At 44.0% G+C, this 243,793-nt stretch overlaps 3 protein-coding genes across 4 annotated transcripts; 2 read left to right on the top strand and 1 right to left on the bottom strand.

The window, feature by feature from the left end:
* Nucleotides 1-552: 552 nt before the first annotated feature.
* RGL1 (ral guanine nucleotide dissociation stimulator like 1) lies at nucleotides 553-84,306 on the top strand. Its single transcript, XM_076339586.1, has 18 exons — nucleotides 553-640; nucleotides 1,597-1,707; nucleotides 30,716-30,924; nucleotides 41,768-41,845; nucleotides 57,662-57,846; nucleotides 61,699-61,823; nucleotides 62,479-62,694; nucleotides 66,579-66,682; nucleotides 67,849-67,933; nucleotides 70,410-70,499; nucleotides 72,369-72,455; nucleotides 73,639-73,671; nucleotides 75,188-75,309; nucleotides 76,182-76,271; nucleotides 78,311-78,497; nucleotides 80,392-80,631; nucleotides 81,947-82,061; nucleotides 82,731-84,306. The coding sequence occupies exons 1-18, from the start codon at nucleotides 614-616 to the stop codon at nucleotides 82,916-82,918; spliced, it is 2,292 nt and encodes a 763-aa protein (XP_076195701.1). The 5' UTR covers nucleotides 553-613; the 3' UTR covers nucleotides 82,919-84,306.
* A 4,207-nt stretch (nucleotides 84,307-88,513) lies between these two features.
* On the bottom strand, nucleotides 88,514-148,912 carry COLGALT2 (collagen beta(1-O)galactosyltransferase 2). 2 transcript variants are annotated; one of them, XM_076339584.1, is made up of 12 exons: nucleotides 148,644-148,912; nucleotides 108,251-108,361; nucleotides 106,523-106,640; nucleotides 105,626-105,760; nucleotides 101,523-101,727; nucleotides 96,399-96,518; nucleotides 95,842-95,918; nucleotides 93,794-93,900; nucleotides 92,856-92,988; nucleotides 91,410-91,537; nucleotides 90,685-90,891; nucleotides 88,514-90,216 (listed from the first exon to the last, which is right to left on the bottom strand). In XM_076339584.1, the coding sequence occupies exons 1-12, from the start codon at nucleotides 148,910-148,912 to the stop codon at nucleotides 89,940-89,942; spliced, it is 1,887 nt and encodes a 628-aa protein (XP_076195699.1). In that variant the 3' UTR covers nucleotides 88,514-89,939. The 2 variants fall into 2 exon arrangements, with proteins under 2 accessions (XP_076195699.1, XP_076195700.1); XM_076339585.1 differs by lacking the exon at nucleotides 148,644-148,912 and adding an exon at nucleotides 148,224-148,258.
* A 4,559-nt stretch (nucleotides 148,913-153,471) lies between these two features.
* Nucleotides 153,472-171,831, top strand: TSEN15 (tRNA splicing endonuclease subunit 15). Its single transcript, XM_076338173.1, has 4 exons — nucleotides 153,472-153,606; nucleotides 154,447-154,528; nucleotides 155,774-155,909; nucleotides 171,391-171,831. The coding sequence occupies exons 1-4, from the start codon at nucleotides 153,472-153,474 to the stop codon at nucleotides 171,593-171,595; spliced, it is 558 nt and encodes a 185-aa protein (XP_076194288.1). The 3' UTR covers nucleotides 171,596-171,831.
* The last annotated feature ends 71,962 nt before the right edge of the window (nucleotides 171,832-243,793 follow it).

The following is a 243,793-nucleotide window of genomic DNA, read 5'->3' as shown; positions in this document are numbered from 1 at the left end:
AGAACGGTTCAAAAACGGTCAGCAGCGGGCAGGGAGCCCCAGAGGCGGCTCGGCTCGGCGCCCCGTCCTGCGGCCCTCTGCTCGCCGCACCTGCCCCCCGGCTGCCCGCAGGCACTGGGCGCCGCCGTTCCCCTCTGCCCTGCCTGGGCGCCGGTGCGCGGCTACACCCGGGCGATGGCTGGCGGAGTCTGGAAGGAGGCGTTTCCTTCGTGCCCCGTCCCCGCTGGAAGCCGAGCAGGACGCTCCGCACCTTGTCCCTCTTACAGGGACATCGGGGCGGAGGTGGATGAGCGCCCCGCTTCAGGCGGCGGCCCCCGGGGAGCTGCAGCCCCGCTGCCGGTCGCGGCGCGGCTCTGGGCAGGGGCGACTGAATCCGCCGTAACTTTTCGGCCGAGGCTGCCCGCGATAAACAGGAAGCCCCTCGGCGGGGCTGGGGCCGGGCCGAGCCGAGGCGGGGCCTGGCGCGGCCGCCCGCCCTCCCGCCTCCCGCGCCGCGGAGCCGAGGGGCCGCACGGCTCGGCCCGGCCCGGCCCGCGGCGGCGGCTGCCGCTGACAGGGCGGAGCGGCAGCGGCGGCGGCGTGCCCCGTCGAGGCGCCCGGGAAGGCATCGAGAATGAAATTGCTGTGGAAAGCTAAAATGGTAACCGGGTGTCCCGTTCCCCCCTTCCCCTGCCGCGGGGTGCCGGTGTCCGCGGGGAGCCGGGCGCGCCGCCCGCCGCTTCCCGGAGCCGCTCTGCTCTTCCTCGCCTCCGAGTGATGCTTATCTTCACGAGTAACTGTGTGTGTGTGTGCCTGACACGGAGACGATGAAGAGAGTGCTCCGGAGAGGGGAGTTAGTTACCCTTTGGAGAAATTCAGATGCATGTTTTCTGTCCGCGTTGCAGCGGCTTGTGCTCTTTTGTACGGTTAATAATCTAGGAAATGAGGAGTCATTGCAGCACATGTTCGGTTAAAGTTTGGAAGACGTTGCACTTTTTTTTTTTTTCCATCCGCTTTCTATTATTTGTGAGTTTTAAAGCGTCGACTCTGTAAAGGTTTTTGTAGCTTGAAATAATAGGTTTTGGAAAAGCAAACCACAAGTGCTTTAGATCCCTCCTGTCAAAAGAAATAAAGGGTTGCTGTATTTTAAATGCTTGTTAGCTTCAAAGTTTAAAGGCTGTCTGCCTAAGTAATTCAACAGTTTTAAAAAGTGCAATTCCTTCCATAAATGAAAGGCCAAAGAGATTAATTGCTTTAGAAAAGGGGGGAGGGGGAGGGAGAGGGAAGAGAAGACTGCTAATCAAAACCAAACTATTTCCTTAGAAAAGACTTTATAAAACTATTTAAAATATGTGCTGGTCTAGGAAAAATAGTTAAATGGAAAGTCAGGGTATCTTGATACCACAGGAAAGGACAGCTTGCCAAGAATATCTCCAGTGTTCCCTCAGTCTAAAAGTATCCCATATTGCTTTGATTGTTGTATTTACTTTGTGCAGCCCATCTTCTGCCCTCAGCTCTGTGTGAAGCAGTAGAGCACCTGGTGTAGACTGTGGTTAGCAGAAGAGGGAAAATGTTCCTTTCTCTCTTACTTTTTTTTCTTTCCCCTTTTCCTGGCAGAGCACAATTCGGGACTGGGGTGAAGAGGTAGAAGAGGGAGCTGTTTACCATGTCACCCTGAAAAGAGTGCAGATTCAGCAGGCTGCCAACAAAGGAGCAAGATGGCTAGGGGTAAGTAGAGCTTGCGCGGTGGCATTTTGGAAGGCTGCTCATGGACTTTGGAGTCTGCTCCTGGGAGCTGAATTCCACATGAATTGTTATGATATTAACTTCTAGCACTGACTGCTCTCACTATTTAAAAAAAAAACAAAACACTGAAGTTGTCTGTCTGGGTCATCTGAAATAACTCTCTCCCTGTGTTGACTCTTCCTCTTTTCTTGACGTGTAAAAAAGATTTGACAAGTTGTGGCCATGGGTCAGATGATACTTAGCACAGAAATAAGGATCTTAGCTTATGGTCTGAGAAGTTGAACATTTAACAGTTATTTCAGATGGGGCTATGGCTCGTTTCTGCTGTTAGGAACCTATCTCAGGTCTCCCAGACAAATAGTCATGGTATTTTGACTAATGAAGGTCTCTGAAAAGTTAGCAGAAACTTCCTCAAAACGTAAGTGAATATAGGTTTGGGTCTTATTTTCATATTGCTTTCTCAGCCGGATGAGAAATTAATTGTCTGCATTTCTGCAAGAATTACAGCTCTGTACTGTTTTTCAAAGGTGTATTTAAAAGCATGAAGGCTTTAGTGGTAAGTAAAATGAGCTTAAATGCACACGCACTCAATTTGGCATGCTGCTGAGTGCCTTCACCTTTGTCAGGCCAAGTCCCCAGCTGATATAAAATGTCCTCACCTCATTGGAATCAGTGCAGCTGTGGCAGTTTGAGCCAGATCTTCAGGAGGTAGCTATAACTTTCATACTATTTTGTTATGTTTATATATTTTCTTCGGGATCAAAGGCAATAATAGAAGAACTTGTTTTGATGTAGTATCCAGGTTGGTATTTTAAAGACTTTTAAAACTGCCCTGAGATTTATATAAAATAATTTTCTTGTGAAGTTCCATGAGATAAAGCAATACAGCAGTGCTGAAACTGCAGTCAAGAAAAATAAGCAGATTCTGTCCTGCATACAGATAGTGCTTAGAATCTCCCCTTCCCATGTTTCCAAGAAGTACATAGAGTTCTAATCAGAATGGATAATTTCAAATCTGCTTCCTTTGAGTGGCAGATTTCCCATCTCTGCCTCCTGTTTTTACCAGGAAAAATACTAGAAAGTATTTTTGAGCTCCTGTAAATTTCTCAGCTGGTGGTTTTGTGTAAGACGTGGAGATCATTTTAATGTGTCTGTGTCCCATAAACATACTTTAGAAAAGTAGAATTTTTTCCTGTTTCGGCTATGTTGTTCCTTGTATGTAGGAGGAGTTTGCCAGGTCTTGGTCATATTCTCAAAGGAGGAGTGCATATGTGTTCCTGAGATCATCACCACAGCTGATGGTGCCCATCTTAATAGGAGGACAAGGGACTGCAAGGTCACGGAAGTGACTTTTGGCTTTCTGTGGCTAGATAGTTTTTTCAGGTCAGAATCGAGCCCTCTTTGTGGGGAAGGAGGCAGTGTGTCAGAAGTCCGCACCTGTTCCAGGCATAAATCGGTGACTTCAGCTTCCAGGCTGGCGCCTTTCATGAGCAAAAAATCTCATGCATATTATTTAAAAATATTTTTAAACATATGGGCTGTTTTTTTCCCTTAAGCTCTTCAGAACATAAAATATTTTAAGCTCTTTTTGTGATCTTGTTTTATTAATGGCTTTACTGTGGTCCTGAAGTCAATAAATAGCCTCTAACCCAGAACATTATTTATGAATAGCCATCCCTGCCCCCAGCAGTTTTGCCTTGAAAAGCATAATTATCTCTTTTATAATTGTCATCAAGTGATTTTTTTTTTAATCTGGAGCTTATAGGGTTTTATGATAATTTAATTTTTTTTCTATGCTTTGAAATTCATAGTACTAAATTAATAAGTTGTTGGATTTATCAATGTTGGTCTTAATTTTTTTGATGGTGCTCTTAAGTCAGGCTTAGGTTGAAGACTCAAGGTCAACTGAAGAGTATGGGAACAACCTATTTGTACATCAGCAAGTATTGAGCCTTCATTGTAACAAATATAGTAACTCTGTTACTGATTATGTGCATGCGTGGATTTACTTTCTAAAAAGTTGCTTTTTCAATGTCAGTTTGTGTCCTGTAAAGGTCTACTTAGCAGTTCGAGCTTCTCTGAGGCACTGAGCTTCTTGTGGTTTATTGGTTCAGGTCAAGTTCCTTGTGACTTGAAAAGTCTGAGTCTTTTAAAACCTCGATGTTGCATGTGGCTATTAAATATTGTGTGGTGTCAGAGCAGGGGTTTGACCAGCAGTTCCAGAGTGGTTAGTTCTTAGTGATGCTGCATTTGTAAAGTGATTTGGAGGCATTTCAGCTGAAAAGCATTAGATGGTAAATTATTTGATGTGTCTAAGAGAAATGCAGATCTAACAAAATTTCATAGAACCTGTGGTGAAAGGAATATAAAATGTCTTATTTATTCTACATGTGTTGGGATTTATTACCAATTCCTTTAATTACTGAGAAGCTTGAAATCTTGCTTAAATACGTTCTTGTACAGGTACCAGCAAGTGAATGAGCCTAGATCTTTTATGTTTCAAGATGTCTAATAAACCTTTCTTAAAATTCTCTATCCTAAGAACCCATCCAGGGTTCTTGAATGGTTGGCCCTGTTATAAGAGAATGGTCTGTTTAAAAGCCAATCATAAGATTACAGCTTAAGCACCATAAACACTTGCCTATTTAAATACAAAAAAGTCTTTCTTGTGTTTCAAACTTCTACAATCACTAAAAGAAAAAGGCTGTGGCTTACACAGTCATCAGCAGTTCCATAACTTTCTAAAGTGTGAAGCTTTTGTATAAACACCAAATTTCTTAGCTTTAAATTTAATATTAGACATCAAAGTATGCCAATAATAGCTACTGTTTTTGTCACTAAATACTTAGTCACTAAATATTTAGTGAAGCTTAAGACTTTAAGCACTACAGTATTATGAAATATTAAAAGCCCTACTAGTAGCTCAGTGTTGTGATAGATGCTGCACAAAAACACTGTCCTGACTAAAAAGAATTTACAGACTAAATATCAAATGAGGCTTGTCTGTACACATACGTTGTCTCAGCTGATGATTGGTATCCAAGACAGTGGTATCAATTTTGCAACAGTCTGTTTTTTTTTTCTCAAGTTATTTGTAGACATCAAGGCAATGGAGAGTCTTAACAAAACTTCAAAAGTCATATGTAACTTTTGGACATGTTGAGAGAGAATACCTCCAAACACTAGATTCAACAAGAGAAAGCATGAAGGCATTTTTTGAAAACGAAGTGGGTTTTGGTGTCTCCAGGATAGACCTTGAGAGGTCTCCAGGATCTTGAGAGAGATGATGTGGAGATTGGGAACAAGCCATGAAGGCCATGGAAACTGAGATACATGGCCTAACTTCTTTGTGAGGGAGAAGGATGGAGAAGTAGAGATTTATATAGATGGATGGCACGCTCAAAAGAGGGGATGAGGAGAATGCTTTCTGCAGCCGGCTTTTGAGTGGATGTTCAGCATCATTTTGAATGGCATTACATCAGGCTAGAGAAAGAGGCATATCGGTAACTGGAATAGAAGGTTTGAGAGTGCAGCAAGGAATTTTAATGATGTGGCTAGAAAGAGAAGGTTGTATTTTAAAACTATGACACAGAAGGAACCTGAAAAATGAGATTCAGCTTACCTCTAAGGATGTAAAGACAGCCTGTAGGGAGGCTGGCACCCTATGTGTCAAACAGGATGGTGCTATTGTCCGTGAAGAAAAGACAACAAAGCAGAAAAGACAGATGAAAAGTTTAGAGTTCTGCGGGGTTTTTTGATCTTGAACTGACAGCCAGGTACCCATGAAATGAAACAGACAAGCTGAATCATACCGTAGCCGGAAGCAGATAAGGACAGTAAGGCAGTGGCTGTAAAAGTAGATCAGCTGCTAAACACCTGAATTTCTGTTGCCAGGAGCAGTATGCTGACAGAGTATGAATGGCATTGGAAGACATGAACTCCAGTCAGTGATTTATTGTAAACAGTAAACTGAAGAGTAAACAGTTAGTTGAAAGAGAAAGGAAAGAGCAGCAGGTAGAGAAGTAAGTGGAGAGATGGGGGTTTAAGAGGTGAGAGACTGAAAGAGATTTTGACTAGGAGAGTGATGGGACTATGGGAGGCAAAACGTACAAGAGAAAGCCATATGGGTTGGGATTGGATCCACTGGACAGGCAAAAGGATCAGAGGAGGGCCACAGGAAAGAAACTTCTGCACTTGTCAAATGGTAGAAATGAGAATTGTTCAAGGGGTCCTTTGCAAGGAAGAACAAGAGCTGGAGAATTTGAGAAGCTGGGACTGCAAGTATGGAATGAGATTAAATTGAAATACTGAAATTGCTTGACTATGGAGTGGACAAAATCGAAGAAAGAGGGGAAGGAAAAAAGGGCCTTTCTGGTGAAGGTAATTGGCCTGGTTGTTTTGTTTGTGCCAGATGCCAGTGGATGTATACACTGAAGATGCACCAGGGCTAGGGGCTAGCAGAATGGGCCTTACAGTGATGGAAAGAGAAAAGAATGAATGGAGTAAGACAGTAAGGCAGGAAGAAAATGAATGACCATATAAATAGCAAAGAGGCAAGTGAGGGGGTGGTTTAAGGCTACCCAGATGGGTGAATGTTCTTGGCAAATGACAAGAATTGAACCAAGGCAGTAGATACTATTGCCAGCTGATTCCTTCATCAAATATGACTGATCCAACAGGAAGTTACGCTGTGTCAGTGGGGTTTGCCTTAAATTGGTTTTCAGGAAATGATTAGATTCTGTAGAAAGGTAAGTAGAGTAGGTCTGTGAGATGCTTAGCTTTACAGGGGCACACTTGGAAACTGTGGGAAGTATTTGTGAAATCAAGTGGAGTAGGAAGTTCAGATAGTTGAATGTGTGAGCTTGGAAGTTTGCAAGTCAAAACTGCAAACGCTACCTTGACTTCTAGCTTGAATAAGGGGAAAAAACTTTCAGAAAAGGGTGCAGGAATAATAATCTAAAAAAGATTTATTTTTTTTTTAGGAGTTAGGTTTTGACAAATAGAGAAAAGCTCGTCAGCAGAGAAAGCTGTATCTAAGAGTTAAAATAAGAGTTGCCAAAAGTCAAGCCTTACAATGCAAATGAAAACAAACAGCTAAAGGTTTGTCAGCCATATAAGAACAACAACAACAAAAAGTTTGCTTCACAGAGAGAATGAGATAGGAATTAAAGTTAATCTACATATAACCCAAAAACTAAATAAATTTTTGCCTATTTGCTATTAAGATGACAAAGGTGAACCTGGAGGTTGATGGTAATGATGGCACATGGGACCTCCACATGTCTTTATGTTTTGTCTCTGCCTAAAAGCTTGATGTGTACCCACACTGGGCAGCTGGTAGCGTCCAGCCCAGAACTACAAAGGAACTGGTGTATGAAATGATAGTCGAGCAGCAGGGAGTTTTAATTCATCTGTCAAGTCAGAAATGACATTGTATGACTGGACAACAGCAGTGGTGCCTGTATTTGGGATGGGGGAGGTGTGATCTAGGTAGGTAGGAGATATTTGTCTCACGAAGATAACTGATCATCTAGATTTAAAAAGGCTGTGGGTTTAATCTGTTTGTTTGTTTGAAAGTCTACTTTTGAAATCACTCAAAAAAACTAGTCTCTGGAGAGACTGAGGAATTATAAGGTAGGTGAAGGACCTGTTGAAGAAGAGCTGCTGCTGCAGCTCAAGCTGAAAGAGGGACTGTTAGTGTGGAGACAGGTGCCTAGGGAGCTCTATGCGGGTCAGTCCTGTGACTGAACTGCTGTCTCGTTCATTAGGGTCAGTGACATAAAAGCAGAAGCATGCTGACGAAATCTGATGGTCTGGCAGAGGAAGAAAACACCTGGAGGGTGGAAATATCCTACAGGTTGACATTCAGGATTGCTTTAACAGAAGTGGGATGAAATTAAGTAGCACAGGATGCAAAGGCATGTTTGTGAATGAATTAAAATAATTTCTGCTATAGGATGATATTTTTTGTCCTCATCCCTTCCAACTTTGGGTGTATTAGTCAATCACAGGATATGTGAGCCACCAGCATGAGGCAAAACAGAAAAGGCAAATGTGATGCTCTGTTGTTTTAGATTATTGCCAGCAGAGATGGGAAGCGTGAACCCCCTTGTAAAGTGTCCTGGCTCACAGTCTGTAATTCTGGTAATTTTTGAGAAAGTTGATTTAAACTGGAAGGGAGACAGGAGAGGACTTTTGGGATCATCAAGAAAATGACAAATATGTCTGATTATAATCTGAAGACTATATCTTAGTTAGGTTAACAAAATGAAGATTTAGGGAGTATATGATTAATACCTATAAAAAATATGAAGAAAGCACAAGGGAGGGAAAAGAACCATTCACACCAGCTATAGACTGGTGTATAAATTGTTAGAAATGTGAAGAAGTTTCAAATCATCAGAGCAATGAGATAGTGGAGTGACGCTCCAGCAAGAGTCAAGGAAGCAAGGAACCCAACAGCATCAACATTGGAGCTGGATCAGTTGGTGAAGAGGATTATAAGGTAATTTCCTTTGATAGCAGAACACAGCATCCTCCAATTGTATGTTTCTAAGCCAAGAGGAAATATAAGAGTAAGAAAGTGTGCAGCAAAGGGGAGGATTGGGGTAGATCATTGATATGGAAGTTGCATTTTTGAGGGAAATATGTGGGAGTTTGTGACAAGAGAAGAAGAGAAATCCAGATGTATAATCAGAGAGAGGGAAGTCGATTGTGCAGAGCTGGTTGTATGTAAGAGATGAAGACGAGAGGAGAGTCCAGAGAAGAGAGGCTGCAGAGGAGAACATTTGGGAGCAGCTATTTTGTGGTAGAAGTCCCCCATAGTCTTCTCCAGGCTGATGAAGAAAAGGTGTGCCTGTAAAGCCTTGGTTAATTCAAGGTAGACAGTGGTGCTGGTCTCTCCTGCTGCTGGAGGGACCAGTATGCGAAGAGGAGGTCGCTGTCAAATTTTAGATTTGAAGCAGTTGTTCTAGAGGCAGCGAGAGAAGGGCAAGCGGGAGTGAGGAGTACAGCAGGGAGGGGGGGAGATGCATGAAGAGAGTGCCTTGTTTGTGCAGATGTCTGAATATGCACTTGGAAGCAGAATATGGAGAAGTGGATGCAGAAAAGTAGCAGAGAGGTGTTAGAAAATGTTGGTGTGGAATTGGAGGAGGGGGAACAGTAGGGTAAGAAGAATAGAGTGGATGCAGTGCCGCAGAAAATGAGCTGTGAAAGGCATGGGTGTGGCATGGGCAGATGGACAAGACAATTACAAAATGAAAAGCAAACAAGAGTTTTCAAAATGCTGTGAAGTGACTTTTGTAGACCTCCCTGTTAACTAGCTAGAGTGCTTTATCTCCCTCTTCCAGGGGTTAGGGAGAGGTGGGCGACCGGTGTCCAGCCCTCAAGGAATCTGAGGGAAGCAGAGAGGAATGAGTCTTTGAGACAGGAGGGCCTTCCTAATGCTTGCAAATGTTTTTCCTATTGGAGTCCTTTATCCAGGAAGGAGTGAGGAAGAGACCTGCACTCTGCCTCTGGAGTTTTAACTGGGGCAGGTCACAGGAAATGCAGCCAGGAACGGGAGTTCCCCCAAGCCTCTGTGCACTGGAGGAGGCCTATAGAGACTGTATCTCCACATCTTAAATGATTGCTAAGCTTTCAGAGCCAGTCCTCAAGCCTCACGTTTCTTGCTCTACTGATGGATGACACAGATTGCTCTTCCTTTCAGTCTTAAATATCCAGATAACAGAGAAATACTATGCTCCCTCATGGCCAGTGCTGCCTGGGGTTTAGTTAGCCATTGGTTATATGTCTAGAGGGGATTTTAGATACGTGTTTTTTTCTTTCTGCTTTCTTTTTTTGGCTACAGCTGAACTTCTGGCTCTGGGGTTTGTTCAGGCAGAGATTGATTCAAAACATTACTTGTCTCAAGGTGTCTTTAATGCTGTAACATTGGGAGTATAGCAGAACATGTACTTCCAAAACTATAAATGAACTGCTGTAGAAGGGTGCTTTACCTTCAAAATTCTGAGAGGGGAAAAGCCAAAAAGTACCAAATCTGTCATTAAATATTTTTGTGTTTTCTTAACACTGATGTTATTTGATAACGACCTTTTCTGAGAATTTTGTGGTGTTTAAAAATGAATTTTGAATGATTGTCTTGCACTGCACACTGCATATGATCACAAGTTTGGCTTCTAAACACCTCTACAGTCACATACATTGGCAGGAAGCTTGTGTTGGAGAGTTCAGTCAGAAAAAACATTACAAAAACGTCTGTCTAACTAATCTGTATCCCAGTTAGGACCTAGGACATAACCTTCTCTTTGACTCGAACAATATGTCAGAAAAGAAGTTTTAGTTTGGATTTTTTTCTTTCCAACACCGACCTCCTAAATACGGGTTGATATTTAAATGGTGCCTGGAACCATCAACATTTTTGGAACACGAAAAACTTCAAATTTTCTCTGAGCCTGCTCCTGCCCTCCCATATGCCCTTCTGAACCAGCTCTGTGATTTCTTTTTTATCTTACTCTTGGGTCCCAAATGTTCTGGTCAAGTGTAGTTTCCTGTGCAACCAGCAGGCAAGGACTTGGCTGATCTTTGTCCTTGCTGCAGCTTGCTGTTTTGTCTCTTGATTTATAGCATATGTTGGTCCCTTTTTGTTAAATCAGACTCTTTGGAATCAGGTTCCTGCAGCCTGTCCCGACCGCCCAGACCAAGGCCAGGGTATAGTTCTGACCATATGTTTGGCAGAAGGAGAAAAGCAGTTCCCAAGGAGCTGACAGGCTCTCTACAGAAACCGGGTTGCACTATTGTCTGCACTGAATGCCTTTTCCTCCAAGGAACTGTCTTGGAGATGGAGAAGTAAGAAAGATGGGGTGTGCTGACATTGATTTTTGCATGGTGGAAGATGCCTGTCAACTGCTAGAGACCCACAAAGAAGATATATAGGAGACTTCAGAGGGAACCAAATGATTTTACCTGTAGGCAGGTACATAGTTATCAAAAAGAAAGCCTTGTCATCTCATTCAGCTTGCCTTTTGGTTTTGAGTAGGCTCTTTCCTCCTGTCCTTTCCGTCAGTTGTGGGCATAATAGTACCATAGCATTGTAGCCCTTATTAATGACTTCTTATGAAATATTTTTCTTCTTACTTCCTGGTTCAGGCACAGATCTCTGTTCCAGGGATATCCCAAGTAGCACTCTGCAATGTGGTCATCAGCTGGGTAAAGGCTGTGTGTGGAACAGACACTCAGAAATGAAACCTGAGCTTATTATGAGTTTTAAAATGGAAGCCTGAAAGATTACTGTCTTTTACTTTCCCAGTTCCAAATACAAAATGCATAATTAGAAGGGTAACAGGCTTTGTAGCACAGTACCATGCTCTCAGTTGAGTTTAAAACCTCCCATTCCAAGCTGTCAAAGGGTGACAGGATGTCAGTGCTTTAATCTTGCGGTGTTAACACTGAGTTAAGGCTGTAGGATACTCCGGTGAGGCCATACGGAACTAGGGAGAGAGGCACAGGCAGCCTTCCTATAGGGCTGTGCAGAGGCATCTCTTGCTAATGATCATTATATTAAGTGGAAGAGCAAGAGGTAAGGGAGGCCTCTTGAGCAAATGTTGCTGGGGACTGCACTGTTCTGTTTTTGCACTGGTTGTGCGTGACTGCATTTTGGAAATCTTGCAGCCAGCCTGCTTATATATGAAAACTTGCTTTTGACATACTTTCAGTTTACCTGTGATATGTAGGAATACAAGAACATCCTGTACTATAATTGATCTCTACTGGGAATTCATCCAATAGCCAGGAGGCCTGTCTTTTTAAACTATGCTTCTTGGATGGTAGAGGTTCTCCCTGAATTGTAGCATCCTAACCGTCTTGCTGCTAACATCACTGAACGTTATCTTGCTTGCTTTTTCAAGAAGAAATAAGTGGAAGGAATAACAAAAAAATCAGCTTGTTCTGCAAAGAAACTGGCATTTTCTTTCTGAATGCTAGAAGATCTAGGTCACTTGTTGGGTTAAAGAAGTGTTGGCAAGGAATGTGGCTATGTGTCATCGGAAAGCCTGGGAGAAGCAGCATACGAACTGGACTGAGATGCTGTAAAGAGAATAGCCCTGGAGAAACCATTAGTTTTACAGTTTTGGTTTTGATGTTTTTCATTTAAGAAACAGGCTGAAGCATTGAGAGCATGTTAGTCATGCTTGTATTTAAATTTAGCCTTGGTAAAGCTAATTAAAAATATGTTTAGTGACAGTGTGTAAATGCATGCTTTGAACTTGCATCTTCTACTACTGCTGTAAGAATCTATTCTAAATATATAGCTTCCTATAGCTAGCACTGTAAGGGGGTACAGCTGTGTGAAGATACGAGCACAAAGTGATCAGATCATAGCCTAGCCCTGTGAAGAAAATGGGGTTACCTTGTGTGAAAGGGGTAAATGAATGCTAACTCAGCATGAATCCTTTTCTTGTCTTTGTGTAGCTGGTGTGTAGTATCTTGTAAACCAGAGGCAAAATGTGTGTGATGTCTTAGTGTTGTTTATCACCCCAGTAAGATAGTGTCAGAGATTGTAAAACATTATCTTTATGAATAAGACTTTTTTGGTTTTTTTTTAACACCAGAAAAACAGTGTCCCTCTTGCATTTGAAATGTTATATTCTTAGCGGATTGCTCAGCAGCAAACCTGCTTTTGTCCAGTGGATGTGGACAGGGTTGATAGACCATTCTTTGAACCCTGGGATGGTATTTTTGTTATGTTTTATTTGCATACTTTTCTGTATCTCCTCATAGTTAACACAGATCCATCTAGACTTTGTTCCTAAAGGGCTGAGCAGCTGACCAGTGATTGTCTCCAGGGTGTCATCGTGGTTTGCCCCTGCAGTCTCCCAGAACTTCTTTTGCCCTTGATTCACCTCCAAAATGCTCTCTTTTCATGTTTGGTGGCCATACAAGCTCTTGAGACATGACTTGTAGTTCTTCATGGGTGGTACACCAGCATTTAGGGGTGAACTGTAAAGTCTGTGTTATGTTTTTACACCTTCTGGAATAAGAATTTTATTGAGATGTATGAGAATGTGGGGTGTTTTTTGGTTTTGGGTTTGGTTTTTTTTTTTTAAATAAAGTTTTAAAGCTATAGTGAGGAATTCTATGTTTTGGACATAGAAACCCATTTACTATTTATGGAAATCACTTTACCTTGGACCAAAATGAACTCATGCTAACGCCTGAATACAGCTGCACTGTAGTTCAGTTCAGCACCATGTCACCAATAATTTAGGGACCGGAAGGAAAGTAAAAACCTATCCAAGTGAAATGAAAATGATCTTGCATTCTTACATCTTTCATCCAAATGACTTTCAAAGAATGGCCACAAATTTTCACCAAACAGACTATGTGAAATACGTTGTAATGTAACAGAGCACAAAAGTATGAGTTGGGTGGGACTTAAAACTCAGCAGCAGTGCTGTTGCCTGGGAGTTGGTAGAGTTCCCCTTTATTTGGGGAGGTGGGAAAGAGAGAAGAAGAAAGTGTTTCTGGGACAATGTGACTTTAAAAAGGTTATTTTTTTGAGGCTGCTGAAGAGGTTGAAGCATTAGAAAAAGTTCTGAGGGAGATGGATTAGCTGTCAAAGTTGCATGGTAATATTTATTTAGTGGCTTCATAGTGTTATCACACAGCTATCTTCTCCACATGTGGCATATATGCCTCAAGGAGCAGCTGCTTAACAATGCACAGCAGCACATTGAAACAATTTAGGACCAGAAATGAATTAATTAAAACCACTTGGGGAGAAGACCTGGACTTCTGAGAGTCCAGAGTTCTGTGGAAGCATTCGCCAACTGTGCAACAGCAGTTGCGAAAGAAAGCTCAATTATTAAGCTGTAGCAGAGAACGAAGTGAAGCTTAGAAGATACTACTAAGGAGATTACAGTAGCACCTCACTCATTCCTGATGCTTGTTCCCTCATCTCAAAGATAAGAGAACTAGAAAAGGGATCCACAGATGGGAAAGGATTGCCAGCATTTGGAGACACTGAGAAGGTGAGGACTGTTAAATTTGCGTCTTAGTGCAACTAGGGTTGATGTGCAGGTTTAACAATAAAAGCATTTGTTAAATCTTCACAGAATTGGGGCTCGATACTGGCGATGAACAGGAGAATATAGTGAAGGCATTTAAAACAGTGAGTGGAGAAGGGATGCTGTATCTTCAGGGAGTGTTTGGTGGGTTTGAAAGCAAGGGAAAGAAATATGTAATTTTACATTGCATGTAATTAACCTGAATGACTCGCTGCTGGAAGAAGTAATTGAGTCCAGCTGAGTCTAGAAGGATTCAGAAAGGATTAGATATTTATATAAATAATGAGAACAAATGCATGAATACTACATGAGAATTAAAACACAAGACGTAACTTTTTGTGATTTAGGTATAAAACAAACATGTCCTGCAGTTGAGAAGAGTCTTTTCCTTTAGACTGGTTATTCTGTATGTTATGGGTGTTATTTCTTCACCTTCCTCTATACCATCTGGCCATTGTCAGAAGGAAAAACTTCTAGTTTAGTTTAAAATGACAATTATTATGTGTTGCTGTTTATAAAGTTCTGGTTTCAATTTGTTTGCAGCAAATATTTAACGAGGCAGAATAAAATTGAACACAGGCACTCATAAAAAGAATCATGAGAACTTTAATGCCCAGAAGATGTCAGGGCCATATTGCAACACAGTATGGGAGTTTGTTGTGGGCCTGTTTTCCAGCAGTCCTGCAACCTCCTCCTGGTCAATGAGAACTCTGGGTGCTCAGATCCTGCTTTTTTTGTGAGTAAAACAAAAGTCGGCATCCTTGCTGTTTTAGACTCTGCGAATGTAGGAATCGTGTGGGTTGCCCTTTGCTTTACCCCATTCAACTTCATAATAGCTGCTTTAAAAATAAGGCAGCTAGAACAGAGTATGGTACTCTACATGTGGTCTCATCAGGCCTTTTATGCAGTGGAAGAATAATGTCCTTTGACTTGCTTTGGTACCCTTTATTTATACTTTGCAGAATTGTTTGCTTTTTGTTGCTGCTTCCAAGAGTTGTGCTGAAAGATTTAATGTTCTGCCTACTCTAACCCTTCAGATCTTTTCTCTGATCTGTGTGCCACAGTGTGACCTTTGAGGGTAGTATTTTCAGCAGACTTTTTTGCTGGCCTCTTACATTTCTCTACATTTAGTTGCATAAGCCATCTGTTGCCCATCAGAGTGTAGCTGCTGTTTAACAGCTTTGGCAATCAAAATGAAACTTTGGCAGCCTCCACCTTAAGTGTGAAGCTTTCTGCCATTTTGCATGGTAGCAGTCATTAACCTTTTGCTCTGTCAGGTTACTGGGTTACAGTTTGATGGAGTTTTTACTTGTTCCTCTTTGCCACCAATTTGTGTCCAAATACCAATTTATGTCCAAATTTTTGCAATCATTTCTGTGTAGCTCAGCCCTGCATCAGTACAGAAGTTACTGCATACTGCAAATACTGAAATTTGTGGTGGTGGTCTCTTAGCTGCTGCTGTTCCACTTGTCTCCCATGACTTAAAAATAACGTGAAATCTTCTCTGAGAATAAATTGTTTGCTGTATGTGAAATTGAGCACATGAATTATTATGTATAATGGCCCTGTCGTACCAATTTGAGGACAATTGTGATGCTGGATTTAGAAAGGTACTGCCAGTCAGGAGTCCCATGCTTGGTATTCATTAGTTAATGACTCACTCTGGGGCTTGAACTGACCAACTTATCTTCTGGGGTTTAATTTTCTCACCTGTAGTATACTTACTATTCATTTTGAGATTTAGTGATCCGAGAAGCGTAGAGGCAAACTCTTGTGCTTTAATACGACTGCGTAGTATTCAAACCTATGAGAGAGAAAACTCTTCTACTGTGCCGGACACACAAGAAAAGTTCTGTAGCAGAGCAAGATCCTCCTGATATGCCCTGTGACTCTGTTGTACAATCTTTACCATTGAAATGTTAGAGAGCAATATATTCTGCTGCTTACAGCTGCAGAGGCTTGGCTCTTCTAATCCGTTCTGTGAAGAGAAAGGGTGTGTTGAATGCGACACCAGCATTTATCTCCTTCTTCCAAAAACCTTCCAGCAGGACCGCAGTGTGCCACGCAGCACACGGAGGAGTGCCTCCCCTGCGCAGTGGGTTGCAGTGGCTTCAAGTGCTGCATGGGTCTCCAGCTCATGGCCTGTGGACTACAGCCGGCAATGCTGCCACTGAGCCACAATGGCATTAATAAGGTGTAGGCATTTAAAATGTTTTTGCAGAGTGATCCTGTTATTATATTCTATTCTTTCATCTGTTTTCCTCTTATGTTCTTCCCACCTTTTTGTTCTGCAAGCAGTTTAAAGGACTATTTTCTTTTCCCCTCCCACCCCTTCAGCTGCTTTGTACAGTTGCCTTTCTCCTTATGAAGGCTCAACTTTTCTCCCAGTCAATAGCTGTTTCTTCCTTTCTAGGGAGTCCATGGGCTCTTTGTGCAAGTAAAACAACATGTTTTTATTATAAAGTGGCATTTTCTATTGAAAGGTCTCAGAATTATTGAACAATATGGAATGACTGAATGCTTTGAGATGTGTTCAAATTATCATAGCTATTGGGCTTCAAACTGGAGACTTGTGATCGATCGCATGTAGTAGCTGAGACTTCCTGATCTCAGTGACTCCTTCTGACTCTTAAAAATCAATAATCTAAACTTCTGAGTATCTATATATCCTAAAGCAGAAATAGACCATCACATATTAAAGAGCTATCTAGGGTTTTATTTCCTCCTATATATAGTTTATGCCCCACATAAACTTGCATAAAAGCTTGCATGCATTGAATCATATTGATTTGACTTAAATCAAGTGCAGAATGTCCTTCAGTTGTTTATAGTATTCACCTGGATAAAACTTACTAGATGAGGTTGGTAATGTTTCAAAGCTTTGTTGGTGTTGGGATGCAAACGACAAGTCAGTACAACCTTAAGGGTTAACTCTGTTGTCTTCAGTGCAAAAGAGATTAGTTAACTAAAAGTTCCTGAGGTGCGTTTGGAAGCCAGTTTAAATATTACGTGCAAATACAACAGAAAATTATTATGAAGATATGCCTACGCATCCTTTTGTCTGTTTGCTTGGTTTGTAGTAATCTCTGGCTCTACCTGCAGTTCACTTTATATTTTTAGAGTAGAAACCCTTTAGGGCAGGGATGGTGTCTTACGTTTTGACATGGCAGCCATTGTGCTGCTGTTGGAAATGTTTCATAAGTAACAATAACGTATTTCATTTGGAAGTCAGATCTTACGCTTTTGCATTCCTCCCATTGAGTGCTTCAGACTGATTCTGGCTGTGCTTTCGGTCTGCTGGCTCCCTGTAGCATACAAAATGTGAATGAACTCTTGCACACTTACTTAAACCATGAGGCTTGCATTCTTCTTCATGCAAAAACAGTCATCTTGTTCAGGAAAATGTCAGGTGGCCATAGAGTTAGAACAGGACAGAGAACAACAGAGGTATGCTATTAACTCCTGATGGGTAATTAAACAACAACCCGGGGGGGGAAGAACAGACAGTAAACATGGACGATTTCTGTTTTATCTTACAGCCTGACATTTTTTTGTTCTTTCTTTCCCCCTTACTTGTAAGCTATACTTTGTCATTCTGACTCAATACCTCCACATAACTATGTGTGTTTTGATTTGTGTCCATTGCCTAAGGATTTAAGTTCAACTGCAACATAGCATTCTTAAACTGAAATACAAATGTCTGCAGCGGGTTCAACACCAGCTCACACAACCCATGCTGCTTTCTGCTGTGTTGGAAGAGATGGGTTAATGGCTGGGTGCTGTAGTTATAAGAAGGCAGTAATTTGTGTAGGTATGCAGTATGTTTAGTTGCCATATGCTTATGCGGTTTGTCATACAAAATGCAGAATTTGTCACAGAGAACATACCTATAGAATCAGCACAAGGATGTTGCCATCACAGGTATGGTACATAACAGTCACGCATGTAGTTGTATATAGACACTCCTTTTCTCTATATGTGTGTGTATGTGTACAAGAGAAGAATCCTAAGAGATTCCATAATCTGATCCCCTGTGATGTCTAGATAATATAGTAAAAATGCAGTTTGGCCTGGACTAATGATTGAACTAATATTTTTGGACTCTTTCAGCACTTAAATAAATGTTCAAGCTGGTAACTCTTAATATTAGGTAACGTTAGCTTACTATTACTGCTTTTTCTACTCAGACTCCACCCTGGAGAGGTCTCTTAGTTTCAAAACAAAGGGTAGTAAAAAGTAGAGCCATTGAAATGAAGTTTATAATGCAGTTTAGGTATGTATTCATGCTGTGATCATAAAAATGGTTTTCTTACTGCTAGCCTATTTCTTTTATAAAAGATGAAAAAAGGTTGGCAATAGAGATTGCTCACAGTAATTATTATGAAACATGTAACAACATTTCCTGGATATTTTTTCTTCCACAAAAATACCTTATGTTTCAAGTTCAGTTTATTTTAAAATCTGAATCAGTCTTCTGCTAAATATTTTTCTCCTCTGTCAGAATGCATTTAATTTCCCCACACCTACCATTTTATTTTCCAGCTATTCATACTATTAAAATCTATCACTCTTACCTTGCTGTTGATACCGAGCGCAGTAGCAGTTTACACTGATTTCCTGAGTCAGTATAATTTTAATTTCTGTGTACTGTTTGAGCAAGCTTTACAGTGTGAAAGGAAAGGCAACAATACAATTAGGATGAATAAAACCATTTTGGATTATGTAATGTGCATTCATGCTACTATTAGGCAACAGAATTATGACTTGTGGCGTCCTTAAACCCACTTCGAGTTCAGCAGTGTTGCCTGCTGTCTCATACAGGATGTTCTTTGTTTCTACTGACTGAGCAGAAAGTGATGATGAGCTCCACAATTAAATTAAATTACATTCCTGGAAGGGGAAAAAATTGTGATACTTTTCCTGTGAAAAGTCACACTGTGTTTGACTACCAACAACGTAGGTATTGGTGAAAAATGGTCTTTACGTTTCTGAACGGTCAAAATACAATTTTTTCATGTTGACCTATAATTTTCATTAAATGGTGTGACTCTTGCCATATTAAATCTGTCTGTCTGTGTTAGTGGTAATAGCAATCATCCCTTCTCTTTGCTATATTTGGCATTTATTAAAACATGGCAGCATATTTTGTTTCAGCATTTTTCATGAAAGAAGCATGGCAAATGGCTTCACTAACCAGTGTTTCACAAACAGAATTTGTATAATAGCTTTCCTCTGATATTTCTTAGAGTAGACATAGAGATGTTGTCATCTTTAACATCCAGACAGCTTATAAATACGAGGATAATTGAGAATTTTTAACTTCTGTGCAGTGGGGATGTCATTGGACTGATATCATAGCAGTATTAAGTGGCATCAAAATTCAGTTGTACTGGAAATAATCCTGTGCTGTCTAGCCTTGTGTCAAAATAATCAAGGGTCATATAACCATAAAATAGGGAATTAGGGAGATGGGAGGGGACGCAATACTAAAATTGCAGTTATGCAGTAATTGCAGCATAAGCATTGAGGTGGATGAGACCAGGACATAAGGCTTGGGACAGGGTTACATACCTTGAAGGACAAGGCTTTTGATTTCAAGGCAGACTATGAGTTATTTATGGGCTTGGACGATGACTTTAGCAGCTGTATTTTTTATATCTGAGAGAATATTGATGTAGGTGACGTGGCATGAAAGGTCCAATGTTGCAGGCCTTTGAAATCTAGATTAGTTTAAAATAGGAGAAAGTATTCTGTGTAGAGGCCATAGTGTTGTCACATGTTGAATCAGGTAACTTGACTTCTACTAGCTTATACAGTCTGCCTTGTATAAAGTTCTTTCATATTTGCATACAAAAGGAGTCCTGGAAGGACGAAAAGGGACTAATATGTGCTTTTAGGTCGGTAATTTAACCTAAGATACTTAACGTATTGAAGTGAGGAAGGTAGTTTATTACCTGTGCGTGTTCGTGTGTGTTAGAAATGCTCTTAAAGTTGGGAAGTTGACATGGCCTTAGCCATTTATGCCACGTTTTCAGAGTTCAGTTAGCTCTTCTGTAGGAGATTTACACACTAAGTGAATTCCATTATGTGTATTCAACCTGGCTGCTTACAATGCATATCAGCGTATCATGTCATTTAACAAAAATATCACAATGATTTTTGACAGTATTCTTTTTTCAAAGTATTTGTTCATGCCTGGGTTTGTACTGCCACTTGCTTGCTGTGCCCTTAGTTGTTGGCTCGTGACAGTATTCTGCAATCGTTCGGTAACAGTGCAAAAGCTAAGGCCATGTGAAGGTCTCTTCTGTTGAACACTCTCGTGTCTCAACCCTGTATTAAGATCTAGACTGACTGGTATTGCATGACACTGGCAGGTGAATCCTCCAAAGACGGTAAAATGGGTGAGGAGGAACTGGGGAGAAGTTTTCATTTCGGTAAGAGACGGTTTGTTTTCAAGTTCCCAGTAGACCTTACAAAGAACTGAGCTGGGATCTGGCCTTTTGAGCTGAATGCATGGATTTGTCATGTTTTCAGTTGCCATTTTTAGCTTCCACCGCCTGCTTATTGCAACAAAACTGGGTTGGTTTGGTGGTCTTCTACATCTGCTGTATGGACGTGGTGTAGAAATGATATTGCTTAGTTTTATAGAGTACTTGTCATCTATGGACTGTGAAGTACTTTTTAGGGGAGGTCAGTGTTAATCTGCCCTTCCATAGCTGGAAAAACTGAGGCACACAGAGGTCTTGCATATGGCTCTACCCAGGGCTAATATTACCACGGCTTGAATTTCCAGAGAGCTAAGACTCTCTTGAGCCACCTTTGAGGACCTCCTAAGAGGGACTCTTCTTCCTGCAAAACTGTCATCTGAAGAGCCAAACTCCTTACCATCTGCAGTTAGCAAATGTTCTGCCTTGTGCAGCTAAAATTTCTGAAATTAGTTAAAATCTGTGAGCAGAGAAAATAGTTGCACTTCTTGCAAAGTTCGGCCAGTAGTTCTGGCTAAACTTAGTGGTAGCCAAGCGCATATTTGGCTGTGTAATCTGATTTGTCTGAAGTTTTATAGATATGGATGATACTAACTTCTGGGGTAGCGAACAGTAGAAACATCCTGCTTGATTATGCTGTGTTTTCAGATAATCATAATTGAGGCTTGCATTCTGTATGTAAATATATTTGCTGTGCTGTGATCCTGAACCTCTAAGTATTCCTCAGATGGAAGGATACCTATCATTGTAATCTATAGTCAGGATTACTGAAAGCTGTTTCAGAGTCAAGTGAAATATTTCAGCTGTCAGCCACCTTTTGTACTATTTTTCCCCGCTCAACACCCCTTTCTTTCTCCTTTATGGTTCCTGGTAAGTAACTCAGCCTGGGAACTGTAAGCAGGCTTTGGCACCTGCGAATTTCCAGGACAGATTGGAAGCAGTGAGAGTGTGGGGAGGGAGGAAGAGAAGTTAAGATAAGGGTTGTTAGCAGAAACACTAATTCCTATTTACTGTTTCTGGGGCACGGGGGAATGGCCCCAGCTGCCTATTTCTCTCTCTTAGGGACCCTCTATAACCCATACCTGTAAAAGCTTTTATTAGTTTTGACAGTTAATCACTGACTGTTTTATGCAAGTCCAAAGACTCTACGTAGAGCTCTTCCCTCATGGAGACACTATGTAACACTTCCTTTGTCTCCAGAAGTCAAAATATTTTAGAAAATGGGCTAATTTTACTGCCAAAATGGGCAATATACCTATTTCCTTGCCTTCGTTCTGATGCCCTACTCACTTAGCTGTCTATTATTTTGAGTATTTATTTACTGCTCAGTTTGGTGGTTGGACATTTTGGTGTTCCTATGCGCTGAAGAGAGGAGGACGCTGAGTTTTACAGAAGTAATTCTCCTCTAATATAGAACGGCTTTGGAAAGATATTTAATATGGGACACATTTGTTTGCTGGGTTAGAAGAGTGTTTCTAGTAAATGTCATTTGATGACAGCTATTCCTCAAACAATGTAAGATGCACATGACTAAGAGTCTTACCTGACTTACTGGTTTCTTTTTCTTGCTTTTCTATTTTAAATTAGGAACTTGCTAAGCTTCAATGTCCAATCAAGACCACCACAAGGAATAGTTATACATACTGACGTATTATGAAAATAATACGTCTCTGGCATGCTTAAGAGAGAACAAGATTGTGGTGACCTGTAGAACTGTGAAACACGACAAACAAAAATGAAAAGGGTTTAAGTAATCTGATGTTTCAGGTTCAGTTAACTCAGTGAAGGCAGTAAGTCAGACGAGAAGAGGGTGGGAGGGCTTGTCTTGATTTTCTTAAAAGTCCTGCTAGCAAAGGAGGTGGGAATCAGGATAAGAAGGAATTTTTTGTAGGTAGGAAACAATGACAAGGTAAGTGCATAAATCATACAAGATAGCTAGAGATGGAGATTTGGGACTAAGCTGTTGGGGCAATTTTTGGTCTCTTTAAAAAGCTTGTATGTTGCATAGTGAAACCCTCGGAGGACTTGATTCTCACTGAATAATATGGCTACATTTCTTTGCTGCACAGATGCTTCTAAGAAGTGGGCCAAATTCAGAGGAGGAATTTATATGTTCCCATGGCTGAGTAAGTTCCAGCATTTGTAAGAGTTGGACAATGCCATCTTAATGTAGACCTCTTTGAAGATTCAATTTCTTAATGCACTTGCTTAAACTCCTTTAGATGCATGCAGCGAGAGGTGATGTGTAAATTAGGCTTCTTTTGCTTTGATTAATTTAGAGCTTGTCCCGCATAGTTCACCGATATCCAAATGAGTCTAAATTTGCATAACTTCAGAAAGTGTGAGAATGCACAGCTCAGCACCATGGTATGCATGTTGTTTCTTATTTTCCCCAGAGTGGCTTTAAGTATCTGCAAGGTGCCTGGGTGAAAGGGTTCTAACTGAGCAACAGCATTTGTGTAAGAGGTGCTTCACCCCCCTAAATCTGACCCACAGCTTTTGTTACTGTTTGCCAGCTCTTCAGACAGATACCAGCCAGGCTGTGAGCTCTAAGGATACAGAAAATGAGAATGCCTTTTGTATAATGATCATGGAATTAATTGGTCCTGGAAACTCTGGGTTGCTGCCAAGAACGGTTATTTATGTGGTAAGAAAGGAAAGGAAAAGGGTGGAGCTTTGGAAATCCAGGAATACCCCTAGCTGTCGGGTCATAGGAAAGAGCTCATAAAGTTATTTTGGCTTCTGAGTTTGGTGCAGTCAACATGCAGAATTCTGATTTTCAGCAGCATCCAAAATGAGGAAATGGGAGTTAGCGAAGTGGAGAGAACTCTGTGGAGAGCTCCATAGTCATTTTATTTCCAAGTGCACTGTATGATAAAAGCAGCTGCTCCTGCAAAGGCAAGCATCTATGCTGCCTGGAGTCTGCAGGCTGCAAGAGATCCTACCTCTGACCACCCAAATCCTGCATTTCAAGCCACGGTTTCCTAGACTGGAAATTCTGCTTCAAGTTCAGAGTCTTATCTCATGCAAGCTGTTTTTCAGGCTGACAGTTCTGCAGAGTGGAAGACAAGGACAGAGAGGAGAGTGGTGGGATGCAAGGCTCTTAAATACTGCCAGCATTGCAGAACTGATTGCAAGAGGAAGCATGGATGTGTACACCCGAGGGCCTACCCTAACGACACTTGAAATACATATGACTTCATTTGACAAGCTTAGTTCGGTCACTGCTCTTTCTGATGTGCACTGTTATGTGGTATTGTTAGTGCAAAATGACCAGTTTTCAGAGTTTGGGGTTTTTTTAATGGTCATGTGGTGGGGACGGGAGGAGTCAGCACAATGTGTGCAAGTTTGAGTCAGTTCAGCATGATTGTCAGCTGCTGAGGGTTTTATCTGTCAATATATGTACAGGACAATCCTGCTTTCTTCCTTTTAAGGGGAGCAGGCTCAATTATAAAGTTAATTAAGATCATTGTTGGAAGGAAACGCTATGTCAAACAAGTTGTTAATATCTTTGCAGTTGTTCTCTGCAAAAATACTTGACTAAAGTGAATAGGAGTCTTACGTAGCATCTTGAAAGACATATTATTAAGTTCTGTGTGTTTTTGCCATGGAATCCGGTTGTTCTTCAAACAACTTTTCTGTTTCATCTGTCTTGCTACTTTCTTTAAGTGATGTGTGACTGCATGTTAAGTGAAGGATACCTTAGGTCTTTCTTCTCTCAGACTGGTGTTATGGATGCTTGTATTTCTGGAGCTTTTGAAGGTTAATCATTCCATGATTTGATTATCCCCCCCCCCCCCCCCCCCCCCCCCCAAGGATGAGTGTAGATATTAAAGGTTTATGCTGGAGAGCCTGTGTGTTAGAAAGCAATACTTAAAAAAAAAAAAAAAAAAAAAAAAAAAAAAAAAAGGCAAAATCACAAAAAGCATCTTATTCCTACTCTAAGAAGGTTAAAGCTGATTCACATTTAGGCAAACAGTGCAATGAGACGGTCATTCTTGATTAAAGCGCCTTATAGTTAACTTATAAGTTACTGCACTTTAGGCAGTTTTATTCCAACATAGAGTATCTGTCCAGTAAGTTAACAAAAATAGGTAGAGTGGAAAACTCTCCATCTGGAAGAGCTGTAAGTTTCAAGGAAAGTCAAAAGCATTTAAAAATCTGTCAAAATCAGTAAAAATGGAGTTTAAGAGACACTAGTTAGTTAGGTGCTATTGAAAATAATTTTGCAGAATTTCTAAATAAAACAAGTCTTTACTAAAGTGATAATATTTTAAATGACTAAGCCTGAAGAATATTTGATAACCCATTTACTTATTGTTCATCCCAATTGTTTTCTTTTGGTATCTTTTTCCAGTCTGCCTAATGAAAAACAATTACATTGATTTAATTCCATGATTCTCGCTTTCAGAATCTCAACAGATAATATTTGCATTGGAAAAAAAAACCCTGCAGACCAGTGGATTTTTTGGTAAAAGTGATTGTTTCCAGTGGTATTTCTGAAATAACGACTACAATTCTGTATGTCATTATTTGGGTAGCAACCTATTTTTGTACTGTTCAGAATTTGAACTATTTTTTCGCCTTGAGTCTCTACTCCCTCTTGCTAGGATGCATAATGAATTTAGGATATGGTGGAGTTTATAATTAATTCATAATCCCATTGAAGGTTAACAGGTAGTGTTTGTACCTTTGGCCCACGAGGCTGTGGGATCCAGAACTGTATTTTGGCTGTCAAACTGAGTGAAATACCTGGCAACTTTGGGGCATGTGGAGGTTTTGCTTTATTTTCCTGTCATCGGTAGGCAAAATGGCAAGAGATCAGCATATCTTGGCCAGTTCTTGCAGAGAAGGACTGATAGGAAATGGAGATTGTGGTATCGAAGGTTGCACATGGTGTCTTACCAGATTCATAAGGGAGTGCTGTTTTTACACACCTGGTAACAAGCTATGCTGGTAACAAGCTGCTTGTAACATAGGACCTGCTTGCTCAAGCCCTGTATTCGTGGCTGTTGCAGAAAGAAGACATTTGTTGGATATTATGCTGATACTCATATCTTTTCCTCATCCTGCAATTGTGCGTGTGGCTATCTTACACTTTCACAATGCCTTGGTGAGTCAGTGAGATTGTGTGTGGGTTCAGGAGCCAGCCTGTGAGGGGCAAGGTCAGGACCGTAATTGTAACCAGCTTGGAACTGAATTATAGCTCCTCCAGTACCGGGCATCTGCAGCTGGTTTTGGAGTCGGTTTGTGTTTGAAGGAACTTTTTAGCCTGAATATTTTTTAGTCTGCGTGGAGCTCTCCTGTTTCAGCAAGAACTGTATACGTGGGTAATGTTTGGTGCTGTATAGCTGTAAGATGATCGCCTTAAAAGAGAGTGGGCCCCTCTGAAGGTAAAACATTGCAGAGGAGTAGTAAAGATGTGAGAACTACACTAGATCAGTACCCGCACAACCTCAGAAAATAAGGGCTTGGAAGAATATACATCAGTTCAATCTTTCTACATTTGCTTTTGAAAGATGCTGTCTATCTGGTAGGAATCTATTCGCTCATCAGTTACACTTGCAGATTATCAAGACCATAATCCATTGCCTGAAAAATCAAAGTGAGGCTGATTTATTTTCTGTCTTTTAAACAGACTATAAAATGCCATTAGAGGACCAAGAAAATCTTACTGAAGCCCTGAGATGTTGGGGTCTAGCATCTTTGTTAGACTGATGGACATGTTGTTGAAGGAGATGAATGGAAGGAGCTGGAGAGCCTTTTTTGTTGTTTTGATGCACAAAACGCCGCAAAACTTCTGGTGGCTTTAATTGGTACCACATAACAGTGATCACTGTGTGCCACTGTCGAAACTTGCAAAGAGCTTTAGGAACATCTTTTAATAGCAGTACATACAGCATTCCTCTGAGCAGACAACACAAAAGCAAACATGAAAACTCTTTTGCCTTTGGGTAGCCTGGTTATGTCAGTGAAGAGATGGCCTCTTGATTAAATCCAGACTGAGTAGTTTCCTGTTAGCATGCTAACTCAGCCCACAATGTCTTATTCTGAAAGTCTGTTATTGAGTTTGTCTGCCAAGTCCTTTTTCCTTTTAAACTTACAGGCAGAATTGCTGAAATAATACAAATACAAACAATGCCTAAAAGTCTCTTAAAATGATTTCTAGCAGTTTAATGTTTTGCTGACAAAATCAGGTTTAGATTTTCAGGGTTTGGGGTTGTTTTTTTGTTTTGCTTTTTTTTTTTTTTTTAAACATTCTCCCAACATGATGTCTTGGCGAAGTTGCAGTGTTGCAATTAATGGAAAATTTTGTGCATGTATCAATCTTGGAAGCAGATTCTGCCCTTGTTTGGTACACAGTCACATCAGTGAATGAGAGGTTTTTACACACACTGAGTAGAATATGGCCTGAAGTCAATATATTGTGGAGTGGGGGAAACTGCTGGATAGAAAATTGAGAGTTAAATACAGTGGTTCAGACTTTCTTCCCTGTTTGAAAGCGGTTGTATTGTGTAACTAGTTATTTTCAAAAGTATATTTTAATTGTAAGATGAAAAGTCAGCAAGAAAACTTTTTTTTTCCCCAAACAAGTTTTGCATAGGGAAAATTTGAATGGAAGAGATATATAGCGGTGGTGACAATATATCCTTTTAGTGTTTCTGTAATGCTGTCATATATAATTATATGTACACCTTTAAGTCAGGTATAGAACAAATTATACACCTTTAAAACAGCCATGAGATCCGTGGAACAAAATTTTGCAAGTTACTCTAGTGTAATCTCATTCATTCCCTGTGAGGTTGCATTGGGGTAACAGTGGGGTTTGGTGCAGTAGTACTGTGCATTGCCTTGTCTATTTATAAAAGGCATTAATGGGTTCATGACATGAGACCAAGTTATCCAGTCTGTAATTTCAGTCTGTTTGAACAGATGTAAACCTGCGGTGCTTCCAGAAATTATCTTACATCTTGCACCCAAGCTTGTTTTCCCTGTGTCAGCCTGTGTGTTTCTGCAGCCGTGGGGTGGACAAGGTTGGGCAACTTGTCTGGGTTAAACCTGACCCCATCAAGTGAAATGAAGGGCTCTGTTTTGGCTGGACCACTTTCCCAGCCCAGTTTGCTGTAGCAGGTGGGCAGATAAGGGCCTCTGGGAATGGCTTCTTTCAATGGCTTAAACTCAATATGAAATGGTGCCATTTTGCAGTTGAGATGTGGCTGCAAGTTTCCTAGGACCTCTGCTTACCTACTGTGTCTATATTCTTTACAGTCTGTTGACAGGTCCTTGTGTCTTGATCCTGCAAGATGCTCCTGGCTCTTCCAGGGCTTCCTACAGACACAGAGGCACTTTTCTGCCAAAAAAACTGTGCCTGGGCCCACTTCTTGTTAGAAAGTCCAGAACATTGTGGGGTACTGCTATTATTCCTACTTTTTCTTTCCCTGTCTAGTCTTTTGGTTTTGTTTTTTTTCATACAGACAGCAGGTTGTATTTTAATGTAACAACAAGAGTTTGTTGGACCTCAAGCTGGGAAATGAGATGTCCTTGTGCAAGAGTAGCAGAGCTTTAGAACAATATTAAAGACATCTATATTGTATCAGAAATAGTGTGGCCAGCAGGACTAGGGAAGTGATTGTTCCCCTGTACTCAGCAATGGTGAGGCTGCACCTCGAATACTGTGTTTGGTTTTGGGCCCCTCACTACAAGACAGACATTGAGGTGCTGGAGTGTGTCCAGAGAAGGGCAATGAAGCTGGTGAAGTGTCTAGAGAACAAGTCTTATGAGGAGCGGCTGAGGGAACTGGGGTTGTTTAGCCTGGAGAAAAGGAGGCTGAGGGGAGACCTTATCGCTCTCTACAACTACCTGCAAGGAGGTTGTAGCGAGGTGGGTGTCGGTCTCTTCTCCCAAGTAGCAAGCGATAGGACAAGAGGAAATGGCCTCAAGTTGCGCCAGGGGAGGTTTAGATTGGATATTAGGAAAAATTTCTTCACCGAAAGGGTTGTCAAGCATTGGAACAGGCTGCCCAGGGAAGTGGTTGAGTCACCATCCTTGGAGGTATTTAAAAGATGTGTAGATGTGGTGCTTAGGGACATGGTTTAGTGGTGGATTTGGCAGTGCTAGGTTAACGGTTGGACTCCATGATCTTAAGGGTCTTTTCCAACCTAAATGATTCTATGATTGTTTAAAACAAAAAAGGATATCTATTATAAATAATTCAAAAGCAATGGAAGATAGTGATGTAAATATGAAGTGGGTGGGTTATCCATTCCTAATTACATTATGAATAGATTAATTTTTTTCTTTGTATTTTGTCAGTATACCAAGCCAGAGCTGGTAGTGACTGTAAGCCATCAACATGCTTCTTCATGTCCTCAGTCTAGCACAAAGGTGTTGTGTTAACATTGGAATATTGTTAGCCTTGTTGTTTCTAACTCATACCTTAGTAGGCAGTTTCTGGAGCAAAACTTCTGGTCAAAATGGCTGTGTGTCTGAACTTTGTATTCAGTCCTGGTGGTGTTTTGTCAGGATGAATTTGAGATGTGTTGTCAAGGAACCATAGAGAAACCCAAAACATGGATTGTATTGTTATTTAGGGGAGTCTTTCAATCTGTATAAATACTGACTCAATATTCAAAACTCATAAGAGATGTTAATTTATAAAATATTACTGTAAGGCTGGGAAATCTGACCTAATGATATACTGTTACTGTCTGGTATCGTGATACAGCAGAAGCTGTTACCCAGGAGGGGAAGGTTGTGATTTGGAAGAGAACCATCACAGCAGTCCCAGTTGAAAGCTTGCTGTGGGTGTGTATGTAAGGAGGAAATCTGCAGCGGAATAACGCTGCAATGAAAATGCGTTGAACTCCTTAGTTTTTATCCTGAGGTTGCAGGAGAACTGATGATGCAAAGACTAAGCTAGACTGTTGTGTGTTCATGCCCAATACAAGTTTATTTCCTGTAGTATTTTTCTACTGATATATGTAATCTAACCTAAAAAGATTTAAGATTTCACACACACACACACACAAACACACTCTTTAAATATTTCATGATGGCCTGATTCTTCCTTTGCATATAATGCCATTAATCCTAGCTAGGTACAAGGCTTGCCTTAAAATACTTTCTAAGCTCAGTAAATGTGAATAAAAGTAACTCTAGACTTCAAAAAGATATTTCATTCATTCAGATGACCTTCCAATAGTTTATTTACATAAATCATAGTGATGGGGATTTTTGGCAGGGTTTTTCTTTTCACTCGTGGTTGCAGACACTCAAACAGGCTCAACCATTTCTTTCTCTCAAGGAAAATGACTTTTTTGTTACTGGAGTTTTATTAGTGCTGGTGATATGTGATTATAGTGATTAAATGGTGCTGATGCATGTCATGTAATTGCGATCAAAGTAAACAATCAGGTGCGTCGCAGCATGATTTCCTCAAACTGAGGATGCAGTACGTCAGTAGGTTCGGTCCCCGTTAAACAGCAGCAACGGAAGGGGAACTATATGCTTCCCCATGCTGCCTCTGTAGAGTTCTGCCTTTCTTACATTAGTGGTCTGAACGTTCCTTCCCAGAGATAGCCAACTCAAAAGGTAGAGAGAAAATTTTCTGTTAGATTGCTCTTGTTGATGTTTTTTATTTATAATCCCATTTTTAAAGCTTTTTATCACACATACCTAACAAATAAGTATTTAAACTAGTCACAAAAATAATTTTCTGAACTGTCCTCTAAATAGTGGCAGAATTTAAGGGAATGTTTCTAGTTATTTCAGACGTAAAGCAGGCTGTAAGCATTAAAAACAAATGCTGTTTAAAAAACACACACACCCCCAACACCAAACCCTAGATTTGTTGACAAATATCATGCCAAACGGAAACTGTAAGAGAAAATTGAAATGTTATAATGGCACGTTTGCAAGATGGCTTTGACACCCTCCTTGCAAAAGTATCATGACATGTTTCGCATCCAAATGTGTTCATGACCTTAGGCATGTGTGGCAACCCAAAGTTGGTATTTTCAGCAAGGGAATCACAAGTGCTGATGCTAATGTTGTGGTCAGCTTTCATGTTTATTCAGAAGTTAAGTGAGACACTGAGTTACCACTATTGTTCCCTCCAGTAGTAGTATTCTTTGTGGGATAATGGATTTTCTTTTAGATAATAATATATGATGGGATCATAAGATAACTTGATAGCAGTCAGACTATAAAATATTTTGTGGAGCATATCAGAGAAATATCTTAAAGATAAACTGACGAAAAACCTCCGTTATTTGATACAGCATTTGGTGTTTGGAGAGCTAAAATTGACAAAATCGTTTAGTAACTAAAGATGGACTATTCTTGTGAAAAGATGGAATTTAATCTGTGTTTCATTGTGAAAGCTGTGTCAGGGATCTGACTTCTGTCTGATTTTTATGCTTTGTTTTTGTTTCAACTTCGTAGGCTGAAGGGGACCAGTTACCTCCAGAACATACTGTCAGCCAGTATGAAACATGCAAGATCAGGACAATAAAAGCTGGAACTTTGGAGAAACTTGTGGAGAACCTTCTGACAGCTTTTGGGGATAATGATTTTACCTACATCAGTATCTTTCTCTCAACATACAGGGCCTTTGCTTCTACTAAGGAAGTACTGGAACTTCTCCTTGACAGGTAAGAGCCAGTATATAATGGAAACTGAGCCATCATTTACATAATAGGGGGATGTTGTCAGGAATTTCTTCCATTACTTTTAGTGGACATGGACTTAATAAGCCGCTGGACAGATGTCAAGAATACTGCAAAATTCAGAATTTCAGCATAAACATAGAATGTCTAAATGCATGCTGCCCACGTCCCAACTCTCGTTAAAGCATAGTCACCAGGTAGGGAAAGTGCGCCATGTCTGACTGCTAAGGAACCAAACTGGGACCGCCACAAGAAAATTAATGTAGCTTTCCCCCCAAAAAAAGAACAGAATGTGTGGGCTGCAAAGTCATACCTAGAATAAATTCCTATGTTTTGCTGCATACTGATATTTTCAGACCTAACTCTCCTGTTTGGGGACTGCTGATTTGAAACAGGGGTTGTACAAACATAAGAAAGAATTCACTATCCCCTTCTATTACTTCATATGAACATGCAGTCATAAATTTTTGCAGGCAGCACAAGAACCGCTTAATGTTATAAAAATAGCTTTTACAGTAAGACTGTTAAATCACATCTGCTACATCTGTATAAATGCTTAGAACACACAACATTAGTTTTCTCACCCTGAATTCTAACTGAGATATGACTGGGTCAGAGGTGATCTTATTTTGGGAGTATCATATTTATTGCATTTTTAAAATCAAGTGATGTACAGAAACAGTTATTCTGGCATATAGTAATTAGAACAGAGGAGTAGCGTAAGAACTCCTAGGTTTTAATTTTGGCTCTCCCACTAGGTAGATAAAGAACAAGGCATCGATAAGTTATCTGTGCTTTGCTTTTGTATCTCAAAAGGAGTATAATACTACTTGCTTTGTAGGAATGTTATGTGGCTTAATTAATAGCGATGTTGAAATGCCTAGCTGCCAGGCCTGCTGTGATTGTAATAATAGCTGTGGTTGCTCAAGTGCAGTAACTTCACAGCCAGGTAAGAAGTCAGGTGAGGAAAGAGCAGCCATCCTGGGGAGCAGACTGTACAGTTAGATTTACTACTGTGATCTTCACCTCTCAGTCCATACCAGTACTGACGCAGAACATGAGGAGCAATAAAAATTGACAGTGCGTATATACAAGAATATAAAAATGTTGAGGAATTCCTTCTTTTGAATGGGTAATTCTTTCTATACCCTCAGTTTTGGATTCTATGTTTTGGACATATGCATCTTTGAAGAATAAAATATGAAAGGACACCAAGTTTGTGTGGATTCTAGTAACTTTAAAGAGGAGCTGACTTGCCAAGTTGACAGTATGTCATGAGAATCTCTTGCTTACTAAGCATGTAAATTGCCAAAGAGCCACAAATTTATAGGAGAAACCAATAGTTTTATGCATATACATTATCACTTTCAGCCAGTAATGTTTCATGTATGATTTATTTTACTTACTTTTATAAAGATACATTTTTTTTTAACAGAAAAAGTTGGAATAAATAAAATAGTAGCCTTTGCAAGGATGCTTTGCCCAAAATGGCTATTTTAAATATCATTACCCTAACAGTGCAGTTTTTGTTGCTCTGTATTGGTGGGTCGCCAGACTGCTCTTTTGGGCTTCTTATGTATGAACTGACATGTATCTGGGGAAATTTTCTTTCTGTGATCAATGAGAACTTGCAAGTAGCTCAAATAATGTGAATCAGTCAGTCAAAGGTGGCTCTAAGCCCGATGATACACACCTTGCTTTTCAATTAAAGGCTCTTAAGTTGTCTTAGGACAACTTATTTTGTCTTAAAGTACATTCATATATCCTGTTTAAATGCCCAGAAAGCATCTTTATGTGCATTCCCTGCCCAGTTCAACATAGTTTTGATTTTTAGTAGTTTCCATTCTTATTTCTCTCTTACTGAGGTACTTCAGTAATGCAAATAAATGTCCCAACTGAGACTGTGACCTCATTTTACAAATCACTGTACAAACATGCCTAGAATTGTTTGCAACAGCCCCTACCCTGAAGACCCTCTACTGTTGACAGATGATAAAGAAAAGCAGAGGAATAGACTATGATGCAGATACTTAGGAGGAGCGTACTGAGGCAAAGAGAGAGTAAGGGTTTAACTCACAGTGACAGTTTTGGAATTCAATCTGGGTTTTCACACCTCTGTATTTTTACACATCCATATCTGGTTGTTTTTTGCTGTCCTCAGGAGGTAGAAGACTGTTATGCCAAGAGTAATTCATATATTGCACTTATTTAATTTGTATAATTATAAAAGATCCCGTGTATCTGACAAGCAAGTTTAGAACCTACTATCAAATCTGTTAAGCTGGGTGATCATCAAAATGATGTTTTTGAAGAAAAGTTCTTGGTGCTGGGAGGCTGCCTAGGGGCCTTGGTGGTGGGCTGGCTCTTTGGTCAGTGCAAAGGCCCTGGGCAGGACTAGGAAAGGGGTCTTGTAGCTGTTGGGTTGTTTTGTCCTCCTGTGCGCTTCTGCGCAGAGGACTTTGCGTGTATAACCCTTGTATGGGACAGGTGATTATTTCATGTACAAGTGTCTGGATCTTTTCCTCTTGGTCACCTGACCTGGCTGTATTCAATGGGTGCTCCAGGTGGTTCTGCCCAAGAAGCCAAGCTGTGGGTGCTGCTGGAAGTCTGGATGAACTGAGGCATGGGAAGGCACATTCAGCTGTGGTTTCCCTGCTCGTGCTTTTCCCCTTTTGCACTTAATCGGGGATATTGCTCTCCAGAATTGTCAATTCAGCCTTTCAATGACTACTGACATAATTAAATCTCTCTATACTTGAGGACTGAAGCAATTTAAACATGGGGTTAGGGCCAAAGGGGTAATCCATTGACACAGCAGTCCATCCTACAGTTGATTAGCCTTGTTATGGTTTTGATCGTTTTGTGGTGTTTCATCACTAGCCATTAAAATGTTCAAACTCTGTTAGGCTGCACTGTTATAAGGATAATGAAAAAGTCTTCTGGGAATCTTGCTTTTGCACTGAAGTTTGCAGCGTCCTCTAGATAAACGGTTCTGTTTTCTTCCCATATTTTCCCCTAGCAAAAAGGATCATAGCAACCTAAAAATAGAAACATACAAAATTAGTGAAACATTGAAGTTATAAAGTCAGATACTCAAAGATCAGGAATTTGAGAGGGGGAAGAACTCAAGATCTTTATGAAGTTCATCATCATGGGCTTTAGTTTCTATTTCTGTATTGTTTTCTTTAATGTAGCTATTAGTGATAGGATTTTAAAAACAGCCCGAAGAAAGTAACTACTCGTTCTCTGAAAATCATTGGTCATGAGACACCTAAACTCTTTGGGCTCCTGTGAAAATGCCAGCTCCGTGCAGTAAAGGTTTCTGTAAATTATATAGCTGGTGCAATTTAGCTCAGCTAACTCTGCAATTAAGTTCTTAATATTTTCATATCTGGGAACTTAATCTGTAATATTACAATTGGATTGCAGCACAAAAGAAGTGGCAAATCTGACTTATGAGTCTTTCTTACATTTTATCAGGAGTGTATCAGAGGAGAGAAAACCAGCCTTGATTGGGGAAAAAAAGTTGAGCAGACAGGACTAACTCGGCTTTGAAATGTGTGCATAGCCAGTTTATAAGGGATTTCATTTGAGCATTCAAGCAGGAATGAACAGGAAAATAGGTGTCCTCTTCTAAAGATGATGTGCTTGTTATTCACTGCATCGTTGGCTCCTGATTGAGGGGAAGGGTCTTGGGCCAGACTTGTGCACTGCTGTGTCCTTGTTGTCTTGAAGAGATTGACCTCCTCTCACGTTGGTTTTTGGTAATGTGCTGGCATGGTAAAAGCCCTGCTTTAAGGAAGGACATCCTCTTGTGGTTGGCTTTGAGGGTAGGAAGGGAGAATAAGGGAAGTTCGGATATTGCAGTTTTGCTTCAAACAAATAGGCTAAATGATATTTATAGCCACATCTCAGCTAAGTTTGGGTAGTCCAGTTGTTTAGAGCAGCAGCAAGTCAGGAGCATACATGACTCTAAGGAGGTCGGCCCTGCCCTCCTCCTCTGATGCTGCTTTAAAGAAGTGAAAATGTCAGAAGAGGGCAAGAAAGCACAGGGCAAAAGTCTCCATAGAACAGAACTTTCTTTTCTGAGCCCAGTTCTGATCTTACTGGCTTGTGTACCTCTCAGAGCAAGTTATAACATCTCCTTCAGAGGAAGGGCACGTAGGCTGCCTGACCTTGTCAACATTATCCCCAGCCTTTTATAATAAATGATAGAAGCCACAGGAAATCCTAGGAGGTCACCACTTCCTTCCCCTCTCACAAATCTTAGGAGTGTAGTGTTTAAGAATCCATGGATGTTTCTCTTGGCTTTTCAAATATCATGGATAATCTAGAATTTTATGGCTTGGGACAAAATATAGATGAAACTTAAGCTATAAAAGTTAGAATGATTTACAGGCGGCTGTGGAATATGGACTTGTGAAGAAAAGCAGAAGTTCTAAGGAAAAATAAAAAAAGAAATGGATAGTAATTGAATTTAACCAGCTTAGTTTTCATCTCTACATTAGTGTAGAATAAGTAGCAGAGAGTCTGCATTTTTGCAACTTTCTTGTTAGTGATACTTGTTAATAATAACAGTACGGAGACTAAAGTGGGTGTCAGTGCATAATCTGTGTTTTATAAGTACTTGTATTTTGTTTTCCAGTGAAATAAAAAAGTAATGAAAAGGGCAATCTCTTAAACAAAAACAAAAAACAAGTAAGATTTTGGCATTAGTTGTCAATTTTAGTTTCATGTGAAGAGCTTGAGCCCTGTTTCTTACTCTTAGTGATAGAGCAGGACTGTGGGGTAAAGGAACAATTGTGAATGGCAATGCTGAGCTCTTGTTGTTTGGTCCAAGGGAGAACAGTGATGTGGCCAGATCAAAAAAGGCCCTTCCAACTTTTTACAGGTGAGCAGCTCCTTGACATAGAGTAGGAGGGAACAGCATCTGAATCTCCCAGTTGTAGGACATATTTTTTTTGTAGAAACGTACACATTGACAAACTTCCTCCAAAATTTATGTGTGGAAGCTGGATCACCCTCAAGTCCAGTGTATTCAGTTTGTTGGATTTGCTGTGGATACACCCCTCACTGTGAGTGCTGCAGAATTGTCTGATGTATGCATTAGAAATACACAAATCCAGATTAGACAAGAGAGTCCTGGGACTCTTGGAAAAGTGTCCTGGGAAATCTGGATGTATTGTATCCTAAGTGTGTGGGGATACCTGTTGGTCATTTGATGTTGTCTGCAGAGTATCCTGTCCAAACACTGCAAGCATTGACTGAATTTGGGGCATGAAATATTTATTCTGTCCAGAAAAGGTGAGATGCTTTTCCCTGAGTGACAGAGGCAAATAAAAAAGCAGATGCTGTACTTAAGAGAAACTGAAGTGTTAGGGCAGAAAAAAAATGAACTTTTAAAAGGTTTTAATAATTCAGAATAATGTGTGCTTTTGTTAAATCAGTCTGCACTGCGGTGAGGTTTTGTGAAATCTTCTGGGCAAAACCTTTTCCCAGCTTGGGCCTTACTCTGTTAAAATAAGCTGTGATCTGCCCTGTGAACGTGTCAGGCCTTGCAGCCATCGGTAGCTCCTAGGAGGCCTTTCTGGTCTGCATGCTGTAATCTTCATTTCCTGCATGGCTGCGGAGGAGTTGGTAGTTTTCTCTCTCCCAGTGGGGTAGGATGGACTAAAGGGACATGCATGTTGCTTACACTGCCTTTACTCCTCTTCATGTGATGTCGGAAAGTGGGAGGAAGTCTTCCCAAAGCCAAATACACATGGCTTCGGTTATGTCACAGCAGGAATCGCATGGTTGCACGGTGCTAGTCCTTGTGGTGTTTTTGACTCCCACAGCCCAGACTGGTATTGTCATCACAGAAATGCATAAACCAATGGGGCAGAGAGGAATGTTTCTAAAGGTGGTTTCTGCTCTACAATACATCCAGTGCAGTGAGTGGAGTCACACAAAGTGTCGAACAAGGCATATGAAAAGGTTGATGAAATTGTTAATGTACAGTTCAGACTATTTTAAGACCAATGCAGTTCCCCATGGTTCAGTCAGAAGATACTCATTGGATTTTTAGCTATGCTACTTATTGTAATAGACTTTAAATTGGGCCCTTTGATAACTTATGTCTTTAGTAAAATCAGAGATGTGCTATTTGCTCTCTGAGTAACTTTTTCAGACTTCTTGGAGATTGTGAATAAATATGTTCTTTTTGGGGTTTGTTTTGTTTTGTTTTTTTCTTCCAGGACTTCAAATTAAGCTTTTGCTTTTTATTAAATTATGAAGACTGGAGCCCTATTCATTCTTTTGGCTGGATTCAGCCTATAAAGGTTTTCTTTTAACATAGAAGTCAAACTGAACAAAATCTTGGGCATAAGCTGGTATGTTGAAAACTGAGTATTTTCAAAGCTATTTAAGAGTAATTGGACATCCGTGTCCCTTTAGTATTCATGGAAGTTTGGCATCTAAATGCAGCAGACAGCTTTGAAAACCTGCCAAGTCTTTAACACTGTACATTCTGATATTTTCTCTTTGTTTGGTAGGAGTGGGTAGGGAGATTTAAAAGAAAAAAATCTTATTGGCATTTTGATGTGAAAACCCTTGATGGAAGTTCCTGGAGAGAGGAAAGGGAGACCAGCTCCTCCTGCCCCTGAGTGTGGGGATACAGCATGATGCCTCCACAGAGATCCTTCTATATCCCCAGTGTCGCTGGGTGTGCTGTGGAATTAAATGCTCACAAGTGTGATGGAAGCCAAAGATGTTTAGCTGTTAGATGAGAGCAGAACCGGGCCAAGTGCCTCTCTTACGTATTTTATTTTGTCCTGGTAATCGTGTTCCTTGCAACAGCGCTCAAAAGCAGGGCCATGCTGTGCTTGGCACAGTCACATATAAAGTAGCAACCCGTCCCTATCTCAAGGAGTTTACAGAGAAGGGAATGGATACTGTTTGATGAGAGAGCCAGAGTTGGATAATGACAGCAAATAACAAGTTAGTTTTACATTTTCAGTTCATTTCTTCTGCTGGAGGATGGCTCGATAGAGGGTAAATGGAGAAGAAAATAAAGGCAGAGAAGGGGACATTGAAGGAATGGGTCCTTCATAGCAGACTATGCTTTTAGGACAGTAGCTTTATATAGTATTTGGTTCACTGTTGTTGCTGCAGCATCTATTCTTTCTGCTGTTGTTTTCCTGTATACCAGGTGGTTCGTCTACTCAACTGAAGAAGCAACTTCATTTCCATGATTCTGTGTGTGTATAATTCAAAACACCTTACAATTCTTGCTGAGTATCTGTGCTTCTAGTCACTTCTTTTGATGCTTATAAGCCTTATTTAGGGATTTGTCTGGGGCTTTTGCAGAGATCCACCTTTTCTTATTATTTCTGAGTAATTCAAAGACTATTTTCCTCCCTCTTCTTCCCTTTCCTTCTTAACAGAGATGCAGGGGTGCATTTTCTACTCTATTTTTCAGTATTTAAATATTCAGTACTACCCATTACATTCTGGTCTCATTTGCTTAGTCAGTCCCTTTGAGTGGAGTCTATAACTTTCCAAACGCCAAGCAAGGCTGAAAAGTTCTGTGGGCTACAGGATCCTTTTGTTTCTCATGTCTCTTTTTGTATGCAAAGCATTCATACAAGGCTGGGTAGTGAATGGCTCTTTGTTCAGGAGCTGGTGAGAACAGAGCAGTGGAAGTCTGCAGAAATGCTGTTCTTTACATCAGATGTATCATTAACTCCTCCTAACCCGTATTTAATGGCCTGTTGTTCGTGCAGAGCTCTTGCGTTGAGAGATAGGCAGAGGTTTACATCTGGCAGTATAACAAAGAGTTATATACTCCTCCAATTTTGTACAGAAAATTGCCTGCTCTTTATTACAGTGTTATGGATTTATATTCTAAAACTCAGCATGTATCTCTCTAGTGGGACTTAAATGCAAATGTCTAATGTTCTGCAAATACATATTTTATATTTCATACAATACTAGGACAATGACATTGTAAATTTTGCTCTAAGAATTAATGGCAAGTTTTGAAAAATGAATATAAAAAATTAATTTTTATTCAAAACAAAAGCTTTCTTTGCATATTTCTCCCAGCAGGGGGGAAAATGTCTTTTGTCTATTGGCTAAGATGTATTTTAGTCAACTTACCTAGCAGATGGCAGTGGAGAGTGAAATCCTCTCCCTTTAGCAACAGGACAGGAGCAGCCGTCATAGTGTGTAATGTACATTATATCAAAAGCATGTCTTGATTCTGTCCTGCGCAATCTCCACTGAGAAGGCATCAGCATAGTTCTCTAAATATCCTCCTACACTCTTTTTGTATCTTTTTGGTAAGATGATATGTTACCCAGTGTTATTTGGAAATGCAGGACAGTCTACAGGTCTGCAAGAGCAAATACTGAAACCAGCAGAGTTAAATCCAATAAAAATAGGTTAAACTTTACATTTCAGCTTAGCAAAGTAATGGAATTCACCGAGGTGTTTGGCAGTATTCTTCTTAAGGCTTCTCTGATTTATTCCATCCTTGCAGTAAAGTGATGGAAAGTACCTCAAATAGTTAATTGCATTCACTTTGAATTGCAAATGATAGTAGTGAGCATTTAGGGTATGACTGAGAGCGGAGAGTGGCCAGGTAGGATTAAGTGGTAAATTTGGGCATAGCCGAGAGTCAAGAAAGAAGGTATCTACTAAATTTTACAGCTTCAGTAGTGCTGATCCCAATAAAAGGAGCATGGGCAGGGTGTGAAATTGCTTGGGAGAATACAGGAGAAAGCACAGAGGCCATTGATGCACCAAAAATTTCAGAGCAAGATTGACAGCCATTCTTGTACTAAGCAGTGGTTCCTCTGTGAATGCTCCTGTTGTGATTCACTGTGACCACCGAGGGATCGAGGTGTTATTCAGCATGTTTTAGAAGTGGATTTTTACCCCGTTGTCAGTTTAGCTAAGCATATTTTTCTTTAGATGTTTGGATTAGCTATGTGAAATTGCAATGGCAAAATGGGTTATCCTGTATGTACCTCAGTCTCTAAGGACCCTTTCCGTTTTTAAGAAGCCCTTAAAACCTACTGTCATACTTCTGCTGTCTTATAGGACAAGTAAGATTGTTTCAGGGTAACTGAGAAGATTTTGGGCCCTTTAAAACCATAAGTTTGCAAGTTTTTATGCATGTGTTGTGCCTTATTTTTCTGGACAGAAAAAATGCTGAGATTTCCGAAGTCTTTACCACTGATGTGGGAACTCAAGTTGAATGAGAGACAGTGTATTGGTCAGACTAAGCTACTGGGGTCAAGCAGTCATGATTTTGTTCTCAGCTTTGTCACAGATATGCAGTAACAACTGGAGCAAATAATTTTTTGTTATGTCTACCTGCAATGTAGTTGGAGATGCACGATCTGGTTTTAAGTGAGCTGTTTCAGATAATGCAAGTGGTCTTACCGCAGTACTCTCAAGGCTAAGTAAGCCCAAGCTGACCTCCTTATGACTGTGGGTATGCCGCTCCTATCAGAGCGATTACTTGTTTGCCTTTATTAGTTTGGGTTTACTTTGCAGTGCACTGGAAACGTATGCAAACCCTTGATCTCTGTCTGCCTCAGCTTCCCCATCCACAGTGGAATTGTCCGACATTAAGCCCTTGTCATAAGACTGTTGAAACTTCAGTTCTTATTTTAAAGTATTGTGGAGTTCTGAGATTGTGAGCCATGGTAGGGCAGAATATCAATGAGGGTGGTGCTAAAACATGTTCTTTACAATCTAGCAGATCTGCTGGTGAGAGCGAGCTTGAATTCAGTCTCACTGGTCGACTTTCTGTACAGATCTGGGATTCTTACATATGAAGCCTCAGACTGATACTTTAGAGGAGCATGAAACTACCACCTCTTATTTTTATCCTTTGAAATATTTTGGATGAATTTTTTACAGTTCTGACATGAACCTTCTGGACACAAACCAACAGCCCACTATATTTTCTCATCTGATGTTACTAGGATGTTGTAGCACAAACACTTAAAGATGCACTTTTTCTCCTAACTATTCAGATTAATTGCAGGTGCCTGACACAATTAGTTGAGCACAGAATGTGTAAAATCAGCTTGCTTTATTCTGGACTGTGAGTAATTGTCCGTCTTCATTAAAGCTGCCTGTAAGGAACCATGAAATTCTTTATGGAGCTGTATATCTGAAACAATAGGCACTCCCATTGAAAATGAAGTGCATAATCCTGCCTTCAAGGCACACGCGCTGCCTATGTAGGTAAGAGATTTTGCTTTGCGCTGTTGGAGTTGTGCCCATGGTTTCTTCTTTCCCAGTGGCATTTTCACAGCGCCACAGGCCATTCCCACTTGTGACAACTGTGTCAGTAGTTTTGGCACAAGTGGGCACTTGCCACCTGGAAAACTTTGTGTGAAGTCACACTTGGAGTTAGAAGGAATGACAAATACCAGAGAAACAGAAGCTGCATTGCAGAAAGTGGTTGTGTTACAGCCTCATTGCACACTGGAATATTGCTCTGGGAAAGGATGGAGTGAACACAGGCAGAAAGGGTCTTGGAGCTGTGAGCAAAGAAACTGTTTTGGTTGACTCCTCCTGTGTGCAGGCTGCTTCATGTAAATTAACAAATTAGGTTGGAAGATACTGGCTGTCTCTTTAGGAATTTTTTCCTTCCAAATGAAATAATCTCCAAGCTCCTTAATTTTGCCCAACTGTTAGATTCCATATTTGTAGTTTGAACTAGAAACACTTTTTAGTTGTTTATGATAATTGTATATGAATTATACTATTTGGGATTTTGCTTTTATTCAATAGAGGTTCCTCTAAACACCTATCTCATTTTTTTCAGATATGGAAACCTGGAGACCTCAAACTGTGAAGAAGTTGGAAGCCAGAATTCCTCCGAATCCAAAACAGTACTCAGGATGTAAGTGTGGTTTTGCACTGTACAGCAAGCCCTAGTCGGGATTTGGTATTGGAGGAGGATGTGGGCAGCATAGCTGTTGTTTCCTTTGAAAATTCACAGCACTGTTTGCTTACTTAAACAAGCTTGTGTAAAGGCCAAATATCAACTGTCTCGTAACATATCCAATACTATAACCCAGAGATCTTTCCGTCAGGGAAATTGTCTCAGAATTAAACATGAGATGAACACATTTAGGACAACATTTTGTTGATTAAACAAACAAGGAGTGTTTGTTTCCCCTGCCTTATCTATAGCAGTAAATGATTATTGCTTATGACTGATTTTGTTGTGCATTACAACAGTGTCTGCAGACCAAAGCTGAGGTTGTTTTAGGCAATGTGTGTATGCATGTATCTTTTCCATTAGTGCCTCTATGATTTACAGTGTTGCTTTTAGAGTGAAATTTAAATTCTGAAGTCATTCTAATTTGAAGAAAAACAGCAAAATTGTTTTGAAATGCAGTTTAAATGGGGAAAAAAGTGGTTTGGTTATCCTCCTAGCATCATATGAAACTGCATTTTATCTTTAGACTTTGGGTGTAAAATGGGCCTTAGGTCATCAGCATTTGTACTTTGACATCCGTATGATCTGTGGTTTGCATGCATCGTGGCAGTAAAAAGGAACTGCATCGTTATATTTGATTACAGTATGTGGTGATGCTTGATTCTTGTCAGCATTACTGAAGATTGTTTTTCTATGAGTTTATCTCAGCTTCCACCAGTTAAGAAAACCATAAATTTTTTTATCAGTGCACTGATTTCTCAAGGTGTAACTGAAGAAGCAGCCTTTAGTTTCCTTTTGTTTTGAGATGGAAGAAAAATGTTGAACTTTTCTATCATGAGATACATCCAATCAAGACAGAGAAATACACTGCAGTATTTTCATTCCTGGGATTCAGGCAGACTGTTGATCAAATCACATTCTATTCTACAACATTGGGTCTGCCCTTCCCACTGCTCACCTCCATGCTTTTCTGATGGCCTGTGTGTTGGGATAGGGGGGTTTCAAGTCTGGCTTAAAATGGTTCAAATATCCCCATCCAGAAATGTGCCATTAACATAGTGAACACCTTCCTGTCCTCCATTGTCTGAATGGAGTGGTTAGACAGTGGGGTCGCTTTGCCTTCTGTCATCCATGCAGAAACTGTTTTGTTTAACCACCAGAGATAAATTGGTAAAAGCTCCTTGGCTGCGAGCGTTTCAATAGCTGTCTCTGAAAACACGATGAATTATGCTTGCTTGACTGCAGAAGAAATGTAGAGCTTAATTAACGTCTGTAAATGATACAGGATTCTCAAAGGCTTTAGTTAGAAACAAAATGTTACCGCTTGTTAATTTTATTTTTTTTTTAGCACTTAGCAAGGACAGAAAGCTACAAGCTCTGATGATTTGGACTGTTCCTCTTGCCCCATGAGACTCATCATGGGAGCTCAATTCTCCGGGATGGCATAACAGAGAGCTATCAATGTTTTTCTCCCACTTTGCCATGAGAACTCACCAAAGAACAACTGGTAGTTAAAACTTGGTCACAAGCACCAAGAAGGCAATATCATGTAGTGGGTAGAGGAGATAATAGGCAGGCAGCGGGTTCCCACACTCCCATCCAAAATGAGCTCTAGGGTCTCTTCCAGCTTTGGGCAGACCATTTGACCTCCCCCTATCTCAGTCAGTCCAGCCATAAAATATAAGCTAAAGCAGTACCCTTCCTGCAAAATAGATTAAGGATTTATATTGGGGATGAGGAAGATAATTTCACCAGTATAAATCATGTCGGGATTAATCCCCCTCCTGCCTTTTCATGGACCCAAAGGAGCTTGATTGAGATGGAGAAAAAAGGGGTGAAAGTAATCTTGATGTTAGCGTCACTCAGGCTTTGGGCAAAATGCATCAATTTTTTGTTATGCCTAGAGGTGAACGTGCAAGTGAAACAGCATTTAGTTAGGAGCATGTTTGTTTTATTTATTTTTTTAAATGGAATTGTTTTCCTACTGACATACATGTAGTTTATCATCTATCCCCTGCCTAGTTGCTTCCTGCTGCCTCAATGCTGTCTTCCCTCTTGGCATGTAATCGTCATGTAATGGCTTTGCACAGCCAGGGACTGAGAAGTGGATGGAGTCTGTGGTTTTATTCCTGTGGTAGCACAACTTCTGATGACATTATCTGACATAATTTTCATGGATATAGTCGGCACAGCTTATTTTGATCCTTTGGTCCTTGTAAGATACCTTTTATGTCTGAATTTCATACTGTTACCCAACTACTTATTTATAGAAAGCTCAGCAATGAAGTTGTCAACAAAGTAATTTTTCAGGTATACGTGTTTTAACAGATCCTGTATAAATGTGAATTCACTTTCCTGCCTTAAAAATTTCCATTGCTCTCAGTTGCTCTGGCTACTTCTCTTTTAGATATGATTAATGGTATCTAGAAAAGAGGTTGGCTTTGTAGTCTTGTTGTGAAACACGTAGTTCTAGTAGTTCAGGTTTTCTCGTCTGGGATAATTCCAATATAATTGCATTTACACTCTCTTCTCATAGAACAGAAACATGATATAATTGTGCTCTCAGTTTTGTATGACTTGGAGAAATAAGAGGAAGAAGCAGTAGAGCCATGTTACTTCTTGCCATTAACTCTGTATTTCTCAGAGGAAAAATATCTTGTGGGGAAGCCCATGGTCTGTGGCCAGAGATCTTATGCATTCGTCAGACTCATGTGATAGTTCAGAAGCTGTAAAAATCCATTTGGGGCATTAGAAATGGGGATGCAATTTAAAGCATTGCCACTGGTTTGACACAAAAAACCAATACAGAAGTTAAACATAACTGCAGGAGAAGAATTTATGGCTCTTTACATGTCTCATGGAGCTTTAAAGAAGAGAGGGTTTTTGCACAATCTTAGGTATGTATGGGAGGAATATTATGTTGTATGTGGTGTACTGTAAGCCCACAGGTTAGTTATTTCTATGTTGAAATTCTCTGTGCTTTTTGCACTTGTTGTATAGAGCTGTGACATGATTTGAGAAGGAAAATGCCTTATGTGTGTATATATATATATTTTTAAAATTATTTTAGCATTCCACCCAGTGTTCAAGTAGCTCAGGACCTGCAAGTCCTACACTAGGGCTTGAGCACACTCATGGCACAGCCTCATTTGAGAGACTTGTAGGAGCTATAAACCTACCCTTGTGTTTCCAAATTCTGGGTCTGAGCCAGCAGTTACTTCTCACACTTGTTGCAATGACATATAGTTGTTACTGACCCAAGATCACTTCAGCTATGTTGGGAAACATGCCTTCTAAGGATCCGTTCTGCCAAGGGAATTTTCTCCTGTTCACTTAAGCATCATTCCTATAATTTTTGGGCGGCTGGAGTGGTCAAAAAAATCATTATTTTTCAACAGGGATCGGATTTAATTACATCTAATTCAAAATATCTTTCGGGCTTTTTATTATTATTGTTCTTCTCTTTAAAACTTCATTCAGTATTACACAGTTTAAACAAAGGTACTATAATTTTGTAACTTTAAAAATACACAGACAGTTTGGACCTCAGAGTTATGAGTAAGCTCTGAACACCATCAAAAGTTTTGTGAGCTTAAAAAAACCTGCCATGCATGACTGAGGTTTTTGTTATGTTTTTTTTTTTTTTAATCAGGACTCACCTTGGCTTTTCATGTTCAGTAGGTTGCTTTCCACAGTTCTCACTACTTTCAGTCAGTTAGAAAGTTCATGATCACAAGTAACAGAAGAATAAAGTCCAGAAAAGGTCAGATATTCCAGTCAACTGTCTGAGTTAGATGGACTTCAGCCTGTGTTTCCAGAAATATGATGCCATGCCTCTCTTAATTGTCTGATAAGAGAGTTGTAAGGAGTTACTTACTTGACCCTCTGTCTCCTCCTATAAACAATTCTTTTTGCTCTTCCTTGCATCATATAAACAAGATTGCCTGGTGCTGTTTCTCAGTTCTACATGGTTTTGTATTGAGGTGTGACAGAGTTGCCTCCTCATCTTAGGTCATCGTTCTCTTCAGAGTTCTCTGTGTTCACTATGTATTTTTTAGGTTAGGACTTCTGTTGACTTTCAAAAAGAAAAGAGTAGATATAACACACCAAGACATGTGTCAATTCAGAATAAAGCCATACATACGCTGAACATAAATAAAAATTATCAGTATGATGAGTAGCTTTAAGAATTAAAGAGAGATCTATATGATAGTGTACCTTACATGTTCTGTAAAGAATTTGTACTATAATTCAATTATGGTTTTGTTTTTTAAGTGAGGTTGTATAGTTCAAATGTGTCTTTTGGTACATGTCACCTGACAAAAAGCAAATGAGGAAAGAAAGTAGAGCAAAAAAATAAAGTACTTTCTCTTGCTTGTGTCTGGTGTGAAGACTACACAGCTTACCAGCCAGGAGTCATGGGAAACTTCAATGATATAGTCACGTCTAAGAGATCTCAAGCAATTTTACATATTCTGGGAAGGGGATCAGCAAGCCAAACAACTAATGATGTTTGGGGACTTCAGTTCTACTGAAATGGTTGTGTGTATTGCCTACAAGATAGTTAGAAACAATGCTTTTGGTGATATGAGCTGATCACTGTGATCTCTATTCAGAGCAGGAGAGTTTCTCAGTTAACTTTTAACTCACTGTTAAAAGGCTGAGTTTTCTACGCAGAATGATCTGTGAAATAATTTGTGCCCTACTTCCCTCCCCCTACTGAAAGATGGTGTTAATTTTGATCTCTGGGCAATCCACTGCTGGCAGACAACTATACCCAAACCACAGACTTATGAATTTTAAGAGGTGATGTATTAAAGGAGCAGAACACTTCTTTCACAGAAGATAAGCATTAAAGACCTGGCTGGAGCTGGCTGAGGACAGAGAAAGAACCATAAAGCCTTTGCAGCATAAAATATCATAGTTGCTTGTATCTTTTGGAAGTCAATAGCTTCACTGGACACTGAGATGCCTCTGAGTAACATGAGGGTCTGAAGCAGTGCTGGGGCCATGTCACTGATATGACTTGCTAGGTGTGTGAGACCTGGAGAGCTGATGCAGCACAACACACTTCATGGATAAAAGGTGCCAAGCTTGTTGCCATGAGTTTAAAAGATTTCTGTCCGTGAAGTTCCCAGAAGTGATTCATTCCTGTTCAACGCACACAGAAAAATGTCCAGCCTGGCAGTTCAGGCTTGCCTGCAATGTTTGCCTTCAGAGAAGACTGGTTTAATGTTAACTGAATCTAGTTACTTGAAGACCTCACTGAAAGATATAGTAGTATGCTGAAAGATATAGTAGTATGAACCTGAGATTACCTGCGGGAGAGGTTTTTCAAGAGGCAGACAATGTTGCCATATTGGTCCATGGACTTGAACCATGATTCTTGTTTGTTTGCTTTCCAGAGGTCTAACATTGGTATGTTGTCTTTAAAGACACCCTTTAGGCATGTTGGTAAAGATAATGGGGAGAGGAAAAGGGGTGCCATCTCCCCCTGTATGTAGAAATAACTCTTGCGTTTGTAGCTAGTAAGAGACTCCACAGCCAGGGCAAAGGAGATGAAAAGGAAACACTGTGCCGTAAACAGTGAGCCGTGTTCTGAGCCGTTCATTTACATCTATTTTTCTGATGAAACCAAAGCAAGTTTAAGACCTTTTATAAATCCCAGTTTAGGTTATATTTCTCAAGGATACTAAAGAGAAAGTGGTAGAACCGGAAAACTGGTCTCCTGGTTGCAGTATGAGGTTTCAATGGGGATTTTAATTATCTTTATTTTTTTTTTCCTGGCTACATTGTATACTCACATCCCCAGTGCTGTAGAAGGAAGGATTCTTACTGAGTTGGACCAGCTGAATGAGAAGCAGAAACAGTTTATGTAGTACAAAAAGTAAAATAGCTTTAAGCCCTCAAACTCTCCTCTTCTGCAGTCCTAAGCACCGCCATGGCTGAGTCCTGAGGCTTTTAAATCCTAAATGAGCTTGAGTAACAGTAGAAGTCCTTTCAAGCCTGCTCTTGGAGTATAAGGTTGTGGTTTCGTTCTGCTACTGCCTTTGGTTTGCTGATTTGGAGTAGATTGGTGGTGCTCTCCCTCGGATGAATGACACACCGCAGAAATGAATCAAAATACTTGGGGCTTTTTTGTTGTCTTGAATGTCAGCTCCTAGTTGCATCTGCTTTATTATAAAAATGTGGAATTTGTTTGTTATTAAAACTTGGAATGTGGCACGATTGAAAACCGCAGACAAAGCTAAACTGAAATCTCCTTGTTTCATTCCACAGCAACTGGGTAAAACAGTTCAAATAAAGAAAATTAAGGAACTATTCTGTTATCACATGGCATGTCTTGCATGTTTACCCCTCCTCTTCTGCATTAAAATAGCAAATACTGAAACCTTCAATGTAATACTGCAGCATTTGGAGTTTCTCATGGTGATAAACAAACATTGTCCCATGGCTTCTTGTGTATTCAGACCTTCCCGACAGAAAACTTGTCTTTTGTTTCCTACTGAAGTTAGCAGTCCTGCTGGAAAACAATGAGCACAGTTACAGTACTGCAGAAATAAAACTGGTCCTGAAACATTGTACTCCAGGAGAACAGACACCAAAGGAATGTGAGACAAATGGAAGAAAATTGGCTGGAAGTTTCTGATGCCTGGGAAATCCATGGTGGGAAGCAGTTAAGATGCATTTGGGAGAACAACAATCAGCATTCATTCCAGTAAAGCCAATTAAGCTAAAACAACAGCAGAAACCAATGTGGTTACATGAGAAGCGGAGTCAAACACAGGGCAGTATAAGCAATGGAAGAGCAGGAGAGTTATGAAAACAACCAGAACCAAGTAAAAAAGAATAATTAGGAGAGCAAAGAAAAATAATGATTGGCATCTCAAAACAATGAACAACTAGCAGAGCTATTCCCTTAGTGACTTTACATGCGCCCGTATGCTATTCAACCAGTTCTTCCCAAATCAAAAGAAGAGCAGATCATTTGCTGGAAGTCATCAGCACGTTATTTATAAATGGACTGGGTGTGAGAAGCTACCCTTACATCAACCTTTGCTTGCAATTTACATACATTTTGCCTCTGATTCAAAGCTGAGATTTAACTGCCCATGTTGTTACTTAACAAGCAAAACTGAGAAAATACAGCTGGCTTAATTTAGTCTGTGTGAGCCAAGCCTAAAAGCTATTGCATGGAGAGTGGAGGAGAGGGAGTAGTCCTCTGTAAAGATTATTCCATTGATGGTCTTAAGTACTCATTTGGCAAATTACAGATAATTTTGTGCATGTTCCTGTCTAATTTCATAAGAAATCAGCCATTTAATCTCTTTTTGCAACTGAGGTTCTCCTTATTCTCCTTAATTGTTGAGATTCCCTTCTACTCATTCTTTAGAAATAATTGTGGTGGGAAAGAAAACACTGCTTTTGCCTTTTTGGCAAGAAATTATCTCTAATTCCTGTGCAGACCTCTTCAGGACCAGTGTTATAGCTCTCTTCCCAGTTGAGAAAAGACTATGCAGAATTTCTGTGTAACCTATTGAATCACTTGTGGCTATGTGATATGAAGGCCTCATTTTCCACCTCCTCTGTGCCCTGCTAGCTCAGCTTAACGGAGATATTAGACTTGGAGCTGCCACAGTCTCATCACGTTTTGTGGTAGCTCATGGGTAAATGGGAATGGATGAGTACTTTTGTGTTCCCAGTTTGTGAACGACAGAATCAGGTATACTACTTCCACCTAACAGTAGATAGATTCTGGAGACTGATACCTTCAGAGATGGACTTCAAGCAAAGCTGGTATGGAAATCAGAAGACTTTCTGATAGGTGTGAAACTTGAAAGTATTGCTGAACAGAGTCCAGAGTCTGTGGTTGGCAGGACAGGAGTTAAACATTGAAAAGTTTTTTCTTACAGGCAGGAAAGGAAAAATTTATAGCTTATAATCAACCCATGAAAAATGTGGCCTGTGACGTTTCTTTCCTGTCTGAGATCTTGGAAGGCTCTCGTTCCTATCTGTCTCTGGGTCTATTGAGTACAGGGAGTTTCTTCTCAAGGGCAGCAAACGTAAAGCTACTGCAAGATATGGGCAATACTCCAGCCCGTTTTCAGAAAGCTTCCCTCCCTGACACACCAATTAAACAGTCAGGCGATAGGAGGTCAGTAGGGCACAGTGTACCTTTTTTCTCTTTCCTATTTCCCCTCTTGACTGAAATGATTTTGCTGGCAAAAATCAGTGTCTGTAACAGCTGTGAACTCTTCACCCTGCTCTGGGAGACTGGGTCTGTCTTAAACTCTGTTTATTCTTCAGCTTATGAAAGTGGCTATCAACCAAGCCTCTGGAAACTGAGCTTAGTATAAAGAGTGTGTGAACAATATTAGTACAAGAACTTATCCTGTGGAGAGGCTGCTTCTTCCAAATCATTGCTGAACTGGTAAATGCTCATAAGAAAAGAATACCCAACCTAGTTTTTTGGTGGTAGACCCAGTAGGGATGATGGTGAGTTTGTGATGTGAGTGGGGAAAAGGGGCACAGAGCAGGAGGAAATACATGATTAGGGCATGGAGCGAGGCACAGTGTTCCCCTGCCTGTGGTGGAAAAGAAATGAAAATACTGTGAACATAGGACAGTAGTGTTTGTGACTGTAAGTGCTGCTGTGACTCGGCGTTCTGGGTATGTGTGGGGCTAGAGAGGACGATTAAAAATGTGAGGAGAGGGAAGGGTGGAGTGAGAGCTTGGGAGCATTGCTGTGGGCATCCGTCTGTTGTGGCCTTTCTTGCGCCTTGGGATGTGGAGCTGGGCTGGCACTGTTGGCTTCGCTGCAGTGGTCGTGGAGCACTGGCTGTTGTGTGATACCTGTCCTGACTGAGAAAAATGGTCCTGAAGCTCCAGATAAAAAGTTTGGCCACCACTGGCCTAAACCATGAAGGCTGTACTTGTTGCGTGTACGGTGGAAGCTTGTCTGAGCAGAGTTGTGAAAATTTGGCCCAAAACAGTTTTCAAATGTGAAGAGAGTCTTCCAAGCTGCATAATCTGTTTCATGTTTGCAATGAAACCTGAAATCCAGAATGTGTTTGCATGTTAATTTTTGGTTGTGAATACTTTTTGTAGCTCTAAAATTGTAATTCCAGAGTGTCTTCTGTCAGCAAGCCTAACCAAACAGTATTACTGACAGATTTCCAAATACTCTAATTAGAAATTCAAAGTTGCCACGATATCAGAGAAAAAAACAGAAGAAACAATAGACAAATGGATAGGACTTGTAAAATGATATCTGTATGGGATTAAAAGTTAATTGAGTTTTGAGGAAAAACCAATACGGTTAAGATGAGACAAGGAGAGTGGGAGAAACTGTCTTTACTCTTTCTTAACTGTTGGTTTATTTTGAATGCTACTGAGCAGCTGAGTTAACGAGATATTGCTGTGGTTTCCATACTTGCAGAACAAACGTGCCAGTATTTGTATGTAGCTCTGATACGAGAGCTTTCTGGGTTGGCTTTGGGGTTCCTTGTTGTCTACATGTGAAATCTATGTTCGTATTTGAATTCCTCTCGTGATCTCATAAATTGAGGAAAGAGAGGCCCTCCTGGCATGCTTGTCCCTTTCCATTTTGCAGCTATTAACATGATAGACCCGGAGACACTACATCTGTGTTTTTGAGGATTTGAACTTTAAAAGCCAAGTGCCAGATTGTCATGAGCACAGAGCACAGATGCTCTTTGAGCTGACACATCAGCATCTCTAATTGGATACTTGTGGTTAGAGGCTTTTACTGGGAGCATGGCCCTTCTCTTCATGGAATACCATTGGGAGCGTGGGATACTGTTACTGCATGAGGGTCTTGTGAAATCGAGTTATTGGAATAGGTAGCAGGGAAGGTTCCTGTAGATGTGAAAAATATGGTCATTGGAGGTCTCAGCTCTCGCTGCTAACTACACAGCACAGTCCTAAGCATTTGCAGAACCGAATAGGACCTGCTGCAAACCAGGGCTGTTGTCACTTGGTGATCTCAGCTGTTCTTCTGATGGCAGTGAAGCTCATGAGGTATGCTTCCCTACAAAATGGTGTTTCTTCTCTCCTAAACATCTTCCCCTGCTTTCCATGACAGCAATACCTGTAAGTCACCTCTTGCGCCTGCCACAACGTTTATGACTACTGGTTGGAAGTGATTTGAAATACAGGGATGGTTTCAGTGTCACAGAGGAAATCTTCAGGACTTCCTTTTCTCAGGAAGTTTAGATGTTTATTGTGCCTTTTATTCTGGAACAAGGGGCTTTTTCCCCTCTCACGTTATGTCCTACTTTTGAACACCACAGTAGGTGATCATGAGACAGTGGCCATGGCCAGTGTGTCATGTTATGTGACCGCACACAAAAGTCCTTTTCTCTACTCTTTCTGTCAGCTCAGGTAAACAAAATTCTCTTTAAAAAGTTTTTTGTCTGTGTCTTCCCAGCCTGTAATATGTGCTGTGGCCAGTGCTAATTGGTGCACCAAAACAAACGTGCTGATTTACTGGCACATTGCTATGAAGAACCAAAGATCTCACAGTCTTTCCTGCAGCAGAAAAAATAAGTTGATCATTATTTTTTATCCAGGCTTGAATTTTCTTAAAACTTGAAGTAATTTGGTTATTTTTCTAGACTTCTTCCAGTTTTTCCACACTTAGTTGAAATTTGTCAACAACATTGTAAGTTATATCTGGAAAACCATAGCATAAATTGTAAGTCTTATTTTCTTACAGAATCAAGTTGAAATGATGAAAAATCCCTGCAAAGACAGGATTTAAAGAAATTCCCATAAGCATACGTTTGTGCAGTATCTAAGTACCAATCTAATTAGGTGGGTGTGGGTTAAAACCTACATAAACCAGGAAAAGTAGATAAACAGATCACTTCCCTTCGTTTCAGGCAGGGTGGAAGCCACGTTGATTCATCAGCTCTGGTTTCCCCTTATCCTGCTCAGTCTGTAGAAGGACTGTCCGTGGGCAGTTCTCTGCAGTTGGTGTCTTTTTAGCTGCATGTGTCTAAGGTCTAGAACGAGATCCAACACTCCTATAACTCCTTAAGCATCCTTTTCCTGCACCACCAGCATGACCAAGATACCTTTTTGCATGGTATAATTTGACAGCCTGTCCTTGTCTTCGGGCTAAGGGTAAAATCAAGATTCTGCTGATACATAACATTTTTGTTACACATAACATTGTTACACATAACATTGTTACACATTTCATCCTAAGATTAGCAAGACCAATCTGTCTTCTGGGTTCAGCTATCTTGGTGCTTCAAGCTTGATACTGGGCACTGGCAGCATAGTGCTGCCTATGCTGCATGTGCCACGATTAGGGTTTTATCTTCACAGATGAGGCAATCCCACTAACTGTGTGTGCTCATGGGGGTTACATTCAGGCTTAGACTGCTTTTTCACAGAACCCAAGGTTTCATGAATGGGCAGTCTTTCTACTAAGACAGCAGATAATGAGTAATATGGTGTGGAGGAATATGCAGCTTCAGTTTGGTCCCCAGACTCAGCAGCAGCAATTGATTAGAGGAAAGGCACCAAAGGAAGCATTTGATTTAGCACTTCCACTGGGAAGCTGCTACCCTGAAGGAGCCACAAATACCTTGTTTCCTCCCTGCTATTTTCCCACATCCCAGGAAGCAGTAATGGAGCTAACATTGCAGCCTTGCCGGGCCACAGCTTTTCCCACTGGCACAAGAGGGAATTAAGAAATTATGTTCTGCTTTTGATTGTGTGCATAATGATACCCTTACAGACAGGTATGAGGCCCTGGGTACAGTACATGAAGTGCATAATGAGAAAGAGGAGGAACCTGCACAAGCAGTCTTGCCAAGATCAGAGAGACCAACCCCTCACAACAAGACCTGCATTAAGACCAGTGCTGAGAAGAAACAACGGCAAGTTATGGTCATTGGTGTTCCCTCCTACGTGGAACGGAAGCACCCGTTTGTGGACTGGACCCTCTTTTCAGGGAAGTTTGCTGCCTCCCTGGCACCCAAATTAGAGACGTCATCACAAGACTGAAAAGCCTACTTCAACCTTCAGACTGCTATCCATTTCTGCTCTTTCGTGTGGGTACAAATGATGTTGCAACAAAAAGTCTGAGGTCAATCAAAAGAGACAGCAGAGCCCTGGAAAGAATGCTAAAAAATTTGGGAGCATAGGTAGTGTTTTCCTCAATCCTCCCAGTAATGGGGGGAGACTTCAGAAGAAACAGGCGAGCCCAGGATATCAATACCTGGCTCCAGGACTGGTGCCTACACCAAAACTTTGGGGTTTTAAACTATGGAAGAGCCTTTGAGAGACAAGGTCTGTTGGGGCCTGACAGGATCCACCTGTCCCGATGGGGAAAAGAGGTCTTTGGGCATAAGCTGGTGGGGCTGATCGAGAGAGCTTTAAACTAGAATTTATTGGGGAAGGGGATACCAACAGGATTGCAGTAGGTAAGCCAAGGGTTGGCATGGCATCACCAGAGGGTGGCAATCCTAGTGGGAACATTTACAGTGCTCCTGGGAGCATGGAGGGCTCAGGAGTGTATCTGAAATGCTTGTACACCAACACATGCAGTATGAGAAACAAACAGGATGAACTGGAAGCGTTGATCAGCTCCCAGCGCTACGATATCATTAGTATTAGTGAGAGTTGGTGGAATGAGTCCCACAGTTGGAGTGCTGGGATGGAGGCCTACAGGCTGTTCAGGAGGGGTAGGCAGGGCAGGCACGGTGGAGGTGTCACATTGTACGTAAGGGAGAGATTTAGTTGCACAGCCCTTACAGTTAGTGATGATATGGTTGAGAGCTTCTGGGAAAGGATTAGAGGAATGGAAAACAAAGGAGATGTAGTGTGTGTCTACTACTGATTGCCTAGCCAGGATGTAAGCACTGATGAGTTATTCTCCAGGCAATTAGGAGAAATCTCTGGATCGGTAGCCCTTGTCCTTACGGGAGATTTCAACAGATACTGAAATATCTGTTGATATTGATATCATCTGGGAATATCGTACTGCTGTGATGAGCAGGTCTTGGAAATTCTTGAAGTTTGTAGGAGATAACTTCTTGTCACAGGTACTCAGTGAGCCAACTAGGAAAGATGCCCTCCTAGACTTGCTATTTGTGAATAGAGAAGGGCTCATGGGGGATGTGATAGCTGTCTTAGCCACAGTGATCACAAAATGGTTGAGTTTAAAATTTTCAGTGTAATGAGAAAAAAAGACAGCAGAATTGCTACCCTGGACTTCAGGAGAGCAAACTTTAAGCTATTCAGGGAGCTATTTAGCAGAGTAGCCTGGGAATCTGCTTTTGAGGGCTTAGGAGTCCACAAGTGCTGGTCAGTCTTTAAGAACCTCCTTTTAGAAGCACAGTAGCAGGCAATTCCACTGTGTTGCAAGTCAAGCAAGCAGGGCAGAAGACCAGCTTGGCTGAACAGGCAACTCCTTGTGGAGCTCAAGAGGAAAAAGGAACTGTATGATCTCTGGAAGCAAGGTCAGGCTTCACAGGAAGATTACAGAGCTGTGGTTCGTTTATGCAAGGAGAAGACACAAAAGGCCAAAGCTCAATTAGATATGAAACTGGCCAGTGTTGTTTCAGATAACAAGAAGGGCATTTTTAAGTGTGTTAATAGCAAGAGGAGGTCTAAAGAAAATATTGGACCAATACTGGTTGAAGATGGTCACCTGACTAATAAGGATGAAGAAAAAGCGGAGGCATTCACTGCGTTTTTTGCCTCAGTCTTTAATAATACTGATAGACCTTGGGCTGCCAGGTCCCCTAAGTCAGAGGACCCACGAGCGTGGGAACAGTGACTTCCCATTTGTGGGCACTGAAATTGTAAGGGACCAGCTGTATCAGCTGAATGTTCCCAAGTCCATGGGGCCTGATGGGATTCACCCCAGAGTACTGAAGGAGCTAGCCGATATTATGGCAGGACCCCTTTCGATCATCTACCAAAGGTCTTGGGGGTCTGGGGAGGTCCCTGCTGACTGGAAGCTAGGCAATGTTATTCCAATCTACAAAAAGGGCATGAGGGAAGACCCAGGGAACTACAGACCTGTTAGTCTAACCTCAGTCCCTGGAAAAATTAGGGAGAAGATTACACTGGATACTGTTGAAAGGCATTTAAAGAATAATGCACTCATCAGGCACAGTCAACATAGGTTCACAAAAGGAAAGTCCTGTTTAGCTAATTTGATATCCTCCTATGATAAGGTTACCCACCCAGTGGATGAAGGGAAGGTGGTGGATGCAGTTTTTCTGGTTCTTAGTAGGGCTTTTGATACTGTCCCTCACAGCATCCTTCTGGGTAAGTCCTCCAACTGTGGGATGAGTGGGTTTACCGTGCGCTTGGTGAAGAACTGCCTGAAGGGCAGAGCTCAAAGGGTTGTAGTGAATGGGGCTACATCTGGCTGGCAACCGGTCACCAGCGGTGTTCCTCAGGGCTCAATTCTATGGCCAGTTCTGTTCAATATGTTTATCAATAATCTGGATGCAGGAGTTGAATGCACCATTAACAGGTTTGCTGATGATACCAAACTGGGAGGTGCTGTTGACTCTCTTGAGGGACAGGAGGTCTTGCAGAGGGATCTAGACAGATTGGAGCATTGGGCTATGATTAATGGGATGAAATTTAACAAGTCGAAATGCTGGATTCTGCACCTAGGACAGAGTAACACCGGGGCACAAGTATAAATTGGGAGAGGAGTGGCTGGAGAGCAGCCCTGCAGAAGGGGATCTGGGGGTGCTGGTTGGCAGCAGGCTCAATAGGAGTCAGCAGTGTACCCTGGCAGCCAAGAGGGCAAACTGCACCCTGGGGTGCATCAAACACAGCATGACCAGCCGGTCAAAAGAGGTGATTATCCCGCTGTATTCAGTGTTGGTGAGGCCTCACCTTGGGTACTGTGTGCAGTTCTGGGTCCGACCATGTAAGAAGGGTGTTAAGGTCCTTGAATGCATCCAGAGGAGGGCAACAAAGCTGGTGATGAGGCTGGAAGGCATGTCCTATGAGGAGCGGCTGAGGACTTTGGGCTTGTCTAGTTTGGAGAGAAGGAGGCTGAGGGGCGACCTCATTGCTCTCTACAGCTTCCTGAGGAGGGGAAGAGGAGAGGGAGGTGCTGATCTCTTCTCCCTGGGATCCAGTGCCAGGATGCGTGGGAACGGTTCAAAGCTGCGCCAGGGGAGGTTTAGACTGGACATTAGGAAGCATTTCTTCAGCAAGAGGGTGGTCAAACACTGGAACAGGCTTCCTAGAGAGGTGATCGATGCCCCAAGCCTGTCAGTGTTTAAGAGGCATTTGTACAATGCCCTTAAAACATGCTTTAACTTTTGGTCGGCCCTGAAGTGGTCAGGCAGTTGGACTAGCTGATCGTTGTAGGTCCCTTCCAACTGAAATTATTCTATTTTATTATCTTAATTGCTTTATCTATCATTATTTGATGTCCTGAATTTAATAGAAGGGTCTCAATATGGTTTAAATGGATTTGATTCTTTATTAGTTTGTATTTTGGGGCTATAACTGGATCCACTTGTAGGACTGCAAATCAGGAGCAACTTCACTGAAGTCCCTGGCAAAATCAGAGTGATATCATAATAAGATTCCATGTATAAAAAGAACAAATTAAATTCTTTGTTCAAAAAGTCTTCATACTGCCTTCACATGGGGTATGAATGTCTCAGTGTTTTTATTGTTATATTAGATACAGATACATACAATTGCATCAATACATGCTGTATATAACCAGTATGTTCTCTGTGTATTTGCTCTTAGTGCAATAGCATCAATCTTACGAGCCTGGCTTGATCAGTGCTCTGAGGATTTCAGAGAGCCACCCAACTACCCGTGTTTGCTGAAGTTGCTGGATTACCTGAAGAGGAATATACCCGGCTCTGACCCAGAGAGGAGGGCACAGAACCTCTTGGAGCAGTTCCAGAACCAAGAAGTGGAAAATGATGGTAAGTTACCTTTCCTTTCTGTCTTTCTGTTCTCCCAGACTGTATGGTACCACAGAGATTTATGTGGAGTATATTTCATCAACTCTCAGGCTAATTGACAATATTGTGAGGCTCACCAGTGACTTTCTTCTTGTTTCTTTTTTTAAAAAAAATATATGAGGCTGCAGGTTCTGTGCAGGATGAAATAGTCATACAGTGTAGGTGCCTGTGCCTGTTCATTCTGCAGTGGATTGGGAAATCCAGCACTTCTCTAATATTTAGCCAAAGCTTTGAGATTGCTGCAGCAGCTAAGTGGTTAATTGTCAGCGCACTTCCCATGTCATTGAGTTAAAACACACAGCTGCTCTTTAGCTGGTCTTCTCATTTCAACCCCCCCCTCCCCCAAGAAAAGTCCAAACCAACAAAAAGGAAAATACAGAGCTGTGACAAAATACAGCTTGAGTCACAAAGCCTTGTTGTCATGAAGCTTTTCTTCCTAGTTACCATCATGTCAAAGGAAGTGTCTGTGGCTGTTTTTTCCTATTTGAGTGGCCGGCTACTGGTATCCAAGGACAGAGGAAAAACTTACGTTATTGGGGGTCACAATCTACTGAAACAATAGTGAACTGTAGTAACACAAATATGCTGTGTGCAGCGTCAAGCCTGACACATACCCTTATCCTGGTCAGAAAGCTTCCTGTGGCATAAGCTGAAAAGTCATAGGAGCTCACATAGTGTGTGAATGAGAACTAGAATCAATTTCCAGCTTTGGTAGAGGGGGGAGAGGGAATAATTCGTGTAATAAAGGATAAAGGAAATGACAGGGAAAAAAAACATTTCATCCCATAAAGTCATGTCTGCCGGATGTTCCAGAAATACCATGTCAATGCATAATACTGTGAAATGCCAAATTAACTTGGTCATTAACATGTACATAAAAAGGAGTACCGCACAGAGCCCAAGCGTTTTCCTTATTGAACACAGGTAAGTGAACAGGATTGCTAATATGTGCCTATTGATGTCCTTTCCTGGGTTTGGTTCCCACAGGTCAAACAAAGCAAGCTCACAAGAGCTATATTTGGGTTCATGTGTTGTTCAAAGCGAACAGAAGTTCCCAGCAGCCCTGCTTCTGCATTTGTTTCCTCAAGTAACAGTTGAAAAGGTTCTTTTCTGAGTTATAGACGGGTCAATTTGAATGATAACATTTTCCAAATTGTGGCAGAATAGAGGCTGTTAATTAGAATAAAATAAGAGGAGGAGAACGCAATTAACCTGCGGGGTCTGCAGAGAAGAGTTTGAGAGTTGTCACTTACTTTATCAGAGCTCCATCTTTGTTCATTTCAGAGATTGCTTTCAGAACTCTTAATGTGTTGCTGGCAATCAGGACTTGCTGATAATTATTGTTCTAAAGCATTCACATTGTGCTATGAATTTACAACTTTTGGTCCTAATCCTACAGTTTGATTTGTGTAATCAGACCTCTATTCAGTGCTGCCATCAGCCATGCCAGTAGATTAGATTGTAGTACCAGATACATAGATAATAAAAGCTGTTCCTGGCCTCAATTCTTGCAGCTTGAGCAATACAAAGCAAGGTGAGTCAGAGACTGCAAATTCAGAAGGGGCGTGTGGTTGCTCTCACTGAAGTCAAGAGGGCAGTTGGGCTTTGAGAGAGCTAAATGGATCACAGTGATTTGAAAATGATGAGATACTTGAGTACAAGGGGATTTCAGCTTCTTGGGGAGTAGGGAGAAGACTGGTTACACATTTATGAAGGTTAGAGAGAAAGGAGAAAAAGAGGCATGAAAAAAGAAAAGGAAAATCTAGGGTTGCACTCCAGGACCTGATTTTAAGGGTGCTGTGAGGTTTTGAGTAGGGCTGCAACTCAGTGATGAGGATCTTCAGTTGACTTTCAAGAGCTGAAAGGAAAATGAGGAGTTACATAGCCAAAAAGAGAGAGATAAAAGTGTGACTCTTGTAACAGTTCAGTAGAAGTCCATGTAATTAAGCGCATTGTTACAAAACAGTCACAGAAAAATAATGCTGGAACAGAGTTCTCCATTTATCGCATTTAGCTCTGTCAATAAATTGTGCAATTGGAATGTACAGATGGAAATCTGGATACAGCCTGTAGTTATAATTTGTTACATCAAAACTGTAGCAATTTACATTGATGATTAGGTTTTGCTAATTAATGAAGAAAGGAAAAAAAAAAAAGTATTTTGAAAAACAATGATGAAGTATCACTTTATCTGCTTTTGTTGCTTTAATGCCTGTTCTGCTTTAATTGGATATGAAGTATTGCATAACATACTCTGAAATGCACTGCTTGTTTTTGTTAATGAAATCTCACTAGTAGTAAACTCAGTACTTTCGTTGTTAGTCTTCAACAAGTCCATTTTTTTTCCTCCCTTCTTTTGGAGTTACTGTCGCCTTACAGTAAAAGGGATTAGGAAGAGGATTTATTCTCAGGGATTTTCTGTTTGACTTCCTTTACCATGGGAAACAAGGGCATATTTCTTTGTGTTTTAATGTGGCTTTGTTCCCAACGTGTGGGAGCCTAAAGGTGACATGGGAACATCTGTGAAATCCTCTCCCTTCTGCACTGGATCGGGTCCCTTGATGAGGACAGCTCTCCTCTCTCACCTCTTCACTGCTGCCCAGTGCAAATTTAGAAGAAGCATTCAGCTGAATGCTGTAGGTGCTCACTGTATTCCCTTTTCTGGGAAAAATTCCCGGAGAGGGAAGGTGAGGGATGCTGGAATAAACTCTCTTCAGTGTAGTCCATGTAGCCCTGTGAGGGCACAAATGATGCCAAGAAAATATGATATCTCCTTTTAGTTCCACACATGGGAGACAAAATCTGGATATAAGAGCATTCCTAATGCAATATTTTGGGGATATAACTACGGTCTTGTCCCTTTGCAGTTTGATTTTTTTTTTTTTTTCAGATTACAAAATGTATAAATGCTGAAAAGTAGATTAACAGAGTTCTGCAATGTTAATAAGGAAATTTTGTTGGGGTGGTGGTGATGTTTTTTCTTTCAGAAGAATGGTTAGTGAATGGGTTAAGCCACTTCTCAGCTAAGAGACCCTGAATGGCTCAATTCTCTCTAACTCTGTTTCTTTTTCTGCCACCTTTTCTTTGCCAATTTAATCTTCTGTTCATAGAATCATAGAATCATTGAGGTTGGAAAAGACCTCCGAGATCATCGAGTCCAACCGTCGACCCAACACCACCATGTCCACTAAACCATGTCCCTAAGTGCCTCATCTACTCGTCTTTTAAATACCTCCAGGGATGGTGACTCAACCCCTTCCCTGGGCAGCCTGTTCCAATGTTTAACCACTCTTTCAGTAAGGAAATTTTTCCTCACGTTCAATCTAAACCTCCCCTGGCGCAACTGGAGGCCATTTCCTCTCGTCCTATCGCTAGTTACTTGGGAGAAGAGACCAACACCCACCTCGCTACAACCTCCTTGCAGGTAGTTGTAGAGAGCGATGAGGTCTCCCCTCAGCCTCCTTTTCTCCAGGCTAAACAACCCCAGTTCCCTCAGCCGCTCCTCATAAGACTTGTTCTCCAGACCCCTCACCAGCCTCGTTGCCCTTCTCTGCACACGCTCCAGCACCTCAATGTCCTTCTTGTAGTGAGGGGCCCAAAACTGAACACAGTATTCGAGGTGCGGCCTCACCAGTGCCGAGTACATCATCTTTCTCAATAAAATATGCAGCACAGCGGGGCCATTACATCAGGCAGGACCCTTTGGGTATTCTGCTATAATATATACAGTGATGTTTTAAAATAAACAAACATCTGCTTTGATTCACTGTTTGCTGTATAAATTTACTGAGTCATGTTTTCCATCCTGGACAGATGGGTTCCATAACACTTCCCCCTGTAACCTATATGATGAAGAGGAACTGGAGATCAGCAGTCCAGAAGAACTCTCTTTTTTCCAGGAAGACCTTGTGGCAGAACAGTTGACATACATGGATGCAGTATGTAGAGTATATGTACTACTTGAAAGGCTAGGAGAAATAGTGCTGGGCTTATAAAATTTTTTTTAAAGTTATGCCAATATGAGTATAGTGTTCCAGAACAGGTCTGTTGTTGGGACACAGAACACAGCTCTGCTTGGTTATCCAAACTTGCTTTGTTCATTGGGCTTTTTCCTTCAGTCATTCTGAAGGGTTTTGTTTTGTTTGTTTTTTTTTTTTTTAAAGTGTGAATGTATACTGTGTAGCCTTTTTTGCAAAGTTTAATATTTGACACCTGAGAAATAGCACATTTTGACTATATTGCTACCTGTCCTAAAGATGTATAGGTACTCTTAACTGTAGTGCTCTGATTTGGTTTCTCTGTATCAACCTCCTTCAAAACATCGTTATATAAAAGAATTTCTCCTTGGTTATGCAACAGATATAAAGGTGTCTCTTATTTTCCCGGGACTATTTAGCTGACAATTCTCTTAGGGCATCAAGCCTATAAAGAGTATGCCAAAGTGTGTATTTTAAACTAAGAGGAAAAAAAAAATTACCTTTTAATACCATATTAGATTTAGATCCAATTTGTACTGTATGCATGCATTTCTTCTTGTGGACAATAGAGATCTAGGAGAATCCTGCTGACTTAGACACCTCTATTTCACTCTAGCAACTCTTCAAGAAAGTTGTGCCCTACCACTGTTTGGGATGTATCTGGTCTCGAAGGGATAAGAAAGAAAACAAGCACCTGGCACCTACCATCAGAGCCACCATCTCTCAGTTCAATGCAGTTACCAAATGTGTTGTCAGCACTATCCTGAAGAGCAAAGAACTCAAAACACAGCACAGAGCCAAGATCATTGAGAAGTGGATTCATATTGCACATGTAAAGCATTTATTCTAGACTGTTTAATGTTCTTTGTGTGGGTGCCTTGGAGTGAGGGAGTTCGGAGGGGAGAAAGGGGTTGTATGCATTGGTCCCAGGCCAGTGAACATCTTAGCTCTAATTCTTTCTATTTTTGACTGACTTTCTTTGTAATAGCAGATGAAGTATTGCCGCCCTTCTCCTTAGTTCCTTCCCCACCATGGAAATGGGGTTAATGCTTGTCTCTTCACAGGTTTGGGAGTGCTAATTAATGAGTGAGGCAGACACTGTGTCTTGCAGATGGCGAGTGCCATATACTTGATAATGTAACATTTATGGCAAGATAGGTATAAATTCAACCAGTTCACTTCCCTAGGAAGAAAATACTGCTCATATCAGTGAAAGAAGTGAAGTGATGGTTGATACCTTCCAAAAGTTAGACTTGTTTTCAGAGGAAAGTTTAACAAGACTGGAGTAGGACTGGCAGTGATGTAGGCAGTGAGCACAGTCAGAATAAGCTTTGCGCTTACCTGCCTTTAGCCTTAGTTCATGTTCAGTCAGTGAACGTGATGCTTCCTCTTCTGTGTCTATGAACACCGTGAGAGTTGAAATCAGATATGGTGGAAGACAACACAACTGTGTGTGTTTTCATACATTTATGTGAGTGTCTATATGAAAGTAAAGTAAATACAAGGTTTTAAGTAAGTGCAGACAAAGCTGACTTACTTCTAGGAAGCAGTAGCCTCTTTAACATGGAAAAAATGAAATTATTGTTTGTACTGTTTTGTTTTGAAAAATTCTTGAGGCTGAAAAGTCATTTGCCTACTGAGTTATTCATGGTTTACATCAGGTATACAAACCAGCTGGGTTTAGAGGGGGTAAGAGGTGCAAGCAGTGACCAGAAAAAATAAGTAGAGTTACAATATGGTACCAGTCTCCTCATCTTCTTACCTTTCTGCTTTATCATTGTCTCACATGTTTCTCTAACACATTTTTACTCTTTGCTTCAATTCCTTTGTCTTGTAGCAGATTGTGTGTTTCTTAATCTTTGCATGAAAGGGTTTTGCAAGGCTTCTTTACGTAGCTCTAGTTTGCTAATTTCTTAGATTTTTATCTTTAATATTTTACTGTAACCTTTTTAACTCCCCTCAGAGCACTGGGCAGCTGGCAGCAAACTAGATCTTTCTTTTGAAGAGAACATTTAAAGCACTTTCATATGGATGTGTGTTGACTTTTGTTTTAAGAATCACATGGATTCTTTCCGAGCTATACAAAATAAGCAGTCATAAAAAGCTCAAGCCAAACAGAGGCTTTCAAACCTTGACAATGCACTTCTATGCTTCCAGAGGCAGTATTGTTAGTCCTGGCACCTAAGCTCTGGCAACTGCATGGTTCAGGAAACTGGTATGGGGAAGTAGTCTTTCACCTCTCTTTTGGCACTTACGTCGACTCATTTTTGTTATCATCTGATGGCTGCTTTATAGCCTGTGTGAATGGATTAGGAAGTTTGATGCCTATTTTCTGTGTGCAGATCTTTAAGTTGCAGAGGGTACCAGCTAACGGGGCCTTTATGGGGCAGACTGGGCTGCAGCCCAGATGAGCAAGTATGAAGCAGCTCCCTGCTCATCACTGGGCAGCAGGGAGGCCCGGGGAAGCCAGGACAGGCACCACTCTCATCATACTTGTTCTGTGGACAGAGAACTTTGTTCTCCACCTCTGTTGAGTCAGTACTTCTCCCTTTACTTAATTCATACACATAATTAAATACTCCAGTCTTAGCTAAGCACATGAAAAATGCATGTGCACACTCTACAACATAATGGCACATGTAGAACAGCTACTTGCATATATACTTAGCTGCCCACTTCTGAAGAAAGTTGCTTGCTTTGTGCGTGCAAATGAGTGTTTTGAATAGTTAGATGCCCGAATTAGAAAATAATCCACTCGTTAAAGTGCAGTTATTCACTGACAACTAACTCTGTAACTTAGCAGTACGGAATTCCACATTTGTTATCTGTTCATGACTTTTGGATCCGCTTTCTTGGTTTACAAGATAAACTGAATACTTTTTCTAACTGCCAGCCCTCTCTGCTCCACCTAGATCTAAGGTTTCTGAGCAGGAGCAGCCAATTTCACTCACACAATATTTTCTTTAAAAATAAAAAGTAAAAATGAAATCATTAATATCCTGTTATGCTTAATTTTTTTAAATCAAAGTTGCTTCTGCACAGGATTCTTTCTGGTTTTCCCCTTGTGAAGGACACAGCTTGAAACAAAGTTATTCAAACCACTCTTAAAAATTCTTATATACAAATTAAAGCTTGCTAAAATTTAGTCTGCAGTCAGTTAAATCATTGAGAACACAAAATCCAATATTGCATTCCTAATGTGCTTTAAATTATGCAACGTGCAATTAAGTGAAGATGGTTCCAAATTGGATCTTCCAGTCCAAACTCCTGTTGTATTTGAAAAAAAGAGATGCTGAGAATTTGTGCCTCTAAATCCATGTTCTCCCCAGCCTGAGTTTCAACTTGAACATAAAGAAAGAAGGGTCTTGTTCTTAAATGTGTCAATCTCTGAAGAAGAGCTGTTACGTAGCTTCTTTGGCCCTAAACCATGCAAGAATAGCTTTCAAGTCTTGCATGTCCTACCACATGATCTTGAACTTGGTCTTTATCTAGCCTAACTGCCAACCTGCTTCAAGTGCTGTCTGCTGAGTCAGTCTTCTTAAGCCACACTTTGTTAAATGTAGCCTCCTAAGTTGCACAAAGTTTGGGGTGGGGTTTTGTTTTTTTTTTTTAAGGTAAATAAATGGGAGTAAATGTACTTGCCTTAGTTGTTCAGTCAATTTTAATGCAAGTCATGAACAGAGTTGCTGATATATTAAGGTCTGACTTTAGTTTATTCTAAGGTTGCTTTACATTTGTTCAGTCCTACAAAGGAAATAAATTATGTCTATTTTCTCTGTAAGGATCCCTTACATAATCAGCATTATTAGTGTAATAATCAGCGCCATAAAAATTTGCAGAAGCGGAATTGTAGTTTGAATACATTCTCATCTACCTGCAACAGTCAAATTGGCATGTGTTTTGTCTGCTTAATTTGCATGTACAGACAACTGTTTGTGAGAGCTTGTATTTGCAAGAGTTTAAGTCTGTGGTGCCTGCGCTCTGGTTCATGAGCCACCAACAGATTTACAGGAGTTCCTTGAAGAGTCACAGGCCAGACTTTCCCCCTCCTCCTTGCTTCCATCTACTTTACCAGGAATCTGTGCTATTTTTTGGAGAATTAAGTTTTTCGGTATCCTTTTCCATCAAAGCTTTTGCCACAGAGAAGCTGCATAAGAAATGTCTATGAACCAGTCTCTCTGTTAGGATTTGATCCCAACTCTGGAAAAGCTGGGAAGGTTTTTCTTTAACAGTGTGCACATACTTGAATAACAGGTTATTCCTTTGCATGTCTTTATTTTTAATTGACACTTAGATGATTGAGGGTTTACATTTTAAATACCACATACAAAGAGGCAAAGCCTGGTTTTTTCCCCTAAAGGGAAAAAGGGATTGTTAACTATAAAGAGCTTTTAAGAAGTATAACATTTGTGCTTTTTAGCCTGGCTTCATGGACTCAGTTCCACTTTTATTTTTACGAGGAAAACTGGAAGCTGAAACACTGCAACATCACCACAAATACATGAAAGTGAGGAAAACAAGATATAAGTGCCAAAGCCCATAAAGTGTATGGTGGCTGGAGGGGGGAGTGATATTTTTGATGCTCAATATTTGTACAGCTGCCTGCTTAGCAGTGAGAATGTGTAGCAAGCATGACACTGGTCAAACAGAAGAGCACTAACGTATTCGTAATGCTGACATTTAATGCTCCTGTATTTCTAACCGCTCCTTTCACAGGAATGTAGGATCCTGAAGAATTTTTCCTCCTTGAGGGCCATCATTTCAGCACTGCAGTCCAACTCCATCTATCGGCTAAAGAAGACCTGGACATGTGTTCCAAAGTAAGTCTCCCCCTCTGCTCCTGTGGCTAGCCCCAAACAAAGGCAAAAAGCTCAGTGCTCTTTCTTTTCATCTTGTTCTTCTCAGTCTTCCTATTCTCCTCCTTCATGGACATCTGTTCTCTTAGAACCTCTTCTCATTCCTGTGAGGCTCAGACCCCTTTTTTGGGTCTGACTGCTGTGAGCTCCTCTTTCATATTGAGGGGACAACCTGCCCTCAGGGATACTGGGTCTCTTCTGTCCTTCAAAGCATATTGGATCTTCTACAACCTATTCTGAAAAACTTTGGAACTAGCTACCCACCCAGCTCCTGCACACCGCTCTCGGAAGGTCAGCAAAAGGGCACTGTGATACTTGCCTGTTGTCTTCTCTCCCGCGAAGCTGGGGGAGGTTAACGTTGCTACAAGCCCTCACTAATACTATCCTGGTCTGACATTCCCTTAAAATATATCCCCAAACTACAAAATCCAAATCTGTATTGAAGACAGTATTTCTTACAGGGGAATACCTTTTTGTGCAACTGGCATACTTACTGCATGCCAAACAGACACCAGAAATCTCTGTGTAGGAAAGATGGTGTTCTGCTCATTCAGTTTGGGAAGAATAGATTTTTTTCCTTTGCCTTTGATAAACAAAGAAAAATGTCACTCTGCCACGCAGTATACTTCTGCATTTCCCCTAGAGAGAGGTGGGTCTTTCCTGCCACTGCCCCGTGTTCCTGATCAAAATATTGCCATCTTGTGTTTATAGTGTTGGGCAATAGAAAGGGACTCATACACTTAAATGCTTCTAGCTTTCCAGAGTGCATGGAACAGGCCAAAAATGAAGTACTTAGGATACCTCTCACAGCTATTTTTCTGTTCCTTTGTATCCATTTATCCACTTTCTTACAACAATCTCATACCCTGCAGTGTAATTTAAAACCCTGCTCGGGGTCTGCGTACCTACGGCATTTCTTTATGATTTCTTCAAATAGGACCTGACTTTACTGGGAGCACCAGAAGATCCCAGGAAGGTTCCTAGTAGATGTGCAGCATCTCGTTGGATGCATTTTGGTGGTGTTATCTTTTATATGCCCAGCTGTTAATGATTCATGAGAAAAAATAGTAATCTGATCTGATATAGGGTGCTTATGTATAACCTAAATGATTTACTCTTTTCCTGTACAGGGATGTAATGCTGATGTTCGAAGAGCTGTCTGATATCTTCTCAGACCATGACAATTATTTGACAAGTAGGGAGCTGCTAATGAAGGTGAGAATTAGCTTGAGTTGCAAGGCTTGTGATCTCAATCAAAGCTGAGGTTAGCCCTTTTTCTAACCAGCTGCCAAAGCTCATCTGTCCCTGAACTACTGTATGCGGTGCTTCAGGGAAGATAGGTCTGTAAAACCTGTGCTTTTCTGCTGGGCTGAGAGGTGATTTCATTGTTCAAAGAACCTACGCTAGCATTAGCCTGTTGAGCTTGGATGCCCACAAAGAGCAGGCTGCAGCAGCACAGATTCTGTGTGGACTTGTTCACAAGACAGCAGGTCAGGACCCCTTGGAGCCCCTCCAGTTGAATGTCACGCTGCTGTAGTTAGGCAACTGGTAACGCTCCCTTGGTCATGGTGATGTCTAGCTCAAGAATAGCTGTGTGCACCGTCTCATACCTGTGATAGCGCGGGAGCCACAACCAGAGTGAAGAGGTGCTGCGCAGTATAATTTTACTGAGATGAGTTACAAATTAGCACTTTGGCTTTATACTGCTCTGTATAGAGAGATGACCCGCTAGCTTGTGCACCCTCTGAGCAGACCTGGAAAGGCTCAGGTTTGCACTGGTGAGTGCAGAGCAGCTCCAAATGAGATTCTCAACTGGGTTGTACCACTGTAGTGCTTTTGACTTCACTGGAACAATGCCACTCAGCTTCAGCTGAGGAATTAAACCAAGATGTTTATCCAACTATCCCATACCTTTCTTGGAACTAGAAAACAGGGCTGGGAATTCTGAAGGAGCGGGCTTCCTGCTCTGTGTGTGGCCAGATGGACAACAAAGCAGGCTCTGTCTGAAACAGTTTGACTTGTGCGCTCTCCTGGGTGAACCCCAACAAGCTCAGGAGCTTGAAAGGAGTGAGGAAGAATAGAGGGAAAGGTTATATTCTGTAGAAACTAAGGAATGTTTGTGGCGTCTTTTTCTATTTACGTTTAAAAGTTTCTATAAACTGGCTAACCAGTTTAGTTTTTGGCAGTTCTATCCAGTCAGTCTGGCATTTGTACCTTATCCCTTTGCCTTGGTATCTGAAACACTGTGTTTTGCTCAGGAATGATGGGTGAGCACATTCAAACCTGTCAGTCTGTTTTGTTTATCATCCATTTATCAACATCTGTAGCTAAATTATAAAGCAGGTGAGACAATAATAAGTGTAGAGGGAAAATGCGTGTTCAGAATACCTTATTTAACTAAATATTAAAAAGACAAAACAACAACTCAATCCGAGCCCAGACCTTCTGGCTCCCAACAAATCACTCTCTCCAGCTGCTGTAAGTAGATTTGCAAAACATTTTGAAAGCAGTGAGAGGAGAAAAATTCCACAGAATAGCTAGAACCTCTCTCCTACTTCTTGTCTTGGACCAGTTTGTAATGATTGGAGGATTAATGTCCACTGAATCCTTAAAGTCTTTGTTTTCTTTCGCTATAAATAGTCTCTCTAGGGAAGCTGTGTTTGACCTTGCCTATCCATCCTGCAAATTTAAGCATAGAGTGGACAAAATGCCATATGAAACAGGTCAGCCGGCGTGGAGAGGGAGCACTGTGTTCTCTCCTCCCCAAACTACAGCTCTGCTGCGAGCTGCAGTTTTAGCTTCTGTGCTGGCCTGCCAGCTGGTGTTAGAGAATATCGAGTTTACCTTTCAGTACCTTGAAGACATTGAGACAACACTCCTTTTTCATTTGCTCCTGTTTTTCAGCCAAGGAAGGAAATACAGAGTTTGAGTGATCTGTCCATTAACTGTGACTGAGAGAAGTAAATGTTGTAATGAGAGAATCTTTACAAATGCAGGCTGTTTTGTGCCTCTTAAAAAGACATTGATAATAATTCATGACCCATCTATCCGGCCACTGGATAAAATAACAGTAACTCCCAGCATCCCGTATGGATCCAGGGAAATAAAGGCTACAGATCTATTGTGAAATAGCTCATCCATTCATAGGAAAGCTTGAATTGTGGAGATGAAAACCTATTACTTCCATTTCCTGCGTGGTTTTGGATTAGTCAATAAGCCATAGAAGGTAGTTGCTGGATCTCTGTGTTGCGGCATAAGAAAAACAACAAAGCGTTACATAAGATAGAGGTGTTTACTCGCAGCAGTCCTGATTAGGAAATTAAACAAAAATTCTGAGGTCGAGAGTGTCAGGGTAGAGTTCAGAGAAGCATCTGGACACCTGAAGTATATCTAAGCTTCTCTGATTTAAACTCTCAGGAGATTTTCAGCAGCACGTAGCTTTGGCCAGAGTAGAGCTATTTTGCAGAAAAATTCCCTTATGGTCATCTTGTGGGATTTTGTCCAAAATTCCCAATCAGTGTACAAGTCCTGGAAAATTAGCACATGTACATATACATGCATGTACCTGCACAGCAAATATTTTTGCTGGCCTAGCTTGCCTGGTTAAATGTATTTGCAATTATTTTACACAAACGTAGTTGCCAGCTTACCACTTAGCTCCTCCATTAATTGCCTTTTAATTCCCTTACAGGAAGGAACATCCAAATTTGCGAATCTGGACAGCAGTGTGAAAGAAAATCAGAAAAAGACACAGAGGCGACTGCAACTTCAAAAAGATATGGTGTGTCTGGGGTCCTTTTCCTACCCTTTTTGAACTGGTAACATGATTAATCCTAATTGGTGAATTATATAAGAAGCAAAATCTAGAAAGGTATTTAACAAAGCGAGTGTGCAGTAGGTAATGCTCTTGAATGTGCCCTCTGTCAAGCAAAACAATCACATCAATGCTATTGATTAGCAGATACAAAGCAAGTGAACCAAAAAGTTTAGACTGAATATGCATTCAGAATGTTTGTCCCTGTAAATATATGCCCAAAGCTATATTTCCCTTATGATGTGCATCATAGTAAGCAGGGTAATACTATTGTGTGTCTATATATAGTGTGCATATATATAGACAATCCCACACATGCATACATCTGTATGTATAAACAGTTACAAAGTGGGATTCGTGCTGTACCCAGCTCAAGCTGTATGGCCTACGCTGAGCTGCCAAGCTGTAACAGCTATGGGTTTTAGTGCAATTCAGCTGTCATTTTGCTCCAGTAACACCCATCTATGTACTGAAATGCTGGAGGAAATGGATATGCAAAGCATCAGCACAGCCAGTGCATTCAGTGGTCTGATGCTGAGAACACTCAAAGGTTTCAGGTTTCGGTGGATGTACGCAGGAGCCACGTTATGTTCCCTGGTGCCAATCTTCCCCTGTCCCCTGCAAGGGGATAACTGGGTGTATAGGCTTGCTGCTCCCGTCCCCACTTGCATTTGCTTCACATCCCAACCAGCTGTTCGGGATGGACGCTGGACACTGAGCCAAGGGTTTGGCCTTAGTTTCAAGTCTTCCAGAAATTTACTAAACCTGTCATATAAAAGGGTAATAAATGATTGATGAATATAAACATGTGTTCATCATTTCCAACCGTCCTGTTTCTGTCCTGCAAGAAAGAATTCCATTAACTACTCTTGTTACCCTTTAGAGAGAAATATGGGGAAAGACACACAGTTTTCATGTAGTAAAATATGTAATTTAAGTACGGGAATTCTTGTGATAAAGAAAATTAGCTCTGGCCAGAGCAGAAATCTCATTTACCTTTAAATAAGCTCATGAAGCTTCTGACATACCAGCTTGAAAATTGCACAGACTTCTACAGAGATTGCTTTGTAAAGTGTGTCCGGTTTCCAGTCTGCTGGTGAAAATGGCTTTTGTTTCACAGTTGGCAAAGATTTAAAAGGACAGGGGGAGAGAAATCTGGGATAGGGAGTCAAAAGTGCTGAATATGATTTTTTGTTTGTCTATTTGTTTGAGTGGAAAAAATATGGATCCTTTTGGATGGTAGAAACAAGAATTTTAGTCACAAGTGCAGAAACAGCCTGAAGTCTACAACTGCTAGCAGTCTAGAAAGTTTAAAATTTTAATAATTACTATTAAAATGCAGTGAGTAGCTGGGGAAGATGGTCACTTCTTAGAGGAAAAAACTGTGACTTGATTTGACTTGACTGTTACATGGTATAACATCATTAAGTAAAAATTCACTGGAATGAAGCAGAGAAACTGCTTACACAGGCTAGCCAGGACCATTCCCCAGCTTTTTCTCTTGTAGCAGGTAACCAAGGGATCCTGTCCCTGGTGCTCAGTACTTCTTCCATAGCAGGGTTTCCTGGTGACCCACTATTAGAAATCAGTGTATGGTGGCAATATTGTAATATAAAACCACTTGGAAATATCTGTGAGAGCATCCTGCTCTTATTAGAATTTGATTTAAATTCTAGATTAGATACTGAGGATGATGTAATGAAAGAAAACATAATTTATAAGACCACTGTTTCGTTAAGCAGACTACTTTTATTTCATTTTCTTATACAGGAGTATTCTAGCATTCTATTACCATTTCTCAGTCAATTAATCCAACATTGCTCTGACCATTTGCAGGGAGTAATGCAAGGCACGGTACCTTATCTTGGTACCTTCCTCACTGATCTCATCATGCTTGACACAGCCCTCCAGGACTATATTGAGGTAATTTGGGGCAATTTTTTTAATCCTAAATATTCTCCCTGCCTTCCCGGCACTGAGTGTGTCCGTTCCTGTATCTTCCACTGGGTTCTTGTGCAGTTCTTAAAAATGGAGGAATCTGTTTTCAAAAAAAAGGAGGCAATATGCAGTTTTATTAGCAACAAGAATCTTGTGTGAATTTGAGTGCAGTTATCTCAAGGGACAAGGTTAGCATTGTATTTTGTCTGGTTTTCTTAGGTTAGAAAACGAGAAAAAAGTAGGCTTTCCATTATTCTGTTTTATTTTTCTGAAACATTTTAGGTGTAAAGATTTCTGTGAATAATTGCTAAAATACACAGAATCACAAATTCAGCTCTTCAGACTGAACACTGAAGTGCTTCAGTATTGACTCAGACACGTCTGAGCCCTAAAGTGATTAAAGACTTGTTTTTTCATTTTTCTTTAGCTGAACAAGCAGGGAGAACCAATCTAGCATAGGAATGGAAAAAGGATTGCAAGAGCCTCGTCGTTTAACAGAAACTGAGGGTGGAGCCAGTTTTCAAAGGTGTTTGTTTCAAAGGTTTTCAAACACCTTTGAAAATTGGCCCCATTAATGGAAACACTTGAGGAACCACTGCTGCAGGCGCTCAGCCTTCATTGTGCTGGTATTTATGATAAGAATGGGCAAATACACTTCCCCCTGGGCTGGTAATGGTTGCTGGTTTGTTTGGTTGTTGTTTGTTTTGCAAAACTGCACTAAAGCAAGCCTGTGTAAAGTTGTTACATATCCATTTTCTTTTCGGCAGTTTCCCTTCTGTCCATGCTTTGTGTTCAGTTGGTGTTTCTGAAACTCACTGGGAACACTGCTAAACTCACAACACAGGCAAAAGCCGAGTCTGTTTCTTGCATGCAAAATCCCACTAGCATTCTTCAGACCTGATCTCGACACAGCTTTTATGAGCATTCTTGTATTGGGCTTTTCTTCTTGGGCAGATTGCCATTTAGGCCATGAGGACAGATATCCTTTGGAGGCTCGGATATTTGAGTGATGTGGTTTTTACCAGATCTGGAAACAGGTATTTTTAGAAGGTCCTTGCTCAGGGCAGGTCTGTGCTTTACATCAGCCTTGCTGCTTCATCCTGTTTGTGACTACATTCAACTGAGCATGTGCTCTTCTACTCTGATCCCTTCTCTTTTCTTCCAACAGGGTGGCCTGATAAACTTTGAGAAGAGGCGGAGGGTAAGTTGAATATTCTGTGATCTTTAGTTTACTGATGCCCTCTTCTAGAGCATTCTCTTGGCGAGGCCTGTTGTCTTTGCTCAGGCATATACAACAGCCGCTAATTTTAATGCAAGTTATTTGTAGTTGAGGAAAGAATAGATCCCTGAAATGCTCTGAGCCTCTGCCAAACTGTGAGGGGTGGCGCAGGAAGAGAACCTACTTTTTAGATGTGTGCAATAGGGGAAGAGGAGCTGTAGGCCACTTACTTCCATGGAATTTACATCTGGGGCATGCACATTCCCTCCACTTGGTGTTCATGGGAATACGTTACATGTGTATGTCCTATGTGTTGAGAGTGAATCAGACCTGGTGGCATGAGACCTTTGCTTTCCAGAAGATACAGTTTGTAAACATCTTCCTTCTGCTGCAGTAAACTGTTTGTAGGTAAAAGGCTGCAGAGAGCGAATTAGGTACACGGGACTGAGAAATAAATGCTATCAGTCTTTCCTTTCAGCCTGATCCTTGCTGGTCAGAGATAAGTAACACTATGTAGGAGTAAAGGTTACATCTGTCTGAATGAAGTCGTGCCAAATCTCCCTTCTGGGGTCTGAAAGCAGACTTGGATTTGGCTGCGATGGAGCCATTTCCTTCCTTCAACTGCTCCCAGCTCTATAAACCACTTCTTGCACTTGCCTTGTATGTATAACTGTACGGCTCAAGATACTAATAATGAGATACACGAGCTTCTCCATGGTCATCACTCCAGCTTCATAGAAACCAGTGGCAAAGCTGCCCTCTGAACCATGCTGAGTACCCAGCTCCATTCCTACATCCTGATTCTATAACCTGCTCTAACACAAAGGGGGTTTAAGAATTATTTTGGCAAAGTGTGTATGCAAGTGGTATTACAGAAGAGCAGCACATTCTAGTCACACATATTAAGGGTAGCATTTTATGTTCCTCTGGTGCAAGTGTGAGTGCACAAAGTGCGAAGCTGGGGAGGATCAGACTCTCTGCTTTCATCGCAGGCACCCCTAATTATTACTCTTGCTTGCTGTCTGAGAACCACCTAAGTACAGAGCATGATTCTTCTCTCGGAGCTGGTCTGGCCAGCGCAGGGGTGAGCGGGTAGGGTGATTTGAAGAACTTGTGACCCTTTGCTACCCTTGTTCCTAGAGGAACAACCAGCAGTGCTGCCATTTGGTGGGTTTGCACCAGCATCGCACATTGGTTAGTACTTGGGAGAAGCTCTGTGGTGAAGTGTGGTTCCTTGTGTTTGTCTTCTAATTTGTGCATGTCTGATAAAATGTTCACATTTCAATGCACATTATGGATGCTGGGGAGAAAAAAAAAAAGTCTTCATTGTTTGAAAGACTGGTTCTTGATATAGTCAGTTACTCAACTGAAACTGAACTTCAGGTCAAACTAAGTTTGTCTTGGATCTGTTGTTGCATATGTTTAGTATATGAATGAGTATGTTTGGCTTTATTGTGTTTTCTAATTAGAATTTCTATTTGATTATTTATTTTCTTAGGAATTTGAAGTAATTGCCCAAATTAAGCTCTTGCAATCTGCATGTAACAGCTATTGCATGACACCAGACCAAAAATTCATCCAGTGGTTCAGGAGACAGCAGCATTTAACTGAGGAGGAGAGGTAGGTTCTCAGTCCAGCTGGCGAAGCAGGCTTTTCTTACCCCACACCCACCTGCAGGTAGGTTATGTCAGCCTTTAGCTATCCTCTTACAGGGATTTACATATACTGCTGCTCGAGGAGAGTGGAAATACCTCTGCCTTCTGCTAAACAGCTGTAGAAAACCTGTTGAACACTTTGCAGGGTTTAGTTTTGAGATTGGAAATCAGGCTTCTGACTTTGAAATATGATAGTCTGTTGTGTCTGGGCTGTCTGTACACCCAGACACAGGCTCAGAAGTCAATCCTAAGGGATGTCAAGATGCAGTCACTGAGCTTTTGGCTGGTGGATGCAGGCAGCAGGTAGCCATGGCAATGCAGAGCTCGCTGAGCGCGCTCCAGACAAATGTCTCCTGGCCATTTGGGGTGACTCTTGCAGCCCTGCTGAGTTCTGTGGTACTGCACGTGCTGCTAGACCAACTCAAGACAATTTATTTACAGCATTTTAATATCTCCAGTAGGTATCTGAATACTACTCTGCTGCACTGTCTAAGAGTGTAAGCATAGATACATACTGCATTGTACTGAGTCGTCATAAAAAAAAGATGGCAGCTTATCCAAGATTCACATGTTAAGTATTTTCTTGATTTTCTTTAAAAATAAAATTATGAAGGTCATCAAAAAACCATGAGTTTTTAAAACTATTATAAAGAAGTAAAATACCCCCTTCACCATGGTAAAATGTGGACAGAGCTATGTTCCTCTCTGTGGGGTTGCAACCTTCTATGAAGTGGGAATAACTGAAGGTTTCTCGAATTTCTTGAATATTGCTACTCCTGAGAGATATAACTAATAGTATTGTCTGTAAAAATTAACCCAGTGGCCTCTGTTCTGCAGTTACAGACTTTCACATGAGGTTGAAGCAGCTGCTGACACTAGCACCACATCGCCAAAATCTCGGAAAAGCATGGTGAAGAGGTTCAGCCTGTGAGTATGACGGGGCAAGGGGCATTTGGTGTGTTAATTATGAACCTAAATAAATCAAACAAGCAGTACTCATTTCACCAGCTGAAAAACCTGGCTGGGGATCCAGACCACTGCGTACTTCAGTCTGAAGCTGTCCCTTTCTATTGTTATAAGTAGTCATGAGGATTATTAATGATGAAAGAGATTAGAAACAAACAAGCCTTCCTAAAGTGTCAGAAAAAGGAACGATTTTAGTGCTGGATTATAAATTCAGTATCTATTGTGTAATAACTTCCCTGAATGCAGTAGCAAAACAGAGTAAATGAGGATAAAATCTGGCCTATTATTAGTCTAATTTGCTATACACATGCAAAAATTCCTTGCAGGATTTTAATATGAAAATTAAGGTTAGCAAAAAGGCATTTGATAATGGAAACAATCTGCCTAACTGCCTTCAAGTTAGAGAAGGAAAAAAATCACGGGGACGTGGTCCAATTTAGTCGAATACCACAAAGATTCAAACAGGAGGTGGGTGGAGAACAGGGGCATGCAGCTAAGCACACACAGGAAACAATACACTAGCAGGAGTTCAGGGAAAGCTGCAGGGAATGAAAGCAGAGATCAAGGACCAAAGTAAAAATATCTTAAAAGGTGAGAAATTTGAACCTGATGCAAGAGGCGGTATGAAGGGACTCCCACATACCAGTGGCATGATCAAGATGAGGGGGGAAATGATGAATTTAACAGCACTCAGCTCTTAACTCTCCTTTCCTGCTTGGTTCTTGTACCTAGTTTCCTCAGAACAGCCAGCAGGCGTTCACTTCACATCAGTGCTACTGCAAGTTAGGGTCTGAAACAAGAATAGATGTTTTCAATCTAGAGTTTTGAGTTCTGATACTCAAAAAAATCCAGGCAGCTGTTTGGAAAGTGTTTTGATTAGTCCATCCAAGTTGGTGGCGATACGTTATGAGAACGTGAGCTTTGAAGATGACAGTGCCTGAACTCTTGGTGGCCTCTCATTTGTTTCTCCCTTGGCGCGTGCCTAAGCTGTGCGTAAGAATTGTCGCTGCGGAGCACAGGCTTTGTTCTCTCGTTTCTGACTGCGTTTCAGTGCTGTAGTATTATAATTTACCGTATCAAGTTTGTTTGCACTATGCAGTCTTTGTCTAAAGAATTGTTTCATCTGCACTCAGAATGTATTTTGCAAATTAATACTGTAGAAAAGACTGGCATAATTTATCCCGGAAACAGTGAGTGACACCTCTCTAAATTGTTTTAAATCGTTAACTGCATGCTGACATAGCATCTAATTCACCTTGCTGCTCTACCTTGTATGTTATACAGGTTTGTTTCCTTTGACACTCCTTTAAATTTACTTGACCTGCATTTAGAAATGCGTCTCAAAGAGGGAGAGTCTATAATTTACACTTTCTTGTGATGTCCACATTGCGTACATGTCTGTTTAGAGTCTTAGAGAGAAATTGGTATCTGTGGCACCTATACTGAGTGAAAGAATTTGCAGTGGGGATGAATTTGCCTTTTGAAGACCTTTGCCCGGTGTATGGCCATGCATTACCTTTCATGCACTGTTTCACTTACTCATGGCAACTGAGTAGGTCTTGAGCTGCCTTGTGTCAGAGGGACCAGGGTGTGACAGCAGTGTGCAGGAGCGCGTAAGGTGGAGCCAGCTGCCATGCCTCTAACTTGCCCCTCGTCCCTTGGTTTGTAAATGCATCAGGTTTACAATCAATCATTTCCTGGCAAGTGAGTCTGAAAATTTAACAGACTGAAGAGGAGTCTCGTTTGTGATACTTGGGCATTAGCTCCGATTTTGGCCTTGCAGCTGGTGGGTATGCTAGGTCAAGAAGGTACTGTGTTAGTGTGTAACAAACTCTCTTGACAAACCATATAAACAACATAGAGGAAATGAAAACAATAGGCCACTCAAGATAGGAAAACAAAACAATACGTAAGATTTTTTGAACCAAGGGACAGCTTTGCTCAGCCCAGCTCTGTTCTGCTTTCACTTACTGGCTATTACATTTTCTTTTCTATACTAGACTGTTTCTAGGCTCTGAGGTGATCGCCCACAGCACACCCATCAAAGAGCAACCCAAATCTACTCCAGGTGGGAGCTCTGGTGAAAGCACGGACTCGGCCAGTGTTTCATCATGTGAGTTTAATCACTCTGAATCTGAAGACGTCTGCATCACTCCCATAGGCACTCCTGATGAGTCTCAGAAAAAGGTATGATCTGAGCCTTGTTACCAGCATAAATAGCCTGTGAGAGACTGTCGACACTGCAGGCAGGCCCTAGACGCTTGCCCAAGCCTGTTGGTCTTGACTAGAGCATTGCTTTTAGTGAAATGGAGAGTCTCTAGAAAGAAATGTGTAAAAAGGGAAGCAACTCAGTCAGGATTTTTGCACAATCCCTTCTATGTTGCCAAGATACAAGGCAGACTGAAGTTCTCCTTCCCTGAAACTAGATTTTCTTGTGGTGCCTGGCAGTGTTTTTTGTTTAGGTGAGGCCCTGGAGAAGCATGAGGTTAATTTTTCTTTGTCTCTCTCTGTGCTTTTTGAGAGGGATGGGCCAGGCTAGTAGCGTTTCTACCTTGGAGCCTGCGGGAAGTGGGGTGAGGAGCCTGAGCATCACACTCGCAGATGGTGGTGCTTCTGTCCAGCACATGGCAGCGTGACGTTAGCAGTGACAGGAACAAGAGGATTTATATGCCCCCACAACCAAAAACAAATGAGATGGGAGATGGGATCAGCTGAAGAGCAACAGCTAGTCATTTCCTCCTCGAATATCTCAGATTTGATGAGTTGTTCTGCTGTTAGCAGCCTGCTGCTGTGTCCATCATGCTCAATCAGCTGTGTGCATTAGTGACAGCACTGCAAAATCCTGGGGAAGGCAGAGCAGCTGCAGTTGACCAAGTGATAGGCAGGTAAAGTCAGAGCTTGCCAGCCCTGTGGGTTTGACCTCCTGTGAGCTCCCTACTGCCAAGATGAACACCTTGCCTTGGCTCACTTTAATTCCACTGGGGAAGTTGGGGTGCGGTGTGGTGCTGCTGCACCTCCTCCTGCATGCCAGCTCACTCTTAGCACACCCAGTCAGTGTCTTACACAAAGGCACTGAACCAGTGTGCCAGGAAATCCCTTGTTTTGCAGAGAAGGCAAAGCCCTTTGCCCCGCACACTGGCAGCTGGAACACCCCACAGCAAAATGAGTGTAAGGCCGAAGCTGTGAGTGCTCGTGCTGAGAGCAGACGGGCTGGGCGTGTGCTGATACCATCCAGAGAGACAAACTGTAATGACAGGAAACGCAGAAGGGATCTGATGGGGGGATCCACAGGGACATCTTTCCTACAGACTCTTCCCTTTTGAAGTAAATTGTGTTAACTGTATTGTTGAAGCCCTTTTTAGGGATGTTTTGCTGGAGAGTGTTATATTGGGGTTTAGCTTATGGCTATTTTAAATTAACTTGTACTAAATGTTCTTAAACCAAATGAAGCACGAGGTCCCAGACACTGGCATCCATAAATCATTTAAACTGTTTAGCTGGAGCAGTTGTTACAGTGATTTTGATAAGCAAGTTGTAGAGGGAAGATCCTCTCAGCAGTTTTTGAGCAAGGCAGATGAAGAGAAAGGCAAAACCCTGAGCAGCAGGGGAAGCAAGGAGGCAGTTTCCATCGAGGAAAGAATATTCAAAGGGAAGTGGCAGAGAGGGAGGCGTATGTGTATTTTCACCCCAGTCTAGTTCCCCGTGTAAAGGCTCCGACCTGGTGCAGGAGCCACAGTGCCCGTGGCATGCTCTGCGGCTGGCTGCCCACAACCTGATTCTGTTCGTTGCATCTGCTGCCACCTCCTGGCCTGCTCTTACCGAGAGGCAAGAGCAAACAGCGCACAGTGTCTGGCACACCGAATTGGAAATAAGTTTTCATTAAAATGGTGAAATTAATCAAATGAAGTTCACTTTTTCTGGAGGCAAGGAATACCACTGCCAGCCTTCTGGACAGAGTGCAGATGACTGAGGCTTTGAATGTGCCTTTTGCTTTCTCAAGTTCTTCCTCCAGAATGACACACACAGACATACAAAATGTCCAGTTTATGACTGTTTTTCTTTCTTTCTTTCTGTTGTGTAGCTCTCCGAATCCTCCGAATCCTCCTGTTCCTCCACCCATTCCATGGACACATCTTCCTCGGGGGTGTCATCTTTGATCTCATCCCCTCCCTTGCTGTCCTCCAATGACAAGTGCTCTGTCTCCATGACACCCGTTACCTCAAAAGTACTGCCTCCTGTTTACAACCAGCAGAACAAAGATACGTGCATCATCCGGATCAGCATAGAAGACAACAATGGCAATATGTACAAGAGCATCCTGGTGAGTGGCGTGGAACAGCAAAATGCTGTTATTGTTGGTGATGTTTTCATCCAGGGTGACTTAAACAAATGGTGCTTTTAGTTTTGAAAACACCTATTCACTGAGCCAACTAATCAAACCTGGCTTGAAAGGGAAAATGACAAATGTTACAATTCAAAATATGTGGAGCATGGTATGAATGAGAGGTTTGAAAATAGGATCTTTGTGGAAGTTTCTGATCTTGAAATTAAAGTTTTTATTTCATCAGCAAGTTCAAGGTGAAGCACTCTGATCAAGAGCACGCTTTGCTGCTCCTGCCCTTCTGCTATAGTGCTAGCTGCTTTTTCTCTAGCTCAGAATTTGCGTGCGAGTTTTGACACAAGATGCCACGTGCCAAGTTTTGCCTGGAGAAGCTTTCCCAGAAGCTGGTTTCGGGAAATAGGGAGCTGTACGCGAGGAAGCTGACAAGCCCTTTAATTATGCAGCTTCTCTCTGCGGCAAAGGTTGCCAGACCAGCAGCAACCAGTGTTCAGATGTTTCCCTCAATGCTGGTCCACGGAGGGATTCTGGCAGTGCCAGGCCAATGGTCAAGGGAGTGCAGGGCCTGTGCTGGACCGTGGGTGACGTGACTCGCCTGCATGCAATCTCTACAGGTACCTGATGGAGACTCAGCTGCTGAGCAAACACTTCAGGTCCCTCAGGTCCTGGGGGGAACAAACACACAGGAGGGTAGTTCTTAGCACCGTATGATTTTAATGGTCTGACCTCCCCAAATTGTGAAGAGCTGTTCCCCGAGGGCCTGACAAATTCGGCTACTGGTGAGACAAATCTTCTTTTTGACTGCATAAGGCTCTGGAGGGAGCCCTGTGTCTGCTCCGGATGCACAGCACTTCCACAGCAGACAGTAAACCCAGTTACAAGGCCAAAAATCTTTGCAGGATGTCAAAGAAAGTATTTAGCACAGGAGACTGCAGATTAATTGATGTCTGCAAACAACAGATGGGGCAGCTATTTATGTGGACTTTAATGGCTAGTGAGAACATCTCGTCTCTCAAAGTGTTTGCTCGGGAGAGCAGACGCTGTGAGTTACTGCTGTCTCTTCTAGTACAGTATCTGTCATCTTGAACTAAAAAACCACCGCCACCAAATGTCACAAATACCACGTTTTAGTATCTAGCAGTACCTACTACTTCGTTACTGACCCATCGTATTTTTTCAGTTCTCTGAAATCTTTTCCAAGACCAAGCAGTCTGCAGAAAGGCAGGCCTTTGCCAATTATTAAATCATTATATAAATTGAATAAGCACAATCTCTCATTGCAACTTTATCTTTCCAGCTAACTAGCCAAGACAAAACTCCCGCTGTCATCCAGAGAGCTATGTTGAAGCACAACCTGGAATCTGATGCAGCTAAGGATTATGAGCTTGTACAGGTCATCTCTGAGGACAAAGGTAGGGAAGCAAAACTCTGCTGCTGCTTTAGAAGTTCTGCTGGATTTTGAAGGGAAGAGTAAAATGTGAAGCAATGTTAGAAATGCCATGGACATGTTGTCACAGCTGCCAGTGAGGATAACCCCTTGGTAACTGGTGTGCAGGGATGATTTATCATGGCCTGTCAGCACATCGCTTTATACAGGCTGGGCTCACTCATGGGTTGCCAGGTAGACCTTCATATGTGCACTGCGACTGTAGAGCCATCGACCAAAAAGCAGCTGCTCTCTCTCCCTGAGCACAGCCTGCCACAGGGGTCGGGTGGCAGGGTCCGACCTCCCCAGGGATCAGGGCAGGCCGGATCCTACCGCTGTCACCGGGCTGTGCAAACAGCTTTCGGCTCAGCCTCCTCTTGGAGTGGCTGCCAGGGCCTCTGCCAGGCTGGATGTGGTCTGGGTTTGGCCTCCACTGCCTGCCCTCTGCAACCCTAGTCCCCCTTTTTTTGTGGGACAGCTGCTGTGAGCACCACCTGATGCAGCTTTGGCTGAAGAGGCACAGCAGAACAAGGGAAGGGGCCCAGCACTGCCTGGCTGTGTATGCTCTGTTCACCCGGTCACTGTTCTCTCCTGGCTTTCCTTCTGCTACGTGCAACACTGCAAATTAACACTTGCTCTGGTCCCTCTTTTGCAGAGCTGGTGATCCCAGGCAATGCCAACGTGTTCTACGCCATGAACAGCCATGTGAACTTCAATTTCATCCTGCGGAAAAAAGCGTCAGTCAACGGGCAGGTGAAAATGAGGAGCCGTTGCAGTCTGACACTCCCCAGAACTGCCAAACGGGGGTGCTGGAGCAACAGGCTCAGCAAAATTACACTGTGAGGGAGACAAGGCCACAGTGAGAACTGGTTGAGAACTGTACCTTTGCTACCATCCAGTATTACAAAAGATGAATGTGTCAGTATTCAACTTTGAAAATATTTGAGGCTGAAATGCAAAGCGAGCATTTGGTAGACGTACAGCCAGAGATACGTGTTTCCCCTTGCAGCCGGATATGGACAGACAAACACGGATTTATGGGACAGGACGGACTGGAATTTTTTTTTTTGTTTTGCACATTAGCCTAGGAAGGTGAGACCCCCAGTTACGAGGGGAAAACAGGACTGCAACGTTTGTCTTAAGAACACCACACAAGCCAACTCTTTTTGTGAGAACACATTTTCCCTTTGTGCCAGTATTACACAGAAGAAGGTCTAAATTTATTTTTATAAAACTGGAGAAGAAAAGTCTCAATACAATTCTGCCTGAACCAAGGAGGAGGTCCCAGCCAGCCTCCAGCTGACTGATTTGCCAGCCTCCAGCTGCCCTGGTTTGCAGAAGGTGTGGGTGAGCTGAGTGCCACTAGCAGTTGCTGCCTCCAGGAGGCATTTGCATTCATGAAAAAGCAGGGTGGGTACGTCCCCAAAACACTCATCGCTGGAGACAGCAGAAACTGCAAGTGTGTGTATTGCTTTCACACAGCTGGCAAACTTCTTTTTGCACTTGTTTCACGCCAGAAAATTACCTATTTTGGATTTTTTTTCCAAAGAACTTTAAAAGAATGGACTGCACTTGCTTTTGGATGAATGTCATCGTTTGTTCATGAACAAGGCAAACAAACACTACTTGTCTGGAATTAGGTCTTGTCTTAATGCCACTACAGGGTGGTTTTCCTCTTACTTTGCTAACCCATTGAACAGAAATCGATGCCTTTTGCATGTACTCTGAAATGACTGATGTACCTCTTTGTAATGTGCAATTACTCTTCAAGAGCAAAACTTTTAACTCACGTTTTCATTCATGAGGGGCAACTACATGACCTGTTATTTTAGAAGTGGGTAATGAGAGGAGATAGATAGCCAGGTTTTAAGCATTACCCCAACCAACCAGAGATTTTTATATACTTGTAGCATTATTATGCATAATCTACAGGCACCTCCCTTGTTCTTTATATACATCTATTAAATGAATTTCCTGACATGGTACATCCTTTCAGCTAGAATAAAGAATTTGGCTGGAATAAAGAATTTAATCACCTGTTCTCTGTGAAACTTTAAATAACATACTTCTTGAGTCTCTTCCCAGAACACAGGCCTCCTTGAAAGGATAGTTAGATAGGTTTTATTTTAAAAAGCCATAAATAAGACATTGGATTGTAAGCAGCCCTTCTGAACAGGCTGTCTTTGAGATACATTAGTATTAGTTAAAATAAACTCAAATACTGAATTGTATACCTGCCTCAGCCTTTTTTCCCACCAGTTCCATAGCACTAATTTTCAAAACTGGGCTCAGATTACATTAACGATCAGTGATAAACTCATGCTGGAAAACAATGTTAGGTTGTACTACGTTTTACACTACATGAAGATTTATCATCACCTCTGTTTACAAGTAGCACCATGCAGGCCCTCGTCTGAATAGTCCAAGAACTCCAAATGTATTTTTATTGAGAGGGTGAAGATGTTGAGTTTGTAACTGAGCCTTAACCTTTGCCCAGAGTTAGGGCAAGATTAAAATAGAAGTTCAGTTTTCTTTGCATTTCAGTGTAAGCATGCATTGACGTCTGTATGGTATCATTTGTAAAGTATAGCATCAAGGTTGTATGTCTGTATTAAGCTGAAAGTTGAATGTTCTTGATTTTAAAATTACACCCTCCAAAAGGTTATATATGAAAAAGATTTTTTTAATTGCTTACCTGTAATCTTTATATGATAAGTATATAAACATTTTTCCACTAATATTTGCCTGGAGTTAATCTATTTTCTTCTCTTAGGCTTTATTACTGCATGTCAAGTTGTGGGGTTTTTTTACACCTCACACCTCTCCTCTCCACTTCCCTCACTGTCACTGTCTTCGCTTCCTTCGCTGTCATTCTCCAACTTCATCACTTTTACTATTTTAATTGTTCTCAACTTCTTCCAGCTCCCACAACTCACCTTCCCTGCCTCCAGAGAACTTGAAACACCACATTTTACCTGTATTCCCTTTAGCTGTAACCCTTCAGCTACAACCTTCTTTCAGCGTTGTTTTACTCCAGTAACAGTTTTGTATTGTTTGTAACACTGTCAGCATTACTGTTGTGCACTTTTTTTTAATTCCTAAAAGTCTTTATGAGGACGGCTTCTGTGTTTCTTCAGCAATATGGCTGGAAGGGCTGTCCAAGTAAACCAGTCTCTCACCTACATTACCCATCGAGTGGCAGCAGCTAACCATGAGCCATACGTAGTCCGGTCACACGCCGTAGGAGTGCAATGAGCTTGTTGAGAGCTAAAGGTAAATATCAGCAAAGCAAATGCCATCCCAGTGCATCAGTCATGCACAATCAACCTGCTATTGCGATGGAATATTTTGTGCTATTTTTTGAGCTTTCAGTTGTAACTAACGGGGTGACTTAGATTATACACAAATTTTACAGCTTCTTCATGAAATCTTTCTCTTTTGGGTCACTGAATGATTTCTGCAGCAAGTTAATACAAAAAAAAGTTGTTTTGAGTGTTTCCATCTTTTCCCTGTTGTCTCCATCATGTCATGTTTCCTCTTGGCCTCACAACTGTTAGCTTGTTGGGGTTTTTTCCCTCCCCTGCACACAATACAAACATTTGGAGTTTACACACACCAGCTGCTGCTTCTACCTTTTAGCACAGTCCTGCTTCCCTCAGACCGCTCCCACAGCTGACCTGCCACTTCACAAGTCACTTCAGCATTGGGGGAGACTCCTAATACCGCCAAAGTCACACTGCGAGTCCCTGAACGATGGCAGTCGCCTTTGTCACTAAAGGGCCTCTCATGTTACAATAGCAAAGGCAAAAGAAAGATTACCCTGAATTTAAGCCGCCTCTTGCTTTTTTTTCTTACTTAAACTACCTAGGGAGACAAAATGCAACATTACAAAACCTTACTCTATTTCCTTCAGGATAAATACAATCTATTTGTGAACTAGGAATTTTATATTGCCATATTGAGATTACAACAGCACTTTTCCTTTCTTAAACAAAAGCGAAGACAGAGTTCTTAGGTTATGGTGACAGGCCCTAAAAATTATCTGCAATAAGTCTGCTTGTAACCTTTCTTGTGAACAAGCTGCCTTTTCAGCTGGCTTGCTACTTACACTTTGTAAAACCTGTTCCTAGCTTCCACTGGTCTGTCACCATGCTCCCTGGGGTAGGCACTGCTGGGTGCTGGCATCAGCTGGGGGACTCCTGGGGCTTAGATCAGATGCTCCACAGCAGAGCAAAAACCCCATACCAAATGGAGAAAAAAAGGGAGAAGAAAGAGAAAAAAAAAGGGGGGGGGGGGAAGCTCTCTGTGTTTCATGAAGCAGCCTGGCAAATTCTTACTTATCACTTGTTAAGTTCTGCTAACAGAAACTCATTTTCAAGATGCATGACCAAATGCATGACCACAGTGTGAGGCACCTCCACGTTTGGGCTGTGGGTGCTAAACCTGCGGGAGGCTCAGCAGGGATGCGCCTTCCATGCCTGGGCTGCACCATATCCCAGGATGGCGCAGTCCCTGCCCTGTGCACAGCAAACAGCCGTCTCGGCCACAGGCAGAAGGCTGGTTGAAGCCAGGGCTCCTACTTGCGCTCAGTTTTGAAGCCCATTAGATGAGTCAAAAAAAAAAAAAAAAGTGGAAAGTGGAAAAATATCAGAAAAACATAGAAGTGTTTCAACTGGCTCCTACTTTTCCAAAACACTGTTAATTTTGAGTAGGGCAAAGCCTGGGCAACACCTGCCAAGGAACTGAAAACACAGACAGGGAAAAACAGCACTTGTCATAGCAGGTAGAACCACTGGCCATCCACCACATCTTGCATATGTAAATAAATAGAAAAGTGTGTGTACACATATAGGTAAAAGAACAATCAGCTAGATTGAGGCCATGTCTGCTCTGAAATGGACACATTCATTTAGTTCATTACATTTTTATTCTTAATTTGTTTCCCCCCTCCCCTGAAACAGCCATCAAACCCCTTATACCACTCGCTTCCAGAGTCAACTAAAAGAAAAAACACACACAAAAAAACCCGCAAAAAACCCCAATGCTGTTGCCAAGATGTTTTTAATAAACTGCTACTGCTCTACTTAAGGAAAGCAAAGTTAAATAAAACTCAGGCTCCCTGAGCATCCAAACCAGCTCCACTGACAGCATAATTTCCCGACAGCACTGTTAGTCAGCTCCATCCCACGCGAGGCGACCGGGCTGACACGTCCGTAAAGCAGCTTTACCTGGTGGTCAGCACCAGCCACATCCAGCCTCGCACCCCTGCCCTCACCACGTCTGCGGGACTTGCTGCAAGGCTGGGGTAGCCCAGTGGCTCCAACACGAAGGCTGTGCAGGTGATGCAGAGACCATTTTTATCATTTGAATGAGCTACGTTGAGGTTAAAAAAAGCAGGGGGCCTCAAATCCCTTTTTTTTTAAATCCATTATATATTTCCTGCATGGCCAATACAGCGATGCTCCTCACCTCCCTGGGGAAGACACCAAAGGAGTAGCTGTGAGGCTGTGCCACAGACCACATCCCCACCCACGACCCCAGCAGGACACAAGCACAGTGAGCAGCTCCAGGAGCTGGGCTGGCACACTCACCCCCAGGGCGTCAGTCCCTTCCCTCTCCAGCCCCCAGCACAAAGTGGGGAGTACCGTGAGGAGCACCAGGGTCGTTTTCAGCCAAGATGTTCATGGAGAAAGTACTTCAATAGGATCATGAAAGGTCAGAAGAGGAACGGTTGGAAAAAACAGGGCTCTTGCTGACACAGGTAAATCACTCCCATGGTTGGGGGGAAGAGCGGCCTCTCTCATAGACACAGAGACAGGTCTTTCACAGAACAAAAAGCACATGAGGGTGGAAAAGATACGCAGTGGTGATGTATATGAACACAGTGTAACCATAACGAACCTTTACATGGAGAGGCAGCCACAATATCACATCAGAGAAACGACACCAGGCCAAAGGGACTCACCCACCCAGCGCTGGCTCATCCCTGCTGTTCTGCCAGACTCAGACGCACATGCACGTCACAGTTATCTACAGCGACACTTGACACTATGCTGGATGCTCACCAGTTCACAGATGTCCTGCTTCTGAAGGCCACAGCAAGTTTCTTACCAACATCTCTGGGATTGCCATGCTCAACAGTGCTTCAAACAGGTCAGACTTGCCACTTGTAAAGCAAGACCTGAGGAGGAAGCAAGAGGGCTCGTCAGAGAGGAAAAGGCTGTGCATGGTGGCCCACAGCAGACCTGCTCTCCATACTCACCATGTCGCATGGGTACCTGCTCCAGCATGGACAGCAGGTGCTTCCTGGTGGTAGTTGCAGAACAGGCACATTTTATGGCCAGTGACTCCATGGTAGAGTGACACAGCTGAAAAACTCTTGAGCTGGCCTTTCCCAGCCACAGCTACTCCCACCCAATGAAGAATACACACAGCTGCTCATGTTGCACCAGGTTCTATATATTATCAGACCGGCTGACAGGTAATAACATGTCTTCTTTAGCAGAAAGCACAACATTGATCAGTAATTATTAAAAACAAACAAAAATTTTTAAAAAAACAGCTACACATACTCAACTGCACAGATCCGCCAGCAGGTGAGTCTCTAGATTGCAAGTCCAGGAGGGCGTTCTCCCACTGCAACAGCAGCCTGCAGGCTGAGGTCTGTGCCAGCTAACCTAAACAGTGTAGTCCATGATCACCTGGCCTCTGAGAAACATTTAAAAAAAAAAAAAACCAACCACCATACTCTGCTGACATGTTAGCCAACAGCAAGTACATCAGAATTCATCAAAAAAGAAAAAAAAAAAAAAGACGTTTGCTCCTCACATGAAAAAATATCAGGACAAGTTGCCTTTCCATCCTGTAATGCACAATTCTATCAAGGCTGTCAAGAACAGTACAGTTGACAACACTAACATTTCTGTAGGTTTTGTTTTGTTTTTATAAAGATAGTATCAAGCCGTTCATAACCAAACTTTTAACATTTAAAGTTCCTAGAAGTCCTACACTTGGTTTTCTGGCCTAAGTAAACAGGCCTGCAAATAGGTTGTCAGGCTTTGTTTTCCTGAAGGAATAAATTGAGGCAGGGGGTGAAGCAGGACATGACATGGACTAACTCCTCCTGTGTTCCCTTCAGACAGCGCAGAGACAAATAAAACCAGCAACCTCCATTTTCTCTGCTAGCTTCCAAGACTTTAGACATGCCAAGACATCAGTTCTGGATCGGGAGGCCTGTTTAGATGGGATCTAGCAAGTTTTGAAACTTATGGAGGGGAAGCCAGCAATAGTTTTCTGCAGAAGTGCGATGAAGGAGATGACCCTACAGAGGAGCGCTGCTCCAGTACATTGAACATTTTTGGAACCATCTTGATTCCCCTTGAAAAACAAAACCAATAACCCAAACGCTTGCCTGCAGTTTCTCGCAGTGAACAGGGTTATAAAAGCCTACAAACCTACAAGGCGTAACAGTTACACAGCAGCCCAGTTACAGCTATCCAGAAAGGTATTAACACTTGTACACCTCTATATATTAATCTTTATAAATACAGTATTCTACATGAGGAACTGTAGAAAGACGTCATTCAAGATTTTTTTTTTTTTTTACAAAAGCTTGCGAGGGCTTTTGTTCAGATCTCTGCCTTTTTTCTGCCAGTCTGGAACACTTGTTCTTTTTCCTCCCTCATCTCCCACCCAGTCCTAAGCGGCTTGGTTAGTTGTAACAGTCAGGTCCAACCACTGTGCTTTGCCATTCGAAGCAGTGGGAAGGAGACCACATGAAGAGCTGCTCTACAACTTTCAAGGGTGAAAAGCTGAAGTGTGAGGCAGGTTCAGCTGTCAACAGAGTCCCAGGGGAAGTGGGCAGTCATAGTTCATCCCTGGAGGATGGCGCATTGAGAGATGACTGGGAAGGCAGGGCATCCTTGTTCTGGGCGTCACTATGGATCTTGCCCTGCTGCCGGGATTTCCAGGAGTGTGTTCTGTCCCAGTCCGTTGACACGGTCTCGTTGTCCCAGATTGTAGAGGTCTCTGTGTCGCTGAGGTAGCCTGGCTGCCCTGTGTAGTGGGTGGGGTAAACAAGCAGGGGTTCTGCTGAAAAGGCTTTCAAGTCTCTGGACTCATAATACTCCATGTACTTCGCTCTAAAGAGGGTAGAAAAATCATCAGTAACAGAGTGAATGTTCATCAGTGCCACTGTTTGTAACTGCAAGATACAAGCCAATCCACCAAGCAAACAGGTCCCAGGGAGTGGAGGTAATTGCTGGGGTAGGTCTAAAGCAAGTCTGACTCTCTACAGCCAGAAACACGTGCCTTACAACTACACACCACCTATACAACCAAAGCCTCCGCTACCAGAGATAGCCAAGTGTCTCAGAACCAGCCCACAAGCCCTGCACCAGGTAAGGACAATAACTGCTCCGCAGCAGGTCTGTCACCTCCTTTGACCTGTGTCAGGAGCTCTGCTGCAGACAACCAAAAAGCATGAGGAGTAGCCCTGTCCTCCACCAGCCAGGCTACAGAAGTGAGACACACCAACATGATCTGGCTTAAGATCATTCACAGCAAGACCCAGCTCATGTCAACCCCAGCAATGAAGGCATCCTACTTACACAGGGTGCTTGTTGTACATGACTGGCAGAAATTCGTCTACTGGCAACATCTTGCTGAAAGGTTCAGCTCCGATGAGTTTCTGAGCCCCTTGGAAAGAGATTGCGTACCCCAGGGTCCAGTACGAGTAGTCAGCTTCCACCAGGTTCATGACATTGGGAACTGCTTTCTCAGGCTCCTGCACCTGCATCCTTTTCCGGCCAATGTAGCTTAAAGGGTGAAAAGACCATGGAAATTGGAACCAAAGCAAATCCGCAGCAATTAGGACCACAAGACTGTTCATGTCAACCAGGGAAGGACAAAGGGTCAATCCAAGAAGTAATCCCTGACCAGGCTCACAGATTTCTATCCTGCACCACTCCCAGACATCCAAGTCTTAACCCAGTGGGTGGTATAGCTGTGAAAGACTTCATAAGGGAGCTAAGATGACACAGTCCAAGCCTCAGGACTGAGCTGTGTCAGTTCCTCTGTCACAGCAGCATCTCCAGACACTGTTGAGATCAACCAACACTGCCCAAAGGGTACACAATACAGTCTGGGCATTCCAGCATCAGCCTGCCCCAGAAGGCAGATCTGATGATCCCTGATGGGAAGAGCCACCGAGAAGTCTCTGCCACCTTCCCCTGCACTCCAGCATTAACCTGCATCTCTATCGTGATACAGCAGGTGCTGCTGACCTCCCCTGCATGCCCAGGAGTTCCCAGATGGCTGAGGGCCAGTTACTTACATAAGCTCCCAGTCTAGCTGGGCTTGTTCAATGTCATCCATCAGCTTCATAAGCTTCCTTTTAAACTGGTGTTCAAAGCGCACATCATCCTCAATAACAAGCGTCTTCTCCAGTTCTCTGTTCACCACCTGAAACAAGAGGGTTGAGAAGTGATCACAGTGGCACACGTGGGCCACTCCCTGCACCCTGAAATTGTTGGGGTCATCCTGACCTGGCACTGTCTTCTAGACCATGCAGGCAGGGAGGCCGATGAACCACTCCCAGATTCACAGCTCAGCTGGGAGAGACTGCAAGAGCCGCTGAGAACAGTCCTGAAAATACCCTGTGGCTGAGCATCTGCAACCCAGAAAAACCTCTCCGTCTGATGTTGCACCATCTAGAACCCACGAGCTACGATCTAGCATGACCACAGCAACCACCTCCTCAGACAAATGTGCAGGAGCCTTTGATGCCAAAGCTGCTGTTCAGAAAAACCTCTTTGTTGGAAGAAAGTGTTCCTGACGTCTGGGAAGCAGGACAATCTAGCATATCCAAAGTCTGGCCCTGACAACTTGAGAGAACACACATGCAAAGGTGTCCTGCATGTAGGTTCCCATGCTATCATCTGACTGTTGGTGATTTAGAATTCTCAAGCCCAAAAGCATAGCCTGACTTCTCCATACTGAAGTCACTCCTGCTGGCTCTAGGCTGTTTGATCAATGCCCTGCCCTGCTGAGAAGTGCTGCAACTAACACCTCTGAAGGCAGAGGGCTGTCTGTATTTGGGTAACCACTGCCATTGCCCAGTCTTCTTTTAGCACAAGTCTTTCTCCCTGCCTCCACCACACCTTACTTGAAATAATCCCTCCTGTCAATGTCGGGCTGTGCAACTCCAGCATCTCTGACCAGCACAGCCCAGATCCTCTCAAGTGTCACTCCCCAGGTGACCAGGGACAGATGGAAGCTACAGCTTTTACCACCCAAACAAGATCTCATAGCTTAGGTAACAGAGGTCTCTACTGTTAAGAATATTTATGATATGCCAACTCAAAAAAGCCAAATCAGCAGAGTCACTGGAACTTGCTTCAGTCCAGATGCAGAACAAGGGGAAAAAAAAACAGGTTTTTGTAACACCATTTGTTCTTCAAAACTTTCTTGCCTTTCTCCTAAGCAAACTTGCTCCAAGCAGGCTATTGGATGGATTGCAAAAACAGTCATGAAAATATTCTGATAAAAATCACTCAGAGCTGCTGGCAAATGGAAAGCAGAGACGAGAAAGCTGAACACTGCGTTCAAGAAAACCCCTATGCATGATCCCCTACAAACCAAGGAAAACAGTTCCACCCTACACTTCCAGAAACCTGCACTGTATTTGATGCTCTGCCCTAGGACTGGCTGTGCGCCATCCTATTGTGCCTGCCCACAGCACCTTCCTGCAGGAACCCTGAGGCAGCCACAAACTCCTTACCTCCTTCCAGATATAATAGTGACTAAGGAAGCAGCCGATCTCTCCCCTGGTTAGTGGCCTGGAGGAGTATGGGTCCCGGTAACCCGGAAGCATATCGATGCTGAGAGCTTTGAGCTGACTCGTGTTCAGTGCTCTGAGAAAGAGAGAATATCTATCACCACTTAAAAAAATAAGTAAATTCAAGTCAGAAACAGATGCAACATGGGAAATGCTGTTGATGTTAAGAGAAAAGCCGTATCTCAAGAAATTCCTGCACTTGTTTCGCTCAAAAACCCAGAGAAAAATTAACTTCTTGATTTACATTTCTAAATCAAGCTGACAAATCATATCCCCCATAGTTGTGGGGCCATCAACTTGTCAGGCGCTTGGCTTAGAATATTTTTCTAAGAGGTCTCAATGGGTACCCAAGTCTCAAAGACCACTAGATGGCATGTGGGTTCCTATCTCCCTGAGCCCTTTTTGCAACTCCCAGATCTAAAATTTCTGCCTTAATTTTTCATTATAAAAACATCTCAACACACCTTAGAGTAAGCTTGGAAAGGGCTGTGTCAGGGTTAACACTGTAGCACAACAGCTTTGTGGTTCTAGGATGGATGATCTTCCTGGGAGACAATTGCTCTCAAACACTTTCACTGCTGACTCCTCTTAACTGTGTGCAAGTGTTATAGTTCTCAGAAATCAGTATGATTTTAACCTGATTTTCATCTTAGTCTGAACCACGCTGTCCTGGTTCTCTCATGGAGACTAATTGCAAAAGAAGAAAGAAACAGAGCAAAACTGTCCCAAACAGGCTGTTAGGTAAATAAAAGTGATATTTACCTCTCTCTCAGCCCACCCTTCCCCACCAGAAGGGAGGTCAGGGCATCCAAGGAGATGGTGTTAAGCAGTTAAGCACAACCCACTCTTTGCAAACATCAGCAACCCCAGCCGAAACTCACTTTCCATCCACAGCCTCCACTATCTTGACTGCAATCTCCTGCTCATAGAGAGTCCGCAGCATCCGATCCCGCCTGTCTTTCCGACGCTTCAGATTGATCATGAAAATCTGTGCAAAAGAGAAAGACATCAGCCTCCCAACTTGGGAGTAAGGAAGAAAAGGGAGTCCTGATCCACTCTTCTCCAGGAGCCCCACTGGAAAAGCAGACCTTATTAAAATACCAGGTGTGTTTTTATTCCAGGTTGCTTAGAATTTGTCAAAAAATTGGGGTTGGTTTTGAGTTGAAAGGTTAGAGACTCGTTCTTTGTTGAACAACTACTTTTTATGGATGTTTTATGTCACGGGGAAAAGTTGCTCTTCAAGGATGCATAAAGGTGAGAGCAGACCAGTTACAGCCAAGTCTATAATTTCCAAAGATATAGGATGTCTTGATTTATATTAAACACAGAGTAAAATGGCCACCTCCATCTCCAGTCCCAGAGGAACATTGACCCACACGTTTCTCCACAATGCTGCCATTGCCTGTATTTAGGATTATCAGTGGGGCCACCATCTAAGTACAAGGACACAGCAAAGAGAGGATTTCTGTAATTACTTCAGGCACTGAAAATCCACTGCTACCCCTGCCAGAGTGGAAAGCCTAGCAGAGAGCCAAGACCAGGAACAGAGATGTCTGGGCAGCGCTCTGTCCAAGCCTTGAGGAGACAGACTCTCTGGTGGAGGGCAGAGGACTGAAGCCCTCATTTGCAGGTAAACTGCAGAGGGTCAGGAATATTTTTCAGTCCCAGGCAGACAAGTACAAGTGCAGCCTTGTAGCCTGTGGAGCAAAACCTCATCCCAGTAAGAAGAGGATCAAATTCCAGGTCAGCACAAATGCAAAAATAATGAATTGGATAAATAAAGCGCAGCCACAAAGGACAACATGGAAAAAACCTACACCAGCTGTGTCCTAAACACAGACGCTCAAACACACATAGCCAAATCAGGTTCAGACTTTACGAGTCATATAAACAGATGTAGCAGAATACACCAAGAAAACAAAGGCTCCCCTGATCACCACAACTCCCTCGGTCGTGGTGCCACTGGCAGCTGTATACACAGGGATGCTGGCTCTGTGAATAACACAGACACTGGTTAATTAAAGCACAGCAGTTCCCTCTCCAGCCTTCTCCCCTCAGTGCTTGCTCTCTCCACATCATGAGGCAGAGCCGGGAGAGAAATTTCTGCAGGGTCTTGGGGCACTACAAGCATCAGTAACTATCTTTCTAGTTCACTTTAACTTAAGGCCATAGCAGAAAAATGCAGTGACCAAGCAGGGCAGGCGGAGAACTGCCACAGTAAGGAGACGGCACGCATGATTTTCATCACTCCTGGACATACCCGGCTTGGGCTAGAACCCAGCTGTGAGTCTGGCTCCCCCAGCTGCCCCGGGCTCTCCAGTGTCTCTCTCAGGTGAGAGAAATTGTTCCCTTCCGTCACTGGAAAGCAGGAGAGGTTTCCAAAAAGACCAGTTTTTGTCGCAGAACGGAAGGACTGCCAAGCTGCTCTGCAGAGTCAGATGTAGAGGAAACAGCACAAAAACTGGGGAGTTAAACAACCTGTTTTTCAGCCTCACTTCTGCCATCTCCTCCTGGCTGGATTAAAACATCCATACCATCAAGACAGGAAGCCCAAAGATTTGCTGGGCACTGCCCTTGCACACAAACCTGCACTTCTAGTCAGGGGTCTTGTAGCAGGTACTAAGTGCCTGCAGACCTGACTGGCCTTGTTTCTCCACAGCAAATGCCAGAGGGAAAGAATGCTCCCTGAGCCCTTTCCCTTCTGCTTCCCTGAGCTCGGCAGAAGTTCTCCCCAAATAAGGATGGCTATTTTCTCCTTGCAAAAAGTTTGTGTCCAAAAGATGAGTGATTGAGAAAGAGCTAGCTATGTGAAAAGATAATATACTCCAAGGGAAACGGCTGGAAGCTAAGCTACAGGGACAACCCAGGTCCTCTAAGTGATAAACAGGAAGACAAGACAAGACAAATGGCAGCAAAATAGGTTCCTTACTTCATCAAATCCCATCTTGTCAGGGTTCTTCAGAGGAACAGAGACATACTGAGAAGGTTCAATGGGAGGACGATCGACTAAAAAAGAGGAGAGATCCCAAGCATCACCCTCATGTACAAGCTGCATTGATACAACGTATCCATATGCGTTTTCATCACTGGGCCTAAAAAGCCCCAGGGAGATGGGATATGAAATCCGCGCAGGAGTGGATGTAGCAGAAAGCATCCATGTTAGCACAGCAGAAGCCAGCAGCCATGTGCCAGACAGACCTCATGACAAAAACAAGGTTCTGCAGCATCCTTTCCACATTAAAGATGCATTTTTGCATTTAATACGGGGAAGTTAAGGGTTTTTGTGAATGGGGTCGACCTGACTGTGAAATGATTACATCCCTAGGTAGAAAAGCAGTGGAAAATGGAAAACTGTATATCAGAACAGTATGACAGCAGTCAGATCAGGATGCAGACTCCCAAGGGGAAGAGACCTGGGCCGCTGGCAGGAGAGCTCTACAAACATTAACTTGGGGGGGTCCATCATGGCAGGGCACAGCAACTTACTCATGGCCTCGATTAGTGTGTGCACAAAGTTCTCGGTTTCTTCTTGCAGCGTCTGGTGCGATTTCAGGGGCATAGGAAGGAAACCATAGTGTTCATGGTTGCAGATGAACATCTGTATTCCTGGGGATCACAGGAAAACAGAAATTAAGAGTCAGGTCTTTTACCAGTGGATCTCGCTGCTTTGTTGCTACGTAGCCACAATCAAACTTATGCCAGGACCTCAGTCCCAAGAAGTTCTGCTTCATAAGCAAACATCACAGTGCCATTTTCTGCTTTATTTGGCTGGCAGCGAGTGGCCTCTCCTATGAAACCAATTTCTACTTGCTCCCTAACAGCAGGTATTTTTAACTGCAACCTGTTTTCCCCTAGGAGAGACTAGAAACCCACGTCTTAGACCACAGAAAGGGTTTTTTTTGGCCTTTGCCTTCATGCTACGAAAACAATCCTACAGCAGAGGGCAGAACTGGCCTTTAGCAAAAGCAGTGTCTGATACACACAGCAGTACTACTGTGGATAACTGGGGAGTACCGCAGAAACCCCATCCCCAAAACCCCACCTGCACTGCTCAGACCTGGCACCTCCCCCGACAATCCCTTCACAGACCCAGAGCCAAAAGCAGGAACAGCTTTTCACCCTCCAAGTAAGCCAGCCTCAAGCGATGCAACGGCTGGCACGGGAGCCAAATGGGCTTCCACCTGCAGCAGTGCTGAAGGAGAAGCAGCAGCGATCCTGCGACATGGGGCCTCTCTCCCTGCACAGACCCAGGGCTCAGCAACAGCCTCCAAACCAGGGGGGGAAAATGGGGCTCAAAGGTGGGAGAAACACACAGGTTTCAAAGCTCAGGGTGAAGGGTGGAGGCATTTCCACTCATGAGTGGGCAGGACTCCCCCTTGCAACACAGAAAGGCTGCATTTGTTACACACCTGCGAGGGCTGAAGTGGTTCGGGCGAAAGGGAAGCAGTCCTACTGGATACCCCACTCCTCTGCAGGGAGAGGAGGCCCTGCCCTGCATGCTGGGCAAACAGGGGTGCAGGTCTATCAGAGCACGCAGCCTTAGAAGGGAAAAATTCAAACAAACCCAGCGTGGCTAGGGGTGATGGAAGCTTTTGTCTAAGCCTTGCAAGGCTTCTCTGTCAGACCACAATAAATATGGAATGACTCTTCCAGGGTGGAGGAGGCAAGTCCGATCCCCAGCTTCAACAGCACACAGTTGGCCAAACGCAGGCCCAGGCAGTTCAGCTCCCCTGGGATCACACAGGATGAAGCTGCAAGGCCCAAGGCAACAGTATAGCTGCAGGGTCTGTTACTAGCCTAGCAAGGGATTCACTCTGGGTTTTGCAGTCAAGCATCTTCCTGCTTCTGTTTGCTTTGGCTAGAAAATGAAGGCATTTTCACCTGTGCTGGCAAAGGACTTTGAGGAATATATAGGATAACCATCTTGGAAGTGCCTAGTCTACCACCAAACATGGTCCTTTCCTCTCCAGGACTAGTTTTTACAGTGCCCTGAAGCTTAGAGGAAAATCCTAGAGAGACACCAGCAAGAAGAAAAGATGCTTTCAAAAAGAGGTGATAATGTTAACATCCTTCTACTCAAAAGCTTTTGCAACTGCTTGTTCAAGGAGCTGAATCTGAAGGTGTGAAACAAAGAGAAGATGCAAAGCCTCTCCTTGGAACAGACGCCTTTGCAAGGGAGAGACCCACCCACTGCCGAGTTTGTTCACTGGGAATGTCCCAGCAACATGTGATCAACAAAACGCTGTTCCCTCTGGACTGACCAAGCATTTGCTCATTACCAGCTATAACTGCAGCAGCACCGGGCCTGATGTCACATCAGGCAACACACTCAAAAGCTACATCCAGAGAAGCCAAGGGAAAATATTTCCATTGTTTTTCATTGAGCTCTGGTAAGATCCTTTATTAATTAACCACGATCTGAAAGCTGCTAGAACCCATACAACTCGCCAAGCAGATTTAAAGAAAAATGCAAACCTACAAGCTTTTCTGCTTGCCCCCCCCCCCCCTTTTTTTTTTTTTTAAAATGAAACAAGCACAACCCCCCCACTCCCTCTAGGAAATAAATGAAAAGCAGACATTACCTGGTGTGTTGATGCTTTCATGTATTAGTCCTCCTAGTCCCTGGTATTTTTAGCAGAGCAGAATTGTCTGCATTAATGACCCCAGTGTTTCTACCATTTTAAGTTCTGCAAGTAAATTGCTGGCTACACTACTTGCCAAAACACATTCAGCTGTCAGCTGCAATTTAGGTAAATGGCAGAATAAAAAAAAATACTACCTGCTGACATTAATGGATTTGGCACTGATCTAATCAACTAATTTTATCTGGCTCACTGATCTCCATTCTTATCTTCCATTGGCTTAAACACACTTAATCTGCATAGATTCACACCAGTATTTCTGTTCCTTCTGGGATAAAAGCTACTTTAAAATGGTAAAGCTACTTTAAAATGGGGAGGGGGACTCGCTCTCCAGCTCTGTTTTCATAACAAAATAAACAATTGCTACAAGGGACAGAAAAGCTATAGGTACTTGTATTATCATTAGCCTTTGTAAGGCAGTGACCAGGATTCACAGCCATGCCCTAAAGCCACAGACATATTTAGGCAACCTGAATTTCCCCCACATCCCTGTGACCAGACCTTCCTGCTGGCTGGCTCTAGGTCTTCAGAGCCTCAGGCTGAAAGGAAGCTCAGGAGATCTGTCTGGCTAAATGCTATCTTGTGAGTGCAAGGGGCTCTACACAGTCCACCTTTGTCAATAAAACACCTGCACTGAGTTTTATTCTGAGTCAGTACCCCCACCACAGGCCACATCCTCTCAGCAGAAGTGGGACAGTCTCTCTGGAGCACCACAAAACAGTTGCTTCGAGCAGTAGATTCACTGTTGAAAATCAATGGTTTGATCTGAGGCGTAAAGTGCCTTGGCCTGGACAAAAGCCAACATAATTTATGACTTCAGGGAAGTAAGTGAAATCACTCCGAAGAGAAGTTTACCTCAAAGTCCATACGTTTTTCACATTTCTGAACTTGGATGTCATCCTTTTATCATGGGTGACAAAACTCAGCCCAGGACACAAGCCAACAATCTGAGCAGATCAATGGGCCAGACTGCTGAAGCAAAGCCTTTCGTGTCATGGGTCAGTCCTGGAAAAAGCTAAAGTGTTCTAGGATGGAAGGAAAAAATTATGGGTTTGAATCCCTGAAATATTTCTTAAGCAGCTGGAGCTAATGCAATGCAGTTACCACACTCATTGGATGCTGCATTTCTGGGAGAGCTGTCAGAGGGAACAAGTCGGGCAGGTAGATCTGAAGGAGCCTGCTTTGCTATCCAGACTTAAACCTGAATTCTCCTCTGGAGCCAATATACCAGTGTCCTGACTCTGAAAGTCAGGGCCCCAAAAGTGCCCTGCAAGTTCACATCTCACCTCTGCCTCCCAAGGGCTCTAATTTCAGCTCTTGCTGCCTCTCCTCAACCATTCGTCTTTCTCATTTGATGCCCCTCATCCTCTTGTAGCTGAGTTTTAAAAAGCCCTGCTTAGTCTGCCAAGACAATGTCATCTTTTTCAGTGCTGTCAAGAGCTTCAAACCAGAAACATCACTAACAGGAAAGCTACAAACAGCTGGTGGCTGCTGTGCTGGTCTGGAAACGGTGGTAAAGGCAGTCTTCTCAGCCTGTCTCTTCTGCAGAAGCGACTGCCAACAACAACAACAAGCTATACTTCTTCACTTCACTTTCTCTCTGCTTGTCTGTCCCCCAAGAACAGCCCTTCCTTCTCACCTTAACGTTGCCTCTTTTACAAACAGAAGACAGGTAACACCAACTGCACATCACTCAGAGGACCCACAAACAACTTTTCCCTACTAATTCACCTCAGTAAGCCAGCAAACCAGTCATGAAGCTCTGAACAGAAGTGCATTTCATTGGTGCTGCTGAGGTTTCATCAGTCCCTTTTTCCTTATAAGGCCCCAAACTTTCCCCTTTTCAACACAGCAGGGCAAAGAACAATATAGATGGCCATTACAACCATATCCTTCCCAGGAGCTCCTTTCAGCTCTGACGCTGCTATATACAGGTCTGCCAGCCAGGACTTTGCTGGAGACAGAATACCCACCAGATCCAGTCTCCAAAAATAAACAGGACTAAATATCGTCACCACAAGTACAAGCAGCAGTAGCAGCAGTATCATGCACTTAAGAGACAGTGATTTCTCCGAGACACCTGGAGCTCTTTGCAAACACCAACAGCCATTCCAGACAAAGGAAGAGGACACTGAGGTTGTGACTTGGCCTGAAAGGACCCCTGTATTTCAAGTCTAACTGAAATCCTCCCACTGTCCGGTAGAAGCTGATCCCAGTATCAGCCGGAGTGGTACACATTTTCTCTCCGCTGTGCCCCAAGGATCTCAAGGCAGCTCAGTGCTCGACTGGTTCTCCCAAAGTACCAATGATACAATGTCAAGCACGCAGAGATTTTACTGCTCACACACCAGCTCTAACCTGCTCTTGCCTGCAAGAGATTTCCTCTCAGCACAGCCCACAGACTCCACATCATTCCCCTGAAAGTTGAACTGATTTTGCTTTCAAAAATAAAGACAAAAACCCCCTACCTCTCAGACAATTCCTGCTGAGCTGCCATGAAGCAAAGCCTCATCAGCACTGTGGATAAGCAACTTGGGTTTTGTTTTCCACAAGGGCTGCTACATTTAGAAAGAGTCTCTTGCCCTCACCCCCTTTCTCATGGATCTCTTGGAAGTGGTGACTTTAGATACTTACCTACAGACTTCAGAATACCTTCCACTCTCACAGCATTCACCTGTGTTCACTACTGTCTTGCTGTGACACAAATCAAGGGTGGATGCCACACATTTTATCTCTGAAACACTGCCCCCATCCCAAGAATGGCTCCCATGTCCTTTGAAGCTAGCTGTGATTCAAAACTGCACTGCCAGTCACTTGCTGGTTATCCCTGACCAGATCCCAAAGAGGAAAGGGGACAGGGTCTTAACTCACCACTGAAGTCAACACAGGACTTTTGGCCTGTGAACTCAAAGTAGAGGTCTGCATGTCTCTACTAGTGAATCCTCCCCAGCAAAGGCTCCAGACATACCTGCTTGGCGACTGGAGAAGGCAAAGACCATGATATCATCAAAGCTCCAGGTGTAGTCCTGGTGTGGAGGGTAGAACATCAGCTTGGTGGAGGCCTCTTTCCTCAAGTCAATGAGGAACGTGGAATGAATCATCGGGACAGCAAAACAGCCTGTCCTTTTCCATTCCCGAATCAGGGGATAATCCAAGGTCCTTTTGTAATAGCCCTGCAATCACAATGAGGGGGCTGCTTGTTACAAGAGATTTCTGTTTCATAGATGCTCCTTAGAAAAAGTTGTCACCCTTAGCCCTCCCCAGCAGAGATGGATCAGTGCCCAATTCTCAGATTTTTAAGTGTCTCCCATTTGGAAAGGGCTCAGTCAAGTATTTAGAAACAATCTCCATCCCAAAAGTTAAAGCTTGACCTTCTTTCTCCTTTTTAGCAGCTATTGGAAATCCAAGCCTTTCCATTGCAAAATTCCCTTGCAATGGACTTCAAACCTCAGACTGTTTTCTCCTGACTCTTCAAAAACCTCTTTTGCACATAGACTCTCAGGTCTGATCCTGGAAGCTGCTGAGCACCTGTGACATCCTCCACGTTCAACAGGCACAAAGGACATTCAGCGTCTCACAGAATAGGACCTGCAAATTATTTCTGACCATGACTTTAAAAAAAAAAAAAAATTTGCTTCACTGCAACAAAGGCAACATCTCAGTCTCCATCAGCTGTGTAAGAATCCCTGCTTCCTCCCTCCCAGGGCAAGCAGGTTTAATACTCACTCCTGAGCTCTCCCCACAGAGTCTGTCGGGGGGGAGGCACTTCAGTCAGCTCATTTCTCTGTAACCATGAGCTTTGCTAGCCTTCCAGCACTGTGGGTGAACACCCACATTGTACGGCTCACAGGTCATTTTGCAGGTGCAGTATGTCTAAAGCTATCAGATTTGGAAATAAATACACTGAATTCCTCCAGAAAGAAAATCCTAACGCAACAATTAGACATCCAGACAAAGCTGACAGTTGAATCCAGAGCAGATTCTGGTCTTTACAGAAATGATGAGTCACTAAAATAAGTTTAAGTTACTTTTACGTTATATTTTCCATGAGCATCCTAGCAACGGCTGAGCACATCACTGCAGAACCACTTTACCCTGGTTTTGTGCAGAAGCATGGTGTAGTGCATTTGTCTGTTTACGTATCTGTCGATCCTCCCCTCTGCCCTTCAGATATCTAGTCCTCACAGTATGGTCACATATCTCAAACACAGCCGGTCTGATTTTCATGAAAAGGAGCAAGTGGGTAGAGACCTTACTAGCATTCCCACTGAAGGAAGGGTTAAGACATTCAACCTTTAACAGACATCTGAGAATGCCCACAGGTGGAAGATGCTGGAAACTAATCTTTCCTCCTTCTGTCACTCACTATGAGGTTTTGGGGCTTTTCACTGCTCATAAATCATGCGTAGTCAAGAAAGACTCCAACTTGTCAGCACTGTTGCCGTGCTCTCCTAAGGTTAGCTTCATGACAACTAAATGTCAAGCTGTCTGGAGCTGGGTTTGGCTTGCTGTTGCTCAGTGCCGGAGGCTGTCTTTCAGGGTGTGCTCCAGCTGTTACTCCCTCCCCAAGTCCCCAGGGAGAGCAATGCTGAGAGCATGAAGCTGTGGGACTGCGAGCACAGAAACAAGAAGCAGCAACTAAGAGAAAAAAAAAAAAAATAAAGTGGGAACTTTCCTATTCGTTTGAGCAGCTTTTTTCACCAAATTCTGCAAGATGCATTTGCTACTAGGTTTTTCCCTCTCCTTTTCTCAGCTAATGCTGGTAATGATGGAAACTTACTACTGGAAAGGTAACTCTAGGGGCCAGGGCAGAGGCTGGTGCACACAGGCAGAGATCCGCTTCAGCCTGTGGAGCAATGCTGATTTACATCAGTGGAAAACCTGGCTGTCTCAGGACTTAACCTTAAAAACTTAAAGGACAATGCCTTCGCTATGAAGTTTGTATCTCCATTTTAAAACAAAAACTGAAACAAGTAAATACACACACACCCCTTTTCTTATCTATGTATTTACTTCCCAAGAATTTGGAAAGTTCAGGACCTTTTCCTGCTATTTTTATTCAATTAGTTAGTCTGAACTGTGGAACTCCATGCCATAAGATGGCATGGGTGCCAAAAAAAAAAAAAAAAAAGATTCAGACAGTGATTTCTGTAAAAGAAGAAAAATCACTGAGAGCTTTAAAGACAAAGACCTTTCTCAAGAAATCATAGAGAAGGAGATTGCCAGAGGATAGAAAAATATTTTGAGAAAGTATCATTTATTTACATGTTTGCCATATTCTTATACTATTCCCTAGGCATCTGCTAGGAAGTGCTGCTATCAGATAGACCTTTGGTCTGACCCAGTACAGCTGTTATGTTTTCACCCTGCCTGTGGTCACTACTTGTCTCCTTGGTAACACTGGGAAGGAAGAATGATGTTTTACACCAGGTAAATAGAAGAAGGGGAAACTGAGTTTGTTCTTTGTTTCACTCCAGCAATAATGACAACAATCAGTATCTGGTTAGCTCTCTGGAATAAAGCAAGAGGGTAGGGAAGGGCAGGACCATGGAGGCTCTCTAAAGTACTCCTATTCACATGCCCCAGGGAAGCTCAAAGATGTATGTGCAGCTCAGGCTTAAACACATTTGTCTATGCAGTAGGGCAAGCTTGTCTTTATGAAAAAGGAAACACAAGACTCAGGCATGGAAGTAAAAAGGAAATCCTGAAGCTTTCCAGGGCCAATGTGGGCAAAAAGGGAAAATTTTCAAGAGAACAAAAAAACCTCTTGCTATTCTAGGAGACATGCAGCTTAGGATGCTGCCTCCTCAAAGGATGACAAAACACATGCCAGCAGCAGACTGGAGAACAGGTCAAAAAGCTGATCTCATTATTGAGTCTTACCTGGGAGAAAAAAAAAGCATTAACTACAGTCTCCATTTCAGCTTGAATGTCTTGGAAAGCCCATCTAGAGCTTAGTCAAGAACATTTCCAAGGGAAAGAGTGAAGAAAGGCAAAAAATGACTGTGACAATAGATCTGCCCTTCTATATATTTGATTCTTTTACTAAAATCCTTTTATGGACAAGGTGATTGTACTGGGTTTGGCTGGGATGCAGTTAATTTTCTTCATAGCAGCCTGTACGGTGCTGTGTTTTAGATTGGTGACCAAAACAGTGCTGATAACATACCAATGTTTTAGCTGCTGCTGAACAGTGCTTGCACAGCATCAAGGCCTTCTCTGTTTCTCACTCTGCCCCCCACAGCAAGTAGGCTGCGGGTGGGCAAGAGGTTCGGAGGTGACACAGCAAAGTGATTTTCCATACCACGTAACATCATGCTCAGCGATAACGGGGGGGGGGGGGGGGGGAGAGTTTTTCCAAAGTAGCCAATGCTCAGGGAATGGCTGGGCATCAGTCTCCTGGTGGTGAGTGACTGTTTTTGCATCACTTGTTTGTTTGGGTGGTTTTTTTCCCTTCACTTATTAAACTGTCTTTACCTCTTTTTAAGGCCATTACACAAACATATGGAACCACCTCAAATAAATTCTGGTATGATTGTGTGTATATCAGTATCTTTTATGCAGTTAGTGGGACTGTATCACTTCCCCTAAGCCAAGCAAGCTCAGCTTCCTCTAGATTAAGCTTTTTCAAGTGAGGAATCTCAGATAAGGAAGCAAGTTTCAGTTATGTGCCTGCACACCCAATGCAAAAGACATGTATTGCTTTTTGCTTATACCTACCAAAGCCTGAAAAACATTTATAGACTGCAATGTCCTCTCTACCCTTATTCCCAGATTCCGTATAAATGTACGGTCCTTTCCCAAAGATACCCGCCCAAGATTTGGGATGCCACCGCTGAGAGAAGAGGAAGCTTAGATGACTGCATGACACCACTATCCTCACTACATCCCAACATCACCTCTGCATGCCTCAGACCTATAGCAGCTTCTTTTCAGAAAAAGGACGCTACAAAAGCAGATGGGAAAGCCCATAGAACAGAAACAATGCCCACTGCTTCACAGACACAAGGCAGGAGGCTTTTGAAAATATAGCTTGCACAGTCACCCAGCACCGTTCACGTGGTCACTTGCCTGTGGGGTGATGCCACACCAGAAGTTAGAGTAGAGAGAGCGAGACTCGAGCATTGGTGCCACCAATGTCTTGTTTTCTGCTATCATCAGGTTCAGGGTTTGTGGGTTGGTCAGTAAATTATCTGCATCAATAAACTAGAGAAGAAAGAGGGGAAGAGAAAAAGAAATTTGTTATTAGATGAAACAACATGCTTCCCCTGACGCTTTCTGGGGAACAAGGCAGCCAGAGGCGTGAGGTTGGCAAAAAAAACAAAAAGCACTGAGCTGGTCATTTTGATACTGTAGGGTACATCACTGTTATAGGTAAACCCAGTGGTGGCTGCCCCTACGACAAAGCTATGAGATGGGAAAAGATGTGGAGCTTCCCTCTGACTCCACAGAACGTCACTCCAGCACAGGGGTAAGGGAGCTGTGAGGGAAAATAACATTGCTGAAAATTCGGGGCAGGTTTATTCTGTGAAGGGAATCAAGAAGAATTCTTAAAAACTGGCCTCACACCCTCACCTTGTTCAGAGGCTGTGGGAACACCAGCATTAACTGCTGCTGTAGTGACCAAAGGCACACATCTTTCCACAACTGTTCTGCTGAACTATTTCCCTCACATTTCATCAATAACAGGTGGGGTTTCAATCTGGGGGACCCTTGCAGGTGTCTACCCACCACCAGGACTATATTCAATCCTGACCCCTGTGAAAAGAGCCTTGGGCTTACCCAGGGACTTATCCCCCTACCTGCAAAGTCTCTCGCTCATCAGACCAAGAAATGACACACAGCATCTCATTGCAGAGAGCTTTGTCTTTCAACGGAGAAGAAACTTTTTGACAGCCTCAAGCATCAGAGTGACTACCTGAAAAGTTTTTTCCTGAGGACAGTTAATAAATCAAACCTTGTATTTACCAGGATGTAGTCTGACCACTTCTCTCGTGCAGCGCGCAGGGCAGCCTGTCGGAGTTTCATCACATGAGTGAATCGGGAGCTTGGCCAATGTTTTGGCCCAATTTCTTCTGGGTAAGACCTAGCAAAGAAAAAAAGAAAGTGACTGCAACCCATGTCTGGGCCCTATTACACTAGTCAAAAAAAGAGAGTTCCCTTGCTGCCTTCTTTCCGAAAGAAAAACAGTGTTAGAGTCACCTCAGGCAACCCAGGAGAGGTTTTGAGGGAGAACGATTCAAGTTTTGTGCTGGAATGTGTACACAGGGCAGTGGAGAACAAGCAGCGCTGCAGCATTTCCTGCCGACCAAGCGGCCACAAGCAAAATAGCACTATCAAAACCAGGAGTTTCTTCTGCAGCGGCAGGCCCTCACCCGATGTAAGCAGAGGTTATCCCACTGAAATGAACTGAAGCTGATTTACCTCATCTGACCCTCTGGTAAAAAGTCATCTCTCTTCTGCTAGGCTTTAAGTTTAAGTTTAAAACTATAAATGCAGCTTCCTTAAGCCCAGTAGAATCAACAGAGCTGTGGATGTAAAGATGAAGGCAATTTAGATTCCCTCAGGGTCTGGGCATTATTAGTAACTGTTAACACATCCTGGTAACAGCTCTTAAATCTACAAACACCCAACACCCAACTCCATGAGCCCAATCACGTGAGCAAAGTTATGCGCATGTCTCTGTTTTCAGGATCAGGTCCAAAAGCAAACACTTCATAACAAAGATGGAAAGAAACTCAGGGACAGATCCCTATGTGGAATAAAAATTCAGGACCTTGAAACAGTGCCAGCATAAGCCAGTGAAGGAGCTAAGAATTTCAAAAACTTTTTACAGAACTCAAAAAAGCCAAGTTTGACAGGATTAAGAAAACTCAATTCCAATAAAAGGATTAAAAAAGTCAATAAAACAAGCATTCCCTGTGGATTTGTATCACAAATGCCCCACCGCTGCACTGAGGACCTTGAAAGTAAAAGCAAGCCTAAAGAAAGGGGAAACTGATGTACTTTTCCCTGATGGAAGAAATAAAAAACAAAACAAAACAAAACAAGGAACAGCTGATCTTAAAAAAAAAAAAAAAAACAACACAAAAACAAAAAACCAAACTGATGTTAAAAAAAAAAGGCAATAAAACCCCAACACACAATTCTTTCACTTTGAAATTCTGCGTATAAATAGGTGTTGCCTTTCATTCCTTAAAAGAGGATTCTCTTTAAACCTAACATCATATTTCAAAGCAATGATCCTGCAAGTCATGCAAAGGCAGAATATACTGAATTAAATCTAGTTCTCCATCGCAGAACTCACTGAAGATTTGATTTCTTGCACAGAACTTTCATAGACACTATGGGAATGGGCTATGATTTCTCTGCTTCCTTGCAAATAAAGAATGACACTTTTTATTCCCTGTAGCTTTTGATCTGATTTGTTTACCATGCAAAGAGAGCAGCTGCAGATGCTAAATAACTGAATGGAAAATGCTTTCTTCTCCAAAGTTCTGCCTGAGTTGTTGCACAGAAGTCAGAAACCTTTTTATGGACTCTATAAGAGCACAATTTTAATGGGACAGACCCCACAAAAAAAATCCACATTTTAATGCTTGGACATTTAGTACATCTCCTGGTTTGAAAAAAGAAAATCTAGAAAATTTGACATATACACCAAACAGCTCCAGTGAGCCCCTTTGCAGTACTCACTGGGGGTCCTCCATTGGCCTCCACTCCACATCATGGTAGAGGTTCTGCACATTCTTCAGCCACTCTCTAAGGACTGCTGTGGTGTTATCAACATTGTGGTCAGTGGCCGCCCTGGAAAAATGAGAGCACAAAGAGCCCTGTTAGCACAAGATTTAAGTCCTCTGCCTTCTCCCAGCTGGTAAATGAGTCAGGGGCAGAACCTATTTCTTATAGGCACATCCAGCTCCTGGCAGAACTCAGGGCAGCTCCACAGATGTGCAAGTCCTTGCTAAGGCACACAGCAGAGCCCCACTTCCCCACAAAGACAGAGCACCCCCTTAACGTAGGCATGCTTGCACACTGCTCCCCTTTCGCTGATCGCCTGCCTCACAGGAATCACAGCAGCTTAGTCATCAAGCGAATACAGGAGCAAACTCTCTGTTCTTATTGCCCATGTGCTGAATTCTCCTTGCTCACACTCACAATCACATCCCTTCAAATCTGTTCAGTTCATCCACTGGAAAAGACACGACAGGCCATCACAACATGAATGGCCCAAGGTAAGCTAACCATAAAGGTCCTATCTCTAGAAGCACCAGGATTTTGCTCTGCTTGCTGTATCGCCCGGAAAGGCCACCGTTCAAGCTGCACAGCCCGGCTGCGAGCACACGTACACTGCTGCCTCACCCTATGGCCCAGGAATTGCTTGTGTCAGGATCAGGGGCTCTGCTAAGAAACTGAGAGGAGTCCCCACTAACATGCTGCTAGCAGAGGGAAGGAACACCTCACTTGCTGCTCTACAGCATAGATAATTATAGCCAAGGCCTAGAAAGCCACTTGCCTTCAATTTGCAATGTGCAATTAGCACAGCCCCTCAAAGCTGCCCTCTGTATGGCCAAGCTGAGCATGGAGGTGGCAGGGGAAGGCAGGGGTGCTCAACACACACGAGGATCAGCATCAGACCCTCCTTCCCCCTACCCTGCTATAGCCAGCAAGCAGCAAGACTGCAGCTCAGAGAGAGGCAGCTTGCTTTCTTACTGTTTCCTGACACAGAGGTTACAAGTTTGTGAAAACACACGGAGGAGCTTTGCACAGATGCTATCTTCTGTTAAAACACTGAAATAGCACTCTGTCTCAAACAATGGTGCTTCCTCTATGGCCTCCGCCATCCTCCCTGAAAGCAGCACCCGAATAATGTTTTTTCCTCAGGGTTGAGTAGTGTAGCTGCACAAACTGGAACAGGATGCAGAGATTCATGTCTCTGACAGTAATCACGTGGAAATGCTCCCAAAAGAGCCACAAACTCATCTCCACCTGGGATCCTCGAGCCTTTGGCTTACAGGGCGAGTGAGCCAAGTCACATCCCAGCTGCTGCTTTCCAGCATGCATTTCCCTGGGACCAGGACTTTGCACATCCGACACCTGGCCGCTCACATGGTCATGGCAGATCCCGCAGCAAATTCCCTTAAGTCAAAGCGCTGCTCGTTCTTCCCGGCCAGAAGGCAGGAAAGCACAGCCCCGTGGTGGGACACGGCCTGTGCAGCCACAGCTCCGCAAGCGCCCCTGAGAATTTACAATCCCTTTATATTCCTCTGGGAGTATACATGCTCCCAATAGGTCCCATGGAGAGATAGCAAAGGTGGTGTAAAACACATCCCTAAGGGGAGGGCGCTGGAAGGCTGTGCTAAGCCCCCACCAACTGCTATGAATTGCCTATTTTTCCTCCAGCTCCTGAGACCCAAAGGCACTTCCCACAGCATCCTCCACCCTACCTGACGCCAGAGATACCTGTAGTTAGCGGAGGGCACACAGAAGGGAGAAAGGAAAATACCTCCACCCCAAGTCATCATATGAGCCTCCAGATGAGAATCAGGACATGAACCCTTTCTAGTTCATGCAACTAGAAGATATCAATCCCACGGGGTTTAGCCTGGTTTAAATTAAAAAAGAATCAAGAATTCAGATTTAAAGTTTATTTATAATCAGAAGAACACAGTCACTTAAGGACAGAAAGCTTATTTGTTGAATATTTATTCCTGTCTATTAAAACAATAAATAATTAAAGTTCAGCAAGTGAATGAAGGCTGGTTTCTTTGCTATTAACTGCTCTCCTATGACAGCAAGGCTGGGTTTAGTCATAACTTCAGGGTTTGCTTTTGACCAAGACCCTGGGTCAGACTGCACTGCAAATCTAGTTTGCAAGGATGTTTAACTGGACTAAAACAGTCATAGTGCTGACTTGGTAGAACAGACTAAGTCAAACTTGCTCCATGTATTTTACAGATTGCAGCTCATCCAGTCAAGCCCCCATTTTAGCACTCTTGCTTGGGCCTCCCACAGCCACTGCACATTTCACTAGTCTTGTTCTGCTTTCCTCCCACACTCCAGCTGCACAGTCAGTGAACAGCTCCAAAATTCCTAAAATACCAGAGAACTGTGAAAATGTTTTGTTCATGGTCATCACTGGAGCTGCAGTGGCACCAAGAAGCTCCTGCCATACAGTGGGACCACACTGCAATTAGGCATCACACAAACCAAGCGAAGATGATGGTGGCCATCCTGAAGAACGTTAAAGTCTATCTTACACCATACTCTTTGCCAGGTCCAGGCTAGTCTTAAGGATCCTGCAAACCCTTAAAGTAAGCACACAAATCCCACAGAGTCAGGTCCATGTGCCCATTTCCCTCAGCAAGCCTCATCCCAGTCCTTCTAACCTTGCTTAAGATCAGTGGAGAGATGTGGAGGGGATTGCTATAGTCTGGAGAGGGAAAGGGGAAGCTTCAGGTACGTGCATGTCAAGTTAGCCTTGGTGTTATGCTGGCTGCTCCCTTGTCTCATCCAGGAGATTTTTCTCTATTCAGCTTTGTCCACACACAAGCCCAAAATGTATTAGTGGGGGAGCTGTTTGCAGGGATGTGCAATGGAAACCCAAAGTTCACAAATGAAATTATTTCCTTGACAAAAAAAAAGTAAAAATGTAGAGTCATTCAACCTCAGAGAAAATTAACATGATAGAAGGCTGTTTCCTCAATTGCTCAGAGTTGCTTCATGAAGCCCAAAACTTTGACTAGCAGAAGAAACCTTAAAGTTGAAAGACAGTGGTTGACAGAGTTACTGCAGCTCTGCCCTCAAAAGCTAGCTGCCCTCTATAGCTAGCCCTTCTTTGCTTCCCCAGGCAAGACAAGGGGGCTGAAGGATGCTCTTCCTGTCATGCCTTTGTCTCCAGTTCCTGTAAGGTCAGACCACACAAGTTTTACTGCCTGGACACACCACCATCCTGACAGAAGGGCACAGCACACCAAAGACTGCTACTACCTGATCTTGCCCGGCACTAAGCACTGCCTAGGGAAAGTTTCCAAACAGTCAACCAGACCCCCCACACCTGGGGTTCTCCATCCTGCTCCTGGTAGGGCAGCATGCCCTTGACAAAATTCACCCCAGAAGACCCCAACAGCTAACAACCTCCAGACAGAAGTGAGACACATGAATGGGAGCCTGGAGGAACCTCTAGATCTACCCACAAGGAAACTGCTAGAAGAAAAATGGTATTTTACTGCCAAGGCTGTAATGGTGTTGTTATGCAGAGGTAAATTCACAACTCAGTAGACCTTTATGAAGACATTGATGAGACAAAGCTCTGGCACAAGTAAAGGACTGAGGTCTCCAGGACTATCCACCCAGCAGCATTTCTAAGCCCAAAAGTTCTCAAAGGCAATGAAGTTTGTCACGCCCTAGATGAAACATGCCCTATGACTAGCAATTTGGCAAACCTTTGTTTTTCCAGCTTTGAGCCTCAAAAAAAACCCAACAAGAAAAAAACCTAACAACCCAAGCCATTCCCAAAAGCAACTATCACTATTAGTTTCAGAACATTTAAGATCAAACAAAATCAGCACTTACTCCTATTGTAATGTTTGAACCAGTCCACCTATCCCCCCAGAAAAAATAACAGCTATGGTGTTTGCAATACCACTGTATGGAAAAACAGGCACATACTTTTTTTTGTTCCTGTTTTTTTTTTTTTTTTTTTTAAATGACAACCCCTGCACAAGAAAAACAGGCAAATAAAAATATGACCAGGACTTCCCACTGGCAGCCGAGAGCTCTTCAAGCCATAAGAGGCACATCAGGATATTCCCCATTATAAACACTTCTTCTGTAATAGAAAGTTTGTAGGACTTCAAGAAGCAGAGTAAAACTTCAGTGTTCTAACTCAGATGGATGAACCAGTTGGACCCTGTTCATTCTTAATCCATTTTCAAGATGCTAAGGTTATCTCTGCTGCAGATCTCACCACCACCACTGGTGGTCTGTTGCCCATGGTGCATATCTCCCCAGTTCTGGAAAACTGACTGTCCTTTCCCTGGGTGATGACAGTCAGGAAGTGTTAAGACACGTGGACAGAGCAGCCAACACTTGTGCTGTGTCTGGTACAGTGAGACAAGGCCATGGGATGAGCATGGGTAGGAAAGCATCACGTTGAAGACACTGTGCTGGCAGTGTCCTATGCTGACTCCTCTTGGAAAAAACTTACAGCAGGTGAGGTAAAGTAGTACCTCTAATACCTGCAGAAAAGTAATTTCGGTCTGGGCAGACGACTCCTACAACAGTGCTAGCAGAGAGGGGCAGCACAGGCCAACAGGTCTTCTCTGCATGTCCTGCAAGTAAGTTTGATGGTGAGAGCATGCTACATAAGAGATGTTATCACCCCTCCCCATTTGCCTGTCCTGGAAAAGTGTTTTCACCACATCCACTGATCCCTACTGGTCCATGGCATGCACTTGATAGGAGGAGAGTGGATCACCTTAAGCCAGCTCCACTTAGCTCACCAAGAACACAGTTTAGCAGTCCACACAGCCCTTAGACTAAGGCAGTGCCTTGATTTTTTTGGTATATTTTTGAAAGCAGGCTGATGAGCACAGTACTATTATTTGAGTCCATCAGCATTATTCTTGGCCTGGCATCAGGTTCCAATCAAGGTTTTTTTTGAGTGGATCAGTCTGAAACTGTGAATGGAGTTCAATCCAGTTGGCGGCCGGTCACGAGCGATGTTCCCCAGGGCTCAGTTTTGGGGCCAGTCTTGTTCAATATCTTTATTGATGATCTGGATGAGGGGATCGAGTGCACCCTCAGTAAGTTTGCAGACCACACCAAGTTGGGCGGGAGCGTTGATCTGCTCGAGGGTAGGAAGGCTCTGCAGAGGGACCTGGACAGGCTGAGGCCAACTGTATGACGTTCAACAAGGCCAAGTGCCAGGTCCTGCACTTCAGCCACAACAACCCCATGCAGCGCTACAGGCTTGGGGAAGAGTGGCTGGAAAGCTGCCTGGCGGAAAAGGACCTGGGGGTGTTGGCTGACAGCCGGCTGAACATGAGCCGGCAGTGTGCCCAGGCGGCCAAGAAGGCCAATGGCATCCTGGCCTGTATCAGAAATAGTGTGGCCAGCAGGAGTAGGGAAGTGATCGTGCCCCTGTACTCGGCACAGGTGAGGCCGCACCTCGAATACTGTGTTCAGTTTTGGGCCCCTCACTACAAGAAGGACGCTGAGGTGTTGGAGCGTGTCCAGAGAAGGGCAACGAGGCTGGTGAGGGGTCTGGAGAACAAGTCTTATGAGGAGCGGCTGAGGGAACTGGGGTTGTTTAGCCTGGAGAAAAGGAGGCTGAGGGGAGACCTCATCGCTCTCTACAACTACCTGCAAGGAGGTTGTAGCGAGGTGGGTGTCAGTCTCTTCTCCCAAGTAACTAGTGATAGGACGAGAGGAAATGGCCTCAAGTTGCGCCAGGGGAGGTTTAAACTGGACATGAGGAAAAATTTCTTTATTGAAAGAGTGGTGAAACATTGGAACAGGCTGCCCAGGAAGTGGTTGAGTCACCATCCCTGGAGGTATTTAAAAGACATGTAGATGCGGCACTTAGGGACATGGTTTAGTGGACATGGTGGTGTTGGGTCAATGGTTGGACTCGATGATCTTAGAGGTCTTTTCCAACCTCAATGATTCTATGATTCTATGAAACATTTGTGCAGTCAAGACCAAGCAGGAGTGCAAGGCCACAGGAAGAGGAGAGGTGAGCTGGCAGACAAGGAGTACAACCCTTACCTGTCATTCTCCAACATCTCATCAACTTCATGGTCTCATCATCTTCATAGGTCTCTGCTGGACTTGCTCATGCTTGTTAACATCTTTCTTCACCAAGGGGGCTCAAAACCAGACGTGGTATTCCAGATGTGATCAAACAAGTGCCTAGCAAAAGGGGAATAACCCCTCCCCTTGATCTCCTGGCTATACTTCTGTTCACGCTGCCCAGGATGCAGTTGAACTTTGTTACCAGGGCACACCACTGGCTCACATTCAGGTTGCTGTCCACCATAGGTCCACAGGACCCCTGAGACCTTTTCAGCAGAGCTGCTCCCCAGCCTGCATCACTGCAAAGGGTTCTTCGTTCCCAGGTGCGGGACCTGAAGAATCAAGAGATTCCCTGCAGGCAACTCTCAACTCAAAGCCAACACACTCTGCCTGCAACTAGTAATTGGGGGAGAAGACTTAAACAGCAGGTTTCTCTCAAAAGGGACGGGTTACTTCAATGACCTTTGCACTAAAGGGCAGCAACTTCATGTTCAAGAGCTCATTAACAATGTCTAGAATTTAATTAAAGAAAAAAGATCTCCTACAAGATTTATAACCTAAAGTCTGTGCGACACAACCAGGAAAGACTGGTGGAGTGACAAGGGAAAAAAATTAAATTCCTGTCACTTTTCAGAAAAGAAAGTTTAATAAATTAAACTGGAACAGACCTCCAGATGGACACTCCTATTCCAGTGACATGGCAGCTTTTTCCACTCTGATTTAAACCCATTTCCAATAAATAGAAGTTAATTTTTAAAAAAAAGTTTGAGTGAGAATGTTCATATAGAGGCTTACGTCGGCATAACTATAACCACTTCAATATTTACTTTGGCTTTAACCAGCAGTTTTACCATGGACACAAGCCCTCATTGTCCATGCTCAGCAAAGTACCCCCTCCCAAAAAAACTCAAGTACCATGAATAGTGGAAAAGTAAGCTCAACATTAAGCAACTACTGTTTTAATTAAGTAACATGTGAGTAGCAGCATACGAGGAAAACTGCTCCTTTTACAGACTGCTCATATTTTTAGCCTGATAATGTGCCCTCAAACTATGTTTGCAAGAGGGAGTTAATTTAGGCTTTGCCGGTTGTCCTCCTCTTTTCCTCCCCAAAAAAGGGAGGGAAAAAAAAATTTCACCCTTTTTCACTTCTTCACATCCCAGCCCGCACTTCCAAGCTATTTACGGTTTATTTACCTCAGGCACTGGGTCAGAGGATAAAATTTTCACCTTCACCATCTGTATAGGAAAAGTACTACAGGACAAAACCAACACTGTGTGCCTCTGGCTTGCCAGAGTACAGGTCACATTGTAACACACGTAGTGGGAAACTCTATGACCAGGGCCCTGCAGTAATATTCCTACTGAATTTAACATTTACCAACTCTTCCCTTTGGCAAACAGGTAGGGAGGGAGGGCTTTGAACAGGGGTAAGTACTTCATGTTCAAGAAGTGTATACTGCAAACAGAGTCAGAACTGGAGGCAGCTAGCTTTCAAAAACGAAAGCTGTAAGAAGGATCCTTTCCCTTTCTGTCAGTGTTTTGAAGACTGTAGGGCTTAGGAGGGTGTTGGGTTCTCCCTTTACTGTTAAGATAGCCAAATTAAGATGCCCAGGTTCAAGTGGGCCCTTCCCATCACCCTGCCAAGCACATACCACGGATGACAATGGTCAGGATGCTGCTGATGGTTGGCGATGCATTGAGAATGGCTCACACGAAGAGGACATCCATGGCTTTCCAGGGCTCCTGCTTCTTCTGCACGCTGTAGGACTGAGTTGGGTGTGTAACCAAGTCCCAGGAAAACCCAGATATCCACTTTAGCTGTCTCCCTTGGTTCCTCTCTGCCTGCAGCCAGGGATTCAGTTTACCCACAAGGCTTGCTACAGGATGTAGTCCAATATTGAGTTCCACTGAAACAAGAGCCATAGGTTGGCCACATGCCCTAAACCCCCAGGGTCTCATCCAAAGCGAAGCCCAAAGTTCAGGGAAAGCCTGTTGGTAGATCACTCTTAACAACTATAACACAGAAACTGGTGACAAAAGCACCAGTAGCTCACCTTGGCCATCTTCCACAGAACAGAGCAGCAATAAAGCGTTCCGAGAGAGGTTACATCTCAAAACAGTGATGGAGGAAGCATATTTCTGTATGCTGTGTTCCATAACTTGTGCTAACAGAGGTGCCCAAATACTCAGGTTGGACCTAGAACCCCTCCATGTCCTCACACGTTTGAGGTAGTGAGACAGAATGGGAAGGAGTTCACCTGCGGAGCCCCACCTTTCCTGTTTTATTAGAGATAATACAGACTCATGGGGAATACGGCAGTTCAGACCCAGCTCTCTTACTGTTTGTTAAAGTTCGACGAGGCCACTTGACCTGCCACCTTCCAGCTTATTTAGAAATACTGAATTCTACAGTTATTCCTAAGGAAGTTACCTCCCACAAGCATAAACCCTCATCAGGAATCTGGCTAGTCTGGGCTCTCCAGAGAAGCCTTGGAGACAGAACAGTGCTGTCACCGAATGGCTTGGTCTTTCAGTCAGCAGAGCTGCATCCCCCACTCTTGATATAAGGGCTATAGCCAAAGCTGGCCCCACCAGATGCTTCAAGAGGGTTACTGGAAAGGTCAGCCCTCAGAGCAGGACTCAGCATGTTCACAACAACCTTCTGTCCCCGAGCTAGCAGCCATGATGCACTACACAGAGTGTTCCCTGATGCTCTGGGGAAACACCAGGATGGATTTCAAACCCCAGAGCAGTAGAAAAGCCATGCTACCTCATCCATGGCTAGCCATTACTAACAAGTTGCTACAACGGTCCAATGTTTTTTACCACAGCACTAACGACATGTGATGAAAGGAGCACAGTATGTGAATTTTAACAACTTAACTTGAACTAAAAAGAAAGCAGAACTAGGAAAGACAGCAAGGTACTTCTAGCTTTGTAAGGCTCGCTAGAGGCCTCTGAATTGTTTGGATCCTGCAGCAAAAGCCTTCGGCTTTCAGTCACTTCGGGCAGCTTGAAGAGCTCCTTGGTCTGAGTGGAGAACAGAGCTCAGTGTCACACAGGCTACCCTGACTGATGACTTTGCTTATTCTGGGTGTGAATTCAGCCCTGCCAAAAATAACAAAAAATAAAATCCAGCAATGGAGTCCTAATATGAGTCAAATACAAATTTGGATTTAGGTTTCCCAAAACAAGTGGTAAATAAAGTAACAGACGAGTCATTTCTCCCTGCCTTTTTGTTTGAGTGCTGCCAGACTTAGAAAACCAATTCAAAACACAAAAACCACCAAACTGGCAGTTTCCACTGTGAACCAGTGATGAATTACCTTGACTAGGAAACAGTGCAGCTGGGAGAGACTAGAAGAGAAAGTATGGATCCTGAAGGGGAGGAAAAAATTCAAAACAAGACGGAGGCAAAACACATCTGAAACCCAGTGAGAGGGAGGCTCCCAAGGCAGCGGAGAACTACCTGAAAGCAGCTGCACCATTACAACGGCCTGAGACAAAGTTTTCGTAGCTATGGCTCTATCACCCGCCCCCTGAGGACCACAGCATGCTACCCACCCCAAAGCAGCTGGCTTTTACTGCCTCTAGCATGACCTGACACACAAGTAAAGAGCTGTTCAGCACCCAGTTGGGCCCTCTACCCTGATTTCCCAAACTCTAGTGTTTCATTTCAGCTGTGAAAATGTCCTTTATCACAGAGAAGCAAGTGGGGATGTTACTATTAAGTACTTTACGGTCTCCTGCTCAGGATCTTCTCAAAAATGCAGCAAACCAAGCAGGGCTCACTATATCTTTTCAAGCACTCCCCCACCAACAGGCAGGTATGGCTCTTGTTCACCCACCACTGAGGAGACTCAGTTAATGAACAATTTTCTTTTCATTAGAAATACTCTGTTGCTTTGTAGATATTTGTGCTGCTCCCTGGACTGCCAGCCCTACCTTGCATCTATTAATCTGAGACTTGATACCTCAAATCTCACAGGTATCAATGGAATCAGAGGATAACACATCATGAGATGCCACCGAGCTAGCTCACAACAATGCAGTTCAGAGACTGTGAACAGATTTAAACCTTCCTTGCCACCACTTATTTTAGCACAATTATGCTCATGCACTTCATTAATAAGGCCTGAACATTCAGGCCCAAGTTCAAAGAACTGCTTAAGCATTTAAACAAGTTGTTAAAATCTTAATGTATGTGTAAAACTTTCTGGCTTCATAGGGACTTGGCATTTGTCCTAGGGTTTTCCTTAATTAAGGACAGACTTTTGGAAGTACCTTCCTTTGTTTTTTAATTAACTCGGTCCCTAAGATGTCAGTTACCAGCGGAGAGGCGGTCTGAGCCCAGATCAGTGGCAGGGAGTTGTGTGGGAGTGCGGAGCCAGTAACAAGAGCAGCGACACTCTCCAGGCTGGGCAGCCATACAAGAACAGGACCTCACAGTACAGGAATGCAACAAATATGTCTTTTCTCTAATTCTTTCCCCGTGCCCTTCAGCAGCTTGTGGATAATGGATTTTGCTGGCAGCAGCAGCGATTTTCAAACCTTCAACGATCTTCCAAGCCCAAGCGAGAGAATGATTCACAGATGTAAGTAAGAGTGTACATAATTTTGTACACACCAGGATCTTTGAGAGATTTCTTGAGGTAGTGTGGAAAGAGCACTTTCTTGTCTCTCACTCCCCAAGATCCTCAGGTTGTCTCCGATAGTACAGTGCCATGACAGGCATGTACTTAAGCCCAGTGGGCACAGACACAATGGGGGAATCAAAGTCTCCCCAGAAAAGCCATCACGCTAGGGCTGCTTGTGGCTGCCTCGTGCCGATAGTCAAAAATCCATGCTTAACAGCTTCTCTGGCATCCGTGTGAGGGGAATTCTCTTGCAGGCCAAAGGAGGTTCCTGCCACTTCAATCCCAAGTCCCCTCTCCGTCTTGCTTTAGTTCTCCCCGCAGTCACCCTGCTGCAGACAAAGCTTTAAAAGAAACAAAAACACATCTGCATCTGGCCTTATGAGTATTTCCAAGCCGACTTGGCTTCAAGTGAACAACTCCCATAAGGAAAGCCCAGGAAATTGCATACGCACAGGATCAGGGCTGTGACTAGCCTCTGAAATCAATTTGCTCAAACAAGGAATTAATTGCAACAGTTCTGTAATTTCAGAAGGGATAGCATTGGTGGGAACAAGCTAATTGAGACACCAGCTAACACAGCTGTTCCAGATTAATCAAAGTGTGTAAGCCAGTGGGAAGGAACACTGGTATTTAGAAATATTCTTAGCTCTGGTAACCAAAAATGGATAGGTTTTAAAGGGCAGAATCTTCTCAAATTTAGGTGCTCAGTACCACTGATTTTTCAATGGGCACATTGAACATGGGCTGATACCACATTACCAAGAGTCCCCCAGAATAGAAACATCTGAAAAGTTCTCAGTCTCTGTACCAAGCTTGCAGAAGAATGTGTGCAAGGCTCCCACAGACTGCCTTGCCTCCAGTAAGAAGACCTAGATCATGGACCACTAGACGCCCCGTATTGGAGGGAAAGGCAGACCCAAGTCACTTCACTCAGTGGCTTACTTTTTTAATTTAGGGTGGGTTTTTTTTCTTTTTTTCTTTTCCCCAAAAAGTTATAACCGTGCCCTACGAGTATCAGTGAGCACACAGTGCCTGCCTCCCAGCTCCCACACCACCTAATGAGAACTTTCATCCAGAGTTATATCTTATACTCTACAGTTCCACATATACAATATTGAGATTTTCAGAATGTAAAAAGTAGGTTTTACAACATGCCAGGAAAGAAAACCTAATACCTCTCTACATCTTCCTTTACCTTCCCTGCCTTTCCCTGAACCTCACCTCCTTTCCAAGTGTCCAATAAAGATCCAAAGCTTGTAGTTATTACTGCAAACGAAGATCTCTCTTTTGCCGAGATGAGGACGAAGCCATTGTCCATACTGTAGTACTAGTATGGATTGACAGACTTCTTTTCCTTTGAAGCAGGCAAAGAATAATGGAATACTTATCTCAGGACTATGCCAATCTGAAGAGAACAGGATTAGCTGAACATAACCAAGTTATTGTGGTTGAGACAGGTACGCTCCATTCTTCCAAAGTGTTTAAGAATGTACCTTTCCAGACAAGACATTTTTAGGAACTCTTGACTTAAAACATGAAATATGACTTCCTTTCCATTATGAATGGATTTTCATTCTAATCATATCCTACAAGACTTAATCAAAGTCATTTTAACACACATAGAAACACTTTTTATTGTAATCCAAATACTGTACAATTAAATAGCTACAAATAAAACTGATTTTTCGCCACTTGTCCTGTGCAGGCTGACAGAAACAATGTAAGAAAATAGGAAATGGAAACAGAATATTTTAAATCATGTCACTAATTAGGAAGATTTCGAGCAGCAATAAGAAACACACCAAGCTAAATCTAGAGCAAAGGAAAATTTGGGGTTTTTACCAGCTGAGAATCTGCTCTGTGATCTGGAAGCCAGCAGGATGTTTTGTGTGACTCTAGAGTGAGTTTTATACAATAATTGACCCTTTCACGTGAAAACTTCACTGATATGCAACAATAAAGACATTCTTCCCAAAGGTTTTCAGCCAGCTTTTCATTGAGGCCATAGGAAATCTAAAATAGGAACACAATGATTTGCATCTCAAACCAGAACAAGACAGAGGAAGAACTTAATGAGTGCTAGTAACAGTGTCCTCTGAAATGAAACCCAGATTTAGCATTTGAAGAAGAGGTCTGCTTCAAAGTAGGGAAGAACCACAAAAGAAATGTAAGAAGAGGCCATAAACTGTTCTTCCTACAAGCAAAGTGGCAAAGGATGCTTGGCTATCCAGAAAGATTTTGCCTCTGGAAAGAGAAAAATAGACATATTTAGAAGGGCAGGAGATGCTAAAAGTTAAGTAGTCACTGAAAATCTACAGTATTTCATATTTTCACATCAGTAGGAGACCCAACCTCTGTACACAGCCTGATGCAAACATCACTGAAATACACAGGGGTTTCTTTCACCTGCCATGATCTTCTGATTACAGCTCACCAGCCTTCTGATATTTGAGGAAAGCCATTCACTCTATTCAGTAGTTTACAATTTTCATTTATCTTTCCAAAAGCGTAAGCTTTTCCTTCAAGCAGCTATGCAGGTGGAGCATAAGTAATAAAGACACATCACTGCCACACATCAGTAAATCCCTAGGCTCCATTCATTTTCAAATCAGACTTTCTCCTATTGAAAGCACACATATAAACTCAATGTAACCAAACTGCTGGGACTCCCACTAGCACATGAAACAGGACTGGCAGGTTGGACAAAGACAAGCTGTGCTGCACTAAGTGCCCTCAGCATCCTGCAGACTTTCTGCAAGCGACATGCAGGCTTCCAAACCAATAGTCAGTCAGGGGCGGAGGGGGGGGAGGGGGCAAGGAACACACCCCAGCAAGAATGAATGAAAGAGCTGTCAGGCAAACACGATGATGAGAGTCCCCGATGCCCCTGAACTGCAAGGACATACCTCCCCTGCCACTTGGTCAGCCTCTAGCATGGTTTAAACCAAACCAGGGCTGCTCTACAGCAAAGTCACTACTTTGTGTTAGCCGTCTTTCAACAAAACCCCTGTACAACCAGGCAACAGGACTGCCACCTCAACGTATCTATTTGCAGCTCTGCATTTAGGGCAGATTTCCATCCAGACCCTGCGCCTCTCCAGTGGACCAGGAATTCCTTCGCTGTTGCTGCAGGCTGAATAGGACTGTCAACAGGATAAGAGCACCAAGCCCTCCAGACCTAGTCTCCAACAAGTTGCTACCTGCCTACATACTCAGGTGCACAGAGACATCACAAAGAAAACCTCAACAGTGAAACATTTCACGTATGTGTGGCTATTTCTGAAAAATGTGGCACAAATGCTAGGAGAGGTCTTCCAGTTCAGCAGGTCTGGAAGACTTTGAGGATTCAGGTACACAGTCACTGAGCAACAGCTTGCAAAATTCCATCTCTGTAGGCCTTTGGACAGCAGTTGTATTACAAGTGTTCTGTATTAAACCTGCACAGCTTAATGGAGGACCTCATGCTTTTCTGCAACCCTAGTGCCCACCCCTCCTGAGAAGGCTCCCTCGATCAACACCTGCACAGTTAGAAAAAGCTGACACATACATGTGCCCCATGGGTACACACCCACTCCACCAGAAGCAAAAATCTGGCTTCGCCCATGAAGGCTTGGAAAAGGGTAGTTACAGGCAGGAAGAAAGTCTGGACTCAGCCACCATCCCAAGTTCAGGACTGCCCAAGTGCAGCAGCCTGACGAAAGAGCCTCCCAGTGGCAATACCAGCAACCCTGAAAAGTATCCCATCAGCTTCCAGAGGGCTGGGATACTTCTTAGCACTCCTGGGGCATGCAGGCTAATGAGCCCGGTGCAAAGTATAATATTTCTGTTGCACCATCCTATGGAGTTGTCTAATCATGAAAGACACTGAGACAAAGTGGAGGATGCTCAGCATTCGGCTGAAGAACTCTTGGCCCTCTGCATAACCTGTCCTCCAACAGACAAGGGCCAGCCCTCAGCTCCTCTGTCTGCTGGCAATGTACACACTGGTATTCACTTACACCTTCCCTGCTCCAGCTCTGTGTGGCTCACTCGCAGCGTAGCTGGTGAGAGAAATTAGCTTGGCTGAGCCTACACTACAAATAAATCCCCTGGCCAATTTGCACTCAGAAATATGACTCTGCACTTCTCTTTCATGAAAGGACTCACTGTCTGGGCATGGCGAGGGCTGTGGTAGGAGCATGTACCAGATGAATAGATCATTAGAGACACATAGAGAAATCCCAGCACTGCTGTCAAAGCGCAGAGAGTATGGTCGTTGAACGCAAAGCTCTCTCTTTGCCATGCTCTCACACAGAGAGATTTGGCCAAATTTAAAAGGTTTAGACCCCGAGACAGAGCTCCAGGCTTGCCTTGCACAGGCAAAAGCAGTTTCAACAATTTAATTAAGATTAAGTTTTTCCTCATTGCTTATACATGTGAATCTCTTTCCATTCTGATGATCTGCAATGCTATGACCAGAAGCGGATGATACGGAATACAAAGACAAATCTAAACCTAGTCAGGAAGGGTAATTCCTTCCCAATTCCTAGAGCAGATCAATCTCAGGTACATGGGTGTGTTGTACCAGGTGTCAGACTTACAGAAACAGAAGCAGACAAAATTAGCAAGGTTTTTTCAAAGGAATTCAACCTCAGGATGGCTCGAGAATAGCAGTTTTCAAACTGTGATCAGCAGACATTTGTGAATTATTTCTAGTGTGTTTGTGAAAGGTAACTTAAAAAAAAAAGTCTAACATACATAAGTCAAAGTTTGCTGTGCAGGCGTTTGCATTCCCACAGGAAAAATGTGTTGGGTTTACGCTCAGCTGACAGAATACCATTCCCGTTTCACTTGTGCTAGATGGATCAGTACCAATGCCCTCATCAGAATCAATGCCCCCATCTAAAACTTTACTGCATGATCCCCAGCACAATCTCAGCAGGCAGCACAATAAGCCATCTGTGCACGTAGAAACTCACATAACTCTTGACACTAACAATAACTTGAGTTTATTCTTGCAGTGCAAGGTAACAGGATCAAGGCTGGCAGGGGCACATAACAAACACTCCTGCTTTCCTGGGAGGGCTGTGAATTACTGGATGCCTACAGGCAAATTGAGCAAGCTTAAGGACGATGAAACCCCAGATGCTTATAACATTTAGTACAGACACAGAGGAGTAGAAACAGAAGTAAATTTCTTGGCTGCTTCTTCTACAGCCCCTGTACTGGCAAGTGAGCATCCTCTGGGATGGAAAGTGTTAACAGAGAATCTGCTTTTAAAATAAGGCGAGGAGGTACAGCAAGTAAAAGTCAACCAGGGACCTGTAATAAATTCTCCACAAGGAGGAGAGTTGCCATGGTTTTCGTCTTGTACTTCACAAAGGAACCAGGCACTGGCCTAGAAAGCTCGTCTATGTAGTGTCCCCACCATGGACCATCACAGGCAAATCTGTAAGCAAGCTGGCCTTCCTCCTGCTGCCAGAGCACCTCCTTTTCCACAGACCAGAAAGCACTGAGCCTTAGACGTGTCCTAAGGGGCAACGAACTCCAATGTTTCTGGAAGCATGACCTTTAAGAAGGATCAGTCTTGAGTCTGCAGGCGAGGGAAATGTTATCCTCGCTTTTACAGCCAGAAGACATGTCAATTAAAGGCTTTGTCTAGAGCACAGCATGAGGCGAGGCAAGGAAAAGGACTGATCTCTTCATCACCAGCCTGTGCCTAGCAGATCACCAGCCTGCCTCCTCACAACACATCCCAGCACTGCTGGGCACCCCCAAGCCAGCCTGTACACCAAGAGCACAAACAAGAACGCACTGGTAGAAACCAGGAGAAAATCTGGCCTAAGAGCTTATAGCTCCAGATGATACTGGAGACAGCACAGCTCCACAGCTAGGACAAGAGCTTCGGATGCCATCTCACGGGCAAGTCGCATCACAGCTGATACGGGATTTACATTATTTATCCCATCTAACATTGCCATGTGCTGAGGCACGTTTCAGCCATTCAGGTGCGTGGCTGGTGGGAAATGTCACAGCCCTCCAAGAAGTCACAGGGCTAACACCTCTCTCCACCAAAGGAAAAGAGTTTCTGCTTTTTGACACACTTCTGAATCTGACCCACAGTATCAAAAACAAGTAAAGAAACTTCAAAACAAACAGCAAAAGTTAGCTGTGTACCAGATGCTCCTGGGAAGACTGAGGCACGAAATCCACCCAACCCTATCTCCAGGCTCTTCCAAAGATATCCAAGGTGTTTACAACAGCTGCTGCTGATGGGAGCCACATGAAGGAGACTGAACACACAGCTAAAAGATGATCACAAAACGTACATCCTAAGATGCTGCTGCCTGCCATATGGTAAGGAAATGAAAGGACATGATGGGTGCAGGCCAGCACAGTCTGTCTTCAAGGCAAGGCATGTGCACTGGCTTTACAGTTTGCATTAACATTATAAAAGAACCATACAGAAAAGGTAATGCAGGAAAATAAAAAATAAATAAATCAAACGTTTGACCTGGCTCTAGCTGGTTAGTCACTGTCTTCAAATGATAAAATGGTAAATGGCTAGAGAGCTTTCATCTCTGCAGCAGAGGTTTACCCAATCAACAGGGTAACCATAGGAGTGGAAGGTTTGGGAGTCAAGTTGTCTCTTCAGCTATTGTTCAGTCCCCACATGTGGATAAACCTACATCTTACATTATATTGCACTCACCATTCAGGCTTTAGGAACTTATTCATGCCACCTTCATGGACTTAATTAATTCAGTCTCCGTTTCCAAGCACTTCACTGACTCCAGAAAGCTCAGAGTCTTTGCCACATCACATCTTCACTGCACTGTTAAGCTAAGTTTGACATTTGGGGCCTGGCTTTCCCTCTGTGTCCATCTTCCAAACAGGTAGCAGACCCTCCTCTTCACCACCTGCACTAAACTTGGTGTCCACCACCACCCAACCATGCAGAGGTTATACAAGGGCCCAGCCAGGGCTATGACTGGGACGCAGTTTATTCCACTAACACTCCACGAAGTGGCATAGTCAAAGGCTAAAGCACCCTAGTTAGTCACAGGGTCAGGAATAAGAAATTTTTGCCTTTTCAGGGATTACCAGAGCTTCAGAGAGAGCCCTTGAAAGGAACACAGCCAGAAACATGCAAGTCATTTAACTTTCTGTATTCCAGGATCAAGGAATCTGCAATAAAAAAGCAAAACCAAACTGTTAATGCTGGCAATACAACCAGACCTTCCCTCCCAGAATAAGCAACCCCCCAAACAGTTTAGCAGCCCAACAACGCATAATTTCTTAAACCTACACGATGAAGTTAATCATACACAGCATCTAATGACATCAGACTGTACATTTCCCTTGACCTATTGCAAATTTGCAGCAAACAAACCTGGTGGGTTTCATTATCATAGAATCATTTAGGTTGGAAAAGGCCCTTAAGATCATTATCCTCTCACTGGCACAGGTTTCACTTGTCATAGAGCAGTTAATGCCAAATTTTGCTTTCACCAACATTAAGCTAAACCTTACAGTCATCAGTAAGTTATTTTAGAATTAGACTTTGTTGAAGCCAGCATGGAACTTGAGACTGCATAATTTTGGGCTAACTGTTCTCAAGTAGCCAGTTACACTGGAAAATGGAGGTTCTCTGAATTGCATGGAATGGTACAGTGCTTCAAAATAAGTGGATTATGTCATATTTGCTGGCAAGTGGCTGAAAATGTTTTATACGTAATTAAGTAAGAGATTAGAAAAACAACCACCGCAGCCAAGCAGGAAAAAAATATATTCAACCTTGACATATGAAGTGGAGAGTTTTCCTGGATGTCATCTAATTTTGTCCATCACATTTCAGATGAAGAAACAGCTGGAAAGGTGACAACACCTCATATGCTGAGAAGGTTCTAAATGGGGGGGGGAGGGGACAGGGGACAAACAACACTTTGCAACCATGAAACAGTCAACTTATCAATTAAATTTTCCTGAATTTCTAGCAGAGACAGATTTTACAGTGTTCTCACTTTGAAGATGAGTACGCTTAGCCATTCAAAGTGCCTCTGGGAACTAGGCGATATGAATCAGACAGGTTAGAGGGCATGCCCAGAGGCCCCTGAAATCCACAGCAAAGGTCTCAACCTCTCCGAGCACTGCATTGAGGCAGCATTATAGCTTCATTTTACAGAGGGGGAAACAAAAGCACAGCGATTAATGCATTTTCACAAGTCACAAAAAAGGAATGGGTGTCAGGGCTGGGAATGATAAAAGCCTACACTCCTGCCAAAATATACAGTGAAATAAATTACAAATATTCAGCTTTTGTACAGCAGTTTACTTAACACGTTCACAGAGTATTTGTCAGACTAGTGGTAAATTTGTGGCCATGGCAATCTCAGAACAACTTTTCCTCCGTGTTGCTTTTAAGAAACTCTCAAAAGCCCAAAGGCAAAGCCTCTCTTCCCTGTCCAAGTATTTTGCCTTCACCACTGAAAAAAAAACCCTGGGGTTTTGGAGATGTGGGTCTAGATTTATTTTTTAAAGCAGTGAAGTACTCATATTGGATAAAAAGAAAAACAAAAACATCTTCAGAATTAGAAATACTTTGAACGCACTTGTAAGAAACAAGTAGATGAACTCTACCCCAGGAGCTGAGGCCCAGACTCCAGCCTCCACAGGGCTAAACGTGACTTACTACTGTTGTAGTGTCTCAAAATTAGGGCCAAATCTGTTGAGTTACTTGCTCAACAGACTGCTTCCTTTGCTGACCTGGTGATGTCTCCCCAGCTCCAGCCTCGCAGGCAGAAGGGGTGCGGATAAGAGGGCTGTGATTCTGAGTTGGTTTATTAACTGCCTTTCATCTCTTTGTACTTTGAAGTGTGTGTTTCTAAGCAAGCTGTCAAACTGGGCAGCTAAGCCTCTGTTTTTCTTGCCTACCTCAGCACCCAGGTGGCAAAAAAAAAAAGTTTTTCTGTCATCTCACACAGACAACAGCACAGAATAAATTAGTCCTCTGAACTAACGCTACACAACCTCCTCATCACTTAACAGAACTATGTGTGAGCAAAGCATTTCTACTTTTAAATTCCAAATATTTTGGACTAGCTAAAATTTCTGAGACTGAATCCCTTTCATTTGTGATCTCATGTTTCACTCACGCATACAGGAATCCACACGGCTTCTCCTATGGAGGGAGGCACGGGCATACATGTGCGGGACACATGGCTACTGTTTCATGTATACACGTGACATACTACGGATGCCAGAGTCAGAACACATTTTCTCTTGGAAAAGACAAACTCTGGACTCAAACCAACGGAAAAGTGGTGTTATGCTGATTGCTGACTTAAATCTAAAGAGAAGAGAAAGAAAAACAGTGAGTACTCAACATTTCTCTCATCTTGTAAACTAATAGCTCTGCAGCCTTCTGCAAGTAATGCTGTGTATTTCTCATCCCCAACTGAGGAAAAGGGATCACGGAAATGAAGTGACATTTAAACAAAGTATGGGATTGTTTCTGTTATGCTACACAACCCTACTCCGACAACACAATCCTCACTTCTGCTGGTCTGTCCTCTTTGTGTGGGTTTCCAGGGAGCGTCACTGGAGAGGTGCAAGCTTCAGGGAGAGCCGACCACTGAAGGCTGCATCAGCCAGTGTGGTAACTGCACTGCAGGTGGAGAAGAATGCAAATGCACAATTTATTTTAACTACTTAAGGTTTAATCCTGACCACAAACACACAGTTTGAGGATAGCTTATTTTTTCCCCTTCATTGCCTGGCTGTAAACAGAGAGGAAATGGGCACTTACTTAATCTCAGTAGCCACTTCCTAGTAAATTGACTGGGTAATTGGAAGTCCCATAAAATACATATTTGCCTTTATTTTGCAGAATGTGGTTCCCAACTATGCCATCTCCAATGGGAAAGATTCACACCTTAGATACAGCCATTGCCAGTGGATGAAGCGCACAAGATAAAATGCTTTCTAACCTCAGTGGAGAGACTCCCACACACATCTGCAGGCATTAGACTTGCCTGTCCCAGCAGGGACATGCTCTGACCCAAACAGCCCTTGCACGCATCCCAACACTTGTCCAGCAGCGTTCCCATGCTTGGACATCTGAGCTCCCCGGGGCTTTGAGGCAATTTCAAAGACTGGAAAACTGGATTTTTGGAATACCTGATAAACCCATCACAAGGTATTGCTGTGTTAGGGATGAAAGAGCAGAGAAGAAAGTGACAGTCCAGCTTCAATGAACCCACGGTCCCTCAGCTGAGCACACAGGAAACCAATCCCAGGTTTTCCCCTTGTCAGCGATAAACACTGTCCTAACCACGATCCCAGTACTACAACAAGGAACGGCAGATGACATGTGACAACTGTTTCATATATTACAAAATATGTATCCACTTCATATAAAATAACATAGGCTGTCTTTGGAGACTTTGAGTTTTACATAGAGATGTCATGTATAAATAAACAAACAGAAAATGAAACCTAATTCTTTATTTCAATTTCTTTGCTGACTACCAAGTTTCTTAGAAGTTATGTTCAAAGGTGTCCAACAGATCATTTAATCTGACCTACTATATACCACAAGCAAAGCATCACTTAATGTCCCCATAAGTAATTCAAAGATTTTTAGCATCACCTGCTTGCCACTCTAAAAAAAATAAAAATTAAAAAAAATTAAAAATTCCTTTTTTTTTTATTTTCATCTGAAATTGTCTCAGGCCCTTTTTCTGAAGCCTTTAAAATAATCCATCAAGTGTTTCATTTGAAATGCATACAACGGCAGCAACTGATGTGCAAGATCAGCTGCAACCAAACAGCCAATGTGTCACATAAGTAACTGGCCACTAGAGGGATTTCTTAAATAAATGAAATAAAGGTAATCAGTTAATTTCCTCACGGAAAAACCGAGAGACTAGTTCTGTCTTATTTGAGAAATCATTCTGCTCTCTCTTAAACACCTGCTGTTTCTCAGTCGCTGCCTGAGAGAACCGACAGAGCAGATAACAGAAGGGTTTCTGAGCTAGCACGGCCACTGAGGATGTTTTCAGTTAGCAGCCCCTGTTTCTCAGGCTCCAAACCTAACCACCTGAGACAGGGGGGCAGACACCTTACAAGACCATTTCAGCATAAACTATTTCTGCCCTGTAACAGCTGGGTAGGACTTTTGTTTGAAAGTGTTTCATTAACCTGTTCAGATCATATAACGTGATACAACATCTAACAAGCTGGTATCTCAGTTTCTTTGGCTCCCTAGTTGGTTTCTTCCAAGCATATTCTTAACTTCTATGCCAGAGTTAGCACAGCTTTATAGCTCTTTATAGCTCCATCTGCGTTGTCAGTTCAAGAGACCTGGAAGAAATATGCCTTTGACGGTTCAGTAGATCTGGAAGAAATACATCCTCCAGAGCAGAAAAGGCTGGTCCAGCTATGTGCCTGAACTGTTATAACCAGATGTTTTTCTTTATCTGTGGGCTGTTCCAAAAGCATATGTGTAGTAACCAACTTGGCCACACATTCTGCAGCAGCAACAGGAGCTGGTCAGATTTGTCAGGCGGGTGATTACTGCTGTTAGATGTAATACGCAATTGCTTTCCCTTAGAGATCTCGCTCTATTGGAGAGGGAAAAATAATTGAGAGAGACTCGAACCGTGTTTCTCCTCAGCAAATCTCCTCTGTGGTACACTGAATTTATGCTTGTTATCATTTGTGATTTAGATTCACCTGCTCTGCAGTGGTTGGGCAGTCTGCATTCAAATAAGGATGCAGTCTGTAATCCAAGTGCAGCAACAAATGATGCACCTTGCAGCAGACAATATAGCAAACCTGAAGGTGACTGAAGCTCTCCACAGGTAGCAGGATCAACCAACACCCCTGCACTGGCTTTGCAATTCGTTGAGTGTAGAAAATAAATTACTGCTTTCCTTAGCCCCAGCCTAGCTCTGAACACATATTCCTCCCTCGTTAAATTTGCATCACATATGTAAAGACAGGCTCGTCCGAAGAGACAGATGTGATGTTTGTAGTCAAAGCTGCTGGAAACACCACTGATAGCAGCTTGATTCTTGTTCTGTAAAACAGAGCTTCCTTCAAGGCTCAGGTATTAAGAAAAAAATCTTGGCAACAGCTTTCGTTTGTATGAAGTCAGAGCAGAGTTCTGCCAGCAGACAGCTATGAGCTCACTAGTCTGAAATAACAACTCATTGACAGGACTTTTTGAGGAAGCAACAACTTTCTTGTGTGAGAAAAAGTGGGGGGGGGGGGAAGCGAGTGTGTGCTAGGAGTGATAAAACATGTATCACAGGCCCACTCCATGACTTAACAATAATAATTTGCATTTAAATCCTGCTTTAAGTAAAAAAAAAAATTAAAAAATCATAAATTAAAAGAAGGTATTTAGCAGCAGTGACATTTTCATATTCCAGTCACACACACTGAACCTATTTCAGATCAGTGTTTTGAAAAATGAGTGTAACCAAAGTCTCTGACAGCCAGAGCTGGAGGAAGAAAAAATATTTGAAGAGGCAAAAGACCCAAAGGCAATTATTATTCTCTGCTAACCTATTTAGAAGACTCTGGGTAGGCTCCTCCAGAACCCTGGAGCCAGCCATCTCAGAGACAGCTAAATGGAAACTCCATCCAGAACTTCCTACCGGAGAAGCATGTATCATTTGGAGCAAACACCAGCAGCATCCAGAAACTGATTTATGCGAGTGAGTCAAGTAAATTTAATGGCATAAGACTGGGAAAAATGAGCATAGTGCTGGTCTACTACTCTGTTGTTCCTTGCTTGGTTACAAGAACTGGTTATGCTGGTGCCTCTTCCCAACGGTTACCAGGACTGCCCATTTCATTTCAGGCCCAAGGAAATTCCAAGCCTTTTACGTTGTGAAGAGAATGCCAGGCCTAAGCCCATACCAGCCCCTGGCCTCTTCCTCATTTTGTCAGCTCTACAGAACACTTTGGGGTCTGGAACCTTTGCACTCTCCATTCTTGCCCCTAGAACAGATACAAACAGGGTACACACCAACAGCACAAAAGAGCATGCAGCACTTGGCTATCAGCAACAGGCCTCTTTCTAAACCTCCAGGACCCGAACAATCTGCTCGTATCTCAGTTTGCAGCAGCTCGAAACTCCCAAAACCTAACCCTGACCTAAGCTGTTCCATACAGCAAAAGAGAACAGAAGGAATTCACCTCTACCAACATCCCACCTCCATCTGAAGGCACTGAAGAAGACAGAACCAAGCCAAACTATAAAAGCTATGTAGAGTTCCAGGCATTAACTCTAGTAAAAGTATTACCAGAAACCCCATACATACACTAACAGAGAATAAAATGCCATGCACCCAAGTCAACACCAACCTTCTTCCCAACTCCGCCAGCCACGCAGAATCCAGCAACAAATTAAGATTTCCAAATCTTACCCCTAACCACAATCCCCTAAAGAACCCCAGTTCAATCCAGGGGGATCACTCTATAACAGAAGATCATAATACACACACTCCACCATTATAAGCCCCTTTTCTCCACCTGTAGGATCGGCACAGGTCAGAAGTAACTGGAGTTCTCAAAGTCTTTCACTCCCAAGACATAACTTCAATTCAAACCCTCAACTAGTAAGGGATCATTTCCATAATAAAAGACATTTCCATCAGACATTGGCCCCTACTGACAGCACTCCTTCTCCTGACTTTTTAAGCCTGTACAACCCATCAGTAAAAAAGGTCCTTGAATATTTAGATTTCAAAACCTGAAAGCTAACCTCCAAGTTATTCCAGCTATGGTACACAGAGGTCCCTTGTATACATCAGAACAGAATACACTGCTGCCCACTGACACCAACCCTCTTCCCATCTCCTATTGCTGGGTTTTACAGGATCTGCAATTGCCTCTAACGCTAGCCTCAACGATACCTAGTAGACCCATTCAGAAAAGAACACACTGCATTGACAAATGCAGAACTGCAATAAGTAGAAAGGTTCATAAAATCCAGCAGCAAGACGGGACTCTCGAACTAGGATTTGGTTGGAGTTTGTAATGCAAGTATTCTAGACACAGAAACCCCCTCCAAACTGTGAAAGAAGGGCATAAGGCCTTGGTCTCCCCTGCAAAACAAACCTCTTGGCTCTGCAGTAGCAGCAGAATCCAGCAGTGACCTGAGTGCCTGAACTGTTAAATTTCCTAGCCATAATCGGAAATAATGGATAAGCTGTACCATAACAGAGAATATAAAGTGTTGCCCTCCTGCTGACCACAGACTCCTTTCCAAGCCTGCAAGCCTTATTGAATTAAACAACCTTGAAACTCTACATTCTCCAATCATGTATCTAATCCCCTGACCTACTCATAATCCTACTTGCACACAGTAGAGCCATCTCCAAAGTAAAACAGAGCATAAGGCATCGTCCCCAAATGGCAACAGCCTCCTACCGAGACCTGTAGGCCCTGCACAATTCAGCAATTAACACAGCTTCTGAAGCGCTGGATTTCCTAACCCTAGTACCACCTCCAGTGCCAGTCGCAGGAGCACTTCTCACTGTAACAGAGTGCACAAGCTCCTCAACCCCCCCACTCCAATCAACAGAGATTTCTAGAGAAAACCTGAACTTCACCTCCTCTGTCTTCAGTGCCTTCAAGTTCTCTTTTTCTAAATCCTAAAGCCAACCCTAAGTTCAGTTATTCCTGCAGGAGGAATTATCACGATAAAAGCAAACAGAATACATTGATCCAAAGCAACACTTTCCCCAAACATTAACCTTACCATAACAGATGTCAGGGACTAATCCCTAAACGATTACACCCCCAGCAAGGCAAACAGACTTCCCAACCCTTTTTTCCTAAACCTTAAACCCACCCCACCCCTACAGGCTAACCTTAATCATAGCCAGGGGATGGATCAGTACAGAAAACTGAACATAAGGCACTGGCCTCTGTGGACACCAGTGCATTTCTTAATTCTCACAGCTAGGACAGAACACAATAATGCACACACTTTACACTTTTTTCCCCTCTCCTCAGACCCTAACTCTAACCATAACCATGCCCAGAGAACCAAAACTACATTAAGAACCAATGTATTTGTCTTGAGAGAGGCTGTTGCTCATAACGCATCTACCCAGAAGGCACCTAAAACTGCCTCCTCAAGCTTTTTTTCCTCCCAAATACATACTGCAATCTCAACTCTGATCCCTTCTGATCATTGTGGTTGATCTAGACTAGTGTAACAAGCATGGCCCTTCAACTCATCTTTCCCCAGACTGTAACCTTAACAAGGGGACAAATCCAGCACAAAACCACAACATACAACACTGACTCTTTCCTAATCCTGCAGGCCCTGCAGAACCTGAAAATAAAGTGGGTTACTTAAAACCCCAAATTTTAGCCTTTACCAGTACTGTAGCCTTGATTCTAGTCAACATCACAGAATTACATAGGCTGGGGGGGGGGGGGGGGCGTAAAGGGGGAATATCTATAAATAAAACCACCTCTCCTCTCATAGAAAGGACTGAGGAAAACATGAGTTGGCCCCTCAAGTGCATTACTTCTGTTACATTCAGGACTTAGGGTCACCTTGGCAGTATCACTGGTGACCACATGTATGAGCAGCATAGCCAGAAAGCTGGACAAGCTTCAGCAATCTCCCTGCAACATCCCAGGACATCAAGTCAGGTTGGCAGATAGGTGCCCCCATCCTCCACAGGGGATGGCTTCCACTAACTATCGCCCTCTTTTTCCTTCATGCAGACCCTTGATTGAGCTTCAGCAGTCTCTGATGGGACATTTTCCTCCTCACCTGTTCTCCAAGTCCTATACCCATTCTGCAATTGCAGAACCACAGAAAAGGAGCCTTTGTAGTGTTGCCAGAGTGCCAAGTTTCCAGCCTCTTCCTTCTTGTGAGTCTTCATCCACCACTCCTTTGAGGGAGTCTCTAGCCATTCCTCCTTCCTTGTAACATGGGATTCTGGATCTTTGTTCTGGAGGGTCTCTCTGAAGACCCTGTTTTCCTCCCATCCATCCTCCCCAATGGCACACAGCTGGCTCACCTCCTCCCACCGCTCTTTTACCTGGTTACCCAGGCACCTGAAGAAGAGCACACCTCTTGGCAAAGCCAACACCAACGTAATACTATATTATTGATATAGCAATACTAAACAAAAGTCTTTGTGAATCCAGTAATAAACCAGGCATTTCAATCCCCCTTCTCCCAATCCTTACCACTAATTCTAGACAAGAATTAAGGAAAAATAAAATGCAGGCCATCAGTTCCTGAAGACACCAGAACTTTTTAACGCTTCAGTTTGCAGAAATGAGGAATAGCATGGCTTCTGTTGTTTTCCAAAATAAAAAAAAAAGCCTTTGCCCTAGTTATACAGTTCCCACTCTGACTTCTCATCTTTCAATATGTCTTTTTTTGTTAGGATTCTTGCTATTCTAGTGTAGTGACTTTTACATGTAGCTCCTGTGCTTTTCACTTAGTTTTAAATCTTTTTGTCACTGCCTTTATGGGTTATGGTGTCAATTACGAATTCTGGTTAGACTACAAGAACAGACACTATTCATTTAAGAAGAATTTTCAAGAGCAAAAACACACCCCTCAATAAACCTCAGGGGGAGTTAATAGCATTAATATGCACCCCAGCATTGAAACTCCACTGAGTAGCAAATCTGCAGCTAAATCTCAGGATCCTGGGATTTCACACCTAAGACAGCACTGAAAACAGGCACCCTGGGACATTACAAAATCAGCACACCAGCCTGCCCTCCATCACTCCTCTCCATGGGCTGTGTCACTGTTGCAGCATTTATTTATCTTCTCACACAGAGCTGCAGCTGGGAGACATAACTACCCCAAAAAGTCACTTCCCTACTGGCAGGCAGCAAGATGAAGCAGCCAAGTACCACACTCCAGCATACATCAGGGCAAACAGCTAACTAGCTGCAACAGGCTGAGGCAGTGCAGCCAAGGTCAATGCTATGCACCTGTTCTCCTCTCTGCAGCAAACATTAAACCACACTGGCTCCTCTCCAGTGAGTTTTTAATCTCACTTAAACACATTGGTTTATTTTTTTGATGCAAAGATGACATAACATCCCTGCATCCTCACATAAACTGGTAAGTGCGGATGATTCAAGGAGAGAGAAGAGTTTTGCTGCAAAGCTTTATAGTCTATGTTCCTCTTTGCCTCCTAGACATAAACGATAGGAACAAAAAGAGTTTCTCATAGCTTTTCCTGGTTGTCTAAAGCTCACGCTTCCTCATTAACCTCTTTCTAGGACTTGCCACAAGATGGCTTTTGACACAGCATGCATACTAGTCTGACTAGGGGAACTTGGTTAAGTTCACTTGGCTGAAATCTGGTGGGGAATAATTCATGGATTCAAACCAATAAAGAAAAGAAAAAAGAAAAAAAAAATCAAAGCATTTGCATTTGTCAGAGTTTAACATTTAACTTCCATGTCACAATTAGCAGTTAAAAATATGAATGCTGGGAAACCGCCTTTTCCTCCAATTTTCCTACGTACCTTGCAAGGACAAGAATGATTGAAAACACTGAGGAAATAACTCAAACTACAGCCTTAAATTCCTATTCTACCCCCAAAGGTACAATGCAGTATCCGTTTTAAGAGCAGTTGTTGAGCGAGTAGCAAAAACAAGATTCTGATCTGCTAACTGAAGATATAACCACCTGCTATCAGCTTCAGAATATAAACTAACACTTCACAGTTAATGCAACCTAGTTTTTGACGCTGGGCAAAATTCAAACCAGACTGCAGCCACGCATAACCTTTCCTCTGCACAGGGATCAAAGAGCGAAAATAAGCAAACAATCCTTTTAGAATCAAGGGAAGCCTGTACCCTGGGGGTGTGGGGTGGAAACCATAAATAAAAATCATATTTTTCCTCCTTACATGGAAAAAATCTTTAAAAAAAAAAAGCAAACCAATCCCTATTGGAGCTGAAGCCTTCCAAAACTGATGTGAAAGAGCTTATATGAGCCCTACCATGACACTGTAGTTTACATGGACTCCCACTATCTTCTGCTTCAGTATGAATTTATATCCTCATGAGTCCCAGGGCCCAGGGGGGACAGCCTCAAACTTAATGCATTTTCTGGTCCAGATCAAGATCTGCTTATCTTTAGAAGAGGTGCATTATTCCTACCAGTGCATACAGACAGAATGAAACAAACAGTTAGAAACCTGATCACTTCCATGTATCACAACCACATGGGCATCAGGGATAACACTGGAGCTGACATCTCCAGCAGTGCCAGTGTTTTAAGAGTCCGTGGAAAAGGAGCAAGGACAGACTTTGGCAAAAACGTATTCCCATCCCAAAACAACATTAAAAGCTTTCATGTTGTTTTACCTGATAGTATAGTTATTTAGCAAGTGGAGAAGACACATTGACTATGTAAATAATTGGTCAGAATGAAAGCAGAAGACGAACCAGCCTTCAGTCCTGAATAAGGAGGTCTTACTTCCTAGCACGTCTTACAGCTATCTCAAATAAGCTATCACCTCTCCCAAAGAAACATAAGAAGTACTGCTTAGCAGTGCCACATCTGTCAAAAAGAGGATTAACATGTTACATTACAAAACATAGAATCATAGAATCATTGAGGTTGGAAAAGACCTCTAAGATCATCGAGTCCAACCGTCAACCCAACACCACCATGCCCACTAAACCATGTCCCTAAGCGCCTCATCTACACGTCTTTTAAAAACCTCCAGGGATGGGGACTCCACCACTTCCCTGGGCAGCCTGTTCCAATGTTTCACCACTCTTTCAGTAAAGAAATTTTTCCTTACATCCAATCTAAACCTCCCCTGCCGCAACTTGAGGCCATTTCCTCTCGTCCTATCGCTTGTTACTTCGGAGAAAAGACCAACACCCACCTCACTACAACCTCCTTTCAGGTAGTTGTAGAGAGCGATGAGGTCTCCCCTCAGCCTCCTTTTCTCCAGGCTGAACAGTCCCAGTTCCCTCAGCCGCTCCTCATAAGACTTGTTCTCCAGACCCCTCACCAGCCTCGTTGCCCTTCTCTGCACACGCTCCAGCACCTCAACGTCCTTCTTGTAGTGAGGGGCCCAAAACTGAACACAGTATTCGAGGTGCGGCCTCACCAGTGCCGAGTACAGGGGCACAATCACTTCCCTACTCCTACTGGCCACACTATTTCTGATACAGGCCAGGATGCCATTGGCCTTCTTGGCCGCCTGGGCACACTGCCGGCTCATGTTCAGCCGGCTGTCGACCAACACCCCCATGTCCTTTTCCGACAGGCAGCTTTCCAGCCACTCTTCCCCAAGCCTGTAGCGCTGCATGGGGTTGTTGTGGCTGAAGTGCAGGACCCGGCACTTGTCCTTGTTGAACCTCATACAGTTGGTCTGGGCCCATCTATCCAGCCTGTCCAGGTCCCTCTGCAGAGCCTTCCTACCCTCGAGCAGATCAACACTCCCGCCCAACTTGGTGTCGTCTGCAAACTTACTGAGGGTGCACTCGATCCCCTCATCCAGATCATCAATAAAGATATTAAACAAGACCGGCCCCAGTACTGAGCCCTGGGGAACACCGCTCGTGACCGGCCGCCAACTGGATTGAACTCCATTCACCACAACTCTCTGGGCCCGGCCATCCAGCCAGTTTTTGACCCAGCGCAGAGTACACCTGTCTAAGCCATGAGCCGCCAGCTTCTCTAGGAGAATGCTGTGGGAGACAGTGTCAAAGGCCTTGCTGAAGTCCAGGTAGACCACATCCACAGCCTTTCCCTCATCCACTAGGCGGGTCACCTGATCATAGAAGGAGATCAGGTTGGTCAAGCAGGACCTGCCTCTCATGAATCCATGCTGGCTAGGCCGGATCCCCTGGTTGTCCCGCTCATGCCTTGTGAGCGCCCTCAAGATGAGCCGCTCCATAATCTTCCCCGGCACCGAGGTCAGGCTGACAGGCCTGTAGTTCCCCGGATCCTCCTTCCGGCCCTTCTTGTGGATGGGCGTCACATTGGCAAGCCTCCAGTCGCCCGGGACCTCCCCCGTTAACCAGGACTGCTGATAAATGATGGAGAGCGGCTTGGCGAGCACCTCCGCCAGTTCCCTCAGCACTCTCGGGTGGATCCCATCCGGCCCCATAGACTTGTGAGTGTCCAGGTGGCATAGCAGGTCATTGACTGCTTCCTCCTGGATTATGGGGGGTTCATCCTGCTCGCCGTCCCCGTCTTCCAGCTCGGGGGGCCAAGTACCCTGAGGATAACTGGTCTGCCTGTTAAAGACTGAGGCAAAGAAGGCATTGAGTACCTCAGCCTTTTCCTCATCCTCAGTGACAATGTTCCCCCTTGCATCCAATAAAGGATGGAGATTCTCCTTGGCTCTCTTCTTGTCATTAATATATTTGTAAAAACTTTTTTTGTTGTCTTTAACGACAGCGGCCAGATTGCATTCTAGCTGGGCTTTTGCCTTTCTCATTTCTTCTCTGCACGACCTAACAAGATCCCTGTACTCTTCTTGAGTCGCCTGCCCCTTCTTCCACAAGCGGTAAACTCTCCTTTTTTTCCTGAGTCCCAGCAAGAGCTCCCCGTTCAGCCAGGCCGGTCGTCTTCCCCGCCCATTCTTCTTACGGCGTACAGGGACAGCCTGCTCCTGCGCCTTTAAGACTTCCTTCTTGAAGATCGTCCAGCCTTCCTGGACCCCTTTGCCCTTCAGGACCGTCTCCCATGGGACTCTCTCAACCAGCGTCCTGAACAGGCCAAAGTCCGCCCTCCGGAAGTCCATGGTTGCGGTTTTGCTGCCCCCCCTCCTTACTTCACCAAGAAGCGAGAATTCTATCATTTCATGGTCGCTAAGCCCAAGACGGCCTCCGACCACCACATCTCCCACCAGTCCTTCTCTGTTTGTAAACAGCAGGTCGAGCGAGGCACCTCCCCTGGTAGGCTCACTTACCAGCTGTGTCAGGAAGTTGTCTTCCACACACTCCAGGAACCTCCTAGACTGCTTCCTCTCTGCCGTGTTGTATTTCCAGCAGACGTCCGGGAAGTTGAAGTCCCCCACGAGAACAAGGGCTAGCGATTGAGAAACTTCTGCCAGCCGCTTATAGAACGCTTCATCCGCCCCTTCATCCTGGTTGGGAGGTCTATAACAGACTCCCAGCAGGATATCTGCCTCGTTGGCCTTCCCCCTCATCCTTACCCATAGACACTCAACCGTACCATCATCACAATCGTTGAGCTCTATACAATCAAAACACTCCCTAACATACAGGGCCACCCCACCGCCTCTCCTTCCTCGCCTGTCCCTTCTGAAGAGTCTGTAGCCATCCATTGCAGCACTCCAGTCATGAGAGTCACCCCACCATGTTTCTGTGAGGGCGACTAAGTCATATCTCTCCCGCTGCACAATGGCTTCCAGCTCCTCCTGTTTGCCGCCCATGCTGCGTGCATTGGTGTATATGCACTTGAGCTGGGCTATTGATTTCGCCCCCGGCATCAGCACGCCACCCCTCGGCTCACCTCTAGCGAGCCTGGTTTTATCCCCTTCCCCCTTCGAACCTAGTTTAAAGCCCTCTCAATGAGCCCTGCCAATTCATGAGCCATGATCCTTTTTCCCTTGTGAGACAGCTGGACTCCGTCTGTCACCAGCAGGCCCGGTGCCATGTAAACCTCCCCATGATCAAAAAAGCCAAAATTCCTCCGACGGCACCAGCCCCTGAGCCACGCGTTGATCAGGTGTGTTTTCCTGCTCCTTTCAGTATCCTTCCCTGCCACTGTAGGGATAGAGGAAAACACAACATTATCATAACCAAAGCGGTTCTCAGAAAACTTTGGTAACTAAACTCCATTTGAAAGCATATACCAGCTCCACAGTCAGCTGGCAAAAGTTTAAAATCACCACATATTTATTAGGTCCCCTGTTAACTTTCCAAGAAGAGAACTGCAGTCATTCTACAGTAACAAAAGTACTCTGGTCCAAGGACACCAGGTACAGATAAACAGATATGCATGCGTGCACGCACACACATAACTGAAACCAAGCGTTTCTATGCTTAAAAACTGGATTTTAAGTTGGATATAAAAAAAAAAACCTGGATTCAGTTTTTAAAAAAAAAAAAAAAAAAAAGTCCCTTTTTCTTCACTGATGAGCCTATTAGCAGTGCCATGTGCCTGTCTGAAGGAGCTGGGCATTTTGGCCGAAGATGGCCAAAAATCCACCTTGTAGAGAACACTAACAAATTTTTTATTCCTATCTTTCTTTAGCCTGAAATTTTGACACATGTGGGCCCCATTTAGCTGTAATCCTCCCTTGGCGATGAGCATCATCAATGTACACTATGCTTCACTAAAATAAAGGAAATGAGATGCACATAAATATATTGAAATAATATTAAGTCTGAGACATCATCCCACAGGAAGGAAATTCCAGGTTCCGACAGACAGCACCCTGCATCATCTTGGTCCTCTCTCTACCCTGTAGCCCATATGGTCTTTCAGGGAGTCCCTCAGGACCAAAGAATGACAGCGAGCGCTGGCAATGGGCAGCTCCCAATGTTCTGCACACCATGTGTACCATGGATCTATTTTTAGAGAATCCTGACCCAGTATGTGAAGACTTTCAGTCCCAGGGAACTCAGATAAATAATTGCAGGTGTTGTGATACTTTACATAAAAGACCAAAAATGCCCTTCAATCTATGGTTCAGCGTACATCTTGACAGGCAACAGGGCTAGCTGCCCTGCTATCCCCTCTCTGGTCCCTCAAGCAAAAACTCCCTGTCTCCAGGTTTCCCTCTCCTAAGGCAGGCCCAGGCCATACCTCCCAGGAACCAACCATTCATACCCACAGCTCCAGCTGTGCTCAGACACCTGGGTTCTGCAGGAGTCTGACTAGCAGTGATCAGGCAGCTTTCTGAAGAGAAGACATGCTAAATTTAGCAGAAAGAACATGCAAAAGGGATAGGGAAGAAAAAAAAAGCTATTGGAACAACAGTCTTCATGCAAGTTTGTCTTCATCCCAAAGGTCTGCCACACTGCTAGACTCACCCTCAGCTGATACGAATTTCCAAGACACTCCTTGCCAGTGATTATCTCACTGGAACAGGTTGCCCAGAGATTGTGGAGTCTCCATCCCTGGAGATACTCAAAACTTGAACTGAAATGGTACTGTGCAGCCTGCTCCAGCTGAGCCTGCTTGAGCAGGTGTTGGGACTAGATGATCTTCAGATGTGCCCTCCAACCTTAACCGTTCTAGGATATCCATGCATCAGCCTCGGGACACTCTGGTTGGAGGAGCACTGCAGAAGGGAAAAGGTTTTGGTCCTTGTAGTAAGAGAATAACAGCAGCAACTGGACAGACTTCACCTGGATCAGACCTAACTGATCCCTGCTTCCAGATTCACCGGAAGTTAAGAAGCTGAAATAGCTTGTATGCCAGGAATGTACAAGTGAAATTGCCTTTTTTTTTTTTAAGGGACAAATTAACTCCAGCACTTTACAGCCAACATTGGTTGCAGCTGGTGCTTTGACACACTCCCACAGCTGCCTCCCACCTCCCCCACACTTGAACAAGCTTCAGAAGACATGACAGTACACAACCTCGGCAGCCTGCAGCCTTGACTGGATGAAGAATCCCAACCCCAGGCGACAGACGAGTCGGGGATGAAGCGGGATCCTGCCCTGGGCAGGAATGAACTAGATGACCCCTTGAGGTCTTTTCACCCATACTTTTTACATATTAAAAAATTTTGAAAACTAGTTCTCCCTGACCTTTGAAAGCATCCAAAGGCTTATAATAAACAAAGATCTCTGATATCAAACTCTGTCGTGCTGTTTCTTTGTGACAACGTATTATTTTAGTGGCATCTAGCTTCTAAACACAACACCTGCATTACAAGGCACCAGGTAGACAATTACGCAAGTGACAGACAAACAGGTAACAGGGTAGACCTGTCACAAAACATGGTTGCCAAAAGATAGCAGCCAAAATAAATGGCTGCATTTTCTGAGATGCATAGCATGCAGGATTCAGACCAAAAAAATCAAACACACACAATGTATTTTATTCACTAGTCTCACAGACTTCCTACACATTTCAAGACGTCATTTTTACAGTATAATCCCCTCACCTCTGTAGGGCTACTTATTCATTTTATGAAAGATCCCAATATTCACATTCATGTCTAGTAGACCCTAATATATAAAGTGTGGGACAAGATGCTCTTTAATGACAACAAAAAGGCATCAGAATCTGACAATTTGTGAGCACAGTAGGAAAAATAAAGAAACTACTGCTACCCAGCAAATTGCCATCACACAGCTGATGCTTCTTTTAACATTTCTCTGCAGAACTGCAAAGTTTTTAGCTGAAAAGCAGTCTTGCCATGCAGACTTCAGTGAGGCACAGCAGTAATTTTCGGCTTCCCTTCAAATGTTTCTACTGAACAATTTCATGATGTCATTTGCTTAAGTTTGCCAAGACTTAGATGAGGGAGACAAACCCAAAGAACAAAAAAAAAAGTTATCATGGATATTGGGATGGGATCACTTCTTTAGCCTTCCCTGGTTTTCCATTTCTTATGTAAATTTACCACACTTTAGTGTAAAAGTGACTTCAGTAAGAAAGAAGAATCAGGAAATATCAGTTATGAATACTATCTCCAGTCTTAATAAATTCAAGAATCTTGTGTAGGTTACTTAACCATCAATTTCTTTCTTCCCCAATTTACCCAGCTAGAAAATGGAAGTATTTTACTCCCATTCTTTCTTTTGATGTAGTCATCTAAACCCAAGTTCTTTGGAAGAAAAACTCTATGCAACATCTTGCACAACAGGAACATCACCTTAATCATAACTCCAAGGCTGTGCAAGTCCCATCTCACTCTTAGCCCCACTTAGTCTATGACTATGTTATTAAAGCTATATAATAAATACATTTAAAATATCTACAAATATGAATGGGAAACTAAATCCCACAAGTTTAAACGACAAGCCAAGTGAAAAGTCCATTTAATTTCTAAAACCTAAGTTTTAATATTGTGACATGGAAGTCACAGCACAGGTGAGCAAATTTTAAATAGATGCAGAACACCAGTGGACAGAAGCAAAAGAGAGAGCCAGCAGACTGGAACTTCAGCATTCCTAAGTGATTAATACTGACCATGAAGATTAAAGTGACCTTGTTGCACAAATGGAAACAAGGACAGAAAACAGCGCATTTGAAAGCCCACACTTCCCAGTGAGTAATAACACCCATTAAAGTTTCAAATGATCCCTGTATCTTACTGGAAATTGTCCTCTATGTAGAATTTTTCACATTTGAAAGATAAACTGTTGAAGAATAAGAAAATGCTCAGATAGAGTATCATCAGCTAGTTCTAGACTAATAATATATAATTATGAAAGTTAATTATTATACTGATCTCATCAGCTTCTATTTTCAGCTACAACTAGTTCTTTTACATTTAAACCATTCCCTCACTGGAATGAGGGAATGTTACATTAATACAATGTTACAGTATATCCACTGATCTCTCATCTGGGATTTATTCCAGCTTTCCACCAATCTCGCCTATCGTTCATGTTATCATTTCGGAAAAATAAGCATACTCAGATCTGCAAAGCAGGCAGAGATTTTCAAGCACAAAAGAACCTAATTATTGCTTCCAAGCACCAACTCATTTATGCAGGCACTTAATCCCCAGGTTAGTGCAAGATGAGAGAGCAGATGGCCCACAACTATGAACTAGCAGGTGTTTAAAGATGAAATTACAGACAACTTTGCTATACCGTCACTTAATCCGAGGCTAAGGAAAGCGTAAGCTAGTGTGATAAACTGCTGAAAACACACACTTTTACTTTGCCCACTACAGCCAAGATGAACCTGTCTGACAAACACTCCTTACCTATAATTGAATAGATCTCAGAGTCAGCATTGCTTATGTTCAAAACAAGAAAGACAACCCCAAACCACCCAAAAGAGGTTTGGGGCATGCTGACTACGTAACTTCTGGGTCATTTTCATCCAAGATCAAGAAGAACATTTTTCCCTCCCTTTGCAGTTCTCCAACACCGACACAAACAATGCAGTAAGTCTTCCTAATGTGCCCAAGCTTCCTAACTCAGCTAGGCTGGGTTCACAGCATAGCGTCACTGACACAGCCCTGAGAAAAGCCCAGCCCACCCCAGTAAACATGCCAAGCGCAGCTACACAAGGAGTGTATTAGAAGAACACTCCCTAGCTAAAAAAATAGATTGACTTAGATGCAATAGCCATGTTTTAAGGCTCTCTACTGTTGCTGGACACCAGCCTGTTTCTCACAATGTTACGTATTTTTGAGCCAAACGCTGGCTAAGGCGTTCCACAAGCACCTGAGGCGAAAGCTGTGACCCCTTTCTCCTTCGCGAGAAGGGACAACTGTCATCTCCAGCATTACTCTTCCACAGCTACACAAGCACCAGCTTGAAGAGCAGAGAGGGAAGCTGGGTTCTGCTGCTAAGGTAGGGAGTCTTTGCTGTTCGCACCTTGGTGGCCAGCACCAAAGGCTCACAGACAGACTGCCTATGGCCAAGTCTATCCCAGCAAACTAAGCAGGGCCAGGACAAAGACCTGAGCACTGTATCACAGAAATTCCCACCATTAAGTCATTAGTACAATCCTGGGATGATCTGGTCTGTGCCCACCAGTACTCTCTGAGACAAGGATGGCTGGGGTTAATACAGGCCAGGGACCACCCCCAGAAGGCAGTTTAGATGCAGCTTCCTGATTCTTGCAGGAGGGAGGAAGAAAGAAAGGAAAGAAGAAAGGAAGCATTTAACTGAAAGGACATGGGTTACAACACAGACCAAACGGCCTGCTCTTTTTATTAGGACACACGTAGCCAGCAAGTCCTTCCGAGGTTGCTCACAACCACAGAAGCTGAAGAAGTCAGAATTAAGACCAAAGGGAAGAAGGGAGTATGAGACTGTCCAGTGTACATCTTTTGCTCAGTATCAGGCCAACAAAGATCAAGATTGACATAGGCTACAAACAGAAAATTCAGTGTCTGCTTCAAACTCATTTATCGTCTCTTAACCCATCTTTACTGTCACTCATAAAACTTCCACCCTAGAAATGTGTCTGAGGAATCCACTCTTGAATTTAAGCCTTCAAGCAATACAGAGAGCATATAGGACTTTAAGAGATTATATATGTTTTTAATTTTCATTCTCACATTTGGGCATTTTAAAATGCTGACTTACTCAAGAAATTTTGAAGTAGAATATAAGTAGCAATGAAGGAATGCAACTCTCTGACAACCACTACTTCACTGCCCTTCACACCAAGCTATCCCAGTAATGCAGCAGCACAGGAACACAGGTAAATCCTGGAATTTATCCGCTGAAAGGACTCTGTCAGGCACAAAGTCTGAAATGCGAGACGCTTCCAGAAATGGACTGTATTGTTTCATTTGTTCTCAAGAGACTTGATAGATACCATATGTGAGCTTCCTCTTGGTGGGTACTTTGTGTCCTCAACACCCCCGGCTCTGAAAAAGCTCAAGTCTTACCAGGGAGCTGAAGTAAACAGGACTAAACCTCTCCAAGGAATTGCTGCCACCCTACAGGTACTGCTCTCTGTGGCAACTCAGAGCATCTACAGAACTTCCTTTTCAGTGGCCATGACATTTCAGTCATTCTTATTTTATAAAGCTTGACATTTTCAACAGCAGATTTTCCAGTTTAACCATACCTTGTGTCTGTGCGCAATCCTCTTAAAAATGGAGTGATATTCTTGTAAGAATCTTAGCATATTTTAAGTTATCTTACACTGTTATTTCATGAACAGTCCCCACAAATACTTTCACACAATACTGCAGAGACCTTAAGTAAAGTCAGGATAATGCAAGCAATGTACTAAAAGAGTTGTAGACCCAACCAGTGCTCTGCAGGACTTAAAAAAAACCCCAGACTTACTCTGCACTTCTATAGCAATAGACATTTTGGGATCCACTCTGCTTTGGTGATCAGGTCTGCACCTCCAACTCCCACTACGTTTTATAAACACCAAGCTTAGCAGAATCACAGTCCATATGTCAGGTCTGATAATATCTACTCTTACACACATCTGCTAAGATGAAATCCAAACCAGCAAAATTCCTACTGATACAAACAAAAGCAGAGTCATGGACCTACACACAGATATCCGAGTCTGGCATTCACCCACTGCCATACGCCAGCTTGTAACTCCACAGCCACATGTGTGGCATGCCACATTCAGGCTGGTATCACGATCTGCTTTGTGCACCCTAAATTCAAAAGGAAAAAAAAAAAAAAAAAAGAGGGGCAAAAGCCACCCACGCACTGATTATACCAGCCACTGATTTTCTGCAGAGACCTGTAGAGCACTTGAAGACAAATAACAACCACGTTCCTGAAGCACACACAGAAACATCTAATGCTGTCTGCTTAATGGCACTTTAGTGCCATTAAGTATCAGTGATGTGACCAGGGGAGGTTTCCTCCCCACATCCCTTTATAAAAGTAAAACTCTCCTCTTAACTTGAAAAGTCAGTAGAGTAATCTCCCCACTGACTTCAGTGAACTTTGGATCAGGCCCTATACCACCACTTCTTATTTTACACGATTACCACACCTAAAAAGAAAATCTGGTTTGGGTCCTTCCAAGCAATTCCTGTTCCTCCCAACATTTATGTCGAGAGGTAAAGATTTTTTTTTTTCACCCTTATAAATAAAGGCAGACTGAGCAGTTCCCAAATTGGTCTAATTCCTCCATCCCGACACACATTTGATTGCCACAGCTGCCCCCATGCTGTGATTTCTGAATACATCTTTGAGTCCATCTTTCAGACCACAGCCTTGCAACAATGCTCCTTTTCAATGCCCATCAGCACCTACTCAGCACGTCTGCTCTTCAGCCCTGGCAAACCCTGACCCATCTCCCCACAAAGCCCGGTATTTACCAGCCAGGGAGCGAAACACCACGCTCCCACCCCGGCTCTCCGTACCGAGCCACGAGTTCTTCGTGTCTGTGGATTTGGACAAATGCTAAGGCGGTGAATATTCCCAGGCTTCAGGCCAACTTCGCTCGAAAAACTCATCTCCCTACCACACCGCCTACCGCAGCTTCCTCTTCGCTACAGCAAAGCCCTGTCGGTGCCGTGGGACCCTTTTCCCCGAACACGCGGGTCGTGGGGCCGCCCGCGGGGGGACTCCGCGCCCCTCGCCCCGCGGCCGGGCGGGCGAGCTCTTACCCAGCGTGCCAAACGCCGGCTCTTCGGTTCCAACAGTGGGAGCTGCGCCCTCGGCTCGCTGCTGCTTCCCCTCCGTGCCTCTCTCTCGGCTTGGCCGGGCAGAGGTGCCCGAGCCCCGGCTACCTGTGCTGCACGGGGAGGCTGGGCGGCCCTCCGCTCCCGCCAGAGAGCGAGAAGGGGCGGCCGGAGGAGCGGAGACATCTCCTTTCCCGGCCACGGCCACGGCGCCAGCTCCCCCCAAAACCCCCCCTTCCCGCCGGCAGCGGGAGCCCCCCCCGCCAGGCACAAGCAGGATGGAAACCAAGGGCTGGCTCAGCCGGGGCTCTGCTGGCACCCTCGGGGCGGAGGGGCCGCCCGCCCGCGCCGGCCAGGCCACAGCCCCCGCGCCGGGGTCCCCGCCGTCCGGCATCGCCCCCTTACCAGAGAGCGATCCTGCTCTTGGGGTAGTGCAGCCTCTCGATGCAGCCGAGGAAGTGGGGCAGCGTGTGCGCCGCGTTGCGGGCAATGATGGCCAGGAGCACGGTGGGCTTCTGCAGAGCCGACTCGGGCAGGGGCTGGGGCTCGGGGCTCGACGGCGGCGGCGGTGGCGGCGGCGGCTCCGGGGGCAGGCTGGCCCTGCAGCCGCCCAGCAGCAGCAGGAGGAGGAGGAGGAGGGGACGGGGGGCGCGGGGCCCGGCGCACGCAGCCATGATGGGCGCGGGGCGGCCGCGGGGAGCCGCGCCGGCTGTGCGGGGCGGCCGCTGCAGCGCGCCCGGCGCCGCGGGGAGAAGGAGGAGCAGCGCCGCCGCCTGCCCGCCCGGCCCAGCACCCCCAAACCCGGCCTTTGTGGGCAGCACGGCTCGCCGCACCTCCTCCGGCACGGCACGGCCCGGCCCTCCCCCAGCAGGCTGCCGGGCGAGGACGCGACCCCGCGCTGCCCGCCGCCGCCCCCGGAGCGCTGGGGCGGCAAGCGCGGCGCGGGTGGGGTGACCCAGGTGGGATCCTCTCATCCCCTGGATGGCTCCAGTTAGCACAGCCTGTACGCACCTGCGTAAGTTTGGACCCGGTAACAGCAAGAATTACAAAACATACATTTATCAACCGAGTTTGGGGTTTGAAAGAGCCGTTTGGCAGTTCCCGTTACAGCCTACCCTCCGAGTGCTGATGCTAACGCAGAGATCTCTTAGTTTGCTGCCTGTGTGAAGATCTCGCCCTCATCCTTCCCACCCATTAGGGAGTGAAGGTTCCTTTACGCTTTTATGTCAAAAAGTATTTTGCAAACATCCCCGGGATGCCAGTGTGAAGCAGCCTCACACACAGTACCCATCCCACGCTGCTGGAGGGATGCATGGAGTGCAGTTGCTCCAGCTGGAATGCAGCTGGAAGATGAAGATATTCCCTGTATTTCATGGACTCACCCTCCACAGAAACGTTCCCATGAATGGACCGATGACAATTTAACAACAAAATAAATAACACGTTACAGCAATTAAAATTATTGGGTTATGATCTTAAAAGTGGCATAGCAATCACAGCTCTCTTAGAAGTTAATAGGATTTGGGCATGTTAAACCCTTTTCAAGATGAAATCTCTAATTAACTCTAAGGGCCTCATCATGGCGTATCTGTTTTTTTACTGTGGGTAGGTAGTTCCTCCAATGTGAACAGATCCACTTTAAGCAGGCAGCACTGTTGCCTGTGTGCTTGCAAGACTCAAATAGGATGAAACATTTAGCAACCGAATAATTGTTTATTAATTATCCATAATCTCATTGTGAATTGTTTGCAGCCCAGGTAGTGCATATATATATACACACACATAGTTCGTGTCTGCAGTGTTCTTTGTTTATAGAACGTAATTTATCACCCACACCAAATTATACTGTCTCAGTTTCCTGATCAGAAGACTCCCAAAAAAGCTAACACAAAAAGGAACATCCTAGGAAAACAGTAAACTTCAATAAAGAATCTCCAGAGGTCGAATCATCTGCACTAAAATTTGAGAAGCCTCTGCAATTTGTAAGCATCTTCCTAAACAATTAATGAAAATATATTCCTCCTGTTTGCCCTTCACAACAGCTTTATAATTGTCCTTCTAGAATGATACGTTAATGAGGCTTTTCTTTCATGGTTAGCTTGCCCCATGTTGCTTTTATGCTTGGATTCATTAACCAAATAGAAGGAACAGCTTTGTGGTCTGTATGAAGTGATTAGGGTTTTGCAGGAGCCAGCCGAATCCACATGCACATAATGCTGCTGTCGTGCAGGACCACTCACATTTGGAGGATGGGGACCAATGCTACTGAACTATGCTTGACGTGGAGGGTTGGCAGCCAGCTTTTTCCATCCACTGGATGTTCAAGCTGGGTCACAATCCCGTTTTTAGGAGACTATGTGGCAGCTTCAGGAGGAATATGCACCTCCTGTAACTCCTCTTTGCCATGCCTCCTCTGCGGATGCAGGTGCAACAACACAGGCTGTGTACCAAGCGCTCCCTTGCTCATGTGAGGGAATGCAGGGTCAGCCTTCCCCCGAAACCCAGAGCCAGCATGGCCAAGTTAGCACAGGGTCAGGGCCAAGCAGAGATTATTTCCCCCTAGAAACAAAGGAAGACCTGGGAGGCAGAGACTGCAAAGCCATGGCTTTGTCCTACGTGCAATACAAAGCATAAAGGTGCGACCCAGTTACGCGTTACTGCGGTCAGCATGTTTGCAGAAGGTTGAGTGTGCTTTTTAGCCTGTGCAGCTCTTGATGTCTTCAGTGAAATCTAAAGTGCCTTCAGCTCTTTTCAGACTACTCCCTTCTTTTTTGTTTTGTGAACAGCATCAGTACCATAACAATTTGCTGGTGGCAAATCCAAGGCCTCCAGCAGCATCCCACAAGTGGTAATTTTCTCTTCAGAATGACTTTCCCCTCACTCACACAACTCACTTTGCTGGCTGCCTCATATTGGTACACAAAAGAAAAAATCTGTCCTTACCCTGGGGAGAGGACAATAGATGCCTGAAACATGAGATGTTTCTTCATGCAGAAGAGAAAGGAGTCAACTCAGCTTAATTTCTTAGTCCCAGCCACACAGCACGGGTGAAAGTTTGGAAAGTTCAGGTCAACAGTTACCCTTACAATTCGTGTCATTCTTACATCTATAAAAGCATATATCTTTATGTGCATATACAAAGAAATTTGTATACATTTTTTACTTCTTTATTAGTGGCCAAAATTATATCCTGTATTTTTTTTAAGCCAAGACCCAATCCTGCTGTGACAGGACAATTAACCACCCTGTGGGGAAATATTCTAGCTTTGAGGAAGAAACAGCTTTTTGCAGATGTAAGTCCCACAGAAATAAATTTAGGCCATTTGTTTCAGCCTCCTCTAAATATCCACACCAAACAAGAACAGCCCAGCTGTGAGAACTGTCTCTGGCAGTGGCATACTCCCTTGGTTTGGCAGGTAACAAATTCTCTCAGAGGCAGCTTTCTTCTAATTTAGACTTGTTTCTCACGCAATAGAAAACAGAGGATCCCTCCTTCTGATAAGGCATATCATATATACGGACCTACAAGAATCTATAGATGAGTCTATTTCCCTTCATTTGCTTCTTCGCCTCTGAGGACTCAAATCCATCCAATTCTTTTCCCAGCAGCCAAGTGAACTACTGTTGCTAACTCTTCCATGAAAGTCTCAGAGGTTGGATTCATTTTTTCCCTTTTTTTTAATTTATTTTTTGCCCAGGGAATTGAAGTGCTGGCTAAAACAATGCTTTTTAAACAGGCCAACCTCCTCAAAATTGCTTGAATAAGATTGGCCCCAATATGTCTTCCTGGGGCTACAAACCACACACCTATTTATGTACTCAATACATATAGATTAATTTGCATTGATGCTTTATTATATAATAATCATTAAACCTAGAAACAAGATGGGTTAAAGACAACACTGTTCATTTTTCTCTAGGCCCTGCATCAATCTGATCGTCTCAAGATCATACTTGCTATTTCCTCTAATCAGTGTAGCTGTTTGGCAGTTTAGAACGTCAGCCAGATTTTTCTTGGTGTAGCCTGATCAAGAACAAGCACAGTGTACAAGCGAGGGCTTTGCAGTCTCTCATCTGATGTTACAACACGCTCTGTGTATCTGTTAAAAACAGCACGCAGCTTTTTTTGTGCATGGACACCAGCCTGAAGCTATTCAAAATGCTGTAAGAGACAGGCCTGACTTCATTTAAGCCAGTGTTTGAAAATTATCAAAAGAGGTGCCAAGACAGATGGAGCTGGTAAGCCAGACCTGGGACACTTTGCATTAGGCAAACCGTACTCGCACTGGCAGTCAGAGATATTTCTAAGTAAAGCAGTCCAAGATGCTTTTAATAACAATACCTTGAATCTAAATCTCTTAACCAGTCTATAAAAGCTTTGGACACCGTACATTAATAACATACTCTTTGCTTTTGTTTCTGTTTTACTCTTCTTCTCCCTTCATACTTTCGCTCCAGGCATTTCTCTCTCTTTCCACGGGGACTTTCACTCAGATTAGGTTTTGTTATGTTCATCTGCAGTTTATTCTCCCCACGATTATTTTCCCCTCTTTCCCGCGAGATTAGAATCTTCCATCTTTTACACTGACGCCCTCCAGCGATACGGACGTCGCTGCTTTCCTCTCGCTGCCTGCCTCTCACCCGTTTACCCCAGCTCCCCAGGTTTCCCTCCCACCGCAGGGCTCCACGGGCCCACCCTTCTCAGGAAGGCCTCGCGGGCTGCTCCGCTGGCCCTGTGGTAAGGATGGCAAAGCCACTGCACCCAGGTGTGGTTTGAGGGTGTCCTTGTGTATTCTACATAGAATATAGAAAATATTCTAAACCCAAACAGGCCAAAATTTGTGCCTTGTTGCCCTAAAACTTCTCTTCTCCAAGCTCCACATCTCTTTCATGGCCTCCTCTCTCCTGCCGGGACTCCGCACTGGACAGGGCAGCTTCTGGCCCTGCTTTCTGGGCTACCTGCTTGAGGTAGTTATTTGAAATCCCCTCGCCTCCTTGCAAAATAAGACCTTGCAATTAGAAAAATGGGCTGCAAAAGGACCCACTGTGATAAGGTATATATATCATGCTGGCCGTAAATAGGGTTTAATGCAGCGCTTCTGGCCATGGAGGCAGAGCCTTGGCTCAGTGGGGGAACGGGGTGGAGGCGGAACTGGAGCGGCGCCGCAGTTGCCGGGGAGCGCTCGGCTGCGTGGCGCCGCCCGGAGCGAAGTCGCGTTACACCGCGGAGCGCATGGAGCCGGCGGCCGGCCTGGCGGAGGGGGGCTGCGGCCCGGCGGGGGGCACCGCCGCGGGCGGGCGGGAGTCGGGGGGCCAGGAGGGCTGGGCGGGGGGGGCTGGCGGCAACTGGATGGCGACTCACCCCACGGTAGGCCTGTGCGCGGGGCGGGGGGCGCGGAGATCCGTGGCCCTTCATTGCCCGGGCCCTGAGGGGCGGCGGGGGTCCACCGTTAGGGCCCACCCCGTTGAGGCTGGGGGCACTCAGTCACTTGGGGGGGGTGTCCCGCTTTCCCGCTGGTGCCCGTTGCCCCGGTCCCTGACAGGATTTCTCCCCACCATGGCTTTGAGGAGCATCTCGGGGCGGGGGCGCACGTAGGTAATCACGGGCACCTCGAGGCCGAGGGGCCGGTGAAGCGGGTCCCCCCCCGAGAAGGGGTGCTCGAGGAGGAGATTTTAATATAACGTGTTTTGTTATATTGGGCCTGTTGAGGAGGCTCGTCTCCAGGCCTGTGAGGAGAGCTGTTGGGGTTGTTGGGGAATGCTGCTTTTAGTAGGGGATGAGGTTGTAAATGCTGAAATCACAGCTGGAAAATGCAAGTGTCTTAAACTTTGACTCCATCTTAATTTTTAGTATACTGAAAACGTGGAGGTATTTGATTTGGCTGTCATCTTATGTTGATGTACTGAAGCAAAAATAGGTAAAATTTGTAGCCCTTCTCCACAAAGCTAGATCTGTTCCAGAAATAGTTGCGATTCCTCATTTATTTGTTTATTTGGCATGCTTTCTTAAGCGCCGAAATAGGGGGAATGTGGAAAAAAGAGCTTTTAAGATACTGTCAGAAAACAACTGTTTTTCAATTCCCTGTTAGTCCTTAAAACTGGTTTCAGGCTTCAGTGGCTTAGATAGCTGTACAGATTCTGGGTTTGGTCTGTGTATTTTTAATATAACTTATGCTTTCCTTGACCAACGCTACTTTTTGGGTTTCAGTTCACAGAAATGATGTCTCTTGATATATCTGACAGTGCTCAAATCTATGCTGCGTTTGTGGTATACCTGGACCTCTTAGAAGGTAATTCAATGAAGTGACTGGATAGACATCTCAACAAATGTATTTGCCTTTAGGTGCTTAAAGTTTGTGTACTAGCAGGACCTTTCCTACAAAAGTCCCTGCCATTCTTTTTGAAACTTAAGGCAGTGATGGTTACCTAAGAAACAGATGGTATTTTGGCACTGAAGATTTCTATCCTGTGCCTACCTGGAGCCTTTATGAAGATGAGGGCCTATTTTGTCCAGCAGTTACAGGTGCAGGTGTTCCAGGGCAAAAATATTTGGCATGGAAAAAAGCAAAAGAGGAGTAGGGGGAGGAAAAGGGACATAGAAAGGTGAAGTTACAAGTTCAGTGGTTGTGCTGGTAATAGAGTCCTCATTTGTAGATTAGTGTCAAAGTTACTAAATCATAGTGTTTCACTGAGGTTACCATTTGGCAAATGGCTGATGTGTGCTGGCCTGATTAGGATGCTGTTTTCTGGAAAGGGCAAGGAATCCTATAGGAAAGAAGATAATTTGGAAGGCTGGTGGCAATAATTATGACAAATGCAGTGTAGTCTTCTGGTGTCTTGTAAGAGTGGAGCAGAATTATGTGATGTATAAAGTTTTGCCTGCGAGTCTCCCAAGTTGGCTTTATTGAAAAGGGACTGTAGGCAGGCAGCCAGCCAATCTAATAAAAATACTTCAGTTTGTCTTGGAGGCTGGTGGTTCTCAAGGTCAGGGAAAGGAGGAATTTTACAGGCCAGAAAGCACTGTCTGTTATTGTTACGCTTCTGAAGAAAATGCCTTAATAGGCTTTAAGAGAAGGCTCCTGTAGTTCTGCAACGAAAACTTTTAGCCTTATCCCTTCAAGCAGAAGGAGAGAACTGTGTATCATCAATAATCATGCTTTTAGCACCTGCTCCTTCACAGTTTAGGGTACTGATAAAGTTCAAATTTGGATTACAGTTCTATGATGCGGATGACAAAGATGTTTTTTGTCTTCTTTTTGCCTTTTTGAAACAAAGCTTTGTCAGACAGATCCCTATTCACCATCAATCAGCGTAGCTCTGGAGTAGTACTGCTCCCGTGGGTTTCTTTAACAGGATTGTTCCTCAGAGGGGGAACTTGACAGTTGAATGGGGTAGTTGTCTTATGAGAAATCTCCTGTGAGGAGAGGGAGGGAAAACAGAACCTAAGATGTTAACTTAAATACCAGATTTGATATTTGAATGATTAAAATGTGTCTTCTGTTCTGTTCCTTCTCATCGATGATAAACCTTTCTAGGGAGAAACTGGCATGAAGTGAAGCATGTCGGAGTAGCAGAACTGCAACTCGTATGTTTACACGCACGTGAAAGAGAACAGGACAGTCTCCAAGTGATGGTGCCGGTACCTGTGCACATATCATTAAGTCATGAGAGGTGAGGATGTGGTCAGTGTTTGGCTCACGTTACCAGTAAGACCAAATGAAGAATAGATATATTTAACAGGCTGCTGATGACTTGGTCAAGAGGGGAAGGGGTGGGAAACAAAAGAGTATCAGAGGAAAGCAATATCTCAGCCTGTGAGCAGAGTTATTTTGGGTGCTGCAAACATACATGCAAAGTTGAGATTTCTTTAATTTTCTAAGCTGCTTCAGTCTCTGCTTCTTCCTCCCTGAAAGTGGTATGCCTTTGATGTCAGCTTCCCACAGCAACTGACTCCTTCTGCTGATAAACACTTCATATTGTTTAGAAGTTGCATATGCTGTAGGAAATAACAACGGATATCAAAGTACGTGTTTGAGAGACAAGGTTAGAATACAAGACCTTCACAGCTTATGTATTGAACATTCTTGTGCTGCATTTTGTAGTCTGGGAAATCTAGCAATACTTTTTGTGTCACTGGGCTTTAAAGTACCTAACAGGAAAGAAATTCTCTCGGACCTGTCTAAGAATAAACTTTTTTTTTAATTGTCAAATCTATGGATAAGCCTGGTGTGTTTGGTTTGCTTTTTTGTTTTGAAAGTATAATTTGGCTACTTTCAATCGGAAACTCCTCTTACTTATCCGGACTCTCATGTGTAACTGTCCCTTGAGCTGTGATTTTTGACTTACTTTCCTTACATATGCAAAACTAAGTAATTCTCAAGCGGAGGACAACACAGCTATGCCTTTGTGATATTACAGATATTTGCAGCCTAGAGAAATTCTGCTTCAGTAATTTTACAGTGTATTTTAACTGGCCCTTAGAGCAGCCTCAAACACACAGTATGATTTACTCTCTGATAATGGCTGCCTTGTCTTGCTGATGTTTGCAATTCTTTCCTATGATGTCTCTGAAGACCTGAACTATTTCAGCTGCATCATATGGTAGTACATTGTTCAATTTCTTCTGTTCCTACTCTTGCTAGGAGTGTGTGCTCAGAGCTGGCTTTACAGATCTTGCTAGTGTTTGCTATTTCCTCTTGCTCTGTTGGCAGCAGCCTGACACAGTAGTAGGTAGCTAATGAATTGCACTTAGCAGACGTGTGTGTGTGTGTGCTCTAGGAATGATGTTTTAGACATGGTATGGGGTTTGCTTTTTTTTAGGTTTTAGAAGTAACAGATCAGTCTCTTGCAAACAGACTTCCATCTTAATTCTGCTATGTGTTTTCCTAAGAGAACGTTTTCAGAAACAATTCATTTGTGAGGGGGGAGAAAATGACTTACTAGATATCGATGGATTTGAGTGATATCTGTGTGCTGAAAAAAATCTTCTATTTGCAAATATTCATCAGTCACTCTTGTGGGCTTGGTCTTATAGAGAAATACAGTGTGATCTCCACAACAGCGGAAAGCTACTGAGAGGTCTTGCAGAATGAAATGCTGAGTGTCATTCAGCCTCTCTGCAAGAAGCAGATCACTGTGTGTGTGTAGGGGACACATCGCTATTCACAGTTTGAAATAGATTTTAGGTGGGAAAAGAAGGCAGCAAATTAGGACTTGGGATCTCTGAGAAATTACGCCTATGTGCGTAATTTGTGAGTAGTTGTGCTTGTTTAATGTGGTAGGTTTCCACCTAGGTTGGAAACTTTGATTCCTGGCATTGGATCAATGCCAGCAAGTATGTTCTAATTGGCTTTTAATGACGGTGAGATATTGCACTGCATATATGTCCTATCTTTTACTGTTTCATTGGGGCTTTTCATTTGGAGCCTCTGAACTTGTTTGTACTGTGGTGATACTGTTTGCTCTGCTTCTGGCACCAGTGCGGATGGAATCCATTACTGGAAGGATGTGTGTAGAGAAGCAAAGAGTGAATGCATCACATTGACTAAAAGTACAGTTTGTGACTAGGTTTTGCTACAGAGCAACTACATAGAGCGTATTGTCACTAAAATGAGCTGAATACCAGGCTGTAATGCTGGGTGAGTCCATTAAAGCCTGTATGTGCTCGATAGTCATAGATGTTGTCAGGCAGGAAGATCGTATATGCTTGTATTTGTGTTATTGAATGTGCATATGCATGCTTGACATTTCATTAGCAGGTCACCACTGATCAGAGGGGTCTGGTCTGTCTTCATAGAGAAAGGACAGTATCAACTCCTCGGCTCCTTTGCTGGAACAGTAGGCAAAAAACAGGGGGTATAGACAATAACTATAGCTCAAAGTTACGTAGCGTTGAGGGAGGCCATTAAAAAGGCATCCTACAGAAGGAGTTGGAAACAGTATTACAGTACTACTGCCTCTTTGTTCTGACAATGATGAATATTTTGTTGTTGTGATTGTTGATAGCAGGAGGCTTGTTAGGTATATGGTGTCTTAAATGATATTTTCTCACTTGACTTACCAAGCTATAGGTAGATGGGAAAGCTTTTGTACTTAGCTACTCTGCCGTTTTGTTCAAAGCAATGCTTTGGGTTTTTGTGTTACCTGCTAAAGGTAGAGGAAGAGGTATGAGTACAGGTGAATACAGTTCACTTAATGTTGAAAGTAAGCCATTGGAGGGGGTTGGGAAGGTGAAAAATGTTCTGTCCTCATTGCTGGGCCTGGAAATGTGCTAACTGCAAAAGCAACTAGCAAATGGCAGCATTTATGGGCAGCATTTCTTTGCTTAACCAGTGAGGCCTGGGTAGGGGCAGCAGGGGTGGTTTTTCCTCTCAAAGCCACTTCAGCCAAGCTCTGTCTTCTCAGGTGTCTCTTGAAGTTTCTTGCTTGGCTGACACTCAGAGGAGTGTGTCCTTAAAAGGCCGTAGTAAAGTTGCTGTGGAAATTACCAGCAAGACACCTAAGCAAATGATAAATATGTGCCCCACAAAAAAAATAATCGGCTCAATGTTTTTTACCCTATTATAAGATTTCATCATGTCCAGTTTATGCATGACAGTTAACTGCTTAAGGCAAAAGATGTTCTGCTTACTAAGCTCACTGTCCACTTCTACAAACAGCTTGATGGAAGCTGATCATCCTGCCCTGCTGGTGTAAGGCTGCACAGGAACTTGCTGAAATGCAAAATAATGGGGTCTGGAGCAAAGTGACCGCCAATGCAAACGGGAGTCTCGGACAATGTGAGAAGTGGCTTCATGCTGGGCGTGCATGCTCTTAGAGTGAAGATAGTTGAATCTTCTGTGAGTAAAGACCTGCAGAATAAGAGGCAACTTCTGTCTGTCTTGGACCACTCCCTCAACCACACTTAGAATCATAGAATCATTGAGGTTGGAAAAGACCTCTAAGATCATCGAGTCCAACCGTCAACCCAACACCACCACCCACTAAACCATGTCCCTAAGTGCCTCATCTACTCGTCTTTTAAAAACCTCCAGGGATGGTGACTCAACCACTTCCCTGGGCAGCCTGTTCCAATGTTTAACTACTCTTTCAGTAAAGAAATTTTTCCTTACATCCAATCTAAACCTCCCCTGGCGCAACTTGAGGCCATTTCCTCTCGTCCTATCACTTGTTACTTGGGAGAAGAGACTGACACCCACCTCGCTACAACCTCCTTTCAGGTAGTTGTAGAGAGCGATGAGGTCTCCCCTCAGCCTCCTTTTCTCCAGGCTGAACAGTCCCAGTTCCCTCAGCCGCTCCTCATAAGACTTGTTCTCCAGACCCCTCACCAGCCTCGTTGCCCTTCTCTGGACACGCTCCAGCACCTCAACGTCCTTCTTGTAGTGAGGGGCCCAAAACTGAACACAGTATTCGAGGTGCGGCCTCACCTGTGCCGAGTACAGGGGCACGATCACTTCCCTACTCCTGCTGGCCACACTATTTCTGATACAGGCCAGGATGCCATTGGCCTTCTTGGCCGCCTGGGCACACTGCCGGCTCATGTTCAGCCGGCTGTCGACCAGCACCCCCAGGTCCTTTTCCGCCAGGCAGCTTTCCAGCCACTCTTCCCCAAGCCTGTAGCGCTGCATGGGGTTGTTGTGGCTGAAGTGCAGGACCCGGCACTTGGCCTTGTTGAACCTCATACAGTTGGCCTGGGCCCATCCATCCAGCCTGTCCAGGTCCCTCTGCAGAGCCTTCCTACCCTCGAGCAGATCAACGCTCCCGCCCAACTTGGTGTCGTCTGCAAACTTACTGAGGGTGCACTCGATCCCCTCATCCAGATCATCAATAAAGATATTGAACAAGACCGGCCCCAAAACTGAGCCCTGGGGAACACCGCTCGTGACCGTCCGCCAACTGGATTGAACTCCATTCACCACAACTCCCTGGGCCCAGCCGTGCAGCCAGTTTTTCACCCAGCGCAGAGTACACCTGTCTAAGCCGTGAGCCGCCAGCTTCTCGAGGAGAATGCTGTGGGAGACGGTGTCAAAGGCCTTACTGAAGTCCAGGTAGACCACATCCACAGCCTTTCCCTCGTCCACTAGGCGGGTCACCTGGTCATAGAAGGAGATTAGGTTGGTCAGGCAGGACCTGCCTTTCATGAATCTGTGCTGGCTAGGCCTGATCCCCTGGTTGTCCCGCTCATGCCTTGTGAGCGCCCTCAAGATGAGCCGCTCCATAATCTTCCCCGGCACCGAGGTCAGGCTGACAGGCCTGTAGTTCCCCGGATCCTCCTTCCGGCCCTTCTTGTAGATGGGCGTCACATTGGCAAGCCTCCAGTTGCCCGGGACCTCCCCCGTTAACCAGGACGGCTGATAAATGATGGAGAGCGGCTTGGCGAGCACCTCCGCCAGCTCCCTCAGCACTCTCGGGTGGATCCCATCCGGCCCCATAGACTTGTGAGCGTCCAGGTGGCGTAGCAGGTCATTGACTGCTTCCTCTTGGATTATGGGGGGTTCATCCTGCTCGCCGTCCCTGTCTTCCAGCTTGGGGGGGCTGAGTACCCTGAGGATAACTGGTCTGCCTGTTAAAGACTGAGGCAAAGAAGGCATTGAGTACCTCAGCCTTTCCCTCATCCTCGGTGACAATGTTCCCCCCCGCATCCAATAAAGGATGGAGATTCTCCTTGGCTCTCTTCTTGTCATTAATATATTTGTAAAAACTTTTTTTGTTGTCTTTAACGACAGCAGCCAGATTGTGTTCTAGCTGGGCTTAGCTGGCTGAGGTTTGGAGAACCTTGCGTTTGTACGCCTTTGAATTTAGCAGTGATTCATACTTGCAGGAGGAATTCGTAGGTCCATTGTCTGGGACGTGTTTGCTGTTCGCTACTGCAGGCGACATCTTGGTGCACACCGAGTACCTAACTGCCAGTACATTCCAGAATTGTGGCGCCCCAAAGGGAATGAAGCAGTTAAATACAGGTAGTCCTGCTTCAAAGCTGGCAGAAATGACTTGTATAAACCAAGCTCAGCAAGCGTAGGAGAGCTCACAGTGTTGACAGCTGGATTTTGTAGATAGCGTTGAAAGCCTTGATCCTTCCAAGGGCCAGGGAGTTAGATGCTGGATCTAATGGAATTATGTGCTGTCTGTCCTAGGCAAATAACATTGTCTAAGCAAAATGTTACTAATAAACGGTCAGATTAAGTGATATGTCACTGCCCTGTTTGGTTTTTGTATGCAAGTGTTAGAAATGAAGAATGAAGCCAGTTGCATGAGGTTATGGAGGCTGCAAAGTTTGTTTTAGGCTAAGAGGGAAAGGGTTATTTTGTTAAAATGGTAACTTAATTTTGAAAAAGAGTACATAAATGTTTCATTTTAAAGCGGAGAAGCAGCTTCGGAGGCAAATCTGAGGACTGGAAGCAATTTATCCTCTTCTAAATCTGTAGTTAGTGAAATAGATCTTCCTCTAATCTGAAGTGGTTTTGCTTGTAAGAAGCACTGTTATTTTAAATGCACTGGAAGTGTGGCATGCTCCTTATCTTGCATCCTCTTCACAGTTTTATCAGTAGCTCTTCTGCTATAAGCGTTATTTGAGTTTACTCATACAGTAAATGAGACATTGAAAATGTACGTAATGGCTTCTAAATGCAAACTCTTTATTAATAGTTTAAAAGTGATTGATGTGGCTCATACAACTGAGTTGGTTATGCAGTACTATGATTGAACGTCCTATAATTTGTGTATCTTGTAGAACTTTGCTGAATTCTGATTCCTCCCTTTTGCATGATTTGTCTTGTTTCCTTTTTCGACTTCCATGGAAAAAAGGGCTTTATATTCCTTGGGGTTTCAATTCCTTTTCCTGACCAGTGAGGCATGTGGGTTTTCCTTAGTTTTATTCTTTTTTCCATTACAAAAACATGAGTTTCTTCCAGCGTCCCACGTTCCTGTAGTTTGGAAACAAATTCCAAGAAATAGTGGTGTCCATTTACACCTCCCACCACCACCATGTGCTTTTTCCCATATATTTCAAGGCACTAAGTTAATCTAGCTGCAGGGCAGGCAGCAATGTCTGGAGCAGCGTTCCTGATGGTGAGCCATGCTGCGCTGTTTTTGTAGTCCTGGCTAAATTCAAGGTATTGTGCTTTACGGGATGTTTCCTCTGCCTTGGTTCTCTTGTCACGGGGCCTATCTGAACAAGTCTGGTACAATGGCGCACTCCGATGCACAGTGTAATGATCTCTGTAGCGGTACAGAGGCCAACTTGTGTTGACTCTCCAGCCCTGCCTTGCATGGAGGGAAGGGAGCTGTCTGGGCTGGCCAAGCCTGCAATGAATTATTCATCCAAGTATAAAGGGCAGATTGAAAGCCTTTGGCTTTTATGGTATGGAAGGCAGTAGTTCCATTTCAGCTCAATGGAGCACTATGCAACCTCCATAAAACTACTCTGAGCTTTCAGTGTTGCCACTGCTTCTCAGAGGTACTTGCATGGGATATATCACTGAAATACTCTTTTGTTTGTCACAAAACTTCCTGCCCATGTTATCTTTCCTTTATGATTCTGTTCTTTTTTGGTTTTTTGGACAGTCAATTAAAACCTCAAGCTACAGTTGCCCAAAGTTCACCAGTCATATACCTGTTTCTTTCTCTGGAGCAAAAAGGGCAATGTTATTTTATTAGAAGCACATCATTAGGAAAGACGGTACAGATTTCTGATGTGTGTTGAAGGCCCATCTAGTATGAAAGTCTTTTGTTAATAAAAAATTAAGATGGGGGAAAGATGGAAAATTCCCCTCTTTTCTTTGGTTGGATTTGTATGGATTTATTTTGTTTTGTTGTTGGGTTTTGTTTTGTTTTTAAGCTATTAATTGCAACAGTAATAGAAGACCACGTAAGTTCACTGTTGCCATTTAGTTTGAATGCAGCAGCAAAGGCAGATGCAGGATGACATTCATAGTGCTGTTACCTTAGGTGCAGTGGTCCTTGCATGATGTTAAGTAAGTTAAACCTGCTCTTACGACTAATTCTTTAGTAGAAAAAAGCAATCCCTACCGACTGTAGTTTGTAGGTATCTAGAAAGCCTTTTCTAAAGCCCTTTTTCTGATGCAGAGGGCTTTAGAAATGCCAGCTCTTTACTTTGGATAACAGTGTCTCCTTCAGTGTTTGAGATTAAATCCTTTTCATCTCCTGCAGTGTGAGGTGAATGGGAGTTTGCTTCCTAGGTGGAAGCTGAGGGCTTCATCCTACTTGCATTTGGCTTGGTGGGAGCAAATCCTAGCTTGCAGCAACCATGCAGACACCATCAGTTTTTAGAGATGGGTTTTCAAGCTATTCTGAAAATTTTGGACTGTATGATCTGCCACAGATGAGAATTCTTATTAAAAAAAAATATTTAGTCTTATTCTATTTATGGGACTTAAATAAAACTTTCCGCTGTTTCTTGTGGTGTCTGTATTCCCCTACCTTATGTATGTTATTTTCCTTTTACAGCACCTTTGTTTGAGATGTACCTTTTTGTGTGGGAAACCTAAAGCTTTCGTGTTGCCTGTTTTAACATTCAATGGCTTTTCTTTATGGGGAGGGGGAGAGAAGGGAAAGGAGTGGTTGCAGGAAATTTTAACTCATAGACTTCTCATTGTGCATGTAGCAGCACACACGCCTGATTGTTCTGTGCGCTCTCTTGGGACTCTAGATGCATTTTAGTTTTTACCAGGTAGTCATTGGCATAAATCCCGAGAGGGTGGCATATATAGGGTTGACTGTCCCCGATCTTCCTAGTCAGGCTGAGCCTGTGGATGAGCAAGTCTAAGGCGATGAACAAGGCAGAGCCTGTGGATGAACATATACTAAGATGATTGAGTATTGTGTTGTACAGTGTCCTTCAGGAGATGACAAAGTAAAGTGGTGCATTCTTCCAACATAGGTTTTACTTGAGACTGTATTGAAAACATGCTAAGCTTTTATTCAGATACTGCAGAACAGTATTAACTTTCTCAGCTGCACCTTTTCTCATGTTAAGTCATAGAATCATAGAATCATAGAATCATTGAGGTTGGAAAAGACCTCTAAGATCATCGAGTCCAACCGTCAACCCAACACCACCAGGCCCACTAAACCATGTCCCTAAGCGCCTCATCTACACGTCTTTTAAAAACCTCCAGGGATGGGGACTCCACCACTTCCCTGGGCAGCCTGTTCCAATGTTTCACCACTCTTTCAGTAAAGAAATTTTTCCTTACATCCAATCTAAACCTCCCCTGGCGCAACTTGAGGCCATTTCCTCTCGTCCTATCGCTTGTTACTTCGGAGAAAAGACCAACACCCACCTCGCTACAACCTCCTTTCAGGTAGTTGTAGAGAGCGATGAGGTCTCCCCTCAGCCTCCTTTTCTCCAGGCTGAACAGTCCCAGTTCCCTCAGCCGCTCCTCATAAGACTTGTTCTCCAGACCCCTCACCAGCCTCGTTGCCCTTCTCTGGACACGCTCCAGCACCTCAACGTCCTTCTTGTAGTGAGGGGCCCAAAACTGAACACAGTATTCGAGGTGCGGCCTCACCAGGGCCGAGTACAGGGGCACGATCACTTCCCTACTCCTACTGGCCACACTATTTCTGATACAGGCCAGGATGCCATTGGCCTTCTTGGCCACCTGGGCACACTGCCGGCTCATGTTCAGCCGGCTGTCGACCAACACCCCCAGGTCCTTTTCCGCCAGGCAGCTTTCCAGCCACTCTTCCCCAAGCCTGTAGCGCTGCATGGGGTTGTTGTGGCTGAAGTGCAGGACCCGGCACTTGGCCTTGTTGAACCTCATACAGTTGGCCTGGGCCCATCCATCCAGCCTGTCCAGGTCCCTCTGCAGAGCCTTCCTACCCTCGAGCAGATCAACACTCCCGCCCAACTTGGTGTCGTCTGCAAACTTACTGAGGGTGCACTCAATCCCCTCATCCAGATCATCAATAAAGATATTAAACAAGACCGGCCCCAGTACTGAGCCCTGGGGAACACCGCTCGTGACTGGCCGCCAACTGGATGTAACTCCATTCACCACAACTCTCTGGGCCCGGCCATCCAGCCAGTTTTTGACCCAGCGCAGAGTCCACCTGTCTAAGCCATGAGCCGCCAGCTTCTCGAGGAGAATGCTGTGGGAGACAGTGTCAAAGGCCTTGCTGAAGTCCAGGTAGACCACATCCACAGCCTTTCCCTCATCCACTAGGCGGGTCACCTGGTCATAGAAGGAGATCAGGTTGGTCAAGCAGGATCTGCCTCTCATGAACCCGTGCTGGCTAGGCCGGATCCCCTGGTTGTCCCGCTCATGCCTTGTGAGCGCCCTCAAGATGAGCCGCTCCATAATCTTCCCCGGCACCGAGGTCAGGCTGACAGGCCTGTAGTTCCCCGGATCCTCCTTCCGGCCCTTCTTGTGGATGGGCGTCACATTGGCAAGCCTCCAGTCGCCCGGGACCTCCCCCGTTAACCAGGACTGCTGATAAATGATGGAGAGCGGCTTGGCGAGCACCTCCGCCAGCTCCCTCAGCACTCTCGGGTGGATCCCATCCGGCCCCATAGACTTGTGAGTGTCCAGGTGGCATAGCAGGTCATTGACTGCTTCCTCCTGGATTATGGGGGGTTCATCCTGCTCGCCGTCCCCGTCTTCCAGCTCGGGGGGCCGAGTACCCTGAGGATAACTGGTCTGCCTGTTAAAGACTGAGGCAAAGAAGGCATTGAGTACCTCAGCCTTTTCCTCATCCTCAGTGACAATGTTCCCCCTTGCATCCAATAAAGGATGGAGATTCTCCTTGGCTCTCTTCTTGTCATTAATATATTTGTAAAAACTTTTTTTGTTGTCTTTAACGACAGCGGCCAGATTGCGTTCTAGCTGGGCTTTTGCCTTTCTCATTTCTTCTCTGCACGACCTAACAAGATCCCTGTACTCTTCTTGAGTCGCCTGCCCCTTCTTCCACAAGCGGTAAACTCTCCTTTTTTTCCTGAGTCCCAGCAAGAGCTCCCCGTTCAGCCAGGCCGGTCGTCTTCCCCGCCCATTCTTCTTATGGCGTACAGGGACAGCCTGCTCCTGCGCCTTTAAGACTTCCTTCTTGAAGATCGTCCAGCCTTCCTGGACCCCTTTGCCCTTCAGGACCGTCTCCCATGGGACTCTCTCAACCAGCGTCCTGAACAGGCCAAAGTCCGCCCTCCGGAAGTCCATGGTTGTGGTTTTGCTGCCCCCCCTCCTTACTTCACCAAGAAGCGAGAATTCTATCATTTCATGGTCGCTAAGCCCAAGACGGCCTCCGACCACCACATCTCCCACCAGTCCTTCTCTGTTTGTAAACAGCAGGTTGAGCGAGGCACCTCCCCTGGTAGGCTCACTTACCAGCTGTGTCAGGAAGTTGTCTTCCACACACTCCAGGAACCTCCTAGACTGCTTCCTCTCTGCCGTGTTGTATTTCCAGCAGACGTCCGGGAAGTTGAAGTCCCCCACGAGAACAAGGGCTAGCGATTGAGAGACTTCTGCCAGCCGCTTATAGAACGCTTCATCCGCCCCTTCATCCTGGTTGGGTGGTCTATAACAGACTCCCAGCAGGATATCTGCCTCGTTGGCCTTCCCCCTCATCCTTACCCATAGACACTCAACCGTACCATCATCACAATCGTTGAGCTCTATACAATCAAAACACTCCCTAACATACAGGGCCACCCCACCGCCTCTCCTTCCTCGCCTGTCCCTTCTGAAGAGTCTGTAGCCATCCATTGCAGCACTCCAGTCGTGAGAGTCACCCCACCATGTTTCTGTGAGGGCGACTAAGTCATATCTCTCCCGCTGCACAATGGCTTCCAGCTCCTCCTGCTTGCTGCCCATGCTGCGTGCATTGGTGTATATGCACTTGAGCTGGGCTATCGATTTCGCCCCCGGCATCGGCACGCCACCCCTCGGCTCATCTCTAGCAAGCCTGGCTTTATCCCCTTCCCCCTTCGAACCTAGTTTAAAGCCCTCTCAATGAGCCCTGCCAATTCATGAGCCATGATCCTTTTTCCCTTGTGAGACAGCTGGACTCCGTCTGTCACCAGCAGGCCCGGTGCCATGTAAACCTCCCCATGATCAAAAAAGCCAAAATTCCTCCGACGGCACCAGCCCCTGAGCCACGCGTTGATCAGGTGTGTTTTCCTGCTCCTTTCAGTATCCTTCCCTGCCACTGTAGGGATAGAGGAAAACACTACCTGTGCTCCCGATCCTTGAACCAGTCGCCCCAGTGCCCTGAAGTCCCTTTTGATCGCTGCAGGACTTCTCTCCACAACCTCATCACTGCCAGCCTGTATAACCAGCAGCGGGTAGTAATCAGAAGGCCGTACCAAACCAGGGAGCTTCCTAGTGATGTCTCTGACCCAGGCCCCAGGGAGGCAGCAGACTTCCCTAATGTCTCTACATTCTGCTTAAAACTTTGTCTAGCCAGTGGAGTGGGCATACCTGAATGCCTGTTGAAAAGGAGGAACCAGGTAGAGCCTGTCCATGCCAAATGCTTGACACCACAGCCTCTGTGGGGTTCACACTGTTGGAGCATGGCCTGTAAAGGCTGGGGAACCAAAACCAGAGTCATTGTGGACCCCTTGGTATCAATGGGAACAACATTTGCAGAATGTGTCCTAACACAGCTGTGACTCATGAGGAAGAGGCTGGTCAGGATGCTGGTGAGTGGAGGTTATCAAGACTGTTGGTGAAGTATGCCAAAGTACTGGATGTATTGAATTCCCCTGTTCCAGAGGCTTCTAATATTTGACACTTGCAGAAACATTAAATCCATTTTTACTTAAGCAGAAGCAATCGTTTATAACTGATGTCACTTGTATGGTGTAGCAGATGTACTGGTCATTAAGGAGCTTATCTGTAACCATTAACTTAGTAAATTAATCAGCTAGCTCTGTCGGGGGGTGGTGTTACATACGGGCTTCTTGTTTAGGACTTCATTTTAGTCATTGAATGCAGCTGTTGTGTGATGTGCTGTGAAGACGTGCTGTGAGATGGGCAGCCTAGAGGGCTGTATCTCTTGAAATAAAGGCTTCTAACCTTGTTTAGGCAGTCAAACATGCACTCTTTTGAATTTCAGAAGGCCAAGAACACTTCTTGCTTTTTTTTCATAGACAGTGTTAGATACATCAAAAGGATTAAAAAAACTATACCTTTCCTGCAATATTTCATCTTTCTGTTCATGGCAGGTAGCAAGTGCAGTGAAATCAGCACAAACCCAGATGTTCACTGACGACTCCTTTGAAATGTCTGCTGCTGCAGAGAAACTTTGTGAACATGCTGGATGCAGAGGCTAACAGTGATGCCTTCAGGGGAGGAGAGGAAACGCAGGCATCTGACACGGACTTCCTGAATTCCAAAGCTTATTCTTTTAAAAGATACCCTCTCATTAATCCGCAGATGGCCTGCATTGCATTATGGCTAGTTGTGGTATGCATGAATGAGAGCTCTTGTTTCGGGGCTGCCTGTGTTGAGAAAAGGGGGAAGAGGAGAATCTTGCATTTGCAGTTGTAATTCTTTACGACGATAGAGGCTGATTCCCCATGTGCAGTGGAAAGCGTTGGACTCCATGGACAGCAGTGTTAGCAGATCATCCTGAGGCAATGGCACGTCTTTGCTCTTTACATAAAGCCTGAAACTCAGCCCCCTGAAAAGTAAGTCAGAGATGCAAAGAAATGTCATGAATCTGTTGTCAGGACCCGGCCACTTTTGGGATCATGGTGCATCTTCTAAGTCTAAGTGCTAAAAGGGGGGAAATAAAGGTTCAGGTGTCTGCTTGACAGTATAAGAAAAATTGTGAATGATGGGAAATCTAGATCTAAGGTGTCACCGTTACACCCCTAATAGAGTAGCAAGAGAAACGGTGACAGTTACTAAAGAAAATATGAAGGAGCTTCTGCCCTGGCTGACAGGTGAATACAGGCCACTGCCTGAGTCTACTTCCAGATATGGGACTGTCCACACATAACACAAGTTTGGTTTCTTTGGGTCCCAAAATATCTCTTCTGGATAGCTGTGCTCTTTTATTTGGCTTTTTATTGTTATTTCTATTTCACATTCCCAGGAGACAGAGCAAGATTAATATCCACTGCTTCATAAAAGCCATGGGTAGTTCTTTCCTCACTGGGTCTCTGCCAGTAGCCTGGCCTCATCATTGACTACTTATTCAGAGCTTCCTCCAGACACAAGCTACTGAGGTGTGACAAGTGGATTCTTGCTCTGTGCAAGTGTAGCGTGTCTGGAAGGACATCTGGAATCCTTTCCCAGGCCCTCGTCACCCGCCAGAGCTACGGCAAGACATTGTGGTGCTGGAGATACCCCTAAAGAGGGGCTGGAAGTGACAAGAGCAAAAGGTGCGCAGCATCAGCACAGACGTACAGCGCTTCACTGCTGTGCTTTAGACATTCAGTTCATTTGTCCTTGCTTACTGTGGTCCTGGTGCCTGCTTGTACACCTGTGATTCACTTGGTACTTACTAGTGCAACTCCAGCAGGCACATGATCCCTCTCACTAGGTGATGCTTTCACTGGAAGGCCTTGCTGTATTTGAGGCATTGCTCATAGTGGGATGCATTTCTTTCTTGTTGCAGAGCACCTCCATCCATGAATTGCCTACAGCTTTGGAAGGCAGGCTTGCGTTTATGCTCTCCTTAATACCCATGGTGCAGTTAGTGTTCCCACAGCAAGGCCCTGAGCCTGAGGCACCTGCCAAGTAAACGTGCAGACAAAGCACTGGCAGGGAGCAGAGAAGTTAATGTCACATTGCTTTAAGTATGAGTCTTTTGCAGGTGTCTCTCTTCTGCCAGTGGCCAATACAGTATCTCTTTGCTTATTTGTTCTCTTGTTACGAAATGTGCTGATGGTAGAAGGACCAGAATACGGCTTTTCACAGCCTTAGTATCTCTGTTGCATGAAATGACTAACTAACTATATTGTATTGCCTTGTCTTGCATTATATGTGGGCCAGTAGTGAAAGCAAAAGAAAAGGCACTACTGAATTTAGCCAAGTTGAATTATGAACAGTTCAGAACACAGATGGATACTTAAGAGGGTCACAGGCTTAATGGCATAGGCTTTCCAGGCTGGTGCTTATTCTCTGCCGCTTTCCATTTGGCTTTTATTAAGGGATCAAAGAGGTCTAGAAGGAAGATGATGATTAAAGTTTGAAAGCTGATGCATTTAGAAAGAGTCTTATTTCCAACTACAGTTCCCAGCTTCAGAAAAGCATGTTTTCTGGTGAATGAGATCTTAGGGGCACATGAAGTGAGGGATGATTTTTCCCACTGCATAGCTGACCTCTCCCCAGAGCGTAACCTGTCCTGGCAACCCCAGATAAGCCCTATGGCACCCGAGCTTTAGGTGAAGGAGAAAGCAAGCATTTCCACAGGGAGCTATGGGGAGTGTTACTGCTCTGCTCCTGGGCACTGTACTCCTTCAGTACTTGCTCCCCAGTCAGAATAGTAATAGAAGGACTCCAGGAATCAGTGTTGTCCTCAGCTCTGAACTGAAAAGCAACTGGCATGTTGTTATTAAAATAAGCTGAACAGGAAAAATTACATAACTTTGTCTTGAATTTTTAAGGAAGACATTATTTATGCTGACTGTCTTGAAGAACATTAGTCTTGTGGCTTCTAGTCTAGACGGTGAGGTAGAGAAACCTGGCTTCGGTTCCTTGGTCTTCCACAGTCTGGCAGAGAACTGTAGCACAGAGACTGGAAGACTTATCTCTACGAATGGAACAAGTCTTAATTATTTTGTTCTCTAATTGAACACCATGTGTTATTCAACTAGATAGATTTTTGGTTTTTTTTAAATCTAATGAAAACAAGGCCATTAGATTGCCATGCTATGATTGTGGTAGTTGAAGGACGGTTGAAGCATGTGCACAGTACTACACCTAAGCAAAGCTTAGAAGTATGCATTGAGCCATTTCCAGCAGAGATGTATGTAACTGAGTATATTTTTATAAGATTCTTTATTTGATTTTGTTGCTTGATTATATGACTTTGGATTTTTATTAAAACAGATATTATACTTTCTTTAGTGAAGACAAATTTGCAGAATAAAACCAGGCTGAATAAAAATAGCAATGGTGCTCTTCTACCTTTGTGCAATTGTTAGGTGGTTGTGGACTGCTTTCTAACCGATTGTTTCCTCTTCTAGGATAAGAGAAATCATAAAGAAAGCGTCTCTCCCACAAGATGATCCTGACACCCCGCTGTCAGTTACCTTGGCCATAGTTGAGTCAGATTCCACAGTAGTCTACTACAAAATGACTGATGGCTTTGTAATACCAGATCCTCCTGACGATACTGAAGATGTGGACAATAAACAGTGGAGAAAGAAAAGAAAGAAGCTTTTCAAATGATTAAGACAAACAGACTTTTCTTGAACTACTGTCCTCAAACCTAAACAAATCCAGGAGCTTATGTATGTAAATAAGTAGTGTGCTAGTCTGCCTTCTGCATATCAAGTGTCTGTTCAGGGAGAATGGAGGCTTGTGCAGCTGCACTGTAATGAAATGCCATTTGAAGTATGAAATGGGTCACGCTTTTGAGACAGATTGCTCCCGACTAATAAATATTCTTGTGAGATGTTTCCAAAGCTAGTCTCTCCTTTATACCTGTTCAGGTACATAATAGAATAAACACATTCTTACCCATATTGTAAATACTGATTAAAGGTAAATCTTAAAGGTTTCTGGCAGGAGTACTGATACTAAGTTAAGGGCTTTGTAGTTTACAGAGTGTCTTTGTCTTAACACTGTCAGAAGTGCTCATGCTACCTCCCAGGTTACATTTCTGAACGCTTACCTTCTTTCCTCTGCTTTTTGGAGAAGAGATTCCCCCCCCCCCAGGAACACTTTATTTTAATTTTTTCTCTGCAGAGGGAAAACTGACTATAGCAATACCAGAGGCTACTAGAACAAAGTGTAAATTAGTAAAGAGGGGCCTCTGGATCTGCCTGAAGAACCTACGAGCAGCGGCCAGCCCTTCATGTGGAGGTAGGTTATGACTGGATCGACCACAGCTGAAAGCATTGACCCAGGGTAGTGTTACCCACGTAGCTGAACGCACACCATGCTAAAGGTCACAATCCAGGAACGCCACCAGGCGCTTGTTCCACATACAGTGTTGGACAACTGTCTAAGAACCAAAGGTACCTTGTATTCGCATCCCAGTGCAATGAAGTAGTCTAAATGGTGCCCTGCCCTCTCCTTGGGTTTCCTGTCTGTGAAATAGCTTCAACTTGCTTTTAGTGCTTCACCATGATGTTAGTGCTTAAAGCTCTCTGAAGAGGAGCACAAGAATGGGGCATGTTTTTATCTGTCACCAAAGTACGTCACCTTCTGTGCTACTAGTGAACACTAGCTGTTACCTGCTTCTTGTAGCAATCAGGTTTCTAAACCCATTGTAATTTCTAGGGGTCTTTTTTTTTTTTTTTTTTTTTTTTGGACATAGCTTCTGCTTGTTAAACTGGCTGCCCAAGAGGTGCTTCAGCTAGAAGTAAGTTAAGAGGAAAAAAACCTGACTTTCAGTTTCTTCTACAGGAATTTTCCATGTCTTTCACACAGAAATCTTCTTCAGGTTAAACAGAGTTTCTTGGTGATCAAATAGCATCCCAGAAGCAGCTTTGTGAGTACAAAAATGTCCATATGACATTTGTGTGGCCAAGGACCACACATTCAAAACTGGAAGCACAAGAGCTCTTTTTTGCATGGGTATAAGAATGGGAGAGAATCCAAAAAAACAGGCTGGAAATGAAAGGCCATTTAAGCTTCAGTATCCCTATGACTAGAGTGGATGTTTTCATGGTTGCGGAGTTTGAACCTAGTTTGGCTAAATACGCTAGGAGGCAGAATGGTCTAGGAGGGAGAGCCCAGGGCGGGAAGGCCTTCGCACCCTAGGTGACGGTAGGTATTGCGTTTGGGTGCTGATCCTGCAAGTGTTTCACGGGCACCTAGTCTGGGCATGGGAGGCAACTGCTTTTCTGCTTGGTCTGACTTCATTCCTCTCAGGGTGTTCCTGGGCTTGCAGCACACAGTCACGCCACCCAGCTTTGACAACAAACTTGGAGGAGAAGGGTGCACTGTCACCCAGAGCTCTGCATGGCACCTCCGGACAAAGGGGGAAACGTCTTCTATCAGCTTCGCCACTAGCACCATTGCCCAGGGGTGACTTGGGGAACTTGTTAATCTATGGGGAACAGGCTGCTGTGCATGCTCAGGTGCTTTGCTGAGCCCATCCCAGCCTCACTAATCCAGGAAGCTACTCGGAGCATGTGAGCAACTTTCTGATATTGTCCCTTGCACTAGTGCTATTTTTTTTCATCTTTTTATTAGTAGTATTTCTCACTGCTGTACATCATGACAGTACTGTTTCTTACAACTAGCTCCTCACATGTGAGCTGTGGTTCACTGAGGTGAGAGCTTTGGCAGCTAATACCAGCTCAGAAAGGTTTGCTTCTGGCACTTTTTGTTTTCAGCTATTAACCTGATCCTATGTAGGCTGAGCTTGGATGGGTTACAACTGTATGGATGTGTACCCAGATCTGTTAGAATAATTGGACAAGCCAGACACAAGGCTGTGTATGTTTTGATGCAGTTGGAAACAAAATGGTTGCCTTTTTTCCCGTACAGCAAGGGGAGACCATGGGTCTGTGGGCTTCAGTCATGGAGAAAGGCAAAGAAAAATTCTCTCTTTCTCCGTCTTGCTCCCTTCATGGAGGAAAAATGTAATTTTATTTTGGTCTGATGCCATACTGCCTTAAGAGGGTACCAGTGTGCTGACTCCTGACATGCTGTGTTTGACCTTAATGTTGATATTTCATTTACTCTACTGCTTATTCCATAAAGTAAATCTTACACTTTGCTAGGCTACATAGCACCAGGTAAATTGTCCTTGTTATAAGCTGTTAAATACTTCAGCCCCAGTGTGAGTATGTGCTGGAAAAGAGCTGATTTTGTGTGAAGGTGGCTGTAACAAATGCTACATGTTGCAGAACTTACATTTAAGCAACGCTTAACCCCGAAAGCAAATTCTTTTGCATTTGCTTCAATTTCTGGGATGTACTGCCATTTTGCAGTTCGCTGCATGACTGATGTTTGGCTTTTCTCCTTAATTTTATTATTTCTAGGCACAGAAAGAGGGGCATAACTTGAGCCTCCTTTTCTATACACTGAAAACTGCTTACCCAGTCTTGAGAAGCTGAGTTGGAGAAACTGTGTCCGGAGGCTTTGATTTCTGCCATGTGCCCTACTGAGAAATGATTATATAGGCCTTTTTCCAGCCTCCGTAGATTCTGGTGGTTCTTTATTTCTAAGGAAAAAAAAAAAGAGAAGAATAAATAATGTCACTGCACTGTTTGTCCCATATGTATTACAATGTAAATAAGGGGATGTTAAATGAGTTCAGAGCCAGCTGTGCTGTTCCTTTACATTCCACTGAAGTATTTCTCTGTGTCAATTCAACAGCACACAGCCCAGAGCCTCTGGTGTTCCAGACACTGAATAAAGATGGGAAGAGACTTCCCTTAGAAGTGTATCAGTTCAGAGCAGTAGCGCATTAACATTCCTAAATCCATAGTGTCTTGGTGCTGTGCCTAAAGTATTCAAACATTCCTCTGCTTTAAGTGTTTGTGAGACATCTCTAGAAGCATGAGCCTTGACATCTGGCCTCATCACCTTTGCAAATTCATCTCTTTTTTTCAGTCCAGAAGACTTTACAGGCTACATCTTGCCATCTTTTAAAGTTTGTTTTTTTCAAGTTTTATTTGCCAAGCACGGCTTGATTTGTTTTACTGTTTTACTCTTGACCAACAGAAGGTATATTTTAAAATCTTAACAGTATCATTTTCCGGTAGATTATTGTTTCAAGTCTTTTCTCTCTTCGGAGAGATATTTGCATTGAAGCTTCCCCACCGAGTAAAGAATGATAGAAAAGCAAAGTGATGTTTTGGCATGGATTTGATGGTGAGACTCGATGCCCAGTTACATAAGTGAGCATCTGCTTTGGTTTATGCAAACTGTGTTTCCTTGAGGCATTACTGGCATTGTCACCTGAACTGTTCTGTATCCAGCCTGACTGTTTGCAACGCATGCAGAACATTTTACGCGAAAAAACACCGGTCAAGAAGCAGGAAGCCTTGTCAGATGCATAAAGAGGAGCTGTGGTAGCAAGAAGTGGCCAAGAAACACGTGCTGCAGCAGACAGCTGCTAAAAGTGAGCAACTACTGCAACTTTCCCCTTCTCCATGCTGAATAAGCAGAAGCGTGTGCGTATGTTTGGGCAGTGGGCTCCTCCTGTTGGAGTCACCTACGCCTTTGTGGCTGTGCGTGTGCTGTGTGCAATCTCAGCGTAGAGCAGCCGAGCGAGCAAAGGATGCCAGAGCGTCGGCTCATGATCTGTCCCTGCTTGCCAGGGCACGCCTGCGTGGCAGCGATGCGGTCCCTCACAGTGCTGCCCAGCAAGCAGTGACCAGATGAAGGTGTGTTGCTTCCAAACCACACCCTAAGCAGGATCCTGTCCCCCACAAAATGGCCCTCAGCATCCCCACAAAACAGTTCTGTTTTTCAGAAATCACTAGAAGAAAGACATGGTCTCCTCTTTTAACCTCTTCTCAAGTTGGGCAAGGTTTTCCACAGGATCTTTTGCTTGGACACAGCGTTGAAATATCAATAATATTACTAAAGCCAAACAATCTTAATCTTTCTCTTTTCTGGGTCAGCAACCCAACAAAGCTTTTTTGTCTAATTTAAAACAATTTTTTTCTAATAAACAGTCCCTATGAATTTATTAATCATCCTACTAGTATTGCAGGTCCGTAGGAATTACATGTTTAATAGGTTGTCCCAGTAATTTTCAGGAATCTAAACTCCATCAACTAGCCTGTAAATCCTGCTTTATATAAATGGGCTTACTGTTAATCTCCTCTAGTCCTCCAGGGATGTTTCAGTCCTCCATTATAACCCAATAGTTTAAAACTTCCTTAAGTCATTAGCCAAAGCAAATAAACCGAGATAAATTCAGGCCCTACTAACTGAACTTTCTCAAACCAAATAGCCTTTCACCTCTACTTTCTTTATTCCTATTCTACTTTAATTTTAATTGTCCCATGAACTTTGCAAGGCTAAAGCAATAGCATTGAACTCTTCAGCCCTTTCAATCCCTTCTGTCAAGAGATGTGTGCTTTTCTTCATCTCCCTCCTGTTTTGCTTTTTCAACAGTTTTCTTACTGCCTTTCATATTGCTGCATCACACCTCGGCACGTCCCTATTTTGCAGGACTGGGAGGAATTTGGTGCATCCTTGGTGCGGATCCTGCTGCAGTGCCCCAAGCTACAGCAGATACCCAGCAAGCGAAGCAGCACCTGCCAGGATTGCAAAGAAACTTGGACTATACCAACCAACAGCAAACTGCCATGCTGGCAAGTAACCCCATGCAGAAATGAAGATAACTATGAGCAACGAGGGTTTCCTAACTCTTCAAAAACAGTTGCAGCTGCACCTCATATTTCAGAGTATCCCCGGGAGTTGATTGCTTTTCCATTTTCTTTCCCTCATTTCTCAGATGCTCCCACTTTGGTGGCACCGTGAGCCCAAGGAACCCCGGACTCAGCCACTACCTTCAGCAAACCTGACTGACAGCCCATTTGCTGGGGTGAATTAATGAGCGCCCCAACTCCTGATTAGCTACGTGCTGTGTGTTGTGTCCTCAGCACCTAACTGACATAATTTATTGCCCTGATGGTTTATCTTCTCATTAATCATTCTTTGCATCCCTACCTAGCTACAAGCTTCTCCCCATGTTTCTTGTCTGGCCATCAAGCTCAGTTTGCCAAACCTGAATGGCTCTTCTCATCTTTTTCAGGGCTTTTCCCCCCCCCCCCCCCTTTCTCACTGCTCTAGTCATCTTGCCAGCAATTTTTTTACTATCGTTTGCTGCCCTCCTGGTCCGTATTTTATACGTAGCACCCTATCCCTTAATTACCCTCAAATTTATCTTTTCATGCTCTCTGGAAGCTCCCTTTTCTTTCCAACCTTCCTGCTACCACCCTGTCTTCTGCTGGGGTGCCTAGATGGTCTCCAAAGAGCCATCTATGCCTTTCTCTGTCCTAATCCAGGTACCAACTGGGCATCTCAATTCCACCAGACCAGTCCCATCTACCACCAAAAATCTTGGTACAATCTGAAGCAAGGTCTCACAAGCGCTGTACCGATGTCCAACCTGCGGAGGAGGCTCTCTCTTGGTGAGTGCTGCCTTCATGGTGCAGGGTGGCTCTCGCCCCCCTTTCCACCATCTGAAACACCCACATTAACACCCATCATGGATGTTTGCTGGATAAATCTGCAGGGCAGAGCTGGCTGAAGCCAGCTGGCTGCATTTGCACCAGAGGGCGCTTACAGACTGCTGAGCAGGAGTCGTCTTCTTCTGGGAAAGCCAGAGCTTTGCAAAACTCACCTCGCACTCTGCTGCCCGGTTCTCAAAAACAAAAGGAGAAAAAAACCCCTGTAAGCAGCAACCCCTGCGGTGGCAATCCTCCCTTCTTGAATGCTGAAATGATACTACAAAAATGCTAGCCTGGGTTGAGGCTAAAGAAATGGTGGTTCAGCCTGAAAACCAGACATGGGCTCACGGATGCTGGCAGGTTCAGTCCTGGATCTCCCAAAGCAACTGGCCAATTGGCTGTGGAGGCCGGGGTTACCCTCGCCCTCCTGCCTGGAAGCTGGGACACACAAACAACGTCCTTGGCAGGGGATGGGGTTTATGTCCCTTCCCCAGTGTGATGCTGTCTTGCGAGGTGAAATTCTGTGCTCCGAGCTATATAGGCCACAATAACTCGGTTATTCTCATTAATTTAGAAGTCTGCAAGTGACTTTGCTGTAGTAATTTTGTATTCTCACGGAGGGACGCATTGAAAATCATGGAAACTAAATACATCCGAAGGTGTTTGTCTGCCCATGCCACTGGTTTCCGCAGGCAGGGGGTACCAAATCCTTCTGTGGACCCGAGGTCCCCCCCTGCCCTCCCCATCCTCCCTTGCTAACGTGCTCCCAGCCAGCCCAGCACAGCCCAGCCTTAGAAGGACAGTCAGTTCAGGAGATGTTTGCTCTGGTGTCCTCTTCTTCGTGACAGGTCAGCATCCCTTCTGCAAACTGGTCTGATATGACCATTTTATGATACCACCACTCAGCAAGCATGATTTTCCATCGTGATGGACTCTTAAATAATGGACTGAAAGAGAATGTGATTTTGGCATTCTCCAGAGGCTCAGCTAAGCCTCTATGCTTATTAATAACATTACATGACTTAATTAGGCTGAATGGTAGAGAGTTCAGGACACTGATTGTTGCCCACTTCTCCGTCTATTAGAAAACACAAGAACAAGACTTCGGGGTGTTTAAATCCCTCCCTACTGTCTGGATCCTCCGCAGCTGATTTTTCCACCCCGGTGCCTCAGCAAGGGAGGCAGGGTGTGAAGCAAGGGCAGCCTTGCCAAGCGTTACAGCAAAACACCACAAAAGAGTCTTTTAGCCAGCCAGCGTGCTTCGCCTCTGCTGTCTGCATATATTAGATACTGTGGTATCCTCTAACTAAACAGCCAGCACGGCCAGTTTCTCAAAACCTGCCCCAGTCCTCACTCTTGCCTATTTAATTCTCCCTTATAAGATATAATTTTATATCTGCTGTGTTAGGAAGTTGACCTCAGCATGATGGTAATCCCAGCTGCCCACCTCCTGCACAGAATCTTGCAGTCTATGGGAATGCTTCTAGATTCATACATACATCTTTTGAAAGCTTAGAATAAATATCCAGAGGGAAAATCCAGCTTGAAACTAGCCATAAAAGATTATATTTAACATAAAAGAACATGAGATAACATAAATAATATAGTAACATACGAAAGAAATGGTCGAGAGAGACTAGGAATACTTGCTGTGCTTAAAAATATGGTACATTCTGCAGAAAATAGTAGAGCAAAAGAGAAAGCAGTCACTCTCCCAGGAAGATTTAATTTACTGAAAAAGCAAAATTGAAAGTACAAGGGAAGTATTAAATCACTTGAACTCCATCATTTAAAACATATTGCTTATTTTCCTGAGAACCAGGTTGCTATTAGTTAGGCGTTTATAATCATCACTGTCCTAAGAAGGGACGGGCTCAGCTGATACTCTGACCAAGCTATTGCTAAAGCAAAATTATCAAAACAGAGAGCGATCGTAATTACTGGCAAAATGGGTTTGGAGATGAGATAGTATAATAGATGAGAAACTGTTTAGGAAAGAAATAATGAGTTGTACATATCAAGGGAAGTATCAGGGTTGGAAGGAGGTTACTCATGGATTTGTTCAAGGGTTGATCTGGGTCTATTATTGTTCACTATTTTAATTGATGGTGTTAGATTAAACACAAGCACAAAGTTAATTAAGTGCCAAGGCAGCAAAGATATGAAAGAGGAAGAGAATATATTGTGAGAAGGAGCAAATGACACTGGGAGTCAGGGGGAAATACCGCTGTCCAGCCTGCAGAGTTGCACATCCATGTACAAATTTTGTGCTGTAAACTTTGGCTTACCGGTTAGGACTGATGGAAACCAGGCTCTGAACATATTAGCCACTGTCAGTGAAATGCCACCAAATAACATGGCCATGAAAAGACAGATGCAATTTCTAGGACCTCTCAGGCAAAATATTTCCAGCAGAGATGTGTAATCCAGTAGGTACCAGCACTGCATAAGGCACCTGCCCTATCTCTAGGATACCCTATGCAATGTTGGGCATCCAGGTTCCATTAGCCAGGCTGGGTAATGGTGGTTGCCTCCTGGAAGAGACGTGTGAAGGAGCTGCTATGGGGATCAGAGAGTGCAAAACAAGTCCTTAGATAGGAGGCTGCACATGCTGAAAGGCTTCTTCACCATCTGATCAAACCCAATTCTCATGGAAATCGAAGCACAGGCGTCAGATAATGCCATAGCGAGGAACGTCAGGTCAGCCAATGCTCAGCTGGCCCCTCCTGCCGCCAGAGGAGGGGACAGTTACTTGGAGGACTACACACACAGACCTTTCTCACCGTGGCGGAAGCAAGAGAAAACAGTTCCTACATGCAGGCTGCTTCATAGAGCGTGAATGTTACGTTGGGATTACGAGTTTGTTTTCACAGGAAGGGAAACGACTGGAGTATATGAATAATCGGGCAAGCGATTTATCCTCTTGGCTTGTATGTCTCGGTTAGAGCTCTATTTGACTGGCAAGTGAGGTTTGCTGGGTGAGCTGAGAAAGAGGGTCAGGAGAGTATCTGCGTCCAGGAATTTGGTTTCAAGACCACCAGGGGAAGCACAGGCTAGGATCAGAGCTAGCTGGAAACATTTTTAAAGTGTATTTTTTAAAACCATCTATTAAAACGTGTTGTCTAAGTAGTGCCTCCGGTTAAAAGAGTTTAAGCTGAGCAAAGGGAATTTACATAGCAGCACAAAAATCCTGAAAACCTCTGGGTAGTAATTTCCCCAAGTCAGACTAATTCCTGTCTAGCTTGTTCCCCAGCATCATCTTTAATTGCTAGAGCCTCACAGAAAGGCCTGTGTAAGGAAAGGCAGATAATAATTAGCCTAGCATTTTACTCGCCTTTGTTGTAAGTCTACAGGGGCTGGCCTTTTCAACATTTGGTATTTGGTTAAATCATTTTGTTCTAGTGGGTTGATGATAGAAGGGAGAACTGGGATGGAGGAAGGGTGTTTGCATTGTGCTGTGCAGGCGTTGCAGCTTCTATTGCTGGCTTCAGGGACATGAATTTTATTGGCACGTGTCAAAGAAAGATTTCTCTCCCGTTCCACAAAATCCCAGTTTTTTAGGAATGTGAGAGAAAAATCCTGATGCTAATGTAGGGCACCTTGGGCACCCTAGAAAAAGCACTGGGGAGAAAACTTTGAACAAATCCAATAGAAAAGCAGAGCAGAGCAATGGACGGAGTCCTTTTCTGCTACTGCCCCTCTTCATCTGCAGCACCCATCCAATTCTCTCTCCACGGATGCTTGTTAAAGAACAAAAACTGGGGAAAAAACCTCACTAACTCTATAGTTTTTTTGTCTCAGCTGGGAGAAAGCCAGCACTTTGGACAGCTGGGGGCTGCAGCTTGCGCAGGAAAGCGTTGCTGGAGGTTGCAGGGAAGTTTGCAGCTCTTTTGTAGGAGCCATCCTATAAGCTGTAAAAATCAAACTTCGTCTGAATCGTTTCAGTGTGAGGGCTTTAAATTCTGTCCATCACCTGTCAGACTGACCAGGTAATAGATCTGTAGCGTAACACAGCCATTCAGGCTGGAGGTGACCTCAGGAGGTCCCTGTCCAACCTGCACAAAGCTGGTCAGCTCTGGGGTCAGACCAGGTCGCTCAGGGCTTGGACCAGTTGGGTCTGGAAAACTTCTGAGGATGGAGATGGCACAACCTCACTGGGCAAACTGTGGCACAGCTGGACTGTCCTCAGTTACCTAGAATCACCCAGCCCAGAGCCAGGGGTCCTCTGGGTGCCAGGGCCCCAAGGAGGGTTCGGTACAGTCCGAGCATCCGAGCAGCCTTGAAGTGTTGGTTTCATCGTTGGAGACCTCCCAGAGGGACAGATGTTCCATCACCATCTGATTCTCATCAGCATGGTGCGGTGGTTTGGACTGTGAACCATGAGCATTGCAAACTGTAAGCAAAAATCAGCTTACTGGTTGTAGGTGGCTAGTTTCCTCTCAAATTAGCAGCATCAATAAGAATAAAATTAAAATAGGACCAGTATAAACTGAAGGACAGCTCGCAAGCCAAAAATTGAACAAGGGAAAAGGAGGCTGGTGTTTTGCTAGCAGGAGGAACTGGTTATTAGGCTGCCTCTGCAGAAATGATCTTTGAGAAAATTTGGGGAGATGACATGCCACAAAGGTATTTATTGTTATATATTATCATTGCTATATCCCAAAGGAGGTGATGTAACTGAAAGCATGACAAAAACTTTAATGGGGCGTGTGAAAAAAATTGAGAATATAGCTTCAGCAAGACAAATCAAAATACTAAAGGATGGGGGGTTGTGACTTCCTACCTCTTTTTAACAACTCAATAAGAAAAAGGAAGATCCATCGCAAACCCAAAGGGCATCTCATCCAAAAGGAAGTTTTGAGGAAAACTCTTTTTCTCAGCTGCACTTGGAGGAGCTGCAAGGCAGCTGGGATCAGGGTTGGGACTCAAACCCATCCCAGCTCGCCCCAAGCACAGAGGTGGGATCAACTTATTTCTAGAGACCCAAAATGAGATTCAACAATATGGGGTTATGGTTTTTTTGAGAAAATACACAAACAAACAAACAAAAAATAAGGACCCTAAAAAGAATGAGAAATATATGTATATATGCAGTACTCTTCCAGCAGCACGAGATCGGTGGTTGTCTCTTTTATTTTTTAACAACCAAGCCTCCTCAGAAAACTCAGCCTCAATCCAGTGTGGAGGTAAGCAAATACCTGGGATTGCAACACAGGAAATTGCAAATTATTTTGGGAAGGGGAAGAACAACAGAGATTTAGAAAATTAACTACAGCACCACCAATAATAATAAACCATGACGATTCATCACAGACCCACTTGGGAAGTGGGCCAGCAGCGAGGACAAAAACCGAGCTAAAAGTGAGATTGTTTGGTAAATGGAAAGGCTGAGGCATCCTGATTAGGGCCCAAGTGTGGGAATTTATCTAAAAATAAACAAACAAATAAACCCCCAAAGCTCTGAAGATTTCAGCACCATCTGGAGACTCTGGGAAAAGAGAAACAGCTTGCTGCTGTAGGAGGTATTAAAGAACAGGGTTTATATATACACGTATAGATGTATAAAGATGTATATCAAAGCAATGCACATCACCAATAGAGGTGAGTCCAAGGCTCAGAAGTCGAATCCAATTGGAGGTGTCTGAAATTACAGTTTATTTGGATAGAGGCTGGGGTTTGGGATATTTTGTTTTACTTCTTCTGCTTACTGCAAAAAGCCATTCCCTGCTCGCCTTGCGTGTCGCCCGTGTCCCATGCCCTCGCACGGTCATTACGTTGGGCAAGTTTGAGGGAAGGAAAGGGGAAAAAAAGTGGCATTTACCCCACTGGGACATTATAAGGTGATTTGGTGTGGATGGGGGATCTTTTGGACCAGAAGCAGTAACAGACCTAAGCAAAACTGTGCACGCAAATCCCAGAGCAGCCACCATCTGAGAAGGATACAGAAAATCCAACAGAAAACCACCAGAGCTGGAAAGGTGTTGAAAAACCCAACAAGATTTTAATATATTAGCAGAAAAACAATCCCATGAAAAAAAATAGATGTTTTTGCCAGTTTGCTGGGCTGAGGTGCCAAGTGCTGAGAGAGGCAACACTCAGCTGGAGCCCAACTCCCCGTCCCAGAAACACCAAGTGTCAGGGAGCTGTGCCGAGCCCTGGCCAGGAGACCTTGACTTGTAGCTATCTTTACATTGCTTAATGCACATGATTTGTCTCCGAGATTAAAAAAAAAAAAAATAAGGAGGTGCAGGGCTTTATTGTTGTGATGAATTTATTTCAGGGTGGACTCAAGGACTCTCAAGTCTTCAGGAGAAGAACCACGTTGCATCCCAAAGCGGTGGGAGCATATATGAGCCGTGAACAGGTCCCCTGTCCTCTAGATCCCAGTTCAGCCCCCTAAAATGAGGTTTACTTCAAGGTGCAGAGAGTTTTTGGTTTAGCTATCGCTTCCACAGCAGGTTGAACCAGTGAAATGCAGTTGAATTGCTAGGCATGAGCAATTAAATTAAATTAAATTAAAAAGTTAAGCACTCTTTATCTGAAACTGAGCACTGGAAATTAATAGACGCTTACAGCCTTAATCTCTGTTCCTCAGATCTCTAGCTGCAAAAGGGAGCAGCATCACCCCTGTCTAATTTCCTCATCTAATTATATAGGATTACAATGCTTACACCTCACTAATGCTTGTGTATCATTTTGATATTCTGGTGAAACACTCCAAAGGCAGGACTTCTGTATTCAGCGCCACGTCTGGATGCTCTTCAATGAATAACATATAAATTAACATGCTGATGAGAAGGATAAGAAGGACTATTGAGTGACTCCTCATTTACCGAATGGAAAGAAATAGTATTGAAACCTATAATAGAAGACTGTTTTAACACTTATCCACAAGATGATCAAGCCCAGGATGACAAGAAGATCAAGCCCAGAATGCACAGGCAGCCTGAATTCTGGGACTGACTTTGCAACCCTAAAACTTCCTATAACAGACCCAAATTCCCTCCTGCGGTGTGATACCAATCCCGAGGTGGACCTCGCTTGAGGAGACGTCACTGCTCTTACAGCCACCATAGCTGATGGCCAGCAAACATGGTGAGCCCCAGCTCCACCACTGGCGCCTTTGGGGGGGGTCACACTGCATCCACTCTCCTCTGCTCCTGTGGAGAATTTGGGAATTAGGTTTTGGGAATTAGCCCCCAAAATCAGCATTTGGCAAACATACAACTGTAAGTTAGTTTTATTAGGGGGAAAAATGCCAAGCATTTCCAAGGATGGCAAAATTATCAGCCCTATAGAAAAGCAGCCCAACCATGCACATATCCCATTTTCCTGGTAAGCAGACCTGGCCACAGCAGTGTCCTGGCCACGGCAAATCCCGGCGTGCTCCCAGCCACCAGCATCAACCAGCATTTACTGCATGAAGCCAGAGGAACCCTTCCTCTGGGATCCGGTGTTGCTTTCCCACATCAGGGCTGACAAAAAAAAAAAACAAAACCTCAGCGAAAGGTTCATATTTTACTACACATGTCGGTCTTGGGGGGAAAAACCAGCAACAACTAGTGCTTCTAATCACATCATATAAGCATTAGGGAAGAAAACATGATTTTAATGGAACGCTGGGACATTCTGTAGTTCATTTTTTTGCACTGAGCCAGGGTTTCATCTCTGAGCAACTCCCTTGCTTGTGCATCTCACACTCGCAGCTAATATCCGCCCGGCAAAGCCTCCTGCTGTGGCCAGCAGCTCCACCACCTCTCCCCCAGCCCCACTTCACTCCGGCAGGGAGCCGGGCGTCCCCTTTCGCTGCCTTTGTTTTTGGAGCAAGCACTGCGGCTCGTCTGTCAGTGGGGCTATATTTAGCTGCCATGCGGCAGCATTTCCAGCTTTCTATTTTTGTAAATGCCATTTCCCGGGAAAAAGGCTAAGCTGCCTCCGATCTGTGCGAGCACCGGCAGGCAGGAGCTGTATTTTTGCTGTGCACGTGGATGATTGCACCAGTACTACTGCGCAGAGATTGGTGTGATTCCCCCTGGCCCGCGCACAGCTCGGCATGCTAGTGCCAGTGCCGGTGCTGGTGCCGGTCTGCCCAGTGCCCGCAGCTGTGCCACCGGGATGCTAATGCACAGCCCCTTCCCCTTCCCTTACTGCAGCGCATCCTACAGCTATTCCCCCTTCCCCTATAGCACCTGGAAAGGTTTTCCTCCTCCTTGCCTACATCCGCCGATTGCAATCAGTTGTGGAAAGGTTTTCCTCCTCCTTGGCATCCTTCCTGATGCCATCCCTGCACCAGCTGCCCGGCCGGACACCATCTGCATGGGCCAGGGCACTATAGGGCTCAAGGTTGGGTCACGCTCCATTGCAGCAGTTGCTTTCTGCCCACGTGGGGTTGCACAGAGGTAGCACATAAACACGGAGATAGTATATAAAAAGCACAATAAGCTGATGGGGAAACAACAGCAAATAAATCCAGCATGGGAACATCCATACAAAAATCATTCACACGGCTGTTTGAGTTTTTTCTTGGTGGACTGACAGTTTTAGGCTGCACAGGGTTATTTCTTAGGCACCTTAAAAACCATCCACTGGCAGCAGCGTGCCCTGGAAAGACGACGACTGGTTACTGCGGCCTTGGGACCATCGACATGGGATCAAGAGGGATTGGGACAATTTCCCCCAGGGAAGAGCGGAAGCACCTGCCTCCCTCTGAGCTCCTTCCCACCTCACAGCAAAGGCAGTTTTGCAGCTTTCTCCCCAGGTAGTAACTCCAGCAACAGAATTTTACTGTGTTTTCTTTAGTGTGAAGAGCCCTTTTATGACCGTATGATGTGTCAGCCTAATACATCCCTGAAATACAGAGCATCACAACATGCTTGGCTGGTCTTTCAGGCTGTGAAAGGTGGCTAAATCTCCCATTTCTTTCCATGTCTTTCATGCAAAGCCTTCCGAAGGCTTTGCTGCGAGAGGTAACAGGGAATGCCCTGACAGACCCAGACCCTGTGGGACTCCCTCAAGCAGCTGCAGCAAACGAAGCTGAGAGAGGAAAAGGAGAAAAGTGATGCTTAAAACACCAACACACCTCTGGGGTGCGACCTGGTCCTTGCAGGGTTTCTCTCTAGCACAGCATCTCCTTGGCCTGAAAAAAACCTCCTATCTTTTTGAATTTGTGCTCAACAGATTCTGGCCAGATAAGTACAGTATCCTGGAGAGCCTCTCATTCGTACTTTGTGCTCAAGGTAAGCCTGTTTTTCCCTTTCTCAGTGTTCAACAGGCAGCAGCTACCTGAAAGAGCATCTCAGGGCTGAACGTGGTCTTCCAGGCTGGGACAGCTTCCTCCCGCTGTCAGAGGTATTCCTAAATATTCCTAAATATTAGCTATGCCAGCACAAGTGATGGAATTGAAAAAAGAGATGGAGATTTTGAGAGAGATGCTCAGTGACATGGGTTGGCCAAGCAGGAGCTGCAGTTGCACAAAAAAAGGCCATCCAAACACTTTGGGCCACCCAAACACTTCGGGCTGGAGTTGTTTTTTCTGAATATCTGAAGAGGATGTACGTCAGCAAGTGCCACCCTCAGACTGTGATTGAAAAGGATATCACAGCATATCAGCATGGGAACAGAATTTAGGGGGGGTTTATTGCCACGAAGAAAGAAAATTCCATGCAGGGCAGATTTTGCTTGCTGCCTCCATTTTTTTGAGCCCAAACTGCTGGCCCACAGCAGGGTAATTCAGCCCGTACAACTGAGTGACTCACCCAAAGTATGCAGAGTGGTGCTGTCAGGCTCGGGCATGAGAACCGGAGGAACCTGAAGCTAAAAATACAGCTCAGCGATTACTCCAAGCCCTCTTGGACTGGTGGGGCCAGCACACATGAACAAGCCACCACCTGATGCGCCATTAGCATCCAGCCAAGCTGAAGGGGAGAAGCAACCGAGCTGAATTCAGGTGCACCAGTCTATTTTTAAAAGCTAATTCGCTCTTTATAACTTGCAGTGTAAATCCATTCACATAGAAAGCACACTCGTGCCTCTGAAGATGATATATTTAATGCAGCACTGTCTTGAAGCCGTATTTAGTTCTTATACTCTTTTCACTGTGCTCCTGAGGACCGACAGTTTGCTCAGGATGCCATCCTCTTTCTGCCGCAATTCAGTCATAAGTGGATCACCAGCTTCCAGCAGTTCATTGCTGGTTTGCAATAATTTCAGAAGCTGCACGTTCCCTCTTGTAACCTGGCTTACCTGCAGTAAAAAATGGAGGTGGGAAGGAGCAAGCAAATTCTGCCCTGGATTTTTCTTTCTTCTTTGCAATAAACCCTAAATTCTGCTCCAAAACTGACATGTTATAATATCCTTTTCTATTGCACTCTGAGATCAGTGCTCCGTGGTGTACATACTCTTGAAGTATTCCTAAATTCCATCACTTATGTGCTTCAATGCCTTTTTTTGTCCTAAATTACCCTCTGGGTTTATGACCATTTCTGTTGTCTCCTATTCCTTGCAGGGCCCAGGGCACATACATAGACCGACCATAGGGCTAACACCCCGTGGGTCCAGTGTTTTCCAGTATCCCCATGACCAGCTCACACGTGGCAGACAACCAATTCCCTCGTCCGGTGTAGCCACATTTGGGATTTCTGTGCTCAGGCTCAGGACTGCTCTCCCATCTGGGTTCTCAAGCAAACCATGCAGAGCCCGCAGATACCACCTGGTATCTTAGTGGTTAAAGATGTCCACAAAGCCTAATGTTTCAGCTGCAAAGCAGCTAAAATATTAATTTAGAAACTTAAAATAGACCATACGCACTCCTGGGTGCATAAAGGTGGAACGCATCCTGATCTGCAATGTGTATTTACAGTCCAGAGCTTTGCACCGAGTACTCATTCACTGCCCCACTCCTGCACCTCTTCCCCAGGGAATTAGCAGGTCGTGCTGGCTGGAGAAGCCCCATCGATACCATCATTTCTCCCCAATGCTGGGTTTTTGTGCCAAGGGGTCTGTCATCTCGCCTGAGAGCCAACACAGAGGGCTGATGGCAGCGGACCATTCCAACATGGGGATAGAGCATATACAAGCATAGTTACCTTGTAATGTTATGCTTGTAATTGAAAATTGAGCCCATACAGACCCAATAAATTATTGTCAAATTTCCTGGTCCCACCACAAAGTCTACTCATCCATCTCTCCATCACTCACAAGCATCTAAGCAGAGAGAAGTCGTGCTTTCTTGAGCCCAGTGAGCAAAACATGGAAAAGCCAGAAACCACCTCAGTATTTAACACTGGAGAGTCCATTGTACCTCCCCCTGCCCAGATAAATTTCTTTCACCCCCTCTACTTCTTCTCCTCAGACAACGTTTCGTCTGATGTTATTCCAGGATTCCAGGATATCAGGCTCCTTTGGTGCACTGAAATTCCCCAAAGAACAATACTCAACTTTCGCACACAACCCTTATCTGCATGTATATATTCCTTCTCTCTGCCTCCAAGGAATAGTTTCCTATGATCTTCCAATGTTTATTTAGGTCATTTTTGTCTTGATCCAATTTTCTCTTTGGAGAAGAAAGCTTACATATGTTTCTTCAGATGTCACTCTCTCTCCCATGCAGTCACAGTAAATACGCAGCTATGAAGTCTTTCCTCCATGTAAACACTGAAATATAGAGAAAGTATCCTAGTTATCATCTTGAAGATTTACCCTTGGGGTAACTGCTCCCCTTGAAGTCTGTATTAACTTTGGCGTTCACTTCAATTAGCAGCATTAGCCCAACACTGAGGCAATTACCAAAGCCTCCACCCAAGTTTCTACTACTAGGTTTTGCTTCTCCCAAAGTCTCCGAAGCCATATTCTGCACATTTTATGTGAGTGCAGTGATTCACTGTATCCATAGGAACTTAAAAGACACTTTTTATGGATCTGATTTCAGCTAAATTCAGCCCTCTGGATACAAAACTGTTCAAGAATGGGAGCTGCCTGCATCTGGAGGCAGCCCTGTCCTGCTTCTCCCTGGGTAAGGTCCCCTTGCCTTGATTACCAGCTGCCCTGCTACAACCAGCCACTACAAGATTGAAAAGGAGGAAAACAAGGTTGTATTTTTGTCTAATTATCAGACAGTGAAAGTTATTGTGAGGCTGCCAAGTTGGTATGAGAGAGCCCGCTGAATTTCTGATGGTTTCCGCAATTTGCCATGGCCCAGGTATCACTTGCACACACATAACCAGTTTGTTCTTCAGTAACACAGCCTCCAGCAACACCCAGCTCAGGAGGAGGAGGGCTTGCTCGCTGCCGGAGGGACTGGAGTGAGATGGGACTTGAGCCAACTTTTCCCACGTGGGATGAAGAGGACAAATAAGCATCCTTACGATTCAGCTCACAGGCTTTGGGAGATGCTAAATTTCTGCCCAGGGTTGCTGGTCTTTTGTAGGCACTAATCTGCTGACATGGCAACTGGATCCACTTGGGTGGATCCTCGGATAAGCACAAATTTCCATGGCAGGAGTCTGCGTGGGTAAAAAAAAAGCCCCTTTGTGCCAAAGGAGCCAGGTGCCAAATTCTGCTCGCTGTAATCTCTGTGAAACCACTTATCTGAAAAGGCAGGAGGAAGCTGGCTCCAGTTCTTTGCATAATTAAAGGCCCAGTGCTCTGGGCACGTACCTTTGGAGCAGAAATCTTATTCTCCCACTTCTCAGCTCCCAAGGAAACATGACTTAGCTAGAGTGACTTGGAAATGTATAGGACCGAGATCTATACATCCCTCGCTTGCCATCTGATAGGTCCAGCACCAGCTCCAAGACAGGTGCATTTCAGTATTCACATCCATGCCGGTGGGAGCAGACCCGATATTTCAGCCATGGGTATGAGTCTGTGAGATGAGTATTTACATCTCATCACATGATGTAAAAGCTGCTTTAACTTTTAGGAATAAATAGTCCTATATTCATATATATATCTGTGTGTGGGTGTGCATAAAAACACACAGGTATAGATGAGAGAAGGGGTTATTTATATCAAAAGCAGACTTTTAATAAGCAAAAAAAAAAGTATACCTGAGTATTTGGGGATGTTTCGCTATGGCCACTCAGTGGCTTGCCCACTGGAAGTGATTTCTGGCTGACGGATTTCTGGCTGACAGATAGAAGTTCATTTTTTCACCCAGAGAAAAGCATTTATTTAACCAAGCCCCTGGGAAAGAATAAAGGTTGGACTGTCCTACTTACATGAAATAATTTGTTTTTAAAGTTTTTTTTTATTCCTCAAGTGGACATGAGTGGCCAAGTTTAATAATCTTCTTCTTAACCTCCATTTGTAACTTGTCACAGTAAGGTGAGAAAAGGTCTTTATGCTCTCCCTTGGAGAGCAAGGCAAACTCTTTAAGGAAAAAAGGCATCGCTATGTTATAGCTCTGCTGTCTGCTTCAGCAGCTTCATGGCACGGGCTTTTAGCTTGTTTCTCACTGTTCAGTTTTACTATTCATGCTCCCTGTTTTTTGCATGGCTGCTCCCCTTGTGAGGGATATTCCTGCACTTTTTACCCACTTTCCTTAATTTTTTGCCCAGAAGCTTTGCCAAGAGTAGCTCCCTACAATGCCTGCGTAGGGACAGGTCACATTTCCATAAGGCTGGGATAGGAAAGGCAGCAGGTATAATCAAATATATCTGCCCAAATTTTGGAGGAGAGCCTTTTAAAGAGAGAATGAAACCCATTGAGTTGAAGACCAGCATCTTCATGGCTCACCTGCGCGGTCCTGCTACTAAGAGCGTTAGAATTTGCACTATTTTAATGTCCTCCTCAAAATGCTAAACTAACTGTAAATTTGCTGGATGACTTTATCAAAAGCAGCAAATCTGCAGAGTCTTTTGGCTCTGTCTCATGGGAGCAGGGTGAGGGTCTGACCAAGCCGAGCCAGCGCTGCTGATGGGAGATGGGGCTAACGCTTGGGCTCATTCGCATCGCTCTGAGCTCCAGGAGGAGTCGCCTGTGAGATGGGTTTGTACAGCTCTGAAAAGACAGATTTTCCTAACCTGCTCCACAGCTCACGATGGCAAGCGCTTACACTTCTGCATACGATGCTGATGAACAGCCCTCGTATGCTCACTCAAGCAGACAAGCTATTTTTGCATGAGTAACCCTGAAACTCTTGATGGGATTGAAAGTCTGGCGATAAGAAGGCTGTGCTCTGCATCCAAATGGAGTTATTATTTTACTGCTGGATAGTTTATATTCAGGCACTGTTGCATAAGGACGTAGCTAAAGGATCAATGATGTTAAGAAAGCAGCAAATTAACCAACAACTCATTCATAACGTGAATTCTGTCTAGAAAAATGACTACTACTGTCGGTGGTGGAACAAGCCTGACTGTTCAAGTGGGTTGAAATGCATCTTCTGCGATGTTCAATCCCCGCTGAGGTGCTGTGGATAGCAGTATTGAGACGCAGTATCATGGGCAAATGTTAGACATCGTCTGGCTGACTTTGTCTTTGCAAGATGGTATTGGCATATCTGCACTGGTGGTGGGGTAGGACGTGAGACCTTGACATTTCCATCCCGACAGCCGCCAGCGCACAGGGATACTCCAGCATCACAGGTACAGAGCTGGGTATCGGGAATGTCCCTAGCACCCTGCAGAGAATTACTCATGTTGTAGCTCACGAGCCTGCAAATACATGTCAGATCGCAGCAGAAACATGAGACGTGGGTCGCCACGTCTCTCAGCAGAGAGATTGTGTTAACAAACATGAATGCACTTATGGCCTCATGCTCCCACTCTATTCATAGAGCTGTGGGTGCTGACCTCTTGCTCACCTATGCCGAATTACCGAGGGTCTAAGCTTCATTTGCTTGGGGTGCTTTGTGGAGGATGGAGAGCGTGCCCCTGGTATTAGTGCAGATGTAGGCTGCTGTGAATGAGCTGAATTAGTCCACTTGTCAACAGGCAACAGCCAGCAAACACAGAGATGGCACCTCAACTGACAATCGATCTCATTTTAGCCAAACTTGTCTTCTAACTGGTGGTTCACCTTTGGACTCTGTAGGTGGGTTTGGGTCTTCATATGCATTTACAGTTGCGTTTATTAATAGAAGTTGATTGGCAATGAACTAATTCCAGTTCCAACATGACTAATGTAGTCGATACACCAGGTTGGGGTGGGGAAGCCTCTACCTGATGAACCATTGGCAGATGTAGGTCGTGCTGGTCCTTCCCTCACTCACTCACTGCTCAGTTGTGCTGATACAACCCTTTGGGTGAGCATGCTCTCTGGCAGCCTGCAGGCTTCCTTGTTTAAGTCTGGATCACTTCAAAAACATCAGCTGCACAGACGGAACAGGAGAAGGGTCCTGGCTCTTTGTTTGCAACCCCTTGAGTATAAATCTTGGGGAAGACTGGTCTGCAAACCAGGGCTGGGCTAGGAAAGACAACGTTTCAGCGAAGGTGAAGCTCATTGACAGATGTGCCATTACTTAGTTTGCATACTGAGATGCTACAGACCAAATGTGAATCTCCAAACTGTATTTTGCATGGAGTAAACATGAATGCTTGCTTGGTTACTCTTTCTATTGACATACACCTCTTCAGTGCTCAACCAAGGTCCTAATCCCAACCTGTTTGAACAGAAGAAATGGCAATCCCAGCTGAAAAGCACTTATAAATGCAGAAGACTAAAAGAACAAGACAGTACCGGCCTGCAAGAGAGGCTGCTGGGCACTGACACTATTGCAGCCAACATTGTGGGAGGGGCAATGGTAAGAAAGACCTCGCAGATCATGCCGTCCCCTTGAAGCTTCACAAGTGTGAGAAGGAAAGACGGGTTCAGCATGGAGACAAGGTTACAGCAAAACAGGCTAGGTCGGCCAGGTGGGCTTGCACAGCTGTGCAAGATGGGAATTCCTTGATATTCATAGTGAATATATAGTTTCCGACACTCCTCAATATTCTCCTCCTTAAACCTGGCTACCTCTGTGGTGCCTTGCAAGGTTTTACCCCAAAAAAACGTAAAACCAGCAGGTCTGGGAGGCACCACCGACACATACAGTGGGGCTGCTCAGATCTTATTATAAATCCACAGCGCTGCCGCTGAACGTGACTGTTTTCCAAGACTAAATTTTCACATGTCAAAATCGATTCTCTGAGCATGGATATCTAAAAACAATTTTTTTAGGGTTCATCCAAGGCATATATAAGAAAAATCTAATAGTATAACAAGCTAGCTCCTATTGACTTCAGAGGGAGCATGGATGCAATCCGACAGGATTTCAAGCCCACAGAGCACCTTCCCTCTGAATCCAACAGCCTCTACATCCTTTGCTGATTAATGCACTGTAGTGCATTATGAGTTATTCATGTCTTCATGGTTGGGAATACATGAGCCCTGGAGCACTTCCAAGCTGCTTATCTCCAGCTGTACAGCTTGTGGGCTGCAAGGTCATGAGCAGAAACCCAGTGGAGATGACAATCCTGGGATAAGAGCTCAAACTGGCACATACCTGTCTCAGCTCTGGGATGCCATTACTGGATGTTGGTCCTTTTGCAGAATGAAGCGGCAGAAAGCGTACTGCCTCCAACAGGCCCTTGCAGCCATCAGGATGGAAATGGCTCCAAAAGGGGATACTTAGCAGATGAAAGATGCTTGTTTTCAACATTGTCTAGCTTGGATGTGCTAATCCATTTTGTCATCCCCCAGACTTGGAAGTGACTGTGTAATAAGGCCTGACAGGGAAACTGTCAAAAAAACGGGCAAACAGACCACTGCTGTCAAACACTTGACTTCTGAGTCCCTCTAGGTCTCTATTAATTCATTATTATGCACTTTTGTCATCAGTCTTTTGATCCAAAGAACTGATGACATGAGCGTACACCACATGAGCAGGTTTTAGTTCAGTCAAGCTCAGCCACCCTCTGTCAGCTCAAAAATCACACACTGAATATGTGCACACCTTCCTGAAGGAGTCTGATTACAGTCGTGACCACGTGTAGGCAGTAGACGCAAACTGTTGTGCACGGGAACACAGACCCCCTGGAGGCAGTAGGGACAAACTGGTTTTGCTCCAAGAAAATAGACAGGAGCAGGTTTTCAGGTCAGAAATCCTCCTTTTGCTGGTACCAAATCACAGAAAAGTCCACAAACTAAATGCAGCCAACAACAAAGGTTTTGTCTACCCACAGCCCAGTTAATTCTACCCACAGGCAAGCTGAAGTTGGCCTGACGAGCCTGTCCCCAGGGTTATGTCACCACCACTTGACCTTTCAGTCTAGAAAGGTGCTTACCTCGTCTCAAGCTTCTGAGGGTTTTCATAACAACCTACTTCTGGGTTATTTACTGTGCCTGGGGACCAAAAAAAGAGACACATCCCCAAAGCCGTCCACAAAAGGCAGAGCAACACCTGCTTTGGATCTGCCCCTAAGATGTCTCTGTTCTGTGCAGGACAGAGATTGATGTGGCACCTATTCCCACCCAAGTGACATCAGGTTGGACCAAATTTAGTCAACTTCTGTATCCTAAGAAACTCATGGGTGAAGCTAGGAGCTGATGCAGAGTGAATCAAGTCGTTTTGAAAAATACCTCTCACAGCAAGGATGCAAATTTAAGATTTTTGTTATTCCATTCCCTTGTTATGTCAAGGCAGTAGAGTACAACCACCTTTGTCCTTTCTTTTTTCTCTAGCGGACAATTCAGTGGGAAGTCTGACACCCCAGAGCAAGTTACAGTGAAAAAACCTAAATGATGTCTTACATCTGACAGCGAAGATATTTATTTTACGTTAGAGACTGATGCACAACTATGTGTTAGAGAAAGCAGTCATGGCTGATTCACCCTCCCTTCAGGATGCCATTGCCACTATAGTAAAGCTGAAGCCTGGAGCAGGCCAAACTATATTTCCGAAGCGGGAAGACATGTCTACCATGTCAGCGTTAGCATGAGTTTGAAGGAGCTTCTCTCCACAAGTTGAAAACACAACAGAGAGACAGGTCAAGTCTAATGAGCCCTATAAAAGCTTTGTAGCATCACTGAGGGCTTCTGCATACGCTACACCAGCTGTGCAGAAACACCTCCGTAAGAAGAGTGCATTTTTACTTTGATTTTGTTTTGTTTTAAACAGCATTTGAGTACTCAGTTTGCCTGCTGTAAAGTCTGAGCCAAGTATTCCTACGGGCTCAGTAACCCCACTGGCAAAGAAAGAAATGTCCCAAACAGCTTCTGAACAGGATGTAAGAGATTCCCAATTCATGAACAAAAAGGAAAAGTAAAACAAGCTTACAAAAAACCACTGCTTATATTGAAGCGTAATGTTTCTGTGTTTTAAAACCTCTTTTTATGGCCTTGAATGGCCTAATGGGGGCATTATCTTATCAGCTCTGATGATGGGGGATGTACTTGACGCCTTACAGGTGCCTTTGTTTTCAGCTCTTTCAGATGCAGACGTTGGCCACACAGGGATTTGGGACCAGCCTGGCTTTGGAAGAAATCCTGTGTTCTTCATCACAGTGTTTTATTGTTACAGAAGACACTTCTGAAGAGCCTTGAAAATTTGGAAAGTCAGACTTTGCCCAACTGAGGATAGGGAAGAGGTGAAAATCAATGCTGGGAAAATCAAAGGTGCTGATATGTGTGTTATTTATCATATGGATTGACACATCCCAGTGCACATGGCATACAGATGCAAGTGATAATCTTCATTTCATTGTTTGCACAACCTTCTTTCAGCTCAGAAAAAACTCATCAAAGCCCATGAGATCATGGCTGGAATGTAAACACTAAAAAGCTTTCAGCAATGATAACACTTAAAGAATCAACTTCCAAAGAGCAAGGCGGGAGAATGGAAATGAGGCAAGGTTTCCTTCTCACCACTGCTTTGATGGACAGCATAAACCTGCGACAGGTCTTGTTTCTGCATCTTTCAAAGCGGAGCTTGTGGAAAAAGCAGGGTTTGAGACCATTTATTTGAATTCTCGGCAGCTGCTTGGTTCAGCCATGCTCGAACTTCTCACTTATTCTTTACAAGTCATCTGTAAACAGCCAGGGAAAGGGCTTTTTGTTCTCACAAAACATTTGGGAAGTGCCTCTGTGTACTAAATATCCAGAATTGTGCATGTACAAAAGTGTATTTGTTCTTCCATTTGCAGAACCTCCCAAACATCATTCATAAATAGTAACTGGGGTGACTGTGTGCTTTGAAAACTGCCACCGCTGAAAATGGGTTTTAGTAGTTACTATCTGCATACTTACAGAAAGGTACATTTGAAAAACTAAAAGGAGATCTGTGAAACAAGGGTTTTTTTTTTTCCTTTGTACAACTGCCAGATACTACTTGCAAAAAAAGCATTGTTTAGCATTCCCTGTCAGTGTAATTCAAAGTTCATCTGCTTGTGGGGGCAATTCAACAAATTCCTTGGCTAATGTTCAGGTCCAACAGGTCCCCCCCAGCCCCGTCGCTGTACCTTTGCTCATGCCTGCCAGTATTACTGCTGTACCAGATTTAGCAGCCTGCCACATGACAACATACAGGTCGCTGTGTTCATTCAGAAATCCGTGCCTATTTTTTGAATCCAGTCATTTAGGACGTCCTCCTCTGCATTGTACTAATCGTGACGTACATCACCAAGGCAATTGCCTGGTGAAATCCAACCGAGATTGCCAGTTGTGTTCCCAGCCCACTATTTCTGCATATCAGCTGCGCAGAGCAGTTTCAATACTGCAAATGGGGTATAAAAACTCAGGGTAGCTGCAGAACAAAAAAATCCAGCTTATCTACATTTGTGCCTGATTGTTCCCCACCAGCGAGCATAGGTTCCCTTCTCCCCAGCCTTTAGGGAGAGCTGCTCCACAGCCTGATCTCTTCTCATGCAAATAAGAGCGCTCCGTGCATGAATAAGCAAAGAAGATTGTGGTTTCCTCCCGCTTTAGAGAATTCAACCCATCTGGAAGCAGAAACGATGTTACTTAGGTGATGGCACAGGGCAGGAGGGAGGAATAGCAATAGCGATAGAGACGTGTGAAAGCTGAAGGAATATGTCCAAATTATTTTCCAAGCACTTAAAATACTAATTAGCAACTCAAGATGCAACGAGGACAGCAGTTAAAATTAAGCAAATAATTTGGCTGCTAATTCTGCTGGGCTTGCTGTAGTACAAGCAGTGCCTTTGTATGGCACCAGACAAGAAATCTACATTCACATCCACCCTCGCTCTCCCCATCCCAGTCTTTATATTTTTCTGCAATGTGATCTTGTCAGTTAATTGTTAGAACAAGGGGAAAGATGCCTCTCTCCAAAAAAAAGCACAGCTATGTTTAAATAAGACATAGCCCTTCCTTTCCCTTGCCCAGGGCACAGCGGGCACAGAAGCAACAAGAAACTCAAGCTGTGAAATCTTGGTCAAGGAGCTTTGAGCTGCGCAGCCTGAGCCGGGTCAATGCCCCTGTGATGACATGTATTTCTTGGAATTTCAGCAGAAAAGCATAATAACAGTTTCCATTTAAAACATTTTGGTTTTGTTGCCTTTTTTTCTATTTGAAGGAGAAAAAAAAGGAGAAGACTCCAGAAAGGTAGAAAGCAATGCTGATTTTCCCCATCCTTCAGACACAACACAGGAAGAAGGATTTGCTCATTCACAGCATGATGAATCCCATCATCAGACCACCACAGCCTGAACACCAACTTTGCCACCAGTTCACAAAACCCCCCTGTTGGATTGGCCACCTGAACCACCTCAGCCTGTGGTGTCACAAAAGGCCACCTGCTGCCCCCCTCATGCCTAGATTGGCCAAGTTGTCCAACAAAACTGCACTCTAAATAGCAAAGGTGGTGTAGAGATTTGGCACCTCCTGCTTCAGGAATTTGCTTATCCCCCAGTTAACTAGAGATTGGTGGGAACTTCTGTGTGTGTTGCCCACAGATGCTGCCACTGGACACCTTTATTTTGGAGATACCTCGTCCTAGTCGTTGCAGCTGAAACGATAATAGAACAGGAGGAGTGCTGGTCTAATTCAATTGGGGAAATTTCCAGGTTTTGGTGAGGTTTTTTTTTTTAATATATACATCTTCAGCAAGAGCTGTCATGGCCAACACAGCTTCTCTGATAAGGTCAGGGTGGGAAAAAAGTGAGGATTGTCAGTGGGTTAGTTGGACCATTTACCGCACATAAAATCACCAGTGACCAATGTACAATGGGTGAAGCCATATCATGAAGCAAATGAACAAAGGCTTTAGCTTGTGTCAGGCACTGACCAGACATGCCAGGGAAAAAAGATGTTTTCCATGACAACAGGAGATGTTGCAAAATGGCAGATGCACTACACAAGTAGAAAAATCCTTCTTCCTAAGCCAGAGTCCACCTCATAGTGCCCCACTTTCCTCATCCACTGTCTTCCACTTTAATATGTGGGTCTCATATGACAACCAGGACTTCCAGTTTCCTTTAAGCCATGCGAGGAACAGCTCCCTTCCAGTATTTCCTGCCTTTTTCTGTAAGAAGGAAAAGGGAGGGAACCTGTAGGTGGGCTTGGGCTGCCGTCCAGCTCAGCTCTGCTCCAAGAGCTTACGTGTACCGAGGTGGTGTACTGTGATGTGCAGCCATTGGAAACAGTGAAGATGCAGTTGAGAGACAAATCCTACCCAACCTCGCTGCTGCTGTCTCTTACGTTTCCTCAGAGGTGACAATCTTGCCCTTCTGCATTTGCCTTGTTCTCCAGTGCTGTCTGTCTTACAAAGGTGACCAGCAAGGACAGCAGTTTGCCTTATTTCTGAGCAGAGAACCTCTTTTGGTGGCTTCTTGTTCCAATTTCAAGGATACCCATGGTCCACGTCCCCAGCTGCTTTTCTTTACAAGAGACCAGCTCCTTGGTAGGTATATCCAGACATTTGGCAGCTCACGCACTTGGTGGGGTGAATCCCTCCTGCCTCCTTTGGTGTGGTATCACCAGTCCAGTTCTCTCTCTCTGGTTTCCCTCTAAATGCATCACTTAACATGGTGGTCTGACTCACTAGGTGTGATAAACTTCTCTGAGGAATGTCTGAATAATGACCAGGCAGTTTCCGATAGCTGGTCCCTTCCTGCTCCTCACGAAGGTGGAGAGATGTGCTGGACATGCGCTACATCTGCGCCATCCCCGGTACCTGCACAACAGGAACAAATCCGGAGTCTCTCAAATTGAGTGAATTTATCAGGGTTTAAGGATGGCACTTTGACAACTGAACTTGCAATAGCCACCCAGTTCCAGGAGATGTTGCTGTGCTTTCAGCTAAAGGCACACAGGAGATGCACACGGAGCATGGGAATTGCAAAGAGTTAGGGAAAACATTGTAAGCACTCTTGGAGCAAGTAGTGTTAGAGAGCATGCGAGTATGGGTAAAATCACCCCACAGATGGGGCAGTTCTGCATTTCACAGGCTGTGAAGTGGAGACGCAGGAGGCCTCTATGAAAAAGCAGACGGGTGGTAGCGTCAAGGACTGGGGCCCCATTTCCAGACATCTCTTGTGCCTCAGACCTCAAACTGTGTTGCCTCTTCATACTTGCTGGTCTGATGCCACGCAGAAGACAGGGCACTGCTTTAAATAAAAATTCAATTCTTCTCAATTGCCTTTTGACCTACAGTAGGAAAAACCTCCCAAGCTTTCTAGCCCACCTCATGGCCGGTTAAACACAACCCTCTAGAGAACAAGACAGCAGGAGTTATATACACTTCTCCTAAGCTTTTAAACAACAGCTGGGGTCATAATTTCTCCAAGGCTAGGAGCAAAGTCCCCAGGAGCGCCAGAGAAGGGACAGGGCTCAAGTACAGCATGACTGGAGGAATCACTAACATGCCCAGATGTCCTGGTTTAATTGGGTCTGTCCCGGCACGCCAGCAAGATTAGTCAGCACGCTGCCTTGGGGTTTGCTCGGGGCAGAGGGTTCGTGCTGTCTTCTGTCGCCCCCACCCAGGCAGGCTGCAGCCCTGGGAACAAGCTTGTTCCCAGCTCCCAGCAGGAGCCGAGGACAGACGTCTTTTTGCAGGGTCATTACCCATGCTCGGGGTCACCCTGCATGACCCAGCTTGGGGAGCCTGCCTCCTACATTTGTTTATAAAGACTGGCCACCCTACAAGTAGAAATAAGGACAACCAGAGAAAATAGGAGCACGTAAAGTTGCTTTGTTCCCACGTCTACTCTGCGTGCACAGAAGGAGCTTCAGCATTGCGTTGTCAATACCCAAGAAGACTTGCAAAGCAGAGAGCGTTGGCAGCCCACCTTGGCTCCATTAGCAGACAGGAGCATTGCAGTGACCTGTTTGCTTCTGGCTTGCTCTGCTGTATCCTCTTCGTCCACCATAGCATCGCTGACCCTCTTCTTCCTTCCAAGAGGGTGCAGGACAGTATCTGCAGTCCTATCGCCGGTGATGAGCAGCACCGGTGCTCAGCACTGCTGCAGGTGCTGTCTTCAACCCAGACACACGATCTGTTGGTAGAGCCGTTCCCCTGAGCCATAGCTTCATCCAACATGAGCTGTGGAAGCCAAAATCCCTTTGAGAGCAATGAAAAGGGTGTTTGGGGTAATTAAACTCTTCTGGATAAATTGCGCTCCCTGCCCCAAGGAGATTGCCATCTCATCAGGGGACAATGCTACAAGATGTTACAGCAAAAGTTAAGAAAAGATGATGTAAGACACAGACACATGGGTTGCTCAGAGCATTGAGTCAGCATTCATTTGCCTGCAGCGTAGGGGATGGGTACGCTGAAATAGCTGTTTGAGAAGCCAACTGCACTCCAACACCTAATCCCTTTTAAACTCAGCTTAATTTGCACAGCTCAGAGGTAAGTAAAATTCATGCAGGGTTTTCCCAGGCAAAGAGGGATCCAGGCTGCCCAGTTCCTATTCATCCAGCCACTTGTGTGCAAAGTTATACACATGCCCAGGGTCATCCATATACAGCCAAGTACGTGAAGCACACATTGAATGTTATTATTAGAAAGGATCTGAGTGTACGACTACTAATGCAAAAAAACCAGCAGTGTCTAGACACAAGTCTGATAACAGCAATTCTTTAGCCCTGCTCAAGACTCTGCCACAGAGGGGAAGGGACGTGCTGGGGGCACAAGATCCTGGTTTGTGCCCAATATAATCGCTTACTGCAGATGGCAGAGAATGCTTAAAAAGTCTGAGCACCTTCATGCTTTGTACCGAGCTCTGATCCCCGAACGGAAAGCACTCCTCAAGACAGAGCCTGGCTGCTGCTTCCTCTCTAGCCATCCCTTAACCTTCTGTTTTGTACTAAGAATATGTCAAAAATAGACTCGTAATATGACTAGGATGTGTCAAAAGTAATGGAGAGCAGGGAGAAAATGCACTGTTTTTAAAGCACTCCAGTTTTTGACTGAAGCCAGCTGTGGGCACAAAGAATTAGGTGTCTGCCAATCTAGTTGAGGAACACAGGGGCTTGAAACCGCCATTTGCTGTTACTGCTGCCCATCCCAAATGACTGCACCTCAGGACAAGGACTGGTGCAGAAGTACAGCTGGCTCCAAAAGCATGGCATGGGAATTATTAATAGAAATATATACTTTGTGGTGACCTCTGCATTAGCATGCTCTGAAACATCCGCTAGAAAAGCACGACATAGATGTAGTGGTGGGCAAACACTGGGGCAGCCCCGAGTGCTAACATTGAGCAACTAGGGTGCAGCTGGGCATCTGGATTGGGGGTTCATTTTAAAAATATTTGCATGCACTGAAGTGCCTTGGAGTTCAAAACAGCCTTAAGGACGTTGCAGAATTGGAGCTGCAGCTCCAGAGGCTCCTGGTCTGTGCTAGACCAAATAGCTCTAATGAAATAGGGCCACGGCAAGGGCTGTTTGATCTTTAGTGGGCTCCTTGGTGAGGTTTCAGCTTGCACCAAATATCACTCTTCCAAGCGGTATCTGGTTACTGGGAGAGCATGAGCCCTGGGCTAACCTCAGAAGGCAGTAGGCATAAAGTCTCCCTGTTTTGGGTGAGAAAGGCATGGGAGCAGGGAAGGAAAGTGCAGTCCTATGGACACAGCCTGCACAAGACCACTTGTGTTCAGGATTGGCCACCAGGCCCTGGCCTGTGTCTTTGAGCAGTGCAGGTGTAGCCAGAGAAACTGCAGACCCTCCCAAAGGCTGGAGAATGGGTTTCTGCAGGTGCACAGCTGGGTAGGTCAGGCTTGGACAAGACACAGCCTAGCACCAGCTCCACTCAATACAAATCTTTCTGATAAAATGAGGAAAATCCCTGCTTCCCAGGGCTTGGCTCCACTTTCAAAAAGAGCCATTATAGCTACATAAAACAGTACTTATTTTTACACTTTTGTGTAAACTTTCCCAAGCTCCACCACTCCAGGTTATAGTGCTGGGAAAAGGCTACCACACACCTCCAAATGAGCCCAACAGCCGGTTACTGAACTGGAGATGGGCAGAACGCATATTAGTATCAAAGATGCAGTCCTCCGCAGTGTGATTTGCTCTCCAGAGAGCTGCGTTGGGCATCTTCCATCACTTCATCCATCAACCATCACTTCCCTCCACCTTCTAACGCCGCACCAAGAGCGCTGCTGTCAATCTGCTGACTTGCACTGAGTTGCAACGGGGATGGATTTGGGCAGACGGATGTTCAGACCCTCTACCATGTCCTGCAATACTGAAATGCCCATAACTGGAATGGGCAGGCTTGAAAACACCTTTCTAACCTGCTGATGTCTCTCTGCATGCACGCAGGCACCTATATGCATAAAAGTCATCTTTATCCTTCGTTCATGAACAAATGAAGCAGCTCATGCAAAAGCATTCATTGTTACGTGCATATAGGGGTTTACAGATGTGGATATCCTTGCACCACTCACGTACAGCAAAGGTCTGAAGCAGATCTGAGGTTACGCCAGAGTCTGGCCCATGACATTTAACTTATGTGACAAAACCAGAAGTTGAGCATCAACTATTAAGATTAGATCTCGACGTCAAAGAATTTCAAATTAGAAGCACAGACAAAAGGGAAACCAGCTCTACCTCACAGCAAACTCCTATTTCACTTCTTGAGACTCTCTAATTGCTACTATTTTTAATTGCATATTTTTACCACTATTTCTTTACCTTTAAGGAGACAGGAGTGAAATCAGCTTATAATATTTCTACATCTTTTCATGGAGGTGTTGAAGTAACTGCCTTCTCATTTTTACTTTTTAAAAATGTATTTTAGGGCAGCAAAAAAAGGACTTGATAAATATCAGAGAAATGAAAAGTCAGTGTCTCTTCCCAGCTGGGAGATCTCAGCATGGGTAAGGGAAGGAGCCCAGCTTGCAAGGCAGGAACAGGGCTCGAGGTCCTGACCCACATGAGCCCATAGCCTCTTCTTTTCAATCCTTGATAAATTTGTTTTCAAGCCCTGCTTTGGTCCAAATTCTGGGGACTCTTCAAGTCATACAGGCCTCATATTTGATTTATTAAGGTTATATACAAGAACACGTATCTGCAAAGTGTTACAATACACTGGGTTTAATGTAAAGCCTTCAACATCTACATAATGCAAGAAAAAACAGCTTTAACGTAACAGTGCTGCCTCCTCTGCTCTCCAACATCACCCCAGGCTTCCCCCACACCCTTTAGGAATGAAGGGATTCTTGCTAGTGCTAAATTTTAAATTTAGGTGAGTTTTAGTGCCATGGTGCTACTGAGCAGCTTCTTCAATTAACAAAGTCCCTGAGCTTCCAAATCCATCACAGCCGGCCAGGGGCAGGCAAAGCCACCCTTGGAAGAAAGGTTTGCTACCTCGGCCCTTCCTTGCCCCACGTGGCAGAAGCAGTAAGTTGCTCGTTGCAATCCTTCATCTCCATGCTACAAGGTCAGTTCTCCTGGAGTGAGGACACAGAGGTTCATCCCTTGGTGTTACCTGAAGCAGATGTCCCCTTCTGATCCATGGAGACACAGACCACCTCTCCTTGTTTAAGACAACAGTGAATCAGACCTCTTTTTTGGCTTTTGTGCAAGTCCCTTAAGAAATTGTTACGTTAGAAATCCCCTCATACCATACGATATCACAGGTGCAGATACAAATGCGATCAAATGAAAGTGTAATTCATCTTCTGTTCATTAAGAACTGCTGCTTGTGATGGGAAGACACTCTCAGTTTGCTTTGGCAATTGGTCCAGAAGGACATAAATGAAACAGTATTCCTTCATTTTTACCATTTATAACCAAAAAAGCTATTTCAATAGTGAAAAAACCCAAACCCTGAGCACAAGCACTTTCTTTTGTGCAGTATCTTTTGCTGACAGGTTTCAGTAGGCTGCAGTTAAAGAAAGCTTCACCATCTCCCCAAGGGCTGGAAGTGAGGAAGACTTCATTAAAATGAAGATCCGAGGCTGATGTTAAGGTTTATATTCTCCCCGCTGCCAGTGCAGAGAACCCAAATGGAGGTATCAAACACCTCCATGTCAGCCTTCAGACAAATTAAGCAGGCAGAAGATAAACCATCTAAGGCAAGCCTAAGTGAGTTGAAAGCTGTAAAGAATCAAAACTGAAGCACTCATAGACTGAAACCTTGATTTACCTAAGCCCAGCAGATCCTACTGTGTCACATTTATCTGTTTTATGACTGATAAATATGAATAAAAGTGTTTTTATCAATTAAGGTATCACCGCTGCAGAAAAAAAAAATAATCCTTTATTGCCCAGAAGGTTCCTGTTAGAGCCTGTGACCAGCTGTAATATTGACTTTAGGAGTTCACACTTACGGAGCTGTCGGGGAAACTCAAAACAGGCTCCACCTAGCAGGAGAGTTCAATGGGGAATTGTGGCCTTTGACAGAGTTGCTAAACCAGCTTCAGAGCAGCTCAGGTTTAAATAAGCCTGGTACTTCCAGGTCAGGGTTTTTGTTGAGAAGGCTAGGACAGGTTTTCCTGTACTTGGAAGTTCAAGGATGAAGGTGCAGCAAGAGAGGTGGTACTGCTTCTTTCGGACTTGCAAGAGCTATAATTTTTTAGTCCGTATCTTCACCTTCCAGATCTTCACCTACCAAATCTTCAAGGTGGATTTGGGAAGACGGAAGGAGAAGAAAGCAAGGCAGGTGGAAGCACCCTGCCTCTCATAACCCTTAGTGAATGAGGGAGGAATGAGAAGGAATGAGGAAAAAACCCATCCTAATACTTTAGCTTCCAAATTTAAATTTTGTTCAATTAAAAATCAAAAAACCTCAAGTTTTCACCATTTTTTTAGTGAAATTTTTACAACAAAGTTGTAAACTTTGTTCAATCTTTTTAAGTTGTCTTATTACACTGGAGACCCCCATTACATTTGCGAGGACAGTGGGAGAAAAAAGGAAGAAACCTATTTGAAGGGATGTTTTAGGAATAAAACACTTTCTGGGGGTGGCCTTTTTTGGGAATTGGCTAAGGCAGGTGGGCAAAATATCCAGCATGACCACCAGGTACCTGTAGCAATGTAGAGCAAATGGAGAAACATGTTTGGGGTTTTTTGTTTTGTTTTGGTTTTTTAATGCCTTATAGGATCAGCAGTTCAGGAAATAAACCTCAGAGGCACTATTTGGATACCATGGAGCCATGCAAAAAATTTATGTAGAGCCTAAAAATCAAGGAATAGTGCTAATGCAAGTCTCAGACGACCTGGCTGTGGGCTCACTGCTCAGCTCTTCCAAACCGTTTGCTTCAAAGCAGCAATTCAGCTTCAGAGCTGATCCAAATTCTCTCCTAGCTTTTCTCAATGGGCCATGAGCACTTAGAAACCAGCTCAAAGCTGCTTTTCCTTCATCCCTCCTGTGCATACTGAAGCAGGAGCTCCTCTGTTTTCAATTGTGAATAAGGGGAAGAAATCTGTTGAGAGGGCTGCGTACTCCCGGTTGTTGCTTCTGCTCAGGCTCTAGATATGGCTGCAAAACTCTGCTCTTATGGCTTAGTGAAAAAGTGCTGTGAAGCGTGTATGCAGTTTGTGTGCACTGAATTTATTTTAGGAATGAACGAGGATGCTCGTTCATGATGGACACAAATGGTCCATCAGTGCATCTTCCATCATCACGGCCCTCCTTGCAAGGACAGAGCTGGCTACTGCATTAAAGTCTATCTCCATCCCTTCAGCTGAAAAGCAACTAGACCTCTATGCAAAAATAATTGTCTGTAACAGGCAGTCTGCACTGTGTTCTCTTGACATTGACACCTAGTTGACACCAGCTTGTTTGAATAACACAATTATTTAGATCAAAAGGGACCTCGGGAAGTCTCTAGTCAACCTCCTTCCCAAAGCAGGAGCAGGACAGGTCCCAGGAGGGATTCCTGTGTAACCCCACTTGTAACCAGCCTTCAGGTAGAGTACAAACCACTAACCACTATGCTTTGACCCAATGATCCGGCCAGTTTTCCCACACATCTAGTAGTCCACCCATCCAGACCATAACATCCCAACTTGCATACAAGAAAGCTGGGGGAAACTGCATCGAAAGCTTGGCTAACGTCAAGGTAATTGACATCCACTGCTTTCCCTCATCCACAGATTCAGTCATCTCTTCTCAGAAGGCAATCAGGTTGGTCATGCATAATTAACCCTTTGCTAGTGCATGCTGGCTATTGCCAGTCACGACCTTCTTCTTCCGCTGCCTAGAAATGTGGACTTGTTCCATGATTTTCCCAAGCAGCAAAGCGAGTCTGAGCCCCATTCTCCCTGAGCAGTGGGCAGCCTGGGACCAAAGGGCAAAGCACTTTTAGGTTGTAAATCAGACTGTCAAGAAACAGCTACAGAAGCTACCAGCCACAGAAGCCACTTGGAAGCTACCAAGAGCAAGCTGAACTTCAGAATAACAAAAGCTAAACAAACAAAAAAATGCCCCAAGATATGACAAACCCTACAAATAAACACCAAAACCCAAAGAAAACCTCACCCCCACAAAAGCCTGCCTGTATAAATAATTCACAAATGGTCAAAAAAACAAATCAGGGAACCACCCACTTCCCCAGACTGCCAAAAATGGAGGGGGAAGACAACAACAACAAAGTCACCAGCCATCCAAATAAACTGCCCAAACCCAGAAACAATAACCCCCTCCCTCCCAACCTGCCGAAAAGACCAACAGCAGTAGTGTTCCCTGCTGAAAAACTGTCCAGGAAAAAAAAGAAGACCAAAAAAAGAAGACAGAAGCCAAACAATAGTTTGTTGGTTTCTTGGAAATATTTATGAACAATATTCAGAGGAAATGTTCTCAAGGGGAAGTCACGTAACCAAGTACAGAAACGAGGCAGAGATGGGAAAACAGATGGATCTGGCTCTCCAGAGGGGACTTCTGATGCTTAATGAGTCCAAAGTCATCAGTTCATTCCCACCACGCACATACATCAAGCCTCTGACAACCTCGTACCTTAGCTGCTGACACTCCTGATGAGATACTTTAGCTGGCAAGAGTTTGATTTATTAACTCAAGAGATAACTGATGCTACTAAAGATAAAGTCATCCAGTTTTCAGAGGATTTTCCAACCCATTTGCTTTTTTTTAGTTGAATATTGCAAATGTTCCTTAACTAAATACTCATAGGACAGTTTGCTGTTGATGGTCCTTTCATTTATTTGCTTACAAGTGAGAATTTTGCACCAGAGGGGACCATTTTTGCACACAAAGTAACAGACCACAAGGCAGGTATAGATAAGTTAGAATAAAATAATGCAATAGTTATGACTTCTGGTCCATGAAAAGGTAGATGTATTTGTAATTTAGGGTCCATTTGAAGAAAATGCAGTTAAGCACTGGGGTCATATTAAGATTTTAGTATCGTGTTGCTCTAATGTTTTGTTTGACCACAGGTAGGAAATAATTGTTTGACTCTTTGGAGGGTATCACAAATAGAGCACCTCTTCATGCATACATCAAATACACCTTCTATGTCCCTAATCAATATTGACATTAAAAACCTCACTGGGAGCCTCTGAACAAGCAGAGTCCTTACACCAAATATCTACAGGGGAAAAGAGTCCACCAGGAATAAAACATCTGCCTCAAATGGCTCTTTGAAATCTATATTGACACCCACATAGCTTTCCATGTATTAGTAATTAGTGGTGCTGTTTACCATCTGCATAAGACAATTTATTTGGAGGCCTAATCAGCATCTTTAATACATGCAACCATCTCTTCAACCCAAATTTTGGAGGCTGAGGTAACAAGTGGCTCATGTTTTGCAGTCCCTCCAGGATGGCACAGTTGCCCAGGCTGTGCAGCTGGGACATCCAGCGTGGTTTTCACACCAAATGAGGGCAGCACAGTGTTTCGTTACACAAACATGGGTCTGAGCTCCTTCTGAAATAATTTGTGCCCAGTAGGTAGAAATAAAGCTGAGACTGTCCTCAGGCATCTCTAATTTCTGCACCAGCAAAGCAAAGCTCCAATAATGAATACTCAGCATCTGATGGCATCCTCCTAGCTCTGCTCGGAGCAAACACGGGAAACATCTATTTTTGCATCTGGATCTGAAAGCCCTTGCTATTTTTTCTTAAAAGCTAGCTTCAGACAGGCCACATCAGGACTGGGGGTCCTTGCCCCAAGGATGGCTCAGTGTCCTCCTGCAAGCAGAGGTGAGCTACGATGGTTCATAGGACACCGTCACACATTAAACATAGTATTTCCCAGTCTGAAAGAACTGCTTAAGGGATATCCAAGCTTGCGTCATGTGAATTTGGAAACTTGTTTACAACTAGTAAGCCAGCAGCCTAGGCAGACCTGTTACGGACATTTAAAATCCATGTCACCAGGCTATGCAAGCCCTGTCCAAGAGCGGGGACACAGCAAGTCCTGCTCGGCAGAACAGGCCGTCCTCTGCCCTTCTCAGCCTGTTATCCAGGTCCTTAACTGGAGTATGATATCATTGCTTTGCTCTACTCTAGATTTATCTTCAGCAGAAGAATAGCATGATTACATCGGTCACAAATGCATCGAGACAAACGTGCTGTTTATCACTATAAATATTTGATTCAGGACTTCATGCCTCATGAACGGCGCACAATCTCCAAGGAAATTTAAAGAATTTCCAGGCAAGTCTCCATGCCCCCCCCATACACAGCCAGCAGTATTTATTAATCTTAGGAGTCACTTAAAAGTTCTGCAAGAATAAAAAAACAATTTTATGTACATTTTAAATATACTGTATGTTTGATAGCCTGCATTAAGTTTCCAGGAGACATTCCCACTATGCTAATAATCTATTATCGCTAAGTAATTCCCATTTTTCATTCACAATTTACAGTACTATCGAGTCTCTTACAGCATATTTTTTTAAAGTTCACCAAGTGTTTAAGCCAAGGAAGAAAGGAAGGTCAAAAGAAACTAAGCAACTTGCTGAAGGTCCCTAAAAAAAAAAAAAAAAAAGTAACAAAACCCAGGGGTCTCCACATTGGTTCAGCACTCTTATAAACGTAGATTCATTTTACAGCCCTTCAAAGGTCAAACCCAGAAAGAGGTTGCAAAGAGAAAATAAAAATATATGTACACAGAACACTTTGCACACCAAACCTAGATATATGCAGACCTTTAAAAAGCCTGAATAAAAGCAATATCACTTGTTGACCATCAGAAACTGATAAATGAACTGTGACCTCATAGAGGGAAGTAGCACCAGACCTCCCTTGTCTCTGAATCCCATGCTGACGGACCAAGCCTGATGGGGGGAGGAATGGACCATGACCCCAACAAATTTCCAAAGCCCCCAACAGACCCTCCTCTAACTGCAACTTCCACTAGCGTGGCACCTCTACCATCTGCCTTGCAACTTGATGTTTAGAAGCTTTAGACCTTTACTGGGATTGCACCTTGCATTAGGTAAAAATACCAGCCATTTTTCTCACCAGCTGGGATGAGATAGGATCCATTTTGCAACATCACTCAAGTAAACAGGGCTGTCACAAATTTTGATTATTATTTTAAGCTGGAAGAAGTTAGACTCTTTTAGTGCTGGAAGTGAGGTGATCTTTGAAATAAAGTCCTGAGGAGATGGTAAAAATAACAGGTTTGTTTTCTTAATGTCAGCAGGGTAATGTTGCAAGAGAAAACATAATTTTGTTTCTTTCTCACTCATACATACCTATGGAAAAGGACTGCCTTCCCACTGGAGGGTCAAAATTTTTCATTTAGAGAAGTAGAAATGATCACTGCAGCTCCATTTTAGATTCCATTTTGCTCCATTAACCTCATGTTCATTACTGTGGGGTTTCTTAAGATTTGTCTGCACACAGACGTTTCCTAGTATATTTGTACCTCTAACCTCAAGTACGGATGATTTCAGTGCTGAAGCATTCAACAGTTGTCAACATTGGGTAAAAATGTACTAGAAGACATCTTTGTGAACACCAGCCCTTACAACTTTCCAGTCTCCAGCTCCTCCAGTGCCATCGCAGCCTGTTACACCTCTGTCAGATTCCCCCTGCTGGCTCTTCTTCTTTCCAGAGGTGAAACCACAGGACAGCTTCAGCATTCACTACCCTAAAAGGTAACTAACAGACACATTTCTTTTCTCCCCAAACGAGCTCAGAGCAATCACGTTTTAAGAAACACATTGCATACACAGATCCATGCCATTTTAGATGCCCCTGAAGCATTTGATATTGTACAAGCGTTGAGAGAAAAAAAAAACCACCCACCTCTTGAATCATAGAATCATAGAATCATTAAGGTTGGAAAAGACCTCTAAGATCATCAAGTCCAACCGTCAACGCAACACCACCATGCCCACTAAACCATGTCCCTAAGCGCCTCATCTACACGTCTTTTAAATACTTCCAGGGATGGTGACTCCACCACTTCCCTGGGCAGCCTGTTCCAATGTTTAACCACTCTTTCACTAAAGACATTTTTCCTCATGTCCAAATGAGTAGTATCAAAATTATTCTTGATGATGAGTTGCATAAAAGCTCATTGACGCTCGAGCAGGCAGTCTTAAGCACCACAGGTCAAACATTGGCTGGATGAGCCATTAGAAGTGAGCAAGGAACCTCAGTGCCTCTGAAACCATCTTAATGATTGTCATCTTCTCGAAGAAGCTGTCTTCCTAAAGAAATGAGAAGTTTGGCTCCTTTACTGAGGAAAAGCAAACAAACCAACCCCCTCCAAAACCAGAAAACAAAACCCAAACCCCACCTTTGAATAAGAAATCAACTGTAACTACACTGGAGAGAACTCAAGCAGTATAAATGTCCCTGCTCACCTCAAAGGTCCTGAAGACACCTGTGAAGCAGCCAGGCACATGAACAGAGGTGATGAAGGAAAGGCAGAACACTTTTAAGACTCAACAACCAATGACTCAGCCTGCTGTCAGACTACAGCAGCTCAAAAGCTCTGGATATCCAAGAGTCCAACCTCCACTGCACCAGATGAGAGCTGGGAGAGCTTTCATCCCGGATGATGTGCCCTACTTGAATCTCTTGAGTCCTCATGAAGCTCATACAATTTTATTTTAAACTTTTTAGCACTTCAGGACAGGCTAACAGAGCATCCATTATTTTTCCTTCCCTCCTTGTCCTTTCTCCATCTCTTCTCATGCTCACCCTGAGCAGGAAGGGAACATCTCCCATTTGAAGGAGCATCTCCAGCCATGTTGAATGCCCGCTGTCAGCAACAACGGGAGGTCAGTGCACAAAGTCATCATGGCTGCTTGAGTCAGCGCTTGGTTTTCCAGATGAAAGCTTCCCACAGGCATTAATCCTGCTCCTCTTGGCCCAGCTGCTCACAACCCCACAGCCAAGCGATGCTGCTGTTGTCACACACCACCTCTACTTAATCCTTCCCAAAAGCTGCATGAACATTTGAGAGCAGGCAACCTGCCGCCATGGTGAGTTTTTACAAGCCCTGAGTTGCAACACCCAGGCCTGCCCTGAAAGAGGTGGCACTCCTGATCTTCACACCCTGATCCTCGCACTCTGATCCTCTCCCTAAAGCTATTTCAGCAGTGAGGAATGATAAAGCTGAATGCTGGGGGGCTTTACTTCTGGGAGAAGGTAAATGCAGCTCCTGGTCTAGGTTTAGCTCTAACTCAGTTTTTCAGAGTCAGCTGTCCCCATCCCGCCAGGTTCTCCTAGCAGGGACACGCTTCAGGAAAGGACATTCAATTTGGATGGACAAACAGTAGCGGTTGCCAGCAGGAGAGATTAACTGTTAAGGTGAAAAGGTTGTCAGCAAAGCTGTGCTGAATGTTTTTGGTGAAACCTGAGACTCAGGTACTGACCTACAAACCCAGGTGAGCACAGGAGGAAGCACAGCTCATGATGGTTTAGAGATGCACCATTTCCTCACAAACAGGGACCTGGTTTCAAGAGATCGGCTTTGAAACAAAATGCTTAATAGCAAGTGAGATTCACATTAAAACAGGTGAAGTGTTGGATGGTTAAATGCAACTGTGGCAGCTAATGAACTTGGTCCAACATCAGGTCTAGACAAGCGCAATGTACCTTCTCCAGAAGGCACTTTGCAACCCAAAATTTTCCACAATTAAGGACCTTTAAGGGCAGCATTTCACAGAAATGAATGAATTTTAAAAAACTTCTTTTGCTTATGTTGTCTTCCAGGGTGAAGGGAAGAACACAAGCCAGGTAGCTGTTGGTTTCTGTTAAGAAACTTTACTACATTTGAAGTTTTGAGTCCTCTGTGTGTGCTGGTACCTGCTTTTCCCTGCTACAGCTGATCCAACACCTCAACACCCCAGCAAAACACAGTCCCTGGGCACTTGCACTTGATGTGCTTGCCACCACGCTTCTGGCAGAGTGAAGAGATCAGTCCAAAGTATCAGGTTTGGGGACCGGAGGAGCAAAGGATAAATGGAAACACATGCAGCATTATTCATATGGCTAAAATGTACCCGGAAGTTTCCCATGACTTGCATGCTTGCCTTCCTTTATATATATATATTTTTTTTTAAATAAAGCTTGGCAGCAGTTCAGACCTAAGATTAAAATAACTGTTTCGTGTCATCCCAAGGCAAGAGCAGAGAGCACCTCTATGCTTTGCCAGCCGCTCTGCCCCTGCTGCTGGCACAGACTGCGTGAGGTCTGGCTCCTCCTCAAGAAGCAGGAGGCAAGAAACATCCTTTTTCACAACCATTGTTCGGAGACATTCATGCAGCTATTCCCTCTGACATGCTTTGGAAAGATCAGTTTAGGAGGTTTTTAAAACTAGCTACTGGTTCCTAATGTCAGTGCTGATAACCTGCACTACACACAAGTCCATATGGAGAAGGTCCACGTTAGGTGGTAGCATTAGACTGTAGGAGCATTCAGTTCACCCCCAAAAAGTTACAAAACTTGCAGTTAAAGATCAGCTTCTATAAGGCTGCTATTGCAAGAGAATCTGGCTTTTCATTTAGAAGTAGATTTCTTTCCCTAGCTATGAGGGCCTGTGTGTTTGAGAACAAGAACTCAATGTTCAGAAGCCAGTAAGTAAATAAAGACCCTGAGGTTTCTTTGTATTTAAAAAAAAAAAAAAAAAAAGAAGAAGTTATGACTGAGGCCTGACTCATGATTTTCAAATTCTTGGAGGTAGCGAACTTAGTAATTCTGTAGTCTCTTGTGGATTGGGACTTTCATGCGTTTCTTTGCGCATAGCTAACAGAAGTTTCACACAAACCTTTCAATCCCATAGCCATACTACATGGAAATCTGTTTCACTGAATGCAGTCCAGGAAAAGCTGGTCTGTGACTTCTACAGGAGATGTTAATGAATAATACATCTAGCTGTTTGCAGCAAATTCAAATCTCTAATGAAAAGCAAAGGCATATTCCTAGTTTGAACTCTGCTAAGCATCACGTCAGATCCCAGCAATGCAAATCCATGGTCAGGAGCAGAATATAGACCTTCAGCCTGGCTTAGCCTGAAGCACACAGAAAGCCAAAAGCTTTGCTTTAACTGTGCTACTTCACTTTTTAAAAGCGTGATTTATATATATTGGCTTACACTATTGGATACTATCTTTCAGTACAATCACAGCATAGCATTCTTTGTACTCTGTATGCAATACTTCTGCACCACTTCAAATACCCAAGGTCATTCAGTGCATAAGCAACAGGAATCTAGAGGAGCTTCAGACCTACATATGCACTGGGCTGGGAGTGGCTGAGCCTCCAGGACTTCTGATACTCAAAACCTTAACCACATACAACAATCACAGGGCAAACCGATGAGCCTTGCAGCATGGTCCCAGAAGCACGGACTCATCTGTGCTGCATGGTGCTGACAGCCACATCACAGAGTAGGCAGGGTTTAGGGGTCTCTTCCTCAGGAGAGAAAGCAAGAAGCAGCGTCGATAGGTTTGCTTTGCAGTAGATATCACTGGTCCTTGCCTACGCTTCGTTATTACAATTCATGCTGTGGGCCATCTCTGTTTCCCACAGCCCGGCGCTCTCCGGAGCATGGTGTGCTGCGCCTGCAAGTTGATAAGGCTGCTTTATGATCTATGGCGGCTGGTTTTAATTAAAGCTGCCTCCTCTGCATCGCTTCTAGCCTTGTGCAGACAGGAACACAAATGATTTCATCTTCTCTGATCCACTAGATGCCAAGCTCACAATTATGAGCTGCCATTAATAAGGAAGCTTCTCCCACCGCTCCCGCTGGCTCAAGCGGAGTTGGAAGAAGAGAACTAAGGAGAAGATATACAGCAACAGCAAACTAACCCCCCACTTCACTACACCAACTAAGCAGAAAACTGATTAAGCACATTACCTTCAAACCTCCCCCTCTCGAGAGCTCCTGGAGGGCAGCAGCAGAGGACAATGAGAAGTCAGCCCAAGCAAGCCACTCACTCGCAGTCACCTTCAGGGCAGCAGACAGCTTTTAGTCCTTTGAACTAATGAGACAGGTCCTAGTCAGGAAAACACAGTGTTTCTTACTTGTGGGACTCCATCCTTAATTCCTACTGACACCTTCTCTGTGGGGGTGTGGAGGTTAGGGGTCCAGTTACACCTGGAGTTACACCTGGAGTCACTTCTCCACTCTTCCACAGGTGGGACTGAGGACATTAAATGGGCCTTGACCACTCTCACCTGGGCTACGCAACTGTCTGCCCAGGACCCCCCAGGCCATGGCTGAACTATGCCATGGATTGTGCTCCTGACTTGCTGTCTGTCCTTCCTACATTGACCTCAGCCTGGACCTGCTGCTTTGTGTGATCATGGGGCTGTTGGGAACCTGTTGCTGTGGTCACTCAGCCCTGTTGCCTTGCTCGGGTACAGGTGGTCAGTGTGGGTATCCTTAGCTCCTGGCTCATGTCCTCTCCTGGGGCAGCCTCCTGCTGCTCCCTGATATCAGCTGAGGTTACCTCAAGCCCTGAGCTGAGCACTGTGAAGGCTGTGCCACCCCCCCAAAGCGCCAGGGACTTCAGAGGAGCCCCCAGGCCTGTGGGCAGGGGGATATGGGGTCCCAGCTGGAGCTGGTCCAGGGCCACCCTGCAGCACCTCAAGTCCTGTTTGCCCTCGGGACCCCTGCTAGGTTTCCTGGTCCAGGCAGCCCAGGAACCTCATCTCCTGCCATCTCAGCTAGTTGCGTCTGCTACAAGGCCCTCACGGTGGGAAACCACAAGCTGGCTGGTGGATCTGGGATCCTGGGATCTGTGATGTTGAGGCAAAAGTGGTGTTTTGCCTCCCTGACCTGACAGTGGGACCACTGGTTGAGGTCAGAAAAATTGCAGTTTTTGCACAAAGTCAGGCTTGAATCAAAGCTTTTCATGGGCACAGAAGCCCTACCTCATGTTCTTCTCAGCTGTTTTTACAGTATGCAGGGTTCAAGCAAATCAGTTTATCTTCAAAGCACCCTGATGGGGAAAAAAGAAAACTCCCAAAACTCTTGACCCTGTATTCCAGGTGGGGAAGTCAAGCAGCTGGACCTTGCTTTTAGGACCACCTTTGGCAGAGATAGTATTTAAACTTTGTGGCACCAGACCGTTGATGGATAATATTCTTGTTTGCAGAGTGGGAGGCTGTCGTCTTCCCCATATAACTAGGACAGCAGAAGACAGGGCTGCTGACAGCCTTCCTCAGCTGTCAGGTCATTCCTCCCAGCCTCCCTATGCTCAAGGGCTCTTAAAATTTAGATCGGAGGCATCATAGCTGCATTCAACTCAAGACTCCCTGTTGAGGGTCATCGTGGGAGATGTCAGTCTGCAGCAGAAGTTACAGCAGACTCGATGGTGCTCTGCACCAAGACATCTTAGTCATGCAAACATGTGAATAAGGAACACTAAGCCTTTAAGTGCTGGGGCTGACGAGGAAGCTTTATGGTCACTTCAGGATAGCAGGCAGTTTAATCTCTTTAATGTGTGGGATGCATAGTGTCTTATTTCTTGTATGTCTCCAATGTTGTCATAGAAGCAAGAAACATATTTTTCTGATACAGATCTACTTTGGTACATCCCAAGCTGGTACATTTTGTGCTTAGTTTCTGTCTCCAGAGGACAAGAACAGCAATCTCAAACCTATCTGAACTTTTAGGATATCGTAGCATGCTGTGTATTTTACAAGGACCTGTGGTATCCATTGAGAGTCAACAGATTCAAATTGCAGGGGGTGGGTGGTTGTACCAGACAATGACGCTGCTCAGTGGTTTTTGACTGTTAATGCAAAAGTTAAACAATTAATTAATTTGAAAATACCAAGTATTTTTAGAACGAATTTGTACATTCAACCTTTAACATAGATGGGCGAAAGACTTTTCAAGACTACAGTTGACCTAGAATTTGACTAAAATGAAAAAGCTGAACAAGCCCAACTTCACGCTTGGAATTTATTTTTTCATGTAAAGGTTCAAAAACTACATAAAACTGGGTGCAGCCCCAAAATCTTTTCCCCTCGTGGAAATCAAAGTGATGATCTGACTCCATTTAATTCCTGGGCTCTGTAACCAGTTTGGTCATACTTACGGCACTCAGTGATCCCACAAAAACAGAATTCAAAGCTGGGCACTTGAAACCAAGTACCTGAGCTCAAGTTGTGTTTTAGCTGGCACCCATCTAGGGCCTACCCCATTAGGGTAAGCAGAGCACATTTACCTACAGAGAGGATTTCAGTCTTCAACTGCTTGGCTCAGTCCTTAATTTCACAGGGAGAATGACCTCCAAGGAGATTATGGCTTTGAACTTCTTACCAAAGAGTAAGGGCTGCGTCATATTGACTGTCTTACAGCCTCTTTCACCACGAGCGTCCATCCGTTCATGTTTTCTTTGTCTGTTTAGTAATGATGGTTCATTGTGGAGCCTGTTTCAAAGATAAGCCTACTAAGAAGCTGGATCTTCAAGACACGAGACCACTAATCAGCTCTGGGAAGGTGTACCTCGTTACACCCAGCTGGAAGATAGAGTCCCAGTGCTTCAGCTGGGGAACCAAACCCTCTAGCCTTTGCTCAAAGCTTGGTGCTGTGATGACTCAAATGAGCATTTCTGCTAGTGGTCTAGCAGGAATTGCATACCATGCTCTCTGTGTATCTTAGCTGAGGGCACATTTTCCATAAAGTATGGAACTTCAATCTATGTTTATAACAAGGCATGTCACTTACGAGTACAGAACTGCCTCCCATGTCAAAGAAAAAACAACCACCCAGGAGATAAAGTACTAGTCAAAACTATCCAAGAACCAAATGTTTTTCTTCCCAGACAAATGAAAGTCCAGAATAAATAGGACTGCTACCCTGAACACGGGGATCCATAAAAAATTCATACAAACTGAGCTTCCTGGGTCCCTTTCTTCTTTCTCACCCAGGTGCCCTGTGTGAAAGCACCAAAGCGAAGTAAGCAGGACCCAGCTGGTCCAAACTCCTTCACCAGGAAATCCCTTCATCCGGCACAGCCACGTCTTAGAAGGTGATGGATGGAGACACCCTCCCTCTCCGGAGGTAGCAGGATACTGTACGCAAGCAGGCATTTGTTTTGAGCTTTGCATGACCAGGTATTTGCAGCCTAGCATCGGTCCTCTATCTGGTACCCTCAGAAAGACTCTCATTCCCCTCCCACATCATTGCCCACGCTCGGCAGTGTCTCTGCAGGCATTTACCAAGCTGTACAGTCCTTCCGTGGGCTCAGCCTGGGAAGAGCCAGCAGCCCCTATTGCTTTCATCCAATCTCTGGCAGGAGTCCCTGCATAGCTCTGGTTTCTGCTGTCTCCCCTCGCACATCTCTGCGCCTCCCCGAGGTGTGTGGAGGCTGTGCTGACAGCTCCACGTGGCGCCGAGAGCAACCGCTCCCCCAGATCACCTTTTTCTGGCTGAAGAGGGAAACAGGATGCGCTGGCCCTTGGAAGGGGGCCAGGGACCTCCCGTCTCCGGCTGCAGCCCAAGATCACCTCCGTCTGCAGCAGCTTTGGGGTGAATCCAAACTCAGGTAAAGCTGCTTTTGCTTTTTCCAGGGGAAACAGGAGCAGATTTCAGCTCACCAGTACAACTATTTCAGATGATCTGGCAAACAGGCTTTTGTGCTTCCCTCTGATGTAAAAGATGGCGATCAGGGCTCTCGTGAGAGAGACAGATGAGATCTAAAGCTTCAGGATATCATTGTGCTCCCTGGCAGCAGCAGCTTCGAGGTGCAGCCTGATGAGCCTCCTGCGTGATTCGCAGAAGTGACCCAGAGGGGCAGCAAGCAGCCCTTCGGTAGCAAAGCTGCCTTTTCGCTTATATGAACTAGCAGCAATTGTATACCAAAAGCAAAAGCTGTGCACTTCAGTGTAACCAAAGGACAGTTACAGTTCCCATTTTAGCAAACTAAACTTTGCTTCTCCACATAAATCCTCCTCAGGTCCAACCTTCAGGTTCATCTTCAGTGAGGATACTTCACCCTTCTCTGTCCAACCTGAAAATAGATGGAAAGGTGTAAGGATGGAGCCAGGCTCTTCTCAGTGGTGCCTGGCGCCAGGACAAGAGGCAAGAGGCACAGACTGAAATATATGAAATTCCACCTAAAAATAAGATAAACTTATTTGCTGTGAAGGTGGATGAACAAGGCAACAGGTTGTCAGGAGAGGTTGTGGAGTCTCCAACCTTGGAGAAATTCAAGCGCTGTCTGGACGTAGTCCTGAGCAACCTGCTCCAGCTGGTCCTGCTTCGAGCAGGAAGGTTGGATTAGACATCTCCAGACCCACCTGGAGAGATCTCCAACCTCAACTATTCTGTGATCTGGTGATCTTTACTAGTTTCATTTCATCCAAAAATATCATTGTAACTTTCTTGAAAGGAGTTGCCAACACCTTTCTGCAGCGCATGGACATGCTTTCACAGCCTTTTTGGCTGAGGTTTGGGAAAAAGCTTGTCTCTCTAAGGAGGCACCATAACTGTGCTCCTTTCCCTGACCCTTAAGCAAAGTCTTTCCTAACCAGCAGTCTAGTTTATAGTTTAATTTTCATTACTTTTTTCATAAAGTAATATCCCAATCATTTTTTGTTTTCATTCTTCTGTGTGTGGCAGAAGGCAGAAATCAGAGAGGACTAAAGCCAAACATGGGAGAACCGGGAAGCAGCTTCAGAGTCACTGAGTTACCTCGGGGTTCTGTCACATCCATTATTATGCATTACAATAACCTCCTGCAGACTAACAAACACGTGTCTTAGCAGTCCTGCAGTCACCACAGTGAAAATAAAAAGCTTTGGACAGTTCTAGGAAGGGTCTCAATTTCAAGCCAATTTTGTATCACAGCCTGTTTTTGGTCAGTGCTGCTCATTTGGGTCCTCCTCAGAGCTGCTGTTACAGGAAACATCTTTTCTTCCTTATAGATGACCATCTCTTCTCCTTGCCTGTGGCTCATATCCTGGGTGATAGAAGTGGAGGCCTGATTCTTACCTGCTGGGAGTTATATCAGAGTCAGGGTGAAATCCGTACCCGAGCCCCAGCGAGTTCAACGGGGCCAGAATTATCTAGATGTCTGTTCAAACAAAAATATGTATTTGGGAAACCGTATTCAAAACTATATTCAATCACATTTCAACACTGAACACTTTATTTGCTGCTGGTAGAAATTTTTTTTCTTTGTTTTAGAAAATAATTTTTCAGCAAAATAAAGACTTGTGTCATTGTATTGCAAAGCTAGCTGACCTTGTGCTAATTAACTGTGTGTGAAGGCACACAACATAACCTCATGCTAAGCAAAACAATGAGCAGTCTATAAATAAAAAAGAGCTACTGCTAAATTTCACATTTTCAGCTTTAAACTTAAAGATTTCCATGGGAGTAGGAGGTCAATTCACTGGTTATATTTATCTCTTTAAAATTAACAGAAAGGAAAAAATAGGCCCTTTTGCCCCTGAACTGGAACATAAGGTCAGGGTGACAAGTGGCGCTGGCAGGGCTGGGGGAGTCTGACTGCGTCTGAGGCTCCTCGCAGCTCAAGTCATCACCATCAAAATGCTGGCACCGCCCTGGGCTCCAATACACTGCGTCCAGTGGGCTAGAAAACGGTATTCCTCTCATGTCCTGAGTCATCGCCCTGCTGTAGACAAAGTCTCCATGAGATTTTAAAAAATAAAATAAAATAAAAAAATCAAAATAGCATGCTCGGTCTTTCCTGTCAGTTCCTGGCATGTGAACACTAAAAACATCAGGAGAAAAATACTCACCATTTGTTTCCAGAAACCCTGGGGAATGGAGACGTGAAATCTGGGAGTGACTCAGAGGCTCTCCTAGAAAATGGCACTTGTCACACGTCCAGATATTCCACTGATCCAAGGAGCTGCTACCGGTAAAGGGTCGAGCCATCACTTCAGCCCTTTACCTGTGGCGGGGTCTGTTCTGACCTCTCTTTGCAGGCACGACTGCTATGATTAGCCATGATGGGAGCCATCTTCGTGCTGAAAGGAAAACAGACCCTCATGCTGTTTTGGCGTTCCTGCTGTCTTCTGCTCTCCTTTTGGCCCTGCTCTGCTCCAGCCGGGCCGAGGCTGGCTCACCTCTGTAGGGAAATCGACACAAAGCCTACCAAAACAAAAGGATGCTGAGCTGAGGTTACCATGAGCTGGAGGACAAGTATGGCTCAGATGCCACCCCAAGCCAATGCTCCACGAAAGGGTGTTTTTGTCTCTCTAATCAGACATGCTGTTTGGACAATTTAAGCATCCCCAGTGCTAGAACAACTGACAATGAAATTAGAAAGCAGATCCTGGTTTGGTAAACCTGGTTTTGGTGTTATCATCTTTCTCCACCCGTAAACCTTGACTGAACATGACCTCAGCTGCAAACCCAAAGTGGCAGATCATGAGAGTCACTGGAAACAGTCAAGGGAAAGAGATAGCAATGACATGGACTGAGGGGTCTTTGACACTGGTTACAAACGCAAGTGAAAGCAAAAATGGAAAGCAGTAACTTTGACAATCTCATCCCTGAGAGGAGCCAGGGAGCAGCAGGGACCCTAAATACAAGCCTTCCACCCCTTGCTGGCAAGCCGCACGGTGGGGTTTTCAGAAGCACCCCTAGTTAGTCTGTCCTCCTGCCCACAGAAACCCGTGGACATCCTGCTCCTGCCTGTGTCCGTGCTTGAGTGGGCTGGAAAACCCCGTGATAAGTGAGCGGTCAGGTCTTCTCGCCTGGCTGAGCTCAGCAGCATCCCTGCAAGGGGGAAGCAAGAAGACTGAGGATGCCCTGTCCACCTTCTCCAGCTGAGTCCAGCAAGCACCTCTGCTGACCAACACCCCCTGCAGCCCAGCTGCTGGCCATCATCCCTAGGAATAGCCAGGTTTCATGTCCAATTTTGATCCAGCAAAAGGGATCGTATTATCTAATGAACAAGAAACATCAACTATACTCTTTGATCATCGCCAGACTAATTCCCATGGCACAATTTTAATTGCTAAAGTTATAGTCACGCAGCTCAGATCTGTCCCAAGGACTACAAAACTTGAAGACACTTCTTTTTTTTTCCCCTTTTTTTTTCTCATGAAGAAATGCTTGCCATGCTGGGCAGATGTACAACATAACTGCAGTGCCTCAGGCACCCAGAGCAAGTGGAAAAACCCAAGAAGTACGTACCCGCATCGTGCCGAGCTTCATCAGCCTGTAAACAGCAGTGATGGCTCTGAAGCTCCCAGGGGAACAGGGGAAATAAATACTCCTTCCCCTGAGTACCACCAGGCTAAAACGCAGCAGCCGAAGGTCCCGCCGTGGGGTGAGGTTCACCCGTGGGGCTGCAGACGAGGCTGTTGAGTTTGAGGCTGCTCACTGGCATTTGGAAGGAATTGTTCCACCAGTGGAAACTTTTGCGGATGAAGCAGTTAGAGAGGGAAAAGACAGTTAAACTTCTGCCTTTCTCTACAGAGGGTAAACTTAGAAACATGACTTAGACGCATAATTTAGAAAACCAAGACAAAAATCAAGTCCACTGCTTCTCCCAGAGCTTTTTTATGCTTATTGCTTCCCGGGACAGCCACATGGACTAAGTGCCATGTTTTGAGTGCAGACTTTTCTGGCTAAGCCATGAAACACACCAAATGTAATTTTTGACCGTGTAATTTGTCCTCCCCAAACAGGCTTAAAAACTAGTGAAGCAGAAAAGAATAGGATGTGAATTGCGAAGCATTTTTGTGCATGCAGACTTCAGCTACTAGTAATACCCATATTATGGTATGATGAGACCTTTGGCAACTAATTTGTCAAGTGTTTTTTTTACGAGAGGGTATCAGCAGATGATAAAGCTGAAAGTCTTGACACACCAGAGGAGCTGTCTTTGTGTATGGACAGTGAAAATTAATTTACCACCAATTTGGCCTTGGTCTAAACTAAACCAAAATGAATGCCATGGTCTCATCTCACCCTACACGGGCTTCTAGCTGACAGCTCTGAATAATTCAGGAGAAAGCCTCTCTCCTGCCAATTACTGCTGCAGACAGTTCCCAGCACCACCAGCCCCTTCAATATGCACAACCCTGGCTCCTCCCTCCTCTGGCAGATGCTGCCCACCTGAGGCAGGGGGGAGGGCAGCACTGCACAGGTCGGGGGGGGACTGTCGTGTAAAAATGAGACTTCTGTCTTCCCTGTCGGTTAGGCACTTCCATGTGATAAAGGGAAAAGGTAAAAGCCAGCTCTGCACGTGCATCCTTCTTCATCGTGTTAGGAATAAACCCTGTTGGTTAATGCAATGCATAGTTTTAATAAGTTAATTGCTGCAGTTAAAAATCTCTCCTACTGAGTGACATTTTGGTTAACAAGAACAATTATAGAAATCTGTGCATTTGGACAGGTGCAAATCAATAGTGGGACACTATTCTGCTCCATCTTGCTCCTTGAGCACCTCTTCTGACGAAGAAGTTTCCTGCAAACAGAGTTGCAAGAGTATACTGGGATGTACTGAAATATCTTCAGTCACATTTTGTACTGGGGTCTGACAACAGTCAGGTTCTCCAGCCATTTCCATTGTGCTGTCACACAGTGTCCCAGCTTTCGATAAGAAAATGTTGAAACCTCAGCATTTTGCAGACTTCTGTAGACACTGAGAATTCGATCTCCCCGGGGTTCTGGGCACAGTTATTAACCTGTTCTGTTTCTAATGTTAAAAAACATTGTTGTGACTTCACTGCCCCAGACAGGCATCATGGAAAAAATGGTGCATGGCCCTGATCCCATCTCTTGATGGATTAAAATAGGCAAATGACTTGGAGGTACAAGGTACGAGCAGAAGGCTGTGAATCGGATCATGCACAAGCTCCTGTTGGTTTCCATTTGCACCCCTTGAACAGAAGCCTGAGTCCCTTCCACAGCACAACAAATTTCATGCCAAGCTCTTGAAATTATTGTTGTAAGATCTAAGCTATCTTCATGGTTATCTGCACATATCCATGCAGTTAGAGCTGCCATGGTGTTTCTGGTGGGGGCCACAGGGCAGGCAGGTCACCCATTTGCTCTCCTCCTCGGGGCTCAATGAGGACACCTGTCCTGGTTTCAGCTGGGATAGAGTTAATTTTCTTCCTAGTAGCTGGTACAGTGCTGTGTTTTGGATTTAGGATGAGAATAATGTTGATAACACACCAATATTTTAGTTGTTGCTAAGTAGGGCTTACACTAGTCAAGGACTTTTCAGTTTCCCATGCTCTACCGACTGAGAAGGCTGGAGGTGCACAAGAAGCTGGGAGGGGACACAGCCAGGACAGCCGACCCCAACTGGCCAAAAGGACATTCCATACCATCTGGTGTCATGCTCAGTACATAAACTGGGGAAAGCTGGCCGGGGGGGCCGCTGCTCGAGGACTGGCTGGGCATCGGTTGGCAGGTGGTGAGCAATTGCATTGTGCATTACTTGCTTTGTATATTGTATTATTATTATTATTATTTTATTTTATTTTATTTTATTTTATTTTATTTTCAATTATCAAACTGTTCTTATCTCAACCCATGAGTTTTCTCACTTTTACTCTTCCAATTCTCTCCCCCATCCTACCTGAGGGGGGAGACTGAGCGAGTGGCTGTGTGGTGCTCAGTCACCAGCTGGGTTTAAACCACAACACCACCCCAGCCGGGATGTGGAAGCCACAGAAGGATTTATGCCAAGCTGCTTTCCAGACGGTTGGCCCCCAGCGCATACTGGTGCCTGGGGTTGTTCCTCCCCAGGGGCAGGACTTTGCACTTCTTCTTGTTGAACTTCACATGGTTCCTGCCGGCCCATTTCTCCAGCCTGTTGAGGTCCCTCTGGATGGCAGCACACCCATCTGGTCCATCAGCCACTCCTCCCAACTTTGTGTCATCTGCAGACTTGCTGAGGGAGCTCTCTGCCCCATCATTCAGGTTATTAAGGAAGGTGTTAAACAGGGTTGGCCCCAGTATTGACCCCTGGGGTACACCACCAGTAACTGGCATCCAGCTGGACTTTGCGCCCCTGATCACAATCCTTTGACACCCATGACAAAATCACCCATGCTGGTCTGCTCAGTAACCCTGACCCACAAGCTCTCAGCTGGCTCGTCACCCATCCCTGGGCATATCGCCATCCATTCCCTCTGCCCTCTCACACAGAGCAACTCCCCTTCCTGGGCTGTCCTTCCCAAACACCCTCCAGTTGCGTGAGGTATTCCACCATGCCCCCATCATTCCAATATGCTCGTAGCCCTACAGTTCATGCAGACCTCCCATTCCTCCTGTTGGTTCCCATGCTGTGTCCACGTCTTGGTGAACACATTCTCCTCACTGCATCTTTTCATCGCTTTGCTGCCAGCAAGCAGCTGTGAGGGCCAACATCAGAGTGGCCCATCCATCTCCTCTGAGAGACAACCACCATGACCAGATACTCCTCAAGCGCACGTGGCAGAGGTCTGGGCAGCACACTGAAGGATTTCAGCCTTGTTGGTGGTCCAGGTAGGTTCTGATGAGCACAGGGTGGGATTTCAGGGTACGGTGGGAGCTCAGCTTCCTTTTAAAAAGCCTGAATACTTACAAACATCGGTGTTAAACTGGTGCTGTTAGATTTGCAAATTCAAGCACTTCAGAAGTGCCAGCATTAAAGTTTCATATCCAAGTTAAATAGGTTCTCTCAGCCGTTGATCACTGACTCACACACATTTTTCCTCTGAGCAGACAGACCTCAGGAATGTATGGTTAATGTGAGGTTTGACATGACACTGGCTTCAGCTGCAAAAGTGGGTAATGGTCCCAAATCCTGCTATCACCAGCTAGTCAAGGACTTCTTCTGTGCCACAGTTTCTTGTCCCCAAGTGGTGCCAGGACAACTCTTTGTGGGGCCAGGCTGTCAGCTCAATTATGGACATTACCTGGTTTAAAAATGAATGGCTTTGCCCCCACATGCGGCATTTCGTGTGGTGCATGGGATGGATGTGTTCTGCGTCAGCCTGGGGGTAAAAAGGCCTGTGTGAGGATGGAAACTCTGTCTTGTGGGACCCCTTCCTCTTTGCTATAGAGTGAGACAGAGCCCACAGGAAGGCAAGGGGTGACCTTACGGTCCAGGCGATGGAAAGTCCACAGCTGCCACCACTGCCACTATTACTTGGGTTTTGTACAACACGTTTCTCAGAGACAGCTGCTGGCTAATGGTTCCCCAGATTTCTGCTGACTGGCTTGAGATCCTGCTTGTCCGATTTACAGAAATGCTCATTGTTCATAGCTGCAACTCAAGTCACTGAGAGCTCTGACACTGCTGCTGCAAGGGGTGTAGGGTCTCTCTGGAGAGCCAGAGCCTAGGCAGATGTACATTCAAAACCAACAGAGAGCTGTGCCTTTACTTTTAGGGTCTTTGGTTCCTTGTCCACAGGACGGTCACAGTGCATGTCCCCAGCTTGGCAGGGGTGGTGAGGGTTCACACTGGCGCAATGCAAGGCAGCAGATTGAGCCATGCCACCCACCAGAACATGCAGGAATGAATAGCTCCATCTCACATCAGCCTTTCAATCCTGTGCTGAAAACAGAGAAACAGGATCAGTCACCGAATAACAAGGAAGAAGCAGGCTATTATGTTGACTTGGCATTAAGTGCTCCTCTAAAGATTACAGCAAGGGTTCTGTTCAAAAGCTGGAGGAACTTGCAAGGGAGCTGAAGCTGAAATAAAGTTGTGATATGCCTTGTCTAACTTTTGAGTGGGTGACTTTTTCAGAGCTACTAATGAAAATAAGTCAAACAGCCTATGGCTCACTTCTGGTGACTCCTCTTCATTTAGGGACCAGTTAGTACCAGATCAATGTAACAAGCAGCCAGCACGTGTCATTCCCAAACACTTCATCCCCACGGAGATCTCCTGCCACTGCTGCCAATACCTTGTTTGCAGTGAGATCAATGGCCTGGCAGTTCACCTTTGGGCTCCATGGGAAAGTAATTGCAGGAGGAAGCGCGGAGAGGTCTGCTTTTGTCAGGCAGGCTCTGGCAGCTTGTCAAACTGGCAGCTTCCAAGTGCAGGTGAGGAGAAGTCTTTTAGCCTGGTTTCCTGTGGAAATGAGGATGTTACCATCAGACCGTGATCAGCTTTAACCTGAGCTAGCTAGCAGGCTGCAGTAAAGATCTTAAAAAAAATTAAGTCCTCTAAATTTCATAAAAATAGAGAAGCACATAGGGAAAAGTGATGTTATTGATGTTGCTGCAGAGGGAAAAGCAGGGAGAATTTGCCTTCTAGATATTGTCTTCAGCAGACGCTGCTGGCCATGGATGTACTCGTCAAATAATCCACAGGAACGAAGCTCCGGGGAACGGCTTGTGCTGTCTTCCGCATGGGTGACACTAAAGGAAAAGAAGAGAGACATGGTTGCTGTGGTGGCCACAGGTGACAAGAGGGAGGAACTGGTGAAAGGAAAGGTCCAGGAGATGAGGAGAGGAGAGCTGAAGCTATTTTGCAGAGAGCTTAGACTCTGGAGGCCCTGTGATTGTGTATCAGAAGAGGTTTACTGGACTACGGGCTATGGCAGTGCAAGAGGTGTGGTAATGTAAGAGCCCGCAGGAAACCAGGCCTCATGAAACAGCTTGGGTTTTTGTTGGGATTTTTGGTAGGAATTCATAATATTCCTTCTTTTAATGTTAAGCTTTTTTTTTTTCTTTTTCCTTCCTTTTTGGGAGAGGATTAGAAAATTGGCTGGCTGCCAATCAGTGATTCTGATATAATTTTGGGCGCTCTGATTATTAACCAGAAGAAAAATAATATGCTCGGAGATTTCTTGCCCACCTCGCAGAGAGCATCAGACTGTCCTGAAGCCAGAGAATGAGCCTGCTGACACCAAGAGCCAAACTGGATGCCTGAAACCATATTGTACAAAGCCATCAAAAAATGGCCACAGAAATCCAGGTAAAAATCCATTTCAGGCATGATAACAGATTTTTCTCCCTATCCAACATATTCCAAAGCAAAAAAACCTTCCTAGTATAGTCTATACTTCAAGAAACATTTTTATTCTCAGGAGGGACATGTTAGCACTCAGCTTTGCTACAAACATTTCTGCATAGCGAGCGTCGCTCACTTGCTCATTCAGAGGTGGAGTGGAAACCTTTGGATTGTGATAGTGAATATGACTTCACCAAAGCTTTAGAGCCAGTACTGTTCTTCCCATACCCCTGCACAACCTCAGTTGCAACTGATGGTCCAGGTGTGTTGGGCTCAGTAATGATCTGGTCCATTTATGACTTTGCCATGACCATGGTGTGGGGAAGGGCCATATCCTGGCCCTGGCTGTCAGTGCAGTTTCAGTGCTGAAGGCCACCTTCTCCTTCAGCAGGCATGATCCACCTGAATTTATGGTTGTTTTCTGCCTGAAGAGAAGAGAACAGAGACTTTCATGGCTTTCCCTTCTTGTCCCAGAACACTCAGCAGCAACAGTTGGCAGCCAGGAGACTTCAAGCTGGATTTTCTCCTACCCTGAACCTTCTCAACGGCACTGAAGCTAATGGGCTGGAGCAGGTAGGACTGATGTGCCAGATACAATCTTTATAACAGAGAGGGTGCCTGAGAAGCAGTACGCTAATTTGACTAAATTTAAAGCTAGCAGCTAGAAAACAGCCTCAAAGCTTTTTACTTTTAGCTGAGCATGTTTATCACTGTAAATGGCAGAGAGGCCAGGGAGTGGAAGAGCCCAAGCTCGTTAATCAGAGTAGGACAGCACTTAAGTAACGGGCTCTCACGCTGAAAAAGACTGTTTAGCTTAGCTTCTGCAGTAATTTTTGTGCCATGGATTAGTGTTTTTGCAGAGAAAAGGGACAGAAAGCTGGGCAAGTTGTTCATGGGTCTTCCTGCTTCAGCATAAATACATCTCACATTCAGCTGCCCGTGGCAAACCAAGGGAAGAGACTGCACTTGGCAAACCAAGTTGTATTTAGCCTGTAGCTATAGATGTTTACAATTTGTTCCTGAAAACAGCCCTGAGTATGTCATCGCACTGGAAAGTGTTCAGCTGGTGTCAGCTGAAGTATAGGAGGTGGGCAATTATCTTTTGCCTCAAACAGTGAGCTGCATTTTCTGCAACTTTAATTGGGGTGTCATCAGATTATGATGGCAGCTTTCCATTTCAAATAGTTAATTTTACTTTATAAGATTGATCCCTTTAGTAATTTGTTCTTCACAGTTACTGCAGATAGCAATGATCAGAATATTTAAAATATTAGACTGTGGCTTTTCTGTAATAGCAAAAAAAAAAAAAATCTGGAATATCAGAAGGTAATGACAAGGTTATTGGAGGTTAACACCTTTTCCTGACAGGCAGGGTTCATATTGCTGGCCAGGATTTGGTTTACATTAGGCAGAGAAATTGCAGTTTTATTTTAAAATTTGAAGAAGGACTTATAGTTCTGAAAACCCAAAAGCTTCTTCTAACTCCATCTACCCTAAGAAAAGACATTGCTTCTACCCACAGCCCTTGCCTTGCATTGCCTAGCCAAGTATACAATTCTGAAGACCATGACCATTTTTACTGCTTGTGGCAGCAGATTGCAGTTTGAAAGCAACAGTCATCCAGGGTGATACACCTGAATGTTTTCATTTTCTTTGGTACTATTGTATTGTTAGGTTGCAAAATCATCTAGTCTCACCTATTTTTCGTTTACGGCTTAATATGGCATAAGTTTATATCATCTGAGTAATTACCAGTATGCAGGATTTTCACTCTGAAGCATAGGAGTTCTGGGCAGACATTTTACTTTCTATCAGCTGTCATACCCTGGAAAGATAATTAAACACTCTTCGTTTTCCAGTTAAAATGGTGTACAAACACTGGACGTTAAAACCAAAGAGATTTCCAAAAGAGAACATGCGGGTAACTTCAAGCTTTCCTTTGGCACCAAGCCACCAGCAAGGTTCAGCACAAGTTCACCATTTCCCATTGTGTAAGGCTATTTGTTTAACATTTCTTTTGTCTGAAGTGGCCTTGTCAAATTAAATCTCTACATAATTCTCATTTGGCCCTTCACTCACATCTGAGCTGTCACTCCTGTAGAATCAGTTTGACTTTAGGCTTAACAGGAATGTAAGCATAAGTAGATAAAGTTTTAAAAAAATCATGTAACTTTTCAGCTTAATCATAAAGGCATCCTTCAAAAAGAGACTGGGCAGCCTCAGAATCTCATGGTGTAAAAACCCAAAGACACTTCCAAGGACCAAGGTTCAATAACTTGGCTCACTTCACCTTTGTAGACAGGCTAGCCCAGGTTTTGCAGCCAAATTCCAATCTCTGTAATTATATTTTGACTAGATAAAAAAAAAAAACTTCACATTGATTTGAGTGAGGAACATAACATATCCTTCTTCACATCCTGTCCTACATGGCAATGCTGAGTGGCGTTAAAAGCTCATCACCTTCCCCTCCTCCAGCGTGAAGCCACCCACATGCTGTAGGTACACGTCATCCACGATGCCCTACAGGGTCCCTCTGACATGGTATGTCCATGTGTTTGCTCTATGTGATATAATGACATCCCCCTAAACAAATTAATGTCATCTCCTGGCAGGTCTGTGTTTCAGAATTTAACTGGGGGCTGGAATCAGAGTTGCTGTTACCGCTCTAGTTACTGCTCCTCAGGCTGTGGTACAGGCAACTGCTCCAATCAAGGCTTCCAGCTAGGGCATGTACTTGTCTATGTATCTACTCACCTAGCTGATATTGAACCAGAATAGCGGTATTTTCTCTTATTTTAAGACTATATTAAAGATAATATGGAAAGGGATGTTGCTGAGACCTTTTAAAGTGTTATATTAACAGGTAATATTACTAAACGTTGTACAGATCCACCTCTACTAGTATTTGATATGCAAATGAAAAAGACCATATTACTGTTGGCATAGAATCACATAGGTTGGAAAGGACCTCCGGAGGTCCTCTACTCCAACCTCCTCATCAAGGCACGTCCAGTTACAGCAGGTTGCTTGGGACCATGTCCAGTCAAGTTTTGGATATCTCCAAAGATGGAGGTTTTACAACCTCTCTGGGCAATCTACGCCAGTATTTCTCCACCTTCATGATAGAAAATTCTTTTCTTCTATAGAGTTGGAATTTTTAGCTAAGACACATACAACAAAAGGCAAAAATTCAGCCCTAGCTGGATCTAGAAGCTACACTCATTTCTGGTGTGGTTTGCTCAGCCCTCAAAATTTCTGCTTCCTCCTTAGCATTTTTTCACTGTAAACAAAATTACTTTTCTCTCTAATCTCTTCAATTGTCTATATACCCCATTTGTGCCCTAGAAGCTGCCAAGGCTGTGTCTCATTTTAATTTCGTGATGGCCTTGCTCAAAGGCCTGCTGTCATTGTATGGAAGTCCAGTATATTTATGAAATCAATTACGGAAAATGATACAGTTCCAGAAGACTTCCAAACAGCTTCTTTGGATTCAATACGAAAGAGTTAAATGACTGCAGCAAGAGCAGTTGCAATCAGCAAGGTTGTCTTTTCAAGCATCAGTGTGTATAGCAAGAAAGTAATGTAAGTTGATGCAAGGGATGTAAACAGAATATCCCCAGCAGGATCCTATGCCAGCCCTACACCACACCCCAAAAAGCACTGCCCTCCTGGGGATGCATCCTCCCCCTGGCCCCAGCAAGTTGCTGCTGTTTCCCTTTCGCTGATCTCCTGCGAAAGGGAGGAGGAAATGAATTTGGTTAATGCCCCTGCCAGCTAGGAGCGACACAGCACACTCCTCACATCGCAGCATATTTCATCACCTATGTATCTTTAATCTGGAGACACAGATCTCAGTTTTCAAAGGGATTGGGAGTCTTGCTGGTGCAACATGCCAGAACTGTACTGCAGAACCATGTGCGAGAGGGAGCTAGGGCTTAGACTGATGCTCTTGGCTTGCAGCTCTTTCTCTCCCAAGTCTTTGATTTTTTGTCAATTGCAGTCACCAGACTGGCCCTCGCTACTGACAAGTGGCCCTGCAGCAATATCTTTCTGATGCTTCATCTAATCTACTGTACCCTTCCTTCATTGTCAGAGATGAGGCGATGCTAACACAGTACACATCAAATGTCAGCTGAGAGACAGGCTGTCCCCAGAAGGACAGCCATCTCAATTGATAAAAGATTAATAACTTGATGTGGTCACAAGAATTAACAATACTAAACATGCCTCCGGGATGCTTTTGGCAAGCTCCTGATTGTCACATACATTCAATGAGCTGCTCCTTGCCACAATATTGTCTTCTTCGATATCCTTAGAGAACAGAAAATACTGCTAGTTAGTTGTATGTTTGACTTACACAGGGGATGCTTCAGCTCTTCCCTGTTCTCATACTTGACTGATACATATCTATCTATACAGTATAAATCAGAAAATTACTATTTTTGGCACCTATAATTTGAAAGATTCCTCCTCTAACAAAATTAAACACTTCTGAAATGTTGGTCCATGATGTTAAAGAGCTGCTGCTTACTGTCTCACAGGAACCCGCATTTCTGCAGTGGGAGACACTTGGAAGTTTCTAAATGAACAGTTATTTCAAATTTGAGAGTTAAATCAGAAATACCTATTATTTCTATGAGATTTTAAAAAGACATTTTTTAAATTACTCATGACATCGTGGGAGAGCTTTGACTGATCCATTCCCCGCCCCAAGCCCAAACGGCCACCTTCCAAAGTGATATGGAGGGAGGGCAATGAGGAGGATTCAGATTTCAGAAAACATCTGAAAGTGTTATTGAAAATGGAGGAGTTTATTCTCCAGTTTTTCAATGGGGAAAACAAAATTGTGTAAGATGCAAAAACATATCTTTAGCATAGCACATTTTCCATTTGACAAAGAAAACTAAGCAATAATTTCCAGCCCACTGGAAGGAAGTGCAGCTATTTGCACAGTATAGTCATGCAGGCTCCCTCTGTATTAACATGTGCCACAAGCTGTAGCTATTTTAATGCTTTTTAGCTTCAGCATTCTTACATGTCATGGAAAACATCCGGCTTTCTACAAAACAGATCTGTGCTCTAATGAGGTAGCTGTCTAGAATACATATTCCTTTACATATTATCAGATAGGAAGTTTGAAAATGAAACAATGAAATACACACAAACCAGACCAAAGGAGTTCCCCAAGATGAAGATCCTGTGTACATTGTACGAGGGTCTACTTATGGCCAAACCGGTAAATTGTTCCTTCTCTTTCCTCATTGTTTTTACTATTCTTTGCCTTTTTTCAGGGCTGAGTGCAAAATCTGGTCTCTTCCTTGGTTTTCTATCTATGTGACTTTGCCTGTTACAAAGAGTTGTCAATGAATATGATTAAGCTGGCACATCCTTAAGTAACATTAAGCTGCTTCAAATATATTCTTCCTAATATACCATTTTTTTTCTGTGTATCAAGAGAAGATTTATAAATCTCCTGTCATTTGCCCCAAAGGAGTTTACTTCTTTACACCTTTATAGTTAGACTAAGTGTATTTTGAATTTATCTGCTTTGACGTCCACCACACTTCTTTCCTAGATCTGATTTTCTTGTTGATGACTGGGTCTATTTTCACTTGAATTCCTATGAGGTCATAACTCTGGTGTGTTTTTGTTCTCAGAAAGCAAATATCCCACCTGGGGCTTCAGGGGAGGTGCAGTTGCCATTGCAGACTTCTCAGCCAGCCAGCCTTGCCTCCTCTGGGCACAGAGAGGGCTCACAGCAGGGTCATCACCTATGAAACGGTGGGAAGCTTAGTTGTGGTACTGCTCTCTCCATGCTTAGAGTTTGTGGCTATCTATGAAGGCTCACACAGACTGTCCCTGCTGTGTATTTGTGGCCTCTCCCCAAAGCAGACTGCGACCCCTTCTTCCCCGTTTGTGCATTAAACTCACCCAGACGTGCATCCAAGGTGCATCAGAGGCACTTCCACTGCTATCTTCTTTGATGCCTAATGTGTTGTTTTGCTCTTCTAAAATACCATGTCCTATATCGCCTCTCCACTATATTCAATAAAAGGTCAATTTTCTCTTCTACCCCAGATGATCCTTCTATCCATAAGCTGAGCTTCAGAACGTAGAATTACGAGCAAAGGGGCATTTTCACTCACCCACTTTCTCTTCTTCCCAGTAAGGAATTGCTGCAGCATCAGATTAAAAAGTGATAGCTGGCAGGTAGGTGTGGAGCCCACCTCGCCACACTTGTGAGGTACCGCATGGGCTCCTCCAGCCTGTCGCAAGACAAACCCTTGGTCCTGTGTGGAAGCACAGTGGGACATTCACTGAGGGCTGAGGAGTGAATCAAGATGACTTTTTATTTTGAAAACTAATACATTCCCAGTTATTAAGCTAGTTCTCAGCTCCCTTACCCCATTCCTGGCCATGTGTCGCCTTCTGAAACCCCCTCCTCTGTTTTCACTGACTTCTCCATCTTCTCATGCCTCACTCCTGTGGGACTGCACCCATCTGAAGAGCAGAGCTTCTGTCCCCTGTCATTTCACAGGAGGCTGGTGTTGTAAGCTTTTTTCTTGATGGAAGGCACCTATCTCCTTCGGGGAGGTTATTCACGCTGCCTGGTTTTATGCATCCAGCTTTGGTGCCTTAGGAGATGCTAAAAAAAAAAAGTCTTCACCATAAAGCATAGCTTAGCTGGACTGAACCACATGTGAATTAGGCTCCGCTGACTGTAAGTAGAGCCAAGACAAACCAGCTTTCTAATGCAGACATTTAAATTAGGCAATAAGATTACTGCCTGCACCATCACTCTAATGAACTTCCATTGCCTGTCCAGCGCTCATCCCAAGTTTGCCATTCGGCTTTGACACGAAGGTCACTGCAAAGAGGTGGGAATTACAGCTCACCTATATGTAGGAAAACACAGGCTTTTGTCATGTTCAGGTCAAAATTTTATTTTAACTGCTTGTAAACCAAGGTCAGGGTGCCACTAATGCCTCAAGATAGAAGTGTCATTGCGTCCCTTTCCTTTATGTTGTCTGAAGGACTAAAGGAACTAAATTGTATCAAAACATTTAATTTTGGTGACACACTTGCAATTAACACAGCAGGTAGCGAGGGACTGCAAATACACAGGGACATTTATAACATCATTCAAGACTTTTTTTGCATGCTGAAGCGATAAAGCTAATTCAATATGTAATTTTCTGAAGAAATTCTTTCTTCAGGTCTCAAAATGTGTATCTCTGCCAATCCATCTTTCCTTTGCAAATAATTTTTTTTATCTTTGCATCAATTTCTCCCACCATCAAGTTTCAAAGAGGGATGTTCAGTTATCTAAATGCTGAAGCTGGTTTGGGCACTTGCCAGCTTCGAGGCATCATTTTCGCTATACACCGGACTGCTTTGAAGGATGCCTTTCATCTAAAATAGTCCATCCTTTAGAGCTACATTTTATCTATATTTTACTGAAAGAAGTTTCTTTCACCTCCCACTGGTATCCAAAGGAAATTTTGTGGCAGGGCTGAGGTAAATTAAAACTGACTCCAAAAAGGGAGGGTTATTTTTGTTAATAACATTAGTAAATACCTCTGTCAGAAAGCTGTGAATACCAGGAAGGACAGTTGCTTCCCATCAAATAGAAATACTGCATTTATTTAGACAGCACGTTTCAACCCACATTTTGGGCAGTGGTCACAAGAGATGCCAGGGCACACGTGGGATAACGGGGAGTGCTCAGGAAACGTCTGGGCTGGCCCGGAAGAGGTACAGCATCACGAAGACGAGGGAGGCAAGTGTTCCTCCTTTTCACTTTTAGCAGAAGATAAAGTAACAGCAGCACATTGCAGCACCAAGATGTGTACAAATACGAGCTCCCAAAACACATGCAGCCACCTTATGGCACAAAAATAACCTGGTTTAGATCTATCGCAAGGTTGACAAGGAAGTTCTCTGAGTCAATCAAACAACCTTCCCTGCAAACCTCGACCTGAAAATGAGCCATAGATGCTTTCCAAACTCAGATGACTGAGTTACCTTATCCTGATGATTTACACTTGCCTTCCGCTTTGCACTCTGCAATTCAGGCAAAGACCAGCAAAGCTCCTGTGAAGCTATCTCTGCTCACAATCTCTAGCCCACGTAGAAATAGGAGCTATCTGAAATGTCTCCAGGGAAAACATACTGGCTCACATTTCACTCATGTTTTTTTACTCATTCCTGTAGAGTCACTGTACCTTCGGGTACTTATCTGCACCGACGTATTCGCTCCATCAGCAGCTAAAAGACACGGGTAACTTCCTCCGATGTTGGAAGATAAAAGCCTGGAGTTTTACTCATACAGTGCAGTATTTCTTTATTAAGAGCACCATGAAATCCTGATCCCAGCAAGATAACAGTTGCTGAGTTAAGTCATTGCTGATGGGTAATTTTCGTCCCTTCACTAAGACACACTTTATTCTTGGTTTTAGACATAGTTTTTTCACTACTGACACCAATGTGCATATTATCTAAAGAACTGAGCGGGACCATCAGATGATGCAGAGGTAGAAGTGTGTTTTTGTGGTTGAATAGAAAGTTTGGAGTTAAGAGGGGAAATCATCTTGTTAGGAATTATTTGCTTGGGAATTACTTGACAAGTGAAAAACTATCTTAGATGAATTATGGACTTGATCCAGCATAGATTAACTTTACTGAATTCATATGAATAGTCTAATTGCTTCTGTAGCTCTCAGCACCTAAATTTCTGCCATCGTATCACTATGCAAAAAATGTGAATGATAAGAACTTTTAGGAGTGTGCTGGAGGACTATATTGCCATCACTTTTAAAAATAAAAAATATTAAAATACGTTAAGTAACACAAGCAATAATGATGGTTTAAGCACAGTAACATACAGTAGGCGGAAAACAGCAATGGTTACGAGCCAGAAACTGAGAATTTTCAGTAGTAGAATAACTACTTCTTTCTTGTGACCCTGTCTTGCAACCTCTGCTGTGAACAGAACTATTGATCCAAGAGAGGATGTTTTGCTTGGAGGTTTGAGTTCAGACTCCCTGTAAGCAGGCAGCTCTACTCCAAGCATGCTGCCCAGCAGTGCGCCTGAGCAAGTAGAGGTGACCTTGTAATTCACAGTCTCCTTATTTTCTGACAGATAAGTCCTAGCCCAACCCAGATACTAGTTTTCCTTTCATCTGCATATGTACAGGTACTTTCTTGTGAGTAAATTCAGAAAATACAGTTCCTCTCTCTCTTGCACCCATCCAGATTTCAGGCCAGCTTTCACTTGCCTTCCAACCTTTTTATCATCTGCAACTGAGTCATATTCCATGCTTCCTGTAGTCTGGATTAATTCCTTCTTTGGCAGATGGGATTTCCCCTCCCACTCTTGCTCCACAGACTCCTTCAGCAAGTCATCTTGCTTCCCTGCCTTAGCTTTTCCATCTCTAACATGTGAATCAGTACACTTCCCTTTCTCGGACCTCTTTTAAGAACAAACCCACTTCTATCCACAAGGGACTGTCATGACTGCCACAGAAAACTATGTAAGCAACATAATCCGTTGTGTGCTTTCACAAGGGTATCAATGAACAAATAAATGTATTGCATTTCTCTTCCCAGCTTAACACATCTTAGGAACGGAAAGTTATAGTCACACCAAGCAGATCCTGCCAAACAAATATCAGTTGCTCCACAGACAGGGCTGGTGTGGCAGGTAAGGGGCAAAAATTGAGGTCTCCCACATGGCATTGAGGATTTGTGGGGCTCAACCTCAGAAGGTGGAGCAGAAGGAGGAAGAGAAGATGCTTAATGGACCAAGCACAGGCAAGCTGGTTTCTGGGACAGAGGCAACGGTGATGAAGAGTAAAGCTTGGAGGCACTTTTAGCACCTCATTGAGGAACCAACCAGAGATTTTAGCAGACAGCCCTACTAACTGCCCTTCCTCTGCAGCCCTGGTCACACTACAGTGACAGAAAACAGTTTCTCCAGAGAAAAACTGCAGCGCTATAGAGAGTGCTGAGGTTAATGAAAACATCATCCAGCTCTCCATTTGGCACTTGGACTGTGCCAATATTGATCAAATCGCTGATGTTATTAAATAGACTCCCTTTCGTTTGAAATGCAAACAAGTAAATATTAGTGCTACCTCTAATGAGACTTGGAGAAGGCACATACCAAAAAAACCCTGTTCATTACCCTTACGCATTGCTTAGAGCGTACAGAGCATTTGGAGATGATGTGCTATATCTCAGGTAGATTAGACCCAATTATAAGAAAGCTAAAAGCAGAAACAGCTTGCAGTTTATGCTGGATAATAGCCTGTGAATTGGAAATGATATCGAAATGCTCTGTATTCATGTTTCATCTGTATTTTCTCAGCTCAGAGTTAAGGTCTGAAAAGCTCTCTGTGCAGTCACAGGCATGTGAGAACATCGCAGTGCTGCCAGGACAGATGTGCCTGAGAAACCTCACAGCACCTCCCTGCAATGAATGGGATGGGACCCAAAGACACCTGAACTCTCTTGGCTTCCAAGGATGCTTTAAATTATTTTGATAGTCACGCAAAACCAAAGAGGATCCAACCCTACACACGCATTCTTTGCAACGAGTATGGACTCCTTCTTTGGAAGGTAAATAAAATATTTACAGTCTATAAATCTTGGAAAATTGCTTTCTCTTTCAGCAGCGGATCCTACTTTCCTGGCCTGCTCCAGGGCAGATTGGGTAACAGTCTCCAACTCATGTCCTAGCCCACAAGGTTTATGTATTTATAGAACATCTTGGAAAAGATTTTGTGATTTACATACGATTTTCTGCCAGAGAGGATAATGAACGCTTCTCCTACAATACAAATGATATTCTGCATATATTGTTATGAGAGTCTTTTGTAAGACTGCTTTGTAGTACACAGACTTTTTTTGTTGGCTTCGCTTACACCTGGTATCTTTTATGGGCTCTGAACCACTCACATTTCTGAATCATTTGCATTATTCTTAATACCATTGTGACTAAGATGAGAGCTGGGCTTTTACACGGCATTTTACTAGCAGGACATGCATGTTGAAACAAATCGTAATGCTAGGGATTTGTATCTTCAAAGTGCTGTTCAAATACAGCAAAACAAAACTTTGCACCATTTGGGTGAGGAACCAAGAAGTATTTATTCCTGTTTCACTGGGGACTGAGAAACCGAGTGGCTGAGGTTGATGCCGTGCCCAAACGAGCCCAGCCCGCAGCCCATGTGGGACCCCAAAGCTGATCCTCACCTCGCAGTCCCCACTATGCTGAGCGAAGAGCAGGCTCCTTGTATTTTGCAAATGGTTAGTTGCGTCCGGAGAAGCCCTAATCCTATTTTGAACCATAGAAACACAACCTTCGGTGCATGGCAGGGAAGGGGATGTTCCCACGCAGTCTCAGAAGTTATTGGGCTAAATTTCTCCCCGTCCAACACCATGGAGTATGGCGAGGGTGAACCTCCTCCAGTACTTCTTTAGTTGTACACACAAATATATAACGAGCTTATGTATGGCATTCAGTCCCCCTTCTGGTCACAGTATAAAAAATATAGATAACACTTAGATAACACTTAATCCAGTTAAATGGAATAAGATTAATGGAGGTAGCTATTTTCTGAAAGGAAGTACAGGAGCACAGGTGGCTGCAGAGATGAGTTGAGTAGTCTTGTCCCCAGTTATCGGGATGTGTGTTAGGACATTTAGGAGCCTGATTTGGTCCTCATTGAAACAGAAAACAGAAAAACACTCATCCTCTACTTCTCAATAACTGGGATCTGCTTAGCTTCTCAGTTACTCTGTTTTTTTGTTCATTTAACTGCTCCACCTGCAGCTAAAGCCACAAGTGTTGGCATCTGCTAAAGAGTACAAATAGGTCAGCCTTTTTCCTTCACCTTTGTCACATTAAACGAGCTAATAAAAAATCTGGTCCTGCTCATCCAGACACCTCAAAGCCTGCTGTGGAGTAGATCGGCATAAAGAAACATCTGAAGACAGGGCGACATCCATTCAGACCACACAACACCACAGCCGAGCAACCATCAAGGCCCGCTGCTGACAGATACCTTCAGACACACTGTTTTCAGCCAATCATTAAATTTCAGATTTAATCAGATTTTTCAGACCATTCAAACATATTTGTGGAAAGGAGTTACGGACATGCACAGGGACCATGAGAAAGGTTTTGAACAAAGCTGATGGCACGATGTTCTTTCATTTTTGGAAGGCTTTGCTGGATGGACATCGGGTACTGAGAACTGCCTTCCCCTTTTTGTAGAAGTCACAAATAGCACAAGCTGGAGGTTCAAGTTTGCTCCATGCCTTTGAACCACTGACAGCAGCTCATGGGGCAGAGCACAGCCCCACAGCAACTGAGGAAGGAAATAATGCTTTGTATTTCTTTATTGTAGCTGTGCAAAGTTGGGAAATCTCCCTTTACCGTTGCACAGATGATGAAAAGCAAGGTTTTTTAAACTCCAGATGAAGTGCTCCACCTCTGAACATTAACAGAGGCTTGTTTAAGTATCTTTAAAGTGTTTTCTTTCAATCTGGTTCAATCCAACTTTTCTTTAGCGTTGCACCTGGACCTCTGAGTCACGACAAACTTCAGAGACTGGCAGTTCTTTCCCTCTCCCATCTCCAAAGAGCACATACACACACAGACACAGACACAAAACAAACAACAAACCCAGTAACAGATGTTTGCACCATCTCAGGCATAGTACGTCGTAAAAAATTACACTGCTACAATGCTCGGAGGTAGGTTAATATTTAGTTTGGCTTATAGTTTCTTCAGACTCCCAGGGCAGTACTCACCTTAGGGGAGATGCCTCTGTATTTTTTGAAGCCTGGAGCACCCCATCCGACCAGCAGCAGGCTGCAGATGTTGTTGGAGCTGATGCAGAAAGGTTGCAGCTTTCCTTTCTTCTCCTGTATCGCTGTCAGTAAGACTTTCATCTCCTACCCCCCACCCAGAAAAGGCTGCATTATGTCTATATTTAGCTTGATCACCTGGGTGGGTATTAATACCACACGCTTCATATAGTCATGTGCCTGACTCCTGCCTCCGCTGTGGCTCAGCAATTTCAGGAAGCTCTTAGTGACCCTCAGCTGGTTTTGCAAAACTACAATAACATCAACCGTCACAGGCTTAGACTGTGGAAGAAATGCCTCTCTTTTTTTTTCCTAAGGTCGGATTCCCTTCCATTCCCCACGGCCACTGGTGACAGACATTCTTCCGGGTATACACTGCCTTTTTGCCATGAAAAGCACGAGTTCACCCACATGCAGACTTGTATCTCTCCTCCTCGCAGAGGTCCAAATTTGGACTTCTTTTGTGACGGGGGGGGGGGGGGGGGGGGCAGGAGATGGGCACTCTACTCAATCCATTTGGCATCCTGCACGAGAATGAGGGACACCAGCAGATCTTCAGCATAGTCCTTCAGAGACAGGTTATATCAAAACAGAGTCAGGGAAGACTGGGCAAGATGTTCAACCTTCCCCACATCACCCTGTGGACCTAACTTGGCTTTCCCCTCACCTGTCCTTTTTGTTCAGCAACAGAAGAAGCTGGTGAGAAGACTGGGCACCCACCCCGCTTCACAGAGATCTTTGGACTTCAAAGAAAAGGAATATAATTGAATTTTGTGAAAACAAATTACACAGAACTACTTTCTGGTACTACTCTTCACTGGTTTGAGAGTGGCCAGAATGCTTTCATGCCATTTTTAACCAAAGATGAACCCTACCATGGCCTCTCACTGGGATGTATACATTTTTGAGCTGGACATTGAATCTGAATTTCTGGATCCAAAATAGTCCCCATTGTTTGGACATCAGCTCAAAATGATGGAAAGCCCATTTTTTCATTCTGCTTAAACATGCGTAAATAACACCCAAACTATGTGTCATATTTTAACACAGTTCAATGGACACACTAATTCTGATTTGGCCTCAAACCAAACTAAACTTACCTAGAGTGAACTCCTAAGCGATTTTCAATTTTTAATCACCGTGTCTATTACGACTTTCTTGTAGATTTTTTCAAAGTGTAGTCTCACATACCTGCCTTTTAATTCCTCCTATTGCTATCCCAATTCCTCTCTCTGCCTCTAAGCTACAGAGATGATTAAGACAAGACTGCTGGCAATATCCTCCCTGCCTTTTTGGAAGGAACATCCTTCTTTCTACTAACTTTTCTTCTTCTTTCTCCAAGAGAGAAACTTTTGAGCAGCCTAGGGAGCAAGTAAGTTTGTTTTAATAATGAACTGAAAACACTTTTTTGAGTCATTACTGCTGAAGTGGTAGCATTTTCACATATTTCCAGGTTGAAAAATGACTGTTCTGGAGGAGGATGGACAGACACTAACAAAGTAGGCAAGCAAGAAAGGCAAAACTTTTTACATGTTTATTGAGGGAAAGCTCCCAAAAATGATGATGGAATGATTGCCTTCCTAAAGACCATTGAATTGCCTCCTGAGGATGGATTCACTTCACATGGTTTAGACATCAGAACTTAGGTGCCTGTGCTCGTGCTAGTTATCCCAGCAAAACACAAGCCTCCAGGAGGTCATTCATTTCATCTTAAGATAAATCAGCCTTTGGAGGTCCTTATTTCTCTCCACTGACTTCAAAAGGAGCCATGAATGACTAGCTATAGCATGGACATCTAACTCTGAGATGCCTAGGGTAAGGCAGACAAATCCTACCCTACAGCTCCGTATCATAACCTATACATAAAAATTACAATAAAAATGCATTTGTGATTAATCACATATCCATACAAGTTGTGAAATTGAATGTAATAGTTCCCTTATCAACTATAATACACACTTTCTGTCAGTTTAATATTTTCTGTAAAGGTGCGTAGCAACAATCACTCCAAAAGAGCTCAGTGTTTTGGACCAAGTTACAATTTCTAAGGGAATCATAACTTTGCCTTGATTTGAATGCAATTAAATTCTCTGCCATAATAGCAGCATAATGACAAATAATATTTTTTCTTTATTTCCTCAGCTTGGAAATTAAAAGGGAATAACACACAATGTTGCACAATGAAATAGACCTTCAATCCCATACGGACAACAGTATTCTCAAGCCAGTGTATTCTCCTTTCCAGTACGAAAAGTGATGCAGACAAATCCATTTATATATATGCAGACAAATCCATTTATATATTTCTTTTTAATGCCCACTTCCAGTGCATGAAAAGAAGTTGTGCTACTAGTTCAAACATGGCCTCTTAGCCATGGCTTGTAGCTTTGCTCCTCAGGCCCACTCTGTGCTTTAGGCTACTCACTGAATCATTGTTTGCCCATCCGAGATGTTGAGACCTGAGACCTTGATCTAATAAAAGCTGTGTTCAGGTTTAACTTTGCACATGGTGCACAGTCCCTTACTGCACTGCTGATAAATGGCTTGGGTAGAACACAAATGGGGACTTCACCCATGCCAGCTTTTACTGTTCAAAGCAATCCTTCAATTAGTTAGGAACTTGTAATGTTTTTTTTTTCTGGTGCATTAAAATACACGAAAAATCCCCTAATTCTTCATTACTG

The sequence above is a fragment of the Aptenodytes patagonicus genome, chromosome 5 (assembly GCF_965638725.1).
Source record: "Aptenodytes patagonicus chromosome 5, bAptPat1.pri.cur, whole genome shotgun sequence".
NCBI lineage: Eukaryota > Metazoa > Chordata > Aves > Sphenisciformes > Spheniscidae > Aptenodytes > Aptenodytes patagonicus.
Note: the sequence above shows the minus strand (reverse complement) of the source record. Positions and strands in the feature narration are given on the sequence as shown.

What these genes read in the sequence shown, in the direction of transcription:
- RGL1 (XM_076339586.1), top strand. Translation starts at nt 614, where the DNA reads ATGAAATTGCTGTGGAAAGCTAAAATG. An exon ending in AGTTGACATACATGGATGCA is followed by an intron (nt 61,824 to 62,478) that starts GTATGTAGAGTA and finishes ATTTCACTCTAG; the next exon opens with CAACTCTTCAAGAAAGTTGT. An exon ending in CTGATGAGTCTCAGAAAAAG is followed by an intron (nt 78,498 to 80,391) that starts GTATGATCTGAG and finishes TCTGTTGTGTAG; the next exon opens with CTCTCCGAATCCTCCGAATC.
- TSEN15 (XM_076338173.1), top strand. Translation starts at nt 153,472, where the DNA reads ATGGAGCCGGCGGCCGGCCTGGCGGAGGGGGGCTGCGGCCCGGCGGGG. An exon ending in GGATGGCGACTCACCCCACG is followed by an intron (nt 153,607 to 154,446) that starts GTAGGCCTGTGC and finishes TTTGGGTTTCAG; the next exon opens with TTCACAGAAATGATGTCTCT. An exon ending in ATATCATTAAGTCATGAGAG is followed by an intron (nt 155,910 to 171,390) that starts GTGAGGATGTGG and finishes TTCCTCTTCTAG; the next exon opens with GATAAGAGAAATCATAAAGA.
- COLGALT2 (XM_076339584.1), bottom strand. Translation starts at nt 148,912, where the DNA reads ATGGCTGCGTGCGCCGGGCCCCGCGCCCCCCGTCCCCTCCTCCTCCTC. An exon ending in AGTGGTCAGACTACATCCTG is followed by an intron (nt 105,761 to 106,522) that starts GTAAATACAAGG and finishes TTTCTTCTCTAG; the next exon opens with TTTATTGATGCAGATAATTT. An exon ending in ACTATTATATCTGGAAGGAG is followed by an intron (nt 91,538 to 92,855) that starts GTAAGGAGTTTG and finishes CTCTTGTTTCAG; the next exon opens with GTGGTGAACAGAGAACTGGA.